The 288358-nt window shown below is 43.8% G+C and overlaps 2 protein-coding genes across 4 annotated transcripts; one reads left to right on the plus strand and one right to left on the minus strand.

Moving 5' to 3' along the window:
* Positions 1–9279: 9279 nt before the first annotated feature.
* ZCCHC17 (zinc finger CCHC-type containing 17) lies at positions 9280–61476 on the minus strand. 3 transcript variants are annotated; one of them, XM_069224899.1, is made up of 8 exons: positions 61361–61476; positions 48232–48411; positions 42829–42886; positions 27345–27445; positions 26197–26288; positions 24190–24290; positions 17228–17358; positions 9280–9972 (listed from the first exon to the last, which is right to left on the minus strand). In XM_069224899.1, the coding sequence occupies exons 2-8, from the start codon at positions 48271–48273 to the stop codon at positions 9775–9777; spliced, it is 723 nt and encodes a 240-aa protein (XP_069081000.1). In that variant the 5' UTR covers positions 48274–48411; positions 61361–61476; the 3' UTR covers positions 9280–9774. The 3 variants fall into 3 exon arrangements, with proteins under 3 accessions (XP_069081000.1, XP_069081002.1, XP_069081003.1); XM_069224901.1 differs by lacking the exon at positions 61361–61476 and adding an exon at positions 61235–61252; XM_069224902.1 differs by lacking the exon at positions 42829–42886.
* A 402-nt stretch (positions 61477–61878) lies between these two features.
* On the plus strand, positions 61879–171089 carry SNRNP40 (small nuclear ribonucleoprotein U5 subunit 40). The gene is made up of 10 exons (XM_069224898.1): positions 61879–62114; positions 88343–88472; positions 89872–89965; positions 96864–97029; positions 114598–114720; positions 115676–115796; positions 119411–119493; positions 119834–119895; positions 129196–129299; positions 170643–171089. The coding sequence occupies exons 1-10, from the start codon at positions 62004–62006 to the stop codon at positions 170690–170692; spliced, it is 1044 nt and encodes a 347-aa protein (XP_069080999.1). The 5' UTR covers positions 61879–62003; the 3' UTR covers positions 170693–171089.
* The last annotated feature ends 117269 nt before the right edge of the window (positions 171090–288358 follow it).

Raw genomic sequence — 288358 nt, forward strand, 5'->3', positions numbered from 1 at the left:
GCCGGTTTTCCGCTGCCCTCAGGAATCCTCCATGGCGGCGCAGCTTGCTGCGCCGCCATGGGGATTCCGACACCCCATACCGCCATCCTGTTCCTGGCGGTTCGCCCGCCAGGAACAGGATGGCGGTATGGGGTGTCGTGGGGCCCCCGTAAGAGGGCCCCACAAAGAATTTCAGTGTCTGCTTAGCAGACACTGAAATTCGCGACGGGTGCAACTGCACCCGTCGCACCTTCCCACTCCGCCGGCTCCATTCGGAGCCGGCTTCCTCGTGGGAAGGGGTTTCCCGCTGGGCTGGCGGGCGGCCTTCTGGCGGTCGCCCGCCAGCCCAGCGGGAAAGCCAGAATGGCCTCCACGGTCTTTCGACCGCGGAGCGGCCATATGGCGGTTCCCGCCAGGCGGGCGGCGACCACCACCCGCCGGCCTCGGAATGAGGCCCTTTGTCCCTATCTAGCTTGGCATGGATAGCTCAGTGCTGATCCTATGCTTAAAAACTTTGTGAGATAAACGGACACTTGAAGTGAGCAAATCTAGAGTGTCATTGGTGTTGCAGGGTGCTCCTTACTGGAGCTGCTCTCCACCTAAACTTGGGAACTACCCAGATTTTTAACACAGTTAATACTGTGACCGTAATGGTGAATGGCTTTCATAATTTTATAGCTCAGCAAGAATGGCATTATGTCAACCCTGTGCTTAAAGATTTTGCTGTACAAATGGCAAAAGACTTTGGTGAAGATTTATGGAAAGTGGAGCTACACTGAGTGCAGCGCCACTTTCTCTGCGCCCCTTAGTGCCTTCCTACCGCCACCATGTGTGCGCCATATTTAAAATACGCGCACCATGGCGCAGGGTAGGGGGAAATAGCATCATTCAATGTGACGCTATTGATGTACTCTGCAGGAGTAGCGCCAAAATGTTGGCACTACTCCTGCAGAGTAATAGGGGTCCATTCTAAATAATGGAAGTCCCCTTTTAATGCCTGCTCTGAGCAGGCGTTAAAAGTGCAGAATTTTTTTTCGAAAAAATGGTGCAAGGAAATCTCATTGATTTCTTTGCGCCATTTTATTGGCCTCCCTAACAAGGGAACACCCCCTTTGCATACATTATGCCTGGCGCAGGCATAATGTAATGCAAAGGGTTACAGAGTATACAGCACGGGGATTTCGGCCTTGTTGGGCCACATTAACATCAGGAATAATTATGCTAATGTGGCACAAGGTGGCGCTAGGGGTCCATTAAATTTGCCCCATTGTCCCTAACTAGCTTGGCATAGATAGAACTGTGCTGATCCTATGTTTAAAAACTTTCCTAGATAAACAGACATTTGATTTGAACAAATCTAGAGTGTTGCAGGGTGCTCCTTACTGCAGCTGCTCTCCACCTAAACTTGGGAACTACCTAGAGTTCGCTCTTCTTGTTTGCACACATATTATATGTATATATACACATTTGGGCTTCCAGACCTCCCGAGAACTGGGAATAACCACCCAAGTCACCCCACCCAAGGCTCAATCTCACTGGGCGAAAAAATCAGGTTGGTCCCGCTCAGAACTTTTGGCTGCCTGAAAATCGAGTTCAACAAATCCTTGTGACAAGCCTATCCAATTTCAGTGTGAAACGTCCTGGATACAGCCTGCTACCTTGCCCAGCTGGAGAAATCTGAGCTCCAAATAGGAGACAGAGTCCAAAGTTGGAAATCTTGACAAGGCAAACGCACCAATAGTATTCAGTTGATGAGTAGACTTCCCTCGCCGTGAAATTTCACTTTTTCCACTCAGCACTTTTCCCACCAAATCCAATGGCTTCAGCGACACCTTGCTGAATGCCTATCTGACTTTGAAGGGACTTTGCTGGATACAGCCTGCTGTCTTTCTCCACTGGAGGATTTTGACTTCCATTCCAAAGACCAACTCTGAAGGTAAAAACTTCATTCAGGACAAACCTGCTTGGATTAATTGTTTGGATGAACCTGCTTAGAGTTACTCCTCTGTTCGCCTGAAATTAAGCATGTATCCCATTCACACGTGAACTGTATTTTATATTGCTGCTTTACTTTTTATTGGAGCTTTTTCTCACAACTCTTTAACTATTGATATCTACTGTAAATATTTATAAGATTTTTGTTGTTTTGGTGTAATTTTACTCTATTTTTTCTAATTAAAGTTTCAATTTTTATTGTTTTGCATTTTGACCTTACTTACTGCTGTTTTGGTACTGCATAAATACTCTACACAATGCCCGTTGTTAAGCCTGTCTGCCCTGTGCCATAGTGACAAGGGGTTGAGTTCAGGTTTAATTTATTGAAACCTCATGTGTGTAATAATTTGTTTCAAATAATTAAAAATGTTAAAAATGTCATGATATGTAATAGTACAAATAAAACAACATTCATTGCCCATTAAAACAATAGAATACTGTGCAGTGTTATTTGTTAATTTAGGAAAAATCCAAAGGAACCAAGTAACCTTGTGCTGAACCTAAAAAAAATCGTACCTCCAATTTTGTTGGACTACCATTTCACTAATAAAAAAAAAAAAATTGTTACACATTATAATAGCGATTTATTAGATTTTGGATGAAGAAATGTTTGGCCCTGACTATTCAAAACAATTGGAAATCACAACATGTTTAGGTTACATGTGATATGTTTGAAATTTACAACAATCACAGATTTCCAGGTGCATAATTTATGCATGCCAGAAATTACCACTGTAAATGGAAATCACTATGAATACTAGGGTAGGTCGCTTCCCCCGCCGCTCCACCTGCCCAGGCTCCTGACACCTCCCAGCAAGACCATCAAAACCGTAAGTACTCCCCCCGCCCAGCCCCTCGTTACTCACCTCTGTTTTTCTGAACTTCTGTCTTCTGTCTTCTGCTCTCTCCTCCAACCTTTCTTCGCACCTCTGCTGTCCTCTCTCTGTCCATTTCCCTTCGCTTTATGCTCCTCCCTCTGGTAGCCATCTTCCTCCGCTCTCTGCTCCTCTTCTGCAGCCCACTTGCTGCGTGTTCTGCTCTTCTCCTGTGTCCTTCTCTTCCTCCTCACCGCACTTTCCTCGTGTTCTGCTCTTCCTCTGTGTCCCGCTCTTCTTCCTCACCGCATTTTCTTCCTGCTCTGCTCTTCCTCTGTGTTCTTCTCTTCTTTTCTTCCTCAGCTCATTTTCTTCCTGCTCTGCTCTTCCTGTGTTCTTCTCCTCCTCTGCACCCCATCCTGCGTGTTCTTTTCTTCTTCTGTGTTCTTCTGTGCTCTTCTTCCCCTCTGCACCCCGTCCTGCGTGTTCTTTTCTTCTTCTATACTCTTCTCTGCGTGTTCTTTTCTTCTTCTGTGTTCTTCTGTGCTCTTCTCCTCCTCTGCACCCCGTCCTGCGTGTTCTTTTCTTCTTCTATACTCTTCTCTGCGTGTTCTTTTCTTCTTCTGTGCTCTTCTCCTCCTCTGCACCCCGTCCTGTGTGATCTTTTCTTCTTCTGTACTCTTCTGTGCTCTTCTCTCCTCTTCATCTGTGGTCTTCTCCTCTTCTTCGGTACTCTTCTCTCCTCTTCTTCTGTGGTCTTCTCCTCTTCTTCTGTACTCTTCTCTCCTCTTCTTCTGTGGTCTTCTCTTCTTCTTCTGTACTCTTCTCTCCTCTTCCTCTGTGGTCTTCTCTTCTTCCTCTTCTATTCCTCTCTTCTTTTCTTCTGACTCCTCTCCTCCTCTATAATCCTCCCTTCCCTATCTTCTTTCCCTTTCCCTCTATCTGACCCCCCGCCCTCTGCTTTCCTGCCGCCACCTCCCGCTCGCACCCCCCACCCCCTACTCCCATTCGTCACCCCCCCTCCCGCCTCCTGCCCCCAGCTGACCCCTCCCCCCCTCCTCCCTCTTATGGCGGCCGCTGCGCGGCAGAGTCAGCGACCCTTGACCCTAGGCTAGGTCGCTTCCCCCGCCGCTGCAGCTCCACCTGCCCAGGCTCCTGACACCTCCCAGCAAGACCAGCAAAACCTTAAGTACTCCCCCCGCCCAGCCCCTCGTTACTCACCTCTGTTTTTCTGAACTTCTGTCTTCTGCTCTCTCCTCCAACCTTTCTTCGCACCTCTGCTGTCCTTTCTCTGTCCATTTCCCTTTGCTTTCTGCTCCTCCCTCTGGTAGCCATCTTCCTCCGCTCTCTGCTCCTCTTCTGCAGCCCACTTGCTGCATGTTCTGCTCTTCTCCTGTGTCCTTCTCTTCCTCCTCACCGCACTTTCCTCGTGTTCTGCTCTTCCTCTGTGTCCCGCTCCTCTTCCTCACCGCAATTTCTTCCTGCTCTACTCTTCCTCTGTGTTCTTCTCTTCTTTTCTCTTCTTCCTCACCGCATTTTCTTCCTGCTCTGCTCTTCCTCTGTGTTCTTCTCCTCCTCTGCACCCCGTCCTGCTTGTTCTTTTCTTCTTCTGTGTTCTTCTGTGCTCTTCTCCCCCTCTGCACCCCGTTCTGCGTGTTCTTTTCTTCTTCTATACTCTTCTCTGCGTGTTCTTTTCTTCTTCTGTGTTCTTCTGTGTTCTTCTCCTCCTCTGCACCCCGTCCTGCATTTTCTTTTCTTCTTCTATACTCTTCTCTGCGTGTTCTTTTCTTCTTCTGTGTTCTCCTGTGCTCTTCTCCTCCTCCTCTGCACCCCTTCCTGCATGATCTTTTCTTCTTCTGTACTCTTCTGTGCTCTTCGCTCCTCTTCTTCTGTGGTCTTCTCCTCTTCTTCGGTACTCTTCTCTCCTCTTCTTCTGTGGTCTTCTCCTCTTCTTCTGTACTCTTCTCTCCTCTTCCTCTGTGGTCTTCTCTTCTTCCTCTTCTATTCCTCTCTTCTTTTCTTCTGACTCCTCTCCTCCTCTGTAATCCTCCCTTCCCTATCTTCTTTCCGTTCCCCCTCTATCTGACCCCCCGCCCTCTGCATTCCCGCCGCCACCTCCCGCTCGGCCCCGCCCCCCCACTCCCATTCGTCGCCCCCCCCTCCTGCCCCCAGCTGACCCCACCCCCCTTCCTCCCTCTTATGGCAGCCGCGCAGCGGGCGCGCCGAAGGCAAGCCCGTTCGCGCCTGGACCGCGCCCAGTGCCACGACCACTGGCCCCCAGCACTCCCAAACCCCGCAGCACCGCTACGACCCCACCTCCCTCCACACACTCAACCCGGGACGCTCCAGAACCTGCTTCCAAGCCAACCCAAAACGCACTCATGGACCCTTTGCATGCCTTACCTGCAAACACACCTTCCACTGCGACTGCACCCCGCCCGCCAGCCCACGCGCCAATAATCATCTCAAATGCATCCTCATCAACGCACGCTCCGTCCACAAGCACGCCATTGAACTATGGGACCTCCTGGACTCCACCGCACCGGACGTCGCCTTCATCACTAACAGACCAGCACCAGGAAACCTCAATGGTTCACAGACACCCTCAAGGAATCCCAAAAAACCTGCCGTACCCTCGAGAAAGCCTGGCGCAAAGACCACACCGTAGAAAACATGTCTGCCCTCAAAAAGGCCACCCGCGAACACCATCAGCTGATCCGCGCCACCAAAAGAACTTCCTTCACAGACAGACTGGACAAGAACACTCACAACAGCAAAGAACTCTTCAACATCGTCAAAGAGCTCTCCAATCCTAACGCCAACTCCAACTCCATCACGCCCTCACAAGACTTCTGCAACTCCCTTGCTACCTTCTTCCATCGTAAGATCACCGACCTACACGACAGCTTCGGACACCAGACCCAGCCAACCACCACAGAACCTACAACCCCAGCCATCACCCTCAACGCCTGGACTCACATCAGCGCGGAGGAGACCAAAGCTACCATGAACACCATCCACTCCAGTGCCCCCTCGGACCCCTGCCCCCACTTCATCTTCAACAAAGCCGACGACATCATCGCCCCTCATCTCCAGACCATCATCAACAGCTCGTTTGCTTCTGCCACCTTCCCCGAGAGCTGGAAACACGCAGAAGTCAACGCCCTCCTGAAGAAACCTACGGCGGACCGCAGCGACCTGAAGAACTTCCGCCCCATCTCGCTCCTCCCCTTCCCTGCCAAAGTCATCGAGAAGACCGTCAACAAGCAACTGACCAATTGCCTTGAAGACAACAACCTACTCGACCCCTCCCAGTCCGGATTCCGAGCCAACCACAGCACAGAAACCGCCCTCATCGCAGTCACAGACGACATCAGAACTCTGATGGACAACGGAGAAACAGTCGCCCTCATCCTCCTCGACCTCTCGGCTGCCTTCGACACCGTCTGCCACCGAACCCTAATATCCCGCCTCCGCTCCACCGGTATCCAAGGACAGGCCCTGGACTGGATCACTTCTTTCCTCTCTAACAGCTCCCAAAGAGTCTACCTCCCTCCGTTCCGCTCAGACCCCACCGAGATCATCTGGGGCGTCCCACAAGGCTCCACGCTGAGCCCGACTCTCTTCAATGTATACATGAGCCCCCTCACCGACATCGTACGCAAACACAACATCAACATCACCTCCTAACGCCGACAACACTCAGCTGATACTTTCCCTCACCAAGGACCCCACCAGCGCCAAGACCAACCTGCAAGATGGAATGAAAGAGGTCGCAGAATGGATGAAACTCAGCCGTCTGAAACTGAACTCAGACAAAACGGAAGTCCTCATCCTCGGAAACACCCCGTCCGCCTGGGACAACTCTTGGTGGCCCACGGCCCTTGGCACCGCTCCAACCCCCTCAGGCCACGCACGCAACCTCGGATTCATCCTGGACCCACTTCATCTTCCTGCTTCCCCACTCTCCGCATGCTCCGAAAGATCTTCCGCTGGATCCCAGCTGACACCAGAAAAACTGTGACCCACGCCCTCGTCACAAGCCACCTGGACTACGGAAACACCCTATACGTAGGAACCACCGCTAAACTCCAGAATCGTCTTCAGCTAATACAAAACGCCTCCGCCCGCCTCATCCTCGACATACCCCGCAACAGCCACATCTCCGCCCACCTGAGACACCTGCACTGGCTTCCCGTCAACAAAAGGATCACCTTCCGGCTCCTCACCCACGCACACAAAGCCCTCCACAACAAGGGACCCGAATACCTCAACCGTCGCCTCAGTTTCTACACACCCACTCGTCAACTTCGCTCCGCCAACCTCGCACTCGCCGCCGTCCCTCGCATCCGCAGCACTACAGCAGGTGGGAAATCCTTCTCCTACCTGGCGGCCAAGACATGGAACTCCCTCCCCGCCAACCTCAGGACCACCCAGGACCACCCTGCATTCCGGAGGCAGCTCAAAACCTGGCTCTTCGAACAGCAGTAACCCTCCTCCCCTAGCACCTTGAGACCCTCACGGGTGAGTAGCGCGCTTTATAAATGTTTTTTGATTTGATTTGATTTGATACTCATTCTCTTTTAGACACCTTACATATCCTTTTTCTACACATATCCAGGTTTCAGAAACCTTGTGGAATTTCACTTTCTGCTTTTTACGAATTTTTCAATAAAACGTTTTACCATTAACTGTCTACCAATTCTACATCCATTCTGCAATTTATACCCGGTTTTTTGTATGCATCCGGAAGCATTATTCTTGAACATTTCACACCTGAAGTGTGAAGATACGGTTAGAAAATGCTTTTGATTGCTTTAATACCAACAGATTAAATACTCCATGTGCTCAACTCATTCACAATTAATTTCTTTAACTACACTGGACAACCACGTGGGAATGCCCACAGGTCTAAATTAAGTGAAAACTGCGTGCCTGTAGTAAATCCATCAGTTGGTGTACTACACATGCATACATTAAATGTGTTACTACGTATCTCACATTTTGTGACTATACCACATACTCCAATTCCCACTTGGAATGGCTGAACCAGCACAGTAAAAGTTTTAATCCAATTATTGATTAATTGTTGCAAATGCTTTCCAATGATACATTAAAATCAGCAATAAAAACATCAACTCAGAATTTGAGTGCAGGAAAGAACACATGGAGCTGCAGTTGTTATTCATTTTCTTGACTTCCATAATCAAACTGATTTTCTCGTAAGATAAATCAGATCAATAACTTCTAGATCAGGAACTCCAGACTATCATGATTAAGACCAAAGAAGATACTCTGTACTCTTGGTAATGTTTTTCTATCACTCAAAAACAAATCTTAACTAATAACAATCTCAGATTTTTGTCCCTGTGAGGAAAATATATTTTACTGTGGCAAAATCCTTCCCTTATACCTCCACTAAATCTGGGCGTGATTGGATCCCCTTTCAACCTGGAACTACAGACTATTTCGAAGGAGGAGTTGGAGTTAACCACGTCTTGTAACGCCAAGTTCTCACTCAGAGTAGGATTGCGTACTGTGGATTTTGCACCTTGTGGCAGAGAAATCAACAGAATGAAGACTTTAAGTATAGTCTGTGTGTGCTAGACCAGTTATGCAAGTGGTGCAAAGGCATGTCTGCAAATTTAGGTTTGCTTTTATCAAAAATAGTTTAAATTAAGAAATAAAAAGAAAAGCAACAAAACAAGGCATCACTTACAACAGAGCAATCGCACCAAAATGGCCCACGTTGTAGCCACTCACAATAACAGACTTCTTCAATATCTTGATGCATTTAACTCCTTCTCTCCCCAAGAGTCTGTTTGCATGTCCTATTTTAGTTGTAAAATGCGGCTGAGTACTGGAAGTATATAGCTTCTCTGATATTGCCATCAAGCATAGGGATATCTTTTTTTAAAAGCCTAAATTAGTGGTACACCTTCACCCTAGTATTCAAAAGCCTAAAAACAACTTCCTAGGATGACAACATACTCACCCCTTTTCCATCCTGAAGTTCTTCACTGATGAACTGCTCACCCGCTTTTCTCTACCACACCACCCAGGTAATCTGCCAAGCTTTTCTAAAACCAGCTCAGATGCTCCAGCAACTCGAAAAATCCACAGATGATCTATGCCTTTAGAATTACATCACTGAAGCTCCATTCTTTAGGAAGATCACTGCGGGTGGGCTACAATGTGGCCTAGGAGTGTTATATTTTCCCTTGCTCTACAGAGTGTTGAGAAGCTACAGTAGGAAGAGCTCTATCTAATTGTTGTACAACTTTCACCTGACATAGCTGACTGCCCCTCGGTTAATGCTCCTTAACAAACATTAAGCTCAATGAAGATGCAGTGGATACCTAACTCAGACCTCACTGCAAAAGTGCTCTAATCCATAACCATAGAAAATAATATTAAGTTATGAAGCTGCAGTGAAACACAAAAAGGGGGAAACGTACCATTTGCTATAAAATAAAAGTCTGAACAAACATTTCTTGTAAATCTGTTTTTTTGTTGGAATTGTTGGCATTGCAAAATAAAACAAATAAAAAGTACACATATACCTATGGCACATTTCATTTACATGTTTACACCTTTTCAGTGTTCTAACCTTCTAAAATTGACCTAATTGTGAAATAAAATGAAACTGGTATATTTGGCAAAACCTCATATCTTATCCACGTCCAGTCTTTATCATTTGGGACTTGGCAAGCAAAGCCAATCTAACGTCAACTCGGACAGCGGGAAGCAGCAGACTTTCTGGACCCTGCATGGCACACCACGATAGCACGGCAGCAATAAAAGTAATGACAACTCTTCAATACGCATTCTCATTAATGAGGGAAGAAGCATCTCTGTCCACAAAATTCAATGTATTTTGAGGCAACATGTTCCTAAAAATGCCTAAAACTAGAAAGGGGACGGTACAAATCCTCATGGGCATTAAATCATCATTCCTGTGTCCAGGAGACGGCAACCAACACAGTCAGTCTCTACTCGTGGCTTTCTTTGCATCTCTGTGCTTCTCCTTCTTGTGTTTCTTCTTTGGCAGCTTCTTGTGCTTCTCAATGTGCCTCCTCCTCTTGCTCGAGAAGTCACCTGCATCACTGTCCGAGCTGCCGGAGGCCTCTGATTCAGATGAGACGCGCTTCTCTTTGTGCTTCTTCTTCTTGCCCTTTTTATCCTTTCCACAGAAAAGGAGATAAAAGCGAACTGGTGACCATTCACAACATATGAAAGACCATGAAAACAGAGCATAGAAATCTAAGCAAATCGAAATTACACCTCTCACTTGATCACTGCTTAAATAAGCACCCCTTACCTTTATCTATACCAGTATGAAACGTAACGTGAAGTCCAACTTTTTTTTTTTTTTTTTTTTTAAAGAAACCACAATCATCTCCAAACTCAGCAACTGTTCAGTTTACTATACCAGTAGTTTCACAGCACCTCAGAATTAGGAAAAAATATTTGGGGATAGTTCCCACTTTATGTTGCTACTAACGGGTAATTTAAGCCCAAACACTAGTGTAAAAATGTTGATAAAGGCCTTTGTCCCTCTTTTCACACTAGTGCTTATCACAAGCAGTTTGCAAACTATACTTGCTTATGTTTTTTATAAAACACCAGTTTTTCTTCTAGTGAGTAACTGTACAAAGAAAGTAAAACAAGGGCTATCAACACGTGCAAAAACATCTGGATTTCCTTCTCCGTTTGTTATCACATCAAGGTGTAAATTGGAAAACAGAAAGGATATATGGTTCAAATGACACCCGGTGGGTTTGTTATTTTGTGCATGCTATTTAGATCTTGGTCTAAAAAACCCTGTCGGAAATTTATTTTTATGACTACTAGATTGAGTTAAAACACGTTTTATGGGTACTAATTAAGAGATGTGTTTGTCTTAAAACCAAGGTGAAAAGATTTTTAAAATTAATATTGATACTCAGAATGAACAAATGAGGAAATTTTGCTATGGAGCTTTACTAAGAGTGGCGTGGGGGTCTGTCAAAGAAGGATCTGCATTTATGAGCCTAACTGGGAGAACAATTAATTTACAGAAGATGTTGGAATCATTCAACAGCATGACTTGAGACACCAAAAGGTTGGTTGCAGGGATGGAGAACAAGATCTACAGGTGAATTCAAACCGATCTAAATATTTTTAAGACCTTTCCATTAATTTGAAGTCCTGGGAACTGATAACACGAATCAATATACATATTTAAACGACTTAACCACAATAAAATCAGAGAAAAACACAACTTTCCCAACTCAGATAAAAAGGAAATAATATGGACAGTTACTAGTAAGGCAGTAAAGCGTGAAACCAGGTGATCAGCATGGATCCTGATGGCTAGAAGTTTAAATTCAGTAGGTGAAGTCAGCATTGCATCCTTGTAGATGGATAAGAAATAGTACTGAACTGAGTAAATAGTAATAGCTGCATTAGCACTGTGACAATTTAAGTTGAAGTGTGCTTTCTCTTCCATACTGCAGTATTCAGCGTTTTAAAGTGCCTTTACGTTAGGCAATAGTAACACTTGTTATTAACGGGCCTTAGGGACTAGAAACAGTGGTATAAAGTGCAAAATAAAACTATTATCATCAAATTTACTATCATAATTATCATTACAAGCTGAAGGACCCAAACAGTGTGGCAATAAGAACCAATCTTGTAGACCCATCCAGGGAAAAGCCCCAGCAAGTAAGGGAAATTTAACACTGAATTCTGGAAAGAGGGCAAGAGACTGGGAAATGGGATTGCATGAGAAAATAGTCTGGATCTGGTCTGGAGTTTCTTTTATTGCCGTTTGGAGAAAGCATGGCCTGGTAGTTCAGGCTGGACTGGTTCTACTGGAGCAGGACCAAGACAGATTTCCATGTGTCTAGTCTCTGTCTAAAATGACGTGGATGAAAAACGATGCTCTGGACTGAGGCACAGAGTGAATGTCAGTGAGGACATTAGTTCAAGTATTCCTTCCATAAACTGGTGTTTGCTGTAGTGTACAGGGAACGCAACAAACTGCCAAGACTGTGGGAATATGCGTGGTGACAGGGTAAGAAGCAGACTGCTCCAAGACAATCAGAAACCAAATATGGGAATATTTCGCAAGATAGATCTCAATTTTAGGCGAAATTCGAGTAATTGCTTTCTGATAATTATGTGAAAATATGGGAAAATTACGCAAAATTATGTGTGGTTATATGAAATGCAAATCTGTGACTTTGCACTACATTTGAGTGTGAAATACGTCCTTGCATCAATTTTTGATGCAAAGATGCATTTGGAGGTAGAAAATAGCATTAAAAAAAAGTGCTGTGAACAACAGTCGCTCGCATTCTGGCTGTTTGCATTATTGCTGTGTGCCTGTGGTAAAATTTTGCCATGAACGGTATGTACTTATGCAACGTGGCAAAATTGCATAATTTGTGGAAGTTCACTAAACAAGGGTAAGACAGAATTCCAAAATCAGGGAAATTACCCTGGCATTATTGAAATTTCGTCCAAGCCTACTCAATCAATATGTATTGTACGGAGCCACAGCTGGAGGCAGGCAAATCCCAGCGATCCCTTCAAGCACTTACAAAACCAATCAGTATCGCCTTTGAGACCTACTGACTTTGTCTACGGTTTTAGCCATGCTGTACAGCATCCTTGAAACTGTCAGCATGGCTAACTAGGGAAAAAAGCCTATGACATGGCCAGCCATGACATTTTGTAGGCGCACATACCCACATTTGCAAGCCTACAAAATGATGCAGCCTCCTTTTATTTTCATTAGCTGTTCCAAGTTGAATAGTCAACTAAAAAAAAAGTGTGGAAGTGTTTATTTGAAGCTCTGGTGGGGGCAACATGGAGGGCGTGGGAGGGGGGTAACAATGATGGGGAGCACCATGGAGGCCGTGAATGGAGGGAAACAATGTAGGGTGGAAAGAAGGAGCAACGAGCCAAAAAAGGGGAGGTGGGTGCAGGTGGGGAAAAGCAACATGGAGGACAAAGGCAACAGAAGTAGCACAGAGGGAGACAGTGGAAATTAGATACAATGGGCGACAGAGGAAGGCCATGGTTGTGGGAATCAACATGGAGGGTGGGGTACAGAAGCAACACAGAGGGTGTTGGGAACAGAAGCAACAGGCTAGAGGGCAATGTAGAACAGGCGGGGGGAGCAGCAGAGGGCCAAGAAAGCACCAGGGAAGGACACAAGAGTGAACACAACGTGAAGGGGGAGGGGAGAGGCACACACGAGACAGAGCAACGTGGAGTACAAAGGGAGAGAAGTACATGTGGAAGACAGGTGGAAATCACATTCACTCTTGTGAAGTGTTTAATCAAAAAGACAAATGTAGTGCTTGAAATGCAAGCAGTGGAAGCAAAAAACGACAGTCAATCAAAAGAGAGGTTAAAGAGACCATGCTCAATGGGAAGGGCCAAGCACAATATTGACAAGCTGGGACACCAATAAGAAACAGGCAAATTAGAGTGACAGGAAAACCAACCAACTGTAAGCAATGGGTGGGCGCCAAGCTTCTGTATGTTCGGAGTAAACCCACATATGTCTTTCACAATCAGACAGCTGCCTTGATTGGTAGGGTCGAACTAAAAATTTGAGACTAACTTTGGGTGAGGTCTTATAATTCATTGAACCCAAAATAGTACACCTTTAGATGGAAGAATGGAAACTGACACAGATAAGACATTCCCAGAATAGATGTCTGACCATTACTTATGGTCAATCCTAGGCCTAGGTAGAAATCTGAGAAGAGTTTTTTCTTTTCCTAAGAGGAAGGGCGACTCTTCAATCACCAAGAAAAATTTTAGGGAGAAATTCTAGGAAAAGTGTTGATATTGTACTTGTTGTATACTGTCAATAAAACTATTTTTCTGAGCAAACGTACCACTCCACATTATTGCTTTTCTGTTCTACATGGAAATGCATCTTATCGAACTGCCAATTCTGGCTATGTGTCTGTATGCAGAAATCTTTCAATTCCAAGGGTATCTCCACCTATGTCCCAGACTTAGAGACCCTCTAACCTGGTTTTAAAATGGTAACGACAATGTGCTATTTCATACATGGAGAAGCATTTGATAGCAGTGGAAGAGGAGTTCTGTTCTATGTGGAAATGTGTCTTATCGAACTGCCAATTCTGGCTATGTGTCTGTACGTAGAAATTGTTCAATTCCGAGGCTATCTCCAACAATATACCTTACTTAGAGGCCCTGAAACTTGGTTTTAAAATGGTACAGACACTGTGCTATTTCATGCATGGAGAAACATTTGACAGCTGTGGAAGAGGACTACATACGCTCCTGGGGCAGTACCATGAAGGGCTGTGTAGGCTTATTGGACTACCGTGTGCATCTTTTTATGAATATGCAGTGTGTAAAATAAATATTTCTCTGAGTTAAGGCATGATTTTCAGACAGTACAGCTCAGAGACAGTCAGCTGGGTTTGCCTCTTTCTGTGTCTGACCTGTACAGTTCAAAATAATGCCCTAACTCAAAGACATATCAGGTTAAACTAATTACTTTGCACACTGCAGGTGCATAAAAACAGGAGGCTGTCCGCTGAGCCAACAAAGCCCTTCATGATGCGCGCCCCTTGTTTTTATGATCTTGTGAGTAATCTTTCACACTGTGGCTCGCGAAATTTTACCGCAATCTGTGTTTGTTTGACGTGCAGTACTTCAAACAGATCTGAGTAATTAGTATAAAGGCTATACAGACTGCATGGGGCTAAAGTAGGAAAACAGAAAAGTTACGTAGGTGTGTGATGAGTAATATAACAAAAGTATTAGAGTACATCACAGTTTTTAGTGTCTGTAACTAGCCTCAATTAATCAAATGCTCACTAAGTTGATCTCTTGGGGGTGTGAGAGGTGCATTTCAACTGTGCTCTCACGAGTTCATTATTTGAGGGCATTTAGGGAAAACCATACAAAAATTATGAAGTGTACGTACTATGCCTCCATGTTTCTAAAATAGCACCCTTAGATACTGGGTTATTAAATCTGCTCACATTCAATTTCAGTGATTTCTATGCCATGAATGCTGTACATAAACTTTAGTTAACAGCAGGGCTCTATGCTCTCATGAGCAACAGATAAAATTTGCAAGGCAGCGCAGTATTGTTGAAAATGGACAATGTTTCTGTAGTGGCCTATATAAATTGATTAGGGGCAAACGGTCCCATGGACTGTCAGAATTGTCAAAAGAGCTTTGGTTATTTTGTTTCTAGCACATACTCGATTTGAGGGCAGAATATTTGCCTGAGAAGGAAAATGCAACTGTGGATTTTAATTCAAGCTTTTAGAAGGTTTAACGCGACTGGAAGTTGAATCCGGAGTGCTTCAAGAAGACAGATTGGTTATGTGGTCCTCTGGAGATAGATTTAAATGCACAATAGTGTAGAGTTTAGCTTTCATCTGCTATGATTAAAGGTAAAACGGGGACAGGAAGCTAGCAAATCTTCATTGCAAATGATGTCAGATGACAACAAAAAGACGGCATGATCCTAGCTGCATAAATAGTCTATGTAGCTGAATCACAAATTAGCTGCATTTTTTTCCAGGATAAAGTGTTTCAAGACAAGCACCTCTCATATCAGATACGTGTGTCACTAACTCAAGCCTGGCTCAAGGGAATCTTTTCCTCAAGGTGATAGCCAATCAAAAATGACCCACCTGGGGTCAGACTTTATTCAGAAGCAACCATGCTGCCTTGGATACACTAGGATCTCAGAGGACTACTGAATCTTTTATAAGGAGGCAGTGAATTTTGATTACTTATGGTTCCTTTAGTTAAGTATTCGTAACAGTATACACTTGATTGGCATTTGCCTGTACTGCCACATAGTTTTCAGCCTTTAACTGTCATATGTGTTAGCCACACTGTACAATGTTGTATCCTGTCTTGCTATAAAATACAATAATGTCTGCACTCCTGGTGTGCTTTGTGATATTAAACTCAGAAAATGGTCATGATCCACTCCCTACAGTTACAGATACCGAACTTTGCACATTACTTTTTTGCTAGGTTCATGGTCAATAAAACCTATAAACTCAAATGCATGCCACTTGTTTTTAGGAATACATACTTTTTACCAACATAGTATGCGGCAGTGAGGCCAACTAAACATGTGAGAGTGGATGAGCATTATGCTAATGTAAATCCTAATCATCTCTATCTAAACATGTAGAGATAGTCATTCTCTATCCATGTAGTGATCGGAGTCATTCTCTATCTGAAGTGATGGATGTATCTATTTAGAATACTTTGGTGTCTACAATTCCTGTGTAAATGTCAGTCTCTAATTTCGTGTGACGTCTTCTAGTTGCCTGTAATAATGAAACGATGTAGTTGCTCAACTGCAATAAGATATTACAGTCAGGTTTTAACATCATAATGCCTGGTGCCAGAGCCAGCAGCCAAGGTGAAAGGCAGGTCATAGAGCACAACTGCAGCTGTAGTTTAAACAACGCAACAAAAGCTAGCTTTTCATTCTTATGATCTGTTTTTTATATTTATATTTGCAGCAACATCTTTTTTAACACTACAGGTCATTTCATTAAAGGAAAAACTGAATGTCTGTCTTTTTCTCCACATTCTGAGCTTCACCAGTGTCTAAATCTAACTTATATTAAACTTATTCTAATATTTTTGAAACAAATTAACTGATTTTTCATGTTTTTTCACATTAGATTCAGCTTTTATTCTTTATTGCTGCAGCCAAACTTACATTTGCACGTGCACGAAGTATAGGTTTTAAGTGGTTTGTGAGAAGGATGAAGGTGGTATACTGAATTAAAAGGAAGAAAATATCCTCTGCCGTACATTTTTAGGATATTGCAGGTCACCTTGGAGTTCTATGAACTTATAAAGGAACTCGACTTTGCTTCTGTGTATGGTCACAGAACTTCTTGGTATCTGGCAGGTTCAGGTTCTGGTGGACAGACTACATGAGACAGCATTGTGAGCTGAGTCATGGAGCCGCAGAATTGATGAATGAGAACTGCTCATTCGCTGCCAACTCAGCACCATACTTAATTCTTCACGGACGGCCTTTGAGCATCACTTTTGTGCACACTGCCAGACCCTCCAATAGCCTATGGATCCCATTGTAAATGAGTCCCACATTATCAGCACCAGCTGTCTGAAGAAGGAATAAGCACTGGAAAGTAGGCCCTCAATCAGGAGGTTTTTGATCACTTTGTTAACGTATAGAAGGCAAGTTTCAGCCCTCTAGAAACCACACCAATTCCACATCATAGAACAGAACAACGTTTTGCATCCCACTAGCATTAGGAGCCAAGGAAAAAGGACTCTTCAAATAAAACTAGGTACGGCCTTTTTGAAGTATCTTGTGTAACGCTGGCTGCACTACGGTGCAGCCTTAAGAACTCCCTAACGATAAAGCCCGTCACGATCATTGTACCTTTTTTCTTTTCTTTGAAGAAGATTCTACTTGGTTTGGTTGACTGGCCTGCTCCTCTTCCTCCTCCATCTCTGGTAAAAGGCTGTACTTTGTGCCTCCAGGCTGCATAAAACAGTCTTTTGCAAAATGGCCTACAAAACAAACCCATTTACACTTTATTAAGATTATTGTTTTACACACCAGTACAAAGCAAACCCCTTTAAGTTACTAAAAATCAGTACAGCATCAAAACAGCACCAGTAGAGGACATTTTTCTCCGGAGCAGCAGCACAACATGCATTCTCACACTCAAATAACATTAACAATGTAAGTAGACGGACTGCATAGCTCTCCACAACTCCACGCTCATAGAACATGTATAACACGAGCAGAAGCGTTGCACAACTGCCCATTCTCACAAAACAATACTACAAACCTCTCAGCACTCATACAATATTACAGCATGTGGAGCATTAGAGCATGAGCATCCATACACATTAAACATTTACAGCATTGACAATAATGTACCAGACTTCCCACACCTACTGGACATTTACAGCATGGACAGCAACCATGCTCAGAGAACAGTTCATCAAAGAGGAAAAGGGAAAACAGCCTCTTTCTAGTTGTGGGATGTAGGGCTATCTGGGTGAGAACTCACTTCAAGTAGGTATGGACTAGTATGAGCAAGACTGGAGAGGTAGTAACGATGGTGAATGAACATTAGTTTAACATCGTGGAGTTAGTAAATCCTGCATCTTCATCGAGTAGATTTCTAGCAGTTTTCAGGTGGCAGTAATATTCCTGTAAATTACTGTGAGGTATCACCGTGATTATCATCAAACATTAAATGCAATGGAAATTAAATGCCTGGTAAACCCATTCTCATGCATTTTATCCCTCCTCCACCTTACCAGCAAAAGAGGTGTTTAGTGGTTACCTCTCTCAATTCACTCTGGGTGCAGAGTGAAATGGTGTGGGTCATTCAAGGAAATGTATGAAACTGACATTGTAAGACGGTCAAAGGTGCATATGCATGACTACAACAAACTGCAGGTCTGCATCTCTTATATCACCAGTAATTCCATGAAAGTCTAAATTATGAGGTCTCAAAAGCATGCCACTCCTAATGGCTGGAAAATAATGAAAAGTGAAGGCTGTACTCAGTCAGCAGTGGTGTTGAGACAGTATTAGGGCAAAACAGATCAGGTAATGCTCAACTGCAGGGTAGATGAAGCCACAGGCAGGTCTAGACCAAACTAGCACAGAAGCTGTCGGGAAAAATAGACCAAGCCCAGAAAAAACACGATGGGGTAAATATAAATTAATGTACAGGTGTTAGTAAGTATGGTGCTTCTTTTATTGGGCAGGTGAGACTATGAAAAAGACAATATTTGACAATCAAAACAACCTGCAACCTCAAAACAATCATGCAATGAGAACATCTGTGTCACAGAATACTCCTGTGATCCATGAAACAGTGAGTAGAAAGGAAATTATTTGTTTCTGATGTGCCTCCATTTCATACCAAAGACGAATAAAAAGACCAGAGACACAATGAAGGAAAGGCACTCACTGCAAAATACATACATAACATTAAAAAAAGCTGCAGTTCAAAACTAAGTTTCAGCAAAAGTAGTGGAATATAACTAACCACCTTGTTTTATAACCAATGAATTAAACAGCTTATCTATACATATATCAAACCACAACAAAGCTTCACACCAGATGGGCTATAAATACTTCAATCCATCAATCAATATTAACAAAACCTTTAAATGCTTTGTCATGAGGTAGTTTTGCATGCGTCAACATGTGCTCGAGTGGGGTGGGCAGCAGGCACAAGGAACAAACGCAGCAACTGCAGAGCTCCTGAGGGCCTGATACAAAAATATTTTTAGATATTTCTTTCATCACTTTTGGATCTTGACTTACAGACTGGTTTAGCTGTCTTTTGCTCAAGACCTGTTGTTACATAGACTGGGCTTTGAGTCTACCCCCTTGCGCATGACTGGTTGACGTTCTTCTCTATCTCAGTTCCCTGATCATTATTTAATGTCTTTCCTCTCTATGTCTTACCCCTGCAACATTTCTACTTTACTGTGTTTCTGAACGACTATCTTGCATCCTTCTGCTGCTGACTTGCATGGGATTTTTTTTCGTTTTCTAGCAGCACACTATGGGAGTGCATCACTTTACTTGCTCTCTTCCCCGCGCACTTTTTTAAAAATTAACTTGCCTCTATATGTCAACTGCTTCAAAGTAACAGGCATGTTAAATGCAAGGATAGTGCGGTGGGCTGGAGAAATTTGCCAAAACTGATTGGAACACACTGCTGGAAAGTAACACAACTTTTATGCTCCATAAATTGTTAAAAAACCACTGCAGTACATACAAAACAAAAAATATAAAGGTTTGATGCATAATATCACAATAATACCAATTTTTTTCTGAGATGTTAACATAAATTCCAAAACGGCCGTTTTCGAACCAGGTTGAAACCACTTACAGTTATTTTCTGCATTTTAGTTACAGCAATCTAAAAAAAACACAGAATATTTGCAGCCTAACCAGCTGCTAGATAATACACACTCCCTAAAAATTGTTTTGATATGAAAAGTAGTTGCAATTATTTTAGTGTGCAACTATTGACGTATAGCTTTTCCTTCAGCACTCTTTTCTGTCCTCTCTTTCATATTGTTAATTAACGTAAGCTGTATGTCAATAGCAGTAAAGCAGACAGCACACAAAATACAAGGATATCTTACATTAGAGAAAATGGAAAAAATTGAATGGAAAACGCCTGTTGGAAAGTAATTCCTCTGGAGTGCAAACAAGGTAAGGAAAAGGTCAGTTTTCAATGCTCACTAATCTCACTTTTTCTGGGATGCTAACTTAATTTCCCAAAAACCTTTCTCCAACCAGGTTAAAACTGTTCATGGTTGATTTTCGGCATTTTAATTTACAGCATCCAAATTAACAGCATATACTTGCTACCCGGTTATCTGCTGCTAGATAATAACTTACCCCCTAAAAATGGTTTTGTGTAAAAAGGAGCTGCAATAGGTCTTATTGTGCCACTGTGGAACTACGGCCATTCCCTTAGCAAGCGGAGGAATAAAGGCAATATTCCTTGGTGTATTTGTGGATAGTCTTTGCTTGAATGTATTGCAAGCAGCAAATTCTGATACTTATTGTTCTTTTAAACCTTTCCCTTTGCAAATCAAGTGGGAGAGTAGTTACACTAACATACTAAGCATACATAACTAACCAATTTTACGAACATATATGCTCTTGTGAGTATGTTTCTACGTTGCAAGGGAGGTAAGGTTTACCATATACTGACTTAGTATATTTGAGTGATACATGGGGAGGTGCGGTCTGATTTTCAAAACCTTAGCTCGCCAACGGTTTTTGGGAGACATGAATGCAGCACTAGTCAACACTGTGCTGATGCTGCTCTCTTCCAGAGCCACTTCAATGACCAGCATCAGGTACACACCAGGTAGTTGACTAACATCTTTGCTCCACTCCCTTTATTATAGACTCCTAAACGTGCCTGGTGCCCGTGTACCTTCCAGAACTGCATTCCCATGTTCTGGCACAGTAGGGTGCATTTAGTAAAAACAAATCACTTGACCATTCTGCAGCAATCGTGTGATACTGATGTTTTCTCCGACTGTGATAGAGGTGCTTCCAATCAGTCTTGATGAAAAAACTGCTTAAAATGTGATTAGTGATGAAGAAGTCAAAAAAATTTAAACTTTGGCTTGGTTCTTTAGATGGACCCTTAAATACGAGGGAGAAAACGCTATCTATCTTATGCTTAAGAAACTGTTGTGTAAACAAGCCATTGTCTTCCTGTTCTTTCCTTTTATGTTATAATTATTACAACTATCACTTCTCAAGTACATTGTTCTCCACTTATATCAGGAGACTTGGAGCAGGAGATGTTTCTATTGATGATACTTACATAAATGTACCTATGCCACTCATAACTGCGTGTATTAATGTGGTTTGAGAGGTGCTTTTTGGTCTAGCATTTACTGATCCCACCATTGTGGGATGAATATGAATATTTTTTCATAGAGATCATTCACTGACTCCTTAGTAAGTGAAGTATCTACGATGAAATCATTAGAACCAATATTTTCGATACTACTGCAACACGATGCATGGCATCAGCATTAGCAGGACTACTTTGTAGGAGCAGAACAGTTAGCCAGGCAGGAGTACTTAGAACTTGGGGAGAAGTTCCATGATATCTCCTCTCCCATCATCATCCACTATAGGAGTGCTTATTTGACTATAATGGCTGTGCTACCAGACACCAAAACATTGAAGCACACAAAAAACAAACAATCCTTGGTTTCCGCAGCAGCTAACTTAAAATTTTTGCATGCTTTAATAAAATCCATTTCATCCCAAATGTCCGCTGCAGATCATTTGGCAGTCATCTAGGGAAAAAAAACTATTGACAAAGGCAAAAGGCGTCATGTTTGCATTCTTGTTAATTTGCCAATGCTTGTTTTGTTTGCGAGAGTCCAAAGTGACACTTTCACAAGAAGTGCTACGTTTATTAGGAAACTGAAGGCATCAATGATAGAAAGTGGAAACAGGACAAACACAAAATAAATGGAGAATTTATACAAATTACATATTTACTAAAGAGGATAGTTGAACGTTTGGGAGAGGAGGGATTAGTAGTTGGTTTGGAATCCTGGCTGAAGGTGGTGAGATATGAGGCTGGTTTGGATTGCAGTTACTTAGGGGGTGGTACACAACTCATGGGAGATGGCATTCCAGTGTGTAGGGTCCAGTAGGTGGAAACCTCAGGACAAGAGGCCAGATGTAGGAAACTGTTTGCGACTCGCAAACGGCAAAATTTGCCGTTTGCGAGTCGCAAATCGCAGTTTCCTTATCATAAATGCATTTTGCGAGTCGGGACCGACTCGCAAAATGCATTTCCGACTCGCAAATAGGAAGGGTGTTCCCTTCCTATTTGCGAGTCTGAGTGGGATGCAATACCATTTGCGACCGCGTATGCGGTCGCAAATCGTATCGCAGTTACCATCCACTTCAAGTGGATGGTAACCCACTCGCAAATTGGAAGGGGTCCCCATGGGACCCCTTCCAGTTTGTGAATGGACCCCAAACATTTTTTTCAGGGCAGGTAGTGGGCCAAGGGACCTCTGCCTGCCCTGAAAAAAAACCGAAACTAAAGGTTTCGGGCTTTTTTTAAGTGCAGCTCGTTTTCCTTTAAGGAAAACGGGCTACACTTAAAAAAAAAAAAAACTGCTTTATTTAAAGCAGTCACGAACATGGAGGTCTGCTGACGACAGCAGGCCTCCATGTCAGCGAGTGCCTATACTCGCTATGGGGCCTCAATTTGCGACCCACCTCATGAATATTCATGAGGTGGGTCATTGCGACCCCATAGCGAGTCGCAGTCGGTGTCTAAGACACCGTACTGCATACCAATTTGTGACTTGCAAATTGCGAGTCGCACGGACTCGCAATTTGCAAGTCGCAAATTGCCGTTTTGCTACATCTGGCCCAAGGTCTTTTACATTTTAGGGTTTCTAGGAGGTAGTTTCATGCTGCGTATCTGTTAATCATGGGTAAGAAAATTGTGAGGTGTGCGCCTTAAGGAGATCTTACTATCCCTTCTGGTAGTCACCTAGACTTAAGATTAGTTAGAGAACACGACTGAACAGAGACGGTGGACATGTTTATGCTTTTGTCTATTGGGAGAAGGGATTTTGAAAGTGACAGATAAAGTGCCTCTTACCGTTTTCCAGCTGTTTTTTAACCAGGTTTCGATGGCATATACTGACCATAGGTGTAAGGCGGTGAGTGGCAGAACAATAACCTCTCACGTGAGCAGTGAACAAACAGAACGACAAAACAAGGCACCACTTTATGAGTCACGAAATAGCAAGAGTTAAAAAGGTGATGGGTAGAACACGAGCATTAATCTCACCCAGCCAGTGGTAATTATTCTGTTCAGAATGCCACCTTAGACAGAGGCCAAGCTAATGCTCAACAGCCTTGACTGACCCTGCCTCAACAAAAGAAGTCCTGCCAGAACTGCCAGGTCATGGCACTTCTGAATTAATCAAGAGCGGTTGAGCTTCATCGGGCCTCAGCAGGGAGGAGGTACACTTGAATTCTATGGGCAAGCACAGAAACCAGTTCTGGCTATGAATATTGTACTTAGGATGCCTTACTGAGAAAAATAAAAGAGGTGATGGGTGGAGTGCTTCAATTGGCCAAGCGACCTGGCAGTTTGGACTGGACTCTTGTTCATGCCTGTAACGGCACACTGAACAAAAAACAAAGATGGATAAGAGCGTGGCTTAAATTAATAACCAGTGACTGAGATCAAGTCAAAGATTCCACTTTATTTCACTGTCCACTTCACTCACAGGGAGACTCCTGAGTGAAGGCACCCAGTGGTTGCAGGGTAAAGGCACATACAAGGTATGTGCATGAGAGCCTGGGCTTTTGCAACATGCCTAGGTCTATTTCAACAAACTCCCCGCACACATCAATGTACCAAAACACAGTTATTTCAAGTTGGCCAAAAGTCTGCAAGAGGAACGTTTTGCAGTACAGGACTATCTAGTCATCTCCGCATGCTTTCACATTATATTTCTGCCCACCGCTCCTTCTTTCAGTTTCCTGTAGTCTTGTTTTCATATTTTGAATGTATCAAATAAGTATCAAAGAAAGGAATGGGGATAGGTAGGCTACCCATTTTTGACATATGACAACTACAGCTATCTGCCTATGAAAGACCCCAAGGGTTGGGGGAAAGTCAATCACATGCTCTGTCTGAGGGGAAAAAGCATACAAAATGTCTCTTCAAAGCAAATGGGCTAGTTAATACGGGCTGTTAACCAAACAGAGAACAGGAAGAGAAATAGTACTTCCTGTCCTAGAAGACCTTCTCTCCTGCAGAGCTGTATATTGATGTGTACCTTTGCAGCCACACTTCTTGCAGATGGTGTTCAGAACAGCCTCCAAGGTGATCTTCTGTTTGCTGTAATCTCGGAATTCCCGCTTCTTCCGCTCCTCCTGACTGAGAAAGGAAACTAAATGATGTTTTATTTCCAGTGACCTGCGCTGTCTACGTTAGTAGCTCTACATTTTAATACTCTCGTCAAGAAACATCTAGAAAATTGAAATCATCTGATGCAGAGGCCGAGTAAGATCTAGACAATGGAGTTTAGCAAGTACATTTCTCTTGCCTGTGCCCTCATAGTGAAGCAACCCGTAAAGAGACGGGTTAGGATCTGAATCAATTACAGAGAGCAACATGAAACTGGGGAAGTTGGCTAGCTCACAGGGCCATATACTGAACTTATTATTGTTCGACATAGAGACAGTATACTGCACTCTAGTATATAACCCGTTTTGGAAAAACAACATTGGACCACTTTTTAGTAAACACCACGCTACAGTCCAGTACTTTGATAACAAAGAGTTCCAGTATTTGCCACTGTCTTCCTTTACACAGGACTTTGGTCTTGGGCCGGCCAAACATACATGCGCAGTAGGATCTCTACAGCCCAGCAACACAGTTGCCAGGCTGGAGAGAGCAGGCACAGGCTCCCAGTCTGCCTGGGAGCTCCCTGTCTGGGTGCTCCCAGACAATCCAAACGCTGCTCTAAGCAGCGTCAGGACTAGCTGCAGGGCAGGCTGGGAGCCAGTGCCTGCAGTGTAGGAGAGGAGCGGCGCAGCGGCGGCAGTGAAGCAGGTAAGTGATTTTTTTTATTAATTCACCCCACCCCAACTAATCCCTGTGAGCCGCTCCTGCATGTTAGTCATAATTATTTTTTCCCCAGTAACCGAAAGTGGTTCCTGAAGCAAATCAGCATTATATTGCTCATCTGTATTAGACTACCATGTTTTAAAAAAAAACAAAGAAGCAGGCAGCAAACAACCTGCATACGAAACACGATCCACCCAGTGCAAGGCAGTTACACCAGTTTGTGTAGCGTTGTTCAGGTGGCTGTGCTGACCATGAGCAACCACACAGCACTTGAATTCCACTTCTTTCTCTGATTTGCCTATGGAACAAATTTGGGTGTGTTTTATTGCCTAATGTCACTCAGCAAGCAGACTGAAAAAATGGGATGCACTTCAACTGTTTGGCAATTCAGCAAATTGTTTCTCCTACCTCTATTCTGTAGGACAGCCTGCATCTCCCAACCATACCACAATCCAATCACTGGGCTGGGGTAAAGTAAATCCATGGGAGGCAAAATATTATGTGCCTCTAATCCCAAAGCCCCTGTGGAAGCATAGAAGCACAGCACTCCAATGTAGCACCTTCCACTTCACTCACACAGCACAACACCAACACTCACTTCAGCATGGAACGATGTACTGCATGAACTTAGGAACTGCATCACTTCTAAAGGTGACCGTGTACATTTCCTTTAGTTTATTACAAAACGTTGCAGAAGAATCCTGGTGCCATATTACACACATGGCAGCCCTCAGGTTTGAAAAGGGCAGAACTGCATAATAAGCTACCTTTTTCAATCTTTTTTGTACATTGTTAACAAAGTGGGGAGATATTAGCAAACTGTACATCTGAGCAGTGTTGTAAATTAGGTTTGATACAATGGTAGTACATTTCCCCAACAGCAGTCTCTACTATGGTAATTTTGACACTTGGCATTGCTTTTTACATTTTAGAAAAGGCAAAAAAAAATTCCTACAAATTAAAACAAAAATTACTGTGTCCGTTTTACCACCCCTGTCAAAACACATGATCTGTATGAACCAAATGGAGACCAGTTCTACACAATACTTTTTTAAGTCATTCACACAGAATGCGTGGACCACGTTAATCAATTCTTCAGTTGTACAGAGTCATTTTAATCTGATCGCCCAATGAAAAATGACCTGTGCACAACGAATCAATGCAAGCTCAGTTTCCTACCAGCGCAACAATCCCAAACTGAAGGAGTACTTACTCAAGTGCAACGTTGTTGGGGTCCTGGTCCTTTCCAGTTCCTTGGTTAACAACTTTCATGGACAGAGAGAGTTTCATTTTGCCATCAGTTTCCTGAAGAAAAAAAAAATAGTTCACGAGCCAACTGTAAATATATATATATATAAAGTACTTTTGTGCAGAAGACATGTGAATTTTTACAGTCAGATAACATTTAAAGACAAAATCCTTGGGCCCATCTAGTGTTCACATGCTGGCACAGTTCAAACAGACTCCTGAATGAATCAATGAATGAATGAGTAAAATCAAGCTACACTCTAGTCTTGTTATTTTCAGTATCATTATTGTTATCATTATTATGACTATGTTATACCAACACACATACTAGTATACTTTACCACCAGGTCCCCTAAAGGTGTGCACAGGCAATAAGTCTCAACTCTAATTAGGCTTTATGATTTACCCCGAACAGTTAAAAAAAAAAAAAACACTGGTCTGAACACTAACTCAGATGGGTTTAAAGGGGAAATTCAGATCTGTGTTATCATAGGAAATAAAACATTTATCAAATATGTAATTCCAATTAGCAAAAAAATAAATGTGTTCTGGATAATACCAGTCACTAGATCTCGGCCAAGGTGACCTTTGTGAATAATTGTGATGCAAGACTTCATTCACTTCCACAACTCACCTGGAGCAGCCACAGTCACACATGATCTGTGAAGTTGCTGTGAAAATGACAGCTGAGACACAGAGCAGTAGTGTCATGCTTTTTATTGAGCAATTAAAGACTATCGAATCCTGACAGGCAATGTTACAAGAACAATAGTTCATGTCCCTGGGCCAGCTATGTTACACCAACTTAATATTACTAATTGTCAAAACTTCTTTTATGTGGTTAACGCATCGGGAAGCCCAAAAGAAACACTGTACATTTTAACTAAATTCACGTAGGCTAATTGGGTATAGATTTCCGAGGTATACATGTACAATAAAGTATGAGGCCTTTGCTATATATTATACATTATAGGTAGCAGGGAGGAAGAAATGGCTCAATCAGACACTGTGACACACCTAGGACAAACCTTGAAATCATCGTTGCTGCATTAGCGAATTACAAATGATAAAAAATGAAATTATGTTTCCATGGGAACCGCAGAGAATCCTTACCTCCTTTCCAATTACTTTAACCCAGACTTTTTCTCCAACGTCCACCACTTCAGAGGGATTATCCACCCGACAGGCGGACATGTGTGTTTTGTGAACAAGGCCTGTAAGTAAAAATAGGTTAATATAAGAAAAGAAAACAAGAAATATTTAACCTTAGAGAGCAACTTCTTGATAAAAACATGTAATATGCAAGAAGTGTACTTGCAGCAGCAGGAAGACTATAGTACAATCTGCATCTTTTTAACTGGACTATAGTTTACGACTTTTCTTACATGGAGAGTGGCTGGAAGATATTGTTAATAACTGTTAGTGTGGTATATAGGTTTAGTACCATTTGTTAAAGCTTCGTGAAATGGTAAACCGCAGCAGCAAGTGAATACAAGAAGCTACAATTATTACTTATATGTAGTTCTGTAAAAACAGGTGCTCCACATGCCAGTCTGATGACTAATCAGGTTACTGGAGAAAAAGAAGAACTAGGATGCAATATTAGCTACTGCACTTTAATAAATAATGTGAGCTGGAGCAAATATCTATCTACCTGGGGCACCTTATCCCGAACACTTACAAAAATGCTTAATGCTGATATTTAGAGGATTATAAGAATACATTTTGGGCCTGTATCTTTACTAAATTCCTTACAAAATACAACAGCAAAAAATAAAAACATCAACATCAAGAGAAAGGCCTGTGAAGCAGTGTTAAAGGTTGGATAAGTAGTCTGTCTGATCTTTCCCCGCGGACGGGATGATTCTTTCTAGATAGCCATGTTTCCACCCCAAAATGAGGAAAAATGACGAGGGCAGAAAATCGTGTTAGAAATACTGAAATTCTTGACTGAAGAGAAGCAGGTGCTGGTGTAATAGAAAGGCACCAACTCCAACCTGAACAGACCCAGCAGTAGATGTTCTGGAATTACAGAGCCCGACAAGAATCGTGTTGAAAATATCTGGTACTGCCAATTCAGGTCCTTCCTTTGAGGGGCTGAGAACATAAATAATAAAATAGTTGATAAGCATTAAAAATCGGATGAATCTTCCAAGTCTGAGGCGATCACAAACGGGATGTTACATGATCAATTTAATGAGTGATAAGGAAGGGACTAGAATATGTTAGTTTGAATTTGATAGGCAGGCTAGGAACTTGAAGAAGGCAGGAAGAAAGCAGGCCTTCCCACGAGAAACAAAAAAGGATCTGCTAGACCTAAATTTATAACTGGCCTCCGTCCCCTTGATTTTGGAATAACAGAATCTGTTTGTAATGAGTCTTTTGCGATTCTGTAAATACTTGAGGACACCTGCGACTGTAGGAAGCAAGAGGTCAATGAGAGGAGAAACTGAGAATGCCTAGGATGGAACCCTAGCTTTCTTTTACTTTCTCCAGAAAGGATTGGCCAACGACTTGGCAAGGAGCCATAATATGGTGATTGAATTTAAGAGTAATCTCAGGTTTATAAAGAGATAAGGCAATGACCAAAACAATCCTTCAGTCATGCTTATAGATTATAGTGAATTTATATTTTGAAAACAACAATGCCCGTCTAGCTTAACAATTGATCTTACACTGCATGTTGCATTCACACTGAGGCGGTCATTACAACATTGGCGGTAAATGCCGCTTACCGCCGTGCAGAAGACCGCCAACACACCGCCGTGGAATTCCGCCACAGCTATTACGACCCACAGCTCGGAATAGGCCAAAAATTTAGACACCCACACAAGTCCGCCACACCAAAGGTCAGTGATAAACTGGCGATTACAAAACCTCCACCGTCAAGCCAACAGGAATACGCCCCCACTATCACGACCCACGAATCTACGCGGCGGTCTTTCAACCGCGGTATTCCATTGGCGGTACACACCGCTGTGCTCAAAATACACACACATTTACAAAACACTACCACATTGGACAAATCGAAAAACACACACCTGATACACATACACACATCACTCCCACACACTCAATACAATATAAAACACACACCCACATCACCCACAAACCCTTACGACCACAATTGCGACTGAAGGCCAGAAAGAGACACCACCAGAAACAACACTAGCATCCACAGGCACTCAACACCATCACTCACATAACATCCATGCACCTCACACAACACACCTCAAAATATCACCCCACACATCACCCACACCACCCCATGGCACTGCAAAGACACCCCAGGTTCTCTGAGGAGGAGCTCAGGGTCTTTGTGGAGGAAATCATCCTGGTAGAGCCACAGCTATTCGGATCACAGATGCAGCACACCTCCATAGCTAGGAAGATGGAGCTATGGCGAAGAATCGTGGACAGGGTAAACGCAGTGGGACAGCACCCAAGAACACGGAATGACATCAGGAAGAAGTGGAACGACCTACGGGGGAAGGTGCGTTCCGTGGTCTCAAGACACCACATCGCGGTTCAGAGGATTGGCGGCGGACCCCCACCTCCTCCTCCACAACTAATAACATAGGAGGAGCAAGTCTTGGCTATACTGCATCCTGAGGGCCTCGCAGGAGTAGCTGGAGGAATGGACTCTGGTAAGTCAAATCTTTACTACTTCATCCCCCACCCAACCTGCATGCCATCAAATACCCCCACCCTCGCCCTCACCCCCATCACTCCAACTCCTCACACATGTCCCAATATCACAAACCACACATCCCAAACCCAAGCCCTGCATGCAACACCAAAGCATGGACACCCATCACCAAAGCATAGCCACTGCCCATACCCATACACCCCCCTAACCCATCATCACACAAGGTCCTGCACAGAAATGCAAGCACTGGGGTACACGGTCACCCACCCATTGCAAAACATGGCACACACAGTTGCAATAATCATGCTTTTACACCCCTGCAGGACCCCTACCCAATGTCACCGGACAGGAGGGTCCAGACATGTCCACTCCACCCACAGAAGAGGCCCACAGTGATGACAGCAGCTCTGTCCAACTGGATCTAGATGACCAGCACGGCCCATCTAGGACCTCGGGACAGTCGGTTCCCCTCAAACTGGCACAAGCCACTACAGAGCTTCCCCACTCTGGAAACACCAGCAGAGCACCCACCCAGCGGGCCCATACCTCTGTCCCTAGGACACGTCAAGCAGCAGTGTGTCCACCACTGCAGGGAACCCAGGCTAACCCACCACCCCAAAAACAACAGGGACCTAGGGGCAGTGGCAGTGGGCACACGGTTCAGGGGACAGAGGCCCAGGAACACAGGGGAACTGGGAGGACAGCTATGCGACAGGGGGAGGACAGGCCCAGGGAACCCACTCTCCACGAGGCCCTCTCCAACATCATGGGAGCCTACCACCATTCCCAGGAGACGATGGCAACGGTACTGGCCAAGTTTCAGGAGACCCAGCGGCTGCAGGAGGAACAGTATTTGGGCTTCAGGGAGTAACTCAAATCCATCAATTCCACCCCAGGCACCATTGTAGGGGTGCTGAAGGAACTCGTGAACACCAGGAGGGACACTGTGGCACAACAAGGGGCCCCTGACACTAGCCTGGAAGATAAACTGCCCACCACCTCTGCCGGCACTAGTGGACAGGAGGCACCGCCACAGGACCACCACACCAGCACCCCACCCCCTGCAGACGGAGAACTACCCCGCAAACTGTCCCTGAGATCCAGGACAAAACAGAGAACAATGCCAAGAAATGAGACCACCCTGATTGTCATCCTTTTGTCCCACTTTGTCACCCTGTCCATCCTTAAACTGCCCCAGCTCCACTTCCTATGCCCCTTTGGACAATGCACCTGTGAGACTAATAGACTGGACTCTGCCATGGACATTCCTCCACCATCACCCCTCACCATTTTACAACCTCCTCCAATATTGAGCACTTAAATAAACACCCTTAAAGCACAAAGCAATCAGGAGTCTGTCTGTGATTTCGAAATAGTGTATTTGCAATTGCAGTGGCAAAATGCTCTTACAAATGTAATGTCAACATACCTATGTCACACAGCTCTAGTCCATGAGGAAATAAAGCAGATGTCACACAGTGGGACCCACATCTGTGAAATCGTAAGGGAAAGTGACAACTCAGTGACCATACACTGGGTGAAAATGACAGACAGTAGAGAGGTAGTAGATTTAAATCAGGCAGTGTTGTCTTCTTACCTGTGTCTCACTGGAACTATTGCAGGATCACCGTGTTCCTATTGTCGATGTCCTCTTCTTTTGCTTCCTCGTCTTCACTGTCCACAGGCTCCACAGCTGCCACAAGACCTCCATCTGGACCATCCTCCTGCAGAAAAGGCACCTGTCGTCGCAAAGCCAAGTTGTAAAGCATACAGCAGGCCACGATGATCTGGCATACCTTCTTTGGTGAGTAGAATAGGGAACCACCTGTCATATGGGGGCACCGGAACCAGGCCTTCCGGAGGCCAAAGGTCCACTCTATAACCCTCTTAGTTCGCCCATGGGCCTCATTGTAGCGTTCCTCTGCCCTTGTCCTGGGATTCCTCACTGGGGTCAGTAGTCATGATAGGTTGGGGTAACCAGAGTCACCTGCAAATGGCGAGGGACAACTGTTAGACACAGACTAACTCAAAGGGACATCCACAGACCCAGACAACTATTCCCACTGTATTGGGTCCATGTGCTCACCTAATAGCCACACCTGGTGCCTCTGGAGTTGCCCCATCACATAAGGGATGCTGCTATTCCGTAGGATGTAAGCGTCATGCACTGAGCCAGGGAATTTTGCATTAACATGGGAGATGTACTGGTCTGCCAAACACACCATGTGCACATTCATGGAATGGTAGCTCTTCCGGTTTCTGTACACCTGTTCACTCCTGCAGGGGTTGGGGGGAACCAAGGCCACATGTGTCCCATCAATGGCACCTATGATGTTGGGGATATGTACCAGGGCATTGAAATCACCTTTCACTGTAGGCAAATCCTCCACCTGAGGGACAACAATGTAGCTCCGCAAGTATTTCAGCAGGGCAGACAACACTCTGGACAACATGTTGGAAAACATAGGCTGGGACATCCCTGATGCTATGACCACTGTTGTTTGAAAAGACCCACTTGCTAGGAAATGGAGTACTGACAGCACCTGCACTTGAGGGGAGATTCCTGTGGGATGGCGGATTGCTGACATCAGGTCTGGCTCCAACTGGGCACACAGTTCCTGGATTGTGGCACGATCAAGCCTGTAGGTGATGATCACATGTTGCTCCTCCATTGTCGACAGGTCCACCAGCGGTCTGTACACCGGAGGATGCCGCCATCTCCTCACATGCCCCAGCAGACGGTGCCTATGGAGGAGAACAGCGAGCAGAGAGTCAACCAACTCTGAGGTACGTAAACACAGCTTTCTCTGAAAATATTAGCAAATCGAAATTTGCCTGTATGAGTGTTTAGGCAAGGCCTAGATATGTGTGACGCAGTCCAAAATAATGCCATGTGGGCCCATGAAATGGAGGCTGCCTGACCTGTAAAGTGGGATGGGGGATAGGAGGTAACTGCGCTGGCGTTGTACACTGTTGCGGTAGGTGGTCGAAGAGCGCAGTGCAAACCTGCATTGGTTAACATTGGACCCTATGGGTCCCAGGAACCAATGACGATGTACGCCGGCGGTGATGGTACGCACAGCCGCGGACGTGACCACCATTTTCTCTCTGTTCACTCACTTGATACCTGATCTTCGACAGGAGAGGACCTACACTGCAAGTGCTGCTGTGACCTCAGTCTGGAAGAGACAATGGCTCGTGTGTTTGGGGAAAGGGCCCCTGCATTCAGCACAGAGGAGTTGGAGAAACTCGTGGATGGGGTCCTCCCCCAGTACACGCTACTCTACGGTCCTCCAGACAAACAGGTAAGTACACTGGGAGCATGCTGTATGGGCAATGCCTGTGTGGAGTGGTGTGGATGAAAGATAGGGGGGGGGGTGAGAATGAGGCGTGCATGAAACGACGGTGAGTGCATGTTCGTCATGGCAAGAGTCAATGACTGACGGTGCAGATGGCAATTACTTCCCTTTTTCCCCTGTACAATTCCTCTAGGTCAGCGCCCCCAGAAGAAGGGCATTTGGCGTGCTATCGCCAAGGAAGTCCGGACCCTGGGGGTCTACTACAGACGGAGCAACCACTGCCAGAAAAGATGGGAGGGCATTCGCCACTGGAGCAAGAAGACGGCGGAGGCCCAGCTGGGGATGGCCTCCCAACGCGGGAGGGGTGCCCGTCGCACCATGACCTCCCTGATGTTCAGGATCCTGGCGGCGGCGTACCCGGAGTTGGATGGGCGCTTGAGAGCATCACAGCAGCCACAAGGGGGTGAGTACACTCTCATTCTGCTGATTCAGCGCGCATTGTAGGTGTCTGGGTGGGGGAGGTGGGCTGTGGGTTCCCCTAGGCCAGGGCGAGTTTAGTAGGCAAGGACCCTTCTGAAGGCAGGCCCTGTGGTACCCCACCTGTGTACAGTGACAACTACACCTAGTCAGGCTCCTGTGACATCCATGTGTGCAGAAATCGGGCATAGCCTTGTAACCCATGTCCCTGGGATTGAATAGTGGACTCCAAGTGTGGGGCGTAGTGCAGGGTTTTTTTTTGCCGGTCGTGTCCTCCAACGATAGCGGTATTGCATGCACTCAACATGCCTTTCTTCTGTCTTCCCCCCCTTTTTGTGGTTTCCCTTTTCTTGTGTGCATTAGCATCATCAGGCGGAGGAGCAGTGGCACCGGAGCAGGAGGGAGCTGCATCCCACATGGCCCTGGTGGCGACACTACGTAATCTGAATTCACCAGTGGGACGGAGGGCGAGGGGGGCTCCACGGAGGGGACAGGAGCTGACACCAGCGTGACGGACTCCTCCTCTGATGGGAGCTCCCTTGCGGTGGTGGGCCCATCTGTGCCCCCCACATCTACAGGTACAGCCGCCACCCCCCTTCCAGCACCGCCCTCCCAGCAGCCCCTCAGCGTTTGCCCCGAGCCTGCTCATCCGGGGGGGGCATCACCTTCGCCCCAGTAACCTCAGCCCCTGCCCCAGTCACTCCTACTGCCCTCAGTAAGGAGTGCATTGACCTCCTCAGGTCCCTCACTGTTGGGCAGTCTACCATTTTGAATGCCATCCAGGGTGTAGAGAGGCAGTTGCAACAAACAAATGCATACCGGGAGGGCATTCACTCTGGTCAGGCAGCCCTTCAACGAGCTTTTCAGACTCTGGCCTCAGCAATGATGGCAGCCATTGTCCCTGTCTCTAGCCTCCCCCTCCAACTTTCTCCACCCAGACCCACACCCCTGTACCTCAGCCTATCCCAAGCACATCAGACCAACATGCACACACCTCAACACACAAAGGAAGCTCTGGAAAACATAAGCACCACACATCCCACAGGCACTCACGCAAGCATCAGACACATGCAGACACACCAACATCCACTGCCTCCACTGTGTCCCCCTCCTCCTCGTGTCCCTCCTCCCTCCCTGTCTCGTCTCCACTCACACCTGCATGCACTACATCCTCAGCCACTACATCCATCACCAGCACACCCACCACCACACCCCACTCATGTGCAGTCACCACCCCCACTACCATTCACACGTCCCCTGTGTCCTCTCCCAGTGTGCCTGTGAGGCCACCTCCCAAGGTACACAAACGCAGCCACACACCCACCCAACAGCCACCCACCTCACGACAGCCTCTAGCCCATGCACCTTCACCCAAAGTCACCAAACGTACACCTCCTACAACCACTACCTCTTCCTCCACTCCCGAACCCCCTCCAGTTACACGTCCCAGTGTTCGTAAGAAACATTTCCTGTCCAACCTGGACCTCTTTCCCTCGCCTCCCCCACCCCTTCAGTCTCCTAGGGCCCGACTCTCCAGGTCCCAACCTAGCACCTCGGCCACAACATTGGCGGGACCAGTGGTGCCAGTAGTCACCGGATTCTGGAGTGCACCAGGCAGCAGGGCAGCCAGTGTGGCAAGGAGCCAGAGCACGGACAGTCCCCCACTTGTCAAGCATAAAAAGTTGGCCAGTGCCCAGCGGGAGAGGGGAAAGAAATCAGCAACCAAAGCCGCTCCCAGGGGTACAGTTGGGAGTGTGGAGACAGCTGCAACACTATCCAAGGTGGGGAAGGGGCACAGTAAAACCGGCAAGTCTGGGAAGATCAGCACAGCGGACAAGACCGCCAGCAGCAGCGCTGCCCAGGACAAGACCGCCACCAGCAGCCCTGCTGCCCAGGACAAGCCCGTCACCAGCCCCACTGCCCAGGACAAGACCGCCAGCAGCCCCGCTGCCCAGGACAAGACCGCCGTGAGCAGCCCCGCTGCCCAGGACAAGACCGCCAGCAGCCCCGCTGCCCAGGACAAGACCGCCAGCAGCCCCGCTGCCCAGGACAAGACCGCCGCCAGAAGCCCCGCTGCCCAGGACAAGACCGCCGCCAGAAGCCCCGCTGCCCAGGACAAGACCGCCGCCAGAAGCCCCGCTGCCCAGGACAAGACCGCCGCCAGAAGCCCCGCTGCCCAGGACAAGACCGCCGCAAGAAGCCCCGCTGCCCAGGACAAGACCGCCGTCAGCAGCCCCGCTGCCCAGGACAAGACCGCCGTCAGCAGCCCCGCTGCCCAGGACAAGACCGCCGTCAGCAGCCCCGCTGCCCAGGACAAGACCGCCGTCAGCAGCCCCGCTGCCCCAGGACAAGACCGCCGTCAGCAGCCCCGCTGGCCAGGACAAGACCGCCAGCAGCCCCGCTGCCCAGGACAAGACCGCCAGCAGCCCCGCTGCCCAGGACAAGACCGCCGCCAGAAGCCCTGCTGCCCAGGACAAGACCGCCACCAGCAGCCCCGCTGCCCAGGACAAGACCGCCGCCAGCAGTAGCCCCACTGCCCAGGACAAGACCGTCAGCAGCAGCCCCACTGCCCAGGACAAGACCGCCAGCAGCCCCGCTGCCCAGGACAAGACCGCCGCCAGGAGCACCGCTGCCCAGGACAAGCCCGCCAGCACCACCGCAGGACAGTGAGCGCCAATGATTACAATGCTACTAAGGCCACCACGGGCAGGATGAAGCACTCTGGGCACCAAGCCCCCTCCAGAACCAGTGGAGAGTTACATCCACTACCTCTGTCCTTGGCTTTACATCCACTACCTCTGTCCTTGGCAGGATTAAGCACTCTGGGCACCAGGCCCCCTCCAGAACCAGTGGAGACTGTGATCCACTTGAGAGACTGTGGCTTTGTACTCCCCAGGATTGAACAGTGGGCAACCCACCCACTGTAGAGACTTGAGAGACTGTGGCTTTGCACTCCCCAGGATTGAACAGTGGGCAACCAACCCACTGTAGAGACTTGCGAGAATGTGGCTTTGCACTCCCCAGGATTAAACAGTGGGCATGGTGCCCCCTCGTGGATCTGGCGTTGTGCACTCATCCGGCTGTGGTGCCCCCCCTTCCCTTCCTCCTGAGGTGCCTGTTTTATTTCCATCTGATGCCCCAGCAGTGTTCTCTCCGTCTTGTTCGGGTATTGATTGTGGGCCTCGCCCATCCCTTTTGGGCCCAGTAGTCCACAGACTATGATGGTGGAATTCCTTGAACTTGTGTTCTTGGTGTATATAATTGTTTATAGTGTAAATGTATATATATGTAAAAATTTTAGATTTATGTAATTGAATATATTACAATTATTCGACTCATTTCCTTTGCTCCTTGCATACTTCCAGTGGGGTTTAACTGTAATGTATCAATATGTATTAGTGTGTGTGTTGTAGTGGGCAAGGGTGGGGCTGAGGGTGTTGAGTATTGCATGTGAGTGTCACTGTTTTTTCCCTCCCCGGTGTCATAGGTGCAGTACTCACCGTGGTTTTCGCCGCCGGCGTTCGTGCTCCTGGTAGAGGAGCAGGAAGATAAAGGCTGGGAGTATCTGAAGTTCCGGTTCCATGGCGTCCTGGTTCCTCGTGGGGTGTGTAGAGGTGAGCGTTTTCCCTTCCAAGTCCTGTTTCCGCCGTGTTTTTGTTTGCGGTGAATCCGCCCCGGAAAAGGTGGCGGATTGGACTGCTGTAATTCTGTGGGCGGTACATTGTCCTCCGCCTGTCTGTTGGCGGTTACCGCCACGGTGTTTGTTTCTACTGCCAAGGCGGTCGGAGTGTTAAAGTGGCTGTCTATGTTGGCGGTTTCCGCCATGGTCGTGATTCAATTTTTTTTTACCGCCGGCCTGTTGGCGGTTTTACCGCCGCTTTAACACTGACCGCCAGGGTTGTAATGACCACCTAAGTTTCTAGAGTCTGTTCGGATTTCAAAAGGTTCCTTGGTACCCAGTAACCGAAGCCTCCAATAGGTGCATGCCATTTTCACTGCATACAATTCTCTGTTCAGGACTGAATGATTTAGATCACCATCCAACAATTTCTGGGATAGGTAAATCAGGGGATGTTCGACATCATAATCTTTCATGGATGGATGAAGAGGAAGGCTGGTGAGAAGCCTGTACTGGGAGTTCTTGGTAGGGACAGGATGACAGGATCAGAACCGCCGTGAATAATCTCTTTAGAGTAATGAAGGCAAACTCAGATACTAATTAAACACCTTTTCTTGATAAATTGTCAATATAAAAGCGTAAACCCAAGGAAACATTGGGTTTCTTTAAAACCTAGAGGTGACGGCCACTTCGGAATGGCAGGCATCATCCTAGGATCCCTTGATAAGTCTAAGGGACTCAAACAGAATCCTAAATAGTCAATTTCTTCCTTTTCAAACTCCTATTTCTTTAGCTTCATATCAACTGATGCTGTTGTAATCTTGACAAGATTGTAGATATATTTTTACAATTTCACACAGAGCTCTTTGAAGACTATGAGGATGTTATGCAAGTATATCTGTACAAAACGATCCACAATGTCTGCAAATTCAATGTCCATGAAACATTGGAAAACAGCAGAAGTGTTACTCAAGCTGAATGGGAGCACAAATATTCTAGATTTCCATATGGGGGTGCAAAATGCTGTTCTCCATTCATCACCTTCTTTGATGCACACAAGATATAAGCACCACACAAATGCATCTTGGTAATTAGTTGCACTCCTCATACTGACTCCAGGGTATCTATGCTGAAGGGTCAAGGGTACAGTCTCTGATGGTAATTTATTCAACCCTCTATAGTCAATACATGACATAATATTTTTGCATTTGGAATGAAAAACTGGGGGGTGGGGGGCGGATGGTGATGAAAAGGGTACAATGTGCTCACTCACTACATTTTCCAGCAATAATCTATTGGGACCTCTGTTTTATTTTTCAACAAAGAATAAATTTGTCCCAAAGCAATATGGAACCTCGTTTGAAAGGTATGGGGCAATTATACTTCCAATAAGGAGCAATGGAGAGAACTCATGGTTTGATACTGGTTAAGACTGCAGAAAATATATGTTACTGAAGGGGGAATCACGGAGAAATTGGTCCCAGTTAAACCTGTTGCTGAACTGCCACATTTTACCATCTTTGTGGGTGACTAGTAACTTCCTGCAGCACAGTAATGGCCATGCCAGAACTGCAAAGGTAGTGAAAGTGTTTTGGAGGCCCGGTTTACATAAGGAGGATAATACTTTACCAAGATATACCAAACATTACAGTATAATTAAGAGAGACTATTAAGTCAAAAGAAATATCTCCCTGTGGTCAAAAATTGACATTGGTAACGGCAATTAAATCTCTCTCGCTGAGTAGGAATCCAGTTCAGTATCATTTACTAATGATTTCTACATTATCTTTCAGATCTTGGGAATATTGTTCTTGATAGCCCAATTATGATCTGTGAACCTACAACATGTTCCACAGACTAAAAAGGCAGAAGTAATAAAAGTAAACCCTTTCTTGGCCCTCTGGAATATTTGTAGGTGTAACAACTGACCCTCTGTATTATTGTTAAATCTTTTTTTATTAGTGGTATCCATTTAACATAACTCCAGTTTATACTGTACAGATTTGATTGGCACTGATAATTGTTAGATACAGATAGCATTTTCACAGTTTACACATTCAAATTCTTTGAGGAGGAAGCAATGAAATGAGTCAGTACAATAAAGTGATAGTGATGAGAACAATTTGCCCTGCTATACTGATATGGCAAAGAACTAAGAGTGTACTGGGTAACAGCATCATGCCAGAGGTAGCTACAAAAACTCTATGAACCACTTCCAGAGAATCCAGTGTCAGACAACTCTGGCTTAAACGATGTCCTTTGCTCAGGAAGCTGTCAATGCATTTGTAGATTCAACAATGAAAAGAAAGGGAATTAGGTAAAACAAGAGAAACTGACAACAAAACTTAGAGCCCATTCACATCCTCACGCAACTCCAATGCCCAGGGGCCTCCTAATGTGGTAGCATCTCTGTGACGCCACTCGTGCTCGAGGCACCGTAGAACACTGGACTAAAATCAGTCAAGCATAAGCGCTAGGAGCCCATGAGAGAAAGCATACCAATAAGCGACCAGATGGTGGACGCAGCATGTAACATGATTAAGCTAGCACTAGCGCGGTGTCGGGTGGCATTGCATCGTCAGCATCTACGTCGTGTTCCGCCCTAGTGAGCCAACATTTCGGCCCAGCCAGTGGATCGGGGATATCTACGCATGGTCACAGCATCCTCGCGGCGCAGTGCAACCCCCTCTGCTTCTGCCCATATCATAAAGGAGCGCCTCCAAGCCAGTACCGATGGGGGTTCGGTGGCTTTCCACCGTTAGTAATGAGACGCTTGGCTGTCAGAAGTCCTAAGTCCAGGAATCTTGTGGATGCTTTATGCTTTTTGGTTTTTGGTTTTTGGTTTTCGGAAAGAGACCCAGGAGACAGGAGTCGCAATCAAACAGCAATGGACGTGACGTGTATTTGAATAGGGATGATGTAACTCCATGCCAATAAGTGCTTAAGGAAGGACAAGACCAGAACATACGGAGGAAGTCCGCCCCAATTAAATTGCATCGAGGGCAAGCGGTATCCACACAATTAAAGTATCTGTTAATGCGGGCTGGCATGAGATAAGCTCTGTGAAATATGTAAAATTGAATAAGGCGGAATCTGGCATTGTGGGGGACATCAGTATGGCTGGTTAGTGCCCCCGACCAAGTGGCGTCTTTGAAAGGTCTTGCTAGATCCCCCTCCCAAGTGGTTCGCAAAGCAGTGTGGGCATTCATTGGAAGTGCTCTAAACACATCAGTGAACCACAGATTCAGGTGTCTACCCTGCCCCATAACTTGTGAGTATTGCACCAGCAGGTGTGTGGGGGGGGGGGGGCTTGTGGGTCACAACCCCTCAACCGCGCGAAAGCACCTTCAGCAATGAATTGTACAATAGAAACTGCCCTGAGGGCAGCCCTATCTCTGTCGAGAGCTCACCAAACTGAATCAGACCACCCTCGCTATAGAGATCACCCAGAGTGTGTAGGTCAGCTGCTTGCCAAGGACCCAGTTCAGCAGCAGTTATCCTCTGTATTATTTATGGTCTATACTTTCACCGTTCTCTTTCATAGGGGACAGGTGATGGCATTTTACCCAGAGTTGTTGAGGGTGTATGTGGCAAAACTGAATGGAAGTGCCTAGAACTGCCACAATTCAAGCTAAATCCTGCTCTCCACCTTCTTTCTTTTTCGCTCCGCCAAAGGTCCACTCGTCAGGTCAGTCTGAATGGGCTTCTCCTAAGCTGAAATGTCACTTGCCCTTCAGCCATGTGTGAAAGGTATGCCTGGAAGCATCTAAAAGTTGTATCTCAAGACTTTTCATTATATCTTTCTCGGAGACTATGTTCAATAAGCACTGCAGGATCAATGACACCAGCAAAGTTGGTAGAATGGGAACCAGGGTCGAATTCATCCTACATTTCTTCTTTCATGCCACATAAATATGACATCACTGATGTAATTCTAAACCAAGCAGTCTCCAAGGCCACTTGATGGACGAGAGTGGCATAGGACAGCCACTGTTATCACAAAACTGCATCTTTGGCAGGATATTCAAAATCAGGAAACTTATGTTTTTATGTTTTAAAAGAAATGTAGCAAGGTTATCCAGAAATACATCTGAGGGTGTCACTAAAGATCTAACTGAGATCTGTCCCACATTAAGACCCTATCAAAAACCCAGCTTTGGCACAATCACTAGAATACTGTACAGGGCGGAAGTCAAAATTCACCACAAGTCCATGCAAAAAATACTTAACTTTCACATGCTCCATGGAAAAATAGGGAACAGAAGGAGGAACTACCAGATAATCAGTGAAATAAATTGCAAAGGACTTTCAAGGGCGCTATCTCCGTACTTTATACCGAACTGTTGTTGCAGTGCTTCAGCCATGTCCTGAGAGAGATCCGTGCAATCAACTGGTTCTGGAAATGTTGGTGTTGCAACCGAGGGCTAGAAAAAGTAGTTTGTCCTCGCTGTTTGAGTGTAATTACCCAAGGAAAGACAGACCTTTTCCCAACGCCCACGGTGCCACTCTGCTCAGTTAGAATATGAAAGTTGAACAGTGTTTTCTAGAATTAGCCTCAAAATGAGGAAAAATCCACAAGATTGGGAAATAAAACTTCCTAAGTAATCTTGATTGAAGAGAAGTGGTGACCCTAATAATTTTTCAGAATTGAAGGAAAACGTGGTAGATGGATTGGGAAAAGCCCAAGAAAGTTCTAAAACTAAAACCAAGATTGGGATCTTTATAGAGGGGTTTTGAACACCAAATCTGGCAGTTGCACCCTGAATTGTAGAGCGACTCACGAAACCATCCAGGAAAAGGGAAATGCTTTATCATGAATTCTAGTCTAATCCTGCAGAAGCGCATGTGTCACCAATGACCAAGCGATAGATGCTGGTTGATGAGATGTGAGGCACATATATCTATCTTGCAAGAATCTCAAATCGCTACAATCCTCTGGAAGATGTTAATACCCAGCTTCCAATAACTGGAATTCTTTATGTAATTAGCAGCCCTGTTACTGCCTGAGCAAAAGGGGAAATATCTCTGAATAGATCAGCCAGAGGAAACTGCAAATCTGGGCTTCTGGGCAACCACGATAAAAATGATTGCAAGAAACAGTTAAAATATGGTGAGGTTAATGACTACTATTGACAATAATGCATGACAATTTTCCACAGCGTAATAAAGCATGACAATTTACCACAGCGGTCATAATAATAATTGGGATAAAACAAAATGTAAACAACACAAGTTAGAGACAGATTTACGAATATTAATGTGGGATATAACAAAATTACTCATCATATACTGCAAAGCAGCAAAGAGAGCCCTTCAAAATGGTGGGCATGCAAGAAATTGAATAGGCAGGTATTGATTGGTTTAACTACATTGTAATTTAATTTCTAAGTATTGTATATTTTTTCCGGTTGTATTGTGGTTGCCATCATTTGGGTAACAAAGAAAGTAAATGTGCAATTCTTCACTGCTGCCCTGACAAAGAATTACTAGACACATTGTGTACAGAAAGAGAGGATTGCACATACGCAGTAGAGTGACACAAACAGGCAGTACCTTGCTTTCTGCAGCCTGGAACTTTTATAAAGGCTCCATATTCTGTAATACTTGCTACCTACAAAGAAATTAGATAATCAGCACCAGGCAAACAAGAGCCTGAGATTATCCTTCATTATTGAAAATCCAGCCTCTGAAAGGACAAGGACACTCTAACTGATGACCCCATAACACAACCCACCTTCAACACTAGAACATGCACCCTGTCCAAAAGTAGACCAGCACTTGCCAAGTTACTACTTTTTTTAAACTTGTGCAACCACTATATTTCTACATGTATTCGACATTCCCAAGTACAATCAAACACAAATGCCTTACAGGTTTTAGTGATCCAGGCAGCCATATTTAAATCACAACTGTATACAATATACTGCTAAAAATGCATTGTACATCAACAGCTACGACAGATTTGTAGGGAAAGAAGTCCCAATTTTTACGTTCCCCTGATGGTCTGCTATTTTTCTAGCACTTATGATTGACAGCATCAAGAATCACTCAAAAAAGTGACAAAATACTTAAAGATAGAGAAATAGGTGTTCTGTCCGCAAAAAAAACAATCAGTAAAAACGGACAGTAGGGAGCCTTAATTTATAGGTATAATTACAGTAAATGAAAAACAGCTGAGGGCGTAGGATTGGCAGACGTTAGTTGTGAAGGTCTACAAGTCTGTTCGTCATTGGTAGCAGGCTTACATATATCTTGTGTATTTGTTGTGCATTTCTAATGTTAATTAATCTATAGCCAACACGTTCTATAACTTGTTTCAAAACATTTTTAGAGGCTATTCATTCTCTTAGTAATTCCTGTAGTGAATCGCACACTGGGGCAGGGCAACAGAGTGGTGGATCATTGTCCTGTTCATACTCATCCCAGGAGGGCCGAGTGGAAGCGAATGTAAACTTTGTTATGTATGGCTTTCATAGGAAGCCTCTATTGTTTACATCAATTCTAAATCTGGTAACTCACTGTTGATAACAAAACTCGTTACCTATTGTTGATACTTTAGAAAAGTGCTCTAGGGCGTGCTGACGGAGCTCTCTGTGAGCCTGTTGGTGCAGCACTGCTTTGTCTTCTCTGACTGAAAGGAAAGCAAGGTGCTGGGGTTGTTTAAGGATAGTGGGTATGTTATTTTTTCACATTTATGCCAGGTATGATGTATGGCTCCTATTATCCTCTGCCCCGGACTCTCAGTGGAAGTAGGGACAGACGATTTGGGGACCATATATAACAACATTACAGATGAGTAAAAAGTAAATTACAAGGATGTTTTTTCACCTCAGGGTTCTGAGTGACCTCATAGACAACTCACGCTTTGCTCTTGCTGTGCATTTCATGTTAATCAGACCCTCCCAGTGAAAACCATCCCCATAATTCACTGTTGTTATAATCTATAATTCTATATGTTAAGTATGGCTGTCAGTGAAAGCCATGAGCAATGGTGGCTTACGGACTTCGTAACTCACTGATGCTACATCATAAAGGAATTCCAGGCTGCTCTTGCCGGGCTCTGTGACAGCCTGTCAGAGCAGCACTGGAATGCAGGGAGCACAGCTTCCAAAGGAGAGGGAAAAGAAGGCACAGACAGTGGAAGGTGACAGAAGGCCACGTATTTGCTTTTAGTTTGGGACAGGAAGGAGAGGTCATGCCATGTATGGCTCCCCATTACAAATCTGCCCCAGCATAGCAGTTGAAAGCAGGGGTAAATGATTTAGAGAGGAGCATAGATAACCAAATTATATATGGGTATATAGCGAATGACAGGGATGTTTTTCACCTCAGGGTTCTGAGTGACATCATAAAGAACTCAACATTCGCTCTTGTTGCCCATTTCATGTCACTCGGAACCCCTTGGTGAAGAAAATCCCTGTAATTCACTGTCACTCATTTATAATTCTATAGCTACAGCATGGTAACCTCCCGGTGGAATTATGGGGCAGATTCATCATGCGTGAGTCATTATCGCTGTGTGCGCGCTCCGGTATTTAGCCACTGTGTGATACATATGGTAACCTTGTTAGAGATGAGAGACCAACACAGACACATCTTACATGTTTTCTCTGATTTGACAGCAATGAGATGAAGTAGCCACACTTATATCAAAGTTTTACAATGGTTGAACTTAAATATCTAAGAGTGATCTCTCTCCAGTCTGCACAAGTTGAAAAGTTGTGCGTCAAGGACAGTTATGTTAACTATTTGCACTATTTCCCCGCACTCCACACTTTATCAGAATATTCTAGGCCTACTATTGTAGTTTGGCATACTGCAAACAATCTATTTTGTGAAAAGAATGAACATTTGGATCATTTGAAGACAAATGGTGCACCTGCAATGAACAGCTGACCCAAGTATATAAGACCAGGCCTTTTCAGTCTTGCTTCTAAGTTGCATATAAATAACATCAACTTCTATCACATCTTCCGACTTTGTAAAAATATGATCAGAGCAAATAAGGCAAACCATGATGGTACAGTAAATGTCAGTCTGAATCATTTAAAAAAATGTGTTTCACTTTGTTTTAATGAGCATTTTAAAGTACCACCACAGCCACACTACATGCAAGCATTCAAGGACCATTTTCTTTAGTGCTCAGGAGCTCTCACTACTGCAACATATTTGAAAACACAAGCCAATTTGGAATATCATAATAATGTAATGGTGTTGTTTCTGTCTCTGGTGCTGTAGCTCCACATTTTGTTTGTTCTTTTTGCATGAGAAGGTGTGACTAGGCATGCCAGGGTCAAGTACATCACAATAAGCAGAACATCCATTTATTTCAACCTTCCTGTGCCCATTGCTGTTTGTGGCCTACAACTACCATGTATTTGCCTGGGAGAGAAGTTAAAGTCCGAAAATCCAATCATGATTAGAGATGCTGTTATTCTGCTGTTTCCAGTCTGTACTAAATAGCTTAAACTTTATAGCGAGTGAGGTAGGAGCAAACATGGTAGATGAGTTTGGAACTATGCCCATGATCTCAGAGTTTATGTTGAACTGGGGATGAAAGCTTAAGGAGTACTGACACTGGAGCCAGAGAACTTCTGAACGGTGATGCCCAAGAGGAGAAGCCTGTGCGTTTGTAGCAAAGTGGGCCCTTAAAAATAGCTCCCATGGGATCAGAGAAAGAATACCTTTCAAGTGATGCCGTCTGGGGAGGTAAAACAGGTGCCTAGACGGCAGTGGGGCGCACAGGCAGCTCCCATGGAAGGTGTACGGAGAAGACAATGGAGTGGAGTAGACACGAAGCATAGAGAAACTGTGCTGGGAGACAGAGACCAGATGGAGAATAACCTGGATGATGGGGGAGCCTCCCATAGAAGTTGATGATATAGAGAAAGGAGACCCATTTTGCTGGTAACCTGGTCGGTGCTGATGTGCTTTAAGAGAACATTGTCAGATGTTCAGGACACCTCTGATGATAAAAAAGTGACTGTTGTGGAAGTTATTCAGCAGATATGTTCTCCTCCCATCACTGTCCTGATGTACACATTGTCAGGCAGTAAGGTTTTGATATTCTGATGGCTAATAATGAAATTCCCATAAAGACTACAGGAAGTCTGGATACGCTGGAATCTGACCATCCCAGAACAGAAATATCCTCATGAGGATAATGTTGATGCCTGGGCCCATGTTTTAGCAGATGATGTCCCACTTATGGTGACAATATCTGATCACTTCCTATCATCCTCCATCAGCTTGAAGGTTTGAAATGGTGAGCTATAAAGTTAATAAAGACAAGTTCGAAATTCTAAACCTAAGCTCCTGTATTCTTGTATACTTTCACTGCATAAGTATCAACGTTCCGGTTGGGGTCGGGATCCATTTGCTATCTTAGTATTGTTCTTATTTACTTGGTCAAGATGGGTTTGTGAGAACGGCTTCCCCTTAAAACCTGGATACCTGCTGGCTTAGACAAATGCTGTGTCCTTCTGATATTGTGGCTGTGCTGAAAAGTAGCAGTGAAACTGGTCATATATCAGACGCTGTTATACTTCTTCCAGGTACTCCCAACTCCTATCCCAAAAGACAACCTCTTGGGTCTGCAGAGAAAGTTAAATGACCAGGCGGCCAACAACTTTAGGGGGACCAAGAAGGCACAACGAAACTGGAGATTGCGGGGTTGACTTTCTCAGACCTTTGGAGATATTATCAGGCTTCACATCAACGGATGCTCTAATTATGGACAGCAAGAGAGACATACAATACATGGAAGTAAAAGCATGTATTGTAAATATGCAATAAAAAATAATTGTAAAAGCAAGTAGTAGAAAATGAACAACAGTCCATGTGGACTTAGCCAGGTAGTGGTGGGACCTCTGGGATCTCCCATCAATCTCTAAACAATATATATCTCGAAATCCATATCTTAGCTCCATCACACATACTCTCTTGCTGACCTGGGACCTCACGATAACCAAACTGGCACTGTCTGAAATATTGGTGCACCATATGCTACTTAATGTGAAACAGCTTATAGCAGCAGCCTTTGAGGGGACTAGACTCCAAACCCCCTCACAACATGGTATTACAAGTTATGGGAGGCCCTTGCCATGGAAAAGCATTCATACAATTTGATTTGTAGAGTAAGCACAGGAGTTTCCAGTCCTTTTAGTACCCGCTGAATGATCATCTTTTCAAGTTATACACTATCCATACGTGACCAATCTGATTAAGTGTGCTGGGTCTATAATACTAATGCGAGGATTGGAGAGTCAAAAGTCTTAGATCCAAAAAAAAGTCAACTGTTTGGGTGTAGATGGTTTGCCCTATACATCAATTCTTTTGATGGGCTGCTCTATTCAGCTCTTCTTTTGAGATGATTATTATGTGACAATGATATGTGCGGTTGAGGGAGTGAGATAGTAGGGGTTATTGTAATTTACATAAGATACAAACTGACAGAACAATTAGGTGGGGTTGAATTGATAACTCGCATGGATGCTAGTGCTATTCTGTGAAGAGGTAGTTCAACCATGTTTAAATGAGGTCTAAAAAGGTGCACTGTCAATAAAATGCTTTAAACTGTAAGTTATGGTGAGTACAAAACATGAGCAAATACATCCACAAGACTTGAAAAATCATTCTCTGTGACTATTTGTACAATACCAACAGCCTGCCTACATCCTTTTATTAAGGATCACCAATATGTACTCAGGAATTAGGGGTACATCATGTCACTAAAATAGGCCAAATGATCAACAGAAGCAGCAATTTATCAGCCTAAATGAAATATCTATGTCTCCATTTTAATGTTTGCTTCAGAAATGAAACCTCTAAATAAGGGGCTGCAAACAGAGCAAACATGAATGAGGTAGGTCTTTCTTTCATTTAATATTATGAATGTGAAAAAACTGACATAAAACTGCATCAAAATAAATGTAGAAATAATCATGTCAGACTTACCTCTCCTTGGAAGATATCGTAGAGATCAGGTAATGGTTCCATGACCAAGGGATCTCGCACCTTAAGGGTCTTGTGGAAGACTGATGAAGAGTGGCGACACTACTCAAATATTCACCAAGCAATAATGTGACACCCAGGCTGCTACTAAACAAGCCTCTCTAATCACCAGACAAGAGTTCACTGTAAGAAAGTATAAACAAATATGTTAAATTTATTCTTGAAAATATCAAAAAGGAGACACTTTCACAGAGCGGTAAAGATACAAGGACCTCATACACAGAAACTACAATGGGAGTCACTATACACAAACACACACAGATAGCTCATTCACCCCCGGCCAGGCCAGGCCCTGCACCCTAACACTGCGGCAGGCTGGCCCCACTTCCCATGGCTGTGAGCACCAGGATTGGGTGAATGGCCTGATTTTCAGGCCTTCAGCTATGTGCTATGTGGTTGGCCATAGGGCCTCACCTTTGAGTCGCCAAATGCTTGCCAAAATTTTAAAGTATTCGTCCAATTAAGCCATATTTATTGGCACATGAACACTTTTGACTGTTCCCTTTTAAATGTCTTCTTATTCATGAATCTGCACAGATTTACCAATACCAAGAGTAAGCTAAACATATTACCAAACTGCCAAATCTTGTGCATATCCGTCCAACAGCACTTAAGTTATGGGCAAATCAAAAAAATCCCTTTCTAACTTTCAAGATATTGCTAAAATGTTCTCTTCATGCACAGACAGGATCACATTTCAAACTCTATTTTTTAGAATACTACCAATAGGATTTACACCAACCCACACAAAGACACCTCGTTGAGTAAAGTTCTCCTTATATGCCATTTCTGCTGTAGTTGCGATAAACCTTTTCTTTTCTGTTTCAAGGAGATAAGAATCTAAAATGGGGAATGTCACTTTTGGGATCCTGCTTGATGCATCTGAGCAAAACTTGCCATGAGGAACCCACCTTGTATGTAATTAGTTTTGAAAGTTTTTTGCAGATCCATCAAACTGCACAAATATTGTCAAGATGATAAATAATGCATTTTCTATAGAACCTCTCACCTAACACAACCAACACAGGCTCTACTGCCTCCTATGTAAGAGGATACATAATAAATAACTTTATGGTACAATACTGCAATCAAGGAATTCTAGCAAGAACATAAACCAGTAGGTCGTAGGCCAAGTTGTTTGTAATTATTAGAAGAACTCAGAGATGGCAATGTAAGAACATGTTACTCAATATGTATTTTTCCACTGCCCGTTTTTTGGATGGGGAGGGAGGGTTAGCTTGAAAAAGCTATTTTCTTTAAACTGCAGCTCCCAATTGCCCTAGACTGGAATTTAAATATTTATGTTTTGTTTCCTTTTGACACATATTTTGATGTAGCACTGGACAATTGTGAAGTCCAGTGATTTTATGCAATCTATTCTGTAGCTGCAGCGTGTACTGCGAAGTTATGGATTTGTGCCACCAGCCACATAATTTGTATTAATAAAGTCTAACCAAATTGGAGGTCTTCCTGTACACTTAATGTTAATATTCGTTTTTTCCTTTACATATATTCAAAAATACTATACATCTCCCCTACAAAGAACATACATTAAAACAATCCACTAAAATGTAATCTTACTGATGCTTCCTAGTGCCAACTGGGGAATGAAGAAACATGCCACACTAACTGGGAGAGAATTCATCATCCTGTTGGGAACAACTTTTCCAGACAATGCATAATATGGTTCGCTCATCCTAATATCCAAGTAGACTTATTTTTATGCGATTTAGTTTACTTTTGTGAGGATGTCAATTCTGCCTCTCTTGGTGGAGAAATTCCTCTATCTGTCCCAGTATTTTTTCACATAATAGAGAAGTGGCTGAGTTGCAGGAGTTGTGTTGATGTTGACTAGGTAATCTATAATTATATTTATTTTTTAGATCACTGATCAAATAGCAGAATCCACTTTTTTAATTTGTATCTAGATCTGAAAAGGTCAGGTTTTGCTCTCTTTTACATTATTTCAAACAATCTTGCCCTGTCTTATAATGCCTTGGGGGCCAAATAATTGGCTACACACTCAACTTTGGCTCCTGAACAGATGCTGCAAATGATGAGTCACATATGAGTGGGAACCTTCCGCCTTTTTCCAACGTAATCAAATTAAAACAGCCCTAAAAGAGGCAATAAGGACAAAACAGCTGAGAACCAGATCCGCACCATGGGCTGGACAATCACAAATGAACGCTGTATCTGTATGGAACAAGCCAGGCTAAACGGGGCTATTTTTGCGTCCATACCTGTATCCACGTAGGCAAATTTAGGAGCGGAAGTCAACATTATGCAAGTGAGGTGATTTATCAGAGTTCAAGGGCACATAAACTTGTTTGAAATTAAAAAAATAAAAAACTCATGTACCCGTATCTGCGAAAAATTACAGATACCATGTGTATCGCAGTCTTAGAAATGGAAAACAATATAAAAACTGTGATCTTGGCATATAATACAAAAGAAAGATCGATTCAAAAGGCATCCTGAAAAAGTAGCTACCCATATGAAAAAGATGTGCGTTACACCCAATCAAAACGACCTAACTCTAAGGTTTGAAGTAATGAACATGGAATTACTCCACAAAGCATGGTCTTCACCGGCAGAAGTAGTGATAATGAGATACCAAATAACTCAAGTAACTAACTATAGAGATCAACACTAGCCCAAATATGTCCATTAAAACAGTTAATGCAAAATATATTTTTTAGGGTGAGGCAAGTGACAAGGCAGAAGGCAATCTGAGGGTAAATATAAAACTCAAGACCGATAAAGACTGGATTCACCAAGTATCATGAGGAACAGGGACACCGTCCAACTCAGCATACAATCCAGCATGACATAGTGATCAACTTATTGGGTGGTACTCTGACAGAAATGGAGATGAAAATATTCAATAAAGATTTGGTGTTTCATCCCAACACCATATTATAGTCCACTGAGTAAAAAAAAAAAACTTAATGAATTTCCGCATAGATTAAGTTTTGTTTCTTTTCCGATAACAATAAGAATGAAAAACAGAAGACAAAGGAGACATGGCTCTCAACCATATATCTCCTTTTGTACCTTGCCCATATGCTATTCCCTATGAGGTCCAAACGTTTGAAAAATCAGACTTCTGTGATTTGAAAATTATAGAGAAATCCACTAAGTTTTTAAAATACTTCAAAAGCAGTAAAGGAGACTATAGTGACACAAGAATGGATCTGGGGCCTCATGTACAGAGTGCTTTAATGGCCCCAAACCATCAGATTCAGTAAATGTGAGGTTATGCAACTGCTAAAACCCTTTCTTAAATATTCGAAACCCATTTGACAATTTGGAAAAGGTTTTCTGAATTGTTAAATGGGTTTAGGAAACATTAAGGAATTACAATTTGGAAAGAGCATTTAAGGGCGTTCATTTCATATACTGATTTCTTATTGTGTGTAGTAATGTTCTGTGACCAAAATCTGGTAGTAAAAACATTAATATGTTACCAAGAACTCAAAGGAGGTGGTAACCCATTTGCAACGGGGAAGGTGTCCCAAAGTGACCCCTTCCCCTTTGTGAATGGAGAAGAACATTTTTAAAGAGTAGGCAGTGGTCCCGCATGGAGTGTGGCAGAGTGGATGGGAGAGGGTATATTGGGGTACATTAGTGTAGAGTGGAGTGGGGTAGAATGGGGTGGGCTGGATAAGAGTGGTGTAGATTGAGGTAGACTGGGGAGGAGTGAGGTAGATTGGGTGGAGTGGGGTAGACTGGGTGGAGTAGGGTAGATTGGAGTGGAGTAGAGTTGATTGGGTTGGATTGGAGTAGATTGAGGTGGAGTGGGGTAGATTAGGTAGGATAGATAGGAGTGGAGAAGACTGAAGTGGAGTAGGGTACATTGGAGTGGAGGAGAATGGAGTGGGGTGGATTGGAGTGAAGTAGACTGGTGAGGATTGGGTTGGATTGGAGTAGAGTGGAGTAGAATGGGGTGGAGTGGAGTAGGCTATAGGTGGTAGTGGAGTAGACTGAGTGAGGTGTAGAGTGGAGTGGAGGTAGACTGGGATAGAGTGGAGTGGAGTAGATGGAGTGGAGTAGAGTAGATTGGGGTAGATTGGATTGAGGCAGATTGGGGCGGAGTGAGGAAGAATGGAATGCAGTGGGGTAGACTGGAGTGGAGAGTGTAGACTGGAGTGGAGTGAGGTCAAGTGGGGTTAGATGAGAGTGGAATGAATGAGGTAGACTGGAATAGGGTAGAGTGCATTGGGGTATATTGGAGTGGAGTGGAGTGGGGTAGACTTGAGTGGAGTCGGGTAGAGTGGAGTGCAGACAATTGAAATGGGGTGGAGTGGGGTAGACTGGAATGGAGTAGACTGGAGTTGCGTAAATTGGGTTAGAGTTGAGTGGGGTCAAATGTGGTGGAATGGAGACTGGTTTGGATTGGGGTAAATTTTAAGGGGTCACAACAGAGTAGATTAAAGTATAGAAGGTGGATTGTGGTATACTGGAGTTGAATCGGGTACAATGGGGTGGATTGGGGTATACAGGAGTGAAGTGAAGTAGATTGGAGTGAAGTGGGGTAGACTGGAGTTGGGAAAATTGGGGTAGCATAGAGTAGGGTACATTGGAATGGAATAGAGTGGAGAGGGGTAGACGGGTGGAGTGGGGTAGACTGGAATTGGATAAATTGGGTTGAAGTGGGGTAGGGTAGAGTGGGGTTAGATTTTAGTGGGGCAGTCTAGAGTGGAGGGGGTTAGATTGGAGTATGTTGGAGTGGAATTAGGTACAGTGGGGTGGACTGGGGTATACTGGAGTGGAATGAGGTAGATTGGAGTGAAGTGGGGTAGACTGGAGTGGAATTGGGTAAACTGGGGTAGCATGGAGTAGGGTGGATTGGGGTGGAGTGGGGCAAAGTGGGGTAGACTGGAGTGGAGTGTGGCGAGTTGGGTAGATTTGGTTAGAGTGGATTTTAGTTGGGTAGACGAGTGGAGGGGGTTAGATTGGAGTGGGTAGACTGGAGACAACTGGAGTGGGCTAGATTGTAGTAGACTGGACTGAAGTGGGGGTAGATGGGGTGGATTCTAGTGGCGTAGATTTGAGTGGTGTGGGGTAGATGGAAGTGGACTGGGGTAGACTGGGATAGATTGAAGTGGAGTGGGCTAAACTGTGGTGGGGCAGATTGGAGTGTGGTAGGATAGAGTGGAGTAGATTGGACTGGGGTAGATTGGAGTTGGTTGGGTAGACTGAAGTGGAGTGGGCTAGACTGGAGTGGGTTAGAATGGAATTGAGTGGAGGGTAGCTGCGGCCATTAGGGTACAGCTCTTACACCCAAGTGCATATCAATATAGAGTGCCTGAAAGCTCTTTCGGTGGAATACATGAGAATGTGGACTTAGGCACAGATTTTAAAGACAGATGAGTAGCTGATGAGCTGCACAAAACCAAAACGCTTTAAATAGACACATAATTTGTAGGCGCAGAGAAGAAGTGGATAACATAAGCGACCGAGGACACAGGTTTTAAGGAGAAATGGATTAACTACAGGGCTACTCAAAATTGAGGCACTTTAGAAAGCCACTTACTTTTTAAAAAGGCATGTGCCTAAAATGCATACGTTGCTTAGTTTACCCTGAAGCATGTGACTAGACTACTTGTCTGGAGACTATGGGAGTCCGGTTTCAAACTAGTATATGCTTTAAACAGACACGTGCTTTGTATGCGCAGAGAAGAGGTGCAGACTCCAAACACATACAGTCACATGGGCTGCTTTAAAATTCTATGCCATTTGTTTGGTACTGTAAAATGAAGGGCCAAACTCCAAAACATAATAAGGCAACAACAAAGAAACCAGTAATATGGAAGTTGAGAGTCACCCATAGGTGTAGCGTGGAAATGATGGTTAAAAAAAATAAAAAATAAAGTATCCTGAATCACAGCATGCAGCAGAAAGATAGCCAAAGGACACAAATCAAACTAAATCAATTAGTACTTGGTCCATATTCCAGAGAGAAAAAAAAAGAAATTAAGTGAGGCATATGATGGCCAATTAGGAGGCAGGCAGGTAAAAAAAAAAAAGACAAATGGTCATTAACGGGCGGGCTCCAAGCTATTTACCGTATACAGTTTCCCTTGCAGCAACAGCACATGTGCGCTGTTAGGTCAGGCCTTAAAAATGACTTTGCCACAAATTAAGTTTATGTCTCACAGGAAGATATGTCTTAAATGTATGCCTCACAGGAAGATAGGCAAGCACGTTTCACGGCTGCTAATGTTGCTTCATCAGGGACAAAGAATAATTAAATGGCAATATTCACAAAGAAGACCTTTTTCACAATGGTCAATTATGCAAGAAAGTGACACTTCAATACACAATGAATTATTCACTCTCCTATATATTCACATGCAAGGTGACTACAGTTACAGATTATAATGGGTTACATGTATACGTCCAATGTTCACTTATAGTATCATTACCGAATCCACCATTTTCGTTTACCATAATTAGTCTGAAGACTGAAATTGAATTAAACCAGGTGAGATTATGTTCCTAAAGACATCAGAAAAGGCATTGAGCATTTTTGACCATTGTTATATCTCAGAAGGAAGGACCTATGCCCTGTGGAACACTTCGATTAAATTTAAAGTGTGGTTACTCACCTCAAACATAAAATATTTTACACAAAATGACAATTATGGCATTGTATCACAATATGTTACCATGTGACATTTTTTCCACTTCATCCCAATAGTAAAGTAAGGATTGATTACATATATAAAATGGCACAATGAAGATATGCCTTCTTTCAACCACCCCATCCCATTTTTCTGTCTGTAATTAAAACAAGCTTTAGTGACCTACTTGAAAACTGCCATAAGCCCAATTAGCACTTTCAAACAAATACGGCTACCGCTTAATGAACAATGTTGCCACGTAGTACTTCAGCTAAGCTAGTCAAATGCTAACTAAAGAAACCACAACAGTGGTTCTGGTGGGAACTGTTCCTTTGAGGTTAGCTCTCGACGGAACAGTTGCCCAGACGTCTGATACAATGCATAATTATGCACTCATGATTAATTTTATTGTACACAGCCCACACTTTACTTGTGTAAACTACTGCTGTGGGAATGGTCACTGTGACCTCTAAAATAAGTTAATTTTGGATAGGCTCACACATGGGTATTGTCGATGTCAAGTCCTTACTTGCATCACTCTTAGATGTGGTTGTGTGTTCAGCTTTCGTATCACAGTCTGCATAGTCCAATGTATACACCTCTCACAATACCCAAAGAACACTTCGGCAATTAAGAAACACATGGACATCAAATGTTTTAGCCATACAAGATGGATTTATAACCTCTTAATGCTACTATTACATTAACAGTAGAAGCAGGAATTTTCATGTTATCACGCCACTACATGAAGTAATTAAAGCATAGGAAAACATACATATAACTGTGTTGGCATAGCAATGTTAATAGAGAGATTATTGAATCGACAGGAACAGTTGTGATGTCCTTCTAGAAGAGTCTATGGTGGTCACTGTATCCTATATATGTTAAGAATTTTAAAACCCATTCTGAAATAGTACATGTATTTTAGAAACTTTGAAACATGCTGCCACCCATGACAGACAGGCTTTGACTGTCTCACTCATTCATCATTTTTTAGTCTTGTGGTTGAAGGTGCGCTAATCAAGTCACACCCAAGAGCTAGCCTACCACTTCCGACTGTAGCATTTGTAGTATAGCTTAATATACATTTCTGTTCACTAATCATCTTACCCCTCACAAAGCAGGTGAACTACAAAATGGCCGACGAATAGACAGATTCATACCAGTATACTCCCCAGTGCTAGACAGGGGACTCAATGATGGATGTCACAAGCTTCGGGGAAGGGTTCATCACCCTAAAGTGAAAGATTGCAGCTATACCAGCATGAGGAATCCAATCTAACAACTATATCGTAAAAAAACACCAAAAAAAACAATCAGGGGAAAATATTTTACTCTCTCAGTGTTTAACATTAACCCAAGTTCCAACAGTGCAATCAAATCTGTTGCTCCTTGATCAACGCACCACTCATCCAAAAAGTATTCAGTGACGTGTTACAAACTAGCCAAATAACAATCATAAAATTGTTCTTTCTGACAAGTGCACAAATGCTTTACAGTGTAGGAAATTTATGAACAACATTAAATAGATAAACTGAACAATCCTGCCGGCTATATAAGCAGATATCTGAGATTTACAGATTAACACTTTTAGTTTTTCTTCTCTTTCTACATGAGACAGCTTCATTCACAGGTCTGTACGAAAGTATACTCCGATAAAAACCATATCTGTTGAAGGCATCAAATGACATATCAACTGAAAAACAAACATGTTGCTCAGGAATTACTTTCCAAATTGTCATCTCACAGCAAGTGACTCTGGGGTAAATGGAGGTCCCCTTGAGAGCTAGCAACAAAAAACATGAACTATACGACGACTGACCAGGTGACAAAGAAGGAGGACGGACGGTGCTTGAGGATAGATTAAAACAGCGTATTTTCCTTGAAAAGCAAATGAAGTTCCGTTTCCAATTCGAATTAAAAAAAAAAAAAAAAACATCTGAATCCTATAAGAGGCAAACAAAGAGCTACAGGCTATTGGGCTGGGTCTGTATGCCACTCCTTCAGAAACAATTTTTTGTAGGCTGTACCTCTTCTGATAAAGCTGAAGCGTGGATTAGATTGAAAGATATAACCAAGATAAATTCCACTTGTCTTTTATCAGATTCTAACCAGTGAGAGCATTCTGAACTGTTGCAGATACACTTAAAAAGCTCCTTAATAACAGGGACTAAAATGTATAGGGCCCACAAACATAGGCTTTCACCACTAAAATTGAACCAGTGTAAGTTTTCTTCAACAGTGAACCCACTATCCTGTCAACATGATGCTTCTGAACAGCATCCTCATCCAAAGATGTGCAACCAGCCAAACTAGGTACAAGAGGATCCACAGGAACGAATTCAGGATTGGTCTCATCAACATCCACAATTCAATATAATCTGGACATGAACCTAGAAACATTGATTCAACCAAGATCCTTCCACTCTCAAAATCTCAACGGACGTTTTCTCAACAGGAATTCAATATTACTGTGAATAACTACCAGTATTTCCTGTGATTTTTGCATATTTATATGTTTATCTTGGGGTTTCCATTCCCTTCTCTTTATGAGAAGGCTCGGAGCGCGAACCTTTTTCTGGCTCAGTTTTGAAGGAAGGCAGGACTGGCATTGCAAAGCAGACACAGGGCCTCATTATGAGTTCGGCAGACGGGATAACCAGTCCGCTGAACTTCCGACAGGGAGGTTGCCTCCATGCTGGCTAACTCCCCACTGGGCCCATTACGACTTTCCTGCTGGCGTGACGGGCAGGAAACCAAGGTTTCTGCCCATCAGCCCAGCAGGAAAGTGGAGGCAGCATTGTTGCCGGCTCGTACCCTCGCAATGCTCACTGTCTGCGCAACATGGGCAGTGCAACCCCACCCCAGTGTCCCCCTGCACCAGTTCTCTGCCAGCCTTTAAAGGCTGGTGCAGAACCAGGCTGTAATCCGCAGGCGGGCGCAGCATGCATCGCTGCCCTGCCTAAGTCCAACCTCCATCAATGACAGCCTGTCAGGACCATTGATCCTGCCGGAGATGGCAGTACCCTGGGGGTATAACCACCAGGGTTGTAATTTGGCGGTCGGACCGCCACTGCGAGGCTGGTGGTCTCAAGACCAAATGGTCATAATCAGGCCCATTATCTCAACAAAAAGTTTGTAACAGCTTTCTTCAAAATCCTTCTATGTCAGCTAGGACTGGAAGGAGAAAAATTGGCAAAGAAAGTGGAGCCCGCCATCTAATGTCTCTTCCTATTGTGGTTGCCCAGAAAAGCAATTCCTCTGTAGGCGGTAAGATTTCACCTCAGAAAAAAACACAACTTACCTCGAAAACACCATCTTTTAAGTTGTTCTTTTTTTTTTTTTTTTAGAAATAAACCACAGGTGAGGGGTGCAGGGGTTGAAAACAAAAGCTTGTGCATGAGCACCCTCCCCCCCCCCCCCCCCCCCCCCCAAGAATCGCTCAATGTGCATGCATGGAGGAAAGAAATACAAGAACTGCGGAGTAAGTGGAACACAACTCCGTCTCGGAAGCCTGACACCAACTCCTACTTTATGATGTTACATACCCACTGCATTGCTAACAGGTACCTGCAGATGCAAAAAGAACCACAAGCATCAGTGCAAAACTTCCCACTAATATCAGTCACATATAGCGTTGACACAGAAGTACAATGTCTTGATGTCGGGGACCTGAGCCTAGTAATGATTCCATACTACCAGGTCCTCAGTACAGTCTGAGAAAGGAGAAAATAACCAGGAAGAATGCTGTCTATTTATAGCGCCCACTAGGGTGTACTGAGCTTACCTTTCAGCATGCTTCTAGTACCATTTCTCTAGTCGTGAAGTGCGAACATGTCAAAACTAACAACTGGGACGAGGAATGTAGGGAACATAAAAACACAGGCTTGTGTTTGGGCTTTTGCAAAACATTTCCATGCTTACATGATAAACATAAGGACTTGGTTGTCAGGTATCCTGTGAGTCCTGTCACCATGGCCCTATTACTGTAATTCTACCAGCCTTGCACAGCACAGACTAGCAACCTAGTCAGTTGGCTTGTTCAGCTTGCCCACCCTTAAGCGAGATGAAGCCCACTTAATTAAACTGACCTTGGCATCACCAGGACAATCCCACTTAGTACAAAATCATGAATGGGGTTTGTCTCATCACTCGCGAAATGGACACAACAGGTACCCTCTCTTCCTTGGACACTTCTAAAGTACATTGCTCTGCATTTGACTATCTTAGATCATAGCGAAATCAGAAAAATTACAATTACTACTATACTGTTATAAACGTGTGTCCTGAAGAAAAATACAGTTCTGTTAACAGCCAGAGACAGCTGTTCGATGACTTATAAATAGAATACTGATGTGTCACTTTCTTTCAGTAAAGTTGAAAGGTCTCCCTCAGCGAAGCAGACAACAGATTCCCTTGGCTTCTTTATTAACCAAACATTAGAAAAGCCAATAGGTCTCGCCTTTATATACGCGAGAGCCAAGAAACTGGCTCTGCCAAATCTGGTTTGTAAAGTGTCGTAAAAAGTAAAAGAAATTAGTAAAAATACTGGAGGCTAAGCAAAGACTTGTCTTACGGTATCTTTAAACAGAACATGGAATTCAATGTTTTCAATCTTTCTGAGCTGCACAGTTTGTGTTTTGAATTTCATAGCTGAAAATGCACAGAATAAAAAAAAAAAAAACATATTGCCCAGAAGGTTTGGTGCATGCACTTAAAAGAATATAAAGGCTGTCTAAGGACGTGTCAAAATCTAGACGAAAATGCTTGCCATTTACTTTCTACATATCTAGGTATTGGGGCAAATGTTCCAGCTATAAGTGCTCTGACACATTGCGGGAAGCAGAGTTATGCGACTACTCGAGAGGAGACATGCTTCCAGATACTCTTCTGCTTAAAACACAGGCTAAGTAAATGCAGCAACCCAGACCTCTCCCTAGCACCATAACCGTTTTTTTTTTTTTGTGTACAATCGCCTGAAAGGCGATACAAGATGTGGAAGTCAGGAGATAAAAGAAAATCAACATTTTAAAGTCTGCTCTATTTCCACACATGGCAGAAACACACTTGTTGTTGTGCTTTTACAGATGAACTGCAAGGGGGAGGGGCAACTCAGAAACTGCAAGAGGATATGGACAGGACAAAGCAGCAGCAGACGGGGATAGAGAGCAAGAAAGCGCATATAGTGTCATGGAGACCTCAAAGACCAAGCATTGGCAAAGCCAACATGTTTGCCCTGTGGCAGCTACTGGCTTTGGCAATGATTTGAAGACATGCTATACAGCAATACAGCTGCATTTAACAAAAAAACTAAAAACTATCACTTTGTCAGTGTTAACACGTCTTTTTCTGGCTGGCTGCAGAATATAGTTTTCTTTAAACTATTTTAGCCATACTCTCTCCCCCCAAACTGCATTCTTCTCTTCTACCCTCTCACTCTCTCCGTGTTGCCTCTTCCCCCAACCCACAATGTTGTTTTTTTCTTTTCCAAAAACAGATGAGAGGGTAAAACACAAGGCAAAAGGGAAGAAGGTAAAGAAGGGCTAGGGTACAAAAAGAGGACTGACAAGAAGTAATGGGTGAGCACACGGACTGTAGGGAAAACAGAAGGGGCTCTGGGCAAGCACGCGGACAAAGTGAGGTGGGCAGGAGGTACTGGGGAAGCACACATACAACAAAAGGTTGCTAGAAGCAAACTGACATGCACACAGACAACAAAGGGCGGATGAGCTGGGCAAAGCACACAGACAACGAAGGGGGGGTGAGGCTGGCAAATAGCACAAGGATAACAGGGTGCTGGAAGGAGGGGGATGAGGGTGAAACAAAGAGGTGGGGAAACACACACTCTCGACGAGTGCCTAAACAAAATGAAAAAAGTAAAACCTGAAAAAGCAAGCAGTGGAAAGACAAAAATAATGCATACATGCTTCGTGGGACTGATAAACACACAAAGTGGAAGGAAAGCCAACAGAAACTGACAAGAAGCAAGCAAATGAGGGTGACAATGAAGCCAACCAATGATAAGAATCGTGCAGCCTTCTAAGCACCCCTGTAAGGTAACAAAGTGTATCGCAAAAGACCGCACATGAGCTGTCTAAGGCAAGACATTAAAAGATAGTTTCCAGACGTCACCTGTGAAAGGACACAAGCCATCAAATCAAGACGATAGTTTAGACACTATGATTCCGGGAAGGGCAAACACAAGAAGTGGAAGGAAACCCATCAAACAATAAGCTAGCAAATGAGATTGACAAGAAAGCCAACAAACGATTAACAACGGACCAACGAAAATCCCACTCTAAAATTTGGAAATGTACACAGTAGGCTTTCGGCAACACACAGCCGAAAACTGTTCGTTGGCGCGCACACAAGCATAAGTCCGATAAACACCTACAAAGCAAAAGCATAACGAAGAATTGATCAAATAGTCGAACACTACTTACACTAAGCTGAAAGCAGCCATCGTTATCCATACGTGATCAAACAGCCAGCCAATAAAGAGATTCGAAACTTTCTGATGTGTGTACAACAGTCGAACCAATCAGGGATGCTTTACCATCCACTCACAATCACGGTTCTCCCATTGGCGGACGCTTGTCAAGCACTAACATCGTTTACACGGCTTGATCAAAATCAGAGAAATCAGACGAAAACATATATTTTTCAAAGACTACTCTTCTATAAATCCTTTGCACAAATACAACGTGTAGAATGGCAGGTCATCCATTACTAAGATGCAAACGTACCAAATCATTAAATACCTCTTACTTATTTTTAAAAAATACATAGAATAGGTACACAGTCGCTTTGTTCTTGGGAAACAAATGTACGGCGGTCAGAGGCACCCAACACGTAGGTAAAAAGCATTCCAAGATGGCAAAGCACTACCTATGTTTCTAGGGTTTCGTCTTCATAGTAATGCCTGTCATGGCCGCATCTTGTCTTTGATTGGTTAGTTTTGTCATGGGTTAGTTACGCCCCCCCGGGCGCAAGGATCTTCTGGGAACACACAGTTTTCCTGCGCCCGGTTTAGTCGTTTCTCGTGTTATATCTTTCTGTTAATCTTCAAGTGTGTCTACCGCCGCTATGCTGGAACCCAACAAGCGCAAGGGCCAGGAGATGGTGCTTGTGCCACCCAAGAGGCCGCGGCCAGATTTGCTGCCCCCCGGGACGCCTCCAGGAGCAATGTTGCCCGTGGTGAGTGGAGTATATGTCTAGGTGTATGGAGTCATATATCACGAAGTGGTTTTCTTCTTGCAGTGTCGTTTTAAAGTCTACATCTAGTTCAAAGCATTTCCATGATGAAATGAATCACACTTACCAACAGGGTTAGTTAAGGCGCTAACGGTTGTTTAATGGCAGTAGTTAAATCCAAACTCACTGAATTTAAAAATAACCCAGTGAATACCTACAATATTAGTATCTGGCATTGTCATACTGTTTTATATTGTGGTTAAAGGAAATCTAGTCAGTTTATGTCATGTTACATTTACGTGACTGGTGGTGTATATATGGGTTAATGGATAGAGCTTCCGAGTCCCGGGGTAGGTTCATCATCCTGCCATTCTAGGCAAATAACGTTAATCTCCCCGTGCAAAAAACATAAAAAGCTGACCTTGTGTAGTGCAATCTAGTGCTCACGTAAAGTGCTTTGGTGGACTTGGGCTAACTTTGCGCAAGACAGAACTGCATAAAAAACATCTCTTTAGGTATTGTTACGTTTTACAAGGAACTGAAACCTAGGTAACAACAGCAAGATTAAAAATGCGTATGATCAAGCAATGATTGGAAAGTTTCCTGGTTCAGTTTTCATATGTAGTTAATGAAAGTAAATAAGGAGATGGTGTTTTTTTTGTATTTTTTGTTGTTGAAGAACGTGTTATTGTTAGCGCATCTGAACTTAATAAGTAAACTTACTAGGGGACTTGAATAGGTCAATGAACCTTTTGACTCACAATTAAGATGTTCTTACCATAACTCCTGGTATATGCAAATCAAATATCAATAACAATGATCAATAACATCAGTAATCAATAGTCAGTTATCTTCACACACCATGACCTTTCAGTCATGAATAACTACACCTTTTAATAAAAGTTAGTTTTTTATTCCCTATAATAAAAAGGCGAAGGTCATGTAGATCAATCTCAAAATCAAATGAAAATGAAGTGGCTACGTTACCACGACACCAATAAGGATGCAGACGGTAGTATTTCACTCTTCTTTATTCAGGATACAAGCTAACAGGAAACAGGTCTAATGACGACCACAGCGAGGCCCAACTGACATGAATAGGTTCCATGCGTCACGTACATAATAGAATCTACCCATGTTATAGTGCCTCAACACTCTACATCTACCAAAGCACACACAACACATTCTTCCCCCCTTTTTGTTTTAAGGAATAAAACCATAATAATAAGAACAACACGCACACCACACCAATACGAAATACAAACCAAAAACTTCACTGACACAAGATACAAAACACACCCATCATCCCTGACCGTGAGTATTAAGAGTACAGGCAATATACCCCAACACAAAATCTTTCAACCAACAAGGAGGTGTCACCTTCCTTTTTCCCTCATGCAACACACCGTCCGAAGATTTCATCACAGAGTCCAACTCTTGCCTTCCACTTCCTTCACATTCACTAGTATCACCCATTAAAGAAACTGGCAATTGACTGCATATGTGGTGCGATCCACGATGATCTAATAAGGGATCAACTGGTCATACACTGTAATAATCAGTCCATCCAAGAAAGATTGTGGATCAATGGTGATTCGCCACTTGAGGATGTTTTGGCGATAGTGCAGAAGGTGGAAATTTCAGAAAGGTGTGCTTTAGAGTTAAAGCTGTCGGAGAAAGGTGTTGATGGCGTCTACAAGGTGATGAATTCGAAATTTGGAAAAGAGCAAAGAATTACACAGAGTGGAGATGGTGAACGGAGGTGTTATAGATGTGATAGCAAGGAGCATCTGGCGTATGCTAAAACTTGCCCAGCTTTGAAACAAAACTGTAGCAAATGTGGCATGACGGGCCACTTTGCAAGAGTGTGCAGGAGCAAAACGAAGGTTAATTAAATGCATATATGAAGGCGGTGACCAAATGGAAAATGATACTGGGGAAAGAAACATTGAACCCAGTGGTGCTGTGGAAGAAGGACATTTTGTTTTGAACATAACTGACGAGAATACAAAAGGCAAGCCATTGTGTGAAATGGAAATAGGAGGCATTCCGTTTGTAATGTATGCAGACTCAGGTTCACCTTACACCATAATTGATGAAGAAGTATGGAAGAAGACATTAGTGGACAAAATTGGCACACATCTATTGCGACCGGATATATAACCTGAAAGCTACACGGGTCGGAAGGTTGATTTATTAGGATTTAGATAGCTATTATTTTCTTTCAAGAATAGGTGTGCCAGAGGGAAATTGTATGTGGCAAAGAGAGGGTCATCTGTGCTCTGGTGGAAGGATCAGGGACAATTACAAATGGTTTGGGATCCTAATAGCAAGGAGAAGGTGTTGGTGGTGAATGAAGGACTGTCGTTGGCTGCGGAAATGAAGAAGGATTTTCCTAAAGTATTTGATAAACAGTTGGGAAAATTAGTAGGGTTTGAACATGATATTGTATTTAAAAAAATGATGTCCCGAATGAAAGTCCATAAAGTGAGATCAGTGCCAATTATGATAAGAGACGACGTATCAAAGGAGTTGGACAAATTAATGCAAATGGATGCCATCGAACCCATAGAGAGTTCAGAGTGGATTTCACCTGTGGTAACTGCACGGCGCAGCAATGGGAAGATTTGTTTGTGCATTGACTTACGATATTAAAACGACAATATTATCGTGGACCGTTTTCCATTACCAAAGATTACAGAAATGGTTTCAAGTCTGAAAGGTGCTCGTTGGTTTTCAACAAATAGATGTATCTGCAGCCTACCACCGGATACCTCTTTCTGCAAAGTCAAAGAAGCTTACGGCCTTCATTACACCCTTTGTATGTTTCCAGTGTAATGGAATGCCATTTGGACTGGCGTCAGCTGCTGCAATCTTTCAACGTTTAATGCATAAGTTATTTGGGAAATTTGAAGGTGTAATGTGTTTCCAGGATGACTTTTTAGTGTTTGGGGAGAGTAGGAATATGCATGATGAAAGATTGTGGCATGTTTTGGGAGTGTTGGAAAGTAAGGGTTTGATAGTGGAGTTGAGTAAATGTAGGTTTGATGAGAAGAGTGTGGACTATTTGGGACATGAGATCAGTGGAGATGGAGTGAGACCGAAGTCATTCTTGATTGATGCTATCGTTAATGCACCAACTCCTACAAGCAAGGATGATGTGAGATTGTTTCTGGGGATGGCAGAGTTTTGCGCAAAATTTGTCTCCAATTTTGCCGACAGGGTTTATAATATGAGACTTTTGCTTAAAAAGAACACACAGTTTGTGTGGAATGAGCTTTGTGAACAAGAATTTGTCAAGGTTAAGAGCGACTTAAACAAAGTAGCTAGCTTGGAAAGTTTTGACCGAAAACTTGATACTTTTGTGACCACGGATGTTAGCAACAAAGGACTTGGTGCGGTTTTATCTAAAAAAGATAAGAATGGGAAAGAAAGGATTATTATGTTTGCTTCCAGATCTTTGTCACCATCTGAGGAGAAGTATCCAGTCATTGGAAAGGAGGCTTTGGCTTGGGCGATGGAGCATTTCCGTGCATTTGTGTGGGGTAAGAATGTGACAATTCAGTGTGATCATAAACCCTTATTTGAGTTAATCACATGTGAGTATGGTGTGTTGGCTTCGGCAAGAATTGCAAGGCTGTCCATGCGTATGAAGGATTTTTTGTACCGCATGGTGTATGTACCTGGTAAGAATAATCTTGCGGCTGATTGTTTGTCTAGGTTGCCTAGCCCATTGGAGAAATGTGTGGATGATCCATGGAATGATTTCAGTATTGCCTTGGTACATAACTCTGGTAGACCTGCTATTAAAGAATTGTGGGAACAAGAAATGGAAGGAGATGCTGTGTTGCAGTCTGTTTTGAAGTATGTTTTGGAAGGTTGGCCTAAGAAAGATCATTTGACAGAATCTTGTAGGCATTTTTTGGAAGTTAGATCGGAAATTTCAGTGGACAAGTGTAGGAAGTTGGCTCTGTATGTGCTATTTCAAAGTAAGGAATAGCATGCACAGAGTCCAAGGGTTCCCCTTAGAGGTAAAATAGTGGTAAAAATAGATAATACTAATGCTCTATTTTGTGGTAGTGTGGTCGAGCAGTAGGCTTATCCAAGGAGTAGTGTTAAGCATTTGTTGTACATACACATAGACAATAAATGAGGTACACACACTCAGAGACAAATCCAGCCAATAGGTTTTTATATAGAAAAATATCTTTTCTTAGTTTATTTTAAGAACCACAGGTTCAAATTCTACATGTAATATCTCATTCGAAAGGTATTGCAGGTAAGTACTTTAGGAACTTCAAATCATCAAAATTGCATGTATACTTTTCAAGTTATTGACAAATAGCTGTTTTAAAAGTGGACACTTAGTGCAATTTTCACAGTTCCTAGGGGAGGTAAGTATTCGTTAGATTAACCAGGTAAGTAAGACACTTACAGGGCTCAGTTCTTGGTCCAAGGTAGCCCACCGTTGGGGGTTCAGAGCAACCCCAAAGTCACCACACCAGCAGCTCAGGGCCGGTCAGGTGCAGAGTCCAAAGTGGTGCCCAAAACACATAGGCTAGAATGGAGAGAAGGGGGTGCCCCGGTTCCGGTCTGCTTGCAGGTAAGTACCCGCGTCTTCGGAGGGCAGACCAGGGGGGTTTTGTAGGGCACCGGGGGGGACACAAGTCCACACAGAAATTTCACCCTCAGCGGCGCGGGGGCGGCCGGGTGCAGTGTAGAAACAAGCGTCGGGTTCGCAATGTTAGTCTATGAGAGATCTCGGGATCTCTTCAGCGCTGCAGGCAGGCAAGGGGGGGATTCCTCGGGGAAACCTCCACTTGGGCAAGGGAGAGGGACTCCTGGGGGTCACTTCTCCAGTGAAAGTCCGGTCCTTCAGGTCCTGGGGGCTGCGGGTGCAGGGTCTCTCCCAGGTGTCGGGACTTTAGGCTCAAAAGAGTCGCGGTCAGGGGAAGCCTCGGGATTCCCTCTGCAGGCGGCGCTGTGGGGGCTCAGGGGGGACAGGTTTTGGTACTCACAGTATCAGAGTAGTCCTGGGGTCCCTCCTGAGGTGTTGGATCGCCACCAGTCGAGTCGGGGTCGCCGGGTGCAGTGTTGCAAGTCTCACGCCTTTTGCGGGGAGCTTGCAGGGTTCTTTAAAGTTGCTGGAAACAAAGTTGCAGCTTTTCTTGGAGCAGGTCCGCTGTCCTCGGGAGTTTCTTGTCTTTTCGAAGCAGGGGCAGTCCTCAGAGGATGTCGAGGTCGCTGGTCCCTTTGGAAGGCGTCGCTGGAGCAGGATCTTTGGAAGGCAGGAGACAGGCCGGTGAGTTTCTGGAGCCAAGGCAGTTGTCGTCTTCTGGTCTTCCGCTGCAGGGGTTTTCAGCTGGGCAGTCCTTCTTCTTGTAGTTGCAGGAATCTAATTTTCTAGGGTTCAGGGTAGCCCTTAAATACTAAATTTAAGGGCGTGTTTAGGTCTGGGGGGTTAGTAGCCAATGGCTACTAGCCCTGAGGGTGGGTACACCCTCTTTGTGCCTCCTCCCAAGGGGAGGGGGTCACAATCCTAACCCTATTGGGGGAATCCTCCATCTGCAAGATGGAGGATTTCTAAAAGTTAGAGTCACCTCAGCTCAGGACACCTTAGGGGCTGTCCTGACTGGCCAGTGACTCCTCCTTGTTATTCTCATTATTTTCTCCGGCCTTGCCGCCAAAAGTGGGGCCTGGCCGGAGGGGGCGGGCAACTCCACTAGCTGGAGTGTCCTGCTGGGTTGGCACAAAGGAAGTGAGCCTTTGAGGCTCACCGCCAGGTGTGACAATTCCTGCCTGGGAGAGGTGTTAGCATCTCCACCCAGTGCAGGCTTTGTTACTGGCCTCAGAGTGACAAAGGCACTCTCCCCATGGGGCCAGCAACATGTCTCGGTTTGTGGCAGGCTGCTAAAACTAGTCAGCCTACACAGATAGTCGGTTAAGTTTCAGGGGGCACCTCTAAGGTGCCCTCTGGGGTGTATTTTACAATAAAATGTACACTGGCATCAGTGTGCATTTATTGTGCTGAGAAGTTTGATACCAAACTTCCCAGTTTTCAGTGTAGCCATTATGGTGCTGTGGAGTTCGTGTTTGACAGACTCCCAGACCATATACTCCTATGGCTACCCTGCACTTACAATGTCTAAGGTTTTGTTTAGACACTGTAGGGGTACCATGCTCATGCACTGGTACCCTCACCTATGGTATAGTGCACCCTGCCTTAGGGCTGTAAGGCCTGCTAGAGGGGTGTCTTACCTATACTGCATAGGCAGTGAGAGGCTGGCATGGCACCCTGAGGGGAGTGCCATGTCGACTTACTCGTTTTGTCCTCACTAGCACACACAAGCTGGTAAGCAGTGTGTCTGTGCTGAGTGAGAGGTCTCCAGGGTGGCATAAGACATGCTGCAGCCCTTAGAGACCTTCCTTGGCATCAGGGCCCTTGGTACTAGAAGTACCAGTTACAAGGGACTTATCTGGATGCCAGGGTCTGCCAATTGTGGATACAAAAGTACAGGTTAGGGAAAGAACACTGGTGCTGGGGCCTGGTTAGCAGGCCTCAGCACACTTTCAATTGTAAACATAGCATCAGCAAAGGCAAAAAGTCAGGGGGCAACCATGCCAAGGAGGCATTTCCTTACACAACCCCCCCCCAAACGAAAGAGGATGAGACTAACCTTTCCCAAGAGAGTCTTCATTTTCTAAGTGGAAGAACCTGGAAAGGCCATCTGCATTGGCATGGGCAGTCCCAGGTCTGTGTTCCACTATAAAGTCCATTCCCTGTAGGGAGATGGACCACCTCAACAGTTTAGGATTTTCACCTTTCATTTGCATCAGCCATTTGAGAGGTCTGTGGTCAGTTTGAACTAGGAAGTGAGTCCCGAAGAGGTATGGTCTCAGCTTCTTCAGGGACCAAACCACAGCAAAGGCCTCCCTCTCAATGGCACTCCAACGCTGCTCCCTGGGGAGTAACCTCCTGCTAATGAAAGCAACAGGCTGGTCAAGGCCATCATCATTTGTTTGGGACAAAACTGCCCCTATCCCATGTTCAGAGGCATCAGTCTGCACAATGAACTGCTTAGAATAATCTGGAGCTTTGAGAACTGGTGCTGAGCACATGGCTTGTTTCAGGGTGTCAAAGGCCTGTTGGCAGTCCACAGTCCAGTTCACTTTCTTGGGCATTTTCTTGGAGGTGAGTTCAGTGAGGGCTGTCACAATGGATCCATATCCCTTCACAAACCTCCTGTAGTACCCAGTCAAGCCAAGGAATGCCCTGACTTGAGTCTGGGTTTTTGGAGCTACCCAGTCCAGAATAGTCTGGATCTTGGGTTGGAGTGGCTGAACTTGGCCTCCACCTACAAGGTGTCCCAAGTAAACCACAGTTCCCTGCCCTATCTGGCATTTGGATGCCTTGATAGAGAGGCCTGCAGATTGCAGAGCCTTCAAAACCTTCCTCAGGTGGACCAGGTGATCCTGCCAGGTGGAGCTAAAGACAGCAATATCATCAAGATAAGCTGTGCTAAAGGACTCCAAGCCAGCAAGGACTTGATTCACCAACCTTTGGAAGGTGGCAGGGGCATTCTTTAAGCCAAAGGGCATAACAGTAAACTGATAATGCCCATCAGGTGTGGAGAATGCTGTCTTTTCTTTTGCTCCAGGTGCCATTTTTATTTGCCAGTACCCTGCTGTCAAGTCAAAGGTACTTAGAAACTTGGCAGCACCTAATTTATCAATGAGCTCATCAGCTCTTGGAATTGGATGGGCATCTGTCTTGGTGACAGAATTGAGCCCTCTGTAGTCCACACAAAACCTCATCTCTTTCTTTCCATCTGTGGTGTGAGGTTTGGGGACTAAGACCACTGGGCTAGCCCAGGGGCTGTCAGAGCGCTCAATTACTCCCAATTCCAGCATCTTGTGGACTTCCACCTTGATGCTTTCCTTAACATGGTCAGACTGTCTGAAGATTTTGTTCTTGACAGGCATGCTGTCTCCTGTGTCCACATCATGGGTACACAGGTGTGTCTGACCAGGGGTTAGGGAGAAAAGCTCAGGAAACTGTTGTAGGACTCTCCTACAATCAGCCTGCTGTTGGCCAGAGAGGGTGTCTGAGTAGATCACTCCATCTACTGTGCCATCTTTTGGGTCTGATGACAGAAGATCAGGGAGAGGTTCACTCTCTGCCTCCTGATCCTCATCTGTTACCATTAACAGATTCACATCAGCCCTGTCATGGAAGAGCTTAAGGCGGTTCACATGGATCACCCTCTTGGGGCTCCTGCTTGTGCCCAGGTCCACCAGGTAGGTGACCTGACTCTTCCTCTCTAGCACTGGGTAAGGGCCACTCCATTTGTCCTGGAGTGCCCTGGGAGCCACAGGCTCCAGAACCCAGACTTTCTGCCCTGGTTGGAACTCAACCAGTGCAGCCTTTTGGTCATACCAGAACTTCTGGAGTTGTTGGCTGGCCTCAAGGTTTTTGGTTGCCTTTTCCATGTACTCTGCCATTCTAGAGCGAAGGCCAAGTACATAGTCCACTATGTCCTGTTTAGGCTCATGGAGAGGTCTCTCCCAGCCTTCTTTAACAAGGGCAAGTGGTCCCCTTACAGGATGACCAAACAGAAGTTCAAAGGGTGAGAACCCTACTCCCTTCTGTGGTACCTCCCTGTAAGCGAAAAGCAGACATGGCAGGAGGACATCCCATCTCCTTTTGAGTTTTTCTGGGAGCCCCATGATCATGCCCTTTAATGTCTTGTTGAATCTCTCAACTAAGCCATTAGTTTGTGGATGGTAAGGTGTAGTGAATTTATAAGTCACTCCACACTCATTCCACATGTGCTTTAGGTATGCTGACATGAAGTTGGTACCTCTGTCAGACACCACCTCCTTAGGGAAACCCACTCTGGTAAAGATACCAATGAGGGCCTTGGCTACTGCAGGGGCAGTAGTCGACCTAAGGGGAATAGCTTCAGGATACCTGGTAGCATGATCCACTACTACCAGGATGTACATATTTCCTGAGGCTGTGGGAGGTTCTAGTGGACCAACTATGTCCACACCCACTCTTTCAAAGGGCACCCCCACCACAGGAAGTGGAATGAGGGGGGCCTTTGGATGTCCACCTGTCTTACCACTGGCTTGACAGGTGGGGCAGGAGAGGCAAAACTCCTTAACCATGTTGGACATGTTGGGCCAGTAGAAGTGGTTGACTAACCTCTCCCACGTCTTGGTTTGTCCCAAATGTCCAGCAAGGGGAATGTCATGGGCCAATGTTAGGATGAACTCTCTGAACAGCTGAGGCACTACCACTCTCCTAGTGGCACCAGGTTTGGGGTCTCTGGCCTCAGTGTACAGGAGCCCATCTTCCCAATAGACCCTATGTGTTCCATTTTTCTTGCCTTTGGACTCTTCAGCAGCTTGCTGCCTAAGGCCTTCAAGAGAGGGACAGGTTTCTTGTCCCTTACACAGCTCTTCCCTTGAGGGTCCCCCTGGGCCTAAGAGCTCAACCTGATAAGGTTCAAGCTCCAAAGGCTCAGTTCCCTCAGAGGGCAGAACTTCTTCCTGAGAAGAGAGGTTCCCTTTCTTTTGCTGTGTTGCAGTTGGTTTCCCAACTGACTTTCCTGTTCTCTTGGTAGGCTGGGCCATTTTTCCAGACTCCAGCTCTACTTTTTCACCCTGTGCCTTGCATTGTGCTCTTGTTTTCACACACACCAGTTCAGGGATACCCAGCATTGCTGCATGGGTTTTTAGCTCTACCTCAGCCCATGCTGAGGACTCCAGGTCATTTCCAAGCAGACAGTCCACTGGGATATTTGAGGAGACCACCACCTGTTTCAGGCCATTGACCCCTCCCCATTCTAAAGTAACCATTGCCATGGGATGTACTTTTCTCTGATTGTCAGCGTTGGTGACTGTGTACGTTTTTCCAGTCAGGTATTGGCCAGGGGAAACCAGTCTCTCTGTCACCATGGTGACACTGGCACCTGTATCCCTCAGGCCCTCTATTCTAGTCCCATTAATTAAGAGTTGCTGTCTGTATTTTTGCATGTTAGGCGGCCAGACAGCTAGTGTGGCTAAATCCACCCCACCCTCAGAAACTAGAGTAGCTTCAGTGTGGACCCTGATTTGCTCTGGGCACACTGTTGATCCCACTTGGAGACTAGCCATACCAGTGTTACCTGGATGGGAGTTTGGAGTGGAACCTTTCTTGGGACAGGCCTTGTCTCCAGTTTGGTGTCCATGCTGTTTACAGCTATGACACCAGGCCTTTTTGGGATCAAAGTTTTTACCCTTGTACCCATTGTTTTGTGAAGAGGCTCTGGGCCCACCCTCCTGTGCAGGTGTTTGGGGGCCTGTAGAAGACTCTTTACTATTTTTAGTTTTGGTTGTCTCATCACCCTTCTGCTGGGGAGTCTTTGTGACCCCTTTCTTTTGGTCACCCCCTGTGGAAGTCTTGGACACCCTTGTCTTGACCCAATGGTCCGCCTTCTTTCCCAATTCTTGGGGAGAAATTGGTCCTAGGTCTACCAGATGCTGATGCAGTTTATCATTGAAACAATTACTTAACAGGTGTTCTTTCACAAATAAATTGTACAGCCCATCATAATTACTTACACCACTGCCTTGAATCCAACCATCTAGTGTTTTCACTGAGTAGTCAACAAAGTCAACCCAGGTCTGGCTCGAGGATTTTTGAGCCCCCCTGAACCTAATCCTGTACTCCTCAGTGGAGAATCCAAAGCCCTCAATCAGGGTACCCTTCATGAGGTCATAAGATTCTGCATCTTGTCCAGAGAGTGTGAGGAGTCTATCCCTACACTTTCCTGTGAACATTTCCCAAAGGAGAGCACCCCAGTGAGATCTGTTCACTTTTCTGGTTACACAAGCCCTCTCAAAAGCTGTGAACCATTTGGTGATGTCATCACCATCTTCATATTTAGTTACAATCCCTTTAGGGATTTTCAACATGTCAGGAGAATCTCTGACCCTATTTATGTTGCTGCCACCATTGATGGGTCCTAGGCCCATCTCTTGTCTTTCCCTCTCTATGGCTAGGATCTGTCTTTCCAAAGCCAATCTTTTGGCCATCCTGGCTAACTGGATGTCCTCTTCACTGGGGCTATCCTCAGTGATTTCAGAGGTGTTGGTCTCTCCTGTGAGGGAACCAGCATCTCTGACTATTATTTTTGGAGTCAGGGTTTGAGGGACCCTGTTCTCCCTAGATAGGACTGGTAGGGGGGAATTGTCCTCCAAGTCACTATCCTCTTCCTCTGAGTTGCCACCCCCAGAGGGGTTGGCCTTTTCAAACTCTGCCAAAAGCTCCTGGAGCTGTATTTTGGTAGGTTTGGGGCCCATTGTTATTTTCTTTATTTTACAGAGTGACCTTAGCTCCCTCATCTTAAGATGGAGGTAAGGTGTGGTGTCGAGTTCCACCACAGTCACATCTGTGCTAGACATTTTGTTTCTAAAAGTTGGAATACTTTTAAGAATCTACAACTGTTTCTAGAATCTAATTTCAAACTTTTAACAAACTTTTAAACTCTAAAAGACAATGCTAAACAGGGACTTAACACACAAGGCCCTAGCAGGACTTTTAAGAATTTAGAAAACTTTTCAAATTGCAAAAATCAATTTCTAATGACAATTTTGGAATTTGTCGTGTGATCAGGTATTGGCTGAGTAGTCCAGCAAATGCAAAGTCTTGTATCCCACCGCTGCCACCAATGTAGGAAGTTGGCTCTGTATGTGCTATTTCAAAGTAAGGAATAGCATGCACAGAGTCCAAGGGTTCCCCTTAGAGGTAAAATAGTGGTAAAAATAGATAATACTAATGCTCTATTTTGTGGTAGTGTGGTCGAGCAGTAGGCTTATCCAAGGAGTAGTGTTAAGCATTTGTTGTACATACACATAGACAATAAATGAGGTACACACACTCAGAGACAAATCCAGCCAATAGGTTTTTATATAGAAAAATATCTTTTCTTAGTTTATTTTAAGAACCACAGGTTCAAATTCTACATGTAATATCTCATTCGAAAGGTATTGCAGGTAAGTACTTTAGGAACTTCAAATCATCAAAATTGCATGTATACTTTTCAAGTTATTGACAAATAGCTGTTTTAAAAGTGGACACTTAGTGCAATTTTCACAGTTCCTAGGGGAGGTAAGTATTCGTTAGATTAACCAGGTAAGTAAGACACTTACAGGGCTCAGTTCTTGGTCCAAGGTAGCCCACCGTTGGGGGTTCAGAGCAACCCCAAAGTCACCACACCAGCAGCTCAGGGCCGGTCAGGTGCAGAGTCCAAAGTGGTGCCCAAAACACATAGGCTAGAATGGAGAGAAGGGGGTGCCCCGGTTCCGGTCTGCTTGCAGGTAAGTACCCGCGTCTTCGGAGGGCAGACCAGGGGGGTTTTGTAGGGCACCGGGGGGGACACAAGTCCACACAGAAATTTCACCCTCAGCGGCGCGGGGGCGGCCGGGTGCAGTGTAGAAACAAGCGTCGGGTTCGCAATGTTAGTCTATGAGAGATCTCGGGATCTCTTCAGCGCTGCAGGCAGGCAAGGGGGGGATTCCTCGGGGAAACCTCCACTTGGGCAAGGGAGAGGGACTCCTGGGGGTCACTTCTCCAGTGAAAGTCCGGTCCTTCAGGTCCTGGGGGCTGCGGGTGCAGGGTCTCTCCCAGGTGTCGGGACTTTAGGCTCAAAAGAGTCGCGGTCAGGGGAAGCCTCGGGATTCCCTCTGCAGGCGGCGCTGTGGGGGCTCAGGGGGGACAGGTTTTGGTACTCACAGTATCAGAGTAGTCCTGGGGTCCCTCCTGAGGTGTTGGATCGCCACCAGTCGAGTCGGGGTCGCCGGGTGCAGTGTTGCAAGTCTCACGCCTTTTGCGGGGAGCTTGCAGGGTTCTTTAAAGTTGCTGGAAACAAAGTTGCAGCTTTTCTTGGAGCAGGTCCGCTGTCCTCGGGAGTTTCTTGTCTTTTCGAAGCAGGGGCAGTCCTCAGAGGATGTCGAGGTCGCTGGTCCCTTTGGAAGGCGTCGCTGGAGCAGGATCTTTGGAAGGCAGGAGACAGGCCGGTGAGTTTCTGGAGCCAAGGCAGTTGTCGTCTTCTGGTCTTCCGCTGCAGGGGTTTTCAGCTGGGCAGTCCTTCTTCTTGTAGTTGCAGGAATCTAATTTTCTAGGGTTCAGGGTAGCCCTTAAATACTAAATTTAAGGGCGTGTTTAGGTCTGGGGGGTTAGTAGCCAATGGCTACTAGCCCTGAGGGTGGGTACACCCTCTTTGTGCCTCCTCCCAAGGGGAGGGGGTCACAATCCTAACCCTATTGGGGGAATCCTCCATCTGCAAGATGGAGGATTTCTAAAAGTTAGAGTCACCTCAGCTCAGGACACCTTAGGGGCTGTCCTGACTGGCCAGTGACTCCTCCTTGTTATTCTCATTATTTTCTCCGGCCTTGCCGCCAAAAGTGGGGCCTGGCCGGAGGGGGCGGGCAACTCCACTAGCTGGAGTGTCCTGCTGGGTTGGCACAAAGGAGGTGAGCCTTTGAGGCTCACCGCCAGGTGTGACAATTCCTGCCTGGGAGAGGTGTTAGCATCTCCACCCAGTGCAGGCTTTGTTACTGGCCTCAGAGTGACAAAGGCACTCTCCCCATGGGGCCAGCAACATGTCTCGGTTTGTGGCAGGCTGCTAAAACTAGTCAGCCTACACAGATAGTCGGTTAAGTTTCAGGGGGCACCTCTAAGGTGCCCTCTGGGGTGTATTTTACAATAAAATGTACACTGGCATCAGTGTGCATTTATTGTGCTGAGAAGTTTGATACCAAACTTCCCAGTTTTCAGTGTAGCCATTATGGTGCTGTGGAGTTCGTGTTTGACAGACTCCCAGACCATATACTCCTATGGCTACCCTGCACTTACAATGTCTAAGGTTTTGTTTAGACACTGTAGGGGTACCATGCTCATGCACTGGTACCCTCACCTATGGTATAGTGCACCCTGCCTTAGGGCTGTAAGGCCTGCTAGAGGGGTGTCTTACCTATACTGCATAGGCAGTGAGAGGCTGGCATGGCACCCTGAGGGGAGTGCCATGTCGACTTACTCGTTTTGTCCTCACTAGCACACACAAGCTGGTAAGCAGTGTGTCTGTGCTGAGTGAGAGGTCTCCAGGGTGGCATAAGACATGCTGCAGCCCTTAGAGACCTTCCTTGGCATCAGGGCCCTTGGTACTAGAAGTACCAGTTACAAGGGACTTATCTGGATGCCAGGGTCTGCCAATTGTGGATACAAAAGTACAGGTTAGGGAAAGAACACTGGTGCTGGGGCCTGGTTAGCAGGCCTCAGCACACTTTCAATTGTAAACATAGCATCAGCAAAGGCAAAAAGTCAGGGGGCAACCATGCCAAGGAGGCATTTCCTTACAACAAGGAAAATATTTTGAGGGAAGATAAAATTGTTCCACTGTGTGGAGTAAGAAAGGCGATTGTGGAATTGTCATGAAGGTTATTTCTGTATTGTTAGGGCTAAGTCTGTTGTTGAGGCTTTATTTTGGTGGCCAGGTGTGGACAAAGCTGTGGAAAGATTTATCAGATCTTGTGCTGTATGTTCTACAGCAGATAAGAGTTTACTTACTTTTAGACCGCTAATGGAACAGAAACTTTAACCCAAACAGCCATGGGAATGTGTTGCAGTGGATTTATTTGGTCCAGTGGGTGAGGCACAGGAGTATGTGATTGTGTTGATAGATTTATATTCTAAGTGGCCAGTGATTGGAATAGTGGAAAAGGCCAACACCAATACAGTTTGGGAATTTCTTGATAAAACATTTTTGTCGGAGGGTATTCCCACAAGTTTGTTAAGCGACAATGGTGTCCAGTTTGTTTCTAATGCAGCTAAGGAGTATTTTGAGAGGGTAGGTGTCAAGCACAAAACTACGTCTCTGTATAATCCGAGTGGTAATGGCACAGTAGAATGGTTTAATAGAGTTATTTACGGTGTTATTTGTGTTATTCAGGGGGCTGTGGAAAAACATATTGATTGTCATACTCCTGTTTTTAAGGCGGTTTGGGCCTACAGAATTACAGAAAATGATGCTACGGGTTTGAGTCCTTTTGTGATTATGAGAGGAAGGAATCCAAGAAGTAAATTTAATCCTGCTTGGTTGGTGGATACTGGAATTAGACATTGGTCACCGGATTTGGTGATGGATTGTTTAGGTAGAACACAAGAAAAAACAAAATCTTATTATGATAAGTCTCATAGTGTAATACCTTCTAAGGTCAATGTAGGTGATTGGGTTTGTGGAAATAAACGCATTAAGGTCAGGAAGGGTGAGAGTCAGTATTTTGGACCAGAGCAAGTGATGGAGGTGTTGCATAACGCTGTTAGATTGAGTGATGGTAGAGTTTGGAATCTCAAACATGTTGCTTTATGTAATAATGGACAGAATGTTAATGGTAGTGAAGGGGGTGTGAAGGAAATGAATGGAAGCAAAACCTTTGGTTGGAAGATGAGGAGAGAGAACGTTTTGTGGCTGCAGAGGATTAATCTTCTAATTTTGATCGGCTGGATGATGGTGTGGGTGATACTAGTGAATGTGAAGGCTGTGGCTGAAAAAAATAATAATAATTTGTGCCCCTACTTCTCACCGACCGTCGACAACTTGTACTGTCGTCTAGATGATATATGCTGTCTAGATGATATACGTCTTACTTCTCCAGCACTTTCAGACTGGAGAGACATAATTGAGTGAGGCCGCCAACCCTTCGTCGCCAAATTGAAGTGGCCACGTTACGATGACACCAATAAGGATGCAGAGGGTAGTATTTCACTCTTCTTTATTCAGGATACAAGCTAACAGCAAACAGGTCCAACGACGACCACAGCGAGGCCCAACTGACATGAATTGGTTCTATGTGTCAGTCACGGACGTAATAGAATCCACCCATGTCATAGTGCCTCAACACTCTACATCTACCGAAGCACACACAACAGAAACACATACAGAAACAATACTGGCTGTTCAAGGCAGCAAAAGAAACATAATCTAATCGAAGCTTGAACTACAACGCATTCTAAAGTTATGGTGCAAATTAATAACAAAGGCAACTAAAGTGATTACATACATTTAAATTCAGCTGAGAAATTCATCAAGCATTATTCCCTTTTAGCCTAATTTCATTAATGAGGATCCTTAACTAGCACCAGATTAGCATGCTGGGCTTCATTCAAAACAATTAAGTAAGACGAATTTGGAAATAAATCTAACTACAGCTCTATCAAAACAGTGCAGTTGGTACCTAAAAAGAAAAAAGCAAATATGCATAATAATCAACAGTCTAATTCATAATACCCATCCTCATTGTGGACCAGTGTAATATAAGTGCGGGCGCGTGAAGGGAGCTCGAGCGTTACTCGAGTTCCGAACGCGCTCGCGAACGGAAAAATAGACGGTTGAAAAAAAGACGAAGCTGTGGGCACCGCACCGCTTGTGTAGGTCGAATAAACTACACTTTGTGAAGAAAGCTTCTGTGTTAATGTGGGTTATTTACCACATTCTTTTGGCGACGAGGATTACGAAGTTATCGACCTACCGAGCGATGTTTTTCAGGCAGGCTGATATCTGACGAATGCCTTTCAGGAACAACGCCCTCTTTCAGGAGAAAGAGGCGTGGCGTTTTGTAAAGAGCTGCTTAAAGGGGAGTGTTTTAAAAGTGAAGTTACTCCTGGAAAGAGCTGCTGTGGATTTATTAAAGGGGAGTGTTTTAAAGGTGAAGGCACTCCTGGAACTACGAGTGGCTGCTGGTGATTTTAAAGGAAAAGTGACCAGTTACCAGCAAGAAGTTTAGGGGGAAGCCACCCTAGAAATTGGTAGTTTTTCCTGCTGGTTTCCTTAAATTTAAGGAAGAAGTCATCTTTAAAACTGTTATTGTTGGCGGTGAGAATTTCCGTGTATTTTTTGTTATGTGACTTGATTTTAGCGGTGGATTGTTGGAGTCATCGACGTGGATAAGTGTCTTACGCTTCACAGTATTGCAAAGATCTCGTCTGGGCTCTTTTTTTGTTTGTTTTTGTGAGCAATGGAGCACGTCTCAATTACTGCACCACCTTGTTTTCTTACACATCCAGGTACGCCAACAATCCAGTGGGAGGACTGGATAGACATGTTTGACAACTATTTGTTGGCGTTGGACAGTGAAGAATTTTCTCCTGCACGTAAAAAAGCGATTTTATTGAACTGTATAGGGTCAGAGGCGCAAAGGTTGTTCAAATTTATGCCAATGGCTACAGACAATGGGGCACGTATTCCAGATGAGTTTAGGGAGGCTAGATTAAGATTGAGCAATAGGTTTGCTAAAGAAACCAATGTGGTTTTGTCAAGATACAAGTTTTATACACAACCACAGAGAGTGGGAGAGTCTATTGAAGAATTTGTATCCAGATTAAGGGAGTTGTCAGTTAAATGTCATTTTGGGGAGATGTGCGACGAGATGATTAGGGATCAATTAATGGTTCAATGTAAAAGCAGAAAGATTCAAGAAAGGTTGTGGGCTGCTAAGAATCCTTCTTTAAAAGATGCTGTTGACATGGCAAAAGTTGTGGAAGAGTCTGAACTTTGCATGAAGGAGATGGGAAGATATGGCAATGGGGGTAGGGAGCAACAAGTCTTCCAGGAGATTGTGGGAGATGTGGGAAACAAAAGTAACAGTGTGGCTTTGGTAGAGAAGAAAACACAAGATGTTCTGAAAACCCAGAAAATGTATGCGAATAAGAAGAAATGTAACAGATGTGGCAGTAGTTTACACAGTAGTGATTTTAAGGGGTGTTTTGCAGTGGGGAAGGAATGTAGAAAGTGTGGGCGTAAAGGTCATTATGCGCATGTGTGCGTTGAGTGGTCAAAGTCAAAAGGAGTGGCGGTGTGTGAGGAGAGAGATGAGGTGGTGGACCGCATTCTTAGCCTAGGCGAGGTTGATAAAGGTTACTCCGGTAAGAGAGAAAGGAGGCCCAAAGCATGGTTCACTGTTGGAAAGGTGAGGGTTGAGCTGATGGTGGATACTGGATCAAAATACACAATAGTTCCCAAAGATATCTTCATGAAGAACTGGCCTCAGATTGTATTGAAGCCTAAAGACATATGTCCTGGGGGATACCAAGGGGAGGAAATTGAGATCTTGGGTTTCTTTTCGACTGCCATAGGCTTCAAATCAAGAGAAACCTTCGGCAAAGTGTATGTGGCTGAGTCTGGGCCACCAATTTTGGGTTGGATGCATCAATATGACTTGAATATAATTGTGAATCCCAGAGGTAAGGAACAAATCTTGGTAGTGGATGATGGAGATGTCAATGCGATTCTGGAGGAAGTGGGGGAGGTGTTTCGAGAGGAGTTGGGAGAATTAAAGGGTTATGTTCATAAGATTCGTATGAAACAAGGTACCGTTGCTGTGAAACACAAAGTGAGGAAAGTACCTATTGTTGTTAGGGAAGAGGTGAGCAAGATGTTGAAAGATATGTTGAAGGACGGAGTCATTGAACCGGTTGAATCTCCAGAATGGACTTCGCCAGTGGTCATTACGAGGAAATCTAATGGGCAATTGAGATTTTGTGTGGACCTACGCAGTGTCAATCAAAACATTGTGACAGACAACTTTCCTCTACCGAACATCAATGAACTCATTATGTTGCTAAATGGAGCAGTTTTTTTTTTCAAAATTAGACCTCAAAAGCGCCTATCATCAGATACGACTACACCACAATTCACGTGATGTTACAGCATTTATCACCATGGATGGTACTTTCCGTTTTGTCAGAATGCCCTTTGGATTATCTTCAGCTGCAAGTGTTTTTCAGCGTATGATGACAAATGTTTTTGAGGGTTTCACTAATGTATTATTTTTTCAGGATGACATTTTAATTTTTGCGTCAACTATTGAGGAACATAACCTAATTTTGAGGAAGGTATTAAAGAAACTTTTGGAGGTGTGTTTAACGTTAAGAAAAGAGAAGTGTGTTTTCTTGACCAAAGAGATTGAATATTTGGGACACACCATTTCGGGTGAAGGAGTGAAACCGAAGAAAGATTTGTTGGTGGCAATCAAACTCGCTCCGTCACCAAAGAACAAGGATGAGTTGAGGTCCTTTATGGGTCTCATTGAATATTACGCCAAATTTGTTCCCAATTTTGCTGACAAAACGGAGGGGTTGAGAATATTGTTGCGCAAAGGTTGTAATTTTGTGTGGTCAAAAGTGCAGCAAGAATGTTTCGACAACTTTAAGCAAGAGGTGTGTACTGCAAAGATTTTAGTACCCTTTGAGACTTCTTCTCCCACTATACTGACTGTCGATGCTAGTGTGTCTGGTATAGGTGCAGTTCTGTCTCAAGTTCACTGCGGTGAAGAGAGGACGGTAGCTTTTGCTTCACGCTCTCTCACTGAGAGTGAGAGGAACTACTCTGTGATTGAGCGGGAGGCTTTAGCAGCTGCATGGGCTGTAGACATTTTAGAACATTTTTGTGGGGTGTTTTTTTTAAGTTAAGAACTGATCACAAACCTTTGGTCAAGGTTTTATCAGCTGGTGGTGCGGGTAAGGGTTCTGCGAGATTGGCCAGATTGGCAGCTCGATTGCAGGAGTATGTATACAACGTGGAATACATTCAGGGTTGGAGGAACATACAAGCTGACGCTCTCTCACGCATGGCTGTGGATTGGAAGTTGGTTGAGGGGGAGGCACAATTCTTGAAGGGAGAAGAAGGAGCGGTGGCGTTGGTGGAGGAATTGTTACAACATGGTGTGGCAGCTTTCTCTAAAGAAGAATGGTTGCAAGGATTGAGGGATGACTCGGTAATGCAGTGCATGAGTAAAATGATTGTTGAGGGAGGAAGAAGAGAGAGTGCTGTGGCAGTATCTGTAAGGCCCTACATCAAGGTTCTAGATGAGTTGTCGTTGGGGGATGGAGGTGTAATAATGAGGGGTGACAGATTTGTACCTCCGGAAAAGTTACGGAGGAAAATCATACATTTGGCACATGAAGGGCATTTGGGACAAACACTGACTCAAAGAAGGGTTAAGGAAAACTTTTGGTGGCCAGGGGTCGATTTGCAAACTGCTCAATGGGTGGAAGAGTGTGTTCAGTGTAAGGAAAGTGAAAAAAGGTTAAAGCTGGGGAAAAGAACTTGGATGGGACATATTGAGGATCCAGGGGAAGCATGGCACACTATTTGTATGGATTTTGTTGGGCCATTGCCTGGTTTGGGCCACGAAAAAAAATTTGCTTTAGTCCTGGTGGATGTGTTTTTTAAGTGGTTGGAGGTTGAGTTTATGAGGGAAGTGTCGACAAGAAGTACTATTTCAGTATTAAAGGGTTTTTTTCAAAGAGAAGGGTGTCCCCATACACTCATTACTGACAATGGTACACAGTTAATCTCCTTGGAGATGAGAGTTTCTGTTAACCCATGGTATCACCCATAAACGTACTGCACTCTACAATCCGCAAGCCAATGGCATTGTGGAACGCATGAATCGTATGGTCAAGGGTACAATTCAGTTGGCTGTGCGAGGAAACCAAAGTGTTAGTTCTGTTGTGCAAGAGGCGATATGGGCTCATCGCACCACGCAGCTGAGAGATAAGGGTAGAACACCATTTGAGTTCATGAGAGGGCGTAAGGCCAGATCAAAGTTAGTGCCTGGTTGGTTGGAGGGTGATCGAATCAAACCAGGAAGTCAAAGGGAGACGTCACTGACAGGAGGTTACTCTGGTATACAAGTTGGTGATTGGGTGAAAGTCAAGGATGGACGAGTGGGTGCAGGTTGGACAAAGTTTCGCGGTCCTTTTGAGGTTAAACACGTAGGAAATTTCAGTGTTGTTTTGGCGAATGGCACTATATGGAACAAAAGGAGGGTGGCCTTATATGAGAGAAGGGGTGGAAGTGCAGGAAATATTATCGTTACTAATGGAGATGGAGGTTGCAGTGGGTTTATGTTATCTGGGGGAGGTGGTGAGAAAGCGGATTCACCAGATGCTGACACTTCACATGAGGATGAGAATAGCATGGAGGGTTTGGAGGGACAAACTAGTGTGGAGAATGAAGAAAGTAAGACAGAATATACGAAGGGAAGTGGTAGAGTGAGAAGACCTCCTGCGTATCTGAATGACTACGTGAGAGATGGCGAGAAATTGAATTGAAGACTTTTGATTTTGTTTATATTGCCTGAAATGTATTCCTCTCTTGAGTTACAGTTAATTTTTATGTTTAAAAAAAAAAAAAAAAATTTAATCTTGCTTGAAATGTATTTCTCTTAGCTTTAGTCGAGCTATTGGTTAATTCTTTTTATGTTCTTGTTTAATTTGAACAGTTTATGATTTTTTGAATATGTGGTTAATATTGTTGTGTTCTTGTTAAAAAAAATTATGATGACGAAGGGGGATGTGTAATATAAGTGCGGGCGCGTGAAGGGAGCTCGAGCGTTACTCGAGTTCCGAACGCGCTCGCGAACGGAAAAATAGACGGTTGAAAAAAAGACGAAGCTGTGGGCACCGCACCGCTTGTGTAGGTCGAATAAACTACACTTTGTGAAGAAAGCTTCTGTGTTAATGTGGGTTATTTACCACAACCAGCAAGCAGAGTCAGTCTTCGCCCCCAGGACATCAGTCGATCAGCAAAGCATCAGGATTCAGCATCAAAGTTCAGAAAACGCAAAGTCTTTAAGCATTAAAGGTAAGCACGTCTCTTGTCAAGGCGCACAAGAAAATAGTGACCTTTCGGTCAGCAAGGAAATGGGCATTGAATCTGTCTTTTCTCAGTGCAGTGTCATTATATTAAAACAACTTCCCAAATCCATATTGGTCAGTTAATCGCATGTTCACCCTTTGTCCAATAAAACTAAACTCCAAATCTATGAATTCTACCATTACTCCGTTCACATGTCATTGATTGGTTTGTCTTGCAATGTCATCATCATCCGGCTTGTCAGGTAACAGTGTTGTTGCAGCTTTCCCTCCAGTCACTATCGCCATTGTTCTCCTCCTGAGAAAGTCAGTCTCACACACATTACACACAAAATGTTACATTAGCAAGAACAGCATCTTCTAGCAATCTGTTCTCATGAGAAAAGACTTCAGCTATGAGCACATTTAAACAATGCAAAATGGAAATCACAGTTTAAAACTCTCTAGGAAAGCCATTTATTAAAATAGTAAGAAATACAGCTTTGACATGAGGCCTGGCAAGTAGGCCGGGAAGCTCGCTAAGTTAAGGCCTACAATTAATAAAACTAAAGCATATTGCATAACCCTTAAAATGACATATTACTACATTAGTCAAACGTAAATTCAACTTTTCACAGTGTTAGGATATTAATAAGTACACTTCGTGAACATTGGCGGCCACTCTTCGTAATCACATTTTCAAATGCGTGCATTAATGTAAAGAAATGCCTCCTTGGCATGGTTACCCCCTGACTTTTTGCCTTTGCTGATGCCAAGTTATGATTTGAAAGTGTGCTGAGACCTGCTAACCAGGCCCCAGCACCACTGTTCTTTCCCTAACCTGTACCTTAGTTTCCACAATTGGCACACCCTGCCATCCAGGTAAGTCCCTTGTAACTGGTACCCCTGGTACCAAGGGCCCTGATGCCAGGGAAGGTCTCTAAGGGCTGCAGCATGTCTTATGCCACCCTGGAGACCCCTCACTCAGCACAGACACACTGCTTGCCAGCTTGTGTGTGCTGGTGGGGAGAAAACGACTAAGTCGACATGGCACTCCCCTCAGGGTGCCATGCCAACCTCACACTGCATATGGCATAGATAAGTCACCCCTTTAGCAGGCCTTACAGCCCTAAGTCAGGGTGCACTCTACCATAGGTGAGGGCATAAGTGCATGAGCACTATGCCCCTACAGTGTCGAAGCAAAACCTTAGACATTGTAAGTGCAGGGTAGCCATAAGAGTATATGGTCTGGGAGTCTGTCAAACACGAACTCCACAACACCATAATGGCTACACTGAAAACTTGGAAGTTTGGTATCAAACTTCTCAGCACAATAAATGCACACTGATGCCAGTGTACATTTTATTGTGAAATACACCCCAGAGGGCATCTTAGAGATGCCCCCTGAAGCCACACACCAGACATGTTTCTGGTCACATGGGGAGAGTGCCTTTGTCACTCTGTGGGCAGGAATAAAGCCTGTACTGGGTGGAGGTGCTTCTCACCTCACCCTGCAGGAACTGTAACACCTAGCGGTGAGCCTCAAAGGCTCACCCCTTTTGTTACAGCTCCCCAGGGCATCCCAGCTAGTGGAGATGCCCGCCCCTCCGACCACTGCCCCCAATTTTGGCGGCAAGGCTGGAGGAGATAATGAGAAAAGCAAGGAGGAGTCACCCACCAGTCAGGACAGCCCCTAAGGTGTCCTGAGCTGAGGTGACCCCTGCCTTGAGAAATCCTCCGTCTTGAGTTTGGAGGATTCCTCCAATAGGATTAGGGATGTGCCCCCCTCCCCACAGGGAGGAGGCACAAAGAGGGTGTAGCCACCCTCAAGGACAGTAGCCATTGGCTACTTCCCTCCCAGGCCTAAACACACCCCTTAATTCAGTATTTAGGGGCTCCCCAGATCCCAGGAAATCAGATTCCTGCAACCTGAAGAAAGAAGAAGGACTGCTGACCTACAAGCCTGCAGAGAAGGAGGAAGACGACAACTGCTTTGGCCCCAGCCCTACCTGCCTGTCTCCAACTCCGAAAACCTGCACCAGCAACACGTTCCACAGGGTCCAGCGACCTCTGAAGCCTCAGAGGACTACACTGCATCTAAAAGGACCAAGAACTCCAGAGGACAGCGGCCCTGTTCCACAAAGACTGCAACTTGGCAACAAAAAAGCAACTTTTGAAAACACGTTTCCCGGCGGAAGCGTGAGACTTTGCACTCTGCACCCGATGCCCCCAGCTCGACCTGCGGAGAACCAACACTACAGGGAGGACTCCCCGGCGACTATGGCCCTGTGAGTAGCCAGAGTTGTCCCCCCTGAGCCCCCCCAGTGACACCTGCAGAGGGAATCCAGAGGCTCCCCCTGACCGCGACTGCCTGCTTCAAAGAACCCGACACCTGGTAAAGACACTGCACCCGCAGCCCCCAGGACCTGAAGGATCCGACCTCCAGCGCAGAAGCGACCCCCCCCCCATCCCCCCCAGGTGGCCCTCTCCCTTGCCCAGGTGGTGACTTCCCCAAGGAGCCCCCCCCCCCCCTTGCCTGCCTGCTTCGCTGAAGAGACCTCTGGGTCTCCCATTGAATCCTATTGCAAACCCGACCCCTCTTTGCACTCTGCACCCGGCCGCCCCCCGTGCCGCTGAAGGTGTACTTTTTGTGCTGACTTGTGTCCCCCCCAGTGTCCTACAAAACCCCCCTGGTCTGCCCTCCGAAGACGCGGGTACTTACCTGCTGGCAGACTGGAACCAGGGCACCCCCTTCTCCATTGAAGCCTATGCATTTTGGACACCACTTTGACCTCTGCACCTGACCGGCCCTGAGCTGCTGGTGTGGTAACTTTGGGGTTGCCCTGAACCCCCAGCGGTGGGCTACCTTGGACCCAACTTTGAACCCTGTAGGTGGTTTACTAACCTACAAAACTAACAAACACTTACCTCCCCCCAGGAACTGTTGAAAATTGCACAGTGTCTAGTTTTAAACTAGCTTATTGCCATTTGTGTGAAAACTGTATATGCAATTTTGCTAATTCAAAGTTCCTAAGTGAAATACCTTTCATTTAAAGTATTGTTTGTAAATCTTGAACCTGTGGTTCTTAAAATAAACTAAGAAAATATAGTTTTCTATATAAAAACCTATTGTCCTGGAATTGTCTTTGAGTGTGTGTTCCTCATTTATTGCCCGTGTGTACAACAAATGCTTAACACTACCCTCTGATAAGCCTACTGCTCGACCACACTACCACAAAATAGAGCATTAGAATGATCTACTTTTGCCACTATCTTACCTCTAAGGGGAGCCCTTGGACTCTGTGCACACTATTTCTTACTTTGAAATAGTATATACAGAGCCAACTTCCTACACTTACCACAAGAGTCTGGGGCTGCCAAGCTCCATAACTTCATTCGACATAGTGGTGGAACAGAGCAGTAAATATTAAGTATTTTCAAGGGATACTTGGTTTTAGACTACTTTTTCTCCTTCTGTAAACACAGGCTGCTAGTGTGTTGCACTGAGCATAAAACTACAGATCTAAAAGTGTATGAAACACCGTAGGTGACCTCACACTTGTGTGATTTTTTAACATGTTTAAGGGGTGGATGTGCATGAAATGTGGCGGCTGCCTGTGGACTCTAGTGAGTGGTTAGAAGACCCACCTGATTTGGATTGGATGCTGTATTGTAAGGTTAGGATATTAAAAAAACCTCCAAAGTTTGAAGCAAGGAGCAGTGGTGATGGAGCATTAGGGTATTAGATTGATAGAAGAAGCCAGTGCATAGTTGCCAAGTTTTCAATGTCAGTGTGATTGTGTGATGTTCAATGTTTCCACTGCACTTGTGTCATATTTCAGAGCCTTATTTGTGCCACTTTAAGTCATGCCTTACAAGAAAATTAAGGCTCAAAATGTATGTATCTATTAGCAACACAGTACCACTGTGGAGAATTGAATGATCTAAGACTGTGATCTGATTAGTTGGCCTCAACATGAAGAGAAAGCCATTTTAAGACTCAAGGACTCTGTCCCCATGTCCTAGAAAACAAAGAAGACTAAGAGGACAAGTTGGCAGTAGCCTGAGTCTCTTATGTTGGGGGGACGGGGAATCCCAGAGGAACATGCTAGGGGTCACCCTAAAAACATTTTATTTTTATTTGTATTTATTTATTTATTTATTTTCAGCATTACAATACTACTGCGGGGCTAAGCCCGCCACCCCAGCAGACCTGGGTATTTTCACAGGGGGGGGGGATCTTGGATGCTGCAAGACCCAGGGGGTTGGCCAGCAACTTTGTCTTGACTGAGATTGGTTTTGCCCACCAACTACATGCTGTCTACGGCAAACGGTTAAAGGCTGTGCGCAGCGGGGGTGGGTGCAGTGCCTGGCCATTCATTGGCACTTCACCCTGTTATTTCTATAATTAATTTCCTATGGTTTCTCCAACTTTAGTGTTGTTACATTTAAATGATGCAAAGTTTGACAACTTAATTTGAAAAGAAGTGGGACATCAAATTCTACCTTGCAACGGTCCAGTTTAATCTTGTTCTTTTCTCCACCTCAGGGCCCGCCTCGAACCTCCAGCCTGCAGGCACCAATCATGCTGCTTTCTGGGCACGAAGGAGAAGTGTATTGCTGCAAATTTCACCCGAATGGAGCTACCCTGGCATCGGCAGGCTTTGACAGACTGATATGCAAGTTGTTATATATTTCTGTTTCCACAATTTGTTAAAGTTCACACATACTGTGAAATCCAAAACAGAAGGCACAGAGGAATATCGGTGCTTTTTAGTGTTAGGCTACGAAATGTTATGTTGCACATGTTCAATAAGCCACACTTCATCATTTTCTTAATTGAGTTTGCCGTGTAAGGCACGGGCAGAGCAAAAGCAAACATATTAACACTGTGTTGTAATCAATGATGGATGATCGTAGGGTATAAAAGAAGTACGTTTATTAGCTTAGTTGTAGGTTACAGATAAAGCCCCACCAGGAGCAGGATCCTCCCTCTCAGCCCTTCTCACTCCAACTGTTCACTCATCCAAGCACAAACACTGTCAACATTCCAACCATACAATGACCTCACTCACTGACTGAGCAGTAAGGAACATTAAGGTAGTGGGGAGAATGCATAAGATAGCAAGAGGCCACACACACTGTAATGGGGATGATGTGATATATTGCATAAGTGGTCCAAGGGTAAAATTCAGGATGTTCCAGTCTAATAATCAGAACTTGCAATTCCCACCCACCCGCTGGGCAAAATATTTAAATGAGTTAAGTACACCTTTCAGTAAACGTGCTAGGAATTTTTAAGGAGTAATTTCTCTGCTGACTGCCCCTTTGAACAAAGACAGTGCTTGGCATTTCTTGGGAGAACCCAGGCTGCAGCTGAGAGATTTGACCTCTCTTATGTGCATTATTTGTGCATTAGCAGTTTGCCATTATGCTAATGCTGTTGCCTCTTACTATAACTCTTTATTATAAAGAAGTATTATTGCTTTTACATCAAAATAAAATGGATTATAATTGATTACATTTCGAAGGAACTCTTTGGTCGCCACAGGATTAATCAGTTGTTATCTGTGACGACCCAAATTTCCCTGAAAGTCCATGTATGTTTACAAAACACAGTGTTGAAATGCTAGTTTGATAATTAATTGTGATTTTTCTTTGACCCTTTTCTCTGTGCCTAAACATTGTGTGAGTGATCCACACTTGGTTTGACAAAGTAACATAATTCCTTATAGTAAAAAAATATCTGGACTCGCCCAGTTCCTGGCAGCTGACCATTTATCAGAAATTGACAGATTCAGTCGCATCATCCCATTAGTACCTTACTATTCTATTACGAAAATAGATATCAGACACAAAAAAATCTCTAAGCTAACTTTGCAGTTGGCAGTATTATTTCCATGTTCCATTGTTGGGTGGACTCCACATGCTTGGGCATGGGAATCTAAGGTTCCATCTGTTAAATGTTTGCATCCCCAAGCTCATAAAATGTGCATAATGGTGAATGTAAATAAGATTGTTTTGTAAGGAAGTAAATGATATGTCTGACTTCCTTCCTTTCATTTTTGCTTTTTCCAGTGCTGTGGAATGTTTATGGAGACTGTGAAAATTACGCTACTCTAAAAGGGCACAGTGGCGCAGTCATGGAGCTACATTATAGCACTGATGGCAGGTGAGAAATAAGGAAGGATAGTTATTTCCTCAGGTGGCGTTCCCAAATTGTTTCATATTTTTGCATGCATGCATTTGTTCAGCACCAGGAATCAACCATGGAAAATAAAGCCCAACGTATTTTAAATGATAGTTTTACTCCTAAAAGTCGTCATCCGTCTTTGTTACAAGTCTTGTCTTTAGTAGTATAATAGCACTAACATTAGTACTTTTGTCTCCAAAGTACTACCACTAGCACCTGCTCTTGCACTCAGTACAACTGCTAATGCTAATGTTGGTATGTTACTGGTACTACTATTGCAGTTACTGTTACTGCAAGTCTTAATTTAAGAAATAATAATAATATAATGAGTCCTATGGCTAGAGCTAATATTACTACTGAAAATATATTGGGTATTTTGTTAGTACTACTAATTGTACCACTAGTACAAGTGTAACACAAGGCTCAGTCCTAGAACGTCTGAAGATTTGTCAAGTGACTCCTATTCTGAAACAAAAAGCAGGGCAGGGGCTGACCCGAAGGACCTAAATAACTTTCTTCCAGTGTCCAACATCCCCTCCTAGTGAAAATGTTAGAGAAATGTGTATGGCAAACCATTGAGCAGTTCAAATTGTTGAACCTGTTTGAGTCATTTGTAAGACCAGGTCACAGCACAAAAACTGCCATCCTACATGTCCTAGATGACACACTCAAAATCCTGGACCAGGACAACTACTGCTTACTCACATTTCTCTATCTATCTTCAGCATCCGACATGGTAAGCCACAGCACCCTCTTAGAAGTACTGCAAAACAGAATGCAGTTATCTGGTAATGCCCTCAAATGGTTCCCTTCCTTCCTGCAAGATCAGTCACAGCAAATCAAACTGAGTAGCTTGTTCTCCAACAGGTCGATGGGTAATCTTGGAGTCTCTCAAGGATCCATTTTCTTGCCCTCACTCTTCATCCTTTATATGGAACCACTGACGCAAATCCTCAAGAGAAGCAAACCCTAATACCACTTATATGTAGATGATACCCAGATCCACTTATGTTCCTGTCCAGGCAGTATCATCTGCCTCAATGACACCTTGAGGGAAACCCAAACCTGGCTTTCAAGTAACCATCTTAAACTCTACTAAGACAGGGTTCCTGTTCATCTCCCCTACCCACAACTGCCTTCTCATTCAGGAATGGATTAACCATTTTATAGACCTCAATGGCAAACTAGTCATTAACGACACAACAAATCCCTTGGGATAAACATGGACAAGAACCTCAACATGCAAGCATTCATCCGGTCAGTCACACACATTCCTTGTTTCTAACTCAACATCCTCAAGAAAGTGGAACCGTTCATCCAGCCACTTAACTTCAAGACCTACGTACGAACACTGGTATCCAGAATAGACTATGCGAGTGCCAACTTAACTGGCCTACCTAAGTCACGAATGGCTCCACTCAAGCATCCCTCAATCCTGCAGCAAGACTAGAAACCCGAACAAGGTGATTTGGCCACATCACACCGTCGCTCTTGTCTCTCAACTGGCTCCCTTCCGAAACCAGGATGAAAATGAACTTAAAATGCTTAACACCCAGAGCCCTTCACCAAGATGAACCCAGGTATTCAGCACAAAAACGTACAATCTCAGGAGGCAGCTACTCTCCAAGGACCTCCTGCTCCCTCATCCTGGAACCACAAAGATTCAAGAAAAAGAAAACTTAATGCCCACATGTTCCCCGGATCTGCCACAAGAATCTGAAACTCTCTCCCAGCTGAAATTGTGTCTAATCTTTCGACCAGCTTCTTCAAAAAAGAGGCAAAGAGGAGACTATTAAACAGATCTGGCACTTAATGCTGTTCGTTCCAAGCCTCAATCATCCCTTTTCTCGCTTCTTGAAACACTTGTAGAGCAAATTAGAAAACTATGATCTTTATGTGTAACACAATCAGCAGACGATTATCTAATGGTCTTTTGTAACAGGATACAGCCTTTACAAATATATCTACATATTTGTATGTGCCTTTTCTGTTAACAGTTATTCTTTTATTTACATGGAGCATGGAACAGGTGTGGTATAGCTTTGTACACCGCTGTGATACCTGAGCGTCTTGTTTGCACTGTATAAAACTCTTAAAACAAATAAAATAAGTAATTGTAGGTCTGCAACTCAGTGATGAATTTGCTATTAGGACCACTACACTTCATTTGCTTGTCATTAGTGCTACTTCTAGCTATGCAACTAGAACAAAATAGCGTTACCCAGTCTCCTCCCCCCCCATGAAATGGATGAATAATGCGAATTACAAGAAACAGCTGAATGAACTGTTTTAAATTATTTTTTCTTAAAACCTTTACATTGGTCTTTCAGAATAGAGTCAAGCCAACTCAATTGATGATTATCATTTATGTAGAAAGGGTATTTTGAGGAAAAAAGATAGAAAGTATTTTGTGCACCTGTATGAAAAAATAAATGATTTTCATAATTACAAGTGTCTTATATATTTGAATTCACAAAAAGTCCTATGTGATGAACAATACAACTCAGTCTAACAACAAAAACCTTGAGAGTAAGAATAAACAGGAGTATAACACCAATAGTTCTACTTTTTATAGTCCTGAAGATGGGATTATGGCTGATTACTTTTTAGAGACCAAAACATCAACAATTTACACACATCAGCCCATCTAACGTAGAACCATTTGTCTTACAATCCTTTCTTACTCTTCAGATTTTCCCCACATATGACCTTTTGTAAATTCAAGTCTTATCTGGTGGATTTTTGTATATATGTGACATTTTATTTATTTGTATATACTTTATTGTATTGTATAAAATGTGTATATATACATGTTTTCGTGTAATTATTATTACTTATTTTTTAATACCATACCTAGCATTTTTGTGGTCTAAAAAAAGATAATTTCTACTTAAATGAAATTCATCACTTGAGTGGATCCTGAATAACCAATTTAAAAGTTGTAACAAAACATTATTGAAAATTATTCCTTCAGAAGTTTCTTGTTGTTCAGACTTCTAGCTCTGTGGTTGCTGATACTACTGCTGGTATTCATCCAGTAAGCACATCGCGATTGGTTAGAGGCACATTCTGCATTCCCCCATCATATTCTGTGTTTTGTTAATCTTTTAATTGATTTTAACTCTGTTCATGAATAGGTAACTTGATATATAGTGTAAAGGTAATCCAGTTCAGTAGCAGTTGTGGTTTAGCTACACCGCACGGGCCTATGCCTTAAATTCAAACAAAGTGCAACCTCCTTGAGGTCTGACTGCCACTAAACCTCAATTCCCTTAATTATAGTCAATCCAAGACAAGTGAAGCCAGCTGTAGTATTTAAAGTATCCTCTCCTTTTCGTTCAAAAGTCCAGACAGAAATCATGCATCAATGGTCAGAATCATTCCATTCTTAATACGTTGAAATTAATAAAATTCCCACAAACTTTACAACTTCTTCTTATTCTTCTTCTTGAATTTCAAATTTGTGAATCTAGTTCTGATGCATTTCAAAAGCCCAGCCAATGTGTTTCGTCCCAGACATCAGGGCAATCATTAATGTTGAGATTTCAATGAAAAAGAGGATTCCAAACATTCATATTGTGTCCATTCATTTCTAATTGCATTAGACAATGCAACATACTCGCTCATTCTATTGACAGCCACCTGATATATAGTGTACTTCATGAAACTGATTATACAACAACTGCGATCATTGAGTTTTGCTGTCAATGAGCTTTCACTGAAATGTGTACAGATAGGAACTTAAAAGCAACTGTCAGTGGTTTGTAATAACCTGTAAGTAAGTCTTCAAAATGAGACTGTGATGGTTAAAAAATGACCCCTTTTTCCCATTAAAATCAACCCAGTTCCTTATAGAATAAGATTTTTGTTTTGTTCAGGCATGGATTTAATTCCTCTGTTAAATTGACATCTTAGCAGTTATTTTTCAAACCTTGGTTGGTTTGTGATATATTGCCTGTGCAGTTTTTCAAAACCTGAAGCAGTTTTTCAAGTAGAATATTGTCGAAGTCCTTCAAAGATGTTTCTAAATGTGCACATATCTATAGGAAGCTATTTTTTTTTTTTTTTTTTTTTACTGTCATCTGGAGAGTTGATCAGTATGAATGTAAATTGTATGTATACTCAATGAGTGAGGAAAAAATGTGCTGTAAATGCAGTCACAATATTCTTGAAACATTTGAACATCTTGCACACGAACATCCCTTCAGTCTGTTCTTAGGAGTAGATTGTGTTGGCAATGCTGAACTTGATGTATTAAAAAAGCCGAAAATCAGTTGTCATTGAAAGGGCGTTCTAATAAAAGCCTTCATATCTTATAGACCGCTATGAACTCTCATTAAAAAGCTGACGGATTGTTAAATGTTCAAAAGGACTTTTATGACATTTATTGGCAGTAAAATAATTTATTGACTGTAATGAAGGTTTTGTCTTGTGCAATATAAATACACAACACCATTATTGTCAAGGGATATAACTTAAAAAAAACAGAGTTCTATGCTTATGTTGATGCGTCCCTTTATGTTAATTTATACACATTAGGACTCGTTTTAGGCCGATGAATCTTTGGGCCCAGTGGTGAGACACCGTAAGACGAGATAACCGATCAATATACCAATCAATACATTGATAACATTTTCAACATATATCACCACAATATATTTCACTTTACACATTAGTTAAACCTTTTCGACGCAACCATGACCTTTCAGTCATGAATAATCACACCTTATTGAAGTTTTGTGAATTTTATTCCCTATTGATTACAATCTAATAGCAAATGAATTAATCAAGAACAAAGGCATAATCATAATGCGATAATAATGCAAAGATCTCCAACAAAGGATAGTAACATGAAGGATTAACAAATCTAATGCGTAAGACCTCGTAAGTATTTAGTTCAGCATAACATTAAGTCAATCACGTCAGTTTTGTCAGTCAAAATGAATGCCTCATCTACCCACTAATTAGCATCGGCATGTTGGGCTTCATGCAAAACAATTTAAAACACCAATTTGGAAAACATCTAGCTAAGGTCTCTAATCAAAAATTCTACAGCAGTTGGTATCTAGAAAGAAAAGGCAAATAAGTGAATTACAATAGCAACATTATAATTACCCTCCAGGATAGGTCAGCATACAGGATCAGTCTTCGTCTTCAGGACATCAGTTAGATCGCTGTCAGTCTATCTAGTCTAAGGACAGGGACACTTTCCTCATAAGGAGGAAAGTAAAACGGGGCAACTAAGGGCGAGGATGGTTCATTAAGTCTCGAGTCACCAAACAGAGTGACAGAGTTTCTGGATGCAATCGATATCATTCCCTACCTAGGTCTCTTGAGTCTCCTGTGTCATGGGTTTTTATCCCTTTTTGAGGATACCTTCCCCCAAATTTCTATTGGACAGTCACTTCACCCCACTATCTGTAACCTATTAAATTATACATTAAGTAATGCATTTGTCATTCTTTGATAGTTCTCTACACTTTGATTGGTTTTCATAATTGACGTTTTTCGTAGGTGGCACATCCGGGGTTACTTCATTTCTTGGCACCTTCTTCGGGTCAAGAGTTCTCTTCTCCGCGTTTCAGTGTCCTTGGAAGTATCTAGGTTTGTAACAAAGCCTACATTTTTATATACTAAAGCCGCTAGTATGCGGATGAGAAAATCTAGCAATGTTACACCGAATGGAAAAAAAGAACAATTGCTGGTTCATGGCCTTTTGCGAGTCAGCACACTGAAGATACAGAAAAATACGCTTTAATATGAGAGCTATACAGCAAATTTTCGACTCGCGCTAACTTAAGGCTTATGGATTCTAGTAAATGCAATCTTTATACGTTTCAACATCTTTCTCAGTTAGTCATACTACAAGCAATTATTTCTTACAGTCGACATTAGTTTATGCATGAAAATTCTCCACGTTATAAAATACGTTTCAATGAATAATATTATTAATGCAGCATCGTTAAATATAGGCATTTTCACATCTAGAATATGTAATGTATAAACTACGCTCTCTCACTTACTTTGAGTTGGAGAATACCAGGATTATGTATTGTGATGTAAGTAGCAGATTCTTAGTTCCAATGTCATTTGTATAGTTTCAGAACCTTGTCTGTTTCTTCCTGTTCCTATGCACCACTGCAAAGCTTTATAAGACACCTCACTACAGTGGTGATATTGTTTTCTTTGTTTTCTTTGTATGTCAATGCTAGTCATGGTGGGTTCATTTTCATAACTGGTTTGGTGCCATATGCTGACATGTCTGTAGAGACCTTGTGTCATCACGTTAAGGAACCCTGCTCATCTTTGAGAGGGCAGTCGTTCTTCACTTCCTGTCTTCAGTGTGACTGTCCGGTTTAAAGGATGAGTCTGTGGGCTTTCCTCCCCACCCCCCCCCCCCCAATGCGCTCATCAGGAAATTATGGTTGTCTTTGCATTAAAGTGGACAGTAATGCTTCATGTGTACTGTAATGATTTCCCAATTTCATGTAACCTATAGTTTGGTGAGTGATAGCTGCATAAATAACAAGAATATTCCTTACAAACTAGGGACAAGCAGGTGACTGAAATGTGTGTGTGGGCCACTCCAGTTGGAGCACTTTGTACTGTATAGGGCTTACCTTCCCAGACAGGAATATCATCTTCTCAGATGATTTAGTTCAGCTGTCTGTTATCCCATGCTCAGTGGTGATCTGAGAGAGTTGCTGATGCCCAAATGATTTGTTCAAGGTATTTGTATTGTATTTTACCAGTAGTTGAAACTTGTAACCAAAAGTGCACTATGAATTTTTCTCCCATTGAAACTTGATCCATTGAAGTTAGCTGTGAAAATGTATCTCTTAAAGGGGTCTTAAATTTGTACCATGTTCTTTCCCAGCATGCTTTTCTCAGCCTCCACAGACAGGACAGTAGCTGTTTGGGACAGTGAGACGGGCGAGAGAGTGAAAAGGTTAAAAGGACATACTTCATTTGTGAATTCCTGTTACCCAGCAAGAAGGGGACCCCAGCTAGTCTGCACAGGCAGCGATGATGGAACAGTGAAGGTCAGTGTCACATTTTTATGAACATTATTTCTTTAAAGCCGACTTACCAACTGAAACCTTTAATTCACTCCAAAACTTTCCCTACAACAATTCCCTTAGGGTATGATTTGATTAGGAAAGGCAGAGAAGCCGGAGTTGGTGCAGGTTTGGCTGTAATTTTTCCTACACTCCTGCAAGTCAAGATAACAGATGCTCCTCACTTGCATTCAACAAACGCCATACTGTTTATTTTTAACATTGCTCTGAAGATGACAATGACAAGCCTATTATTGTGTCGTCCTCCTGGTTACTAAGTAACTTGGGGTCCTCTTTAGCAGAATGTATTACTCCTTGCCTACTGAAATCATCTATATTCTGTCTAATTCGGGAGTGGGGGGGTTAATACCAGACGCCATAAACCAGTGTGATATCAAGGATCTTTATCACTCTTTGGAGGCATTAAATTTGGAGCAACACATGCTTAATCCCACACATGGGACAGTGGCGGTTCCTTCCTTAGGGCCGAGGACCGCCGCCCTGCCTTCTGTGAGTGTAGCACTAGCCGCAAATGTAAATTAATAAAATGTTATTAAGTGCTGTTCTATGGATGCACTGTCTAGCGCAAGTGTGAGATGGGGCGGGGATAATTCCTGTGATGATTTGGCAGCAAGGACTCAGGAGTGACTAGAACATAAAGTGTGCATGTCTGAGTGGCCGGCTGCCTTGAGATGGCCAGCCTGACATGGGCACTTCAGATGGTACCAATCTGAGCTGTAAACAGCCCGGTGGCTTCCAGGCACAGGCCTCTAGTCTAAAAAGGAGCGAGAGGAGCCTGCTCCATTCAATCCTGGTGCTTCTCCCATGCTGTAAACAGCATGAGAGAAGCTCTAGGATTGGTTAGGTTGTTTGTTCAAGCACCAAAAGTTATGCAGCGATTTATTGAGCTCTGAAGCTGACCTGGGAGGCCCTGCAAGTTTTTCACAGTGCCAGTGCACAGCGTCTATAACTGCCATTAGGTAAGGCACTCTTTACACAGATTTTGTGGAACTGCACTATAGCTCTCCACTTCACTCACGCACACACTTGGGATGAGCAGCACTGCAAGTCCCCATGCCCACCGGCTGCCACAGCGCATGATGCCGTGTGCTCATGAAGGCAGCCATCGCAGGACAAACGGCACCCCAGGGCCTCGTGCCCACAACCACATACCGCTTCTCCCATACGGGAGGGAAATAAAGAGCCGGGCTCATTGTGTTCTTGTAGAGCTTAAATCCATATACAAAGTCCACGAGCCAGAAGGTGATTTCCATGTAAGTTTATTTCTTCTGTAGAAGACCCACGACCGCACCAGCAACCATTCAGGATGAGAGGAAAAAGGCAACTGCCCAGAATTAAGAACTCTCGAACTAGAATGTTTGCAGACGCTGTCGCGGCACAAGAAACGTGTTCAAACCAATTCAATGCAGTTAGATGGCATACATACAATTACTTTTTTTAAACATGACATTACATTTTTAAAACAGCATATTACATCACCTTCCCTCCTTACAAAATTAAAGAAAGATTAGTTTAGAAGGTAATCATCAAATATAGAAGGCAATTTAACAATGCGATTACAACGTGTTCGTAGTACATTGCACCTTACCCCAACAGGGTTCTCATCATGACTAAAAACATCAGTTGAGACTTCTCCAGGAGACTCTGGCGAAGCCACTGAAATAACATGCTCATCAGAAATGTTACTAGAGCCAATAGAAATGTCAGTAGAAATCATATTATCAGCAGTAGAACAACTATCTCTGTCAGAGTATACTTTTTTGAAAATTTCAACTTGCTCTGCAGTGATTGGAACAACACTATTTCTATTCCACCAGCCCTTTCCTTCCAACAACAGAGAATTCTTGGTTGCTTTAACAACTTTAACAGGTAAGGAAAATATAGATTCTCCTTTCATGACTCCTTGTGGTTTTTAAATCAAGACATAGTCTTGAGTGTTAATTTTACACTCTTTCACGCTATTTCTAATGTCAGTTTTTTTTTCTGCATCAATTGGTTTTTTTAACACTGTGTTCTGTAATTTGGTCAAATCAAAGATGCCCTTTTCTTTCTCCTTAAACTTACTGTTTTGCATGAGCCAAGATGGAATCGCGTTAGTAACTGCTTTCCTTCCCCTAAGTAACACAAAAGGAGTCAACTCAGTAGTTGAATGGGGTGTAGTGTGGTATTTCCAAATTTTCTCTTGAAGATACTGACCAACATCCACATTTGTGGCAACAACAGTCTGTATGCCCTCCTTCAAAATGCGGTTAGCCCTTTCCACTAGGCCATTGGATGCAGGACTTTATAATGTCACTTATAAATGTTTAATGCCATATTTTTCCATAAAAATTCCCATTCTTTGAGATGTGAAATGTACATCATTATCAGTAAAAATTGAGTAGGTGAACCTTCCAAAAGAAAAAGCTTTTCCAGAAAAAGTATAACAGACTCTGAATTGGCACATTCAACAAACGAATAATAAATCCACTTAGAAAAATAATCTATTACTACATCAGAAACCTCATCTCTTTTGGCAAAATATAAAATGGACCTGAAAAATCAATAGCTATACTATCCCAAACTTTATTGGGAAAGGGAACTGGACACCAAGGTTTAATAGTATTTTTCCAGTGTTTATCAGACACCACACAATGTGAGCAATTATCCACCAAGTTAGAAACCTGTTTGTCTTGACCAGGCCACCAATATGCCTCTTAACATTTTCACTGTGGCTAAAATTCCTAAATGCCCTTCATGAGCAATCCTCACAATTTGATCTCTTAATCCATTAGGGGGAACAAACAAACTACCTCTCGTGCAAATATCATTTTCAAAAGATAATTCACAGGCAACCTGCTTGTAAGTCCTCAATTCACTACATACTCTTCTCAGAAGTCCAACTACTGTTGATGAATTTGAAGACTTGAGATAGAATTTTATCCTCTGTCATAGCTATCTTCCAATCATTCATTGTAATGTTACCATCACAAGCTGAAATGGCATCAACTAAACCAACAACACATTCAGTGTCTTGTTTCTCTGTTTCCTCAGTGTGACATTGAAGTGACATATGTGACAAACAATTGACCCTAGTGTTTTTTCCAGCTTGTATGTATTTCACTCTCAAATCATACTCCTGTAATTTAGACAAAAGTTAAACCAAGCGAGTAGAGGCCTTTCCCAACCCATTTCCACTGAGAAGGTATACCAAAGGCTTGGGGTCGGTATAAACATCACAACTATTACCCCATATGTAGGTCTTGAATTTGTCTACAGCCCATACACAAGCTAAAGCCTCCCTTCTCAATGGTACTGTAGCTGCTCTCCGCAACTGAAAGTGTCCTAGAAGTAAATGCTACAGTGTTTTCTTTACCATTGACTATCTGCCCAAAAACACAGCACCGAAGCCTTTTAGACTGGCATCCACAGCCATAAAGGATTTCCCAACAGAAACAAATGGTATAAGAGAAGGAGCAGATAAAACCAATTCCTTAAATTTCTGGAAAGTTACATCAATTTGATCATCCCAAAGAAACTTTTGACCCTTCTTAAGTAAGGACCTTAAAGGTTGAACTACTAAGGCATAACCTGGCACAAAGCGTGCAGTAGTACTCGCACAGTCCCAAAAATGTACGTAGTGCATCTTTATCTGCAGGAGGAGGAGCATTTTTAATGGCTTCCAAATTAGTTTAGGTTTTATCCCGTCACTAGATATGATGAGACCCAAATACTCCACTTTTTCAACCAAAATCTTATAGTTCTGTTTTTACTGACATACCATGTGACTGAAGAATATCAAAAACTTTCTTCAATAGTATAACATGCTTTTCAGTAGTGTCTGTGTGAACAAGAATATCATCTTGAAAAGCTACAACATTGCTTATACTACCAAAGAACGTGTCCATCATTTTTGGGAGAACACTGGCAGCAGAAGCCAACCCAAACGGAAGTCTACGATATTTAAATGCACCAAAAATAGTCAGCATCTGGGACTCTTCACTTAAGGGAATCTGAGGATACGCTGAACGTAGATCAATTGTTGAAAACATTTTAGAGTTTCCCACACTTGTGATCAACTCTTGTATCTGGGGAAGAGGATGGCAGTCAACTAAAATGTTTTTATTGAGTGATCTCAAGTCTACACACAATCTAAGATCACCAGAACCTTTTTTTGTAAGAACAATGGGTGAAACCCACTCCGATGAGACAGTGGGAGTGATTATCCCCTCAGAAACTAGTTTATTCACTAATTCTTTCAAATTCTGTCTAATGCTCAAAGGAACTGGTCTAACTTTGTGAACTATCGGTATAGCTCCTTTTTTTACTTTAATATAATGTTCAAAGCCTTGAACTGTTCCTACTTTATCTAGAAATACTATAGAAAATTGAGTTCATTTCTTCCAATACTGACTCAGAGGACAATACTGAGAAAATTGAGACGGAATCCTTCGCACCTAACACAATGTCATGTCCAGGGCGTAAGATATTGTTTAGTTTGGCTAAATCTTTCCAGTCCACAATGTCTCTCCCATTCACAGCCACATACACTTTTGTGAGTATTTGTCTGCCCAAAATTCCTAATTCCGTCCAGAAAAATCCTAGTAAGTCTATATCCTGATCCCCAAAAGCCTTGGGATTTATATCAGGACATTCAAGAACAAAAGATTTGGACCATAGAGAATAAAAAGTTTTCTCTGTTTGAATAGTTACTGGGGCTCCAGAATCTGCCATGACAGTTACTTGTTTCCCATCAATCAAAGCAACGCATATGGGTCCCTTAACACCTCCCATTTTTGTTTCTGACGTTAACTGACCTAGGTATGTGTACAGTCAAAATCCCATTACCCAATCTACTAGTGCACTCTTGAACATCTTCCTCTTCTTAGTATACACATTGCTAATTCGTACTTCAGACAAAGTATTGGTTGAACCAGAATTGAACATGCTGCTTCTGCACACTTTTTGAAAATGTCCTGTTTTGTGACACTTAATGCACTTTTTACCAATAGCAGGACATGGTGAACTATTCCCAATATGATTATATGAACCACACCTATAACAAACAGACGTGCTTTGACCCTATTTTTTTTTTTTATTAAATATTTTTGCGATTTGTCACTAGTAGCATATATCACTTTTTCTTCTGTTACACAACTGACTGCCAGGTGTGAGTTATGATTCGACAAAACTTTTGAAGAGGCAATGGACCTTTCAATGCTTTTAGCAATATCAATTATCTCTGCTAATGCTGGATTGTGACAAGCCAGAAGCCGCTCTTGAATTTTTGTATATGTCTACATTGCTACCAAAATCACACTTAGCCGCCAGCACTCGCAACATTGCAACATAATCTTCAACCGATTCTTCGGCAGACTGCTTGCACATAGCAAAATTAAACCTTGCTAACAACACACTAAACTCATCTGAATATTGCATCATCATTCTTAACTTACCCTCCTCATTCACATTCCACTCAGATTCTTCATCGCGGGGCGCAGAGACAGGAGGCAAATTGTCAAAAACCGGCTGTCCTGCCACACCTAGATGGTTAAATAACATTGCCATTTTTCTAACTGGCTAGAAATTGATGGCAATTGCCGTTAGATAATTCTAGAAAATTCTTAGCCACTCAGACCATTTTAAATCAGGTTTACTGCCCTTCTGGAAAAAAAGGGACAACTCCTTGAGATGACGCCATGGAAACAAAGTAAATGAAAAATTATAACAAGCGTTATGGTCAACAAATTCAAGTAATACAACCAGCGAAAATAATTATTATAAATACAACCGCAGCATGAAACCTTCTTTTTTTTTTTTTTTTTTTTTTAAACAATATGTAAAAATTAGTATCTGAACAACAAAATATTGTGGCCAAAGTTGCTCTTTGAAGTGTGTCCAGGAGTGTCGAGAAAAAAAATAAAAAACAAACAGGATACCGGTGAACACTCAATAAACAAAGTGAAAGATTATATCCTGTGTATAATGGTGAAAATTTACTGAACAGAAAGTTTGGAAGTCATTCTTTGGAAAAAAACGCTAGTTATCCTCGCATCAAAACGCAATCTTCATGCAGCAGCATTTGCGTGTCAACAGTAACCAGAAGCATCTTTTGCGCATGTCATTGGTTTCCAGGGAACACGTGAATTCCTCCTGCACCATCTTTTGCGAGTCAGCGGTTTCAGGCAGCACGTCGGAAGACACTCTCCTATCATGCCAAAATTTTGAGCAGACAAACTGTAACCAGGCAACGTGTCAAGTAAACAATCTCCTCGCGCGTCAGGGTTTCCAGGCAACACGCTCTTGAGACGTACTCGCCCAGTAACACGTACTGTACACATAACAGGCAACCAGCAACAACAAAGTCTTGTTTTTAGCTTTAAAGTCTTAATTCGATCGATAAAGACTTAATTATATCAGAACGGCTGCGAACACAGAAATCACTTATCGCAAAGACGAAGGTTAGAGGTCGGTAGGTCTTGGGTGGGGGTGGGGGTGGGGGGGGAATATTTACTCTGTGGAAGTGGAAACATAACCCCACTCCTGGTACCATAAAATGCAGAGCTTAAATCCATACTCAAAGTCCACGAGCCAGAAGGTGATTCCCATGTAAGTTTATTTCTTCTGTAGAAGACACACAACAGCACCAACTACCATTCAGGACGAGAGGAAAAAGGCAACTGCCAAGAAGTAAGAACTCTCAAACTAGAATGTTTGCAGACGCTGTTGCGGTACAAGAAACATTTTCAAACCAATTCAATACAGTTAGATGGCATACATACAATTCTTTTTTTTTTTAAACGGGATTTTACATCTTTAAAACAGCATATTACAGTTCCTTAGGGACCCATGCACACTGTCACTCGCCGCTTCACTCATGAGCAGCACTGCAAGCCCCCATGCCTACTGGCTGTCACGGCGTACACTGTAATATGCTCATGAAGGCAACCCTCGCAGAACAGACATCACACCAGGGCCCCGTGCATGTACATGATCACACACCACTTCTGCCCAAGCGTTGCCAATCTCCCCTGTAATCACAGACAGTAATGCTGCTGCACATAACGGGCCATTGCTGGAAGTCGATGTATGGCTGGCACATGTTTTGGAATTGGATCACCAATTTAGCATCCAGTGAGGTTGGCTATCTATACAATCGCAGACATTTTACATACCCTCTGTAGCAGTTGGTACTCTTGTTTGTTTATTTATATATATATGTGTGTGTGTATACATGTGTGTATCAATATATATATATATATATATATATATATATATATAGATATGTGTGTGTGTGTGTATATATGTATGTATATATATATATATATATATATATATATATATATATTTTTTTTTTTTTACTTTGATAACTTTAATTGTGGTTTAGAAAAAGGACTCCGCGTTTTTTCCCCTCTGGCTCATTGGGGTTTGGCACTGTAGAACTCGAAAAGGAAACAACTAATGCAGCTCTTGCTTTCTGCGGCTGACTTATTAAGCAAAAGAAATAGCCCTTGCGCTTGGTCACCGAATAGCCTTTTGCTAAAAAAAAGAATTCACATGGGGAAGGGGAAGGTTTTGACTGATATGGTGTAAATAATGCCAGTAAACGCAGAAAGTGGGCCTGTGTGTGAGCATGAAACAAGTTTATTTTGAAGAGCTCTCTTGCTTTAAATGTGCCTCTGCTGCTGCAATGAAGGGAGCTCGGGGACAAAATCATTTTATTACTGGAGACGCCGCATTTGGCTGAACAGACAACAGCATGTCTGCTAATGGAGAGCTTGTCAGTGTGAGTTCGTTAGCAGCAAGGTGACATTAAATTCCCCTGTGCCTAATTTGCCTCATGGCCTTCAAAGTAACTGTGGTCAAAACTTCCTCTACACTGGTGTGGTGTCTACTCTACTGCAATTTTGTATCTTCACTGTCACTAACCATTACATCCATGTTGGTCCTGGCTATTTATTCTGTTAGATCAACTATCCTCCTTAAGAGGAGGTGCTGGGGCATTTTTGTGAAGCTGTTGTAACAAGCATTCACAGATGTGCTAAAACAGTCTTTTGCTGTATAAGCAGCTGAAAAGGGAGTGTGCACTTACAGGTTGACTATTTTAAATTGTTGCATAAATTCAGCTTTAGACACAAGGGTTAGGTAGGCCTCGATTCAGGTAATCCATTTGTTTAATGGATGGGAAATGTCTAGAGGTGTCACCGGTCTAAGGAGGTAATCAGAATCTGAGTTGCACAGACATGGTGCACACCTCATTTACACTCTTCACACCCCTGTGGTGACTAATAGGATTCGAGGGCAGTTGTAAGAAATGTTATTGGGCACTCAAGCCACACAAACAGTAAGGGCGGGGCAGCCATTTCCTTAACTTTCATACCCACCACTTTCAAATGTCACTAGCTGCCACGGACATGGGAAAGGACATTTAATTGGCATAAGTTTGTCTGTATAAACAAGAATTAAAAATCTATTAAATATTTTTTTGTGATAGGATTTTAGCTGCAGAGAACTATGCCAGTGAAGTGATTAAAAGATAAATGTTTTCTTTTATTCAAAAGGATTTAACTGGAACAAAGGAATTACATTAATATTTCTTGACTTTCTTCCATGGGAAGATAAATTAAATTAGGCAAAATTATAGATCGGGAGGTCTGGAGGAGACAGTAGATAAATAGCCTTCACTTTATAGGGATTTCACGCTATCGAGTTTTGAGATGCTGCTATCTGAATTAGTGAAAACTACATGATGTCAATTGAATTCGGGTCACAGCTGGACCCAAATCCAGCCTCTTGCTTTTTAGTTGGCTGCAAACTCGCAATACTTGTGATTACATGTCTATTTCTCGGCTGTCCTTCTTAGTCAAAATTGTGCAAAGAAAAATTAACAAACAATGGAGAGTCCATATTGAAGCCTCTAAGTCTCTTGATACAAGACAAGTTGGCTTTAAGCCCATGCATTATACAGAGACTATGTTGCTAGTGGTGCTTGATGAAATCAGAATGCTCTTGCATTAGGGCAGTAGAGCAGCGCTGCTGCTGTCGGACCTTCACGCTGCATTTGATACAGTATTGCGCCCAACTTTCATACATAGACTGGGCATTCAAGGGGGAGCTCTGGATTGGCTCGCCTCCTTCTTATCCAATTGTATCGAGGCAGTTAGGATCTCATTGTTCTCCGCCGAGAATAAATTACAGCCATGTGGAATCCCTCCAGGGTTAATCTTGAGCCCCACTTTGTTTAACTAGTATATTTCTCCCTTTGCAAGATTGATAAAGAGCTATGGGTTGTCTTCTCTTGTATGCAAATTATACCAAATGGTGTCTGCAGTTGATGAGAGAGAAGCTGTTAAAAACTTAACTTTCATGCCTGTATGGTCTTCATAGCTCATTGGATGGACACGTGTGCCCTGAAATTGAACAGGTACGAGACAGGATACCCGTACACAGAAGTGATGGCTGGTAGAATTGGGTAATCCACCTCCCCTGTATTATCTGCTAAAAATCTGTATTTTATAATTTGATAAAAACCTAAATATGGATAAACAAGTAATTGTGGTTTTAGCCTCATGCCTTTTTGTTTTTATATGAGAATGCTGCGCAGAGTGCTTCCCCTGTTACCAGTGTAGGTACACAAATTAGTAGTCCAGGCAATGATCCTTTTTACGCCAGTACTACTGCAATGTGTTGTATTTGGTCTGCCAGCTACTACAATAGCTAGAGTGCAAAGAGTTTAAAATTGGGGAGTTCTAATGTTAACTGGAATCAAACACTTAAATCAGTCTCTCGGGCTTGAAAAGCTCTTCACTCCCTTCCAGTATAAAAGAGAGTGGTCTTCAAGATTGAGAGCATAGCCCATAGAGCCTTCTATACCCACATCCCAGAGATTCTTTCCTCTAAGCTCCAAACCTACTTGCCATGCAGGCTTTTAGGAACAATGGATGCACTGCTTTTAGCTATTCGTCAAATTAACTGTGAACCAAGGGGTGGGAGATCTTCTCCCTTCACGCCCTTAGACTCTAGAATAGCCTACAACTACGTGCAGAATCTAATCATTTAAAGTTGCGTAAGGGCTTGAAAACCTGGTTATTTCAGTTAACTCCCTGTGCTCGTTGCTTAGCACTAGGGTACTCAAGTTAGGGTAGTTATTGCTCTGTACAAGCATTCATGATCATCATGCACTTTTATGATTATGAGCTTAAAGGTAAAGTATAGATGATGCAGGGAATATCAGAAGTAGTATATTTCAAGTGGAATGGTGCTTTAGCACCATGAACAATTACAAGTTAAGTTAATAATGTTTTTTTCTTGCTGAAAATGGAATACTCCATTATATTCAGGTAGTGACAGGCTTTGCAACTAATCAGTCCTAAATAATGAGGGGGCATTTTTGGCCAAAGAAGTAATTTGGCTTGGTGCTCCTGCATCATCCTTGGATCTCTCTTTCATGCTGTGTGGGTCTTGGAAGTCATGGCCATTCAGCTTGAATTATTTAAGGACTATGTAGGTGTGGTGTTTACCCTCCAATCTGGTCCTAGAACCATGAGGATAGAATGTGGTGAAGCTCACTTGGCAGTTGGAGGCTCAAGTGGTGGCTGGGGTTTTTTCATCTCTTCATGCATACGAGAAATAAACCTTAGAGTTTGGTTCAATCTACGCTGGTCTCATTAGTCGATACCACAGTAGGCCATTCAGGCGTGCTGTCTGTGGTTTACAATTCAAACTCCTCATTTGCCCGCTTTATGAGCTAGTTAGCTAGTTACTATGACCTTGTGAAAATGTGTACTTCAAGAACTAAACATCAGTAAGGAGTCATTTGTTAATTCAAAAACAAATCCTCATTTAGCTGGTTTACAACTGTAAGATTCATATGTTTCAGTTTTTACTTTTTTTTTTTTTTTTTACATATATATGAAGACTGAAAAGAATGTTTCACCATTCATATTTTTTCCACCTTGGGAAAAATACAGAAATTTGCCTTTTACGTTTTTGCTGTCAATTTTGACTTTCTGACCAGTAGTGGGTCAAACTAACTGTACTTGGATTTGTAAAAGGTTGAGATTGCCTAATGAAGGTTAAATACCTGAAAATCTACATGTGTGCTAGAACATTGGTGATTTCATACTGAAGTGAGAATATGATCTTACATCTGTTAAATTAAGAAATGTACTAGTTCTAACTTATGCTTGTTTCTTCTACCAAAAAATAAATTTGGATAAATGTCAATAAGATGATTTAAAAGAAACATGGCTAAATACAGACTGAAATTAAAAAATTAAAAATAAATAGCAAACAAATGGAGCCCTAATTACATTTCCATAGAAGATGAATTCTACCTCCCTACTTCTTGACCTCGCAAACCACCTTTGCAAATCTGGTATACTTAGTTACATTTTGTTCTTATCGACCTTCACTCTGCTTTTTTTTATTTTTTATCCTTTAATCTCGGCAAACACGGAAGACCAGATTTTTTATCTGTTTTCCATAGAAATAACTCAGTCTATGGGGTACATTCAAATATACTTGTAATATTTGCGCAATTTATTATGTAAATCTTACAAAAAAACTATTTATAATAAAAACATATATTACATTGACATTTTAAATAGTATAGGAAGAATACTGACAAAAGCTCTGTGCCTCCAGTGTGGTTGGTCAAATAGCTCTGCAAGCATTTGATAAAAATATAACTATGTTAAGGCAGCCTCTCTCTGTTTTAAGATTGTCCAAAATATCAAAGTTCCCATATGCAGAAGGGATGGTCTAACGCATTGTGCTGTAGTAATCCCAACCTGTCCTTAAATATCCTTCAAATCTTACTTTCTACATCAGAGCCAAAACAAACTCCAGTGATTTCCATGAACCGCAGAATGGCCCACCAAACATGTAAGTGCGCCTTGCTTTATGGGCCAGGCTGAGTAGTGGTTATGGATCAATTTTAGCGTCTTCAATGACATTGACAGACATGCTGAAGGTGCATCTATCATGTTGCGGAACAGAGCTACGTTATGTGTGTAGGAAATATGCCTTTTTGGTGTGGTAACCCAGTATTTTTGGCCTTTTGCTAGAGCCTATGTTTTTTGCTGGCTGTAGGACTGTGCACTCTTATCCTGCTAACCAGTGGCAAGGTGCTTATGCACTTTCTTTAAACATGGTGAAATTGATATTCTCCTAATTGGTATATTTATCTTACATGCAAATCCTTAATATATGGCACAAAGAGCACCCATAGCCTGTAAGTTCAGTGTCCGTAGTGAACTGCAGCACCTAGTTTCATCTGCTTAACTGACAATGGAACATATGGATTTGACCGTCCATAGTAGCCCGACTGCGGCAGTTTAAACACAGCAATTTGACATGTAAAAAAAAAAAAAAACTTTTGACAGGTTAAACCCTCTCTTTTAAATAATAATAAGTCACCCTAATGTAGACCTTGTAATCCACAAGGATGCATGGTATTTAAAAGTAGCATATGTAGAAATGTATTGTTAACATGTCCTTTCAGTGACTAGCATCCAAAAAAAATATTTTTCACTTTGGCAGGCCCAGCTGTCCTATGTAGAACCCAGAGTAAAATCATAATACTGTATCTCTGGAATGGGACTAGCTGAAAAATCATTAAACAACTATATTTTTTCCAGTTATTAAAAATCCAATTCAATGATGAAGTCAGACTTTTAATAAATACTAAGTGAAAACTACTTTTTCCAGCCCTAAGTTCCTGGAGGCTAATTTGCATTTGCTTTGAGACTTTCCCAGCCATGGATTAGCGTTTGAATGAGTATGCAAAAGGTGTGAAATGCCTCTCAATAAGGTGACCAGAATGAGCACATGTGACTCCTATGTACCTCACAGAATATGCAGGTTGGGGGCCATGAGCATCATTTTTGACATTACAATGTCAAATCCTGCACAACAGGTCTGCTGAGTTTAAATATAACATGTAACACACATGTGAAAGGAAATTAAATAGGATGCCAAAACAGTTCTTGTGTATCCATTGTATGGTTGCTGGGGTACCCTACTTTTGTCCTATCAGATGTCTGTCTTTGGGTTTATTGTGGCTACAGTGCCGTCCTCAAACTGGACTTTAGTGTTACATTTGGAGGGAGGACACTGTGATGACATAGTACACCACACACACACACACAAACCCCCCCCCACACACACACACCCACACACAAAGCCAAGTTGAATGTGGCTAAAGAGTTTCACCATCTCGAAAATGCCCATATTGGGTAGGGTTGGTGGTAGGAACTTTTACCCTATTGGTTATGGTGTGCCCAGGAACCGTTCCTACCCACTAGCCTATGCCAGGCATGAATGTGGCTTCTCCAGGCACCCCCTTTAGAAGACTCCTGGACTTGAGAAAGATCATAAGAGGACTGAACCTGCTGTCTGCAACCCAAGAGGAGGCATCAAGAACTGAGCTTGCTCTCTCTTATCCACAGGACAAAGACATCAACCCCAAGGGTCATAAGGCTGACCTCCTGTTAAAGCTACAAGAATACAACAAAACTGCCCAGTTGATCAGTGGCAACAGGATCAGGACTGGTCCTTGTTGTGTTCGCCTGCCTGAAAACCTGTGAGGCTCTAAGTACCCCCACTGAGGGCCTGAGGAGCTTTAGAAGCTTACTGCCTCCCCCCCCCCCCCCACCCCAAACAATCATTGTAGCATCAAATTGCACCTAGGTCCCGGTATACTGGGACCATAGACTATCATTGGCACTTTATACTTCTTGAACCTATTACTTCATAGAATTTTAAAAATTCATATCTCAAGTTCCCCTTATTGGATTTTTGTAATTTTGCAGTTCCAACTTTGGGAATGACTCTCCTAGTATCAAGTCACTCTTGTCAACGGTTAATCATCGGTGTTTTGGAGAAAAATATGCATGAATATCACCTACAAAGCACTGTAATTGGGTGGTACTTTTATAGTGCTTTTCTTGTGGAGAAGAATATGTTCAGCATCCTTCCATATATCTGCGACAAGGATTGCCCTAAACCAGTGATTCTTAAGGGTTTAACTTCCCTGGACCCCACTTTGTCATGGCTGGAACCTGAGGACCCCCACTGAGTCATTAATGGAAGTAGTCCGGCCTTTTTACGATTTGAATCTCAAAACTACAGGGAGTGCAGAATTATTAGGCAAGTTGTATTTTTGAGGATTAATTTTATTATTGAACAACAACCATGTTCTCAATGAACCCAAAAAACTCATTAATATCAAAGCTGAATATTTTTGGAAGTAGTTTTTAGTTTGTTTTTAGTTTTAGCTATGTTAGGGGGATATCTGTGTGTGCAGGTGACTATTACTGTGCATAATTATTAGGCAACTTAACAAAAAAAAATATATACCCATTTCAATTATTTATTATTACCAGTGAAACCAATATAACATCTCAACATTCACAAATATACATTTCTGGCATTCAAAAACAAAACAAAAACAAATCAGTGACCAATATAGCCACCTTTCTTTGCAAGGACACTCAAAAGCCTGCCATCCATGGATTCTGTCAGTGTTTTGATCTTTTCACCATCAACATTGCGTGCAGCAGCAACCACAGCCTCCCAGACACTGTTCAGAGAGGTGTACTGTTTTCCCTCCTTGTAAATCTCACATTTGATGATGGACCACAGGTTCTCAATGGGGTTCAGATCAGGTGAACAAGGAGGCCATGTCATTAGATTTCCTTCTTTTATACCCTTTCTTGCCAGCCACGCTGTGGAGTACTTGGACGCGTGTGATGGAGCATTGTCCTGCATGAAAATCATGATTTTCTTGAAGGATGCAGACTTCTTCCTGTACCACTGCTTGAAGAAGGTGTCTTCCAGGAACTGACAGTAGGACTGGGAGTTGAGCTTGACTCCATCCTCAACCCGAAAAGGCCCCACAAGCTCATCTTTGATGATACCAGCCCAAACCAGTACTCCACCTCCACCTTGCTGGCGTCTGAGTCGGACTGGAGCTCTCTGCCCTTTACCAATCCAGCCACGGGCCCATCCATCTGGCCCATCAAGACTCACTCTCATTTCATCAGTCCATAAAACCTTAGAAAAATCAGTCTTGAGATATTTCTTGGCCCAGTCTTGACGTTTCAGCTTGTGTGTCTTGTTCAGTGGTGGTCGTCTTTCAGCCTTTCTTACCTTGGCCATGTCTCTGAGTATTGCACACCTTGTGCTTTTGGGCACTCCAGTGATGTTGCAGCTCTGAAATATGGCCAAACTGGTGGCAAGTGGCATCGTGGCAGCTGCACGCTTGACTTTTCTCAGTTCATGGGCAGTTATTTTGCGCCTTGGTTTTTCCACACGCTTCTTGCGACCCTGTTGACTATTTTGAATGAAACGCTTGATTGTTCGATGATCACGCTTCAGAAGCTTTGCAATTTTAAGAGTGCTGCATCCCTCTGCAAGATATCTCACTATTTTTGACTTTTCTGAGCCTGTCAAGTCCTTCTTTTGACCCATTTTGCCAAAGGAAAGGAAGTTGCCTAATAATTATGCACACCTGATATAGGGTGTTGATGTCATTAGACCACACCCCTTCTCATTACAGAGATGCACATCACCTAATATGCTTAATTGGTAGTAGGCTTTTGAGCCTATACAGCTTGGAGTAAGACAACATGCATAAAGAGGATGATGTGGTCAAAATACTCATTTGCCTAATAATTCTGCACTCCCTGTATATACAAATAAAAACGGAAACAAACATTCATCAAACAACTACACAAATGATGAAATATTTTATTTAAATCACAAATATTTACAAAAATCAAACATTGAACAGGAAGGTAAAGCTTTTCTATATTCAAATTAGGTCACTCATGGTCCATGCTATATTCGGTATGATGCAGTGCCACTGTTCCTACGAAACAGGATGCTCACTTAATTTTTGTCCTCCAATTTAAAATCCCTTCACATTTACAGAACGTTTTACATTGTTTAATTGTTCATTTTATTTCTTTATTTATATAGAGTGTTATATACACTTTATTCATCTTTTAATATTACTTAATTTTCTAAGCAGCCCCGGGCCCGCAGACCTCCCCAGACTGCAGGTTAAGAATCTCTGCCCTAAACAGTTCGTCAGTATAAAGATCTATCACCAAGTATGTCTCTTGAAATCGTTAAAGCACAGGCCAGCTGGCACAAAGCCAAGGTGCTCTTCATTCTCAAGATTATCTTGATAAAAACATCAACTTTTCTGTCGATGAGGGGAGAAGGACAATCTCTGTGATAGAATAGCATGTTGGGAATGACACAACAATTCCATATATCGAACCACGTTGATTTAGGGATACTTCCATCCCAACGATTGATGGTGTTTCTACCTGTCCCTTTTGCTACCATTTTCCAGAATATCTGATCTTTCCTACTTTGAAATTATGTCTATTATCAGGACAATTGTATGCTACAAGATTCTTGTTTCTTGAATCTGATGAGGTATTTATATTCCCGCTTAATACTGTTCTGTACTTCATTTAGTGTTTCCTGTGCCTGTGAACTTTGGAGAAAAGATTTCTGTGGTTAACCTGAGCTTCAGCATCAAACCAAGGACGATTTAAAACTTATCATATGACGCCATGTTTGCTTATATGGGCCTGTATCTGTCTGCCATTGAGAGGAGAGAGAGACTGTTATAATTATTACCTGAACGCATGAAAATACCATTTTCTTATCAGAAAAGACTGAAAAAATATAATCTTTTATTTCTCTGTATCTCTTTAATATTTAGAGTGCAATACAGCGTATTAAAAATACTCAATAGTTCTTTGTTTAACCGCACTGAATAAGTAAAATCTATGCTTTTACACTAAGATGTGGAAACGTTTATATATTTAAACAAATTCCAAGGTTTAAAAATATTGCTTACTAATTGATTGTATTGGATGTTTTCTCTTTGATACTGCTACTGTAGAAAGCTTTTGATGAACACTATAATACTGTGCAATATCAGAGGTCTGATCACTTTCCACCAGAGCTTACTTCACAAGTTTGTTTCTCCAAGATGTTTACAGTGGCTCAAAAGTGGTAAACTCTTTGTGCATTGTGTATGAGTAACATTCGTGCCTTGGTCACAAGTTATCTGGAACAGAGTGGGGTACTTAATACCCTGGGATATACAGTTATTCCAACGGTGACGTATGTATTGCATGTGATCTTAATTCATAATCAGGGCCTACATGTTCTGCGAGCAAATAATCTGCCATTCTAGAAGGTCAGAAATCAGATTTATAGTTGTGTAGGAAGGCTTGCTCTTCGTAAACTCCACTGGGACAGCCAATAGAATGTCTGTGCTACATCTGATTATTTAATTATACTGCCAGTTTTAATAAAACTGTGTCTTGTGCTGAAACTCTTGATTAGTGGTTGCTTGAGGATTACCCATTCTATTTGCTGTCTCTTGTGATTGACATAGATTTGTACCTATCCGCCGAAGCTTGTGTGTGCCTGCCTATGTTAACAAACATGAAAAGTTAGAGGATTTGTAAAAAGTTATTATCTTAATGCTGACCTGGGTGCAACCTGTTCTTGTTGTTCAAGCTGTGGGATATCCGGAAGAAGGCCGCCGTCCAGACCTTCCAGAACACATACCAGGTTCTATCAGTAACATTCAATGATACCAGCGATCAGATCATCTCTGGAGGCATCGATAATGATATCAAGGTACAGGGTGTACAGATTTGGTTATTTGGTTGTTGTTTTTCTTCGGCATACTCTGTCTTCCCCCCCACCCACCCCCACGCTAAAACATTACCAATGTAAAGGGTTTCAGGACCCATCTTATGAGGACTTTTCAGTGTTTTTATTTTTTTTAAATTCTGTATTGAATTCACTTTATATCATTGTCTGGATGGAAACCTTATTTGTGACCCCAGTTTACTACATTGTCTGACTGTTGAATAACCTGATGAGGTTACCTTGTTACTGAATTTCTTATAACATTGGTATGATCCTAACACTCTGGACTCCAGCACAAACTGTTCCTTGTTTAACCATACAAATGTGTGATTAGACTAGGTTTTAGGTTAACTTACAGTGTCTGAGCGTGTGCAATAATTCACACATGCATTCCCAAATATGTGCAGTTGTACCAATCCTGGTGCATGCAAAACTACTGATAATGTATGTAAATTTTCAGACACAAAAATGTCATTTGCTAATCCTGCAGCATTTAGCCTCTGACACTTGCATATTAATACCATTCCTAAGCATCTTGAAACAAAGATTTTCCATATGCTTTTTTATTTCAACCAGTGCATAGCTATTCAGGCATAACCGCTGTAAACACTTGTGATGTTTGCAGGCAAAAAAAAATAGTTCACATTTTGTTGTGCATCGGACTCTTAGCTCTGCAATGAATGCAATAAACAATTATATTAATCATCTGCATTTGTTTTTAAAATAGTATTTTCAGTCCTAAAAACCTAAGAATTAGAAGTTCAGCTAAGTGTAATTGGGTGAAAGCAGAAAATAAGAATACTTTTCGTGCCGCATGAGATTGGGTCATATTAGCATTTAAATTTTCAAGAGACGCTGCGTTGAATGTGAAGTTGCTCTTTCTCTTGACAAAATTCTAATTTTGTTCTTTGCGATGTCCAACATGTTTTTTCTTTTCTAGGTGTGGGACCTTCGTCAGAACAAGTTGATGTACATGATGCGTGGGCACGCGGACTCTGTGACTAGTCTAAGCATAAGCACTGAAGGGTCCTACCTACTTTCTAATGCCATGGATAACACAGGTTTGTCTAACTCCAAGCATATTGGTAAACACACTGTGGACAACAGAGGTATTTAACTCAAGAGGTACATACTAAGAATGCGTTGGTCAAGACAGGTACTTCAACCTCGTGGGCTAGCTAGTAAACATACAATGGACAACACCAGTACATAACTCATACACTATCGAACAAGAAGACTGTGGACAATACATGTACAGGGAGTGCAGAATTATTAGGCAAATGAGTATTTTGACCACATCATCCTCTTTATGCATGTTGTCTTACTCCAAGCTGTATAGGCTCGAAAGCCTACTACCAATTAAGCATATTAGGTGATGTGCATCTCTGTAATGAGAAGGGGTGTGGTCTAATGACATCAACACCCTATATCAGGTGTGCATAATTATTAGGCAACTTCCTTTCCTTTGACAAAATGGGTCAAAAGAACGACTTGACAGGCTCAGAAAAGTAAAAAATAGTGAGATACCTTGCAGAGGGATGCAGCACGCTTAAAATTGCAAAGCTTCTGAAGCGTGATCATCGAACAATCAAGCGTTTCATTCAAAATAGTCAACAGGGTCGCAAGAAGCGTGTGGAAAAACCAAGGCGCAAAATAACTGCCCATGAACTGAGAAAAGTCAAGCGGGCAGCTGCCACGATGCCACTTGCCACCAGTTTGGCCATATTTCAGAGCTGCAACATCACTGGAGTGCCCAAAAGCACAAGGTGTGCAATACTCAGAGACATGGCCAAGGTAAGAAAGGCTGAAAGACGACCACCACTGAACAAGACACACAAGCTGAAACGTCAAGACTGGGCCAAGAAATATCTCAAGACTGATTTTTCTAAGGTTTTATGGACTGATGAAATGAGAGTGAGTCTTGATGGGCCAGATGGATGGGCCCGTGGCTGGATTGGTAAAGGGCAGAGAGCTCCAGTCCGACTCAGACGCCAGCAAGGTGGAGGTGGAGTACTGGTTTGGGCTGGTATCATCAAAGATGAGCTTGTGGGGCCTTTTCGGGTTGAGGATGGAGTCAAGCTCAACTCCCAGTCCTACTGCCAGTTCCTGGAAGACACCTTCTTCAAGCAGTGGTACAGGAAGAAGTCTGCATCCTTCAAGAAAAACATGATTTTCATGCAGGACAATGCTCCATCACACGCGTCCAAGTACTCCACAGCGTGGCTGGCAAGAAAGGGTATAAAAGAAGGAAATCTAATGACATGGCCTCCTTGTTCACCTGATCTGAACCCCATTGAGAACCTGTGGTCCATCATCAAATGTGAGATTTACAAGGAGGGAAAACAGTACACCTCTCTGAACAGTGTCTGGGAGGCTGTGGTTGCTGCTGCACGCAATGTTGATGGTGAACAGATCAAAACACTGACAGAATCCATGGATGGCAGGCTTTTGAGTGTCCTTGCAAAGAAAGGTGGCTATATTGGTCACTGATTTGTTTTTGTTTTGTTTTTGAATGTCAGAAATGTATATTTGTGAATGTTGAGATGTTATATTGGTTTCACTGGTAATAATAAATAATTGAAATGGGTATATATTTGTTTTTTGTTAAGTTGCCTAATAATTATGCACAGTAATAGCCACCTGCACACACAGATATCCCCCTAACATAGCTAAAACTAAAAACAAACTAAAAACTACTTCCCAAAATATTCAGCTTTGATATTAATGAGTTTTTTGGGTTCATTGAGAACATGGTTGTTGTTCAATAATAAAATTAATCCTCAAAAATACAACTTGCCTAATAATTCTGCACTCCCTGTATATCTAACTCATCTGCTGTTAAATAAAAATACAATGGATGAATCCCAAATGTCTACATTTTGACCCAACGCTTCAATGTGATATGGACAGCAAAGGTAGGTCTAAGTAGCAAATAAACATGCCGAGGACAGTTTAGTATGTCAGATTTAAAAGGCTGTTGAATAAAAAATGCCAGGGACAGCACTTGAGTAACCAACTTGAGGGTAGTCGAATAAATGTATTTGTTGCAGTCTGTCGCACTATTTGTAGGGAACCACTTTTTTCATGAGAAGTCTAGACTCGTCTATAAAATGTGCGGCATAGTTATTCATATTGACTGCTTATTTCTTGTATTGAGAATACATGCCTTTTGAGGTCTGCAACAAAAGAACGCAACTGTCTGTGACATGAAAGCAGAACTCCGGCCAAAATGAGCTTTAATTTTTGAGTACTGTTGAATTGAAAAAATATAACACCAGTTAGTGACAGCATTTAAGAACAGCAGAATTCTGGTAAGAGGCACTTCAAACAACTCTCTAAACATCCTTCCTCACCAAAATCAGTTGAACTCTTTATTCATCTTTGTACTGCAATGAGCCACAGCCGAGGTCTCGTAAATCTTGCTGAAAGACTATGGAATGTTTCAACAGCTAATGGCATTGGTGTGAAATATGGTGTTCCTCTTTGATAGAAGAGCCTTAGCACTTGAGCCGCCAGTTAACACAGTGGTAAAAGTGTGTTTCTACCACCTAAAACTCTTCCTTTCCCTAAACTTTCCTCTCAGGGGGCATGGATATTCTCCTTACTTTGATTTTAAGTGGTCTTGTCCAGTGTTCTTGTAGCCTCCTCGCAGTGGTAGCAGAAAGTATTTGAGTGGTAAATTATTCTCTTCTTGTGCACTTTCAAGTCATTCATAATCTAGTGCACTGAAGCTAGTCCCCTTTTGTGTCTAGTCGTTTGTATAACTATATAAAACTCCACTATCTAGCCCCATGTGTTTCTTTGGATTATGCTCATTTTGGTAGATCAGTGTTATTTTGTGTGCTGTCATATGTTTTGCTTTGCTCAGGCTGCAATGTAGAAGCTGTGGAAAATGAATGGTCTCTCTGAGGAGGAACTGACCGTTAGCCAGAAACTAGAAGTAGACTGTACCAAGAGATTTACTGCTTCTGGTGGAATGTTCCTCTTCCTTTTATTTACATCAGACTTGCTGTAAAGGGAGACCATGGTTTATAGTCCTGTCTAATTTGTGCAGCTAGAACTGGTATTTCTTTAATTGTGTATTGTTGCTTCAAAACGTTTTCACAGTAACTTGTTGTACCTCCCAGAGTCTTCGAGGTAGTAATGCTCATATGTTTGATTTTGTACTTTAAAAATGTAGCTGCTGTATTGGACAACGGGTGACATTGTTTGAGGGGCTCAAGCATCAGGGGTTTTCAGTGCTCCCTAGAAGGATTTTATTTCCATGTTATTTCCTTTGCTGCTCTTTAGGGCTTTTTGGCAAGATGATTTCTGCTTTTGATGATGGGTATCAGAGAATCTTCTTTAACTGTAAAAATCCCTTTGAGTTACTTTGTGGTTTCTATATGAGATAGGATCTGGAGAGAGAGAGCATTAAAGGAATATTTACCCTGCAAATTCCACTCACCAATGAAGGTCACTCCTGCCACATCACGCTCTACAGAAATGTATTCTACAAACACCATTATTGTCTTGGCTTTACCTTACAGACCTGCTTAAGGTCTTCCACCGCTACTTACCAGCTGGTTGCCAACTGCCGTTTTTATTTTCTTGTACAATGATATTTTTGTTTCTAATAGAGCACAGGTGTCCGTCTAGTTCCTCATGTTTGTGTTTTCCCCTTATTTGCATCCAGTTCGTATCTGGGATGTGCGCCCGTTTGCCCCAAAGGAGCGATGTGTGAAAATATTCCAGGGAAACGTCCACAACTTTGAGAAGGTTGGTCGCTTACATGTGTATGGCTGGTTTTATATTACAATCTTGTTAGTCTCTCAGTCAAGATGCCCCAAACCAGTTTTATTATCAATATGATTAATGTGCAGAAGTGTTTTAATTACATCCTAAAGGAGCCATTTAATTGCCTTTTCAACATCTCCCATTTACTTGATAAAAAGTAATGACGCGCTGACACTTGGTGATAACGAAAAGTACATGCTGTAATTATGCAATTAATCTTTCTGTAGAGCTGTTAGTTTGAGTCCGTAAATTTAAAGCTGCCTTCTATGATGATTTCTCTGTTAGAAAAATATGTTACATTTGTGCCTTGGTTATTTTATAGAATCTCTTGAGGTGTTCTTGGTCCCCTGATGGAGGAAGAGTGGCAGCAGGATCTGCCGACAGGTGAGCATTCTTTAAAATATGTTAATTTCCCGTAAAATATATTAACTTTATTACTCCATCATATTGAGTGAACTGATAAAGCAAATAGCATTATAAGCCTGCTAACGATAAATAGTTATGCAAGGCAATGTGATAGCTGTGCATCTGAAGGCACTAGCTAGAGGAGATCTATAATTCTTTTTCACATATTGGAATCTTGCAGGTTTGGTTAAGACTTTTTGCACCATTTTAACAATGTCGGCCTAACACTTAAGAAGCTCCATTGGTTTGCTTTAGAACCAGGGTCCCACGAGTAGGTTCAGTGAAGACCTGATCATACCTGATTTTCAAGATAAACATATATTTTGTTGAATGAATTCTGTTTAGGCCTGTTGCATGTAAGTATTTGTCCTCTACTGATCCTCAAATGCTTCATGCATCTGGTGTACCTTACTTTCATTGTTCTCCCATGCTTTGGAACAATAAGGACACTTAGCATACATACAAATACAGCAGTGGAGTAGGTGAGGCCACACAAGGCCGATCAAGCCAGGTATGAAAATTCCTACCATTTCAAAGCAAGAAGAGTGATTTGTAAGTGATATTGGATGACCAGGTATGCAGAATGTTTTACCAAGGTATAACAGGTACTAAAGTAGTAGTAACATAATCCATGGCTTCCTACTCTTGTCTAAAGAATAGCCAGTAGCATGTACCCTTCAGATAGTCCCTCTTTGCATGCACTTTTGATGAAGGTTGGTTAATGAATTTGACATATTGGTGTTGCCAAAAGATGTTTTTATAGACGTGACATTAGATGTTTTGCATGGTTACCGCAAAAAGCAGAACCAAGCTATGCCACTTTGACAGAAATTCCGAGTAGATTGTAAATGTTTTGATTTCTGTGAAATCGTTTGGCCTGTTTAAATCAAAAGTATTTTCCATGTATACTTATAACATTTGTGAAACAGTATGATTTTATGTCCACAGTAAAATTCAACTAGTTTCCAACGTCTTTTCTGAGTTAACTTTTTTTGGATTTACAGAAACTGTCTTGTAATTCAAACATAATGGCAGCCATCAATCAGACACACAAGTTACATCCTCTCCAGCCAAACGCCTGAAATAACCCTTGTAATATTTACAACCAATTATTTATGACAGGCCTTTGCAGTTACCGCACTGTTTGTTTTCCCTTCACAGAAGTGTTACCTGTTTCCTGATCAATTTCAAGCAGGAGACAATGCTGTAGCTTGTTTCCCGCTAGAGTCGCGGGTGGAAACCTGAGTTTCTGCCCACCGACCTAGCTGGAAACTCATAATGACTCCGTCGGGGAAGTCGAAGCGTAGGCAGCGGCCACCCTGTCAGGAGTTTGGCGAATGGGTTTTCCCATCTGCCAAACTTGTAAATGAGGCCCAAAGTCTTGTTTAGGGGTTTAGTTGCTCCCCTAGTTGATAAGTGTACAGCAAGCATTGTTTTATTTATGTCTTTGTAAAAAGAGTGTGGCAACTCTGCATTACAAATTGGCACAAGAGTAACTTCTCACACTTCATTGGAAGTCAACTCTGTGCAAAGCAATCAAGTGTGATACCAGTAAACATCCATTATCTATCAGAAAAGAGCCTTGAAGAGGAGCATGCACTCTGTGAATATGAAGTTGTATTTGTTAGGTTTTATGTTATATTTTATGTTTTGGTGACGTTTTTGTTTTGTATGCTCTGCTTAAGTGTTATGTTGAGAATATTGAATTGTAGAAAAATGTTAAGAGGCGAGATGGGGAGAGACAACTCCTGGAACGTTCTTCAAAACAAACAAAAATAACTCAGCCATTGCTTTTTAAGCAACAACAGATAAAGTGACTGATGCAAAGCTCAGACAGGAAGAATTTGAAAACTTGCTTGTACTGCAAAATGTGTTATCAGAAAATTACTTTTATGGGGAGAAACAAATTGGGATAAGGAGTTCTATAACTTAGGACAATTCGTAAATCATGCCTACAAAAAGAAACCTGGAAGCAAGGTGCTGGAAACATTATTTGAGGTGGGCTATGTTCAGGTGGATTATTTGCAAAAGGCCAGGTTATTTTTCCACCCGCTTGTTTGCTGTTTGTGTTTATTGCCATTCTTTCCTTATGCTTTCTGGGCGGTGTAGGGTTACCCTTTTTGTATAGTTATTTTGGGGGAAAAAGCTACTTTATGTATTTAACGTAGAAAGGGTTGGAGGGCAGCTGCTGAGATTTTAAAGCAAGCACATGCAAACCTTGACAGTGTTTAGCTAATGGTGCTTGGTATTTGTTGTGTCAGGTTTTAAATAGATACATTTGTTCACAAGAAAGCAATTGATATCCTCATTATTACTTCCTACTTCTAAATGTTGCTCCTGTCTGTGTACCAAATATTCTTGCCAGGACTGGTGTAAAGTGGACTAATATATTTGCTGGAGGTTCCAATCTAGTCAATCTCTCATCCTTCGCCGTTCAGTACATGGCAGAATACATCAGTTATCTTCTAATGGTGCCTAGATATCTCTTCAGGTGGACCTGAGCTTTACAAATGACTTTTGTGTCATGTTGTGTTTTTCAAGGGTGTTTAATAGGCTGTGTGGTCAGAACATAAGCTATTAATTCATGGCTGTAGCACTCCTCAACCCCCGTTCCTGCGTTCCTACTTGTCTTGCAGCAGTCACTATCGTTTTTTGCATATGTCTTGAAAGCGCAGCTCTCAGCAAGACCTATTGTTACCAATTCCTCAATTTGTACATGGAGTGGGGTTTGGCTGTGCTGCATAGGAGTATTATATTACTGTGCAACCTCATGCTATTAGCTGAATGGTGTTTATTCCCACTTCTTATGGAGTGCTTACATTGCAGTGAATGAGGAAACAATTTAAATCTTGATTCTATAGTGAATCATCACCCTTCACATTATTTATCTTCTAGATAAATTAATTGCATACAGAAAGCAGTTGTTTTACTGTGTTTTCACTGCACAAGCCTTTACTGAAATACTTTAGGCAAGACTCCAAAGGCAAGCAATACCTTTCGACTTTCATTGCTGTCCTTTCTAGCTGAATCGCTGTAAAGTTGTAAGACGACCACCTGTTATGATTCATAATCAGCAAAAAAAACAACAATATCCATTTTTTGGTCTCCTTGCCCTTTTAAGCTTCCAAAACCGTAGCAAACTATATCATGTACAATATTTGCCCAGGAATAATCTGCCATGTTTTGCCTGCATCCATTAAAACAATTACATTACTGTTTGCATGTGTTGCAGTGTACCAAATTGAACAGAAGTGATATGTCTCAATTCAGGTTTTTTTTTTTGTGTTTTTGTTTTTTTTTTGTTTCCCCAAAGGTAATGCAGTGGGCCTCGCATTTGCTTGAGTTATAGCTATTATTATTGTAAATTTATAACTGGATTTTTCCTGCCCCATAAATTGTTCACCACTGCCTCATAATTTGGTGTTTTCCTGCCGCATAATTCCAGTGGCCCTGCATATAACTAAAGCACTTCAATTTACCTTTTTCCTCTATCCTCAGCTAAAAAAAGAAATTTTGCCATTTAGCATCCTAATTTATATCTGCCATGGTAATTCCAATAGAATACCGCTTTCATCACCCCACCATCAGAGATGCTGGCTGGCTATGCTGGCTGGCTAACGGAATTCCCCCTCCAAAAAAAATAAGGATGTTAAGTTGGCCTGAATCATGGTCATAATTATAATAAAGAGAGATTATGAAAACATATACAATTATCATATAAAACCAATAAAAACTTTTATCAGAAATAAACTTTTGGCATTAGCCCGGTATGCTCAGAACAGCCCCTAGAGGACACCACAATGAAAATAGCATTTGTAAGAAACTTGGTTATGTAACCATTCAGTTACCCCTTAGAGGGCATACCCACATGAAAAGAAAATGGCAGTAAGTAATGCAGTGTAACAATATTTCTGATAAAGACTTCTAGTTGCAGATTCCTCACCTTAGAATTTCCCCCCAGGTCAGACTGGATCCGGAGATTTTTTCTTCGAGCAATACCCATGCACGTCAGTAGGTGGTGTCTGTCGACTCTGCGGGCGTCGTTGGCATCGTAGTCGCTGTGATGAAATCTGGAGTAGTACATAGACGCCGCCTCAGCGCAGTGACGTCAGTTCTTTTCTTTCCACTCCACACGCTGATCTGGAGAGAGCTACCCTGGTCTTTTTGACCGATTTCGACCCTTTTGTCGAGTTTTTTTTGTGAGTTTTTGGTGCGTCGAGATGTCCCCGAAGACCGGTTTCAAGCCGTGCGAGGACTGTCACCGCATGATGCCGGTGATGGATCCGCATCGGGTCTGTTTGTGGTGGTTGGAGCACGATCATGACCCAAAGTTGTGCTCCAAGTGCTGGGCCATGCAACCGAAGGCCTTGAGGGAGCAGTCCCTCAAGCTCACGGTGGCCCAGCGCTCGACTCCGTGTAAGTCCTGGCCTCACCTGAGGGGAAGATCTCTACACCGCTCGCGGAGCCACCACCATTCTACTTGCTCTAAGTCTTTGGACCCAGGTACGAATAGGAGAAAGTGGTCCTGTCACCCTTCGGCTTCACCCCATCACTCAGCTGATGCGATGCAGGAGGAGCGTTGACGCTCGCGGCCTCTGTCTTCGGATTCTGCTTCTGGGTCCGCTCCACGCTTCCCTGAGTTTCCGGGAGCCGAAAGAGTTTTATAAGGCCATGCGCCTCATTTGGGCAGGCCAACCCCGATACGGTGTCTTCGGACCCAAGGGGTTCTGTCGGGGAGCCTTAGTGTTCCACGCCAGCTTCGGTTGCGGCCATTGAGGTCCTCTCCGGATCTCCACCGATGCGGGTCGTACCACTGAGACCTTCCCCGGCACTGGTTCGAATGTCTACACCCCCGCCCACCATCGACGTCGACCTGATGCTCATTCCTGACGACTCTGAGTCGGAACGGTGTCGGCCAACGCCATCTGTCATTGATGGAGCCTACTGATTTGAACCCTTTTTCTTATGGGTACGGATTCCTTGAGCTGCCTACTGTTCAGGTCAGATCTCCTGACGGAGGTGCCTCAGCCAGAGGCTTCCACATCTGAGCCCCTTCAACCATTCAATGACACAGGGCTCCTGTGAACAGGACTATTGCACGCCGCCATTGGCCTGCCCCAAACGACCCTAACTTTCTGTCCCAACACCCCAACCCTGAGAGTCTTGTCATCCAGGCTTCCTCTTCCTCGGGCACATTCCCTTCTGCTCCCCCGGATAGGGAATCAACAAGGCTGGAACAATTTGTGAAGAAGATGTTTTCTTCCTCCAGTCTCGCGCTGCAATCCGTGAACACTGCATGCCTTTTGGGCCGCTATACTCACTCTCTGTGGGATACGGTCGCACAAGTTCTGCCGCAGATACCATAGGAGGCCTGTGCTATCGTCTCCCAAGCTGTCTCCGCTGGGAGAGATGCAGCAAAGTTCACGATCAGATGTGGGCTGGACATGACTGACTCTCTAGTCAGAATGGTTGTGACAACGGTGGCCTTAAGGCCTGGTTCCGTACATATGTTTTTTTGGGGGATGTCCAACAGACCCTTATGGACATGCCCTTTGATAGCTCCCGTCTCTCTGGAGACAAGGCGGACTCGCCTTTGGAGAGGTTCAAGGACTCACAGTCAATGGCTTGGTCCCTTGGCCTTTCCACTGCCACTCACCCCCAACATTCCGTTTCCCTTTCATCGGAGATGTTCTGGACACAGTGCAGTTTCGGGCTTATCCTCCCGTAAAGTGAGTCCAAGATATTCAGGCTATGATTCCGATCTTTCAGCCTCTGTCTTAGGTTTCGGTGAGACTGCCTCTGAGGCTGCTGGGCCTCATGGCCTCCTGCATCCTGCTAGTAGCACATGCCAGATGGCATATGCGGGCTCTGCAGTGGGACTTGAAGTTCTTGTAGGCGCAGCATCCGGGAATTCTCTCCAACATAGTCCAGATCTCAGAGGGGACTGCATAAGACCTGCTGTGGTAGCTTTCGAATCCGCAATGGGTCCACAGCAGATCTCTCTCCCTACCCCAGCCAGATCTATCCATAGTGACAGATGCGTCACTTCTGGGTTTGGGTCGGCCACATGGGAGAGGCGGAGATCAGAGGCCTCTGGTCTCCGGTGGAGTCTGGGCCCCATGTCAATCTTCTGGAGCTCCGGGCGGTCAGGCTTGCGTTGAAAGCATTTCTTCCCTCTCTCAAAGGGAAAGTAGTGCAAGTGTTCACGGACAACACTACCACTATGTGGTACTGCAAACTAACAGGGCAGAGTAGGGTCCTGGACCCTTTGTCTGGAGGCACTACACCTCTGGACATGCCTGGAACATAGGACATTACCCTGGTGGTTCAACATCTGGCGGGCACTCTGATCGCTAGAACAGACAAACTCAGCCGTCTATTCATAGCCAATCACGAATGGTGTCTCATTCCGGAGGTGGTGCAAGGTTTCTTTTAGCAGTGGGGAGAGCCTTGGTTAGATCTGTTCGCCTCCACAGAGGATGTGCAATGTCACCTGTTTTGTGCATTGGAGTTTCCAAGGTGGCACTTGCTCGGAAGTGCTTTTCGTCTCCAGTGGAACTCCGGCCTCCTTTACGTCTTTCCGCCTGTACTACTTCTGCCCAGAGTTCTCAAGAAGATCAGGAATGACCGGGCCCAAGTTATATTGGTGGCTTTGGCCCTGGCACGGAGAGTTGGGTATTCAGAGCTATTGAGCATGGTCACCGATCCTCCACTCAGACTGCCTCTTCGGCAGGATCTTCAGTTGCAGCAGCAGGGGATGGGTTCTACACCCGAACCTGTCCAATCTCTGCCTTCATGCGTGGAGATTGAGCAGCGGCAGTTGACTGATTTTGACCTGAAATCTGTGACGTTATCTTGGCAGTCAGGCGCTCCCCTCCACCAAAATGGTATACGCCTGTTGTTGGCATAAATTTGTGGCATGGTGTACCAACAGATCTGTTGATCACCTCTTTGCTCCCCTTTGGAGGTTCTTTTGTTCATTCTTTCTCTAGCCCAGCAGTGCTCTGCTTTGGGCACCCTTAAAGGGTATTTATCTGCTATTTCTGCCTTTCTTAGATTATCTGATCAGCCCTCACTTTTGAAGTCTCCTTTAAGTCTCCTATTGTCAATCGATTACTTAAATCGATTTCCTCCCACTCCGTTTATCATGCCTCAGTGGGCCCTCAATCTTGTCCTTACTTAATGTGTACTCCCTTTGAGCCGATGCACAATTGCCCTCTATGGTTCCTCACTTTCAAGACTGTCTTTCTTGTTGCCATCACTTCTGCTCGCAGAGTAAGTGAACTTCAAGCTCTTTCTTCAAAGCCCCCTTACTTGTCTGTGCCCCCTGACAGTGGTGTTGCGCACTAAGGCTTCTTTCCTTCCCAAGGTTGTTATCCCAGCATCATTTCCCTGAAAGGATTTATTTATTTGTAATTATATTGTCTGACATTGCGCTTAAACAAGGTTTTATAGCGCTCTACAATGAAAAATAGAAGCAAATGGTCTGGAGTATCCTGATCCATTATAATGGGACTAACATTCTCTTACCGCCTCCAAGACCCTTCCCCCAAACAACAAAAAAAAAGTTGTTAAAGCAACTATCTTCATCAGAATGTTTAGGTAACACTGGGCCGCATCTGAACAAGAAGGAAGGTTAAAGCTAATTCATAGACCAACAGATTTAGCCTCAGCCCATCCAACCGAACAGCTGATTAAACTCAAAATGACCGAGCTGAACATCCATGAACAACGTAATACACCATAAATGGACTTTCATTTTCATTGGTCTTAAAACCCACAGGGCAATTTAAATACACGCCTTTTATATTTGCTCAGTAAAGTAACAGTGTTTATACAGAAGTGTCTGCTACACAAAGGCCTACCTTTAAAATGAAAGATGTTTGGCTATTTGTGAAGATTCTTGGGGGTAACAAGGTTGCAGCAGTGGCACTAAACCGGTCACCCGTGTTTTAAAAAAAAAAAAGAAGGAATCCAGAAACCATGTTTGATACATAAAACCCTGTGTATGTGTTTTGCTTCACTAATGACAGAGCTTAAACACTCGTGCACTGACAAAAATCTCTGGAATGTGCTTCTTAGTCTGAAGAAGATGTTTATTATTTCTCTTCACAAGGTTCGTAAAGGAAGGTCAGCATGCTGAAAGCACATGTTTAAAAATGGTCACAGCAATGAAATGAAAACATATACAAATGATTCTCCACTACAATATCACAGCAAATATATATCTATATTATAATGCAAAGTAAATAATGAATTAAAAAACATGTATCACCATGAGGCAAGGGCACAACTGCTTCATCTCCCTCCTATCAGCATCAGATCGCCAGATCCCAGAATCGATTGAGGAGAGAGAGAGAGAGAGAGAGAGAGAGAGAGAGAGAGAGAGAGAGATCAATTATCTGTCCTGGGCATGTCTGAGATCTGAATCACTCTCGGACACCAGTCCATCTGGTCTCGGCTTCTTATACTTTGAACAAACAAGAGGAAAATTCTAGAACCTCCCTCTCACTGCAGATGTTTACTATTAAAAATAAATGCTGATTACTTTAGGCCAGCTTTGAAAAGAACACGTCAGGACTTGGCCACAATCCCAAGATGCACTTGCAAAAGAAGTCCGTTCCCTGCCGTCTTAGTACATTCTTATCAGCCTAAGCCCTTGGTGGGAAAGGACACAAAAAAAAACATGAGCACATTGTACAACGTGGAAAACTACTTACAGCTTTTTAACGTGGCGGTGGCTAATGCTAAAATAAAGTCAATAGGCAAAATGAAGTTGGTGGTCACTGATGTGAGGGTGTGCTGCTAGTCTAAGTGCAACGTGGAGTCAGTGGTCAAAACACCAATATAATTACAGTATGGTAACAGTAGTTGGAGGGTGTTCTCAAGGAGGGCTAAACAGCAGAAAACGCATGACCTATGCATGCCTGTGTTAAATGAAATCAAGGGAATTTTGAAAGGGAAGCCGCCAAACAAATTGCGTGAGATGGGCATGGTTAATGCCCACAGAATAAATGACAATAGGTCGAAAGCAGGGCGTGCACACTGCTACGCTCGACCTAAAAAAATACTGTTTGCGTGCGTTATAGTGTATCCAAATTGAACAGAAGTGATGTAAGTTCCAATTCTGTGTTTTTTGTTTTTTTGTTTTGTTTTTTTTGTTTGTTTACCCAAAGGTATACACACCATCCCCAATGTGGACGATCTTTCCGTAGGTGAATGGATTAGAACTGTGCAGCCTCCACAAATCATATATATATTTATTTTTTTACTTTTTAGATTTGTTTATGTCTGGGACACAACATCTAGGAGGATTCTGTACAAGTTACCAGGGCATGCAGGCTCCGTGAATGAGGTGGCCTTTCATCCAGATGAGCCCATTGGTAAGAGACTTTTCTTGCAGCAGTGCTTGTCAATTTGCAATGTTCAGTATTAATTTTTAAGGTACCTGAGTTTGAAGGCAAGCAAGCAGGAGTGTTTCTTGACCTGAGACTGCACTTAATATTTCAAGAAATATTTTTGCCAGGGTCTGTGTTTTAAATCTGAAAAACCTCTACTGGTAAGAAGAGTGCCCAGAGTCTGAACCCTTTATATTTAATTAAAGGGAACTGCTGAACTCCAGCATTTTGCAGCACGTGACCTTTTAGCACAGCTTTACAGTTCTATATTTAAAAACTCTTGTTAAACATTTTCCAAATGAACTTTTTGGTGCTACATGAGGGTTCTCCGCTTCAGGCGAGTAAACATAGAGGCACTGAAATTTTAAATTTTTGATGCCAATGTAGTTTTCCTGTTCTAAAGTCAAGACGAAAATAGGAATGATGTTGTAAATAATGATCACCCTAAAGTGAAGTTTCCGGTGTGTTAAATAAAATTGAGGGATATGTCATGCAAAGGCAGCTCTGCATTTTAGGAATAGGTTATGGTTATGTGCTTGCTTCCAAGAGGTAGATTGTAGCAGAAGGGACCGGATTAGGGAGTAAAACAGTCATGTGGAGCAGTACTCGTTACACCTTGTGGAGCATGTAGCTGGAAAAAAAGTGGGAGAATGTTACGGGGAGGGCAACAGAAGAGGTATATTCATCAATTAATCTCCTCAGTCTTTCTTGGAGGAGGGGGATTGAAAACGGGTTGAGAGGGCTGGTGATATGTGAGCATTTTAGAGGCAAGCACATAGATTCAGATTTTATCATTACAATTACAAGTCTAAAAATCCCAAAATGCAAAGTAAAAAAAAATCCGCACTGGGTTTACTTCTCACACATAGATGTAGGAAGCTTCATCTTTGCGTAAAGCAGTCACAAGTCAAGCTAAAGATGATTGAAGGGAAATTAATTAAAGAGCAGCAACAACAAAATAAAGGAAATACTGTTTTTGAAGGTGAAGCCTGTATGTGGCAGTTAACTGTGCTTGAATTCTGCATCTCCCCGTCGCAACCAAGAAGAGACTAATTATCATGTTCAGGCTAAGGCGTCTTCCCCTCTCCACTTTGCATGTTAAGTTAGGAAAAAGGATTCCGTTGTGCTCTTTATGCGTGACAGCTTATCGTAGACTACTTGTGACACTTCTTTTTATTTTGTCCACTTTACATGTCACTGACACAGCTCTGAATATGGCTGTTTTTTAAAATGACAAAGAGTCGGGAGAGTAGTTTTATAAATGCACACAAATTGTGCATTTTTTTTAGAATGGACCCAAGAATCTGAAATTGGGGATCTTTGAATTTCACATAATGTCAAAATATTTAGCGTTTTTGGTGAACACTTAACTGCATTTAGGAGGTAAGTCTGTTTGGGGGGGGGAGGGTGGGAGAAGACGGGTGGTGTGTGTGTGTTTAGGAGGTAAAAGTATAAAGAAATTCAGTATAGACTACCAAATATCCTATCATCCAGCATTCCCACTGAAAACAGGAATGTGTGTTTTTGTGTGTGTGCGTCTGTCAGTTAGTCACCTGGCACAGCAACGGCCCGATAGGAAACCATGGAAACGTAAAGAAATTTGCTTTAAGGTTAAATTGATTTGTAGGATGTGGGTAATTGAAGGATTTGAGGCCATGGTTGGCTGGCACTCTGGGTAACTGACCAAATCCACTTGGGGGCAGAAAAACCGTCTGGCGAGTGGTGGTGGAATGTAGTGCAATGCTGCTTCTTCATTTCCCCCCCACCCACGCATACATACATAATAAAACACCACAATGGGCATATCATGGGTATACACTTCCAGTCTCCCTCCCAGGGGGCAAAAAGACTTTTCTCTTGGTGTCAAAAGGGAATTGATCTTTGCCAGTTCAATCCAGCCCCTACCTCTTTTCTCACAAAACATTTTGTGGTGGCTAGTGGTGCTTTCCACCCCTACGGTGGGCAGATTGGGGGATCAATAAAATGTGTGTGTGTGTGTGTGTGTATATATATATATATATATATATGTTCGATGGCATGTGTAGCTGTAGATACATATATATATTGTAAGGAAATGCCTCCTTGGCATGGTTACCCCCTGACTTTTTGCCTTTGCTGATGCTATGTTTTGAATTGAAAGTGTGCTGAGGCCTGCTAATCAGGCTCCAGCACCAGTGTTCTTTCCCTAACCTGTACTTTTGTATCCACAATTGGCACACCCTGGCATCCAGATAAGTCCCTTGTAACTGGTACCCCTGGTACCAAGGGCCCTGATGCCAGGGAAGGTCTCTAAGGGCTGCAGCATGTCTTATGCCACCCTGGAGACCCCTCACTCAGCACACACACACTGCTTGCCAGCTTGTGTGTGCTGGTGAGAACAAAATGAGTAAGTCGACATGGCACTCCCCTCAGGGTGCCATGCCAGCCTCTCACTGCCTATGCAAGTGTAGATAAGTCACCCCTCTAGCAGGCCTTACAGCCCTAAGGCAGGGTGCACTATACCATAGGTGAGGGCACCAGTGCATGAGCACTGTGCCCCTACAGTGTCTAAGCCAAACCTTAGACATTGTAAGTGCAGGGTAGCCATAAGAGTATATGGTCTGGGAGTTTGTCAAACACGAACTCCACAGCTCCATAATGGCTACACTGAAAACTGGGAAGTTTGGTATCAAACTTCTCAGCACAATAAATGCACACTGATGCCAGTGTACATTTTATTGTAAAATACACCCCAGGGGGCACCTTAGAGGTGCCCCCTGAAACTTTAACCAACTACCTGTGTAGGCTGACTGGTTCTAGCAGCCTGCCACAATCGAGACATGTTGCTGGCCCCATGGGGAGAGTGCCTTTGTCACTCTGAGGCCAGTAACAAAGCCTGCACTGGGTGGAGATGCTAACACCTCCCCCAGGCAGGAGCTGTAACACCTGGCGGTGAGCCTCAAAGACTCACCCACTTTGTTCCAGCACCGCAGGGCACTCCAGCTAGTGGAGTTGCCCGCCCCCTCCGGCCACGGCCCCACTTTTGGCGGCAAGGCCGGAGGAAATAATGAGAATAACAAGGAGGAGTCCCTGGCCAGTCAGGACAGCCCCTAAGGTGTCCTGAGCTGAAGTGACTCTAACTTTTAGAAATCCTCCATCTTGCAGATGGAGGATTCCCCCAATAGGGATAGGATTGTGACCCCCTCCCCTTGGGAGGAGGCACAAAGAGGGTGTACCCACCCTCAGGGCTAGTAGCCATTGGCTACTAACCCCCCAGACCTAAACACGCCCTTAAATTTAGTATTTAAGGGCTCTCCTGAACCTAAGAATTTAGATTCCTGCAACTTACAAGAAGAAGAGGACTGCTGAGCTGAAAGACCCCTGCAGAAGAAGAAAAGAAGACACCAACTGCTTTGGCCCCAGTCCTACCGGCCTGTCTCCTGCCTTCTAAAGAAACCTGCTCCAGCGACGCTTTCCCCAGGACCAGCGACCTCTGAATCTTCAGAGGACTGCCCTGCTTCAAGAGGAACAAGAAACTCCTGAGGACAGCGGCCCTGTTCCAAAAAGACTGCAACTTTGTTTCAGAGGAGCAGATTTAAAGACCCCTGCAATCCCCGCAAGAAGCGTGAGACTTGCAACACTGCACCCGGCGACCCCGACTCGACTGGTGGAGAAACAACTCTACAGGGAGGACCCTCCGGCGACTCCAAGACTGTGAGTAACCAAAGTTGACCCCCCTGATACCCCACAGCGACGCCTGCAGAGGGAATCCCGAGGCTCCCCCTGACCGCGACTGCCTGACTCTAAAATCCCGACGGCTGGAAAAGACCCTGCACCCGCAGCCCCCAGCACCTGAAGGATCGGAACTCCAGTGCAGGAGTGACCCCCAGGAGGCCCTCTCCCTTGCCCAGGTGGTGGCTACCCCGAGGAGCCCCCCCCCCTTGCCTGCCTGCACCGCTGAAGAGACCCCTTGGTCTCCCATTGACTCCCATTGGAAACCCGACGCTAGTTTACACACTGCACCCGGCCGCCCCTGCGCTGCTGAGGGTGTACTTTTTGTGTGGACTTGTGTCCCCCCCCCCGGTGCCCTACACAACCCCCCTGGTCAGCCCTCCGAACACGCGGGTACTTACCTGCTGGCAGACCGGAACCGGGGCACCCCCTTCTCTCCATTGAAGCCTATGTGTTTTGGGCACCTCTTTGACCTCTGCACCTGACCGGCCCTGAGCTGCTGGTGTGGTAACTTTGGGGTTGCTCTGAACCCCCAACGGTGGGCTACCTTGGACCCAAATCTGAACCCTGTAGGTGGGTTACTTACCTGCAAAAACTAACAATACTTTACCTCCCCCAGGAACTGTGAAAATTGCACTGTCCACTTTTAAAACAGCTATTTGTGTTTTATGTGAAAAGTATATATGCTACTGTAATTATTCAAAGTTCCTAAAGTACTTACCTGCAATACATTTCAAATGAGATATTACATGTAGAATTTGAACCTGTGGTTCCTAAAATAAACTAAGAAAATATATTTTTCTATACAAAAACCTATTGGCTGGTATTGTCTCTGAGTGTGTGTTTTCTCATTTATTGCCTGTGTGTATGTACAACAAATGCTTAACACTGCTCCTTTGATAAGCCTACTGCTCGACCACACTACCACAAAATAGAGCATTAGTATTATCTCTTTTTGCCACTATCTTACCTCTAAGGGGAACCCTTGGACTCTGTGCATGCTATTCCTTACTTTGAAATAGCACATACAGAGCCAACTTCATATATATATATATATATATATGTTCGATGGCATGTGTAGCTGCAGATACACATGCTGTGCACATCCCGCCATCTTGTGTTGAGCTCGGAGTGTTACAAGTTGTTTTTCTTCGAAGAAGTCTTTTCGAGTCACGAGACCGAGGGACTCCTCCCATTTCGACTCCATTGCGCATGGGCGTCGACTCCATCTTAGATTGGTTTTTTTCCGCCATCGGGTTCGGACGTGTTCCTTTTCGCTACGAGTTTCGGGTCGGAAAGTTAGTTAGAATCTCGGAAAAATCGTCGGTATTGTTTGCGTTCGGTATCGGGTTAGTTACAACAGATCGACACCGAATTAAGAAGAGCTCTGGTGGCCCTTCGGGTTTTTTTTTTTCGATCCCCGTCGGGGCCTGGTCGGCCCGGCCACGTGTCTCTTCAAGGCTGATGGAACGGACCCCATTCCGCTTCTGTCCAAAATGCCATAACAAGTATCCATATACAGATTAACACCTGGTCTGTAACTTGTGTTTGTCACCAGAACACAAGGAGGATACTTGTGAGGCCTGTCGAGCTTTTCGGTCAAGGAAGACACTCAGGGACCGAAGAGCAAGAAGACTGCAAATGGCGGCGGCGCCGACAGGACAAGAGCGTTTCGAGGAGGAGGAAGAAACATTCTCCACCCAGGAATCGGACTCGGAGGAGATCGATCCCGAAGAAACGCAGAAAACCGTGAGTAAGACGTCGAAGAAAAGAACTCACGAGAAGACCGCTAAAGCCCAGGGGACGCCACCGCCAACAGGCCATGGTTTAACCCGAAAAATAGGTGACCGTCCATCGGCACCGAAAAAGGGCGAGCTGGTGTCGAAGTCATCCGACCCCGGTCGAGATACCGGCACACAGCAATCTCGGGCCCGAGATAGTGGCTCCGAAAAGATTCGGCATCGAGACAGCGGTACCGAAATGAGTCGGCACCGAGAGGGCACGACGCCGAAAGTAAAAAAGGTTTCGTCCGAGCCGAAAAAAGCAGCCGAAAAGGTTTCGGTACCGAAACATCTGGCCTCGGAACCGAAAATAAGTTCCTATTCAGAGGAACAAGGACTGTCCTCACAAATGAAGACACACAGATTTGAACAAGAATTAGAGACAATAGAGCCAGATCACACACAAAGGCGGCTCTTTATTCAAAAAGATACGGGGAAGATCAGCACTCTTCCTCCAATCAAAATGAAACGGAAACTTGCCTTCCAAGACAAGGAAAAACAGCCACACGCAAAGGTGGCTAAACAAGTAACACCACCACCATCCCCACATCACTCTCCGCAACCATCACCTGTAGCCACTCCACCAATGATGCAATCCCCAACACATACGGGAATGAGTCAAGATGACCCTGACGCATGGGACCTTTATGACGCACCAGTGTCAGATAATAGCCCTGAAGGCTATCCAGCAAGACCATCGCCACCAGAGGATAGTACAGGCTACGCTCAAGTGGTATCGAGAGCTGCAGCATTTCACAATGTCAGCCTTCATTCAGAACCCATTGAAGACGACTTTCTTTTTAATACACTGTCGTCTACACACAGTCAATATCAGAGACTTCCGATGTTACCCGGAATGCTCAAACACTCCAAACAAGTGTTTGAGGAGCCTGTCAAAGGGAGAGCCATTACTCCAAGAGTAGACAAAAAATATAAACCGCCACCAACAGACCCAGTGTACATCACACAACAGCTAACACCAGACTCTGTTGTAGTGGGAGCAGCGCGCAAAAGAGCCAACTCACATACGTCAGGAGATGCACCACCTCCAGATAAAGAAAGCAGAAAATTCGATGCTGCAGGCAAAAGGGTGGCGGCACAGGCAGCAAACCAGTGGCGCATTGCAAATTCGCAAGCTTTGTTAGCCAGATATGATAGGGCCCACTGGGATGAGATGCAACACTTTATTGAACATTTACCAAAAGAGTTCCAAAAAAAGAATGCAGCAAGTGGTAGAAGAGGGACAAAGTATCTCTAATAATCAGATACGGTCAGCAATGGATGCTGCAGACACAGCTGCTAGAACGGTCAACACAGCAGTAACAATAAGGAGACATGCATGGCTGCGTACATCAGGATTTAAACCAGAGATACAGCAAGCTGTGCTGAATATGCCATTCAACGGACAGCAGTTGTTTGGGCCGGAGGTGGACACTGCGATAGAAAAACTTAAGAAAGACACTGAAACGGCCAAAGCCATGGGCGCACTCTACTCCCCGCAGAGCAGAGGCACATTTCGAAAGACACAATTTCGAGGGGGGTTTCGAGGGCAGACCACAGAAGCCACAACCTCACAAACAAAGCCCACTTACCAGAGCCAGTATCAGCAGGGAGGATTTCGTGGACAATATAGAGGAGGACAATTTCAAAGAAATAGAGGAAAGTTCCAAAGTCCCAAAACTCCTCTGAACAAACAGTGACTTCAAGGTCACAAATCCCCAACACATAACGCCTGTGGGGGGGGAGACTAACCAAGTTTTACACACATTGGGAGGAAATAACAACAGACACTTGGGTCTTAGCAATTATCCAGCATGGTTATTGCATAGAATTTCTCAAATTCCCTCCAAACGTCCCACCGAAAACAGACAGTATGTCAAAACAACATATACAGGGAGTGCAGAATTATTAGGCAAATTAGTATTTTGACCACATCATCCTCTTTATGCCTGTTGTCTTACTCCAAGCTGTATAGGCTCGAAAGCCTACTACCAATTAAGCATATTAGGTGATGTGCATCTCTGTAATGAGAAGGGGTGTGGTCTAATGACATCAACACCCTATATCAGGTGTGCATAATTATTAGGCAACTTCCTTTCCTTTGGCAAAATGGGTCAAAAGAAGGACTTGACAGGCTCAGAAAAGTCAAAAATAGTGAGATATCTTGCAGAGGGATGCAGCACTCTTAAAATTGCAAAGCTTCTGAAGCGTGATCATCGAACAATCAAGCGTTTCATTCAAAATAGTCAACAGGGTCGCAAGAAGCGTGTGGAAAAACCAAGGCGCAAAATAACTGCCCATGAACTGAGAAAAGTCAAGCGTGCAGCTGCCACGATGCCACTTGCCACCAGTTTGGCCATATTTCAGAGCTGCAACATCACTGGAGTGCCCAAAAGCACAAGGTGTGTAATACTCAGAGACATGGCCAAGGTAAGAAAGGCTGAAAGACGACCACCACTGAACAAGACACACAAGCTGAAACGTCAAGACTGGGCCAAGAAATATCTCAAGACTGATTTTTCTAAGGTTTTATGGACTGATGAAATGAGAGTGAGTCTTGATGGGCCAGATGGATGGGCCCGTGGCTGGATTGGTAAAGGGCAGAGAGCTCCAGTCCGACTCAGACTACAGCAAGATGGAGGTGGAGTATTGGTTTGGGCTGGTATCATCAAAGATGAGCTTGTGGGGCCTTTTCGGGTTGAGGATGGAGTCAAGCTCAACTCCCAGTCCTACTGCCAGTTCCTGGAAGACACCTTCTTCAAGCAGTGGTACAGGAAGAAGTCTGCATCCTTCAAGAAAAACATGATTTTCATGCAGGACAATGCTCCATCACACGCGTCCAAGTACTCCACAGCGTGGCTGGCAAGAAAGGGTATAAAAGAAGGAAATCTAATGACATGACCTCCTTGTTCACCTGATCTGAACCCCATTGAGAACCTGTGGTCCATCATCAAATGTGAGATTTACAAGGAGGGAAAACAGTACACCTCTCTGAACAGTGTCTGGGAGGCTGTGGTTGCTGCTGCACGCAATGTTGATGGTGAACAGATCAAAACACTGACAGAATCCATGGATGGCAGGCTTTTGAGTGTCCTTGCAAAGAAAGGTGGCTATATTGGTCACTGATTTGTTTTTGTTTTGTTTTTGAATGTCAGAAATGTATATTTGTGAATGTTGAGATGTTATATTGGTTTCACTGGTAATAATAAATAATTGAAATGGGTATATATATTTTTTTGTTAAGTTGCCTAATAATTATGCACAGTAATAGTCACCTGCACACACAGATATCCCCCTAACATAGCTAAAACTAAAAACAAACTAAAAACTACTTCCAAAAATATTCAGCTTTGATATTAATTAGTTTTTTGGGTTCATTGAGAACATGGTTGTTGTTCAATAATAAAATTAATCCTCAAAAATACAACTTGCCTAATAATTCTGCACTCCCTGTAGATCTTCTAAGAATAGAAGTTCAGGCATTGCTACAGAAAGAAGCAATAGAATTAGTACCAAAACAACAATTAAACACAGGAGTTTACTCACTGTACTTTCTGATACCCAAAAAAGACAAGAGTCTGAGACCTATACTAGATCTCAGAAAATTAAATACCTACATCAAATCAGACCACTTTCACATGGTTACTTTACAAGACGTAATCCCACTGCTCAAACACCAAGACTACATGACAACACTAGACCTAAAGGATGCGTATTTCCATATACCAATACATCCTTCACACAGAAAGTACCTAAGGTTTGTATTCCAAGGGATACATTACCAATTCAAAGTGTTGCCATTCGGAATAACAACTGCACCAAGAGTTTTTACAAAATGCCTGGCAGTAGCAGCTGCACATATCAGAAGGCAGCAAATACATGTGTTCCCGTACCTAGACGATTGGTTAATCAAAACCAACACGCTAAGACGGTGTTCACAACACACAAAATATGTCATCGAAATCCTACACAAACTAGGTTTCTCTATCAACTACGCAAAGTCACACCTTCTGCCGTGTCAAACACAGCAATACTTAGGAGCAACAATCAACACAGCAAAAGGGATTGCCACTCCAAGTCCACAAAGAGTTCAAACATTTCACAATATAATACAGGCCATGTATCCAAAACAAAGGATACAAGTCAAAATAGTAATGAAACTACTAGGCATGATGTCTTCATGCATAGCCATTGTCCCAAATGCAAGGTTGCACATGCGGCCCTTACAACAGTGCCTAGCATCACAATGGTCACAAGCACAGGGTCAGCTTCTAGATCTCTTGTTGATAGACCGCCAAACATACATCTCGCTTCAATGGTGGAACAGTATAAATTTAAACCAAGGGCGGCCTTTCCAAGACCCAGTGCCACAATACGTGATAACAACAGATGCTTCCATGACAGGGTGGGGAGCACACCTCAATCAACACAGCATCCAAGGACAATGGCACATACAGCAAAGACAGCTTCACATAAATCACAAAGAACTGTTAGCGGTATTTCTAGCGCTGAAAGCATTTCAACCCATAATAACCCACAAATACATTCTGGTCAAAACAGACAACATGACAACAATGTATTACCTAAACAAACAGGGAGGGACACACTCGACACAGTTGTGTCTCCTGACACAGAAAATATGGCATTGGGCGATTCACAACCACATTCGCCTAATAGCACAATTTATTCCAGGAATTCAGAATCAGTTAGCAGACAATCTCTCTCGGGATCACCAACAGATCCACGAATGGGAGATTCACCCCCAAATACTGAACACTTACTTCCAAATTTGGGGAACACCACAAATAGATCTATTTGCAAAAAGGGAAAACTCCAAATGCCAAAACTTCGCATCCAGGTACCCACAACATCAGTCTCAGGGCAATGCGCTATAGATGAATTGGTCAGGGATATTTGCGTACGCTTTTCCCCCTCTCCCACTCCTTCCATATCTAGTAAACAAGTTGAGTCAAAACAAACTCAAACTTATACTAATAGCACCAACATGGGCAAGACAATCTTGGTACACAACACTACTAGACCTTTCAGTAGTACCTCATGCCAAACTACCAAACAGACCAGATCTGTTAACACAACACAAACAACAGATCAGACATCCAAATCCAGCATCGCTGAATCTAGCAATTTGGCTCCTGAAATCCTAGAATTCGGACACTTAGACCTCACACAAGAATGTATGGAGGTCATAAGACAAGCTAGGAAGCCTACCACTAGACACTGCTATGCAAATAAGTGGAAAAGATTTGTTTATTACTGCCATAATAATCAAATGCAACCCTTACACTCATCTGCAAAAGATATAGTAGGATACTTACTACATTTGCAAAAATCAAAACTAGCTTTCTCTTCCATAAAGATACATCTTACTGCAATTTCAGCTTAACTGCAAATTACGCACTCAACTTCATTATTTAGAATACCAGTCATAAAAGCATTTATGGAAGGCTTAAAGAGAATTATACCACCAAGAACACCACCAGTTCCTTCATGGAACCTCAACATTGTCTTAACACGACTCATGGGTCTGCCTTTTGAGCCCATGCACTCTTGTGAAATGCAATACTTAACGTGGAAAGTTGCATTTTTGATTGCCATCACATCTCTAAGAAGGGTGAGTGAAATTCAAGCATTTACCATACAAGAACCATTTATTCAAATACGCAAAAATAAAGTAGTTCTACGGACAAATCCAAAAGTTATCTCACCGTTCCACTTGAATCAATCGGTAGAATTACCAGTGTTCTTCCCACAGCCAGATTCTGTAGCTGAAAGAGCACTACATACATTAGAAATCAAAAGAGCGCTAATGTACTACATTGACAAAACAAAACTAATTCGAAAAACAAAACAACTATTTATTGCCTTTCAAAAGCCTCATACAGGAAATCCAATTTCAAAACAAGGCATTGCTAGATGAATAGTTAAGTGTATTCAAACCTGCTATCTTAAAGCAAAGAGAGAGCTGCCTATTACACCAAAGGCACACTCAACCAGAAAGAAAGGTGCTACCATGGCCTTTCTAGGAAATATTCCAATGAACGAAATATGTAAGGCAGCAACATGGTCTACGCCTCATACATTTACCAAACACTACTGTGTAGATGTGTTAACTTCACAACAAGCCACAGTAGGTCAAGCTGTACTACGAACATTGTTTCAAACAACTTCAACTCCTACAGGCTGAACCACCGCTTTTGGGGAGATAACTGCTTACTAGTCTATGCACAGCATGTGTATCTGCAGCTACACATGCCATCGAACGGAAAATGTCACTTACCCAGTGTACATCTGTTCGTGGCATTAGTCGCTGCAGATTCACATGCGCCCACCCGCCTCCCCGGGAGCCTGTAGCCGTTTAGAAGTAGATCTTGAACATTTGTAAATTTGTAAATATATTATTTTAAACATCGGTATGTACATACTTATTCACTCCATTGCATGGGCACTATTACTAGCATACACAACTCCTACCTCACCCTCTGTGGGGAAAACAATCTAAGATGGAGTCGACGCCCATGCGCAATGGACTCGAAATGCGAGGAGTCCCTCGGTCTCGTGACTCGAAAAGACTTCTTCGAAGAAAAACAACTTGTAACACTCCGAGCCCAACACCAGATGGCGGAATGTGCACAGCATGTGAATCTGCAGCGACTAATGCCACGAACGGATGTACACTGGGTAAGTGAGATTTTCCATTCGATGGCATGTGTAGCTGCAGATACACATGCTGTGCACATCCCGCCATCTAGTGTTGGGCTCGGAGTGTTACAAGTTGTTTTTCTTCGAAGAAGTCTTTTCGAGTCACGAGATCGAGGGACTCCTCCCATTTCGGCTCCATTGCCCATGGGCGTCGACTCCATCTTAGATTGTTTTTTTTCCGCCATCGGGTTCGGACGTGTTCCTTTTCGCTCCGGGTTTCGGGTCGGAAAGTTAGTTAGAATCTCGGAAAAATCGTCGGTATTGTTTGCGTTCGGTATTTGGTTAGTTATAACAGATCGACACCGACTTTTGAAGAGCTCCGGTGGCCCTTCGGGGTTTTTTCGATCCCCCGTCGGGGCCTGGTCGGCCCGGCCACGTGTCTCTTCAAGGCTGATGGAACGGACCCCATTCCGCTTCTGCCCAAAATGTCATAACAAGTATCCGTATACAGATCAGCATCTGGTCTGTAACTTGTGTTTGTCTCCAGAGCACAAGGAAGATACTTGTGAAGCCTGTCGAGCGTTTCGGTCCAGGAAGGCACTAAGAGACCGAAGAGCAAGAAGACTGCAGATGGCGTCGGCGCCGACAGGTCAAGGGCGTTTCGAGGGGGGAAGAAGAAACCTTCTCCATCCAGGAGTCGGCCTCGGACGAGCCCGATTCAGAAGAAACGCCTAAAACCGTGAGTAAGACGTCGAAACATAAAACTCACGAGAAGACCACAAAAGCCCAGGGGACGCCACCGCCAACAAGCCATGGCTTAACCCGAAAAATAGGTGACCGATCATCGTCACCGAAAAAGGGCACGCTGGTGTCGAAGTCATCCGACTCCGGTCGAGATACCGCCACACAACAATCTCGGGCCCGAGACAGCGGCTCCGAGCAAGTTGGGCACTGAGACAGCGGCACCGAAATGGGTCGGCACCGAGAGACCACGACGCCGAAAATAAAAAAAAGGTTTCGGCGGAACCGAAAAAAGCAGCCGAAAAGGTTTCGATACCGAAACATCCGGCCTCGGAACCGAAATCAAGTTCCTACACAGAGGAACAGGGACTGTCCTCACAAATGAAAATACATAGATTTGGACAGGAACTGGAGACAATGGAGCCAGATTACACCCAAAGAAGGCTCCACATACAAAAAGAAACAGGGAAGATCAGCACGCTCCCTCCTATTAGAATGAAACGCAAACTTGCCTTCCAGGAGAAAGACAAGCAGCCACAGGCAAAGGTGGCTAAACAAGTGAGCCCGCCACCGTCTCCACAACGCTCGCCGCAACCATCACCGGTAGCCACTCCACCTATGATGCAATCCCAGACTCATACAGGGATGAGTCAAGATGACCCAGACGTGTGGGATCTTTATGATGCGCCAGTGTCAGATAATAGTCCTGACTGTTATCAAGCTAGACCGTCGCCACCAGAAGATAGTACAGCCTACGCACAGGTGGTGTCGAGGGCAGCGGCATTTCATGTCAGCCTTCATGCAGAGCTCATTGAAGACGATTTTCTATTTAATACACTGTCGTCCACACACAGCCAGTACCAGAGTCTCCCCATGCTACCTGGAATGCTAAAACACTCCAAACAAGTGTTTGAGGAGCCTGTAAAAGGAAGGGCCATTACTCCAAGAGTGGAGAAAAAATATAAACCGCCACCAACAGACCCCGTGTACATCACACAACCGCTCACACCGGACTCAGTTGTAGTAGGGGCAGCTCGCAAGAGAGCGAATTCACATACTTCAGGAGATGCACCACCTCCAGATAAAGAAAGTCGTAAATTCGACGCAGCAGGGAAAAGGGTGGCGGCACAGGCAGCAAACCAGTGGCGTATTGCAAACTCACAGGCTTTGTTGGCCAGATACGATAGGGGTCATTGGGACGAAATGCAACACTTTATTGAACATTTGCCCAAGGAGTTCCAGAAGAGAGCACAGCAGGTAGTAGAAGAAGGACAGAGTATCTCGAACAATCAGATACGGTCAGCAATGGATGCAGCAGACACAGCTGCTAGAACTGTAAACACAGCAGTGACAATAAGGAGACATGCATGGCTGCGTACATCAGGATTTAAACCAGAAATACAGCAAGCTGTGCTGAATATGCCATTTAACGGACAGCAGTTGTTTGGGCCGGAGGTGGACACTGCTATCGAAAAGCTTAAGAAAGACACTGATACGGCCAAAGCCATGGGCGCACTCTACTCCCCACAGAGCAGAGGCACATTTCGTAAAACACAGTTTCGAGGGCAAACCACAGAACCCACAACCTCACAAACAAGGCCCACTTATCAGAGCCAATATCAGCGGGGAAGTTTTCGGGGACAATATAGAGGGGGACAGTTCCAAAAAAGTAGAGGGAAGTTCCAAAGTCCCAAAACTCCACAAAACAAACAGTGACTTACACGTGTCAAATCACCAACACGTAACACCTGTGGGGGGGAGACTAACCAAGTTCTACAAACAATGGGAAAAAATAACAACAGATACTTGGGTATTAGCAATTATCCAGCATGGTTATTGCATAGAATTTCACAATTTCCCTCCAAATGTCCCATCGAAAACACACAATATGTCAAAACAACACATAGACCTTCTACAACTGGAAGTACAAGCGTTGTTACAAAAAGAAGCAATACAATTAGTACCAGTTCATCAGAAAGGAACAGGAGTTTACTCTCTGTACTTTCTCATACCCAAAAGGGACAAAACTCTAAGACCTATATTAGATCTCAGAACTTTAAATACCTACATCAAATCAGATCACTTCCACATGGTGACATTACAGGACGTAATTCCATTGCTCAAACAGCAAGACTACATGACAACACTAGACCTAAAAGATGCATACTTCCATATACCGATACATCCTTCACACAGAAAGTACCTAAGGTTTGTATTCCAAGGGGTACATTACCAATTCTAGGTGTTGCCATTTGGGATAACAACTGCGCCAAGAGTTTTTACAGAATGCTTGGCAGTAGTAGCTGCACATATCAGAAGGCAGCAAATACATGTGTTCCCGTACCTAGACGATTGGCTAATCAAAACCAACACGCAAAAACGGTGTTCACAACACACAAAGTATGTTATCGAGACACTCCACAAACTAGGTTTCTCAATCAACTACACAAAGTCGCACATTGAGCCGTGCCAAACACAGCAATACTTAGGGGCGACAATTAACACAACAAAAGGGGTTGCTACTCCAAGTCCACAAAGGGTACAAGCTTTTCACAAGGTAATACAGGTCATGTATCCAGAACAAAGAATACAGGTCAAGATGGTAATGAAACTACTAGGCATGATGTCCTCATGCATAGCCCTTGTCCCAGATGCCAGATTGTACATGCGGCCCTTACAACAGTGCCTAGCATCACAATGGTCACAGGCACAGGGTCAACTTCTAGATCTAGTGTTGATAGACCGCCAAACATACACCTCGCTTCTATGGTGGAACAAAATAAACTTAAACCAAGGGCGGCCTTTCCAAGACCCAGTGCCACAATACGTAATAACTACGGATGCCTCCATAAGAGGGGGAGCTCATCTCAATCAACACAGCATCCAGGGACAATGGGACACTCAGTAAAGACAACTTCACATAAATCACTTAGAACTACTGGCAGTATTTCTAGCGCTAAAAGCATTTCAACCCATAATAAGCCAAAAACACATCCTTGTCAAAACAGACAACATGACAACGATGTATTATCTAAACAAACAGGGATGAACACACTCAACTCAGCTGTGTCTTCTAGCACAAAAAATATGGTATTGGGCGATTCACAACCACATTCGCCTAATAGCACAGTTTATTCCAGGGATTCAGAATCAGTTAGCAGACAATCTTTCTCTGGATCATCAACAGATCCACGAATGGGAGATTCACCCCGAAATACTGAACACTTACTTCCAAAGATGGGGAACACCACAAATAGACTTATTTGCAACAAAAGAAAACGCAAAATGCCAAAACTTCGCATCCAGATACCCACAAGATCAGTCTCAGGGCAATGCGTTATGGATGAGTTGGTCAGGGATATTTGCATACGCTTTTCCCCCTCTCCCACTCCTTCCATATCTAGTAAACAAATTGAGTCAAAACAAACTCAAACTCAAACTCATACTAATAGCACCAACTTGGGCAAGACAACCTTGGTACACAACACTACTAGACCTCTCAGTAGTGCCTCATGTAAAACTACCAAACAAACCAGATGTGTTAACTCAACACAAACAACAGATCAGACACCCAAATCCAGCATCGCTGAATCTAGCAATTTGGCTCCTGAAATCTTAGAATTCGGACACTTAGACCTTACACAGGAATGTATGGAGGTCATAAAACAAGCTAGGAAACCAACCACTAGACATTGCTATGCAAATAAGTGGAAAAGATTTGTTTATTATTGCCACAATGATCAAATCCAACCATTACACGCATCTGCTAAAGACATTGTAAGCTACTTATTACATTTGCAAAAGTCAAAGCTAGCTTTTTCATCCATTAAAATACATCTCACCGCAATTTCAGCTTATCTGCAAATTACACACTCAACTTCATTATTTAGGATACCAGTCATTAAAGCATTTATGGAAGGCCTAAAGAGAATTATACCACCAAGAACACCACCAGTTCCTTCGTGGAACCTCAACATTGTCTTAACTCGCCTCATGGGTCCACCCTTCGAACCTATGCACTCATGTGAAATGCAATATTTAACATGGAAGGTTGCATTCCTAATTGCTATCACATCTCTAAGAAGAGTAAGTGAGATACAAGCATTTACCATACAAGAACCATTTATTCAGATACACAAGCATAAAGTAGTCTTACGAACAAATCCTAAATTCTTACCAAAAGTCATATCACCGTTCCACTTGAACCAGACAGTAGAACTACCAGTGTACTTTCAACCAATCAATCAATCAATCATTAGATTTATAAAGCGTGCTATGTACCCGTAAGGGTTTCGAGGCGCTAGGGGGAGGGGGGGTAGCTGCTATCGTTCGAAGAGCCATGTCTTGAGGAGTCTCCTGAAGGTGAGAAGGTCCTGGGTCTGGCGTAGTGAGGTCGGGAGTGAGTTCCAGGTTTTGGCGGCGAGGTAGGAGAAGGATCTGCCGCCAGAGGTCTTGCGCTGGATTCGGGGGACGATGGTGAGGGCAAGGTTGGCAGAGCGTAGTTGGCGTGAAGGAACGTAGAAGTTGAGTCTGGTGTTCAGGTAGGTGGGTCCGGTGTTGTGTAGTGCTTTGTGTGCGTGGGTGAGGAGTTTAAAGGTGATCCTCTTGTCCACGGGGAGCCAGTGGAGGTCCTTCAGGTGGTGGGAGATGTGACATCGGCGGGGTATTTCGAGGATCAGGCGGGCGGATGCTTTCTGGATGCGTTGGAGTCGTTGGATGTCTTTAGTTGGGATGCCTGTGTAGAGGGCGTTGCTGTAGTCAAGTCTGCTACTGACGAGGGCTTGGGTCACCGTCTTTCTGGTTCCTGTTGGAATCCACTTGAAGATTCTGCGGAGCATGCGGAGGGTGTTGAAACAGGAGAAGGAGACTGCGTTGACCTGTTTGGACATGGTGAGAGCGGAGTCGAGGATGAAGCCGAGGTTTCGTGCGTGGCTGGCTGGGGTGGGTGGGGGGCCCAGGGCGGTGGGCCACCAAGAGTCGTTCCAGGCCAAGGGAGAGCGACCAAGGATGAGGACTTCCGTCTTGTCAGAGTTTAGTTTCAGGCGGCTGTTGCTCATCCACTCGGTGATGGATTTCAGTCCCTCGTGGAGGTTGGCTTTGCCGGTGTGAGGATCTTTGGTCAGGAAGAGGACGAGCTGGGTGTCGGCATAGGAGAGGATGCTGAGGTTGTGCTGACGGGCCAGTTGTGCGAGGGGGGCCATGTAGACGTTGAACAGCGTTGGGCTTAGCGAGGAGCCTTGGGGGATGCCGCAGATGAGGTTGGTGGCTTCGGAGCGGAAGGGTGAGAGTCGGACTCTCTGGGTTCTGCCGGAGAGAAAAGAGGAGATCCAGTTGAGGGCTTTGTCTTGGATACCGGCTTCGTGGAGGCGATTTAGTAGGGTGCGGTGGCAGACGGTGTCGAAGGCAGCGGAGAGGTCTAGGAGGATGAGGGCTGAAGTTTCGCCGTTGTCCATTTGTTGTCTGATGTCATCTGTGGCGGCGAGGAGTGCAGTCTCTGTGCTGTGGTTGCATCTGAAACCGGATTGGGAGGGGTCTAGGATGGAGTTGTCTTCGAGGTAGTGGGGGAGCTGTGCGTTGACGATCTTCTCGATGACTTTCGCTGGGAAAGGGAGGAGGGAGATCGGTCGGAAGTTTTTGAGATCGTTGATGTCAGCCTTAGGTTTCTTGAGGAGGGGTTGGATTTCTGCGTGCTTCCAGCTGTCCGGGAAGGTATCGGTGTTGAAGGAAAGGTTGATGATCTTGCGGAGTTCGGGGGCGATGGTGACGTCGGCTTTGTTAAAGACGTGATGTGGGCAGGGGTCAGAGGGAGATCCTGAGTGGATGGAGTTCATGGTCTTTAGGGTTTCGGCGTCGTCTACGTGGGTCCATGTGGTGAGGCGGTCGGTGTGGGAGGAGTTGTTGGGGGTTGGGTCAGGCGGAGGTGAGGTGTTGAAGCTGTCGTGGATGGCTGCGATTTTCTGGTAGAAGAAGGTGGAGAGATCGTCGCAGAGTTTCTGGGATGGTGGGACGTCGTTGGCGTTGGGGTTGGAGAGCTCCTTCACGATGCAGAAGAGTTCCTTGCAGTCGTGTGCGTTGTTGTTAAGGCATTCTGTGTAGTGGGAGCGTTTGGCGAGTCGGATCAGTTGGTGGTGTTCGCAGTTGGCTTCCTTGAGGGTAGCAAGGTTGTCGGGTGTGCGCTCGAGGATCCATTTTTTCTTGAGTTTCTGGCAGGTGCGTTTGGAGGTGATCAGTTTGTCTGTGAACCAGGCTGTTTTTTTCTTTTCTTGGTTGACAGTGGGTCTCTTGAGTGGTGCTAGGATGTTGGCGCAGTTGAGGATCCATTGTTGTAGGTTGATGGCGGCGGAGTCCGGGTCGGTGGGGTCGGGTGGTGGGTTTTTGGCGAGGGTGCTGGCTAGTTGGTCTTCTGTGACTTTTCCCCAGCGGCGGTGAGGTGGTATTGGGGTGCGGTGGTGTTTGGTGTTTTTCTTGAAGGTGAAATGGACGCAGTGGTGGTTGGTCCAGTGGAGTTCGGAGGTGTGGCTGAATGAGATGTGGTTGCTTGCAGTGAAGAGTTGGTCAAGGGTGTGGCCGGTGATGTGGGTGGGTGTGTTGACCAGTTGACGGAGTCCGAGGTTGGAGAAGTTGGTGGTCAGTGATGCGGTGTTGGCGTCATTGTTGTTCTCCAGGTGGAAGTTGAGGTCTCCCAGGAGGATGTAGTCTGAAGAGGCGAGGGCGTGGGTGCTTGCGAGGTCGGAGATGGTGTTGCTAAGGGGGCTCTTGGTCCTGGAGGACGGTATATGAGGGTTCCTCTGAGGGTAGTGTTGGGGTCCGCGTGGATCTGGAAGTGGAGGTGTTCGGCTGTCTTGAGGGTGTCGCCCGTGTGGATCTTGAGGGTGGATTTGTGGGCGATGGCTATTCCTCCGCCGATTCCGTTGGTGCGATCTCTTCTTGTGATCTTGTAGCCGTCAGGGATGGCGATGGCGATGTCTGGGGCCGAGGAGTCGTTCCACCAGGTTTCGGTTAGGAAGGCTACATCTGGGGCGGTGGTGTCGAGCAGGTCCCAGAGCTCGATGGTGTGTTGAGGAGGATGCAGTGCAGGTGGTTTGTGTTGGTTGTTGCAGGCTTCGTTGTTCTGTTGCAGGTGAAGTTGCAGGCGCGGCAGGAAAAAGGTCCTTTGGTGTGCTTCGGGGAGGCCTGGAAGCATTCTGTGGAGGGGCCAGGGTTGAGGGCGAAGAGTTCGCTGGCCGAGTAGCGAAGGCTGGGGATGCGGGGGCGTGAGGACCAGGGGGGGTGGCGCTGGGCGCGGTCCAGACGCGGACTGGCACAGACGGGGTTGCCTCTGGCGCGCCTGCGGCGCAGACGCGCAGCGCCAGCCATTAAGAAGGGAGGGGGGAGGAGGAGCAGCTGGGAGGCGGGAGGGAGCGGCTAATGGGGGCGCGAGGGGGGTGGGGCCGCGGGGAGGCAGCAGCAGTGAGAGACGGCAAGGGGGGGAGCGCACAAGGGGCAAAATACCAGGAAACAAGGCACAATAAAGAATACAGCACAGTTTACAACAGTCACAAAACTACGCAAAAATGGCACAAATACAATTGGAATACAGCAATCAGAGGGGCACAAATGGGGGCTAGAGCGCCAGGAGGCAGGCGTTAAGAAGTGGAAAAAACACTTACAGGAGCGGCGAAAAGGCGGCAGAAGCCACGGGACTCGAACACGCTAGCAGCAGCGTGGGCGGGGGCCAGGGTAACGAGACAGCAGGGTGGTGCTGCGGACGTGGGGGGCGAGCTCTGGACCAAAACAGGTCAGAGGTCGCTCACTCGCGACGCGCAGCACCAGCCATTAAGAAGGGAGGTGGGAGGGAGGAGCAGCTGGGAAGTGGGAGGGAGCGGTGAATGGGGGCGCGAGGGGGGCAGGGCCGCGGGGAGGCAGCGGCAGTGAGAGAAGGCAAGGGGGGAGCGCACAAGGGGCAAAATACCAGGAAACAAGGCACAATAAAGAATACGGCACAGTTTCCAACAGTCACAAAACTACGCAAAAATGGCACAAATACAATTGGAATACAGCAATCAGAGTGGCACAAATGGGGGCTAGAGCGCCAGGAGGCAGGCGCTAAAAAGTGGAAAAAACACTTACAGGAGCGGCGAAAAGGCGGCAGAAGCCACGGGACTCGAACACGCTAGCAGCAGCGTGGGCGGGGGCCAGGGGCATGAGACAGCAGGGTGGTGCTGCGGACGGTGGGGGGCGAGCTCTGGACCAAAAGAGGCAGATTCTGTAGCTGAAAGAGCACTACATACATTAGACATCTAAAGAGCGTTAATGTACTACATTGACAGAACAAAACTAATTTGAAAAACAAAACAATTATTTATTGCTTTCCAAAAACCTCATACAGGCAATCCAATTTCTAAACAAGGCATTGCTAGATGGATAGTTAAGTGCATTCAAACTTGTTATCTTAAAGCAAAAAGAGAACTGCCTATTACACCAAAGGCACACTCAACTAGAAAGAAAGATGCTACATGGCTTTTCTAGGAAATATTCAATGACCGAAATATGTAAAGCAGCTACATGGGCTACGCCTCATAAATTTATCAAACACTACTGTGTAGGTGTGTTAACGGCACAACAAGCCACAGTAGGTCAAGCAGTACTATGAACATTGTTTCAAACAACTTCAACTCCTACAGGCTGAACCACTGCTTTTGGAGAGATAACTGCTTACTAGTCTATGCACAGCATGTGTATCTGCAGCTACACATGCCATCGAATGGAAAATGTCACTTACCCAGTGTACATCTGTTCGTGGCATTAGTCGCTGCAGATTCACATGCGCCCACCCGCCTCCCCGGGAGCCTGTAGCCGTTTAGAAGTTGATCTTGAACATTTGTAAATATCTTACTTTAAACTTCATTATGTACATACGTATTCACTCCATTGCATGGGCACTATTACTATAATACACAACTCCAACCTCACCCTCTGCGGGGAAAACAATCTAAGATGGAGTCGACGCCCCTGCGCAATGGAGCCAAAATGGGAGGAGTCCCTCGATCTCGTGACTCGAAAAGACTTCTTCGAAGAAAAACAACTTGTAACACTCCGAGCCCAACACTAGATGGCGGGATGTGCACAGCATGTGAATCTGCAGCGACTAATGCCACGAACAGATGTACACTGGGTAAGTGAAATTTTCCATATATCTATATCTATATCCTGACCACTCTTCACCCCCCTTATCCCCCCCCACCCTCCCCCCAGTAGCGGTCATAGACTAAGCACTTTTTGGTTTTCAGATAACTTTGGTGCTTTTTGACAAACCTTCCAAAATAAAAGTTCATCCACCTTAGGTCCTTCCTTGAAATTGTTGGGGTGATCCATCAAACAGGCTGATAAAAAGGAGGGTGCAGGGAATTGGGGGCTCACCAAAAATATAATACCCATGCGTTTTCTATAGATTTTTTCAGAAAGCGATATCACAAAAACTGCTGAACTGAATTACCCCTTAAGTGTTTTTTTTTTTTTTTTTTTAGATGTATCTCAACGGTTGGGTTCGCGAGAGTCCCTTCCCCCCCTCCCAACCCTCCAAAACACATTTTAAAAAATAGTGTGTGCTGACTGGCCTAGGGAGCTTTTTTCCCCCCCCCCCCCCCCTCGGGCCAGTTCACTCCTGTGACAGAGCGAGGGCTGTGCTTGACTGCCAACATCCTGAAGAAAAAGGTTGCTGGGGGCCATTAAAGAACTCTGGGATGTAGTCCTCTGACCTGAAGTAAAAATAATTTAAAGGGACGTGGTAGGGGTACGCTGCTCCCCTAGGTCCTATGAGGAGGGAGGGAGAATACACACACACACACACACACACACACACACACACACACACACACACACACACACACACACACACACACACACACACACACACACACACACACACACACACACACACACACACACACACACACACACACACACACACACACACACACACACACACACACACACACACACACACACACACACACACACACACACACACACACACACACACACACACACACACACACACACACACACACACACACACACACACACACACACACACACACACACACACACACACACACACACACACACACACACACACACACACACACACACACACACACACACACACACACACACACACACACACACACACACACACACACACACACACACACACACACACACACACACACACACACACACACACACACACACACACACACACACACACACACACACACACTTTTTGAAGTGTTGGCAGCCAGTCAGATCTCGATATGAGATCTGGATGGTTCGCAGAGCCTATAAGTCCCTATATAACAAAAAGGTTGCTTTCTGGACCAAGAGCTACTTTTCGGCCAAATTTGGTGGAATTCCGTCAAGCAGTTCGGGCGCTATCGCTGTTCAAAATTCTTATGGAAAAATGGATGGGTGAAAAGTGTTTTTGGACCCCGCTAGGTGGATCACCCCGAAACTTTCCAGACAGCAGCCTATCTGAGCGTCAAATTTTGGGGAACATTTCTTGAAGATTCGTCTACCTGTGCCAAAGATTTAGGCAAGTAAAAAAAAAAAAAAACTTTTTCTATAGAAACTAGGTCCTAACTATAACTACCTGGTGACAACCTCCACTAAGGGTGGGGGGTGTAGGGGGTCTGTCTGTCTTGCCTGCCCCCAACCTTTCATGGGCCTTAGGATCCCCATCCCCTGGGTAAAACAAAACAAAAAGGGCATCACACTCTTCTACCACTGTTGGTATCTGCCCAGTAACCTCATCCCCCCAAGGCACATAATCTAGCAGTATCCCTGGGAGCTTACCCCTGGGACCCTTTGGTTCCCTGCCCTGTGGGATCTATAGAAAAATGATGCTCCTGTCTTGGAGGGAGCAAACAGAAGTGCCAGATCCTGCCAGCACTCAGTATAATGCTGGCTAGGGCTGTGGGGGGCCTGGTACAGCCCCAGCAGCCCCCAACACACTGGTTTCTCTGTACCATGGCACCCTCTATAGGAACCCTACTTAATTTTTTTAAAGGCCCAGGGAGTGCGCCTGTCCCCGACCTCTTCCTCCCAAAAGCCCAAATGGGCTACAGAGGATTCCCCTGGGCCAAAGTGTAATTATAACGGGAAGTGGGGACAAATGCACCCTTCTCCTTTTTTTTTTTTTTTTTTTTAAACAAAAGGACTAAAGGGATGGGGTCCCTGGGGCCAGTGGTTGCTTGGTTGCTGGGATGGGGCATATTACCCCACTCCCAGTAGGCAGCTGGCTGCCTGTGGGTGGTTGGGTGCAGGGCCTGGCCAATGACACACACCCCGCGTTGTGAGAGGTGGAGATCGACTGCCCGTTTAGGGCTGTGTGCAGGCCCTGTGACCAACCCCACACTGAGCACGGGCAGAGTCCTTGCATGGTGCAAGGTTGCTTGCCTGCAAGTGGTTGGCTGCAGGGCCTGGCTGCAGCTTTAGTTGTTCGCGGCAGGGGGGTTGGCTTTACATGAAAGATTCAGTGACAACGTAATGTTTTAAACCCCTTAAATCACTGAAATTCACCAGTTCTAGTTATCTCAGGGAACTATAACTTATGCACTAAGATAGCAGTAACAACCGTCCCTGCCATGCACAGTTTTGTCATCAATTAGGTAATTTCAAATGTTGCAATGATGTTATCAATGTTGTTGTAGACGCCTCGTCAGGGGTAGTAAGCGCTATATAAATACGATTACAATACAATACATGTCATGAGTAATGTAGTATATGAGGTAATTAGCTGTGCATGGCGAGGTGTGAGTCGTAGTTACCTTAGGGCACCAGTTCTAGGTACTAGAGATAACTATAAAAGGAGAAGTTCTGTGATTTAAGGGGTTTGAAACAATATGTTGTGTGAGTGTGTGTGTGTGTGTATATATATATATATATATATATATATATATATATATATGAGACAGAGAGGTTTGCGAGTATACATTAAGAAGTACTTCACTATAAGTGAGAGGACATTCATGCAATGATTTGGGTAAATTTTTGATGATGAATTATGTTGCAAGTACCTTATTTTGGTTATTTCTCTCTTGATGTTAGAAATTCAGTTTTACTCTGAGTTCTTGGGAATTCAGGCAATAGTCTTGAGCATTTTACTGAGTTATGTTTGTGAATATACATCAAAAAGTACTTTACTATAAGCGAGATGAGTTACATTACTAGTACATTATTTTGATTTCTATTTTGATGTAAGAAATGTAGTTTGACTTCAAAGACTGTATATGTTATAAGTGAATGGTTTATTTTCTGCTGTCTGTGTGTTTGTCTCTTTAAGAGTAGGTGTGGGTAGAAAGAGGATGTTCCTTTAAATAAATGTTTTGCATTGCACCTTGGGATGGCCCAGTCGAAGACTTTTTGCTGAAACCCGTAGGCTAGTCTGTTTGTAGCACATCGCACTTTGCACTTTAATATGATTAAATAAAAATCCCTTTTTTAAAAAGCAAACAATTAGTACTGGCTTGTTTTGTCTCCTGGATCTGCCCGGGAAAATAAATAAATAAATAATAATTTTAAAAAATCACTGAAAAATTCACCCCTCCCCTCAACCGCACCCATTGACACGAACCCTGGATCTCACACCACCCCCGATAATTTCGCCATGACCCTCCAAGCACTGAACCCTGGATGTCAAAGCACCTGCCACCCTGCTTCCCCCAAGGACTCCCACTGACCTTTCTCCTGCCGCCACTGCCACCTCACTCTCTCCACATGCCAAACAGCAGACATCACAGTGCCAGAACTGCCTCCAGATCACCTCAAGTGCAACATCCTCAACATCTGCTCCCTGCACAAACACTCCTTGGAGATTTTGGGACCTGATGGACACTACCTGCCTGGACATCTTTCTTCACCGAGACATGGACTAACACAACATCCGGACCGGACATCGTCATCACCATCCCCAGCATCTACAAGATGCTCCACAAAGACGATCTATCCAGACCAGGTGGCGGTTTAGCCATTGCCCACAAGACCACCCTTAGACTGATGATCAACACACAGGATTTCACCCGCTTATGGAGCACCTCCACTTCCAAGTGCACACCACCCGTAAGACCACTACCCGCGGCACCCTCATCTACAGACCACACCCATTGTTCAGTGACTCCATCGTCAACATCATAGCCCCCCACGCACTCACCTCCAGCAACTACATTCTCCTCGGCGATCTCAACTTCCATTTCAACGATCTAAGCGACCACAACACCTCATCTCTACTTGAGAACCTGGACACAATCGGGCTCAAGCAACTGGTCACCGCATCAACGCACACGCCGAACACGCTCTTGATCCCATTTTCTCTGCCAGCAGCAACGTCATCGTCGACTCCCCGCTACACTGGTCAGACCACCACTGCATCCACTTTTCCATCTCCACGCTTACAGCACACTCGCACAACACACCTCTCCTACAGGAAATGGAACAAGACCTCAGAGGAGCAACTCATCAGAACCCTCAGCAACACTGCACCGCCCAACACAACAGATGCCAACACCACAGCATGCAACTGCCACAAATGGGGCACCAACTGCACCGACACCCTAGCTCCTCTCCGGACGACCACAGGCAAACACTCCTCCAAGAAAGCCAGTTGGTTTACCCCCACACTCCAGGAATCAAAGTGCTCATGCAGGAGGCTGGAGAAGACCTTTCACCCTTCAGATTTGCCACAAGATCCCACCATGGCCTTATCAGGTCCACCAGAAAATCTGCACTGCAGGACCGCATCAACTCCACCACACACAGCACTAAACTCTTCAACATCATCAAAGATAATTTGACAAACCACAAGCCGAGACCACTAACATCCCTCTATCTCAGGATCTCTGCGACAGACTGGCCACCTTCTTCCATCGGAAGATCAAAGACATCTACTACAGCTTTGGACCCCAAGAAGTTCTGAACTCACCAACTCCACCCCTGCCAGGAGCCTCCGAACCCGCACAATTCCTGTACGCCTGGACCGCCCTCATGATGGACGGGACCCACTCTATTATGAGCAGCATCCGCTCAGAGCACAGTCAGGTTCCCGCCTCACCCGTCAGAACATACAAACATCAGCTGTGGAGTACGCCAAGGATCATCACAGAGCCCCACGCTGTTCAACATCTACATGATCCCACTCGCCCCTATCATCAGGAACTACGGTATGAACATCGTCTCCTACGCTGAAGACACCCAGCAGATCATCTCCCTGACTAAGAACCCCTCAACAGCCAAGAAAAACTTCACGGATTGGATAAAAGCAGTCACCACCTGGATGAGGGTGTGCTACCTTAAGCTGAACTCTGACAAAACCGAGATCCTCATCCGGGACCTTCCTTCTCAGCCTGGGACGAATCCTTGTGACCCTCAACACTCAGCAGGACCTCACCCCCACAGACCTCGCACAAAACCTCAGCATCATCCTCAACTCAATACTCACCATGACCAGACAGGTCAACTCCGTCGCTTCCACCTGCTTCCACAACCTCAGACTCCTACGGAAGATCTTAAGATGGATACCAACCGACTGTCGAAAAGCTGTGACACATGCCCTAATCATGAGCAAACTTGACTACGGCAACAGCCTCTATTCCTTAAGCTCCAAGAAGAACCTGAGCAAGCTGCAACAAATTCCAAACGCTGCCGCCAGACTCATCTTAAACATCCCCTGCCGAGAACACATCACAGAACACTGGCTCACCGTCGAGAAGAGGATCAACTTCAGACTTCTCATACACGTCTACAGAGCCCTCCATAACAGTGGACTCTGCTCAACCACCGCATCGCCTGGTACTCCCCATCCAGACTTTTCTACTTGTTTGAGCAGTCGCTTGCCAACATACCCTGCATGAAGAAGTCCTTGGCTGGAGGAAGATCTTTCACATACCTGGCAGCAAAAGGTTGGAACACTTTACCTCCTCACCTCAGACAGTCGACATCGCTGCCTCAGTTCAGGAAGGACCTCAAGACCTGGCACTTCAACTGATCTCTGAGGACACACCCCTCAGCACCTTGAGACCCAGTGGGTGAGTAGTGCACTCTAAAAATATATGATTGATTGATTGATAGATGAGATTCGGCTTGGGAAGCAGTCCCCACGCACGCCTCCTCCCAGGGTTAATTATTAGAAATGATTCTTGTGGTGACCCCTGGGCTCTGGCCCGCACTGGGGTTTTTTACAGACTTTGCAGGAGTGCTCTATGTGCTCTGTGACCTTGCGGGGGTCAGATCCTATTTCTTGCCATATCTCATGCCCCATTTTGTTGTTTTGCTCGATCTTTGGTTCATTTTGCTCCTGGTGGTGAACCCTTGCCACTTTGAGCACTTCCTTTAGGCCTTCTGTCCTCTAGGATGGCAGCCTCTGCAGGAAACTGGTTCCACTGGCTTCCTACACCAACCTTTCTCCTCTGGCTCTTCGCTCCTCCTTGGTGCAGAAGTCCAGTTCTTCCCCAAACTAGTCCTTTCGGGATGTAGGGGATCAGGTTCCCTCATCCTGGAGATTGAACCACCAGTTCAAAGGTAAATCTTTGTAGTGCGCAATACCCTGCCTTTCCAGCCCTGGCTCCAGACATTCCAGGGTGTTGGAGACTGCTTTGTGCAAGGGCAGGCACAGCCCTATTCAGATGCAAGTGTCAGCTCCTCCCACCACTCTAGTCCAGGAAGACCCATCAGGATATGAAGGGCACACCTCGGCTCCCTTTGTGTGACTGTCTAGAGTAAATTCACAAACAGCCCAACTGTCATCCTGACTCAGACGTGTATTCCACAGACATGCTGAGGCACAGAATGGTTAAGCAAGAAAATGCCCACTTTCTAAAAGTGGCATTTTCAAACTTAAAATGTAAAAATCAATTTCACCAAAAGATGTATTTTTAAATTGTGAGTTCAGAGACCCCAAAGTCCATATTACTATCTGCTCCCAATGGGAATTTACACATAAGCGATATTTCAAGGCAATCCCCATGATATCCTAAGGAAGAGACAGGCCTTACAATAGTGAAAAATGAATTTTGCAGTATTTCAGTATCAGGCCACGTAAAACACACAGGTACGTGTCCCATCTTTTAAATACACTGCACTCTGCCCATGGTGCTGCCTTTGGCCTAACTTGGGGGTGACTTACATGCAGTAAAAGGGAAGGTTCAGGCCTGGCAAGTGGGTGCACTTGCCAGGTCGAACTGGACATTAAAACTATACACATTGATAGTGAAGTGGCAGGTCTGAGACATGTTTACAGGGCTACTCATGTGAGTGGCACAATCAGTGCTGCAGGCCTGCTAGTAGCATTTGATTTATAGACCCTGGGCACACATGGTGCACTATGCTACGGACTTACTAGTAAATCAAATATGGCAGTCATGGATAAACCAATCACCAATACAATTCACACAGGGAGCACTTGCACTTAAGCACTGGTCAGCAGTGGTAAAATCCCAAGAGCCCTAAAAACAACAAAACCAGGTCAGAAAAAATAGGAGGAAGAAGGCAAAAACTTTGGGATAACCCTGCACAATGAGCCATTGCCAACACCCTCGCTGACATTCCTGCCAGGGCCTTTCCCAGACTTCAAAAATAAGCCCCTTTCCTGTGTTAGCTCAAGAGGTCTGGGCTCCCTCCTTTTTTCGGTGTGCTTGGGCTGGCCCATCCCTAATACAATGTGACAGCTGATTTATGGATGTAGTTCCTTTCTCACCACCCCTTTCCTTCTCAGGTGCTTAGTTAAGCATTAATTGCTCCCTTTATCTGTGGAGGCCTTTATTTCTACTGCTGGAGAGAGATATAATTAACCTGGCCCAACAGAGTAACATAAGGCTTGGGCTCGAATCCTGTGCTGAGGTAGAGGAATATGACATTTTGTAGATGGGCCATATGTTGTAGAGACACCTTCTTGAAACTTGCAGATTTTGTTTTTGATGCACGTGTTTCACACTATTTTTATATGCCACTGGACTTTGTAGACGAAAGGGAAGCAAAACTGCACTGTAAGGCAGATTTTCACCTATTTGTAGAGTAGAGTGTTACTGCAGACAAGACAGTAAACCACGCCGACTTTCCTTATGAGTGTACACACATTATAAGTCCTACCCAAGTCAATAGCTAATCCTGTAGAATCCCTTCTGTGCCAGGTTATCTGTGTGCACATACCGGGCTGTGCACAACAGTCTCGCACATGCAGCGCTCACCTGTGTGCACATGTTCATGTGTATCTAGCCAAGTGCCCCTTACCCTGGCGTCTCAGCGTCCTGGTCTTTAAAGGTATACACGGGCGGTAAACATGCACAGTCTGTTTACTGTGGACGACTCACCAGTTGTGAGGCTCACCCACAGTAAAAAGGTAAAAAACTAGGTGATCAAAAAGCAAAAAAGGCAGGCAGATAATATGGGCAGAACCCATTCCGTTACAAGTGCCGTTTGACAAATCTTCATGAAACTTTCAAAAAAGTGTTCTTTTTGACTAACTTGGTTACGGAAAGTTGTGAGATGTTCCCTCAAATGGGGACAGAAAAAAAGGGTGGGTCCCAAATTTTAAAATCACCATGCATTTTCCATAGACTTTTTTGAACAGCTCTAGCGCAAAAACTGCAGAGCGAAATTACACCAAATTTGGCAGGAAGCTAGATCTTGATCTCGAAAGTGTGCTTTTTGTGATTTGGTGCAAATCCAGTCTGTAGTATTTGAGAAACTGGGGATCAAAAATATTTGTATATCTGGACATTTGTATTTGAATGACGCACAGTAGAGTCCCTCTAACCAATTTTCAAAAAATGGAGCATTCTGGTTGGCCGAGGCGACTTTTTTCCACTTGGATCAATTCTCTTTTGTTGGAGTAAGGCTCTCACGGCAGCAAGTGCTCAGATTGGCTGTTGCAAGCACCATTACAGGACTCAAGGACTTAGTCCTCTGTCCTGAGTTGAATAAGTGTAAAAAAGATAAAACGGAGCAGGGGAGGAATACGCTGCCCTCCTGGCCCTTGTGTGTGAGCTCTTGAAGGAACCCGGACGGAGCCAAAATAAAAAATAAAAAAAACATTTTTTTGAAAGCTACCATCTCTCTTGAGTCGCACGCGACTCTTACAGGATTGTGGTATACAAAAACAAAAAAAGAACACGGCCGGGGGCCCGCCATTCTGTATAACAAAAGAGGGGACATGCAGCTCCCCACTCCGAGCCTCTTTGTGGTCCTGCGGCCCCATCCACTCCCAATTCCTAGGCCTACTACAACCCATGGGACCCCCTCACCCTGGGACCCATCGCTATATGAAAGGGGAGTGGGCGCTCAGCCTCCCTCCCCGAGCCTTATTGAGACCACCGAACCAATCCCCTGGCCGATTAAAAATTCAAGAGGAGAGGGGTGCGCTGGCACCATTCCACGAGTTGTTAAAAGCCCCAGGAACCCCATCCCCCAGGGCCGGCTCACTAACTGTGCTGTAGAAAAATGTAGTTTTCTGCCCAAAGAGGCTGGGAAGAGAAACACGTCTGCTTCCACCAAGGGAAGCTTTAAAAACCCTCCTGCCAGGCGGGGGTAGTCTTTTCTGTTCCTTCTCTTGTGGGCAGGGGAACTTGTGGGCTGGGTGAGAGCAAACAAAAACAGCTGCTTAGGCCCTTGGTCTCCCACCACAACTCCCAGCATAGTGTGCCGTGGACACCAGAGCACCCATGTAAGGCTCAATGGGATGAGGTCTCTGGGGCAACTTTTGGCTCAGGGAGGAGGGAAATTCCCCACCTTCCCCTTTAGAAGTTTATTTTCATCCAATGGGATGGGGTCCTCTGACCACTAATGCCTCAAAAGAGGGGTCGCAACCAACTCCTCTTAATCTTGTTAAAAAAATTTTTTTTAAATGAATACCCCAGGGGATGGGTCCCGTGGCTGTAAAGGCTTGGAGGGGCGCCTTTTCCGTTACTTAAAAAAAGGCCCCAGGGGATGGTGTCACTGAAACGGTAAAGGCTAAAGGTACGAAAATAAATTAATAAATGAGTGAATAAATGAGCATATGGAGCCGCTTATTTATTATTCACTGTTCCTTTGAAGGAGTCTTTTATATGATTTAGAACTTAGTGATGGCTCTAGAATAGGCAACAAGCCTTTTTAATATTGTTTGGGGCCGAACAGAGTCAAGCAGACACCCAGCAGCATTTAAAACAAAACCAAAAAAGAAAAAAAACTGTAAGTCTTCTGGTCATTAAATCCATGACCCCAAGAGAACTTACCATATTTTTTTAAAGCACTCCTAGGTGGAGCAGATGGAATGGAAGGCCCCCTAATAGTTGTTTTTGTGATTGCATTTTCTGGGCCGAAAGATTGAGAGACGTGTTTTTTTCTTTTTTGTTTTTCTTTTTTAATTCTCCACTTATTTTAACATTTTTCACCCACAAAATGTATTAAGAAAAAACTATGCTTAAAGTAAGAGTTATAGATATGTTTTTTTAAATTAAAACTTTGCTAAACATTTGTATAGTAATATTAATAACTATTGATTGCATAAATTACTGAAATATGCATTAGATTAAAATATTTGTGGTTTTTAGAGACAGATGATATATCTGCTTTGTATGCATTGAAATGTTCACCCATTGATAAAGCAAATAGGCTCACTTTTTATATTTAGATGTTGTGACACTGACAAAGTCAGTAGGTCTGCCTGATTGTGGCCAGGCCCTTTGAGACCAACCTCATGCTACGCATACCAGAAAGAGTGGCTTAGGCTTGGCTGCTTGTAGGCCAGGCCCTGCAACAACCCCATGCACAAGCACCTGTGTGCAGCGGGAGGTTAGTTTGCTGCAGGAGTTGGTCTCGGAAACTGGCCAGGGGCTTGGTCCCTGCAGCCAGTCCCCTGCCGCACACGCCGCAAAGCCAGGTGCCTGCAGGCTACCCCCGGCTGTGGTCACCCGAAGGCTGTGTGCAGCAGGAGGATGACTGCGTAGGGGGTGTTGGCTGCCTGCGGGGAAGGGTTTGGCTGCCTGAAAGGGAGAGGAGTCGCCGCTAACTACAGCAGGGGGGTTGGCTATGGGGCCTGGTTGGCTTTACGTATGGTAATAAAACATTACTTTACATTAAAAATAAACCCTAGAAATTCACTGAAAACCGAAGGTTCAATTATTGTATTAGTTAGGTGAAAATTTATTTGGCTATGTAACATTTTAAGCTCAAAAAGGCACTGAAATACACCAGTTAGTTATTCCAAGTACCATAACTCGTGCCCTGAAGTAACTATAGCTCCTGCACTCGCCATGAACTTCTAATTAACTTACATACTACACCACTCATAACATGATCTATGACATCATTGATAACTTTACTGCATCATCTGAAATGACAGTATTGGTGATAACACTGAGCTTGGGGGGGAACCTGTGCTCATGCTGGAAACATCATTAACACATGAGAAGTGTTAGTCTCAAGTACTTAGCACCGTGTGGTTTAAAATCACCAAATTTCCATCTTTGTAAAACTATTAGTAAGTCAATTGTATCTATTATTGAAGTACCTGTAAAACACATAAAAACATACGTTATGTTAATTGTTTTTTTTTTTTTGTTTGCTCGAAAAATTATGTTCTTCAAGAAAGAATTGTATGCTTAAAGGTTGTTTCCTGTTGTTAATGACCTTCAAATAATATGCACAGTACAAGAATTGTCCAATCCAAGCAAAAACAGTTGTGAGAAACCTGCAATTAATTCAATTCAATAACGTTATTTTAAATATGTCACCTCCTAATACTAAGTCCACTTCTCTGCCCCGAAAAGCAAATGAAATGGTACTGCCGTGAATTCAAAAGGCGCTGTCTATCTTGTGCTAAGTAGTGTTCAAGAATGACAAATTTAAGTCTCAGAAAAACAGAGCCTCCTGCTTTTTCCCGAACAGAAATGTAGACATTTTGAGCCAAGTATATCTTCAAAGGCTGTTGCTGAACGAGTCAGTGCCAAATGCATCTCATTACAACTGTGTGAGTAATCCAGAAAGTCCCTGGGCTATCAGAAGTTACCGGGCCGGAGTTGTAGCAGCTAGTTTTCTGGGCTTCTATCCCAGCCAAGCTGGGATAGAAGCACATCTTTTAGCACTTGACTTTCAGGATAGCAAAGCAGAGCAGTCCACCACTTCGATGTTAGATGTGGGCAAGAGCTTATGGAGAAGCTGTAGGTTAGGAACTCAAGATTTAGCTAAACTATCAGTAACACTGTATAAAATAATGTTCAGTCAATGCTTTTTCTTTAAAAAGGAACAGTAATACATGCAAAACTAAATACTACATAAGACGTTATAAATATATACAACTTGGCAGGTGGAAATACAATAGGAAACCCCTCTACAGGGCCTTGCAAAGGAAAGCGGGCACAAAGTAAGGAAAGATCACCAAAATCACAATACCTCCTAAATGTGGACGAGGCCCCATAGCTTTGAGACATCTTTAACAGATTGTGCATCAGCAGACCCTAATCCTTGAAACGACAGTACTCCTGTATGTGTCTCCAAGAAGTCTGGTATACTGGGTTTATCATAGGGTGTCACCGTATATTTAGCAGTAGAATATAAATGTTAATCATTAACCATTTCGGGATGTTACCACAATTATCAATGTATTTTTACTTTCACTTGTAAAAAGCCATACCCATAGCGTTGACACATTTGCAATATTATATGGTATGACATAGAGAACATTTAAATGAAAGCGTTATTTCTACCACTAGTACCTCTACCACAAACCTCGTTGCCTAGTAACCACAGAAGACCCAGAACTTCAATGGGTCCACGCACTCCTGGGACACACTGAAAAGTCCATCCTTGGAGCATGTGAGTTAAGCCTTCTCCCCTTCCTGGGTCACTAACCCTTTGGCAAAGAAGACTTAGAGCGGCAACTTTCAAAAACAGGAAGGGAACTTATATGGTGGCTTACCACTGCTCATGGGTGTCCCTCAGCGGAATTCTGTCACTTTTATGGGAAGCCTGCCTTCCCGAAGCACTGAAAGCCAAATATACGCATTTTCAAAGGAAATCCCACTAGGTTTTGGTTGCGTTACTTTTTCCTGCAGCACTGTTCTTAGATGTCAGCATGAGGACGATTTTCGTTTACTTTTGTTTTTCCAGCATTTCATGGTATGATTTTACTCCCAAGGGTGCCTCTAATCCCTTCCCTGGGACTCCCACATACAAGCCAGAGTGACCCTGCAACTGCAGCTCTAGGTGTTGCATGGTCATTGTTGGCTCCCTGTCCACCCTTTTACTACCTCATCAGTGCTAGTCAAAGAGCTTTGAAACCCGCTACTTCAGCTGTTTTGCTTGTGCAGGAAGCATGGAAAGGACACTGTGCATATCCTGTGTCTCTAGGAGCTACCATTCACTGAATACAAATGCTTATTTCTGAGAGTATCTCTCTTGGAATACAGGGAGTGCAGAATTATTAGGCAAATGAGTATTTTGACCACATCATCCTCTTTATGCATGTTGTCTTACTCCAAGCTGTATAGGCTCGAAAGCCTACTACCAATTAGGCATATTAGGTGATGTGCATCTCTGTAATGAGAAGGGGTGTGGTCTAATGACATCAACACCCTATATCAGGTGTGCATAATTATTAGGCAACTTCCTTTCCTTTGGCAAAATGGGTCAAAAGAAGGACTTGACAGGCTCAGAAAAGTCAAAAATAGTGAGATATCTTGCAGAGGGATGCAGCACTCTTAAAATTGCAAAGCTTCTGAAGCGTGATCATCGAACAATCAAGCGTTTCATTCAAAATAGTCAACAGGGTCGCAAGAAGCGTGTGGAAAAACCAAGGCGCAAAATAACTGCCCATGAACTGAGAAAAGTCAAGCGTGCAGCTGCCACGATGCCACTTGCCACCAGTTTGGCCATATTTCAGAGCTGCAACATCACTGGAGTGCCCAAAAGCACAAGGTGTGCAATACTCAGAGACATGGCCAAGGTAAGAAAGGCTGAAAGACGACCACCACTGAACAAGACACACAAGCTGAAACGTCAAGACTGGGCCAATAAATATCTCAAGACTGATTTTTCTAAGGTTTTATGGACTGATGAAATGAGAGTGAGTCTTGATGGGCCAGATGGATGGGCCCGTGGCTGGATTGGTAAAGGGCAGAGAGCTCCAGTCCGACTCAGACGCCAGCAAGGTGGAGGTGGAGTACTGGTTTGGGCTGGTATCATCAAAGATGAGCTTGTGGGGCCTTTTCGGGTTGAGGATGGAGTCAAGCTCAACTCCCAGTCCCACTGCCAGTTCCTGGAAGACACCTTCTTCAAGCAGTGGTACAGGAAGAAGTCTGCATCCTTCAAGAAAAACATGATTTTCATGCAGGACAATGCTCCATCACACGCGTCCAAGTACTCCACAGCGTGGCTGGCAAGAAAGGGTATAAAAGAAGGAAATCTAATGACATGGCCTCCTTGTTCACCTGATCTGAACCCCATTGAGAACCTGTGGTCCATCATCAAATGTGAGATTTACAAGGAGGGAAAACAGTACACCTCTCTGAACAGTGTCTGGGAGGCTGTGGTTGCTGCTGCACGCAATGTTGATGGTGAACAGATCAAAACACTGACAGAATCCATGGATGGCAGGCTTTTGAGTGTCCTTGTAAAGAAAGGTGGCTATATTGGTCACTGATTTGTTTTTGTTTTGTTTTTGAATGTCAGAAATGTATATTTGTGAATGTTGAGATGTTATATTGGTTTCACTGGTAATAATAAATAATTGAAATGGGTATATATTTTTTTTGGGTTAAGTTGCCTAATAATTATGCACAGTAATAGTCACCTGCACACACAGATATATCCCCTAACATAGCTAAAACTAAAAACAAACTAAAAACTACTTCCAAAAATATTCAGCTTTGATATTAATGAGTTTTTTGGGTTCATTGAGAACATGGTTGTTGTTCAATAATAAAATTAATCCTCAAAAATACAACTTGCCTAATAATTCTGCACTCCCTGTATATATTATGGTGGCACTCCATCTCTAATGGGGGGAATGTGGAATGGTAGGACTACGGATCTCAACATTTGGCTAGACCCCCAGGGGGGTCCAAGCCCATGGAGGTGCAATATGTAACTCCAGCTATGACTTTGTACACGCCACTGTTGAGTGACTCCCTAGCAAATGGCCCCCTTGGGCCTTCTCGGCCTTGGTTAGCAGGATCTTTGGTTTTGGGCTCCTTGTGATGTGCTACAGTCATTAGGAAAGTTCTGGTTCGGCCCCCTGGCACTCAGATTTGTCCTGATTATTTTTAAAGCCTAAAAGATGATTTTACTGCCCTTTTTCACCCACGCCTGCTCCTAGCCATTGCTTTGAACCTGCCCTCTTTTCCAGCCCTTGGTACTGTTCTGGTCTGAGGTCTTTCTGCAGCAACACGCTACAGTCCTCCAGGCAGAGAACACTTTGTAGGTTTGAGGTGCTTGGGCCTGCAGTCACTTGAAAGGTGCCCAGCAAAAACCTTTTATTACACTTCTAAGACACCCACAGCCAGGTCCAATACTCGGAAGTCAAAAAAGACCCACTTCCTACCGGGTCCTCTACGAGTCTACCCTATGCTGGCCTCAAGAATGTGTGTCAATAACCCTGGAACTAAACTCAAAAGAAGTACAAGTCAACAGTCCGTCCCCTCTATATGAGTCCATCAATGATGTGGGTCCGTTCTTCCATGACTCATTTTCTTCTCAAAGGATTCTTCCTTGTTTAGGAGTTTTAAAATCGAGTTGGCAAGTTGTAGAAGATGGGAGGCCCCGTCCAATTCGGAGATGCCACGTTACCCCATACCTCCCTAACTAGTTTTTGAAGGATGATGGCCTAGGGTTGTGTGACCAGCAGTCCCCCAACCCGCACAGCATCTTGTGAGATTCAAGATGTCAAGGGACATTTGGAAAGACCTGTTCTGTACTATATTCCTCCCAGTTATATTTGTTGTTTTCTTTCCAAGACTTCAAGGAACCCCAATGCAAGAAGTCTGTCTACTTTACCTTTGTCCTTTGTATGAACATCCTGCCAGTGCTTGTTTAGAAAAAGGCGGCTGATTACCCTTTGCAGACTCCATCCCTGCCCCTTTACTCTCCCAGGTGAAGGCTAATCCCTCAGAATTGATGTATTGTTCAGGAGGACAAGGGGTGAGGCTTTGAACTGCCAGATGGCCAGCAAAGAGACTTGCATTGTACGGCAGGGTTACTCAAAGTACGAATTCCATTAAGACTGGTCTGGGAAATATGTCCAGTTTTAAAATACAAAAGTGATTGCCTAAAAAGTACATCTAACACAAGAAATGGATTTGGGGCCCACATTTATGTAGGACACAATTTATGTAAACTTTATCCATTGTGTACTCACAGTTTATACATTACAGATTTTACACATTAGCCAGAAAAGAAAAGGCACATTTGGATTTGGATTTGCGATATTATTATATGGCCTTAACAGATCATACCCAATTTATTCTGGGATCCATCTGCCACAGTGTACCTGTGTGAAGATGGCAGACTGAATCGGACAACAGTCTTCCTTGCTGAACCTGAAAACATGTTTGTGTATTACCAATACAGAACCTCTCACCCCAGCTGCAAAGTAGGGCACCTTATTTCAAGGGATGGGCACTGATGGCTACAGCATATGGACATTTTAAACAAACTTATTGTGAACGAGACTTTGTTAGGGTGACTTACTCACAGAGGGATCCAAAAAATTGAGGTCATGAGGCGGAACAAAACTGGGGACTCTCATGGGTCAGGATTTGCTTCCTTACAGACACTAATATTAAACTCTCTCCGTGCAGCGCGTGAGGAAGATGTCTGCTTTCATGTGACAAACTTGGTATGCTCCTTGATTGTGACCTTGTAGGTTCCTATTCTTCTAAACTGCAGAATTCATTGCGTGGTCTCACTCTGAGAATTAGCATTTGCAGCAAAAAACTAATTATGGAGCTACTATTTAAACTTTTGCTCCTCTACAACTGGTGATCAGGCAAACATGAGCAGTTTGGGAGAGACTGATTATGTTCTATATTTTAATGTTTTAGTTTCAATGTAAAACTTCTAAAACTGTTTAATTCTTGATATACCAAAATAATCTTAAGCCCCTCCACCTGCCAGTTTGCACTGCTACCATCAGCCATTGTGCCTAGATTTATGCAATACCACTCAACATCTCCTGAGGATAAGTGTGATACTTGAATGTGTCTCCCCCAGGAGTTAACTTAAATAAGTGAAGCATTTTCTTCAAAATTAGTTACTAAGTAAAGAAAAGACGTGTCGTGCTATTTGTAGTGACATGTTGACCACTAAGAAAGCAGCTTTATATATTACACAAACGTATGCATGAATTAAAAAGGAATATGTTGTGATGCACTCAGAAAACGTGCTTTAGAGGAAAATATAGTAACATTTTAACGTCCATCTAAAGACATCCATCGAAGAACAACGGATAGTTCAGTGGGCTTGTCTGTTTTCTTTTTTTATTGGAAAATTTGAAAAAGCATCATTCCTCAATAGTGGGAAGTTCTTCAGGGAACCTGAACCTTTGCATTTCATTTCAAGCCTGCACAACTAATCGAAAAGTATATGATAGTACAATGAGTATGTCGCATCATTCTGACACGCCGTTTGCATCTTCAACAAGACCTTAAGTTCTGAAACGCGTTGGCTAGAATAATGTTTTTTCAAATTTGCCTAATAAAGAATGAAAGGAAACCAGACCGCTGAGCTATCGCCTGCTCTTCATTAAATGATGATAGCTGAATCTTAAAATGTTGCTACTTTTTCACTAATGGTTATATTTTCTGAGTGACTCAACATAGTTCATTTGGTCAAGTCTGCCATAGTTGTTGTATTTATTGCTAACAGGTAGAAGGGTTTGTTGTAGCTTTAGCCTTTGAGGTTGCATCTGACTGTCTAAGATTTGATGAAACAAGTCGAGTGTGCAGTCTGTTGTCTGCCTTATCTATCATTGGTGTATAGAGTGAGAAGTTTGCATCTCATAGTCCATGGAAGTTTACATTTGGCTTGTGAGTCAGTTCATCTTGTTCATAATGTGTTTGAAACAAAGAGGTGCTGCAGGTAGAAAGCATACAGAAATGTAAGGTACATATGAATAGTGTATTTACTGGGAAGGGTTTCACCGGACAGCAGTTTTATGCAGAGAAAGGCATTGCTTTGAGGATAAAAAACTTTTGGGATTGGAATATCTTCAGTCACAATTCAAGCAGTGACGCAGAAATAGCTGTGCCAATCCCTGCCAGTTTTTCAGAAATACTGCCACATTCGGAAATCTCTTGTTTCCCTGTTGATAAAAAAGCTCTGCCTGGGAGAAGAAGTGGTCTAGTGACAAAGTTAACTACCTAGGATTCTAGGTTCTAGGCATAGCCTTCCCACTACAACACATTGGATATTATTGTGCACACCAATTTGCTTTTAACCCTTGAGGTTAATCTAGGCATATTCCCGGGTGCCTTCGTATTCATAAGGAAAAACGTATAGAACGAAACATTCAGTGGGTTTTGACTGGTGCCCAAAAATACACTATTTTAAATGTGCATTAGCAGAAATGACTACACGACAACAAATGCATGTGTATATAGGGATCAGTTTCACTCCTGCAAAGAAAGTGATGTGTACTGTAACTGCAACCTCCTCTCTCTGTTCTGAATTTCCATCAGTGACCCTTTGATGAAACTGTGGTCTCTGGTGTATGTTTCATAGTTTTTAACCTAAGATTTAAATAGTGATGGAGAACTCAGAAGCATAGGTCTATTTTCGACAGTAGCTTTGTCACGGCAAGTAATTTTGAGTCCACAAGCTTTCCTCACTCAAATGTGTTTTCCCAATTGGACTTTTTCCCTTTAAGATGAGAAACTTGGTGAGAAATTTCAGCCCTCCCAGTATTTAAAATAAAACTGTATGTTATCTTCTGATCCTTACCAAACAGGTGTATTGGATTTAATTATCACCAGAAGTAAATGTTTTCTGTCAGAAGGCTTTTATCTCATAGCAAATGTATGTACTTTGTGGTGGGGGGGGGGGGCGGGGCATTTCAGCAGGGAATAAGGTTGTAAATCTAGGACTCATTTACTTATGTTGTTTAGGTTTTCCTATTTTTCTATTACTGCCTTATTTGTCCGACATTCCAGTTGCCTGGCTTTATAGGGTGATGAACTGGGCTGTGTGGCACCATGTCCCCAAATTCTTCGTGTTTCTCCTCTGCAAGGCCTCGCTTGGTGACAACTGGTGCAGTAGAGAAGCATGGTTTACCCCTAATTGTAATCTAAGGAAATATTAAATATGGGAATATATCCCCCTTACTGACATTTGGCTTTAGACATTTTAAACATCCTTAATGTTTCTGTAGGGTTGCATCAGTATTTGTCCTTCAGTAAAAACTCACTAACCTTTTGTTTCCCTTCTATTCCACCAGTGCTCTCGGCATCTAGTGATAAAAGATTGTACATGGGAGAAATCCTCTGAGCAAGCAGGAACAAAACATTTCATGGACCCTTCACCATACAGAACCTCTGCTCATCCATCTAGGAAATCTCAGCGGAGACTCATAGTCGACAATGGGAAACCTTACCTCCTGTGGCTGGTTTCACCTCTTTTTGTTGTTGCCGACAGAGCTGCTGGACAAGAGTCTGTCTCCAGGGTGGACATTTGCTGGACGTATTGAGTGGATGAAAGAAATGGATGCTCTTTGCTAGTTGATGAACGATTGGTGGATTCTATTTTTTCTAGAAAGTTGGACATCTATTAGAAGCGGACATCACTTTTGAAATGTGATAAACAATTTTAGTTTAATTATTGGAAATTGGCATTTGTCCTCCTTCCTCTTCTTTATATTGGAAGTAAATGGAAAACTTTTACAAGATGCAAGTGCCTGCTTTTCTTTCTTAATGTCAATATCAAAATAACTGTATTAGAATATCGGAGCCAGTCAAAAAAGTACGGAGTGCAGACAAACTTAATACAGTTAAACATTTGACTGTTACAACAGTATACAGCTGACTTAAAAAATATCCCACCCTAAAACAGATGTCATCATCATTTAGCAATTGCAAGAATCATAAAGCTACTCTGCATTTTGTAAATGTATAATTTCTAGAAAAAAGCAATACAAATTATTTGGTAAATACTTCATTGTACTTACAAAAAAAAGTAAAATGCAAAAGAGACTGCTCTGAAACACCATCCAGAGTGCAAACACAGACACTATATTGTCTTAAGAGGAAAAATAATCGTACCAGATCTAAATATAAATAGCAAGGCCCTCTCCCAGTAGCCTGTCACCAGAGTGAAATAGGTTCAGTGCCACTATGGGATTGTAGACTGGCAAAAAGCCTCTCGGATGATTAGCCCAATGCCTCGCCTTCCCTCTTTTTAAAAATCTTCTTTCTAAAAACATGTTTGATCTGTAGTTTGTCCTGTTTACAAATCGAGGAATTCCCCATCCCTTCTAGTTTCTGTTTTATGTATGCGAGCCAGGGCACTTTCAATCCTCTGCCAATATTCAGTTATCAAGGGTTTAAATGTTTAATGGGGATTGAGCCAGACTGAGGGCCAGCATGATAATGGGGCCAATTTAATAAAATCTTCAAGATAGGAGAGGGGACGTTCCTCATGACAGATATAATGTGGAATGGGGCAGGGAGAGAAGAAATCTGCAAAAATATTTTTCCCTCTTGTAAAGCAGATCAGTCAGCATAACCATAAAAACCCTTCCCCATGTCTCTTTGGGAACTCACTGAGTTCTATAAATTTTAAGTAGAGTTGTGATTGGTTCAGTGATTCAGGTAAGTTAAAGAAGGCACAAATCGCTTGATTAAACTTAAAGCAACAATGAGAAATAGTAATTGCAGAGGAATCAAAAACCACCCCCAGATATGGGATGTTAGTTACTCTCTCTGATCTGTTAGTTCTTTTGTTGGTCTGTTAAGGCTTAGACACTTAAAGAAGGTGGTAGAACGCAGCCCTGATTTTCCCCATTCTTTAACTTAAGTTTGATAGCTATCCTCTGGATCCAAATCTCACCCTTGCAGATAAATATTGGTATAGGACAGATAGGAAGTGCACCAAAGCTGCATCCAACCACAATTTAAGCGAGAGCAAGCAATTTTTAGTTCAGTTTTGCCTTCAAATGCACAGAATATGTCTGTAAAGACTAGATGTATTGGGTAGTGCTTGGTATTGGTGACACTCTGCCTATTAAAAGCTGAAGGTTTAATCGTTGTTCCATCGTGCCTAGCCCCTCCCTATTGCCCTACTGGCAAGGACATAGAATATCATTCTTCGGAGCTCACTCACATATTATATTAAAGATCACTCTTCCAGTAATCGTGACAGTAGTGATCATAAGTGAGGTAGGCCTCTAACATTTCGGTTCAAATTTATCGCCTTTCTTGAATGTAGGACTGTAACGTATGTGACCATGAATGATGCAATTGTGATACCCAAAAATTGTTAACGACACCCCTTAAAAGACAGCTCTATTGCATTTTAATAAGACCATGGACATCGCACTGGGTCCAGGAGTTGTGCCAGCAGGGCTTTATCGTATGACAGTAATGATTTATTCCAAAATAAAAGTACTTTTAGTACCCATATTAGAGCAAATAAAATGGCAATAGGAGGGTGACAGATGGAAGTGGGGCAGTAAATACTCGTAAAGTGTATAACCCACTGTTTCCTGTATATGTATGCTCAACAAAGATACCAGGCTGTCCCTCGGTCTGGTGGAGTTAACTGTTTTCCAGAATAACTGTTTTTCTTTAATGGCAGCAGTAGTCAGAAAGTCCCAATTAAAGCTATGACCAGTAGAAACCTCCTCTGGGTTCCTAGGTTTAGAAGATAACGACTTACGTAGGCATCTAGAAGCAGGACACATCAAACCACCACGGTGAGGAATCCTTGCCCTTGCTTGCAGGCTTTAACAGTGTAACTTTGGCGTTATTACATAGTTCAGTGAAAACTGACATAATTTGATCCCAGTCCAGGGCATCAGAAGCAGATCCAAAACAGATAAAAAATTAGTTTTAATCACAGATGCTGAAAACAGACATGAAATTGGAAGATTCCATGCCATCTTAAGACCATTATGCTGGGCCAGTGGATGGGCTGCGAGCAGTAAATGAGGGAAGTAAAAGTGAGACGTTTGCATCTAGAATTTCCCCCAGATTAAGTTTTATAAGACTAAATGACAGAAATATATAATTTATAACTGATGCACAGCCTCTCCCATAAAATGGGGGTATCCTATCCTTCTTGCAACACTCACTTTTGTATGTTGATTAGGTGGTGGGCTAATATATACCTAACATGTTCTGTGCCCCAGTGGTCAGATGAGCTAATTGTTGATGTCCCAAAATGTTGGCTAGCCAGTTGACGCAGATCATAGTATTATTTTGAAATTTGCAATTGAAGTGCCCACAGAGAATTAGGTTGAACTTGTGCAAGGGCAAGCTGTTCTTAGTCACTAGATTGTCTATAATATTACACAACGTTAAGACATTCCTATTGACTAAATTAACAGAAGTCCTTATAACAAAATTAAGTAAATACAGAAATTATGAGAATCCTTAACTGATAGTACCTGAATCTCCGTGCAGTTGGTGTCCACAATAGTTATCCCAACTTTCTGGTAAAGCTTGCGCCAGATCGGAATAACAACTTTGCTTCGCTCAGAGCTGTAGGGGCAGGTTTGGATGTTGTAGCATGTAAAGTCACAACATAACAGAGAGGAATTTGGAGTGGTTTTCTGAAGAAGAATGGTATCGTACTTACTCATCAAGAATATCTATTCGTGGTAATTTAGTTTAGTATCCGTGCTGGCTATGTTCCAGCTAAAAATATTAACAGAATGTGGGATTGCCTTGGCCACAGATGCTGACCCTGGACCAGAGCACGCTGTGGTGAACGATGCTGCCCCACTTGACAAGTCAACAGGAGGCGGATTAAGTGAATCAACGGTTGCTAGGTTTTGGAATACTTCGAACCAGTTATATAGGGGTTGATCATTGGCTGATATGAGCGACTAACTGCCAATTAGTTGTATGGGATTAAAATTGGAGGATATATTGTGTAGATGCTCAGAAGTGAGGGTTTATGTAAAAACAAACTAAAGGCAATGGGGCAATAAGACTGACTGTTTTCTGGTGGATAAGTTGAGGAATGCTAGCAGGCTATGCACATATCTAGGGTTTCTGTAATTAACAAAATCGCCTTTCGCCCTTTTCCTTAAAGGACCCAGCAAGGCCACCCTTCTAGTCATGAGAATCTGGTTGCTATTGCAAACATTTATGCCCATCATCAATATTAATCAATGCAATACTTTATAAATTAATTGTTCTCCATTTTCCTCCTTGTCGTGTTTCAGTCTGGGAACGCCTGCCAAGACTGAAATGTACTGGCAGGATGATGCGTCAAGTTCAATATGTACAAATGTGAGCTGGCTCTGCTTCTGGGCGCCGAGTTTGTTGTGCATTGGCTCTGTGCCCTCTCATGGGTTGGAAGACCCGACTTGCAGATCCAGGAAACCTATCGATGGGGTCTGTGGGCACATTATTTGAGAACCTGTCAGTAACTGGCTCTGGCAGCCGTGTGCTTGAGGGTGTAGGGGTAAGTGCTGCAGGCAGCAGTGTGCTTGAGGGTGTAGGGGTAAATGCTGCGTGTAGGGGTAAGTGCTGCCGGCAGCAGTGTGCTTGAGGGTGTAGGGGTAAATGCTGCGTGTAGGGGTAAGTGCTGCCGGCAGCAGTGTGCTTGAGGGTGTAGGGGTAAGTGCTGCAGGCAGCTGTGTGGTAGAGGGTGTAGGGGTGTGATAGAGGGTGTAGTGGTAAGTGCTGCAGGCAGCTGTGTGATAGAGGGTGTAGGGGTAAATGCTGCAGGCAGCTGTGTGGTAGAGGGTATAGGGGTAATTGCTGCAGGCATCAGTGTGATTGATAGAGGGTGTAGGGGTAAATGCTGCAGGCAGCAGTGTGATAGAGGATGTAGGGGTAAATGCTACAGGCAGCAGTGTGGTAGAGGGTGTAGGGGTAAATGCCGCAGGCATCAGTGTGATTGATAGAGGGTGTAGGGGTGTGATAGAGAGTGTAGGGGTGTGATAGAGGGTGTAGGGGTAAATGCTGTAGGCGGCTGTGTGATAGAGGGTGTAGGGGTGTGATAGAGGGTGTAGGGGTAAATGCTGCAGGCATCAGTGTGATAGAGGGTGTAGGGGCATTTGCTGCAGGCATCAGTGTGATTGATAGAGGGTGTAGGGGTAAATGCCGCAGGCAGCAGTGTGGTAGAGGGTGTAGTGGTAAATGCTACAGGCAGCTGTGTGATAGAGGGTGTAGGGGTAAATGCTGCAGGCGGCTGTGTGGTAGAGGGTGTAGGGGTAAATGCTGCAGGCAGCTGTGTGGTAGAGGGTGTAAGGGTAAATGCTGCAGGTGGCTGTGTGGTAGAGGGTGTAGAGGTGTGATAGAGGTGCAGGGGTAAATGCTGCAGGCAGCTGTGTGGTAGAGGGTGTATGGGTGTGATAGAGGGTGTAGTGGTAAATGCTGCAGGCAGCAGTGTGATAGAGGATGTAGGGGTAAATGCTGCAGGTGGCTGTGTGGTAGAGGGTGTAGGGGTGTGATAGAGGGTGTAGGGGTAAATGCTGCAGGCAGCTGGGTGGTAGAGGGTGTAGGGGTGTGATAGAGGGTGTAGTGGTAAATGCTGTAGGCGGCTGTGTGATAGAGGGTGTAGGGGTGTGATAGAGGGTGTAGGGGTAAATGCTGCAGGCAGCAGTGTGGTAGAGGGTGTAGGGGTAAATGCCGCTGGCAGCAGTGTGGTAAAGGGTGTAGGGGTAAATGCTACAGGCATCAGTCTGATTGATAGAGGGTGTAGGGGTGAATGCTGCAGGCGGCTGTGTGGTAGAGGGTGTAGGGGTGCGATAGAGGGTTTAGGGGTTAATGCTGCATGCAGCAGTGTGGTAGAGGGTGTAAGGGTAAATGCTGCAGGTGGCTGTGTGGTAGAGGGTGTAGGGGTAAATGCTGCAGGTGGCTGTGTGGTAGAGGGTGTAGGGGTAAATGCTGCAGGCGGCTGTGCGGTAGAGGGTGTAGGGGTAAATGCTGCAGGTGGCTGTGTGGTAGAGGGTGTAGGGGTAAATGCTGCAGGCGGCTGTGCGGTAGAGGGTGTAGGGGTAAATGCTGCAGGTGGCTGTGTGGTAGAGGGTGTAGGGGTAAATGCTGCAGGTGGCTGTGTGATAGAGGTGCAGGGGTAAATGCTGCAGGCAGCTGTGTGGTAGAGGGTGTAGGGGTAAATGCTGCAGGTGGCTGTGTGGTAGAGGGTGTAGGGGTAAATGCTGCAGGCGGCTGTGCGGTAGAGGGTGTAGGGGTAAATGCTGCAGGTGGCTGTGTGGTAGAGGGTGAAGGGGTAAATGCTGCAGGTGGCTGTGTGGTAGAGGGTGTAGGGGTAAATGCTGCAGGCAGCAGTGTGATAGAGGGTGTAGGGGTGTGATAGAGGGTGTGGGGGTAAATGCTGCAGGCAGCTGTGCCGCGGACATGCCGCAAGGACAAGTCTCAATGTGTGATGGATGAAGTGCTGGGGGTGGGGGCCAGGATGGATGGGCCAGAACACTGACCTTAGTGGCGACCGATAACTTTAACTTAATTCACCCAAGACGATCGAATGGAGCTTACAGCTGAGCATTTAATATTGCACAAAATCTGCTGCCACGCGTTCAAAAGAGACGAGACTGCATTAGTTTGGGTCAGAGGAGTCTCTGAAGTATCAGTAGTTTTATGTGTCACATCCACCACTCTTGCACTTTTTTCCCCCATTTGACTACCGGTTTGGTGGGGACTGAAATGTCCAGAGTGCTGTTGGACATTGACAAACTAGCAGCTTAACAACCTGCAGTGCTGATGCTTGGAACGATGACGTCCAAGTTAGCAAGTTGACTACCAGGTCCCCTGCATCCAAAAGACATTCTCCTCTGCTAGTGGCATTTCCGTTGTTAAAAGCCCAACTGTGCGTTCTAAGTTGCTATCAATAGTCGTCCCTTTGCATTGTGAATAAATTATTCTTACTGCCCTCCTCCGCCCCTTTAAATATTTAGTATTGAGCTGCAAAGAGCTGAGCCGAAAGGGGTGGCCCAGCCAAGCCTCTTTCGGCTGCTGACGTGCGAAGACGGGCCTGGTTTTTGCCCGTCCCGATGCTGCGCAGCAGAAAAGTGCTGGCGCAAAGTCCAAGGGAATGGGAAACGCCCATTTCCTCTGCCCCTCCCGCTGCTCAAGGGTCTCGCAGCATCCTTGAATGGGCTTCTCGTCTCTTTGGAAAGAAAGGAGTTACCATAACCCAGACAATCTCAAGTCCCTTGCTTTTACTGTGGGTATTGTGGGAATACTGTGTTTTGTGGTGGCTAACTAAGAAGTAAGATTCATTTGACAAACTGCGAATGTGCTTTTTTGTGATAAGGTGTGGGTTAGATTCTGATCCGAGTTATATATCTGAGTAAGGCAATGGGAAATAGTGACTGACTAAGTTAATTTAATTGTCTGATCAGCATAGACTTACAGTTATATTTGGTTTTATATTACAGAATATTTTTAAAATGTTATGCTTTTTGTTACATTGTGGAATTGCTGTTCTCTGGTTTGTCAAAACAATGATGGGGTAAGAGTCTGAAATCCATGGCTTGGCATGGCTGTGTACTTGTGAATGAATCCTTGGCTGCTTGAATGTCCTCAAGGCAATGTTAACTGACTACATTAACATTTCTTAAGATGGTGGCATATTTTTAGTAAAGGAATATCTCATCCTCCATGGCTGCATGAAATATAACTAGACATTCAAAACAAAGGGCTTGAAGTAGCGTTTGGGGGACAGGTTACTCCTTTGCAAACGTGAGGGGTATCCAATCCACCATAATAGAAGTGCATTACATCTTATTACACGTGTAATAAGGCGACGGGATATCCATCACGTTTGTGACTGAGTAACCCATCCGCCAAACTCCAAAACTGAGATCTAAAGTATTAAAACTGGCAAAATGAAAAGGCTACATACTGAGTTTGGTTTTAAATTGAAATTAAATATTTTTGAATACCGCAGTGCAATGTAATGTTATAAATTTTCTGAATCTCCTCTCAGTTCCGTAGGTACAGAAAATCATTAATATTTTATGTTGAATAATAAGATGACACTACTACTGCGTATTTTGTTTTGGCCACAGCATGGTTCAGTGAATTAAATCGCCACTACTGAGAAATGAGGTGATCCTTAGGCCACATGTTTAAATCCTTGCAAGGCCAGCTCAGCCCTTCATCCTTTTGAGGTCGGTAAATAGATTACTATTTCTGTGGTGAACAGTAACTTCTGTTATTTACATCACTTTAAAAGAGCACTCGTGCGGTGTGAAGGTTTGTATAAAAAGTTATTTTTGGTATGCTAACAAAGCAGCACTGTGTTTTTTTGACATGATGCTGATAGCTACCCTAAAACCCGTGATCATCTTTTCTGGAAAAGCAATGAAGTCTGTTGGGTCATGTCCACATTCCCTCATAAACAGCCTCTACTGGCATTGCCTGCTTTTCTCCGGTGTGTTTCTAATGACCTTGCCATGAAAAAGAAAGGAAGGCTCTCCGAATATGGAGTGATTTGGGAGCTATCTGTACAAAACAATCCTTTTCCTAGTGCCCTCATCACCTTCTATAATGTTTTTTTTGCAAATAATGTCTCTTTTTATGGGAGTAACCTAGTGGTAGCTCCAATCCTCAGCCAAGGGGGATACTGAACTCCAGGCTGATGGGGGCTGAAGAAGATTTGCAAACTTAAGCATTGTTTCATGACGCTTCTAATGACCAAATGCTGTCAGGCTTGTGGTATTCGGGCATCTCTCTACCAGATGACTACATATTTTGCAGAGCTCTTAGAGCTAGTTTAGAGTGTTGCTGTTCATTTTCTAACGTTTTCCGTACAGTTTACGTCATACTTCTTAACCCCTTCGCTGCCAGGCCTTTCCCTCCTCAGGTGGCAGGCCTTTTTTTGGCTATTTGGGGCAGTTCGTGCTTAGGCCCTCATAACTTTTTGTCCACATAAGCTACCCATGCCAAATTTGTGTCCTTTTTTTCAACATCCTAGGAATTCTAGATGTACCCAGAGTTTGTGGGTTCCCATGAAGGAGACCAAGAAATTAGCCAAAATACAGAGAATTATTATTTTTTTTTCTTCAGAAAAATGGGGAAAAAAGGGCTGCAGATGGCGGCTTGTGGTTTTTTTTCCCCTGAAAATGCCATCAACAAAGGGTTTGCGGTGCTAAAATCACCATCTTTCCGGAACAGGCAGACTTGAATCAGAAAACCACATTTTTCAACACAATTTTGGCATTTTACTGGGACATACCCCATTTTTACTATTTTTTGTGCTTTTAGCCTCCTGACAATGGCAGAAATGGGTGTGAAACCAATGCTGGATCCCGGAAAGCTAAACATTTCTGAAAAGTAGACAACATTCTGAATTCAGCAAGGAGTCATTTGTGTAGATCATACAACGCTTTCCTACAGAAAATAACAGCTGAAATAAAAATCTATAAATTGAGGTAAAAAAACAGCAATTTTTCTCCACTTTTTACTCTGCAATGTTTTCCTGCGATGTCAGATTTTTTAAAGTAATATACCGTTACGTCTGCTGGACTCTTCTGGTTGCGGGGTATATAAGGCTTCTATGTTCATCAAGAACCCTAGGTACCCAGAGCCAATAAATGAGCTGCACCTTGCAATGGGTTTTCATTCTATACCAGGTATACAGAAATTCATCTGGTGTAATATAAAGAGTGAAAAATAGGTATCAAGAGAACCTTTGTATTTCCAAACTGGGCACAAGATAAGGTGTTGAGAAACAGTGGTTATTTGCACATCTCTGAATTCCAGGGCCCCATATTAGCATGTGAATTACAGTGCATTTCTCAAAAAGGCGTCTTTTTTACACACTGTCTTACATTTGGAAGGAAAAAATGTTGAGAAAGACAAGAGGCAATAACACTTGTTCTTATATTCTGTTTTCCCCCAAGTCTCCCGATAAAATGGTACCTCCCTTGTGTAGGTAGGCCTAGTGCCTGCTACATAAAACGCAACATGGACACGTCACATTTTTACATTGAAATCTGATGTGTTTTTTGCAAAGTGCCTCGCTGTGGATTTTGGCCTTTAGCTCAGCCGGCACCAAGGGAAACCTACCAAACCTGTGCATTTTTAAAAACTAGAGACCTAGGGGAATCCATGATGGGGTGACTTGTGGGGATCTCACCAGGTTCTGTTTACCAGAATCCTTTGCAAACCTCACAATTTGACAAAAAAACACTGTCCTCACATTTCGGTGATGGAAAGTTCTGGAATCTGAGGGGAGCCACAAATTTCCTTCCACTCACTTGTGTGGGTAGGCCTAGTGCCCGCAACAGGAAATGCCCCAAAACACAACATGGACACATCACATTTTCCCAAAGAAAGCACAGGTGTTTTTTTTGCAAAGTGCCTAGCTGTGGATTTTGGCCTCTAGATCAGCCGGCGCATATGTGAACCTACCAAACCTGGACATTTCTGAAAACTAGACACCTAGGGGAACCCAGGATGGGGTAACTTGTGGTGCTCTCACCAGGTTCTGTTACCCTGAATCCTTAGCAAACCTCCAAATTTGGCAAAAAAACACTTTTTCCTCACATTTCTATGCTGCAAAGTTCTGGAATCTGAGGGGAGCCACGAACTTCCTTCTACCCAGTGTTCTCCCAGAAATGGTACCTCACTAGTGTGGGTAGGCCTAGTGCCCATAACAGAAAAATCCCCAAAACACTATGTGGACACATCAAAATTATCAAATACAAAACTACCTGTTTTTGCGGGGGCATCTGCGTTTTTGGTCCTGGGCTCAGCAGCCATCTAGGGAAACCTACCAAACCCAAACATTTCTGAAAACTAGACACCCGAGGGAATCCAGGGAGGTGTGACATGCATGGATCCCCTAGTGTTTTCTTAGCAGGAATCCTCGGCAAACCTCAAATTTAGCTAAAATAAAAATGAGATTTTTCCCACGTCTGTGTGGGATCACCGCACCGGCACAAATTTCCTACCACCCAACATTCCCTTCAGTCTCCCGGTAAAAATGATACCTCACTTGTGTAGGTGGGCCAAGTGCCTGTGACAGGAAAGAGCCAAAAAAAATGTCAAAATTAGGGTGAACCAAAGTGGGTCCAAAAGGGCAGTTTGAAAAAACAGTTTTTAGGCTGACAAGTGGGGCAGATTTTTTATTGGTAGGAATGCAACAATGCTGGGTGGTAGGAATTATGTGGATTCCCGCAGATTCCAGAAGGTTCCATCACAAAAATGTGGGAAAAAATGTGTGATTTCAAGCAAAGCTGGAGGTTTGCTGGGCATTGTGGGTAAGAAAATGGTTCAGAGTGCATGTAAAGCACACCACCCTGGACTCACCCAGATGTTTAGTTTTCAGATGTGTCCAGGTCTTGTGGATTTTTCTACATGGCCGCGTCCCAAAGTCCAAAAAGTGCAGCCCGCACCATTCCAAGTGGAATGATTTTGAGAGGTAGACAAGCTCTCATGGGCCAAATGTAAACCATAACCCAAAATAATCAAATGTCCTCTTGCTTGCTTTAAGATAAGATGTTTTAGTGTGCGAGGAAGAGCTGAAAGACTTTTACCCAGTTGGACTGGGGGCATAACCATGCCCATACTGGTTGGTAGTGATCACCCCACTATTTTTTTTATTTTTTATTCCTTGGCATCTAGTAGGCTCCCCCTTCCCCCCGGAGAGTGGGTCTGGGGTAATTGCCCCATCTACCCACTGGTGGGCAGAACAACTTTGGCCCCATTTATTTGGAGTGGGGGTATGGCCATACTCCCACCCTCTTTTTTTATTTAATTTTTTATTTTATTTTATTTAAATCTTCCCTGGTCTCTGGTGGGCTTTTTGCCCCCCTTGGGGGAAGATGGACATTCCAAAAATAGGCCAATCTGCCCCCAAGGGGCAAATATGGCCAACAGTAATGTGCCCCCACGGGGAGGGACCCTTGCCCAAGGGGCTGCCCCCCAAACAACACACGCACATACACACACACCAATCCTTGGTGCCTAAGTGGTAATAGTCAAAGGCCAATCTGAATGGCCTAAAATGAATCCCTACCCCTTCCAGGGGTAGCGACCCTTGCCTAAGGGGTCGCTCCCCTTGCGTGAAATTGACCCCCCAAAAATCCCTGGTGTCTAGTGGTTTCTGCACCTCTTGGGGGCAGATTGGTCTAGTAAAAATAGGCCGATCTGCCCCCAAAGGGGAACAGAAATGGCCTAAAGACATTTTGCCCCCTCAGGGGAGCAACCCGCGCTCCCCACATCGAAAAAAATAATCCCTGGTGTCTAGCGGTTTCTGCTCCTCCTGGGGGCAGATCGTCCTAAGGCACAAAAATAATTTGCCCCGCTGGGGAGCGGCCCGTGCGAACGCTCGCTGATGTCATCAGATGCCACAGGGATGGGGGAGTAGGGGGGGTGGGGGTGGAAGGGGAAGCGCTCCCCCGAGGGCCCATAGCATGATGTAACGGTTATGTCCTCGGGACCCAAGCGGTGCAAACGAGGACGTAACCGAGGGGTTAAAGTTCCACTATGGACATAGTTTTGTCACGGTTCATCCATTAAAAAAAAAAAACAATCCTGTCACTAAATGTATTCCATTGACTGTACTGAAGAAAACATGAGGGGTGGCAGACCATGTGCATTATACCAACCCTGAAAGAAGGGTCCCTGACGGTCAGGTCATTGCCCTGCTTCTTAAAACAGACCTGTGCAGGGAAGTCCCAACCTTTTGCTGTAGTTGTGATTTTCTTTCAGGCCACTTGCTTTGAGAGGTTACAGTACATTTTCAGGATGATTGATGTGTGTTTTCAAGTCTGGATAATTAAAAGGAGAACAGAAAACTATGTAGCTTAAACAGAAGTATGTGAAAAAGGATCAAACAGTTTTCTACTGGTAAGGCAGTTTTATGTTCGTCTTCCGGTTGTGAAGGCCTCATGGTTACATCTAGTGTATCTACGAAATGAGCATTTCTTAGTCATTTGAACGTGGTCAGTTCTGCACTGTGGGTTCAAGTCAAAGCTGGATGCATGTTTTACTTTTAAAAAATGGTTGCAAAATGTTATTGATACATGTATCTTTGTTGCACGGAAAACAGTTGAGATTTGGGCACTTTTGGATGGTCAGTGACGCCCAAATGCTGCGTTTCCACTTTATCTTTTTTTAAATTACAGCTTTTCGACCTTGTGGAACCATGTCAGTTCTTGGGCATATGTTGCATGTTTTTTTAGTACTATGTCTAAATCTTGTTTCAATGGATACTTTTAACTCAGAGTCCTCACTTTTAGAATATCCCTTAAACACCTGATTGGATCTGGAATAATTTTCAGCAGTGTTTCCAGTAGGTATTGCATCATGAGGCTCTGTGCTGGCTTCGCACTGCCCTATAAACGACGTAGTGGAGCCACTTATAAGCGCCACCCTTGCTTGTTGATGCCTGTTACTTTTTTATTTTATTTATTTTTTGGCACCATTTGTGTGGCACCATAGCTCCGCACCCATATTTTGACGCTCTTCATTGTTTCCAAATTGTTTTTGTTCAAACAGTGTTTTAGGGGTTATGTCTCCTCCAAATATTAGAAGCTTAAATCTGTGCTGAGGTTTCCACAATCAGACGTTGGTCAAAGACCCCCACAGCATATGTCTTTGGTGCCTGGACCGTGCTCACAACTCCATGTTGTAGGAACAACGTGTGCTCATGCACCTGAAGGGGATCCGAGAACGGGAGGGAAGGCAATACTTTGCAGAACAAAAGACTTTGCAGAATTCGCACTGGTCCCTTTCAACTCCAAGTTGCTGGCCTGGTCAAAAGCCTGTTGCTGCTACAGCTCCACTTCTTGCTCAAAATCTTTGGGTAAGTCAAAATCTAAACACAAGCACAAGAAAGGATAGTGGGACTTGGCCCTATGCTGCGGCTATGGTTCCAAAGAGGAGGTGCAAGGATGTCAAGATTTGAGACACTTCTTCAAAGTGACTGGTAACTGAACCGATATCTGGTGCTGACCCCCAGCAAATCGAGGCCTTTGAGGAGGCCCTGCTGCAAATCTTTATTGGGCTTCCAAGTTCCTCTGGCATACCTTCAGGCCCTTAAAGCCACTGGGCCTCCAGTCCTCTTGCTGCCTGTAGGTTCTTTCCTGATGCAGTCTATCTCCTTTGGACACATTAGCTTATCTTTTTAGCCCCTAGTTTAAGCTTACACACCAGTCCTCAGACCACGCGGGTTTCCACTGCACCAGCGTCATTGCCGGCTCCACCACTGCTGAAACTCATGTCTGACCCTTAACTGTTGTTGGCCCCAGGCCCAATTGATGTCACACTATGAAATAACTAAAGCACAGCCAGCTGTCATGCTGCATGATACTAATCCAACACCTCTGCAGAGGGTCCATGCTTTTGGAGTACCCCAGGAAACTGATGAGGATGGTGATGATAATGAGGTGGGGATAGCTTGCTTCACCCTCACTGTACTGATGATGTCCTACACGTTGATCTTCAAAATGCCAGTGGGCTTGACACCGCTCCTGAAACAGAGTGCCTCACTTAGGGTTATGGTGTGAATGGCAGCTAATGTGCTAGAATTGCAGTTGCACTTTATTGAGACTTCAACAAATGTTCTCATTGAAATTCTCTAACCGCCTCTAGTGACATTGATGGGCTTGCTCCCATTCAATGACATCCTCACGGATGCCTTGATGACTATGTCATTGAAACTGTGTTCTTGTCTGCCTTCTCATAGACAAGTATCCAGGCAGCAGAGGCCTGTGCCCAGTGATTCAGATTTCCTTACCAAGCCCCCATGCTAGAAAGTTTCAGTGTGCAGGTTTCGACCAGTAAGATTAATTGTAACTCATTTCTGGCCAGCCCCCCAGATAAAGCACTAAAAGGATTGAGGCTTTTGACAAACTGATGCTTTCTTTTTCCAGCTCAGCACCGCAGTCCATTAACCCAGTCTATAAGGTTGCTGCACCATGCTTTATAGGACATGGACAGCAAAATCTTGCTGGTGGTCCCAGAAGACCCTAAGACCTCCCTGGCTCAACCAATCCATAATGGGCAGGATGTGGTGAAATATGTTATCTGTGCACGTTTGGACACACCGGACTGCTATGCCATAGCAGTTGACGCTAGTGGAGGAGGTCGACTGGGTATTGCGACAGCCTTGCAAGCATTGGTGATTGACATGCCCTTCAGTGGGCCAAGGCTCATAAGATAAAAGGTGGTCAGAGCACTGGCAAGGTTCGAAGACATTCTAGCCATGCTGTGTTCCTCAGAAACTGAATCCTGCATAAAAAAATCCGAATCAGTTCTGCAAACCTAGGCGCTATTCCAGGGGCTTGGCCTAGGGCTTTGACACCATTATACCCGATGATGCAGCAAACTCTTCAAACCGCTCAGGGCTGCGAAAGTGGCACCTGTAGACATCAAACCAGAGTGGTTCAATCTTTTCCATATACAGAAATTCTGAAATACTGTGAAATTGTTGCAGTTGTTTTTAATATTTTATGAAACGTTTGTATTGACTGTTTTGTTTAGCTTGTCTAGTTAGAACTGTACATATACTATATGCACCAGGACAGGACGTCGAGTTTAATAAAATCATTAAGCATATTCCTAATGTGTCTTCTTGAGTGTGTCTTTTCATGTTGAAAAGAGACTGAGATCTCACAACAATAATCCTGTGAGTCTCATAGGACTGATTGTTGCCCAGAAGGCACCACCCTCATGTAATGTTTAGGTGGTTTGTGGGCCAGTGTCCACCAGGTTTTCTGTCTCTAGTTGGTAAGATGGCATATAGTCTGTACTTTTGCCAAAAGGTCTTCAAAACAAAATTTTCAGACATATTTTTCGTAGAATCATTAGGAAACTTAAAAAGAATTTTGAAAGTGGGAATCCAGTACCAGGATTACACTTTCACTTCTCTGGGACCACAATACTAATACCTTCATTGGAACATTAGATCCCAGCTCAGTAGTGTTACCTCTAGAAGGTGCTTGGTCTGGTTAGCAAGCTTTCCTAAAATGGAAAACCACCAAGCTATAAATTGCAAACCCTAGTGTAGCTGTGGTGAATGTACTAAAGAAGTGAGTTAAACTGGAGCCAGAAAAAATACATTTTCTTACAACCATTCAACTGATTGATATCAGCCACTTATTCCCTCTTCGAGATCTGAAAAACATTTAGCCGAAATAGACAACCTCACCTTAGGTAAGGTTAAAAAAAGCAAGATACTGACCTTTGCTAATGCTCTTTCTGGTGGATACTCTGTGTAACCACAGCTTCCTCACCTTTAGAATAGAGAATTGTTCAGCAATGCTCCGTCGGGTGTAATGCATCTCCGTCCTGGTAGTAAGTAATGAATCTTGGCACCCACTATTAGGGCATTAGTCATTGAGGACAAACTAAAGTAGCTTAGTAGATACTGCGGTGGAGGAGGGGGAGAAGTAAGAGGAACGGACATACTCCAGGATACGCACAGGAGTATTTGTTGTTGGTACGTTCTGATTCTCTTTTCACCATGTACAGACCCACATAAGAATACACTCTAGGAATATAGTTAATGGTTTTATTTAAATCGATGTCTTATCCTGATGCATATAATGTGCACAGTTGCAACTATAAAAATAAACAAAACAATGGTATTAAAAATAGTTAATAAAATACTAAAAATAATTGTAACACTATAATGATATTTCCTTGCATGGAAAAGATGGAACCAGTCCATGTTCTCCAGCCCCTCCCTTCTTGGCTCTGGCTAAACTGTCTTAGCACCAAAATGGCCAGTATGAGTTTCTAGGGTTACCTTAGCAGACCAGACGTGCTTGTTTTGTATTGAGAAGGTTGTTCTCCGTCCTGTGATGAGCATATCTGACAGGCAGGTAGATGAGATGCCGGTCTGTGGCCTTCGTGAAGGGAGTTTATGGATTCTGCTTGCTAGATCTTAGTCTCCCAGAAAGTTGAACAGTCTTCGCTGCCTTGCTCTTATCTGTAACCAGCTTAAATAATTTTCTTATTACTTTGAAAATGACAGGCCTCACATCGAATTATGTTAAATGCAAGACTTAACACATTAATCTTTAACCTTCACTTAATTATCTAAAATCTTATAAATGTTGTGAATACTGGATACTCTGTCAAACTATTACAAAGCAAATGTGATTCATTAAAAAATGAGAAACAAAATAAATCAATACATAAAATGTAATGTGGGTACTTAAGTAGAAGGTTCAATGTTACGTCACTAGATTATACTATGTCAACTGCTCTTTTGAAGAATTTCTATGGCTGTACATTTCTAATGATCTATAAGTAATTTTAGACCTATAGAAACCTTATCTACTAGGGTAGATTCAACAGATATTCCTCCCATTCAAAGATTGCCATGCTGTAATATTGTAAATGTTTCTGCGCAATCCTTTCCCAGGAGTCCAGTGTTCGTCATCAGTATTTTTGTGCAGTAGTTTGATTGTGACTCTATCCAAGGCCTTTCATATGTGTGTGATGGACTAAGGTTTTGAGATGTTTAATTCAGTGAGTAGAACATACTTGGTGCAGCAAATAAGAGGTGAAGCTAGATATTTGATTTGTCTCCAGTTTCTTTAGCACGCCTTCCCGGCCATATAAGGAGCTTCCTGATCACGTATGTTTTTCCTTGTGATTAACCTTATGGGAAAGGCGTCTGGACAACATGTTGCATAATCCACAAATTGTTTGTTGCATTACCCTTTACTTAATGGCTCTAAGGGACCTATGATGTTGATGATTTTCTCCTGAAAAGGGTCATCAATCAGCGGTATTGTTGTATCCGAGCCTTGGTAACTCAGCTTTAGTCTTTGAGTTGAAATATTGTTGGCAGAATTTAAACCACATTGACAGCAGTGTCTTTTGTTGAAATATGAAGCTTTTTAAAAGGATCTTAACTATGTTCTTTCCATGTCAGTTGGTAGGAAACCTTTCAGTCATTTGGGCTTTTTGAAACTTACTTCTCATTTATTACTTGGTGCCCTCCACTAGATTGCCATGCACATGAAACCTAGATTCTTTTGTACTTTTCTATCCTTTATTAATGTGTTTCATAGTTTTTGAGAAATGTATGAAAGCTTGGGAAGTCAGTTCCCTACACTATCCGATCCAAGGTGGAGTAAGATCAGATTCTAAACAATATACATTTTCTGTTTTGATTAGATTGTCGTGCCCATCTATGCAGGTTAGATTGATTTATTTTTTAATTATAAGCTGGTATCCCTAACAGGACATTCTGTTGCTGAGACAGAGCTAAAATGGAAGCACAGGATCAAATCTTCTCTGAATTAATTGTGTCTTCAGATGGAGTTGAAGTCAGTGTTCACATAGGTACCTCCAGGTCTCAAAAGACCTGCATAACCTACAGACAGTCCCCCAGATTCCATACTGACACCTGTCATCTCCAACCTCTATGTGGAAGTGATTGGTGCTCTTCTTACAGATAACAGATTCATTATGTTCCGATATGCCGATAATACACAACTCTATCAGAAAGTCTTCTCTGCTTCAGACGTCCGATGTGTCAAACACTGCATGCACATCCTGCAGACCTTGTTATTCAGCACCTACCTCAAGCTCAACTCAACCAAGGCATAATTTCTATTTGCCAAGATAAACAAACAAGAAAAAGTACAACCAGACTTAATGACAGAAACCTTGACAGCTTTGAACCCACATTTTCACTAAATGGCATGTTGCTCGGATTCACCCTGGACCCCAACCTAATCCTCAAGGAACCTATTGTTAAAAAACAGACATCCTTGCACCAGCTCTCTCTTCTAAGGAAAGTTTCTACCAAAAAACAACTTCAAGCCCTCTGATGTAGATTGTGGTAATGCCTCAAAAACTCCACACTGACACAGTTTAAGGACATCCTACACACCGTAGCAGGTCTCATCTAGGCCTTGAAGAAATATGATCACTCCACTCTGTTCCTGGTGGAACTCAATTAGCTCCCCTTTTTAGTCTGCACCGTCGTCAAAACCTACATTATTTGCCCAGCTGTCATGCACTGCACCCCTGCTCATCTTGCAGACAGGCTCACCATCTCTGGTGGTACTCAGCACACTCGCAGCCAGGACACCATCAAACTGCAGATTGAGAAGTGTAAAAAGAAAAAATTGAGACAGTAGCAGGCATTTTCCATCTATGCACCCAGGATCTAGAAAACCATTTCTGTATCCATTAGGACCATTCCAACACTGCTCCAATTTAGGAAAGAGTTGAATATGCACCTCTTTAAAGAAAATGACATCACAGTGCATTAACATTCACAAACCAGATAGCGCTCCTATCATTTGTTGACTTTATGTTTGAATATGTACAGCACTCCACTGCCCTTTAGCCAGGTTCGCTCAAACGAAATGCCACATCCATAAATAGAGAGATGGCTTAAGGAGTCGGGTAGTTGGTTCTATGAAACACATCCAGATAGCCAGATCCTCCGCTCTAGCGAATCAAATGCATGAGACATTAGTCAAATGGTATTTGAATTACGTAAGGCTCTGGCAGGATCGATTCTCAAATAAACCGGACCTTGCTGATGAGCATTGAAAGCCAAATGGAGCGTCTTAAAACAGAAATGCTTGTGTATGAACAATTTGAAACGTTTCACATGCGAGCATAACCATGCTTGCCTGAACAACGCGTGGCTTTTTCTGTGCGTTAACCACTCATGTACAGAACTACACATATGCGAGGTTAAACAACTGAAAAAGCACGTGTTGTTCACAAGAGGACGCGGACAGGTAAGTGGGGCAAGGTTTGTTGGTTGGTTAAGGGATTGGCTTTCGGGAGAGGGCAATGTTTTATTTTTTAAGAGGTGGGGTGGGGGCTTGGGTATTTTTTTTTTTAATGTTCTTAGGGTAGTGGGGTCGGGCTGTTTTTTGGGCAGGAGCGGGAAGTTTGGGTATTTTTCTTATTTTTATTTAGGGCTTAGGGTGGGGGTAGTTTATTTATTTAAAGGGGTGGGGGGGAAGTTTGAGGAAGGGCGGGAGGGGAGAAGGTAAGGATGAATCGGAAGAGGATCCGTGAGGTAACTGGGATTAGGGCAGGGTTGGTGGGCAGTTTTTATGGGTGGGGTGGATTAAGGGCTTAGAGTGGGTGGGAGTGTTGGGCTACTTTAGTTTTTAGGGATGGAGGTGGGGCCAGGGTATTTTATTTTGAGGCTCAGGGTGGGTGGGGGGTCAGGGTAATTTAGTTTTTTGGGTATTGGGGGTAGGTTTTAGGGCTCAGTGGGGGTGTCAGGATAGTTTAGTTTTTATGGGTGGGTTGGGTAGGTTTTTTTTTATAGGGCTCAGGGCGAGTGGGGGGGTTGGGGTAGTTTGCTTTTTAGGGGTGGGGGGTTCGGGATAGTTTTTTTTTTTTTTTTTAGGGCAGATGGGGTGTCGGGTAGTTTAGTTTTATGGGGCAGGGGTAGTTTTTTGTTTTTGTTTTTTTAGGGTTCAGGGTGAGTCGGTGGTCAAGGTACTTTAGTTTATAGGGGCAGGGATGGAGGGTTGGGGTAGTTTTTTTGTTTTTTTTGTTTTTAGGGCTCAGGGCAGGTCGGGGGTCGAAGTAGTTTAGATATTAGGGGTGGGGTTAGTTTTCGGGCTCTGGGTGGGTGGCATGACGGAACCACACATGCCTTTTCACATGCGTTTCCACACATACCTGTACTAGGCATGCTTTTACAATTAAATTCATTGTAATGTATTTGTGGAAACAACGCAGTTGTGGTTCCGACCGCGTTAAGGCATGCGTTGTTCTGGTATGCGTAGTTCCATCATACAACCATGAGCAACTAATGCAGGTGGTTGAAAATATTAACAAATCTGGGGAAATTGTGAATCAAACAGGCTGCCAGGTTTTGTGGACTTTGTTCTCTGTTTTGCCCTTAATCCAGACTAAAATGTCAGGGAACAGATTATATTACAAATATTCGGAAATCTGCTTGGTGACCATATTCTCCAAAATTTTGGCAGTAACTGTTAGTATTTGGCCAATAACAGGCAAGTACTAAAGGATCAGTAGTATGTTTTTTTTAGAGTGATTAATTGTGCTTGCTTCTAACTGGTGGGGAGTACTACTTGGAATACAGCTTAAAACAGTCGCTGGTAACATAGCATGGTTAAGTGGGGGATAATTACACAAGAGGTCACATGAAAAAGGCCCGGTGTACATGTCTTAAGTAGTGACCTGGATTTAGTATGAAATTGTGACCAACAGATGGAATGATGCTGATTCTTAAAATTACTGTCTATATCCTCAAATTTCTCTTACAAATTGGAGAAATACCTAAATAGTTCCTAGGATGGTGCTGTAATCCTACCTTCAGGATTCATAAAACCATTAATAATGTTTTTAAAAATAAAGTCTTGTGTAGAATTTCCTGAAAATATAGTTTTTTTTAACAGGGGTGTCTCTGCGATGTTGGTGTTTTAGAGTGATTTTATATATCTTTTTATCTTCCTATGTATAAGTACTGTCCTACTTACTTTCTAAACATTTGCAGTGTTTTTTCATAGCCCATAGTTTATCTGTGTACCAGGCACACTATCGTTTTTTTGCGCTGCAGGAACAGGGCTTGAGCTGGAGCAATGGAGTCAAGGGCCTGCCAATAGGCAACTATTAAAATGGTCAACATCCAAAGAGAAGTTATCACCAAATGTGGTTGTGGTACGAGCCAGAGCCGCCAATAATTTTGTCCTGGGATCTTTTCTTCTTAGAAGGAGGTGAGATTCCTGGAGTAGATGCTACTGAAACAGGTATAACGAATGGAAGTGGTGCCATGAAATGATCTGTCCATGTTATCTGTAGTAAAGGGCTCACCGAGAGGTGTAATGTTTAAAAAGATAGGATTCAGTAAATGCTATCCTTAAGTGTTGGGAAGCCTACCCTTTGTATTAGGCCTAAGATTGAATGGGCAGAGACCAAGGCCATGGAACATGATCTGGCTAGCTCATCAAAACTGAATTTCAAATCGCCCAACAAAGTACATTTAGGCGTTTTTAAAACAGATGGAGGCAAGGGTTCAGCAAGATAATTTATACTTTTTTTTTTGTGGAACTGGGGGTGCGTGCAGATAACCCCCATGGCAAGATGGACACTGGGTTCATTTTCAAACTGAAAAAAACACAGTCCATGTGAAAGGATAAAACGGAGTTTTTAACAGTGCACTGATGCAAAGCTTTACAAAGGATTGCAATACCTCCGCCTTGTCTATCTTGCCAATCGAATTGATGAATAGAGTAATCCTCCGGGACTGCCAGTGCTATTCGAGAAAACAAATGCAGAAGCTGTGTGTCTGTTCCAAAAAAAAAAAAACGGCCACATTTGTGAAACCCTATAAAGTCCCATATGTAGTTCTAGTGCAGTGCTTAATTCGTTAATAAAAAGGTGTGGGTGCCTGTTGGGTTGTCTCTCTGTTCTTATGTCGAGTCTTGTAAGGATTCGAGAACCTTGTCTCGAGACTCGACATACGACGGGGGAAAATGGTTGGAAGGGCGACGGTGGCGGAGCTATTATTTGCTGTTCTGCATATTGTAGATCATACTGAAAATAAATAATATATACCAGAAACTAAGACTTTTCATTGGCGACGAGGGACTGCAGGACAGCTGGACCTATGTGTGCACCTTGTGAGGAGTTCATCGTGCGGCGTCTTCAACCGGACTTCAGTGTTTCGACCCTGCTGAGGGGAGTCTTTGCAGCTCCGTTCGTCTAGGAGCCTGCAACCTGTTTTTTCATCTTTTATCGATTTTTGGGCTGTTTAACACAGGAGGTTTCTGCGCGTGTCGGATCAGCGCGCGCGTCCTCCTGTTGTTATTCTCGTGTCCCGCTACGCAACGAAGATGCCGAATACGCGTCTTATGAGTTACTTTGTTTCCTGGCAACGGAGACGCCAGGAAACGAGTGAATCGATCCAGCTACGCAACGAAGAAGCCGAATACGCGTCTTATGAGTTACTTCGTTTCTTGGCAACGGAGACGCCAGGAAACGAGTGAATCTGACATTTATTTCAAATGTTTAAATGGTAAACATCATATATTTGGAGCAGCACAGCCTAGGTATAGCAGACTAGTCCAATAATACTTCAAGTGCACTTCTATTCGCTTCCTTCATTCGTTGGGTCAAGTATTCATCAGTCATCAACGAGTGGAAAGTGCCTTCATTTAAGATACTTGTTTCCAAGTTTTCCAAGCATTTTAAACAGTATTGTTCTCCTTCAACCTGTTTTCTGTGGTGACACGCACACCTTGTGTCTTGAAAAATTAAGAGGATACGCATACCATTGCTTAAGTTTAATTAACATTTATTGTGGTTACATTTAAAATGCAGCAATCCATTCTTCCTCCTCCTGTATTCTCTCCGGATCCTGTTTCATCAGAAGCGGATTGGGATTCCTGGAAAGAAGGTTTCGAGGCATATTTAGATGCCATTGACGGTGACTCCTTTACTCATAGGAAAAAGTTTGCTGTTTTACGTCATTGTTTAGGTCCAGAGGGCCGCAAAATTTTAAAACACATTCCACAGATATCTGTTGCATTAGATGTGGGTGAAGGTGATGGCGGTATTGATGAATATGCTTCTGCCATTAAGTCCCTTGATAACAGATTTAGATCGTGTAAAAATGTTATTATGGAAAGACACAAATTTTATAAAAGGGTGCAAGTTCCTGGTGAACCAGTAGCTAACTATGTGGGAGCTTTAAGGATGTTAGCAGTTTCTTGTGATTACAAGGCATGTGAGGATGAAATGATTAGAGATCAACTTGTCGAGAAAACCAATAATAAGAAAGTTCAAGAGACATTATTGTCTACACCGAATTTAACATTAGAAAAGGCTGTAGAGATAGCCACTAGAATCGAGAATACAACAACGTATATGCAACAGATGAATATAACTAGTCAGAAAGATTCTCATCAGAAAGTAGCTATAATCAAACAGAAATTTAACAAATCTCACGCAATTACCAAAGCTGAAACATCAGTTAGGAAGGATAATTACAAGAAAAGGGAATGTTTTAGGTGTGGTAGTTCCACCCATTTAGGTAATGCAAGTAATTGCCCTGCAGTAGGTAAAAAATGTTCAAAATGCTGCAAAGTTGGGCATTTTGCCAGAGTGTGTAGGGCTGTTAACATATCAAGTTCCAGTTCTAGAGACAAGGTTTTTAAGTTACAAAATGACAATTTGGATGGATCTAATTCTTCCTCTAATGAGGATCACGAAATTCTTACTGTTGTATGTTATTCTAATGAGGGTGATGTTGTTATGCTTAACAACACTAAAAGGCCTACCTGTAAATTGTCAATTAATGGCCGTGAAATAATTGTTGTAGCCGATTCTGGGTCACCTTATACACTTGTGAGTCAAAAGGTGTGGAAGGAAAATTTCAGCCATGTTGGGCTCAGGAAGTCGAGCATCAAGCCTGTGGGAGATGGTGGCAAACCAGTGGAAGTTTTGGGGGAGTGTGAAGTTGTGTTGAGTTTCCAAGGTAATGTGACTAAGGGAATAGTGTACGTAGCTAATGATGATACATGTCTTTTAGGTTGGGAAGATCAAAGAAAGTTAGGTATTTTGTTAGATCCAAATAACCCAGAACAAGTTATACTGAGCAAGAATTATAACCAGGTGTTATCTATTAGTTCTATGTGGGTCGATGCATTTCCAGGTGTTTTTAAAGAAGGAATTGGTGTGTTCAAGGGATTTGCACACAAGATAAAGTTAAAGGAGAATGCAGTTCCCAAGGTTCATAAAGTACGTAGAGTACCTTTAGCGTTGAGAGCAGAGTTGAAAAAGGAGCTAGACAGATTATGTGATCAACGCATAATTGAGAGGGTGGATGCATCAGATTGGGTGGCCCCCATAGTAATTGCTCGTAAAGCCAATAACTCTATTCGCATGTGTGTCGATTTACGTGACCTTAATGCACAAATTTGGGTGGATTGCCATCCATTGCCTAACATTGTTGAAATACTATCCATTCTAGATGAGGCCAGCATGTTCAGTTTGTTGGACATGACATCGGCTTATCATCAAATTAATCTGCATCCTGAGTCAAGACATTTGACAGCTTTTGTTACTCCAGAAGGTTTGTTCCAATTTAGACGCATGCCATTTGGTTTAGCTTCAGCTTCTGCGGTATTCCAAAGGGTGGTGGATAGTTTATTTGGAAGTATGGAAGGTGTAATTGCTTTCCAGGATGACATTCTAGTCTTTGGCAAGAATCAAGCACAGCATGATGAAAGAATGGAACAGGTATTATCTTTGTTGAATAAAAAAGGGATTGTACTAGGGGCAAACAAATGTAAATTTAGTGTGTCTAGTATTGATTATCTAGGGTATAAAATTTCTAAATGTGGAGTGGAATCAAAGAAAAAGCTGGTTGAAGCTATTGAAGATTTTCAGTCTCCTAGTAATAAAGACCAAGTCAGATCCTTCATGGGTCTGATTGAATTTTATTCAAGGTTCATTCCTAATTGTGCAAGCAAAATTCATAAAATTAGGTCTCTTTTAAAGAAAAATGTCAAATTTGACTGGTGTCTGGAGTGTGAACAGGAGTTTACAGCCATTTAGAAAGAAGTAGCAATGGCAGTTCCTTTGAAGTCTTTTAACACAAGGGACGAAATAGTAATAATGACGGATGCCAGTCAACTTGGATTAGGTGCTGTTTTAATGCAGAAGAGAAATGGTAGGGATGAAGTGGTAGCCTTTGCTTCGCGTAGTCTGAGAGGTGCCGAAGAAACTTACTCAACTATTGAAAGGGAAGCCCTTGCATGTTGATGGGGCATTGTGCATTTCAAACCGTATTTGTGGGGTGTGCACTTTACAGTCAGGATGGATCACAAACCCTTAGTGCAATTGTTTTCTACCTCTGGTGCGCATCGAGCCACTCCCAGAATAGCTAAGTGGCAGTACAGATTACAAATGTATAACTTTCATGTGGAATATGTTCCGGGTGCAAGGAATACACTTGCTGATTCCCTTTCCCGTCTTCCTTGCAAGAATGGGCCAGATGAGGAGGAACCAGAAGAAGATGATGTCCTGGTATGCTCTATAGAGTTTCAATTGGGTGGTGCGGTGACGGAAGATGAGTGGAGGCAAGCGTGTTGAAATGATGATCAATTGAAGGAGGTCATGAAAGGCATAGCACAGGGATGGTCTGTATGCAAGTCTGAACAGTGTGAAGTGTACAAACATGTTTTTGGGGAGTTATCAATTGTAAATAACGTGTTAATGCGTGCGGATGCAATGGTTGTACCTAAGGATTTAAGATACAAAGTGTTATCCTTGGGACATGAAGGACACATAGGTATGCGGGCTATGAAAAGGAGAATAAGAGAGGATTTCTGGTGGCCTGGACTGGACAGAGATGTAGAACACTTTGTGAGAGATTGTTTGGCCTGTGCTATCAGTGACAAGTCTCAGGTTGTCCTGCCATCCCCTGTTGAAGCTATTGAAGTGCCTGGGAAAGCCTGGAGTAAGGTTGCAATGGATTTGATTGGACCTGTCAATTTGCTCAATGGGCAAGTAGAGTATGGTATAGTGTTAATAGACTTTTATATTCGTTGGCCCGAGTTTAAGTTTGTGAAAGTACCTAATTCGCATAAGATCATTTAATTTTTGGAATCTGTTTTTCTCAGAGAGGGTATTCCTGATGAGATACTTACCGACAACCGTAGTCAATTCACATCTTCTCAGTTTTCTGATTTTTTTGGTGCTCATGGGCATTAAACATGTTAAGACTTCACTTTATCATCCTAGGAGTAATGGTCTTGTTGAGCGCTTTAACAGAGTGATTAAAGAGAATATGCAGTTGGCCAAAGCTGGAGGGTTAAATTGTAAGGGTGAACTAAAAAAGTTGTTGTGGGTTGTGCGGACCACACCCAATGCAGATACTGGTGTGTCTCCTTTTGTATTATTGAAGGGAAGAGTTCCAGGAACTAAGTTGAAAAGGAAGTGGATGGGTGAAAGTGGAGTTGATGAGGGATTGATTGAGAAAGTGAGTGAAAAAAGGATTTCTGCTCAGAATAAATACAAAGGTGATCCCAGAAAAACAATTTGTGTGAAGTTGGGTGATTATGTCAAAATCAAGTCAAAATCAAGAGTGCCCGTATTGTCCAGAAAGGTGAATCAAGATTTTCTTATCCAAAGAAAGTCATACAAATTTGTAAAAATGCTGTTAAATTGGAAGATGGTAATTGGTGGAATAAGGAGAGGTTGTCCTTGGCTCGTGATGTGGAACTTTTGAACAAATCTTTGAAGGAGTCCACCAAAGTAAATCAAGAAGCAAGAATGGACCCACGGAAGGACAAGGTTTTGGAAGGTCCTATTAAGAAGGAATGTGAGTCGATGGACATGAAAAGAAAATCCTCAACTAGGAATAAGAGGCTTCCTATGAAATTTCGTGATTTTGTACTTTCAGTTTAACAAAATGTGTTATGTGTTTTTGTAAAGGTTTGGATGTAACTTTGTATGTGTTAAGGAGAAGGATATGTTGGGTTGTCTCTCTGTTCTTATGTCGAGTCTTGTAAGGATTCGAGAACCTTGTCTCGAGACTCGACATACGACGGGGGAAAACGGTTGGAAGGGCGACGGTGGCGGAGCTATAGTTTGCTGTTCTGCATATTGTAGATCATACTGAAAATAAATAATATATACCAGAAACTAAGACTTTTCAGTGCCCTCTTAAACACGCTGCTCCTTCAATTAAATGTGTGAACATGGAATACTGAGGTGGCATAATCCTCAGGCCTCTTTAATCCATTTACAGCCACTTCCTGCCCCTTCAGCTCACTCCTGCAGCTTCCTACTTTCTCCCTTTGTGACGCTTTTTCGTTTTTCCCTTCATCTGTCTTTCCCATGTGTGTCTGTTTCTCGCAGCAAATGCTTGAGGCCAAAGAATAAGCTCCGGCCCTCAAAAATAAGTGCAAAAACAAGCACAAATTAAGCGCTGGTCTAGTGTTTCGAAAGGGAGTGTACTACGTTAATGTAAAAGCAGTTTTCTGAATTCTGATGCTAGACACTTGTTGGATTCTAACATGGACTCCACATCTTGATGAACTATTGGTATTAAAGCCCCCACCTGAGAAAAAGCGACAGTTCAAACATGAGAAATAGCCTTCAATATGTATTGAGATATTTTCGAGCAAAGAGAACACCGGACTTGATCCATCCCGTGGGTTTTTAATGACTATAGATCCTCAGAGAGGCGTAACTTGTATCCGTAGTTTTGCAACTAGTGAAAGAGCCAGAATTTCTGGGGCTGGACGCGGTCTGGGGGGAGACGGACTTGCCAGTGTCGCGTTTGCTGCACGGATTAACTACTTAAGCTCTTTATCCAGTGTGAAGGGTTGTCATTCATGGCCCTTTTCACAATAGAGAGGTGCCCCCCAAAGTGCAACGTGCTGCACAAAGATGGCAGCGGGTTCAACAAAGTACCAATAAAATACATAAAATGCGAAGAAGTGAAGTGGTGAACTGAGTGTCGGGGCTGCAGTCACCTGACGGCATCTACTTAAACCCATATTCAGGCGCCGAAATAAAACAAAATGTAAACGTAGCACAAGTTCAAACAAGTGCAATAGCTTCACCCTTTTTTTAATCATTAAGCTCGAAATTCCAAATGTTAAAACGTTACCAGAATAATAAACTCCTAGTGATTACATGAACATTAGCCCAGCTCCACGCCCGGGCGTGCTACCAGGCTCATTTATAGTGTGAAGGCTTGAGACACGCAACACCTTTCACCAGTGCTTTGGATGCAAAGATAGAAGTGCAGGTACTCACTATTTAGAGAACCTGTTTGCTCCTGGGAAGTGCCAGTGCTCTCATTAAATGTATCGCAGCAGTGCTCCCTTTCTAGAAGTGCAGGCACTCAGTACTAAACAGTACCTGTCCATTTAAAGCACTGCTTTTCACACTGGGGCACTGCCTTCCAATGGGCTGCTCCAAAGAGAGAGGCTGTTTAAAAAACGCTCTGAAATAAAAGCCGAAATACGCAAACCTGTGGGAGCTGGGACGTGGCTGCAAGCCCAACATGGCAGTCACGCAGTAATAGTGCTCCCACCCATAGCCCGCTGAACCCTGACTTTAAACATCACAACCCCCTTTACCTCTACAGAGGGATCTCTGTGCCCCGGGGAGGTCTGAGGACCCTCTGAAACCTGATTTCTGCTCCCGTTGGAGGCTAGGAGCAACCTGACTGGTGCGGCCCAAGCGCAGGATTTGCACAGTATCCAGAGAGCCTAGTGCTTCCTGGTGGGCCTCTGCCTCCTCGTTTGATTGGGCTTAACCTCCAGTGTCTTCAATGAATGGGCCCCTGTAGGGTCACTGAGAGAGACGCTTCTTCACTAGAAGAACGTTAGGTGAGTGTGGACAACACCAACATAGTGTGCATGGACTTCGATGTCCCAAACATCAGAGTGAGCAGGCTGCCTTAGTGGTGGCAGGCCCCCCCTCCCTGACAGACCTGAGTGAGTGGAGGGCCCCAGAGATTCTATTTATCCCCCAACCTGGACCACAAGTGGCCTCTGATTGCTCCCAGCACTCACTGGTACCCCGTGGGGGAATGGGGTTGGTTAAGCTATTCATGCCAAAAGAAGGCACTGAAGAGCGAGAGTTCATGCACTCCAATGAGCCCCCGCATCCCAGCAGAGACTAAGAAAAAGAAGAATTCTGTTGCTGCTCTGTACTTCTGCAAGGTGTGGGACCTGCTTGAAACCCTTTGCACTGCTCAATCATTACACAAATAGTTGTCCTGGTGTTGGCTCCACATCGTAGGCACTCTTCATCTTCTCCCTGGTTGGCTCTGCTAGATGGCTCCTGGGTCTCATTGCAATCGGACTGCTTGTGCTGCCATGCCAGCCATCCGGCTGAAGCAAGCAGGTACAGACTTATCTGTTGTAGACCTGGAGTTGGAGGTGTGGACCTCTACACATCTTGGGTTGTCTTCGGAGCTTTCCTCCAGTAAATATTGGTTTGCCTTCACTTGGGATCACCTTAATGGGCGGCAGCTCTTTGTTTTTACTGATTTGACAAACAGGCAATTTTCTCACAAACTAAGACCACAATATATAATTCTTTGACCTGCAACAAGTGTTCAATGGAGATCATTGTAAAGGGGCGAACCCGTCAAACAAAGGCAGAAGCCCTTCCAACACAGGATACGGTTGGGGGCAAAAAGACAACTCATCATCTGAGGGTAAAAAGGTAGAACAAATTCTATGACCATTGAAACATCTTGAACTTCACTAGAGTCAAATTTGAATGCCATAGCAGCGAATCTCAACCCATTATGAGACAACCATTGCAACTTGGCAGACAGGGTATCCAAGATGGAGAAGACAGTCCAGGAAATGTAACCTTATCCCTTGGATCAAGATGGACGACTACAAAGCCTTACTAAGCAAGTTAATTTTCCGGAGGGCAGAGTAGAAGACGCAGAGGGGCATTCCAGACATATTAACATCGATGTGGTTGTGATGCCGGAGGGAGGAGAGGGACTTGATATTGCAGAGTTTATTAAATCCTAGAACAAAGATTTAATGTCGGCTTACTGTTTATTGTCATTCTTTTCTGTTGAGGGAGCCCACTGCTTTGCTGCCTGTTGCCCACCTCTTTAAGAGATCTCTTGTTTCTGAACACCAAGTAAGATCAGCTATGGGGAGAGAGAAAATCCCAGTTTAAGCTTTTTATTACAGAACTGGGTAATTTTGTCTAGAGTCCCTGAGAAAGCAGGGCACCCAGCAAACATATGAATTACATCAGCCCCATGAGGTTGACATTGAGTACACCGAATCCCTTTCGTCCTTCCCCACTTAATTATCTTCCCTGGCATATAGTAAATGTCAAAACAAGTTTTATAGTGCTCTACTTGCAGATTTGCCGAGATAAAATCCAGTTGGTCCAGGAGAAGAGACCCCAGAAGAGTCGGCCTCTGGGTCGCTAATTTCACCTGCCACTTTGAAGTATATTTATCCAGATCATCTCCCATACATGAATTCAAAAGGCCATATATCTCTCCAAAGGGGCACCACAATCGGCTTAATAAAACATCCACCAAATCTTTTCTAACGAACCCAAGAGGACCACCACCCTTCTGCGAAGGTATTTAAAAAACTCCTGATGCCCGAACTTAAACTTGTTTCTTAATTCCTCAATAGAGAGGCAATATCTGAGTAGTCTTAAAAATCCCCCAGCTTACTAAGGCTGAGCACCTTACATCGCAACATACAGGGATCTTGAAATATGTCCGCAGAAGAAGGTTACTACAAAGTAGACTATAACAGTTCAGTTTACCAATACCCAGTTTCCTACCCAGTACAGACCAAACCCTAAACACACCCTGTGGAGTCTTGAATCAAACTCTCTTGAAATAGCCAAATTCGATTTGTCTCCAGAGACACCCCATGCCTGTTTTCCCAGTAATAACTAGAATGGGGAAAAATGTCTACTCCTACTCCAGCATCTTCAACCTTATCTTGCAGTAATAGGTGACTCAGTTGTACAACCATAGCCCAATAATATAATTTAACATTCGGGACTGCCCAGCGGCCCCCCTCTATTGTGGAAGTGTAAGAAACCGCAGCGCTCTCCTAGCCTTGGTATAGATCCATAAAAATCCTGACTTGAAGATGTCAAGATTTTTGAACCAGTGGTTCTCTGTTTCCAAAGAGAAGGCCCAAAAGAGATATAAAACCCTCGGGAGATACAGTATTTTTAAGGTATTGCATCTACTCGCAAGGCAAAGATGCAAGTTATTAATCCTAGAGGAATCCTTTCTTGCTTTCTCAATTAGGGGACTGAGGTTATAGCCAACAATTTTATCCACATCAGCGCATAAATTGACCCCCCAGATAGACCACACTCTCTACTACACGGGTATCCGTCAATAAGGTATTACTATTAATAATAACTTGATTCTCATCCTTGCTCAGTAGTACCTGGACAATTTCACAAACTGAATGGCCTCAGTTTCAATCTTCTTAAGGGCTGTTTTAGGATCCGATGTAACCAATGCCATGTCATCAGCATAAGCTAAGATCTTAGTATCCCAACCCTGAAAATAGATTGGGGAGATTAAGGGTTTGCTCTTAAGCCTCCATATATATGTATCAGTATACACTGCAAAAAGAAGAGGATAACACCAGCAGCCCCGGCGTGTCCCCCTTTGAATAATCGCCACTGGGCCCAACTGGTCACCCATCACTCTGACCCTAACCACTGGATCATGATACAGAGAGCAAACTGCCTTGATGAATCCTGGCCCAATACCAACTCTTTGCTTAGCATCCCATAGGTGTCACCAAGAGACCCTATCAAATGCTTTTTTAGAGTCCAACAAAATTAACGCCTTAGGGTCCTTGACTACCGCAGAAGCGTCGAAGAAGAAAATAACCTGTCATACGTGGTCAGTCGTCCCTTTCCCAGGGATAAACCCATGCTGCTTAGGGTATACAATTTTACTAATAACACCTGAAAGATGGGGTTTTTGTGTCTGCATTCATCAGAGTGATTGGGTGGTATGGGCCGAGTTCTTGCAGAGGCTTGTTTTCCTCAGGAAAAACAACAATATTGCCGGTTGGCCATGATTTGGGGAGGGGGTAGCTCCACTATAGACCTGCCTGAGTAGAGCCAAAAGATAATCTTTTAAGGTAGTAGGAGGGGGTACAGCCCTCCAAACTGCTGTGCCTGAGGGAAGGCTAGAGATAGCAAGGAGGATTTCCCCCCAAGAAAAGGGACCCTCCTGAGCATCACAATCCTCCACCCCAAAGATATTGAATGGCACCAGGCCCCAGAATTGTATCACCTCATTGTCTTTCCAGATAGTATCTATGATAAAGCTTGCCCCAGTGCCAAAAGGGAGGCTAACAGGCATTCCTTTTTTGTAAGAGCTGACTTATGCCATGCCACAGTTGAGCATTTGTTGCCCCTGAGGTAGGTTGTTGGCTCATTTCAGAAAGTGGGAGGAGATGCTGTCTTACTGAATCCAGCCCAGTTAAAGGTCACACTTAACAGGAAGTATCTGGTTTTGGATTCTGAAATAAGCCCACGAATACTTAATGGAATGTACTGCCGGGGTATGACTGCAACTTAAGAGACTCAAGAGACGTGCCTTAGCGTGGCCTTGAAAGCTGGTGTGGCAAGGATCATGTCAGAAGGGATCATCGAGCTGGACCACTTACAGGTGGATGTTATTACTTGTCAAATTAGTTCCTTCTTCTTTTTACTTTTCTTTTGTTGCAATGATGTTGGCAGTGAGATTCGTAGGGGGGCAGCCGCAGTCTCACTATCTGGTGACATCCTTCAGAATTCCAGGGCTGATTGCTCATTGTGGGTGGTGGTGGTGGGGGTGTTATTTGTGGGGGTGTTAGCAGGGGGGTTTAGGGTGGGTGATCAGTTGGGGGCAGTAAGGGGTGGGGAGTCGGTGGCAACTCAGGAGGTGGTTACACTTTTTTGTTATTGGCTTCTATTTCTTGGAAAGGGGTAATTATTGGAATCGTCTTGGGGGAATGGTCTGTTCAATATCATGACTTTCAGGGGGGGTTTCTAAACCAGTAATATGAGTAGCATTTGAATTGTTAATAACTGTGGGCTTAATGATCAGAAAAAAGGCAAAGGACAGCCTTTGAGCTCCAGGTGTTAAAAGCAGATATTCTACTCCTCTAAGAGACACACATTGAAGGTGCTTGGTGGGATATCCTTTAATCTTTTGGTTTCAAATGAGTCGGGGTGCTCTGCAAGGTGTTAAGACCCGAAGAGTTGCAATTCTTGTTAGGCTCCAGGCCATTATCTTCAAACTCACATGGGGTGGACAACCAGGGGCGTTGGGTGATCTCAGAATGTCACTTTTCAAATGGGGTATTCACACTCTGTTCTGTGTATGGCACAGTATTGGATGATCCCAGGTTGTTTGTCTGGCTTAACAATGAATTGCCCTTATGGCTCTCCACTTTAATTGTCTGTGGAGACTTCTATATAAATGCTGCAGGTGATTGGTCCAGCGAGTCTCTTAGAAATTATTCTGGTTGGAAACATATGGTGTTTAGGGCAGTGTGCAGCATGATCCTGGATCATGAATTAGTGGACGTTTGGTTGGGCAAAAAGACGACGGATCCGGGTTTTACTTATTTCTGTGCTCCACGTCAAATGCACGACCATCTAGATTATTTTTTTGTATCACATTCTCTTTTTCAACACTCTAGAATTGAGAAATTTCCCAGGGTGATGTTGGATCATAGTCTATTACTGATAGAGGTAGGAGTTGAAGGATGGGTTAGGCACCCCCCGAAGTGGAGCTTTAAATGTGCCATGTTATGGGATGAAGATTATGTTAAACATATTAAAAATTGGTTACCTGTCTTTATGAAAGATAATGTTGGGAGTGCTCCCGCCGGGGTAATTTGGGATTCTTTCAATGCTGGAATCCAGAGCAAGACCCTTCGATTTAGCTTGAATTGGCAAAGGGAGGAAAAACTCAAACTACTCAAATTATATGTGGCCCTTTCTATTGCTGAGACTAGCTTGGTATTGCTACTGTATCAAGGGATAGCATTCAAGAAGTCTTGCAGAGGGTGGCAATTGCCAAGCAAGAAATTACGGCATTATCGGCGAAAAAGGCAGCTGAAGTCTTATGAGTTTGGAGAGAGGGTGGGCCACTTGCTTGCTATCCATACCAGGCAAATACAGGTCCTTGGGGAAATTAGGGAGATTAGAGATCCTGCTCTTGGGCTAGTTTCCGATCCTGAGGGTATTCAGGGGGCCTTCCAGAAGTTCTACTCGGATCTCTAAACTGAAGAGGTACGTTTTCCTCCGGATGCAGATGTTTGGGTTAGCACTTCCCCAAGGTCCTTCCCACTAGCATCACTGTTGACAATACCATGTGCTCCTTACTTCAAATCCTTGCAAGGGACCTGCTTTACAGATATCCTGTTTAATGTTGTCAAAATCAGTTCACAATTGGTCATCTCAATTGAATTCTTGTCTCACTTTTAATAATTGTATCATTCTGCATGTTTTCATGGTAAAGTTTTGTACAAACTTGGAATAAAATTCTGTGAGCCTTAAGAAAGACCTTACTTCTTCCTTAGACATTGGGGCTGGAGCACTGCTAATAGCTTTAATGATGTTTTTTTTAGATGAAATGTCATCACTGCCCACTTCATTACTCAGATATGTTACATATTTCAATGCAAATTTGTATTTCTTCAGTTCAGCAGTTAGTCGCTTGTTAGCCAATTTCTCTAATACTAACTTCAGTCTATGATCATGTTCCTTCCTGTCTCTGACCATCACCAGTTTGTCGTCTTGAAAATGTGTCACTCCATCTATGCGTTTAGAAAGTTTGTACATTAGGTGTTGAAATACCGCTGCCACAGACGCAAGGCCAAATGTCATGCAAATTAATCTATAACACCCAAATTAAGTGGTAAACGCCATAACGTTTCTGCCAGATGGATGCAGTTGGACCTGTTGATAGGTCAATGTTAAATCTATTGTTGAAAACTATGTAGTATCTTTTGATCGAGATAAAAGTTCATCAATCCTAGATAGTGAAATCTTGTCAGTAACAATGTTCTTATTCAATTCGCTAAGGTCCATGTATAGCAGTAAGCGATCATCCGGTTTACAAGCCACCACCATGGGAGAAAACTGTTCTGCGCTTTCTACTGATTCTAGGATCCCTTTATTCTCCAGTGCATCTAACTCCTTCATGACACTTTCCCTAATACCCATAGGTATATTTCTGACTTTGTGACAAACTTGTTCTGGCCCTCCTTCAATGCAAATTTGTAGACAGTTCCACTCAATTTTCCCACCTTACCAGAAAACACACTAGGGAACTGTTGACTTCTTCCTCAAAGTCCATACTCCGATAACTTAGTAACATTACTTGGTCTCCGCTGTTGGGATCAAGGATAATGCCTAAAGTTCCCTATTCAATCCATCCAAGTACTGTGGGCCCCTTTGCTGCCACGTACAATTTTCCTTTCGCTGGTCTATCCTTAAATTTATATTTTTCTTCCTTAAAGCCCACCATGAGAATCTTCTCACCAGTGAAGGTGACTGAATGTACATCTGTGGGATTCAATTGGTCCACTAAGACTAATGCACACTTTTCTTCCCTCATAGAATGTTGTACTATGGTGTATGGAGACCCTGAATCAGCCACTATCTGTATATGTACACCTATGTATGTCAAATTTTGGTTTCTTCTTTGGACTAATGTTTACTTCTAAAACTGTGTCTTCAATGCTAAGTACAACTTCATCGCTTGTGGAATCATTTTCTTCAACTACATCATTCACCTTATCCAACACACAGTTAACTGTATTCCTTTCACCTTTTTTTCCTCCTGAAAACTTTTGCATAATGACCCATGATCCTGCAATGAGCACATTATGTTTTGATTGCAGGACAGTTCTTGTCTCTGGCTATATGGTCTTTATTACCACACCTAAAATAGCTTGGCCTTTTGTCTTCCAACCAAGGTTTACTTTTTACTGACTTCTTCCACCCAGAACTTTTGCTATGCTTCCAATCCACACTCTTTTCACCTTCTTAGGGATTAAATACTCTGCATATTGACTCCCCTTCACTAGCATTCTTCAGAGCAAATTTAGAGCACATTTTTTGACATTTCTGCCTTTCTTACTATCGCAGCCATCTAATTTAAAGGTGAATCACCACAAACCCATAGTTTTTCTTAAATGCTTGCATTGTTAGAATGTATTACTAATTGATCCCTAATGAGATCATCCTGTAAAATTCCAAATTTACAATTAATTGCTAGTTTCAGTCTTCATTTGTTTCCTTTGAAAAAATGCATATGCATCAATAGCCACACAAACTGTAGGTTGATAATAAGCATTAAGATCCTCCTAGGTGTCTTTAAATGCATCAGCGTTGTCAGCCTGTCTAGTTTGCTTTTTTATCTGAATATAGATGAGTAAATCTTCTGGACCAAGACTATGTAGATTTACGAAAGGATCACCCAGTAGCAGAAGAAATGACATAGGAGTGAGACTGCAATTTTGAGAACTCATACTTAATTGCCGTCTTGTCCAATTTTGTTATCAAGGTCAAAATATGTAAATATATCAAAGCATACTTTGCTACTTATCCGTATAACTGTATGACTATTTATATGTTTATTTAGTTAATCAACAGTTTTAACAGAAAGGTGTGCAAATCACTGTGATGCTCACCCTCATAGTTTGAGTAACAATAGTGTGTGTATCACCGTGACACGAACCATACTTGAGGTGTGCTCATCAACATGAATCCAATGGAAGTTCAATATGTAAGTGGTGCCAATAGCTAAAACTCAGTGTGCGCATCACCGGGGGGCTGGTAAAGTCAGGCGCTTTCGATTCAATCAGCCTATAGAAATTCACTGAGGAAGTGATACTTGTTAACTAAAAATCTGTGTGCGCATCACAAGACGTGCTAGTAAAGTTAAGCAATAGTGACTTGATCGCTGTCAGTGCATTACCTGAGGCACTGGTAAAGTTAGCCGATTTGATTCAATCAGCCCAAACTACGGTGGCCTCAATGTAGTGTGGCACCGCGTCATTTGCGTGCAGACACCAAGGAGCGTAGCATGATGTGGCTTGTCACTGCAGCTACATATCACTGGATTCATTCAATATCCGCTTTGCACAGCAACCACCACACACAGGATAGAGCACAAGTAGTTTTAACAGATTCTTAGTAACTGTGCACACAAGGTCCAGGGCGAGCGGTATAAACAATTGCCTCAAACTGCTCCCACTCAGCACTTCTGACAAAATGGGAGGGCAACTCACCAAATTCTGCGCTCTCCACACCAACATCAAATTTCAGCGGCAGTAGTGCCTGCGATGTTGGTAACACTGGCTTGCTCTCCTCCAGCAGACACCTCGGCCCAGTAAAGTCTCTAACTTATGAGCCTCCTCTCTTCTCTCCAATTTGTAGGAAGATCTCCAACTACAAGTGCAGGTAGGTTCGCATAAATATTTACTTGAGAGCAAGCTGGCAGCGCTCCCCACTCCTTATCTCCCTCCCATTCCAGTACCTGTGGCATCCTGTTACCTAGACACAGGTAACCAGGATACCACACTCACCAGTGATAGATCAAAAGTCTTATTTTTTTTACTGACCAAAAGACTCTTGAGATTGGGCTAAAATTCTCGGAACCTCCTACAAACCACCAACACTTCCGGATGGACTAAATATGAGGCTAACTGCAGCCTATTTTTAGGACCCCACTGAAATGCTCCCCATCTTTTTATCTGACTCAATCATTGGGGAGGACCTCTCATTTACTCTCTTTTCCTTGAGACCTTGTGGACTTACCACCAAGAAAAATATCCTCAATTGCAGACAGCTTTTTGTAAACTTTCCACAATTCCAGGGCTTAAGTTGTGGCTATTTAGACAACTGGTGGCCTGGTTCAGATCGGGGGCCACTCCACTGACTACCCCGGATGTTTTTTCTCACTATGGCCCCTAGCAGGTGTTTAGCTATCTAGAACACTCCAATAACACTTTTGGGACTGTTGCCCAACTGAAAACATACCTTGCTATTGTTTAAGCAGGCTGGGCATTGCCCCCCCCGTTTCTCACAAATCCTCTTTTTCTTTTAGATGTTAAGCTATGCGACCCCCCCTCACCCCCCCCAACAGACTATCCAGGACTGTTCTTAAACGTTTTGGGCGGGCTGCCTGTTGCAGATTGCCTTGCGTGTTCATCAGGTTTCATTGTAGTTTTCATATTATTTGGTTCTATTTGTTTGGCTATGCACGGATCATTAGATCTTACTTTGAAGGGTTAGGGGTTCATCATAATCTGGACTAGGAGACAAGGGGACGGCGTTGAGACTCTTACATGTCCCACCACTGACAATTACCATGCTTAACTAGCTTAACATACCATTATTACCTGGAACATCAGGGTATGACTACAGAGAAAGTAGGAGGATCGGGTCTTCAGCACAATTTACTCCACATATGCCAACGGGGCTTTGGTTTGGATTAGGGCGGGGACCCACCTTTGCAGTACATAGCTTTGTCTTAGATCCAGAGAGGAGATTTGTGTTACTTGAAGGTAGAGGATGGAGATTCTTTGATCAGTGGCATTGTTTATACTCCTACCGATAAACAAGCCTTCCTGGATCATTTATCCATACATTTGGTGGGATGGGCACATATCTCATGGCTCCTAGAGGGTGACTAATAGTGTACTAGATATAGTTCTAGTTAACTCCTATCCCCCTCTTCTTAAGGCAAAGACTACACTAAATGGTAAGACACTGTCCCAGTGGTTTCACTTCTGGGCACTGTCAGATATATAGAGGCTACCCAACAGCACTGTTTGTCTCTACTCGAGGGAACATTTTCTACATTCATCCAGACACAATGGTTTGCACGACAACACTTTGCCACCCAGTGGTAGCATTAAATATCTGGATAGAGATATATCAGTCATATCCCACAGATAGTGCTCCTTGACTGAGGTAGCCCTCTCCCACTCGTACCAACATAACTGCTCCCTCCTGCCATGCTAGAGGACGGAGCACTTACAAATTTCCTTGCATCACTGGTTTCTTCGATAACGATGGCTCAGGCTCCTCGAAACCAATAGAATAGAAAACAAGTGTTGACTCAGGGATAATGTATTCAAAGCATAGCGGGTAACAGCATATCCCTGAAGAGTGACTTAGCACAGGTGGAACAATCTTTCTTGAAGACTGAAGGTCAAGGTGTGACTGACCCTTTTGCTAGGGCTGTGCTTAGTGAGCTTCAAAGTGAAGAAGCCACATTGACCAAAAACTATGCTGTCTCACCTGGACAGCTTATGCTGCCCACTTCCACTCTGAGGAAGAGAAAGCTAGCCGCCTTCTTGGCTGGACTTTGGCTTTGGACATTGAACACTTCCCTCACTATGCTCTAAGATTAGCCAGGTTCCAATATAAATACCCTCCAGGCAATTGGTCTGTTTTTCTTCCAGTAATATGGTCACCTATATAGAGCAGATCTTTCTTGTATATCCAAAAGAGTACGGTACTTCCTTTACTCCATGGTACTTCCAAGGATAGCAACAGATCTTTGAGATGATACAGATGGCAATATTACTCCTTAAGAAGTGAAGGCAGCTATCAAAAACTTGGCCTCTGGTAAGACCCCTGGCCCAAATGACCTGCCAAAAGAGTTCTGTAAAACCTACATGGAAACCCTGGCCTCCAAATTACTCCAATTGTTTTAAGAGGCTTTCGAGGATGCTAGCCTACCCCTGTCTTTGAGGGAAACCCCAGTAGTTTCTATACTAAAGCCTCCTAATGACCAAAATATTCGGCCTCACATAGGCCATTTGCCAAACTCAGACTGCAAAATACTCAGCAAAGATGTTCTTCACTGATAGACCCCACCCAGACCTTGATTCTATCGACATTAGAACAACTTTGAGGTGGCCTCTGGCCTACTTGTTTACAAAGATAAATTCTATGTATTACCTCTACTCCAGGGAGCACCTCCCGCTAACAACCCTCGGTGTAGACCTGATTAGGTGGGAAAGTACCACATTTTGTTACTTGGGATCTGACATATTTCACGCTGAAGAAGACCTGAGGGAGGATCATCTAATGAGGGCAGTGAGTTTCCTGAGTGCCCACTAATCTTCTGGAGATCAGTGCCCCACTCAGTCATCAGATGCATCACCATCTCTAAGATGTTTATTTTGCAGAGACTGCTCTTATATTTTGCTTACACCCAGATCTATTTTACTTGGTGTTTTTTCAAGATTTAGATACACTCTTGAGGTACTTGGAGTGGTCTAGATGATGGTGTGTACACTCTTAGGTGACTTGATGTGGTATAGTGGACCCCAGAAAGTGGCGTTAACTATGTTGCAGCTCACCTCCAAGCAAGGAGGCCTTGTGGCCTCTAATTTCCAGGCCTATTACCAAGCCCCACGTCTACAATGAGTGTCCTGCTGGTTTTTCGGGTGGCCCAGGATGAAACTGGTGTGACCAACAGACCTCTTCCCTTGCTCGAACTATGTAACTTGGTGCTTCCCAAATCCCAACTTCTCACTTATGTTCCTAGTGGCGCTCCATAGTCTTGCGTGCCTCAGTCTACTCACAAAATGCCATTCTCCTTATGCGTCCAACATGCCATTGCTAGGTCTTTACAGTCAACACCCTATCCTAACCAACAGGGCTCAGACACACGTGGGACAGCTGGTCTGGGCACCCTAGACCACCTGTTCTAGGACAGACACCTCCAGTATTTTCATACCTTACAAGACCAGTACTTTTTACACAAAGAGACACTTCTGACCTATGAGCTGATGCTCCATACATTTAGCACTAAATCGGCGATTATGGATACAAAACCTGATATTTATCAACCCACCCAAACTTTATATGCAATGGCAGCTGTCAGTTGGTTATGTGAAGCACAGCAAGCCCAAATGCAAACCCCACTACAGCATCTGAGGGATACTTGGGAGGCTGAACATCGTAAATATGTCCACGAGAAGGAATTGGCCAGTACTGTATCTCAAAATGCCAGGCTTAAACAGATTCACTTCTTCATTCTGCATTGAACTTATCTCTTCTGTGCTAAGTTAAATCGAATATTTCCTGGACCCCTGCTTCCTGCCCAGGCAGCACCATCCTCGGGCTGATATTTATGATCATATGCTCTGGGACTCTCCGTCCATGTCAGTTTCCTTGGGTTCAGTGCTTTGTTAACTTTCACTAGTGCACCTCTGCTGCCTAAATGGGAACTCTGTGCATTGGGTCTGTTCAAAAGCCCAAAGAAAGGAAGAGCTGCAATCCGCTTATTAGGTCAAAGCCTACCAGACAGCAAAATTGTCTGATTTGCTGAAGACATCTTGGGGACATTCAGAAAGCTTCCCTGGGAATCTATTCCACCCTTTGCTTACCTTTGACTTTTTCGTTGCTTCCTATTTGCTGGCTGTAATTGTTTTAGGCTGTCCAGCTTGTTTGTCCCTTTTGTTGCCCAAACCTTGTTTACTGTGCCCTCCAAGATCTCCTTTTCTGTAAAAAAGGCCTTTAAATCTTGTTTTTATCTTGCCATAGTTGCTGTACATTTAAACACAAAGGTCAAATGTCAGGCGCCTTCCTCCCAGGGAGCTTGGTGTTTACTTTTTGTTCTGTGACTTCAAAGTGAGAGCGTTTATAAAAAGCAAGAGGAATGCTGATTAGTCTCCCCATAAAGCCTGCTTGTGCCCCTTCTATACTTCAGTTTATGAGGCTGTAACATAACCCTTAAATTAGGCCTGCGGGAAGGAGGTGCACGCACAATGTGTGGTGGTGCTAAACAAATATTCAAGTTGAGGTTCCTCTATCAAAGCACTGTTGGCTTTTGCTAAATGTGACCCTTTAGTGAATGTCTATTGATCTTTCTGTTTACAGTCGGCAAATCCGAGTACCAAACCCACTTAATGAGCAATAGTCTCAGTATGTGCAGCACGTACAGTAGCACTGTGCCATAAAAACCTAGACAACATAGATTACTGTTTTCCTGAAAACCACAAACGGGAGCCAAGAAACACACTACATTATTTACACTAAGCCTTAAACATTCTGCCTATGTCAAAACATCGTTTTTATACTATGTGGTGTATGCATGTAATGACAACAATGAAATAGATGAACACATTTGACTGAAACAACAGCGGCCTGCCACCAGGGCCAGCTTTAGCAATTTTGACATCTGGTACAACACTTTTTGTTTCGCCTTTCAATGACCTTCTCCAGGGATTCCCTGACTACAAGTTGCAACAGTTACCTTCTCTCACATGTTTTTCATTTGTTTAATAGCCCTTCTCCCACCAGTGCAGTCTGTCAGAGCACCTTACATCACCCACACATCATACAGGGACAATAAATCCTAATTGTGTTGGGGGGGCCTGGCCAGGCCAGCCAAGATGGCGGACTTAAATCCCTAACGTTCTGTCCACCAGCCAGGCTATGAGCCCTAATCTGGGTGGGTAGCACAGCATTGAGCCCGCTGGCAATGTCTACCGACCCCCTGAAGCCCCCTAGAGCGCGCCTAGGACTCTGACACCATCTTGGGGTGGCTGGATGGGCCACAGCGACTATCTTCATGTCACCAGGTGTCCCAGCGGGTATTTGCGCATTGGCTGGCGAGCTGGGTTGACCCTTGTGACTCTTGTGGTGCAGCTGGAGCTGCTTCCTTGGTCTGCCTTAAAACCTGCATTACATTTTTCTGCTGCAATGGGGGCAGCACAACGTCATTGCGAGTTTAGAGGTTGCGAACTCCCTAGGGTGGACCAGACAGAGGCATGAGCAGACGCGGCTGACCTCTGTGGGACAGCCGATCTTGGAAGCTGTTTGGTGGGGCCTCATCAGCGCTCACTTTGCAACTCCACCCACAAATGCTGCCACCCCGCATTGACACTGCGGTCAGAGCACAAGGGGTTAATCTCACCTTGGAAATGGGAGGAAGGTTCCTACTTGCCAGTGAGGAGAACATCCTGGAGACCCTCCGGTCGACACATGACCTCAAGGTGAGCTGCCATCAGCGACCTCAGCTTCATATGGTCTCCCCTGCTTTGGCCCGGGATCAAGTCACATATGGGACCTCTGACTGCGAGGCCTGAGTCAATGAGGGGGCCTCCTCTATTGGAACACACTACTGTTACTGTCCAGTGCCAACCGCCACTTGCTTGACACAGTTGGCAGTTCACTGGGACCTCGAGGACCCCCCTTGTAGGCCATTGCCCACCACCCCCCCCCCTTGTGCCATTGACAGTGCGGCCCTCCAGTACATGACACCTTGAGGGGTATAGAGGGGCCCTCACCCTACCACGCTACACCTCTGCACCAACCAGCCTCAGGACTTTTCTCCTCTGATTTCACCCCTTGTGGCCTCCCACTTTTTGCCACCCCCACTTTGTCACCAAAGTCGAGGCACACGTGGGGCCCTGAGAGTGCAATGTGGGGTGACACCATTGGCAGCTTCCACAACTCACTTGCCTACCGGATGCTCCTTCAAGACTCTTGCGCAATCTGCGCTGAATGCTGTGGTGAGTCTAGGGGTTCCAATTATCCCCGCGAACCACTACCACATCCCTAACATTTTAACCGCTGTACTGCGGTCGCTCCCTTGTGGACTCCCCTGGACTCCCTACTACCAGCCTCCAACTTTGGTGCTTAGATTGGAGAATGAGGGGCACAGCACATGCCTGTGGTAAACTCCCTTGCTCACTATATCGCTGACCGACCCCAGTGCCTCTCAAAGCAACCTCCTTTACGCAGTTCCTGAGCTCGCATCCACCATCCCCACCTACTCCCTGGATCTATTCAGAATGGGAAGCTCACCATCACATTCTGTCAACAGAATCCACGTGGGTACCTCCGCTCCCACTCTCTCTTGACCCTTGTTGGTGGAACACTTGCTGGTCCTCCAGCCCTCATCCTGTAATCTCTATTGACTACATTCTGAGAGGGCAGCCCCAGCCCTGCGTCATCACTGATCATGGCCAGGCTGCGTTCTGGCACTCCAGCTCCACCACGGGACCTCAGTGGACCCACCTTCAATCGTCCCTGATATACCATTGTAAGAACCCATTCCCCCACTTTCCATGTTGGACAAACTGGACAAAGTGTTTGACAGCCGTAGAACATGGGACCAGACTGGTCAACTTAGCCATGAGCTCAGCTTCCTGAAGGACGAACAATAGAAGCTCTCAGATAAGTTCTCGGATGGGGAGAAAACACTTGCAACTCTACAACTGTTTGCAGCTGCCAACCAGTCAGTCCACCATCCAGGACCTACAAGATAGTGTTCAACACCTAGAGGACAGAGCTGAGGACTTAGAGGGCAGCTCCCATTGGAGCAACATCTGCATTCTGGGACTTCTGGAAGAGACTGAGGGCCAGGACCCTCTCGCATATCTGGAAACCTCATTCAAATCCTTCACATCGCCATTGGATCTTAATCCCTTTTTCCTGGAGAGGGCCCATTGTATTCGTGCTGGACGCCCGCCACCTGGAGCCCCGTCTGCCCCATGTTGGCTAAGCTCGCTGCCAGACGGGCAGGCCCCCTCTGGGTGGAGGACAAGACAATCATGTTGTGTTCTGATTACACTCGAGCAGTATAGTGCCAACGCTCCTCTTTCAATGAAATCAAACATCGCCTTCACCAATTGGGGGTGCAATACACGCTGCTTTTCTCAGCCTGCCTCCAGATCATCTTCGATGTCAGCACCCTCTTTTTCACAGATCCATCCTGGGACTGGGCCAAACACCGCCATAGTGGGTCGACATCAAACCACACAGGACATGTGCCAGACTCTTCCAAACCACTGAGACATCAAAAGGGCACGCAACTCCCCAAGAGCCCTCGCTCGGCAAACTCCTCTGACATGGAGAAGATTATCAAAGACCCTCAGAGTCATTCAGGCCGAAGTCACACTGGGAGCCAACTCTATGGCGATAGATGACAGAAAAAGCCCACAAAGCTTCACCTCAGGCAATGACACCCTTTCATCTGACAACTCTCAATGGAGATCCCAGACTCCTCCCATTATGACACCTCAGATAGAGGACCATCTTATTTGAACATTCTGTTACTCACTTTTATGTTACTGTCATTGCACGTATCTGCTCAATGTTGATGTGTAACCTGTTACCACATGTCCTGCCCCCATGCCAAAGCCCATCACTAGCCACATACTCTGCTTGATCCCATTGGGCCGCTCTCACCATTTGCCTCTGCAGTCCCCCCTGCACTTGCCTGGTCACACCATCCGCACTCAACTGCTCGTGCCCGTAATTCCTGCACTGCGCTTACGGGGGGCTCTGGGGCCCTTGACGACTCGCACCGGGCCTGACATAACATAACCCTCACTGCACAGGGCATGCAGAATACCACACTCCATCCCGACCTGTGGCCACATCCCCCACGTTGTACTATGGTATTTGTGACTATGTTTTGTTTGGATGCAGTGCTGGTTGCAGTGACCCCCCTTTGTGTTTTTTCCCTATTTGCCATGGTTGCATTTACCTCCTCCTCTGCCTCACAGGTCTTAACTGTCTTGTCTCACTTATACACTTCGGCACAGGCTGGGTGAGCTATTACACCTAAGCTCATTGCATGAGCCCTCTCTTTGTGCACTGGCTGCAGCCTTGAATGACATCTGTTTCCTCACCCTAAATGTCCAGGGAATGCACAGCGCCAGGAAGTGCTATATGGTTTATTCTTATCTCAAACATCAGCAAGCACAGATAGCCCTTTTACAGGAAATCCACACCACTAGGGAGGAACTAGAGCACCTTCGCAAACGTTGGTGTGGCCAGATTCAGGCCACCACCTATTGTGCGTACACATGAGGTGCCGTGATTTGGGTCAGGCCCTAAGTTTCCATCCAAGAGGTGGGCGCAGTGGTGGACAAGGAATGGAGGTATTTACTCCTGGAGGGATGCTTAGATGGATGACTACTGCTAATGGGGAGCACCTACTCCCCCAATATGAATCAGGGCACCTTTTGGGATGCCCCTTTTGCTGTTCTAGCTCATAAGACGACACTCTAGTGGGTGCGGGGAAATGATTGAAACTTTGTGCTTGACCTTACCTTGGACAGGTCTCATCCTCCTCTGCCCCCAATTCTCCCTTGCTCACACAGGCAGTTGGCTTCTGGAACTGGACATGCCGACTGGACATGCCACTGGTCGCTCATTGACGTCTGGCAGTCGCAATACCAAATGGACCAGCTCTACTCCTTCCACTTGATACCATACAACCATCATCTGTGCCTAGACACTTTGTCCGCCACTCAAATTACTTAGAATGCATAGTATCCGTCCATGATGCACACGTGCTGGCCATCCGGTGGGCACCACCACTCCCACCGACACCCATTTGGAAGCTCCTGAGAGAATGCTTAGAGGACCCTTTGTTCTGTGAAGAGCAATGAGCAGAGAGATCATATTCAGCAGTACTTCTCAGAGAATCACAATACAGCCCCCACCAGGGTGCTGGAGTGTGATGCCTTTAAGGCTGTGACACGTGGTATCTGTATACAGAAGACAGTGGGGGTTTGCCGGACCGTGGAGAGGGACATAGTGGATGCCGAGCAGCACCTCGCTATTCTGAGTAAAGCAGCGGACCACAACACTGCATTTATCTCTCAATTTGCCAATGCGAGAACCACATATACCGTCCTCCTGGAGTGCCTGTCGCCCTTCAGTTTCTCAGTGCATACAACCAAACTCCACAGGAATGGTGATAAATCAGGCAGACTCCTGGCTTGGCTTATCAGACAGGAGTCTCCCACATGTCCTATCACTGAGGTGGTTCCTTCCACGGATGCCATTGTTCCCACCCAAGGTGACATTTTACAGGCCTTCTATGACTATTACTCTTCCATCTATCAGGCACCACTGAACACCTCCAAGGAGCACTCCAATTCTTTCCTGATGGACAATCCTCTTCCGCACATATTGGACTACAGTAGGCTCCCCTTGGACGCTATCATCACCTCTGCAGATGTTGGACAGGCTATTCAGGCTCTCGCCCAAAACAAAAGACCAGTGTTGGATGGCCTATCCTTAGAATACTAAAACACCTTCTCCTTATCCTGATGCCTCATTTTGCGAAGATGTATGGAGTGCCGTTGCATACTGGTGAGCTCCCACACTCCCTCAGGGAACCCCTCCTGGTCTCCCTCCCTAAACTGGATAGAGATCCTGCACAATTAACGTGCTACAGACCTATTGCCATCCTTGGGCTAACTATAAAATTTTAGGAATGATCTTGGCTAACAGATTTGCCTGGATTATCCCAGAGCTCGTCCACCCTGAACAGAATCTGTTCATCCTGGGGTGCAACACATCCAAGAACAGTCACTGCCTATTTTACATGCAGGACCAGGTCAGGGGATGGTTCCCATAGGCGGCCTGCCTCACACTAGATCTAGAAAAGGCATTGGATAGGTTGACTTGGCATTATCTATTTGCAGTCCTGAGCCACATGGGAGTCCCCTGAGGCTCCTTGCCTACACCTGCCTACTCCACACTAAATTGGCCTCTCGCAAATGGTTGGTTCGACTCGTCTCTGCCCTCTTCCAGTTGGGCCGCAGGACTCGGCACTGCTCTTTGCGCTGGCGATGGAGCCGATGGCCATATGTTTGCATGGGGAAGGCCGGAGTGAAGCATACCCCTTAAGGATGGGATGCACGCAGTATCATTAAACGTGGATGACCTGCTCATATCTGAGAGATGTAACATCTGACCTCTCCTCGATTCAGGATACCCTGGCTGAGTTTGCCTCTAGCACGGGGCTTTGGGTTAATTGGGTGAAATTGGCCATTTACCCACTCTGCCCAGATCAGTTGCCAAAAGTAGTATCCCTGGGCGACACCTACATGTGCTGGCATGGGGATGCGATCTGCTACTTAGGGATTCAGCTAGACAACTCTCCTCTGGATCTCTATGAGGGATATTTTTGAGCAGCTTTGGCAGGCATCAGACATGAAATACACTTCAGCAAACTCTGCCATTGGCACCCATTGGTAAGTTAGCCTTAGTAAAAATGATAATTTTAACCCCTCCTCCTCTATTACCTTACGAATCTTAGAGTCATCCCCCCACATTACTTTTTAAGGAGCTTTACTCTCTCATATGCACACTCATCTCGGTTACCAAATGCGGCTGCATTGCCCATGCTAAACTACACATGCCAGTGGAGTGAGGAGGCCATAGAGCACCATTCATTGAGGCATACTTCCAAGCAGCACAGCTTCATTGGCTATCCCGCTGGACAGTTGGGCAATATATGGGCAAAGCGAGCATGGATCGGGGTCCCCTGCCACTGTCCATGATCTGTGGTGTCCTCCTTCCAGGGATTCTGCCTCCTTCCCCCCAGACCCTGTAGGTTGCGGTTGCACGAGCCTGCATAGCCCGTGTACATTGCCTCTCATGGGTCCTCTCGCTGTATGGGCCATCGCTACCCCTGTTCGGTATCCCCAACTTCCTGGTATTTTATACCACTTAAGACATGAGGATATGGACCGAACACTCTCCACACGCTAGTAGACCTCTTTTCTGATGGCCACCTCCTCCCACTTGAGTAGTTAGTCATGGAGCCCAACCTTCTGCCAGGTCAGTCCCATGTATACAGGTAACTTAGCCACACCTGTTATGCTCTTTGGGATGCCACATACCCAGTACACCAAACTATCCTTGCTATGGTGCGACGGTCATCACCTTATTACATGCTTGTATAAAGCTATTCACAAAGTGACGGTCACCCTCCCCCCCCCCCCCCCCGCCACACTCCGCCACAATGGGGAAGATGATATTGGTAGAGTGCTCCACCACAAGTAATAAACTCAGGCACTCAAATTTCCCCAACAGGTCTCCTGCAACTCTGGCTTAAAAAATATCCAATTCTTTATGCTCCACTGGGCAAATCTCACATCCGCCCAGTTGAACTGCTATTACCCGGGTACACAGATGTGCTGCCCATGCTGCCAAACTCTGGATGCAGACTTCATACACATGCTGTGGTCTTGCCCAGCCCTTCAGAGCTACTGGCATTCAGTACACACTACCTTACACAGATCACTGAGCTGTCAGACACTTGCACATGGGAGGCGTTTTCCTTGGACATTTTAAACAAAGGAAAGAGCTAAAGGTGCGCACCCGCTTTGCAGCGCTGGAACTGCTCTTCACCAAAAGTGCACTCACTATCCAATGGCGCTCCCCTCCACCCCCAATTGCGGCGTGGCATTTGGCGGTTCGAAGTGGGGCAAGGTTGAGGAGGACGCTCTTCACTACGAGGAGGTTCGCCATCTCCGCAAGCGACCGATCTCTCCCAAATGGGCCACCAGCCTTGCCCACTTCCTACCGGAGGTGAGGAATTATGATCTATCCCCGGTATCTGGCCATGTTCCCTTTACTACTTCATGCACAGCCAGTGCACTGGGGACTCTCACGGGAGTGCCCACCCTATGCTTTTATCATCCAAATGTAAAATATATACGAGACCCTGCACCTGTTCGCCTGTGCCTCATGCCAGCACACCACACCTAGCTGTCACCACCCACCTCCCCCACCCCTCACTGCCCCAGTTCTAAGACCTATCCCTGGTTTGCAACAATGTGGTGGGGAGCTGCAGTTCACACCAAGCACGAATCACAGGAGACTCACTCTTTGCTATCTCGCATATCATCTTATTTGTAGGTGCATAGTCCCCCCCTCCCCCCACCTGTTCATTCCTTTGCTTGTGAGCATGAAGTCTGTATTGTTTGACCACTGTACCTGCTACACTGATGGGCAATATTCATTGCATGTGTTACCTACTTTGAAATATCTTATAAAAACAATTTAAAAAGAGGATTTAAACTGTAACAGTGTTTGGGTTTGCCTTTATTAATATGAATCTACTTCTAACCAAACCTTTTTACTAACATTACCATAATTAAAGGCGAGGGACACAAATAATATCGAACCTAGACCTGTATATTTTGTGTGCGGCTCTTGGATTATCATTCATAGCTCTCTATGCTATTTTAGGGTTGTAATTTAAGAAGTGAAAGTAACAAAAGAATCTCTGTGACAAAAGCTGTAACCCATTAAGCTATCTACATAACACACGTGTGAATTGCATACTACACTATTTTTTGCAGCAGGTATATTAATCCTCTGCACAACTAATCTTCGACACAACTGTGATCTCTTACCAGCAGATACATCAATCACCAGAGTTATTGCAACAATATTATTGTTGTCAGATCATTCCTGGGCATACAAGGAACTTTAAGGAAGGTGCTTTTGCACCATTAAAAATGTTAAGACAGCCACCCCGGAGCTCACTGCCAGGTGCGGTGCCAGCGGTTGCACTGCCCTATCACTCCTCTTCTACGGACCTCAACACGTCTTTTGGGCATACCCTTCGGACACAGAGGTTTAGAACTAGACTCTCAATTCACACAACAAGAGCAATTGCACAAGGGCAATAAAGAATCCTAGATGGATTACAAATGCTATTGATATCATTTATAGTTAATACAGAAAGTTTAAGAGCATTTATTTTGTTACACAAGGGGTTAACAGACACTGCTTACACCATTGCGCATTAACATACATTTTGTTTGTCTCACTTTCTTCAAAGTATATTGTTTCATGACACAATTTTACTAACACCACCACAACTTAACAGGCTTCTTCAGTGCGCATCCATCCACAACACACCTCGCTCTCTCCCCATGTCATTCGGAAATACACTTTCTAGACTGCAGTTTCAATATGGGCAGCAAGCGCAGTAATACCCTAGCCCAAAGACAGTGCTTAATTTGTAAATAAAGAGGTGCCGGTGCTCAAAGCCCTTCTCTTAAACACGACACTGCTGTAATTAAATCTGCACAGCACTGAATACTGAGGCAGCGTAATCCTGAAGCCCCATCGGGCCTCTTCAATCCATTTACTGCCACCCCTGCTCCTTCAGCTCATCCTGCAACTGTCTACTTTCTCCCTTTATGATGCTTTTTCGTTTTTCCTTCTTCCGTCCTTCTCATATGTGTCTTTTTCTCGCAGCAAATGCTTGAGGCAGAAGAATAAGCCCCGGCCCTCACAAATATGTGCCGGTGCTCAGCACCGGAAACAACAAGCACAAATTAAGCACTGCCCAAAGGTAACATCGACACTCAGAAATGATTTTTTCTATTTATCACAAGACCACATCAGCACATTTAGTTACGTCGACCACACTTTAACACACACTACCTACGCCACTGCACACTTTTAAAAACATATTTCACTTTCTTGCAATATCGCCTCAAACATAGGCAAATGTGTCTTTTGGGATCAACAAGAAACGATTATCCGTACTATTCTGTATCCCATCAAAAGATTGAGCTCTCCCCAATACTCACTTATTGCTAACAGTTTCACAACAATACTTTCTATGTGTGCAGCAGGTGCAGTCGCTCAAACACACTTTGGGCTTATGGACCCATTGCAAATAAAATAGTTCTTAGTTTTGGACTACACACAGGATACAAGGAGCATAATTCCTGCAATGCACTATGGAATTTCACACTATGCCCTCTGCAATGCGCATAACAAGACATTTTGAAACTCACTCCATTCTGAATTAACAAAGATCCTCTTTGGTACCTTTGCAATTATCACACCACCACCTTCCAGTCTCCTTGGCCTTCCTCTGTGCCACTTCACTCGACTCTGCACCACTCCATGGCACTGCACTCGACTCTGCACCACTCCATGGCACTGCACTCGACTCTGCACCACTCCATGGCACTGCACTCGACTCTGCACCACTCCACTCTGCATACCCCAGTCTACCCCATTCTGCAATACCGCTCCTCTGTACTCTTATGCCAATGCACTCAGTCACTCTACTGTACTCTGAATTACTGCACCTTGTACCATTGGACACTAGTGGGGCTTTGAGGGTGTTTCTCTCACCATAAAGCTTCAATACCTTTTTCTCTTAATTGTCCTTTTAGTTTCATCTGTGAGTTCAGTTTCTGTTGAATTTCCTTCCACGGGTAGATTCTTTCTCCAATTATCACTAGTGTTATAAATAAAAATGGATCCTTTGTAGGCTGTAGGATGAAGGTTTATTCAGCTTAGTTACAGGTTACAGGTAGAACCCCACCAGAAGCAGCATCCTTGTCCCTCAGCCCTTCTCACTAAGGGACCATTCACCCCAACCAGGCTCTCATTAACATTCTGTAACCTCACACACACTGGCCGAGCAGCAGAGAAATGGTACCTAAGGAGAGAATGCATAGCAACAATTCAAGTCACAACACAGTATTAGTACCGTTATCATGTACTAATCAACGTGCACAAAATGCAATCTCAATAATGAAGGTGAATGTTGGCTACAGAATATTTTGACTGTATAGAGATCACAAGCATTAGAAATAAATGGTAGGCTAGAGACAGGTCGAAATTGGGAGATAAGGGGACTGTGTAACCAAAATTGAAGAATTCAGTCTCAAGGGGAAGAAGTGACTCCCGAGGTATAATGTAGAGAGAGAGAGAGGATTTTATCAGATGTGTTGTACTTTCATAAATAATTGAGGTTTCAGCGCGTTTTTTAAGGAAGTGATATGTTGGTCTAGTTTACCAGTAAAATCCAAAAAGGATCTCATTTGAGTGGAGGTTTTCTTGCAGTGAATTGTTTCAAGATGGTGGTAAATGATACTGCCTAGGTTTATGTCTGCCTAATAGTTGTGGTTTTGGGTTGTTATGGGTGTTAAGTTGCAATGCCTCAAAGTCCTCTTTGGCTGTAAGTCTTTTAGTTGACTTAAGACTCAACTAATGTTGCTGTCTTTAGTCATTGATTTTTTTAATGGATTTTCAGTTTCACTTAGTTGTCCAGTGATAATCCTAGAAAATTGGCATTTTTTATATTGCTCTGAAAAGAAGCATTTTCTTTCAGGTTTGCAAAATAATTTCTGACTGTGTTGTTTTCTGGGTCTGAGCTGATTATCATAACTTCTGTTGTTATAATTCAGTTTCCTATACCACCAGGACATTCAGTTCTGTATAATCTAGAGGTTATTTTAATTTTAATTCTCCTTTCCAGAGCTGGAATGCTAAATACCTTGGCTGATCACTGTTTACCAGCAACCACTGTATTATAGAAACCTTGTGAGTCAACAGTTTACTCAGACTCGAGACGGCTAGGATTTTTGTTCATTCTGACATGGATGTACATTTCTGTTACATAACCTTTGTAATGGGCTTCAAATATTTAAAAATAAATGGTCTCTCTGCCAAAACCTGCCTTGAGGAGGGTGCACCTTGACTCAATGTTGTATGCTACAAAGGTTTAGCAAATATAGGCACTATTTTATGCGACTTATATTGAGTAACGTTGTCATCCCTGGAACATTCATACATTTGTTATCTTGCAGAAGTCTTTTACTAATCTTTTGGAACAGTTCTGTGTTGTTGCTGGTATTCAACACTCATCTTCCATACAGCTTCCTTCGTGTGAGCTCCCACCATCCGCCCAGTACCATTCCGCAGCTGTTATATATAAGAAAGTCCATTGTGAATCTGTGTCTTCTTTGTCATCATCTTATATCAAAGACAACGTTGCCTGCACCCCAAAACCATTGATTATTAGCTTGGTGGAAAACAAATAAAGAACAAGGGCGGCTCCTTTGCAATGGTGAAGGAGCGTCACACCCGTGGCTATGAGCCAGGAGCTGTAAAATAAAAGAATATTTAATTATTGTTTTATTTTACAGCTGTTGGCTCGTCCAGCAGCATGTGCAGGGAGGGGCGGGGCTGGGCCACAGAAGGTGGAGAGGGGAGGAGGAGAGAGTGCACCTAAGTGCACATGTGTGTTTGGCTGGCCGTCTTGGGTCAGCCGAACACACATGCGTACTTAGATTAATCCAACCTGGCTGTGTTGAACAGCCAGGCTACGCAGACCCCAGGGCTGTGTCTGAGCGGCAGCCCAAGCTGCTCAGACCAATCCAGACGCTGCTTTCATACTAAGTTTAGCATGAAAGCAGGACCAGGATTCCTGGGGTGCCTGTGCTGATGTCCCACTGAATGCTGGGACACCAGAAGAGAAGAAGAGTGTGAGGCGGCCGGCGTAATTTGTGATGGTAAGTTTAAAAAAAAAAAAGATATATATATATTTTCTTTTGTCCCCATCCCCCCACCCGCCCCTCCCCTTAAGATATGCGGTAGCTGCCGCTGATAAAGAAGGGGGTGCAATCACTATATATCCCCCTCCCTCAAAGTCCAATCCCAGACTGACCGTAGAATCTATCTTTTTGTCTCAGCCTTCTCCCTTCTCCATCCTTTGTTCAGGATAGTTTGGAAAAACTGTCTAATAGAGATTGGACCTGTTTTCAGTGTTGGAGGCATGACTGGCAGAATAAGGACCTGGATTGTGCAAAAAAAAACCTTTGGACTAAATCCCACCCCTTTCTTCCAGGTCACTGTTTCTCCTGTCCTAAATGTGTCTCTATCTCCTCCCCCGTGACCTTACAATCGGCTTAGTGTAATGAGTTCATAAGACTGTGAGGGCTAGCCACATGGCTGTGTTTCAAGGTTGGGCGACCACAGGGTCCATCAGAAATCTGTACAGGCAGATATACTGTGCATTTAGTGCCATGCATATTATACCATTTCTTTCTATCATTATGCATGAACCCACACAGTTAATAAACAAGCTTTGGCAAAGTCAAAAGGTCACATCTATGCAAGAGCTATTGGCGTTGCCAATGTTTTAGGCATGTTGTACACCAGCGTGGCTGTTGTTCAGCATGACTAAAAATTACTTGTGCAGAGGAGAGTTGTATGGAGTGTTGTAGAGTGGAGTGGCAAAAAGTGGAGTAGAGTGTTTTGCAGCGGCAAAAAGTATAGTGTGTTGGAGTGCCTGAGTGTGGAGTTGCATAGAGTAGCCTACACTAGAGTGGCATAGAGTAGGGTGGACTGGTATAGAGTGCATTGGTGTAGCGTGTTGCAGAGTACAGTGAAATTGAGTGCAATTTCATTGAATTCAGCGGCATACAATGCACTGTCATAGAATACAGTGGCATAGATTAGAGTGGTAAATAGTAGAGTAGAGTGGAGCAGAGTGAAGTGGCACAGGGTGGAGTAGCACAGAGTACAGTGTCACAGAGTAGAGTGGCGTAGAGTAGCATAGAATGGTGCAGAGTAGACTGGCACAGAGTAGCATAGAAAGGTGCAGAGTAGAGCATAGTGCTATAGAGTGCCGTGGCATAGAGATGAATAGAGTACAGTGCTGTAGAGTGCAGTGAAACAGAGTACAGTTGAGTGACATAGAGTGGTGCGTGTAGAGTCAAGTGGTGCAGAGTAGAGTAGAATGGCCTAGAGTTGTGCAGAGTAGAGTATTTTACCGTAGAGTGCAGTGGCATAGAGTAGTGCAGAGTAGAGTGCAGTGGCATAGAGCGCAGTGGCCTAAAGTGCAGTGGTGCAGAGTGCAGTGGTATTGAGTGGAGCAGAGTAGGGTAGCAAAGAGTGGTGGAGGGTAGAGTGCAGGGGCATAGAGTGTAGTAGGTCAGAGTGCAGTGGCACAGAGGGGTGCAGAGTAGGGTAGCATAGAGTGGTGGAGCGTAGAGTGCAGTAGCACAGAAGTGCAATGGCATAGAGTGCAGTGGCATAGAGTGCTGCAGAGTAGTATAGAGTGATAGAGGGTAGAGTGCAGTGGCATAGAGCAGTGCAGAGCAGAGTACCATAGAGTGGTGCAGTGGCATAGAGTGCTGTGGTGTAGAGTGCAGTGGTACAGAGTAAAGTGGCATAGTGTGATGAGGGGTAGACTATGGTGCCGTAACATGCAGTGGCATTGAATGCAGTGTCATAGAGTGCAGTGTCGTAGAGTGGCACAGAGTAGAATAGTACAGAGTGGTGTAGAGTACAGTAGCATGGAGTGGCGCAGAGTAGAGGGTAGTGCCATAGAGTGCAGTGGTGTAGAGTGTTGCAGAGTAGAGTTGAGTGGCATAGGGTGGTACAGAATAGAGTGCAGTGGTATAGAGTGGCATGGAATAAAGTAGCATAGAGTGGTTCAGAGTAAATTACAGTAGCGTAGAGTGCAGTGGCATACAGTGCAGTGGTGTACAGTGCAGTGGCATACAGTGGAGCAAAGTAAGGTAGCATAGAGTGGTGGAGAGTAGACTGCAGTAGCGCAGAGTGCAGTAGAGTAGAGTGCAGTGGCATAGAGTGGTGCAGACTAGGGTATCATAGAGTGGTGGAGAGTAGAGTGCAGGGGCATGGAGTGCAGTGGCATAGACTGCAGTGGCATAGAGTGGTGTAGAGTAGAGTGCAGTGGCATAGAGTTCTGTGGCGTAGAGTGCAGTGGCATAGAGTGGCACAGAGTAGAGTAGCATAGAGTGATGCAGAGTAGACTATGGTGCCGTAAAGTGCAGTGGCATAGAATGCAGTGGCGTAGAATGGCACAGAGAAGAGTTGAGTGTGCAGAGTTGAGCGAAGTGGCGTAGAACGCAGTGGCACAGAGTGCAGTGTTGTAGAATGGCACAGAGTGGTGTAGAGTAGCATAGAGTGGTGCAGAGTAGAGTGCAGTGGTATAGAGTGGTGCAGAGTAGAGTAACATAGAGTGGTGCAGAGTAGAGTGCATTGGTGTAGAGTGGAGAACTGCAGAGTGGCATAGAATAAAGTGACGTAGAGTGGAGTAGTGCTGAGTAGAGTGGTGCAGAGTTCAGTGGTGGTGAGTGCAGTGGTTCAAAGTATAGTGGTGTAGAGTGCAGTGGAATAGATTAGAGTGGTGTAGAATGGATAGGACAGGATAGAGTGTGGTTGCATAGAGCGGCATAGAGTGTAATGGAATAGAGTAAAGTGTTGTAGAGTGCAGCGGCATAGACTGCAATGCTGCACAGTAGATTAGAATAGTGTACAGTGTATTGGCGTAGAGTGGCCTAGAATTAAGTGTTAAAGAGTAAAGTGCATTGACGCAGAGTGTATTGGCATAGAGTGCAATGGTGTAGAGTGCAGGGTTGTAGAGTGACGTAGAGTACAGTGGCTTTGAGTGGAGTTGTGCAGAGTAGAATGATTTGGTCTAGACTGTAGTGGTGTAGTGCAGTGGCAAACAGTGCAGTGGTGTAGAGTAGAGTGGCCAAGGGTGCATTGACATAGAGTAGAGTGGCGTAGAGTGAAGTGGCATAGAGTGCAGTGGCGTACAGTGGAGTACAGTGGAGTCCTCAGAATGCAGTGGCATAGAGTGGAGTGCTGCAGAATGCAGTGGTGTAGAGTGAATGTTGCAGACTGAAGTGGTGTGGAGTGGTGCAAAGTGGATTGGTGCAGAGTAGAGTAGAGTGGAGTTGTGTAGAGCGGAGTATGATTGGTATTGTAGCAGGATGCAATTAAAGACAACACATTTTCAATTGAAATTACCATTACATTTGCACAGGCATACAGTTTTACTGAAAACACTTTACAGTGCACAATTGAAAATGTGTGAAATTGCATCACCCAATGTAAAGATTTGTTTTGATCATATTAAAGTATTTGGTTCCAACACAATTCAGAAATAACAAAAATGTGCTTCATTAGTGCTACTAGATTGTCACATAAATCGTCTCACTTTGAAGTCAGAGAAAGAAAAGTAAACAAGCACCCTCGAAAGACAGCGCCTGACATTTGACCTCAGCCTTCGAATGCACAGCAAAACAAGATTAGAAGAAGATTTAAAGGCCTGTTTACAGAAAGGGAGTTTGTGGAAGGATACAATACAGACATATTAGGTAACGATAGGGACAAACTGAACCTGGTGAGCATAAAGCAAATAAAGCCAGCAAATAGAAAGCCAGAAAATGTGAGTTACAAAGCCAATGGTAATCAATGTATGGAATGCATTCCTAAATCAACTTTCTGAAAGTCCCCAAGATGTATTTAGCAAACCATGCAGCTGGTCTGGTTGGCCGTGACCTAAAAAAGATCAGCTGACACAATGAAGGCTATACAGCCTCTGCAGTGGTGTCCAGAACAATAGAAGTTTGAGTGGTGGATATTTTAGTAAGGTAATCTAACCTTATGACTTTGGGGCTGTGAGGATAACCACAACTATCAAAGAAATCTTCTTGAACAAAGTCTGAAGATATGTATTAACAAAATAAAAATAATCTGTGAATCACAGAATTGGGTGACAAGAGAATCTCCCAGCACATCCCATTAGCGTAAGCACCACAACACTTGTACAGAGGGGAAATGTAGGCTGACTGTGAAGGGACAGTTGACTATGCTGGTGAGATGACTGTGGCTGGAGTTTCTTCTTCTCCAACTGTCCCTTCAGAGTTCTCTTCTCCTATTCAATACTAAACATTCAACATTCTACATGGAACTCACCCAATGCATGACCTCACCATGGTAACCTATGAACAATGATGTTACAATTGCATAGAAATGTTAACAGCTATATACACACATGAAAGTGAGGCTTTTCAAATTAGTGACTCCACATCTTGGTAGCATTAATTCAGGATTGACCAAAAGCATAGTTGCACCTACTACAGTTGCACTAATGCAAACCATGACATTTCACATTTCAGCCCACAGGTTGTGAAATGTCTTCTGACCTTTACTGTAGGAGGCTGGCCTGATTTGTAGTGGGTACCAAGGGGTACTTACACTCTGCACCAGGTCCAGTTATCCCTTATTAGTGTAGAAGAGGTGTTCTAGCAGCTTAGGCTGATAGAAAAGGTAGCTTAGCAGAGCAGCTTAGGCTGAACTAGGAGACATGCAAAGCTTCTACTATACCACTGGTGTCATATGCACAATATCATAAGAAAACACAATACACAGATATACTAAAAATAAAGGTACTTTATTTTTATGACAGTATGCCAAAAGTATCTCAGTGAGTACCCTCAGTATGAGGATAGCAAATATACACAAGATGTATGTACACAATACCAAAAATATGCAGTAATAGCAAAAGGAAGTAATGCAAGCAGTGTATAGTTACAATAGATTGCAATAGGAGCACATAGGTATAGGGACAACACAAACCATATACTCCAAAAGTGGAATGCGAATAACGTATGGACCCCAAACCTATGTGAGCTTGTAGAGGGTCGCTGGGACTGTAAGAAAACAGTGAGGGTTAGAAAAATAGCCCACCCCAAGACCCTGAAAAGTAGGTGTAAATTGCACCTATATTCCCCAAAGAGCACAGCAGTCGTGATAGGGGAATTCTGCAAGAAAGAACTACACCAGCAATGCAACCAAAGTGGATTTCCGGACGAGAGTACCTGTGGAACAAGGGGACCAAGTCCAAGAGTCGCGACAAAGTCGAGATTGGGCAGATGCCCAGGAAATGCCAGCTGAGGGTGCAAAGAAGCTGCCCCTGGATGGTAGAAGCTGTGGATTCTGCAAGAACGAAGAGGGCTAGAAACTTCCCCTTTGGAGGATGGATGTCCCACGTCGTGAAGAAGCTTGCAGAGGTGTTCCCACGCAGAAAGACAGCAAACAAGCCTTGCTAGCTGCAAGGGTCGCGGTTAGGGTTTTTGGATGCTGCTGTGGCCCAGGAGGGACCAGGATGTTGCCACTTGCGTGAGGAGACAGAGGTGGCGCCCAGCAATACAGGGAGCCCTCACAGAAGCAGGCAGCACCCGCAGAAGTGCCAGAACAGGCACTACGAAGAGGAGTGAACCGGAGCTCACCCGAAGTCACAAAAGAGGATCCCACGACGCCGGAGGACAACTCAGGAGGTTGTGCACTGCAGGTTAGAGTGTCGGGACCCAGTCTTGGCTGTGCACAAAGGAAATCCTGGAAGAGTGCACAGGAGCCGGAGCAGCTGCAAATCACGCGGCACCCAGCAATGCAGTCTAGCATGGGGAGGCAAGGACTTACCTCCACCAAACTTGGACTGAAGAGTCACTGGACTGTGGGAGTCACTTGGACAGAGTTGCTGAGTTACAGGGACCACGCTCGTTGTGCTGAGAGGGGACCCAGAGGACCGGTGATGCAGTCTTTTGTTGCCTGCGGTTGCAGGGGGAAGATTACGTCGACCCACGGAAGATTTCTTCGGAGCTTATAGTGCAGAGAGGAGGCAGACTACCCCCACAGCATGCACCACCAGGAAAACAGTCGAGAAGGTGGCAGGATCAGCGATACAAGGTTGCAGTAGTCGTCTTTGCTACTTTGTTGCGGTTTTGCAGGAGTCCTGAGCAGTCAGCGGTCGATTCCTTGGCAGAAGGTGAAGAGAGAGATGCAGAGGAACTCTGATGAGCTCTTGCATTCGTTATCTAAAGAATTCCCCAAAGCAGAGACCCTAAATAGCCAGAAAAGGAGGTTTGGCTACCTAGGAAGGAGGATAGGCTAGCAACACAGGTAAGAGCCTATCAGAAGGAGTCTCTGACGTCACCTGCTGGCACTGGCCACTCAGAGCAGTCCAGTGTGCCAGCAGCACCTCTGTTTCCAAGATGGCAGAGGTCTGGAGCACACTGGAGGAGCTCTGGGCACCTCCCCTGGGAGGTGCAGGTCAGGGGAGTGGTCACTCCCCTTTCCTTTGTCCAGTTTCGCGCCAGAGCAGGGCTGGGGATCCCTGAACCGGTGTAGACTGGCTTATGCAGAGATGGGCACCATCTGTGCCCATCAAAGCATTTCCAGAGGCTGGGGGAGGCTACTCCTCCCCAGTCCTGACACTTTTTTCCAAAGGGAGAGGGTGTAACACCCTCTCTCTGAGGAAGTCCTTTGTTCTGTCTTCCTGGGCCAGGCCTGGCTGGACCCCAGGAGGGCAGAAACCTGTCTGAGGGGTTGGCAGCAGCAGCAGCTGCAGTGAAACCCCAGGAAAGGTAGTTTGGCAGTACCCGGGTCTGTGCCAGAGAGTCGGGGGATCATGGAATTGTCTCCCCAATGCCAGGATGGCATTGGGGTGACAATTCCATGATCTTAGACATGTTACATGTTCGGAGTTACCATTGTGACGCTATACATAGGTAGTGACCTATGTATAGTGCACGCGTGTAATGGTGTCCCCGCACTCACAAAGTCCGGGGAATTTGCCCTGAACAATGTGGGGGCACCTTGGCTAGTGCCAGGGTGCCCACACACTAAGTAACTTAGCACCCAGACATATAGGTGACTTATAAGTTACTTAAGTGCAGTGGTAAATGGCTGTGAAATAACGTGGACGTTATTTCACTCAGGCTGCAGTGGCAGGCCTGTGTAAGAATTGTCAGAGCTCCCTATGGGTGGCAAAAGAAATGCTGCAGCCCATAGGGATCTCCTGGAACCCCAATACCCTGGGTACCTCAGTACCATATACTAGGGAATTATAAGGGTGTTCCAGTATGCCAATGTGAATTGGTGAAATTGGTAACTAGCCTGTTAGTGACAATTTGGGAAGCAAAGAGAGAGCATAACCCCTGAGGTTCTGGTTAGCAGAGCCTCAGTGAGACAGTTAGTCATCACACAGGGAACACCTCCAGGGCACACTTATGAGCACTGGGGCCCTTACTGGCAGGGTCCCAGTGACACATACAACTAAAACAACATATATACAGTGAAATATGGGGGTAACATGCCAGGCAAGATGGTACTTTCCTACATTTACATCATAACTTTGTGTAGTGAAGCGAGTGCACAATCTTTCAGCAAGTTCCCAGGACCCGGTATTTTAGGTTTATATGGATCTTAACCAGATAAATAATTACTTGTGGAAGGCACCAGGAGTTCACCAGGTTGCCAGGGGACTAGATGTTTTCATTGAAGATTTAGAAAACAAGAATGATTATAATATAAATATAGCTGAATTGTCTCAAAAGTGGAAAGTATATTCCCCCTTACACATCCCCAACCTTCTTTGATGTGCGATTGAGCTAGGTGCTTACTGTAGTGTCTTGCAACTTTTATGAAGGAACACTTTTGGCACTGAACGGACTCCATAGCTGTGTGACGTAATTGCTAGAATAGAATGTAATGAAAGCTTGGTTTAGAATGTTAGGCGTGCACAGGTACATACAGAGGAATAAAGACGTGTGATTTACAGCTCCGTGTTTGGCGTTGTTATGGACGGGTACCCAGGCTGAGGAGGATGCTACAATCGGGGACGAGGATGGGTTAAGTAACCCGAAGAAAGACAGTGCTCTCCCAGAGAGTTTGCTGTGGTCCAAGCCAACTGCTTGTGCATGCCACGTGTGCCTTCGTCAAAGTGCTGAGTTGATGGTTGACGTTTGTGGAATCAAAGCGCAACTCCACCCAGCATGAAACATTTGAAGATAAAGAAAGCTTTGCTGAGAAGTCTACACATCGTTGGTCAAGAAACTACGACCAAGGCCATACAGAAAAGTACCATGCTGCCATGTAAAATAAAGGTATATATGGTATGGAGCTTTAACGCTGATGGCGGACACAACCAGGTTTACAAAGCACAGGCAATCATAATTTACCACAAAAAATTGCAACTAGAAGTGCTGGCTGACAGAACAATTAAAGAGGAAGCATACTGTTGTTACACTTACCAGAGTCCTGATAAGTGGAGCGTTACGACCTCATCTCTGGATTGGGAAACCCAAGAAGGACCAATGGAGTTGCTCTTATTGAGCTGGCCAATACCTGAAGTGGCATACCACCAAAGCTGCCATGTGGCAGCTCAGAACAACTCCAGAGGTCTCAACGAGTGACAGGACTCCGATGGAGACCAAGAAGAAGGTCAAAACCCTAAAGACAGACCTGGATGACCCGGAGGCTGATCCATTGTCAGGCCTCAATGATGATACATATTCTCAGGGACAGTCAACAGCATCTGGAAGAGCTGCACCCTCAATGCCAGCCACATCCATGAACAGTTATAATGCTGCTGCTTTCCTGAAACCACCACCACCACCTTTCGATGCTGCCAAAAAATAAAAATATTGGTAATGGATGGACTGCTTGGATAGAGACATTTGAAGATTTCATTGATGCACTTGACGAGACTGACAAAAGAGAGATTATCAACTATCTAAAAAATCTTGCTGGTGTTAGTGTGAAAGAATTCACAAAGAAAATGCTGAGAACTGATGAAGAGGTCACGTACTGTCAGATTGAAAACGCTTTGAATCTCAGGTTCAAACAGCACAAACATTGATTACAAGAGTTGGTGAAACTATTGATGAATTTGTGGAAAGACTTGATGCACTCAACAAACACTGTAAGTTGAATGAATTTAATGATGAAGAAGCTATGCCTCTTAGAGTTATTGATGGATGCTTGCCAGATTCATTCAGACTACAAATGCTGATAGAAACTCCTAGTCAGGAGCAAGTGTTGATGGCTGCCAGAGCTGAGGAGCATGCTGAAAGACAAGCTGCTGACACGGAGGCCAGAGGTGCCCAGAGCAAATCATTCATGAGTGTGAACAGTAGGCCGAAGCAAAAGAGTGAAGGACACAAAGTGATATCTACACGTAAAAAGAAATTAGGTTTTAGATGTGGATTTTTGTTTCTACATAAAGGAAAGCATCCTGCCATTGGGCATATAGCCAAAGGCTGTGGGAAAGAGATCTATTTTGGACAGTTTGTAAAGTGAAGGAAAAAGTAAGTGCGTCACAGCACGAAGACAAAATGGCCACCAGAACATTCCAGAAGCAACGTTCAATGCATGCCCAAACAGATAAGGCATATTAATACTAAACAAAGTCGATCTTCATCCAAACCATTGCTAAACAGTTCATCCGTCTCAATAACAAGTGAAAGTAAAGAAAGTGATTGTGCCATTTCAATCTTCACCTCAGAGAAATGAGCGCATGTTGGTCTGGGTGCATGTGAAGACAAATGTCAGCCAAAGAAAAGTCGACAAGCCAAAGCAGCAAAATCATACAAACCCTGTTCAAAGATTACATTGAAAATAAATGGCTGTTTAATACCTTTCATTAACAAAAGTGGTGCATTGATAAACATCATGGCTGGAGAGAGATACAATGAACTATCTCCATTATCATGCCTTACGCCATCAAAAACCAAATTGTATACTTGGGCGCCATCGATGTCAAGGTTTATTTATAGCAACAGTGAAACATAAGAAAATGAAGGTACAAGCACCGATCCATGTGCTTCAAGGTATAGCGTAAAGTGCCTGTTTACTCAGTTTCAACATGGCTGCTGATATGGGACTGATTTCTGTGAATTACAACATGAGTGCTCATCACAAAATAGTAAGTCAATTCCCTTTGTTGTTTCACGGTTTAGGAAAGCTTAAGACTATGGCAGCAGTGCCACGACAGTAGACCGCCGCAGACCGTATCATGACCCAAGATACAGCCTGGCGGTTTTCTGCTGGCGGACGCTGCTGCTGGCAGCAGCGCCCCGTCCCATCTCCTGCCGGAGGACCCCTGGAAATTAGGTAAATCGGATGCTCCGACAGGGGAGGGAGGTGGGTGGTGTTGTGGATGTGTGTGTGTGTGTGAATGTTGGTGTGTGCGTGAATGCGGATATGTGTGCATGTTTGGATGTGTGAATGCGTGTGTGCTAGTATGTATGTAAGTGTGTTTGGATGTGTGTGTGAATGGATGTATGCATGTGTGGGTGAATGTGGGTATGGGTGTGTGTATGCATAGGTTTGTTTGTGCATGAAGGTGTGTGTATGTGTTGGGTGGGTCTGGAAAGGAAAGGGAGGGGTGGGAGGGGAAACCTGGGAAGGGGGGCGGGGAAGACCCCTATCAGTGACAGGGAAGGAATTTCCTGTCACTGTAGTGCCTACCGCCATGGTTTTCATGGGGGTAAGGGAGCCATGAAAACCATGGTGGTAGGTGGGTTCATAATCCCGCCGGGGGGGGGTAGTGATCGCCGCCTGGCTGGAGACAGAAGTCTCCAGCCTGGCGGCTGTTACCGCCGTGGCGGACTGATTGGTACATTGGCTGTTTGGCTTGAGCCAAACCCCCAATGTCATATTATGGGGGAAAGTACCGCCAGTCTGTTGGCAGTACTTTTCTCCATTTTACCACCGTCCGTCAGGGTTGTAATCAGGGCCTTAGTTTTGGTGTGTCATAGGCTGCAGATTTTTTCAAGACATCATTCGATCTTAAAACCTGTTGTGAATGCATTCAATTATAGTGATGACATATAGGTTTTCAGAGCTATACAGAAGGACCACAATAGTGCTCTCACACAAGTATGTCGTTTACTCAGTGATGCAGGATTGGCTTTGAATGAAGAAAAGTGTTAGTTCAACAAGACAAAACTAACATTCTTTGACTATATCTTTTCTGATGGGGGTATTAAATCTGATCCTGCAAGAGTACAAGCTCTGTCAAATGCTGATCCCCCACAAGATATTTCAATGTTATGTTCTTTTCTTGTCATGGCCAGTTACTGTTCAAGGTACATACAAGACTTTGCCACTGTTAGTGCTCCACTACGAGAGTTGATGAAGATGAATGTTTCCTTTCAATGGTCTCAAGAATATGAGAGAAGTTTAAAGAGAATGTTGATTCTTGGAGGTTTACTGTATAGAGAATCACAATTTTATTAATGACAGGGAGGCTGGCATTATGCATAACCTTTTATTTACTCCATCTGAGCAGCTCAACTTAAAAGCTTGAAATAGAACCAACAATGAAGTCATAATAAAACAGAACTCCAGTAACAAATAAAAGTCCCATGCATGGTCTCCTTTTCCTCTTTTGTTTTGCTTCTTCATCTTCACATTCCGCCAACATCTCTCATCCTGAATTTACCCTTGGTAACTTCTTCTGTAACTCACTGTGATTCTGAAAACAAATTGGAACATGACAATGTAAAAAAAGTATTACGGAATTATAATTGCTACAAATTTACACAATTCAATATATATGTTAATTTATATTTCATAAAACCTTCCATCCTCCTCTTCCCTTTTCCAAGGGTGGGAGGGCAGACTAATGCTAGCCTCCTTGCCTTTAATAAAATCGGGATTCTCTATACAACATACCTCTGAGAATCGACATTTTATGGCAAGACAGGAGGCTAGCATTATGCATGATTAAAGCCTTTGACTGCTAGGCCTGCAACATGCTCTATTGGCTTGAAATACAATTTTCTAAACACTTCATCATTTGACCGGTCCGCTGCCTTCAAGTTTTCTTTCAGTCTTCCACCTGCATTATAAGCTTTTTTATGCCATTGCTTCTCTAGTCGAGTGTGTTTTAAACAAATCTAGATCCACTCCTGCATCTTCTATCGCACTTTTCACCCATCTAGCAATTGTAGCTACAGAAACGGTACCAAAAGGTTTCACATACAAAATCAATCCACTCTGGCACTTCTATGTTCACTTATTCTCATTTTACACTCCTTTATACATCTCATTATGCAAGTTTTGGATGTTCATCAAATCTTGGATAAATAACATTATCCGTCATCCTTTTAGTTCTCTTTTTAATTTAAAAAAGAACACCAAATGTTTGGTAAAACCTACCTGGCAATTCAAATGCCTTTACTTCTGACATTCGTTTAAAATATATCATACAAAGTAATGTTGCCAGTTTCAATGACAATTGCTTATTGTTCAAATATTGATTATTTAGGCAATTCTCAAACAATGTGAAAACTAATCCAATACCCCAAAGTGTCTTATAGCTTGCCTTTGGAGGCTTCTTGATTCTTATTCCCTTCATTACTTTACAAATCAGTGTACTCCTTCCCACTTATAATACTTTCACCAAATAATGTCCTGCTGCTATTGCAGATCTGTATCAAGTTATCGTTCTATAACTCATACCTTTCCCATATAATTGTGCCAAACAATTTGCAATTATAATTTCATCCGCTTCCACAGGATCCAAATCCTGTTCCATGCACCAACGAAGTCAGATGTTCCACGCACTCCTACATCTCTTTCGTGTACCTTCAAATAATAAATCTGTAGCCTCTCCTGATAAATCTGTGATTCTTTTCGATCCCCTGAAATCCTTCAAACTAGCAGGTTGAGCACTCCTGATTCTATTAAAGAATGTTTCCCTCCATCCACATCCTTCAAAAAACCTTTGCAAGACTGAATCATTAAAGGATCGCCTGTAACCAATTCCATGACTGATGGAAACCACGCTTGACTCACCCAAAAAAGTGTAATTAAAATCAGTTTGCACTCCTGCATCCTCACCTGATTCAAAACTCTCTGAATCATTGAGAATGAGGGAAACGCATATCCTTTAATTTCCCTCCAATTCAGACTGAATGCATCTACTGCTATGGTCCCCGGATCTGGTCTCCAACTCACATACTTCATCAACTAGTTTGTCAATCTCGAAGCAAACAAGTCCACTTCCAACAGACCCGAAACTCTCTGTTTTTCCTGAAATGTTCATACCTTCAGTTTCCAATCGCTGTAATCTACCAAGTGACGTGAATTCCAATCCGCCACTAAATTTTCCTTTCCTGGTCCTCACCTCTATTTAGTGCTCCAGACCAAATTTCCAAAATTCCTTTGATACTTCTGCAAGCCTTTTCGATCTGCTGCCTCCTAGCTTATTTATGTAAGTAATAGCTGAAATATTGTCCATCTTCAACAAGACTGAATTACACTGCATCTGTTTCCTGAAACTACAAACTGCTAACTCTCCTGTCTTCAACTCCAAACAGTTTATACGATTGTTCCTTTTCTCTATATTCCATTTCCCTCCTGTTAACGGTGAATTAATTTGCGCTCCCCAACCTAAGTTGCTTGCATCTGTTTCCAATATAAAACCTGGTGTTGTACCAAATATTGCTTGGCCATTCCATGCATGTAAATTTCCTAACCACCAATGAAGCTCCTCTTATGCCTCCTGTGCCAGTGTCACTTTGTCTCTATACCACCAACCTCTGTTCAGACCTGATCTCTTGAGATGTTGCAACGCTCTGTAATTCAATGGACCTGGAAGAATTGACTGTATTGAAGATGATAATAGGCCAACTACTCTTGCCAATTGCCTCAGTGGTACTTCTTCCTTTTTCCATAAACCTTTCACCTCTCTCCTTATCAAAACTATCTTCCTCTCGGGTAATTCCAATTGTGTCTTTATTGTGTCTTCCACAAAACCCAGAAATTATTCTCTGAGATGGAACACATTTTAACTTCTCCATATTTATTATAAACCCCAACTTCTGTAAAAAGTCTTGGGTCAGAGCAATATGATCCTTCAGAATTTGACAATCCTGATTCATAAGAAGAATGTCCTCTAAATAAATAATCATAATCACTCCTCTTTCTCTCAGATATCCTGCCACTGTCCTCAAAACCTTTGAAAAACACCAAGGTGCTGAAGATAGACCAAAAGGTAAACATTTGAACTGGTTTAAACACCCATCCCATCTGCACTGCAGATAGCATTGATTCTCTTCCGCTATTGGTATTGAAAAATACGCATCCTTCAAATCTATCTTTGCCATCCAGTCTTTGTCTATCAAAATATCCCTCAATAGATGTATTACCTCCATTTTGAAATGTCTGTAAACAACAAAGTAATTTAGATTTCCTAAATTTATCACAGGCAACCTTTTGTGCTTTTTCTCCACTACAGAGTACTGACAAAACCTTTGTTTGACTCTGTCACCTCAATAATTGCCCCTTTTTCTACCAAATCACAAATTTCTTCTGATACAATTTTCTTCTGTTCTCTTGAAAATATATCTCCTTTGGTTCTTTCATCTGTACGGGTTCCATTCTGAATTGTATTATATAACCTCTTATTGCGTCTAAAACCTATTAATCTTTCAATGTTGTCTGCCATACTTGTATATAATGTCTTAATCTCCGTCCTGTTTTTTTGGATAGAACCAGTATAAATCCTCATAATCACCTTGTCCTGAATGTGATCCAGCATGAGATCCTTGCGATCTACCTCGATTCGATCTGGTCCTACCTCCTCTCCCTCTTGGGAGAAAGCAGGAATTTGAGTAAATACTTCCTCTGTGTCCTCGTCCTAGTCCATACCCAGATTCTAGTCCCTTTGGACCTCTGTAATAAGTACGGCTGAAAGATTGGCCCCTTCTTCTGGTCCTTCCATGTAAATTTCCTTCTCCAAATACCTTCCGCATAGAAAAGTGCACTTTATCTAAAGCAGTGAATATACAGACATGTAGTCCTAATGCTTTAACTAAGTCCTCTCAAAAAAAAAGTCCTTTAGACTCTTTTGTTGTCTTTTTGTTCACAAAGTCTCTTAATTTTGGACTGACGCTTAACAATACTGCCCTATGCCTTTCAGCTATAAGGCTTGCCTTGGCAATACCCAATAAACAAATCGCTCTCTGGCTCCAGACTCTTAACAAATTAGTATTAAATCTGTTCCTTTTAAATAGGACTCCTCAACCATGTCAAATATTCTAGCAGTTGGACCTAAGATATCCAGAAGTTTGTCTTCACGTTGTTTTAAAGATCATTCAAGACCTTTTCTCGGGTCACGAGCCAATTTGAACAAATATATTATTAGACCTGGATCTAAATTAGGAGTTAGGGTCTCCTTTTGATCTGTTACTGGGCATGAACATTCGGCTCTCATCAAATTCCTTTCTCTTCTTTCCAATGGTCTCCTTATCCAGTGTTTTATATACTCTGCAAAGTTGTTCATAGCCCACCATTCTGAACTACGCGGGAGTCTGATTTCACTTGTGCTAAACAAATTGATGCCCAAAGGGTCCTTAATCTGTTTTTAAATACTCTTATTTGAGTCTTCTAAGCCCAGAAACTCATCCACGTTATCATCATCCCCTAAATCTAGGATATATTCATCGTAAGCAGTATTGTTATCCTGCTCTGTCCAGTCAGGCTGAAAGCCCATCACCTTTGCAGGGCGAACCTGCCTCTCTTGTGTGCCGCTTTGGACACCTTTATGAATCTTTTGAGAATCTTGTCCCTTCTCACTAGATGTGTCGTCTTCATTCATATTTCTTATAACATTTGCCACCTGGGCCTCTTTTAATGATGTCTTCTCCATTATCTGACAAAGACCACAATTCCTCATCCTCAACAGTCACTCCTTTTCTTTTCCCTTCTTTAATTTATCTCTTCAATGTCTCTTGGACTATATCACCTTTTACTTTATTAATTATAAGTTTAATAGTCTCCTCTTGGTCTTCTTGAGTATTAATTATATTTTGCTCAGCCATTTTTCTAATATAATATATGAATTTCTTAACTATATATTTATATTTTACTATTCCCTAACCAGTTACTATGCAATTAAATACAGTTTTAAGGATTGCCTATTTCCTATTGTTTAACTGACTATAATTTAAGCATTTAAATAAAGTAATATATATTTAAAACTTCTTACCTTGAATATTATTATTAATGAAGAATGTTTTTTTGAACGTCTGATCCCTCTTTGCGAAAAAGCGTTTATTTTATTCTCATTCATCAGCTAATTGTCAAATGTACGAAAACAGTATTGCAACGGACACACGTTTTCTAGGTAACATGTATTGACTTGCTACGTTTAATGTTTATGCCAAATCAACTGTAAAAGACACATTGCACTAGTGCATGTCTGCCACGAGTTACAAGCGCATGGTCAACATCCTTTAGAAAGAAGCCCAAACATTCTCTTTGTTTCAAGTTAGAGAATGGTGTTACGTGTGCTGTTTGTTGCAAGTGAGAGGACACAAGCCTCAACCCGAACAATAAGCAGGACGCACCTTAATGCAAGCAAGTAAACTGTCAACCTCGTGGTTTTACTTAATATGCAGTAAGAAACAATTCTTTCCTTTAAAATCAATACCCACGAGGGTGATCTTTCAATTCTTCATTAAATTACTGAGTTACATCTCCTTTCTTAATTATCGTTATAACAGTCTCACCAAATCTTTCATGAAATTTCTGAACGAAAACCCTGCCTATTAATTCAAAACCCAAAAATTGGTTTACAGATAACGTTTCTAAAAAAAACAAAGTTAATCACTGCATACAAATATGTATCTGTTAATAATACAATAAAAAGGGTGATACGTATCTGCTCTACCCAGAAGGAGCAAACAAAAGGGGAAGAGGAGACAGTGTCTGGGACTATTATGTGTTACTGGAGTTCTATTTCATTATGACTTCATTATTGGTTCTATTTGAAGCTTTAAGTGGTGCTGCTCAGATGGAGTAAACAAAAGGTTATGCATAATGCTAGCCGCCTGTCTTGCTACAAAATCAAACACGCCATTAAAAATGCTACTGAAATAGCATGCCTCAATCAAAAACTTCATACAGAAGTTGTCGTTCATGCTAGCCCGGTCAGATTAGGCACTATCCTTGCACAACACAGTGGACACACAAATGCTCGATGGAATGTTGTGGCCTATGCTAGTAGAAGTTTGTCCCAAACAGAACATGCTTACTCACAACCTGTGAAAGAAAGTTTTACTGTGGTGTGGGCTTGTGACCATTTCCATGTATTCCTGTATGGAATGCCTTTTATGCTGGTAATGTACCATCAAGCTTTACTGACCATCTTTGGCAATCCAAGAGCCAAGATGCCTCCTTGTATGGAACGATGGAGACTCCAATTGCAAGAATACCATTATACAATTGTGCATCATCCAGGAAAGGTTCAGAATTCTGCTGACTACTTTACAAGAGTGCCTATACAAGGTCACAATACTCCATCCAAGATGGCTGAAGTCTCCATTAATTTCACTGTCAAGTCAAATACACCAGCTGCTATCTCATTAGCCCAGATTATAACTGCCACGAGCCATGATAGTAACCTGCTGAAAAGACATAATTACACATCAGTGATGGAACAACACACTCGACCTCTCACCCATGATGGTGAATATCAAAATACAAAAATGTCAATGGTGAGTTGTCCGTAACTCAGGAAAGAATTACAATGGCATAACGAAACTTCAGGCCCCCTGTGCAAAGTACATGGAGGGCTCCCCCTCCAAACACACGCAGAAGGTCTCAGGTCACTGTGCTGAGGGGGCCCACAGGAGTTCTGGACCCCCTGCACTGCGGTGCTGCGTGGGCCTTTGTTTCACCACTGAAGAGTTATACTGCAAGGGTTGAGAATCCTGATTCCAGAGAGTCTGCAGCAGAAAGTATATGAAGTGGCTCACGAAGGAAATGTTGGTATCGTCAGCACAAATAGAGCTCTCAGAGACCGTGTCTGATTTCCATACTTAGATTTAAGATGAAAATGTGTGTTATTTTCAGAACTCCAGAGTTGGTATTTGGAGAGACTTATTGAGAATAACTTGGTGCAAGGAGCATTGCAGCTTAACTATTATGTATTACCAATGTAGAGGCATAACCCTGACAAAGTATTTTTTATATTAAGGCTGGGAACCATGCCTGAGGTGATCACTGCAGGCAATCTTGCATATGATGAGCACTAATGTAATCTTTTCTGATGTGGTCAGTATTAAGACCCAAAAAATATGAATAGCTCAGGATGGTTTTCACTGAACATCAGTAGCTCATACTATAAAAAAGGTTGGTGACCCCTGATCTGAACATAAAGCATCAAAACAGTACACCTTTTTGGCCGCAGGCCAATTGGCTTTTTGAACGTTTATGAGTACGTTAAAGAAAGCAGTGCAGTGTGCAACTCTTGAGAAACTTAGTTTTAAAATAGTACTAAATTATACTCTACAAGCTTATTGGTCAACAATCCACTTAACCACAGTTGAAAGTCCTATGACTCTGAGGTTGGGGAAAGCAATGAAAACCATGTTTCCTCAAAGGAACAATACGAGAGGCAAAAGCGAGAACATGATTCGTTATGGGGACTTGTTTAGCAAGCAGAAAATGAAAACTTATGTAGACAAGAGGGGACATGCAAATGACATCTCGTTTAGAAGAGGAGATTTGGTGATCACCTGACAGATGCACAAAAGAAAGTCTGCTGCTCCCTATGATGCTGAATCTTTCCAAGTGGTGTCTACCAAGAGGCACACTGTGACTGCCCAATGCCCTTGGAAGTCTGTTACCAGAATTTTTTCTCACTATAGGTCTGTGATTCATCAGGCTTGAACTCGAAATGGTGAAAGAAAGACTGACCCTGAAAACTCAGTGACTGCTGCTACCTTTTAATATCATTAGCAACTTCTGACACTGAAGATGACAGCTTACATCTTCCAGAAATCAGTTCTGGTTGAATGATCAAAGCGCCATGAAGGTTGATTTAAGAGATATAGTTGTACATATTTTTATATATATTTATGTGGGTATGTCTACTGTTTTTGTAAAAAAAATGTAATTTTCCATTTATTAGAGGGGGACATGTAGGGGCATATTTATACTCTGCACCGAATTTTCGTCATTTTGTTTTTCACACAAATTCAGCGCAAATTAACTCCATATTTATATATAGGAGTTAACGTCACTTTTTGGATGCGTGAACCTTGCGTTAATAAGATGCAAGGTTGGCGTTCCCATCCAAATCTATCTCCATAGTGCCATATTTATTCCCCCGTGCTAAAATGAGGCATGGGTGGGAGGTGGGTCTAAATAATGGTGCTTAGCACCATTATTTAATTCCTGGGTCAGACCAGCTGTTAGGGGACCTGTGGACCCATTTCCATGGTCAGACACCATAGAATGGGTCCACAGGTGCCCACCCAAAGCTGCAGGAACATCCCCACCCACACCAGAGGGGCACCAGAGGATGGGGGACCCCATCCCAGGTAAGTACGGGTAAGCTTTTCTTTTTTTTTTAAAGTGCCACTGGGGGATCTAACAAAGGGCCTCCTGCATGGTACTGTGTGCAATGGCCATGCCCAGGGGACACTGGTCCCCTGTGCTGGCCCCTGGAGTGGTGGGCATGACTCCTGCACAAGGCTGGTTAGCAGCATTTTTGTTGCTGCTGACCAGTCTGGCATTTTTAGACGCACAACCTCCTATTCCCATACTGCCACCCTCACCCGGCTAGCATAATTTTAGTTGACGCTAACCCAAGCTTAGCGCCGGCTTGCACCATTCCATTAATATGGCGCCCGGCTGGCGCTCAGGAATGTAAATGTAAATTAGCACTTGTATAGCGCACTACTCACCCGTTAGGGTCTCAAGGCGCTGTACTCATACTGCTATGGAACCCCTCCTGGCTTTTCCCTGTGAGGCACCCACTCCTGAGCACCCCCAGGGTGAAGCCAGGCATCCAAGCGCTGTTGGGGCCGTTGTGGAGATTAAGCAAGCTATTGCCCAGAGTTGCAGAGTGGGGCCCATGAATTAGATTAGGCACCGAGGCGAGAATTATCTGGTCAAGGGGAATTGAGCCCAAGACCTGCCGAAGCAGGACTTGAACCCTGGTCTTGAGCCAGATCTCTGCTTCAGGGTCTGCCGCTCTAACCATTGAGCCACATGGCTCAATAAAGCCAATGGCATTAGCGCATAAAGCCAATGGCATTAGCGCAGTTTTGCACCAAAAAGTATAAATCTGGGCTGCAGTGTCTTGCAAGTTTTATGTTGAAATCCTTTTGGCTCTGAACAAACTCCGTAGCAGTGTGACATAGTTGCTAGACTAGAATGTAATGAAAGCTTGGTTTAGAATGTAAGGAGTTCACGTGTACACGCAGAGGAATAAAGGCGTTTGATTTAGAGCTCTGTGTGTGGGGTAGTCATTTGCGGGTGCTCATGCTGGGGAAAATGCTACACTTACCATCTGAAGCTCTGCAACAAAATGTGTGTCTATAAGTGAAGTAGCGTTTGTGAACTTCTTTGCAAGATGGACATTTTCACATGTAAGAAATGTGTACGTCTGCTACTTTTTCACAACAGTGGCTCTGCAAGGCCACATCTGTTGTGAACAACAGAAACTTGCGAGACAGTTTCCTCTAATATCATTGCCACAAAGGAGACAGGTAAATAGCAATTTTATTACACTTTCGATCAGTGCTTTAGGGCAATCATCCAAAAAGGCTCTAATCTGGAAGACTGAACCTCATTACAAGAAGACTCTTCACCTGGTCTCTCTGCCAGAAGAAGACTGTTGAACAGAAATTGCTGCACCAGATGGAAATGCCTACTCTCCTTCTCATGGGCTATGCCTCAAATGCTCTTGGTAAAGTGCACCTGCCATTGAATCACAATAGCAAAAAGTTACAAGCATTGGCAAAGCCAATAGGTTTCACCTATGCAAGATCTATTGATTTTGTTCATTTATTTCTTAGGCATTGCCATCTTTGTCTGCATCATAACACGTTTTTTTTCTTTAAACCATGTTGCACAGAAGCATATGTGCTGTGCAGTATGCGTAAAAACAGCACGGGGGCCAAGCACAGGCAACACAAAAGAGGTGTTGGGGGGAGGGAGGAAGCAAAAACAACAGACCCAGGAGGAGGACGGGGTAATAAACAACAGACAGTGGGAAGAGGGCGGGGTAAATACAGTCGCGGCTCACTGCCATCACGCAGGGCGGGGGGAGGGTGGTGCGCGGTGGTGGTGGGCAGGGGTAGCCTGGGGTAAAATGTAATTTAAAAAAAAAAATTAAAACAAAAACTTACCTGCACACTACTCTGCTGTAGGCAGGCACAGGCTCCCAGCTTGCCCTGTAGCCAGTGCTGATGCTGCTCAGAGCAGCGTCAGGATTGGCTGAGAGCACCCAGCCAGGGTGCTCCCAGTCAGACTGGGAGCCAGTGCCTGCTCTCTCTAGCCCGGCAATTGGTTGCTGGGCTGGAGAGAGCCTATTGCGCATGTGTGTTTGGCTGGCCCGAGATGGCCAGCAAAACATATATGCGCACTGAGGGGAGTGCACAGTGCACTCCCCTCATATCCTCATCATCCCCAATGCCCTGCCCCCTTAACAAACAAAAAAATAAGAAACATGGTTTATTATCATTTCGTTTGTTAAAGGATTTTAACGCTGGGTAAAGAAACAACAGAACGGGTGAGGAGGGCAGTGAAAAGAAACAGAAAACAGTCCGAAGAGGTTGGGGAGAATACAACTGACAGTTGGAGGAAGACAAGGGGAAGATAAGCAACAATGGACATCAGGAGAAGGGCAGGGTCAGAAACAGCAGGAGACGTGCAAGAGTGGGACAAGTGAAAGCAACACAAGGGGAGGTGCTGGAAGGAGTTAGGGAGCAGCCACAGTGGAAGGGGGGCAAAGGAGGGAGAGGGAATGCAGAAACATGCACTTTATAGGAGTGCAAAAAGTGCATGTAAAAAATTTTGAAAATGTACCTGATGGAGCATGCTGCCAGTGGAAGGACACTGACAGCAAACAGGAAGCTGTACTTGATCGATGCTCCATGGCAGGGAGAAACACGAAGCCCTTGAGGTAAGGGGGAGGCACTGACCAATAAACAGTAAGGAAATGAGAGTGACATCAAAGCCAACCTCTAGTAAGTAATGGGCGGGGTCTAATCTTGTTTTAAGTTTTTTTTATAAACAATAGATTTTGCTGACAGCACATGCGCATTGATCCAGCGAAACCTAAAATCTGTATGAGGCAACAAATGAGGTCTGTATGACATTGGCTTCCCTGCTTGCCCTAAAATCGAAAAGGTTGAAGACCTCACCTTTCCCTTAGTGGAACGTTTGCTGAATGTAAAATCTGCCAGGAAACTAATTTTGTGTGTGTGGAAGGAATTCACTGTAGGTTTCGCTAAACTGTTTCACAATTTTGTTGTTTATATTTCATTGTTTCATGATGGTTTGTAAGGTTCAGAAACCATTGCAAAATGCAGGCATACTCTCAGTGCTTTTTGGCTTTCCTATTGATATAATTTTATTATGCTTTGTGGAATGCAGAACCAAAGTTCAGTGAACAATGGTTATTTCATCCAATGTTCCGTGAAATAAAAAAACATACTTAAGCCTGTCTGAACAAGGCATGTAAATTGGTTTCCCATTCATGGATGCCACACCACTTTGTGTATTCACGACTTTATCAAGCTTGGTTCTCAGAATGGGAATGTCTGCGGACAGTGGACTGGACTCTTTTGATCGTCATAATTCAGCTCAGGGTGTGGGTTTGAGATACAGAACTTGGTTGCAGGTCGGGCTGAAAGATGGTGAGCTGCCCCTTTTGTCCCTTGATGCCTGGTTCTGATGGAGCCATGCTTGTTTTTGTCAAACGTTAGACCCTTAGGCCAATATTTATACTTTTTTAGCACTGCATTTGCATCATTTTTTGACGCAAAAGCAGCGCAAACTTACAAAATACAATTGTATTTTGTAAGTTTGCACCGCTTTTGCGTCAAAAAGCGGTGCAAATGCGGCGCTAAAAAAGTATAACTATGGGCCTAAGTAACTTAACATGCTAGGTAACATAACAGGCTCACCCATGCAAATAACGGATCTTTAGAGGGTCATATTTCATGAACTTCAGAATGATGAAATATGGGGTGGATCCATTAGGAATCAAACTTGGGGCCATAGAGTCAAATACAGATCCCTGGAGTGGAAGTATAGTCCACTGAGCCACCAGACTTGAACTTCTAGTCGGGCCCCCTCTGAAAGGGAACACAAGCAAAGTGTGCGTGCACTGCAGCCTTGCTGAGTATCACTGGGGTGGTGAAACTTAAGCCCCTAAAGCCACTAAGGCCCATATTTATACTTTTTTAGCGCCGCATTTGCGTCATTTTTTTACGCAAAAACGGAGCAAACTTGCTAAATACAACTGTATATAAGTTCACGCCGTTTTTGCGTCAAAAAAAGTGGCGCAAATGCGGTGCTAAAAATGTATAAATATGGGTCTAAGGCCCTCATTTGAACCTTGGTGGTCTTTTTGGAAGACCGCCGGGGTACCGCCGCGCTAAAGACCGCCAGTGCAGGCGGTTTTCCGCACAGCGTATTATGACCGCTGGCAGCTCTCCGTCCTTTTTCGGATGGAGAGCCGCTATACTGGCAGTCGATGGGTAAGTGGAGGCTGCTCCACCTCCACCGCCACGTCATCAGAACACCGCCCACCGAATCCCGTCCCATGATTCGGCGTAGCGGTGTTCTGGTGAGGGGTTGCTGGCGGCGGAGCAGCCCCCATGGATCCCATACCCTCCCGGAGTATTACCGGACCAGGTAAGGTTATCGTCCATTAGGGGAGAGGGGTGGGGGGGTGTTGTGTGCATACATGGGGGTGTGATTGTGAGTGTGTGGAGGGGGTGTGTGAGTGCGTGTATGCATGCAGGGGTATTGTGTGTTTGCAAATGTGTGCGTGTCTGTCTGTATGTCTGTGAGTATGTGTGCAAGTATGTCTGTATGTATGTGTGCGCGTATGACTGTGTGTGTGTCTGTTGGAATGTTTGTTAGTATGTGTGCGGGTATGTGTAGTGGTAGTGTCTGTGTGCGTGTAGGGGTGTGTGTGTCGATGTTGGGGGCATGGGGTCAGGGGTCCTGCCACCTTTGTGGGGTTGTAGGGGGGTCAGGGATGTGGGGGGAGGACTCAGGTGGGGGAGGGGAGTGGGGGAGACCCCTATCAGTGCCAGGGAAAGAATTCCCTGGCACTGATAGTGCCTACCGCCATGGAGTTCGTGGCCGTACAGAACCCCACGAAATCCATGGCGGTATGCGGGGTCATGATACAGCCGGCGGTGTTGTGACAGCCACTGGTCTGGAGACCAAAGTCTCCAGCCCAGCGGTCGTTACCACCCTGGCGGTCGGAGTGGAGAAGTGGCGGTTTAGCATGGCGGTCACCGCCATGCTTGTAATAACATTTTGTTTTCCGTCAGACTGTTGGCTGTGTTACTGCCATTTCTCCACTGACCGCCAGGGTTGTAATGAGGGCCTAAGTGTCCTACCTCACCTCACTGCAGGGATAGATGCTGTGTTTCACAGAAGAGGCCCAACAAGGCTGAACTCTATGTGTTCGCTGGTGTTTCTTTTCAGAGGGTACATGCAGTGCCTGATTTGCGCTGATGTTTGTCGATGCCCGCCACCTATGCTTAAACACCAGCGCTGATTTATGACAGTCCACTTCATGGTGGTACTGCCTACCTTTAAGTGACCCTACAGTATGTGAGTTTGGTAGCCTGTCGGCACCTAAGGTGTGGCTTTGTATGAACCTGCAGTATGTAAATGTCAGTCTATGCAACCCTACAGTATGTCACTGCCATGCCAACCTACATTATGTGAAGTTCAGTCTGTGCAAATCTACACTTTGTGAAAGACTGTTTATTTCAACGTACATTACGTACGATTATCTGTGTGAGTGGGTGGGTGGGTTTGTAAGTCTGTCTGAAACGTACTATAAGTAATTGTCAGTGGTCTAACTGGGGTGTCTAGCTATTGTCCTTTTCTTCAAATACACTCCCAGTAAAAGCTGTAACAGCTCTCCTATTTCACATTCCGATTCGCTCATCACATTCCATGGACTAAAGCAAGCACTGAAGAATGCTACACATATCCCTTTCCTTATATCTAAATCATTCAAAACAATAACTACATAATATTATTCTATGAGACTGAGTTTATATATATATATATATATATAAAATTGCAGTTGTCAGAGGAATATGTGAGGCTCTAAGAAAGGATAATTTCACAATGCAGTTTGTGTATTGTGTTCAGAAATCCAAGAGACCTCCTAGAATAAAGTGTAATTCTGAAATCTTTTTGGCACAATTACTTGCCTTTTACTACCCCTATTTCTACCATCAAACACTTCCATGTCATTCTTGTCTGCACTTCTACTGGATTTTTCACAACCTTTTCACGGTCACACACCTCCATTTCACCTCCATTTTGCTCCATATGGTACCATATTTAACTGCCACATAGTTCGTCCTCACTTTCTTTAGCACATGGGATAGGAATGTATCGATTTGCATATATGGTTATGTCCTGGTTGCTTTATTTTAATCCACTGACCCACATGTACATTCACATTTTTTGAATTCACGTTTTTTAAATTCCTTCTCTTTTTTTTTCTTCGATTTTTAACTGTATCTTCTTTTCATCCGTTGTTACAGAATACTTCACGAATTATCAAAGATATTCTTGGCTACACCCACTTAACACATCAAAGGGAGCAAACGCTGTTTCAGAATGTGGAGTGGTTCTGTAAACCCACATTATTGGATTGAGACTTTGCACAACAGGCTTACCATTGGATAAAGCTAATTGTAGACTTTCTTGGCTTACTCGAATAATTCTCGCCACAAAACCATTGGCACGCCCACAGCAACACCCATTGCACGCCCCTTCCACGCAAAGGGCTGCGTGTGAAGGGGCCGTATTTACAAGGTGGCATTAAGCCACATAACGTGGCTTAGCGCCACCTTGTAAATACGGCACAGGACATTGCGTCACCGAAGCGCCACGAAAAGTGACGCTCCTGTGGCGCTAGGGCCCCTAAAAATGCCCCTTAATATGGTATATTCATCTTGCTCTTCATCACTTTCAGTATGACTCTCTTTGCAATTACAAATTGTTTAGACCTTGGCTTGTTTAACATATGCACTCTTGCACATTCTAGCATATTGACTGATATTATTACATTTCATGCAGGTAACCTTACTAGCCAGACATGCTTTATCATCTTTCCATTGACTGGTACTCCCACATTCTGCAGGAACATGCTCAAACGTATTACTTTCACGCCTCCCATTTTTACTGAATTCATTTTTGTTGTTCTTAGGACTCTGTGCACTTTACCACTGCTACCCAATGCTAAAGTGATTGTGCTCTCTCCTTCGCACATGCTAGATAGGCTTCTACTCTACTGGTATATTTAATTTACTTGTAAGTCCTTAGTAAAGTGGCAATACCTGTGCCCAGGACATGTAAACTAAATGCAAATAGTGGGTATGTGCACTGATTTGCCACCCACTTAAGTAGCACTTTAAACATGTGTCAGGCCTGCCATTGCAGTGTGTGTGTGCAGTTCTAAAATGCCACTGCAATTTTGAACTGGCAAAATAAACCTTTTGCCAGGCCCAAACTTTCCTTTTTAATAGATATAAATCACAGCTAGGGTAGGCCCTGGCCAGCTCAGAGGGCAGGCTGTAATGATTTAAGACGTTGGACATGTACTTTTGAGGTTTACATGTCCTGGTAGTGAAAAACTCTTAAAGTTCTTTTTTCACTACTGCAAAGCCTACCTCTGCCATAGGACAACATTTGAATTACCTTATTACATTTTATAAGTGTAATTTCCAAAAGGGACCAGGTAACCAGTTCATGTCTGGTGTTTCTGGAATTGTAATGAAAAATCCTACCTTATGGTGAAGTCAGATTTTAAATCGTAGTTTTGAAATGCCACATTTAGAAAGTTGGCATTTTCTTGCCTTAGCCGTTTGGTGCCTATAGCCTCTCTCAGGGTCACATGACTGGGTGCTTTTAACCATTGGACCTTGTGTATTCCTCCTAGACAGCCACACACAATGGAGAAGCTTAGGAGTGCCTGAATGTGCCATCACTGGTGGGACGGGAGGGAGGAGCTGGGCCCACGCCCACTTACACTTGAATAGGATGGGTCTTGTTTCAACTCAGAGGGCTGTATACCCCCTGCAGTTAATTTGAAGTCAGGGCCAGGAAGAAAGGGCACCAGTGCCCTTCAAGGGCATGCCTCTAGAAGCTACTCCTCACTTCAAATGTACAACTGGAGAGACATACTGGACCATACTGGACCTCAAACACAAACTCTTCAGCACACTTCTGGGCCTGTGGATACTATGCCAGGAAGAAGGTTCTGGTGTTCTGCTGAAAGGACTGCCACTATGCTGGACTGCTGCTCTGAAGAAATTGCTGTCCTGCTGTGCTTACCTGCTGCCATCTTGAATGGGTAAGAAGGACTGGACTTGAATCTCTTGAACTGATAACCTAGGGCTAGTTTGTTTGTCTCCTGATCTGAGGCATCAGGGACACAACAGGATTCCAATAACCTTGCACCTGCACTTAGACTCTGCCATCTGTGACTAGTCTGCCAAGTGGTGAACCCCCAGTCCTGGGCCCTTGGGAGTGAGCTTAAGGTACTCTACCAGCTTCTGTACATCAAGTGGAACTGATGCTGTGCAGCGCAACCCTGAACAGAGCCACCACATCTCCGCTGTTGCATGGATTGGACTTGTTGCAAAGACTTGCATCGATTCCGCAGCCTATCGAAACTGCCACTGTGTGACACATCCCTCATCACAGGCCCTCACATCCCTCATTGACAGCAGCTTCAGCAACGATGCTGGACTCCGCATCACAGCTCATGGGAACCGAAACATCGGCACATCCTCGTCACATGACTTTGCATCGCAACCCCATTGCCAGGATCCTCAACGAAGACTCAGGCCCTGGCATCATTGCCTCATCGCATCTCGGAACAGACGCATCACTTCAGCTGCGCGAGGCATCTTTGATGTGGAGCATCACAATGCTCCGCAAATCAGGATTTAAGGTACTCTGTTCTTCGATCCTAACTGGGTCCCTGTAGCTGTTCCACACTCAATCATGGTTGGCCTGAACTTGTGACTTTGTCCCAGTCAGGCACAACCAGATATCCAGAGTTGGAGCTTTTTTTGTGCTATATTCCCTAGAATCTTTAAAATTGCATATGTCCGGATCTTCTGATTGGATTTTGGTCATTTAGTTCTTGCTTTATTCATTCAAATGAGTTATATTTTTCTAACCTGGTGGGGATACATTTTTGTGTGGTGCTTACCCTTCATTACTGTTTGAAGTTTTGCACAAATACTTTACATATTGCCTTTAAGTGAAGCCTGATTCCTCTGTGCCAAGCTATCAGAGAATTAAGCGCAGGGTAATTTGGGGTTGGCTTGTGCCTCACACTGACGAGGATCGTTGTTTGTGCTTGTCAAGAGCTCACACCCCAGTCAACCAACAACCCAATTTCTCACATTGGAGATCAGCAGTGAGGATAGGAACTTGTGTTTATGCAGTGCCATACAGTGATTCTGTGTACTCTACCATCCCATATCTGAGACTAGTTTGAGTTCTAGATTCTGCCTGATTGGCCTTTTTGCTTTTCTATAGTTTATCCCTGGCTGCTACACTAGAGACCACACCTGCAAGAATAAGGTTTGAGCTGGCCAACATAGATGACTACACTGTGGCCCAGTTCAAGGAGTTCTGTAAAGAGAGGGGACTTCTAGCTAAGAGCACCACCAAGAAAGTGAAGCCCATCTGTCACTGGTTGAAGCCACAGGAGAGGATAATGGGACATAGGGAGCTGAAGAGGACCTCCCTGTGGTACCACCTGCAGTTGAGGAGGGTGACTTGATCCCTTAAGTTGAGCCCCCTGCCAGGGCGGGGAGCAGTGCGTCTTTCCATAGCCTGTCCCCAGAAGAGCTGGCGGGAAGGAGGGAGAAGAAGGAATTCAAGCTGCACATGGCTCACTTAAGAAAGAGGGAAGGAAATTGGTCATGAAGGAGAAGAAGTCTGAGAAGGCCTTGGAGGAGGAAAGGTTGTTACTGGCTCATAAACTGAGTTTGAATGAGCCGAACCTCAAGCCAGACAGGCAGAGTCCAGCGGTGATAGTGGCAGCATACCTGCAGTTACCTCCGGAGACAAGAAGGCCTGTATTCCTAAAGGTCTGGCACCTGACTTTGTTGTGGTAGACAACATTGACAAGTGGTTCAAAGCTTACATGTTTGCTTTCCAGATGCACATGATCCCAGCGGCGAATTGGAGGGCTAGTCTGTGGAAGCATATCCATAGGAAAGGGAGAGACACTCTACTGGCCCTAGAGAAGTGGGACAGGATGAGGTATCCCCCCATGAAGTAAGCCCTTGTTATGGTTGTATGGCCTTACCCCAGTGAAGTATATACAGAAGTTTAGGGAATGTCAGAAACTGGCCCATCAGACCTGGGTGGATTGTGTGGATTCCTTTTGCATGTCACTGGATGGTTGTGTGACGGGTAGTGAAGTAAAGATTATCAGGGGCTGTACAATGTGATTGCAAAGGAGCACATGCTCAGTCTGTGTTTTGCAGATCTGCGCCAACACCTGATTGATAGTATGCTCATTGACTCTGAGGAGCTTGCTACAGAGGAGGACCACTGGATCAGCACCAGGGTCCATAAGAAGGTACCTGGGAGTGACCCAATGAAGGGTGGGTGAGGTTCCCCCCAACAGAATGAGGTGGAGGTCAAGGGGAACGGAGACAGGTCCCAGAATAAGGGGGGAGGAAAAGGTTCCCATGCCCTTTCTGAGAAACCGGGAGGAAGTTCTGGTGGGCGATTTCCCAGGGTGCCCTATGTCCAACCCTGCTGCTTTGAGTACTCCAAGTTATGACACTATCAGGTGGACTCTGTCTGTAGAAAGAAACAACCCAGTGGTGGGACCACTACAGGGGTGGTCAATGTGGCCCTAAGGGTAAAAAGTCCCCAGAGGCAGGTCATAGACCATGCCATGTTCTCCCTTAGCTGGGGGATAGACTCAGAGGATGAGCTGGTCATCCATTAGGGTGGGAATTGTCACTTCCACCAGTTGAAAGTAAATGGGGTCCAGGTTACTGCTCTGAGGGACAATGGGGTTAGCCAGACCATGGTAGTGGAAAGGCGAGTTTCCCCAGGGCAGTACACCGGGCAGGTATGTAGGGTAACATAGGCCCATGGGCAGAACTTTTTCTGCCCTATGGTGCTGGTGTCCCTGGAGTGAAGTTGGAAGCGACCCGGAGGAGAGTCATAGTTAGTCCACAGGTGCCCATAGACTGCATTCTGTGGAATGAGTTGCCTCTGGTGTCATGAGAGCTAGGAGGGGCGGCTTCCTAGGGTGCCCTGACAGTTCAGGTTACTGGGGGTTAGTGAAGGTTAGGGGAACCCAGATGGAGGGGTAGGGTGGAAAAGGACAAACTCCTGTCTCCTATTTAGCTTCAGGGTGCAGACAATTGCCTGATTGACTATTGTCAGGATACCACCCCTGAAAAGGTGGAAGGTAGTGTGGAAGTAGGGTGCAAAGCACCTCAGGCTACCGTCCCGCACTCAGAGAGTCCGGGATGGCCCGGGGCTTGGCTCTTGACAATGACAGCTGTCAGGGGCATCTGTTGGTTGCTGTCCTTATGGGCAGTTTTATTTGGGTTGGGGAAGGAAGCCTGCATTGTGTAGTTGAGGGGTTGGCCGCTGGGCTTGGCCTGCTGCCAGGCCCTGTGCCAACATCCCAGCAGGCAGCCAGCCCACGCTTAACCTGGCCTTTGGCCATTTACGATGTGGGATTGGCAGCAGGGCTTGGCAGCCAACTCATGTACCCCCTCCATGAGCTAATACCAGTCCTGGGGACCCCATCACCCGGACCATTTTATAAATATAGGGAAGGGGCCATTCAAGCCACGTCTCTGAGCTTTATTACGCTCTGGGAGGACCTAAGTCCTGGAGCCCAATGCTATGAAGTGGAGGAAGCTGCATGGCCCCACTACTCAAGCCTTACTGGGACTCAGGAAATCCATCCCCGGGGCCAACCATATTTATGTTAGGGGAGGACTGTCCTACCTTTTGTATGTGTGAAGACTCTGCAGTGGTAAAGCGTGAATAGCAAACAATCCAAATGTACACAAAGGTGTAAGTTTACCTTTGTGAGTCAGACCCATTATCTGTGATCCAGAGAAATGTAAGTAACAGTCTCTATGAACTAAGAGTACGCATGTGTAATTCTGTGAATCTACGGTATATAATTCTCATTCTGGTTGAACCTAAAGTATGTGATTAAATCTATGTGCATGTAGAGTATGTGATTGTCAGTCTATGAATCTGAAGCAGTGTTTCCCAAACTGTAAGTCATGACCCACTGGTGAGTAACGAGACAATTTTTGATGGGTCGGCAAAGTCCAAGCAATAAATAAAGATGCCTTTAAATTCTGTGGCCCATATTTATACTTTTTGACGCAAAACTGCGCCAACGCAGTTTTGCGTCAAAAAAATTAGCGCCCGCTAACGCCATTCTGAAGCACCATGCGGGCGCCGTATTTAGTGAATGACGTTAGCCGGCGTTAGCCGCCGGCGCCGTCTGGTGTGCGTTAAAAAAAACGACATACACCAGGCAGCGTCGGCGTAGGGGGATATGGGGCTTGGGCGTCAAGAAATGGGGCAAGTCAGGTTGAGGCAATTTTTTCTCCTCAACCCGATATGCGCCATTTTTTACGACTCCCAACCCCCATAGAAATGACTCCTGTCTTAGCAAAGACAGGAGTCATGCCCCCTTGCCCAATGGCCATGCCCAGGGGACTTCTGTCCCCTGGGCATGGTCATTGGGCATAGTGGCATGTAGGGGGGCACAAATCAGGCCCCCCTATGCCACAAAACAATAAAAAATAAAAACTTACCTGAACTTACCTTAATGTCCCTGGGATGGGTCCCTCCAGCCTTGGGTGTCCTCCTGGGGTGGGCAAGGGTGACAGGGGGTGTCCCTGGGGGCATGGGAGGGCACCTCTGGGCTCCTTCAGAGCCCACAGGTCCCTTAACGCCTGCCTTTTGCAGGTGCTAAAAAACGGCGCAAAAGCGGACGTACGTCATTTTTTTTGACCCGCCCACTCCCGGGCGTGATTTTTGCCCGGGAGTATAAATCCGACGCACATGCCTCGGAGTCGATTTTTTAGACGGGAACGTCTACCTTGCATATAATTAACGCAAAGTAGGTGTCCACGCTAAAAAATGACGCTAACTCCATGGACTTTGGCGCTAGACGCGTCTAACGCCAAAGTATAAATATGGAGTTAGTTTTGCGTCGAAATTGCGTCAAAAAAAACGACGCAATTCCGTCGCAAACGGAGTATAAATATGCCCCTATGTATCTTGTCACATTTGTGGTGCTTCTATGACAGAGGTCAAATGTCAGGCTATGTATTCTGACACACTGCTGCTTACTCTTTTAACATGGAATTTGTGTTTGCTTTGCTTTCTCTAACTGCAAAGTGATAGGAATTTTTAAAGTGAAATATGTGACAATATTAGGATGCTCTTTTTTGGAACACACAACAAAATGTAAATAGCTGCAAATTAACTGCATGCCTTCAGCAGTTAGGAAACCAAAAATTAAGTTTTTTTTGTAACTCTGAAGTGTGCTGGAAACAGAGATTTTAAAAGGATCAAGACAAATAAAGCCACGCCATCATTTGAGGGGTATCAAGTATATAGCTTTGTGAGAGTGTGAATTTTCTAATATGTTTATTAATGATTTTCCTATTAAAAATGCGTAATGAACTAACGTGTAAAATGAGAAGCTTCTGAAATGTCTGTTTTTCGGTTTTTGGCTGAGCACAATTATATTCAGATGCTGTAGTTATTTTCCATGATTCAAAGCTTTCATAGTAAGTATTTTTAAAGCTTGTGTAGATGTATCCACAGCTACCCCTAGTGGGTTGCGCTGCCATGTCTTACAAGGTTGTGTATTAACCAAACGTTGCATAAATTGAAATGTCCCATTGTTTGAGAATGTTACTAATATCTGTTTTTTTCTCGAGGATGGAAGTAAAAGTTACAGTGAAAGTTTCTTCCTGAGAATAAGATATGCTAGAAGCGGATGAGACAATGGAGTTACAGACGAGACGGAAGAAGAAAGGTTACATCAAAAGAAAATGTCATAGTTAGCGTAGGTTTGTCAAGTTTAGGTCATCAATTTAGTTGTCGGTTGGCTGAAATGAAACCACCCCATAGACTGACCAATCAGGAGTTAATTAGATTTTAGTATAACAGCCTGTGCAGAATGATAAATAGTTACCGCATTGGAGGGAAAGAGTAGGAGATCGTTGGAGAGAGTTGGTTCGTTATTCTTCGAGAGCAGACAAGATTCGGGATTAGCTGTCATTAGGCATATAGCTGATGGTGTCCTCAGGCTGAAGCTGATCATTTTCTGTTACTACTATTGTGGTATTGTATGTTATTCAATGTGAATTGTGTCTCTCTTGCTTCCAGATACCAGCTCCAGCTGATTATATTGCTGCACATTAATTGTTTTTTTTTTTATAATCAAGTTAGTGGTTTTCTAGATTTGTGTTACTAAATTCTTTTCACATGAACCCCAACATGTAATGCTAATCTATGGTTAGATAGAGAATTAATTTTGATATGCTCATGACCTGTTTTGAGATCGTTTGACGCTGAACTAATGCATACTCTACCATTATTACCAGTTTTTGTAATGTTAATGTGTGCTTCTTTTGGAGATAATTTGTTTAATTGTAATAATCAGATTGAGATATATACGTTGATTTAATCAGCCGCTATTGATCTTATATGCTTATCATTTGTGTTTGAGAGTTATTTTTGTAACCTTAGCTTTGTTAATATAGGGAAATACATTTACGAATTCTTATTATTAAAATGGTGTAGTTATTGACTGAAGCTTTATAATATTGAATATTGTTGATTTGATGATCCTCATACTTCCCATTGGTGACATCCCCTCAAACCTATGTCACATCGATCCATTGTCCTCTAACGCTGGATCCACTATTCAGTATTGAAAATAGCTAAGATCTCGTGGCGCTCGGAGCTTTATCAGTAAAACTGTGTGACTGTGCAAAGTTAGTGGCCATTTCAGTTACAAAAATTGTGCTGTCTGTAAATGACAGTGAGCTACTGCACAAAGCTTTAGTAACATTCGAAAATCGTTGGAATGTGCACAGTGTCTGGATTGGGTGGACTGAATAGGCCTCAGCAAAGAAATGAGCACCAGATTTCACTGAAAATATGTTCCTGGTCAATTAATCTGTATGTCAGTAGCAGGGGCGACTCCTCCCCAACAGCGAAGGAGCGTCGCACCACTGGCTATGAGCCTGCAGCTGCAAAATAAAACAATATTTGACTATCATTTTATTTTTCAGCTGCTGACTGAGCCAGCATGTGTAGGAAGAAGAGGGGCTTGGCCATGGGAGGAGTGGACTGAGTGTATTTAACTGTGCATGTCAGTTTGGCCGGCCGTCTTAGGTCAGCCAAACAGACATGCGCACTTAGGTTTCTCTAACCCGGCTGTGTTGCACAGACGGGTTGGAGAAACCGCACAGACTCCAGTGCACTGTCTGAGCGGCATACCAAGCTGCTCAGAATAATCCTGGTGCTGTTGTCATGCTAGGTGTAGCATGAGAGCAGCACCAGGATTGTGTGGTGAGCCTGTGCTGGTGTCTCAGGGGCTGCTGGAACACCATCAGTAGAGATGAGGAGCGAGGTGGCTGGCTGCGTCTGGACAGGTGTGTTTTTTTTTTATTGTTCCCACCCAAACTCCCCTGGTCCCTTCCCCACCCCATCCTCTTGAGATTTGTGGCGGCTGCCACTGGTCAGTTGTTCATGTGCAGCTATCACAACACTCTTGAGCCAATCCTCCTGAGTTGGGCCACTGGCGTAGACCAACTGCGAAGCAAGCATAGTTTAGCTGCTGTCAGTACTGGGATCAACCAACGTTTCTCGTGGGTAGTAAGATCCAGTAGATCCTGGGTGTCGTGGAGGACTGCCACCGGCACTTGTAGGAGCACAGGATGACAAAGAGTGTCTCTGAGCAGGTTGTCAACTCTGGACCAGAAAGGACGAAGCACTGGGCAGGCCCAGATGACTGGAGTATATTGCAGTCTTTCTGAGGGCACTGGCAGCATGTGGACGTGGGGGTTGACTTGGCCCTATGCAGTCTAGCCAGGGGCCAGTGCCAGTCTTGCAAAACCTCGAAACAACAAAACTTAATTCAGACCTCCCATAGTCCCTTGTCGTGGGAAGGCATAATTCAAGTCATTCAAGACAGGGTCGCAGGGATGTATGCCAACTGTAACCAGTCCTATCATTGAATCCTTAGAAGGTGTTACGTGGTTCGGAAAATAGTTTGATCACCAGGGGCCCATAGAGACCAGAAATCTGCTTTTATATTGTGCCCATTGCAGTAAATAGGAGTGGAAGGATGAAGGAGACGAGGACCAGTCCCCTGAAACCTCTGGGTTTGGAGACTGTCTAATTTGGAGGCATCACCAGGTGTGGGATCTCGAGAGATAATATTCGATAGTGAGGTCTGCAAAGAACATGATAGCGCCCTATTTCAGCAGGTGTTGTACTTTTGCACCCATTCTGGCCAGAACAGCGTAGAGTTATCGACAGCAATGGATCCATTATGCCACAGGAGCACTTTAGGCTCTAGGAATCCATCTTCTTTTAGTAGGGTCTGGGTCGATTTGCAGAACGCGTTGAGATCTGTCAGCATCGGGTTGTGGCTGTCAGTAAAAGGCTCGGGAGCCAGCATAGAGATAGGCCCTGAGCTCAAGTGATAGGCCATCTGCTGCAAGTGATAGGCTCTGTAGTATGCCCAAAAATGAGGTCTGCGAAGGCCACTGAGGGTTGTGGTGGCAATCCCTGCAGCATGTGTCCATCTATGCTCGTCTCTCCTCGCAAGAGGATAGACACGTGGAAATGAAAAAATGTGTCAGGACTGGCTAGAACGGCCTAGAAATGGGCTCCCTTGTGGCCAGTTCTATGATTGGCAGCACGCACGCCTGTCAATTTGTGGAAGAGGCAGTAATGAGCCAGTCGGTGTGAACTGTTCGTGCTTCTGAGCAGCTTTGCCACAGAGACTGTTAAAAATCAATATATTTTGCCTTGGACGCCGCTTTTGCCCTTTCGATCTTGCTATGGAGCGCTCCCTTCGCACTCAGGCTGTGTAACCTAATGATAACCAAAAGGAAGCCTGGGGGCTGTAGGGCTCTCATTGTGGACCTTTTCATGTCGAAGCATACATCTTACAAAATGCCTGACACCAACGAGGCTTGTTAGATAAACCAGAAGCAGACAGTCCAATAGCAGACCATAGAAGAGATGGAGGTTAGGCGGTCGGTGGAACGCATCCCTCTCTCCCAAAATCTTTACACCTCCCTTTCAGAGTTAGGGCAGCTTGAAAGCAAGGGAAGTAACTCACTGTAATATGACGTGTCAAAGCAAGCAGTCCTTCAATTTGCCATGTGCACACAGCACACCTCTTGGAGCCATTTATCCTGGGGCTTCACCCCAATAGGAGGACACAAGATGTAAATCGGTATGCAAATACTCACCAAGGAATGCACAGGTTTTTGCATATTCATCTCCATTTGCAGTGTTAGGATTGGTACATCGGGGGAGGATTCATTATTGTTTATTAAGGGATGTTATTTCATTAAATGAGGGGTCTTTTCATACCGCAGCGCTGGCGATCTGAATTGAATCTTCATTGGCTCTGAGGCCTTGCATAGTTCCCCACCCCATGCTGCATAACGCTCCATTCAATCAGTACAACTGTGGATTTAATGTATTAATTCGTTTTTCAGTATCTGAAATTAAATAATGCATTGGGTGTTATTCAATAGCTAGACTAGATCTACGAATAAATAGCCTGGAGTTTACAATTCCATTCTATAAAACATATTTAGAAAACAATTTTCAGCTTTTATAATCAACAAACTACACATACAAACAATGGCCTAGTCTAGAGACGCTGACACTTTAAATGTGGTGATGTCAGGTAAAACACAAGTGAAACAAATAAAAGAAGCTCGACAATCACAGACGTGTTTTGCCCTGTTGGGAAGTGAGATCAGTGGACATGTGAAACGGCACCTTTGTTTACCGGGGAGATGCATGGGGGGGGGGGGAGGGGTTAAAGGTATATGGTGGGAAGGGAGATGAAAAATTATGCTGCTTTCTATATAGCTTTGTATCTTTTGCAAGTAGGATAAGATAGAACAATTAAAATAAAACACAGAAGTCTTAAGCACCTTCTTCTTTAAGATACAACTCGGGTGTTAATCTTCATGTCGAATTAACAGATTTAGGATTGGATTGCTATGGGCTGTATAATCCTATAGCCCAGAGACTCAGCAGTGCTTGGCTCATTTCAGGTCTCTTTCGTTTCACTTTGTTTTCCACGTGTTAATCCTTGTAGTTTTTGTGCCAGAGGGTTACGCTATCGCATTATAGCCGCTGTGACGGGCCATTCCATTGCTAAACGCAATGAACCTGAATTATAGGCCTGAGCTCTAGTCGAGGGCCAATAACAAGCGAGAAGGCCTTAAACAACTGGTACGCGTGAGGCAGAAGGACCTTAAGGCTATTAGACCATTCCACCAACAGAAGCTGGAATGTTCTAAATTAAAACGGAAGGAGCAGAAAGAGAAACAACTGTGGAATGTTGGTGCAGGTCCGTAGCAGCCATTATTGGTCCTGAGCCACTTCATTGTTCTGAATAGAGTTCTTAGCATTCCAATATTCAAATGTATCTTATTTGCTATGTCGCTTCTCCATATGTCTCTGTTTCTCCTAGCCGGGGTTTCAAAGATGGTAGGTAACCTAATATGCCTAAGCACATACTGCAGTGCCAATGTTCTAACTTTAAAACCCCACCATCCAAAAGTGTCCTTGGGATCAGGAAACCGCAAAAGGTACATTGATGCTTGCTACTGGGGAATGAGACATAGGCCCATATTTATACTTTTTTAGCGCCCTATTTGCGTCATTTTTCATTCGCAAAAGTGGAGCAAACGGACAAAATTCAATTGTATTTTGTAAGTTTGTGCCGCTTCTGCGTCACAAAATTACGCAAATACAGGGCAAAAAAAGTATAAATATGGGCCTAGTCTCAAGTCAATGGAGTCTGCTATACCTGGGGCCTCTGTAACGGACATATATATAAATTTACATATATAAATGACTAAGATCAGCACACAAGTAAATCTCAAACTGGACCTAAATGCACTTTGGGGTGCCCAAGACTGTCAAGAGATGGGAGGGTGCCTCAGGGTTGGCACCCAAAGTTGTTCATAGTCTTTAAGTGGTGCACAGGTCACTGTCAATATTTTTGTTGTCAGGAGCACCGACTGGGCAGAGTGGTATCCACAGGCGTCTGGACACATTAGTTTAGGGCTGATAACCTATGAAATCCACCCTTTCTTCCACCAATGGTTTTCCGGCCCTGGTACATATTGGTGAAATGTAGGGTACACTGTGGCATATCGTGGGGTTGTCAGATCACCAGAAGACAATGTAAATTAGTGTTTACAGTTCAGCTTTCACCCTAGTGAGACAGATAGCGTCAGTTCTTCAGGTTCTATCATGCAGAACCTTGTGGCTTTCTGGCAGGCTAGTCTTGTGAATTGGACCTCCACACAGACCTCAGTCAGCTGGGCCTTGGCTTTGTTTCCTCTCTGTCAAGCTATCACTTTTCCTCCCAAGGCAGTACACCTGCTCTTTCGGGACCCAAACTCATTGGCTTTCAGGCAAGAAGGTACCAGTCTGTCCTTTTTCATAAACTTAATCCCATGCTACTGCAAAGCAATAAAGGTGTGTTTCTCTTTTAGCTGATGCCATCAGAACTTCCTTACAAAGTCCATGATTGTGAGGTACTGGCTCGCCGGGGCGTGTACTTATGTGGAAGTGGGACCACTAGCAAGCCAACACAATGTGGTCCACTTTCAGATTCAGTCTCCCAAGTCACCACTCCAAAAAGCTTCTCCTTTGTCCTTTTTCCTGGGTTCTACCCCAGGATGGTAGTTGAGTGCAACAAGCATGTCCATTGAAATGTATCGTAAAGCCAAGGGTCATAAATCTTGATATTTTATACTGTGTTCAAATTATTCATGTTGTTAAGCTCCAATCATTTCCTTGTGTTATTATTGTATCCTCTCCTCCTCCCTCATTTTGTCCTCCTCGCATCTTTCCCCGTTATTGGTGCATTCCATTGTCCGTTTTGACAGTTAGAGCTGTAATTCCAAAGATGTGTGTCAGGAGCTCTGGCTTTGAGGCTGTCGGTTACCTACTTGATAATAAAGCTTTATTCAAAAATCCTTGGAGCCCTTCTTTATTTGGAACACATCCCAAATGGTGGCAGGATATTGTTGTCCGCAACATGGCCTGCTCAGGCCAGGTACTCAAACCGGTGAAATCCAGTCACTATTGGTAGGCAGAACATGGGGCCCAATTCATGTTGCAGTCCAGAAATCTGACTTAGGTGAAACTAATTTGGTGTCTCCAAGGTGTGGAGGCCACAGAAGCTGCTCCAGGAAGACAGAAGCATGGAAGAACTTAACCTAAGTGCAAGAAACCTCTGTTTGGTCCTACATCTGGTGTGTCCTCCTAGAGGATGCATTTGACACACTGAATATACTGTGTTCAGACCACTTGTAATTTAACTATTTGGACTTCAGGCAGACCACATGTAACTTATAAACATAGGATGTTTATTCCCTAAATGCCACAGACCTGAAGCCATGGTGATAGTCACGAAGGGGGTTATTCTAACTGATTCGACCTTGGCAATTGAATGGAAAGAGCTTTCACTAGGATTTTACTGATGGAAGCTATGTGGGCTATAGGGCAGTGGCTAGTTAGGTCATCTGGGTCCAAGGAAGACATTTTTATCAGTGGAAAAATGTGCTCTGTTTTTAGACTGTCTTTGAAGGTTTCTTGATTGTAAGCAGAGTTGATAGTTTTGTGGAGGAGTGTGTGAACATCCCCATGGATAGATTTCATAATGGATAGAATATTGTTTTTCTAACTGATCTCTTTGAGAGAGATATGGATCTTGGTGTAATCAATGTGCGATATCAGACTGAAAATGGTCTAAATGGGCTTTGACTAGTGGAGGTTGGAGGGAATATGGTTGCCTGTTTGATACTGATAATGTGGGTTCTGATGTTGTTTATCTTCCCAGTGAAGAATATTTGTGGATTTACGTTAGTCAATTGAATGTTGTATAGATGGCTCTTGGAACGGGGTGACTTAGGCCCATATTTATACTCTGTTTGCCCTGGATTTGCGTCATTTTTTTTCTGCAAATCCGGTGCAAACTTAACTCCATATTTATATTTTGACCTGTTTAGCATCAAAACATTGGAGTAAATGTCATTTTTTGCCTGCGGAAAACTACCTTGCATCAATGAGACGCAAGGTAGGCGTTCCCAGGCAAAAAACTGACTCCAAGGCCCTTCCGCCTTATTTATCATCCAGTGCAAAAATCACCCACGGGAGGAGAAGGGCCTTAAAAAATGGCGCTAATCCTGCTTAGCGCCATTATTTAACGCCTGGGTACGGGCAGGCGTTAGGGGACCTGTGGGACATTTTCCATGGTCAGAGACCATGGAACAGCCCACTGGTGTCCTTCCCTGCATCCAGGGACACCCCCACCCACACCTGGAGGACACCTACTAAAAAATGATGGCAAAAAAACGATGGCATCTGTTGAATGCCCCAGAATGGATTGGTGCTTTAGAAAATTCCAAACCAATCCTTAACGAAAATATGGCCGACTCCTTAGAAGTATTTAATAAGTGGATTACCAACAGCCTTGACTTTACGCTTCCGTGCATAGCAAGGCGGGCCACTAAACGGAAGAAAAGAGCTCCCTGGTTTTCCCCCCATCTTCAATCATTAAAAAGAGAGTGTAGGCGCCTAGAAAGGAAATGGAAGAAATCTTATGACACTTCACTCAAAAAAGAATATAGGACAGCTATTAGACAATTTCATGTGGAAATTAAAGTGGAGCAATGCAACTACTATGCAATGAAGATAGAACAGACTGCAAATTCCCCTAAAGAAAATTTTAGTATACTAAAAGAAATCGTATCACATGAGGCCCAAACAGAATAAATTGAAGCCTCTTTTAAACACAGTAACAATTTGGTTTTAAAAAAGAAAAAAAAAAAATTCCAATATCTATTCAACTTTTCCCACAGTTTCACAACCCCCAGGAGGGGAGTGTACAATGTACTAGGGACACAGTATACCTAACTAGGATCCCTCCCCTTTCTATAGAAATGACCCGAATTCTATTGAGCAAGCTTAAATCTGGTTCCCCGTTGGATCCCGCACCCCCATCAATTCTAGTTCAAGGAGCATCGACAGATCTATTGAATCGCTCACTGGCCGGCGGCTTCCTCCCATTACAGTGGAAGCAATCAATTATAAAGCCGATGCTCAAAAAATCCAACTTGGATCCATCAGTATTGAACAACTATAGACCTATTCCAATGCTGCCAACTTTGGCCAAGATTCTGGAAAAACATGTTGATACTCACCTATCCTCTTTTTTGGAAGACAATCAGATTCTTCACCCATTCCAGATGGGTTTTAGGCCCTGTCACAGTACAGAGTCTGCACTGATAGCAATAACGGAAGAGGTCAGGAAGCGATTAGACCAGGGAATGGTCTCTGCAATCGTGCTCCTTGACCTCAGTGCAGCCTTTGACACCGTGGACCACACTATTCTACTAGATAGAATGAGAGAAATCGCAATTACAGAACTTGCCCTGAAATGATTCACAGAGTTCTTAGATGCAAGATCCTTCCAGGTTCTCGATCGATATTTCTACTCGAGTAGATTCAAGAGCCACTGGGGGCTACCTCAGGGCTCACCTTTAAGCCCCACATTGTTCAATATTTATATGCGACTGCTGGCAAGGACAGTGGAGCCATTCGGGCTCTCGTTGATATCCTATGCGGATGATTCTCAGCTGGTTGTCTCCTTTTCTTCTCCACACAATGCTTCCGACTCTCAGCTGGCCCCCTGTCTACAGGCAGTATCCAATTGGATGGTGAAGTCTAAACTTAAGCTGAATGGAGATCAAACAGTGGTTATGGTCATGGGCCATTCTTCACATTTACTTCAAGCAACACCCACCTTGCACTCGGTAGGAGATCTTCCATCCCCCAAGAACCACATCAAGAGTGTGGGTGTATGGCTTGATCCATGGCTGACCATGGACCACCTGGCAAAGAAAATATCTTCTACTTGGGATACTTAGACTTCTCAGAAAAGTTTTTAAAGTCCTCCCATTTATAGCAAAGAAACTCATTGTACAAGCATTAATAATCTCACGTTTGGAGTATGGGAACGCCCTGTTTTTAGGCTCCCAAAATTATGCTAAAAAGAAACTACAGCTGGTCCGGAATACTGCGGCTCGCCTTCTCTACAACATCCCCCAACATCAATTGGCTAAACCAGCCCTTTTAGCCTTACACTGGCTCCCTATTGAACAACGACTAAAGTTCAAGGCACTCCGCTGCATTCACAGAGCCCTTCATGACAAGGGTCCTCCGTTGCTGCGTACCTTGGCCACTCTGTTTAGGCCAACCAGACAACTTAGATCATCTTCAGCAGGACTGGCAGTCATTCCCCCAATTAAAAAAGTCAACTGGGGTGGCAAGTCAGTGGCCTATCTCAGTGCCAAGCTCTGGAATTCCTTGCCTCTTTCTATGCGGCTAACTAGCAACGAGCTATCATTTTAGCGGCTATTGAAAACTTGGCTGTATTAACATCTGCTCCTATGTGTTAGTCATTGGAGATTTTATTTGAAGCGCTGGGAGGCCTCAGGGTAGCTATGCGCTCTTTAAATGTCCATAACATAACACCTAAGGATGGGGGGACCCATCCCAGGTAAGTTTTTTAACTTTTTTTTTAAAGTGCCACAGGGGGGCCTAACTTGGGCCCCCCTGCATGGCACTGTGCCCAATGGCCATGCCCAGGGGACATAAGTCCCCTGGGCATGGCCATTTGCCTGGGGGGACATGACTCCTGTCTTTACTAAGACAGGAGTCATGTCCGTGGGGGTTGCGCGTCAAAAAAATGACGCTAGTCAGGTTAGAGTAATTTTTTTTTACTCTAACCTGACTAGCGCCATTCTTTCGCGCAAAACCTCCAGCTTTCCCTACGCCTCCCCTACCCGGTTAGTGTCATTTATTTTTACGCTAACCAGGCCTTTGTACCGGCTTGCACCATTCCTTAAATATGGCACCCGGCTGGCGTCCTGGAATGACACTAGCCGGCGCTGTACTTTTTGAAGCAAACCTGCGCTAACGCAGGTTTGCGTCAAAAAGTATAAATCTGGGCCTTAGTACTTGCTGCCTTGAAAAGACCCATTTCCTTTTGTTGCTTGCCTTGCTAATCTTGATCCAGTAGACGGTGGCTTTGCCTGATGTGATGAGGGATCTGCATGTCGAACAGAGTGTTTTGTATTGGGTGAATTTGTCAGGTTCTTTGGTCCATTTTCATTTTTTTCTCTTGACTTTGAGGGGGTTGTGTGTTTTCAGAGGTTTTGTGAGTACCACAATGTTGACACCGTGGGTTTAGAGGATTATGTAGTGAGTGGTCAAATGTCACTCCCCCAACAAGTACACGTGAAAACGCCTGTACTCCAGCATAGTAATCAGTTTCATGTCTCCCATTGCCAGTTTAAAGGGCAGTAGTTGCCCCGTCTTGTGGATGGGAGCAAAGTTTGGTACAGTAAGGTACCTCTAGCCTGGCAGTTTCTGGGATATGGAAGTGAAGCACAAAAAACAACCTAGAGTAACTGATCGGCTCATAGATGTCCAATCCACTGGAATAAAAAAGCGAAGAGAAACCAAAGACGTGATAAGGCAGGATGGAGGAGCAGACCACACAGTGCAGAGACCATAGAATATACTCTTTTATTTTTTGGCTCCGGCAATTTAAAATTTAAAGCATTAGTGACAAAGAGGGGAAATACTGGGTGCCTCAGCAGGAAGGTATTATTACAGCGTGAGCCATCTGCTGTCTTACTTTATTTAGTAAGGCCGTCAGGCTGCTTAGTTAACTAACCTCTTTGCTTGTGATGCCCATCGCATTAATATTTTCAGGTCTGTGCAGATATAAACTTGGAAGATGGACGGGGCATGACAGATCTTTTTCGTGCACAATATATTTCATCATTAGGTCTGATTTTTACACTTGGCCATGATGCTCCTTCACAATCGTCTGCAAAGAGTGAAGAAAACAGCAGCAAGGGTTGTGCCAAATCTTAGAAAATGGTTCATATTAAGCCAGTACCATTTTTAAGATTTTGGGGGCCCCGGGCAAGAAATATTTTGAGGCTGCTGTTCAGAACAAATTTGTTTTTTAACCCATTTTCTACTAATTCAAGCCTCACAATGCCAAAAAATATTGACGTATATGTTCAAGAATTAGACACAGAAATAGATATGAGTGAGCTAGAGAACATTTTCACTTTCCGAGGGCCCTCGGAAGATGGAGGCCTAAGCAATGGCCCAGTTTGCCCAGGCGTTGAAACATCTCTGTATTAAGCCGGCATTAACTTCATTGTGTTCAACCTCTGTGGCTAAACTGCATATACTAGGGTTCTGTGTAGTCTGTCAACTCGACCATAAGGATGGTGTGAGCGTCTGATTCAAAACATTCCTTGTTATTTGTAGTGGTGAGCCTTGCGCCCCACAGAAGTCCTCATACTTTAAAACTTTATAAGACATCCCCGGCCTAGTCAAGTCCCTGTAACCCTGTCAAACCATTTCTAGTCAGGAAAGATGCCTGAGGCATGGTTGTAATCTTTCTGCTGCTAAAACTGATGTAGCTCTGCTTTCTATCCCAACCCAATCACAGCGCTAAGGAGCAATGCTATTAAGAACATATTGCACTCATTAAATCCCACCTAACACAATATAACACCTCATCTAAGAACTTTAAACCACTCCTTGGGTTCGTTTACAAAACTCGACAACAAATGAACAGGTAGGGGCAGGTTTTCAGTGCACGCACCCATGCTGTGGACTCTACCCTCGAAAGAAACTTGCAGCAATTCAGGAAGAGGCAGAAGAGCGAACCTACCTCACTATTCTTGGATACATGCCATGGCCCTAGCCACGTTGTGCTGCATTCTTTGTTTTGGACTCTCCTTGGCTACCTCCTTGTATTAAATCTTCACTTTTCATTCTTCTCCTTCCCACTCCCTCCCTTCCTCCTCGTCCTCCTAAAATGTATATGTAGCTTTTTACAAATGCTAAATAAATAATGAATAATAACCGAAAGTAATATACCATCCTGCATAGCAAAGGATAAGTTGGGTCACCGTTTTGATGAAGCAATAGCCCCTGCAGTTGACATCATTCCTACTAAAAAAAACAATGTATTTCAGTAGAAAATGTCAGTGTATCCTCTCAGGTGATTGTGCACTCAGTTCTTGAGAAAGCATGCTGGAGAACCTTAGGCTTCCATTTCCACTCCATGGTCCTAATTACAAGTCCCCCTGCTGTTGGAATTCATCAAGCGTGATATTGCATATTGTGAGTTTAGCCCTCAAGAACAGGAGATAGACATATTACCCATTAAATCCCAGCAGGTTTGATCTCCAGCAATTGAATGGAGGATGCAAACATTACTGTTCCCAGTAATTACCAGGTGAGATAATCATAGATCCTCTTATCAATGTTGTCCTTGCACAAATAGGTGTTTGCGCGAGCATCTCAGTTTAATGGGGCATTTTTAATATGGCCTAGGGTCTTTTTTTTATTATTTATTTGGTCGTGAATTCTGACTACTGCAAATTACGCCAACAACGCAACCCAAAAAGGCAATCTGCTGGCTCATTAGGCGAGTTGGACCAATGTACTGACTTTGGTCGTGGGCTGTAAACACCCCTACGGTATATATTGCACTTCTCCTCTGCAGGAGCACATCATTACCGGCGTGTAGCTCTATTTCCAGGGCAGTATCATTTTGTTCTGCATCAGAGAGCATTCGCGAATAAAACTACCTCTCTGCACGGTCATCAGGTGGTGCTTGAGGATGAGCGTCTTCAAAGGCAATGATGAAAGCAAAAGCCTCCACAATAAAATGGATCCAGAGATGTGGTGGGTGATGTACTGCAGGAGTCTGGCTGCATGCTTATTTAATCACAGAAGCAGTACTTACTTTGTGCTGGTGATTACGCGTGGGGACCACAAGCACTCAGGGGCATATTTACAAGCCCCAAGCGCCACCTTGCCCAGTCCTAGCATCATTTTTTTTCAGTAAGGCGACGTTAAGGATGCCTTTCTCCCGTGCCATATTTACAAAGTGGAGCAATGCTTGCATTGCCCCACTTTGTAAACCCTTGCGCCACATTATGCCTGCATCAGGCATAATGTATGCAAGGGGGGGGGTGGTGCGACGTAGGGAGGCCGGAAAAAATGGTGCAGCGGAATTTCCATTTTACTGCTCCAGTTTTTCCATCATTTTTAATGCATGCTTAGACCAGGCGTTAAAATGACCCACCCATTTTAATCAATGGGCTTTCCTGTGCTTTGCTGCACTAGCGTCAACATTTTTGATGCTACTAGAGTAAAGTGCCACAATAGTGTCAAAAATGTTGATGTTTTTGTCTTAACGACCACTATGGTGCGCCGTATTGTAAATACAACACAACCATGGTGTCATTAGGTGGGGCAAGGGCGACGCTAGAAAAGTGACGCATCGGTCCAGATGCGCCACTTTCTTGTAAATATGCCCCTCAGTTTCGAGGACTCAGACGTTTTAATCATTTGACAGAGAACAAGAAGAGAAAGGTTCGCAGAAAGGGGGGAAAATGGACAAAGGAAGACAACAGAGATGAATAAGCATCTTCAAAAGTGAGACAAAGGGGTGGGGCAGTGTACTTTGGGGAGTGAAAGATGTATGAGGTGGAATCAAGACTAAAGAGCCTTGCTTTGTGGCAACTGTGGGCTTCTGAGAATAACTTTGGACCCCGGCACATCTTCTATTCCAAATTAAGTACTGCTGCTCGGGCTTTCCATGCGGGCTTGAGCAGGCTCCCTCTTATGTTTTTAAGGAGTTGCCTGAAAGCCTCGGAGTTGTGAAAAAATCAAACACAGAAAGGAGGGCAAGATTTTCCCAATTAAAAAGAAAAGTATGTTAACGTTTTCTGTTGTGTCGACTGACGGAAAGCACGTGTACAGCGCGGCGAACAATACTCGGTAAGGGTCGCTTGCGCTGGTTTTTGTAAAATGGATGCTTCACGAGGCAGGATGTGAGAAGTCATTTCCTCTCGTGGCCACCTCTCGCGGTCTCGCCTGGCACAATGCTGCTTTTCATGTGGTGTGGTGTTGGGACGAAAAGGGGAGCATTATAAAAGGTTAGAGATGTGTGTATCGTGCTTAATCTCAACGAGATGCCGTTAAAATCGTGGTGCCCGATTGATGAAGAAGGATAAATGCAACGCCCGACAGAAGTCTATTTTTAGGTTTTCCATAAAGCGGACGCCGTCCACGTCAGAGCACTTTATGGTCAGGAGCGTTGCTGCTATTGATGCAGCAGGCGAAGTGACACTAGGGCCCAGAGGCCTGAAGGGCCTATTAAACCCTGATTATTGCTGTATTTCACGGTTCAAACAGCGGCCTGGGTTGCAATTTCCCTCCCTGCACTAGGGCCCGTGACACAATGATTGCTCCACTGTTTATTGTTGCAAATTATGATGTGAATAAGTGAAGAGGGTATGAGGGAGATAATTCGTATGGACACAGCCATTTCCAGATTCTACAGTTTTTTTAATATCACTTATAACACGGTAAGCACTCAGTTTGCTCAGCAAAGTCATATACACGTAGAAATGCTTAACCTTTCTGGTTAATGGAGGATGAAAGGGTATATGGAATTATCTTTTGGCATTGTTGGTCAGCTAGAAATTAGACAGGATGGGGTTGTCTGGGGATTTACGATATTACTGAATCCAATAGACTAATGGGCTGTTTAGTTACAGGATAAAAATGTTACCAGCCTTTGGTAAACAAGCATTGACAAAGCCTGTGGTTCTCCGTTTCATATCTGAAACCATATACCACCATGGACGTCATTTAGGGGTCGCAAGAGGTCGCAGGTGCGAGCCCTGGTTTGCCCCTTGCGACCTCTGGCACTTCCTTCGCTGCCCTTTGCCTCAGAGGCGGCAAAATCAGTGCCTGAAACACAAGGGCAGCTCTAATGGATGTAGACTGAGGCTTTCCTCCCTGGTTTTCGGTCAGTTTTTTATCACACAAATAATGAATAATATCATTCACTATTGGTATGATAAAAATTGAGTAGAATATGCTGGAATATGACAACACATGGCAGCTCAGGTAAGTAAGAATGCTTTTAAATGTATGTTGTGTGTGCTTGCGGGTGAGAGTGTGTTTTTATGTGAGAGTATGTGAATGTGTGTGTATGTGTAAGCATGTATATGTGAGTCAAAGTAAAGAACAAGTGGCGAATGATGTCATTTCCGCTACCCATGGCATTTTGGTGAACTGACTCCCATGTATACCATTAGCACATTAGGGGGAAGCACAGGAGAGGGATCCCACAAAAGTACAGAGTGAGATCAATAGATATAAAGTAGTCCATCATACATTTCAATCCAGACACTTGAGTGGTGGTGGAAGGATTCAACCAGACAACCAATAGTATTTAATGCCGAACAGCACTTTAAATGGTGAGGTGCTGTCCGGTACCGAGTACCTACACTTCATTAATGTAAAAAGAAGAGTACTTGCACTTCTCAGCACTGCTGTAGTACATTTCATGGGAGGATACCAGCACTTCTCTGGAGCAAACAAGTACTCTAAAGAGTGAGTACCTGCACTTCTATATTTCCATTTAAAGCACTGATGAGAGAATAATAATCCACTGGGTTTAGCAAAGATTAAATTGACAGAGTCTCTAGCCAATGGCTCAAAGAGGCTGGGGGAAAAAATAAAGTGGTTCAAAGGGGCAATCCCAAAGCCCACTTTATGGTTTTTGTTAGCAATGGGCATGTTTGAAAGCTGCATTGCAAAACCCAGAACTAAAGGAGTTGATAATCATTGACCTTCACTGAGGAGCTGAAATGTTCTTTAGAGAGGAACAATACACAGTGAGAGGAACTGTCTGGCCTGAGCTCACTTACTATGCAAATCCGAACTGGCAGTTTAAGGTAGACTGTGAAGTCTTGCTACTGAGGCAGGGTACAAAGATTACAAAGAAACAAACAGATTGTAGTGTTCTGCACCCAACACCCCAAGCCATGTTCTTGTTTGAGTCATATTTGCAGCTCTGGAGTTGACACAATGCTTCTCCCATCAAGCGACTGTGCAAACTGAAAATGTCCTCATGCCTTAAAGATTAGAACATATTCTAAGAATCAGAACACAAAGTATGGAACATACTGCATCATCAGTACTCACAGTATCAACCCTACACAGCAAATAAACATGAATGAAGAAGTCGTTCTGTACCCAACCACACAACCTGTGGATTTTAAGTTTACCCTATCATTCCTGGTCTTTCGTTAGACAAGGACATATCTCTAAAATAGTATTTACTGTGTTATCTTCATCATTCAAACGGACCTGAATATACTTTTATTTATTTATTTTATAGCGTATGTACATGACCCGAAGGTGTCAGAGCGCTCTACAATATACATCAACTATAATACATCATTCTCACAAAGCATGCCCCATGCTCCTGCCTACTTTTCTCAAAATTCAGGTCACCTTATAGATGAAACTGCGGTCCATCCCAAATAACCCAATGGGAGAGTTATCTGCACGAGATATCTACAGCAGAGATTGCAAGAAATATGTGTATTTGTAATGGACTAGAACTTAAAAAAGGCAATTTACCTAAAAACATGTTGTAACCCATAGATTAAATGTTTATTAAAACAAAGCAAATCATTTTGACATCTAAATTATACTGTTCTGCATCAGTGGCATAACGTTCTCCATTTAAATACATGTAATATTACTTAATATCTAATATTAACCTGTAAAAATCCTAGCAGCCTAACAGCAATAATAAATGATGGCCTCTTTGGTTAATGAAATCAAATCAATCTCGGCCACTGGTTATTGCACAGAGACGCACTCCAGTCCATTGATTTTTTGTTCACTATGCAACTCCAGAAAAGTAGTAACCTTATACTAATCATCACTGGTCCTGTCGCATTAGGAACGGTCCAGCCCAAACTGCTGAGTAGCAACACCACAGACCAATTTTAGCCTGGTTTGCCCAAAGTAATTTCCTGTGGCTTAGAGTAAATCTTGCATTGTATCCCCATCACTGACTAAGTGAGTCTCCCGAAGTGAGAGGGTTGTGCTTAGACTTTGGTCTCAAGCGAGCTGTCCCATAGGACTCATACTGCACTTCAGTGATAAAGCACAATAAAGCTGAAACCAGTCTAGGGTTGCTGGGATCTGCTCAGTTTTGGTCAGAAATATTATTTGTTGGACTGGGCCAATATGGATTTGCATATGGTTGTTCCCTGGCTGTAAGGGCACAGATAAGCTAAAATAGAATGGACTGGAATGCAGCCCAAAGTAACTACCAGTTCAGTACAGGATGTAGTACACTCCAATATTTGTATCATTCCTTGCCCCACATAAGAGCAACTCCCTCCAGTAGCCATTCTGAGTTACCACACACCACACAAGTCTGTTCCTGGCAAAGACTACTTGCCTCTATGAAAAGGTGGCTTTAAGGGCAAAAGAGCAAAGGAAGAAAGTCGCTAGCAAAATTAGAGTGCTAGATAGGGTGAAAAAGATATCAGATAGTTAGAAGAAGATGACAATGAAGAACACAGAACCGCTGCATATTGCTAAACAGAACCAAGACAAACCTCAGAAATTTTCAGCTTTCAAAGTGGAAGCAAAATCAGATGCAAAGAATCTGAGGGGCAAAAAATACAAAAGAACATAGTAACACAATAAAACATATCACTTCTGCATTGCAACGTGTAAACAACCGATTTCTTCTTATTCATTCAGGATCTGTCAAACACAGGATGCAGACACAGGAAGAGGAAGTGAGGTGCAGGAAATTGGATACCCACCAATTCTTGGGATATTCTTTTTTAGTGCATTCATATATCCTTCATTTTGAAATGTGCTAAATAATCCATTGGAGGATTGGCCATGTATAACGATATTGTTCAAGAAGGTCCTGCCTTTTTCCCTGAACTTCAAACACAGATGTCACTTGGATTCCACATCCAGTGGGATACCTAAGCAAGGCCAAGTGTGGCCAAAACAGGCTGGCTGGATTTCCATAAGAGAGAGAACAGTTTCAGAGGACAACCAGCCGAGTGTGACTGCTGCTTACAGCTAGGAGGAAAGCATAACTATGGGCCAATCCATGAAAGCAGGAGAGCAAATCCACCACTGCACAGGTGCATGCAAGTCTCACTGCCCCCACGTCGCAAGCTGATCTTGAAAAGCGACTTCTCAACTGGTTGTGTTGTCATGTTGTCCAAGTAACTCTCCTCAATTTCTGATGGATGACCAGAACACTCATTTTCTTAAAGCAAACTTGTACCTTACATGGTTTAGAAGCCATAGTCTAAGCACAGCTTTCCCTCCAGGAATGATTAGTCATCATCCTCTTCTTGCAAGGCCATGTTTGCTAGCTGTACTAAAGGCTCATGAGCTCCTCTGCTTATCTAGGACTCCCTATCAAGTTGTGATCACCTACCTTCTTTGCTTGTTCCTTCTCCCAACCATACGGAGGCCTACCTCTGCATGTACGTATTTTTGTTTGTAAATCAAAATAAGACTGACAGACCATCAATGATAGATGCCAATCGCTTAGGGAGGTAGTTTTGTTTGAATTAAATACCTTTCTGAAATACAATAGGTTAAGAACTGTTCTGCTAGTGTTCTAAATCCTAAGTGCTTTGGTGCAAATGGATTGCCTTCTGTTTTTTTCTTTTTGTAATTCTTTGCTTCCATTCTGATATCCTGGGTTCTGGTGTGGTGTTGTCCCCTGACAGGACTCATTTTGCCAGGATCGGCAGGGGTGAGGTTTCCAGTGACCTTTCATGTGAGAGAGATAAAAAAAAGTGGCATAGAAGTTAGCATATGGTGATTAATCAACCTACATGTAAAGGCCTAACAGAGAATATAACATGAGTTGTAAAATGTGCATGTTTGAAATATGGTGAACCACTTGTTTTGTGCACCACGTTTTAACATGAGAGTTTACATTTTATTAAATGAAATTACTAAAATGAGGTAAGGTTGAGTGTTCTTTTTAAATTGCAGATTGAAAATTGAAGTATTAAATGAATTTGAATTAAACACACTTATATTGAGCTAATGAGTTTCATTAACATAAGTGTGTAGAAAAATAAGGGCATGTTAAAAATTGCTTTAACACGTCATGAATAATGCTTGCAATTAAATAAATTGTTTTGCATATTTGATTTGAATTGTAAGGTGAGCAATATGTTTTAATAATATATTGGATGTATTAATATGTATTAAGGCCTCTTAGCTCAACTGAAAGATTCATTTTGCAGCAGTAATGAAAAATCATTTGTTTATTTTGTCCCCTCCAACCTTAATTATTTTCCTAGGTTGCTAACATGATGTTGAATGTCCTGTTGTATTGAAGGCAAGAAACATGTTTTAGAAATAACAATGTTGCTTTATTTGCTCTATTTGTCGGTCAGGAAATTTGTAGTTTTCGTGTGAAAAGTATTGGCTTAGATTATTGCGTGTCATGAGAAAGGATCTCAAGTAACAAATAACAAGAGAATGTAACATTTTGACGGAAATGTGTGAAGTCATCCAAAAACAATGCACTTTTGCTGAGAACATCTGAAATAATAGCAGAATGAATGGTGCCATCTGCAGCCATTGGATGCTGAATTTTACGTCCAAAGTGCATCCACCTGAAGGACCAATTAATGGATTGTGCCTATTTTAATTAGCAAGAGACTTTGACATTTTGAGTGGGTCCTTGTTTCTGTTAGTTTGTGTCAGTCACTCAGTTCATCTTCTTCTCTTGCCTCAAAGTTGCCCAGAACCCTAGTTGAGTCTGTCACACTCTGACTTTTAAGTCCCCAGATGAGTTTACTCATATTAGTCTTAATTGCCCTATTCTATTGTGTGGTTCAGTACTAAGAAGGCCAACTAATTCTGAACTGCTGAATCGTCCTTTGTGCAGCCCGTGTTCTGCACTGTCTTGATGCTGCTGTCAACTGATGCTAGAAGAAGGTGACTGTCCTGCCTGATGAATCATCACTGTATGCTGTCCCATGAGGAGATATATAACTAAAAGTGGTTTATTGTTTCCTTTTCAGTTAGGTACTCACACCAGCATATTTGTATATTGAGTTGCCTTAGTTTAGATGTTTTCTAAATTATTTTTTGCTTTTGCCAGCATGTGTTAGTCCAGTCCACACATGCAAGTCCAAATTCGTGTTAGTGATAGGAATTGCCCAGCTCTAAAACCTGAAAATTGGATGTTACATTGTATTTTGATGATTTACTGATGTCACCATCATCTGCTTTTAAATCAAACAATAATGAGCATATTGTGGTGTTGTTAATATATATTATTCTTTTGAAGTGTTTAACAGTGTTGATGTTTAGTAGGTTAAATCTTTTCAGACATTTTGGTCAGCCTATGGTTTTGATATATGTTTATAATTTAGTTTTGCTCATCCTTTGTATGACATTGATTTTGGGATTGTAATAAAGCTTTGAAACTTTATCAGTTTGGAGTTTGATTTAGTTTTAAATTGATTATGGCATTCAGTACTGTTTACGGTATTATATAATTGATTTGTGATTAAATTATTCTGGCTACTACACTTTTCACAAAGTCCAAAGAATCAGTCGACCACTATAGGTGAAAATAGTAATGGTGTCTCGCTTGCGTGCTGGTGGTAAATTCTTCCCGGGCCCAGCCCACCACCAGTTTTTGGTAGCAGAGGGTTTGTCTTGTGAGAAGGAGAGTCCAAATTTGCCCACATTGTGAGTTGTTCTTGGTGTAGTGTAAAGGTTGATGACATTCCAGTAATGTGTTATAAGTGTACGGTATGCGTTGTGAGTAGGGTTTGCACTTGAGTGCTTTAGCTTAATCACAGTGGAGTGTGATGTATGAAGTGAGTAGGCAATTGAGTAGGGAGTTTGCATACTCAGGTAATAGAGTTAGGAAATGGTGTACTCCAAGTGAATGTTGTGCTTTGTGCTCACAATCGCCCACATGATTGTTGTTAACAGGTCCTGCGAGGCCTAGGACTGTGGAGTATTGTACAAGTGTATGGAGACACTTGGTTAATTTATTGTCTGCAGGTGCAGGTGTTGGTCGATTGTGCGCTGTTGGCAATACCAGTAGATTTTCCTTCAGTGTGTGTGTTTGTTGGTATTAGGTGAATCCTTAGTGCCCATGGAGGATCTCTACCAAACAGAGTGAGGTTTGTGGGTCATATCTTACTTGCGCTTGTGAGAAAGCCACAACCCAGAGCTGGAAGAGTAGCTGTTTGTGCGAAAGGCCACAGTCAAAAGTTCCGTACAGTGTTCAAAGCATTTGAGTCCTACCCGTAGTGAGCAGAAGGGTTTTGTTTTTTGTGCTTGCAATATTTGCATTCAAGTTTTTGTGTGAGAGGTGTATGAGATGGCTCTGACATGAGTCATAGCGGCTGAGCGAAGTGAGTGTGACGTCATTTGGTTCATGCTGGGATAGGTCAGTTGGTGAGAAAAGCCACACACGGATTGGTGGACAAGGCTGAACTGCTATAGGTTGAGAACAGCTCATGAAAAGGAGTGTTGGATTGAAAATTGCTTCCTGGTTTCGTAGATTTGTGTTTGTGAGTTAGGTTTGTGTAAATATGAAGTTTTTCAAAGCTTTAAGGAGAACGTTTTGTTTCAGTTAGGGAGGGTGAGCGTACTCCACCTGAAGGTACGCCAGCATTCGCGGTAGTGAAGGAGAGAAGAGTTTCAGCCTGTCTTTGGGGGAATCAGTAGTGCAAAATAACTTAGAAGGAGGGTACCTTAGCTTTTCCTTGTTATGGAACATTTAATTTAAGGGTATTAGGGAATTTGAGAAGGATGATGTATGAGTCAAAGCCCCTTCCTAGACCTACACAAGATGAAGCCCTTGCTATTGGGGAATTAGTTGCGAGACAAAAAGAGGCTCAGAAATTTGAAAGGAGAATGAGGAAAGCAGAAAAGACGCTAGCAGAAGTTAGGTGTGAGGCAGAGCAGAGAATGTGGACAGCAGATGCATTACATGCAGTGAAGTTATTTCCAGCAATAACACAGGAAGGTGAGGGAATTGTGTTGAGCCCAAAGCTAAAACATATCTGAGGAAGATACAGAACAGAAATCGGGTGAAAAAAAGGGTAGCAGACGTCGAGAGTGATTCAGATGATGAATTTATAACTCAGTTGTTGCAGAATCGTCCCCCACAGTATAATGCAGTCACATCAGTAAGCCAGAATGTAGTCCTGAGTGCTGCCACAGCTCCAGTTGCACAAAGCCAGGTTCAAGTACTTCCAAATGGGCCTACTGCAAATGTTACACAGGTGTCTGCAGTTTATTCAACAGCTCCAAATGTTAATACAGCTCAGAATGTCCCATTTCCAGTTATGCCACAGCCAATTCAGAATTCAGGAATGACTCAGTGTAAGTCCACACCTAATGCACAGACACCTGCACAATTTGTGAACGAGAGACAGCCCATGCCAATGTACTTCCCAGTAATTACACCACAGAATGTTGTCCTGAACCAGTCAAATCAAGCTTGTGGTACAGTATTAACTAGCCAAGGTAAAGGATTCATGTTCCCGCAAATTCAGACGAATTTGTCAGGACCAGGAGCATTAACAGTTTCTGTAACAATAGGTTCCGTAGTCCCGTTGTGTGCCCAGGGTATTAATGAGAAAAGTCCCCAGATTTCAAATCCAGTATCAGAAATGAATTCACCTTTTGGAACTACTGTAATGCAGAAATTGAAAGACTGAGCACTACTGTGGCAGCCATGACCCCTATGAATTATTTTGGTTCAAACCAGACCCATAATGGAGTTGATCCACTGATTGGCGTGACACGTCCCCCATGTTCTGTGGGATCATCTGTGATGGTTTAAGAGCAGGCTATGAGGGTCTCATGCTATGTACCACAGTTTATGCCTCGCTATGGAGGAAATATCATTAGTTTACAAGAGTTCTCAGCACAACAATTGACTGAATGGTTAGACAATTTGAGTGGAGCATCTGTTCCAGGAAACATGCTTGAGGGAGAAGAGACATTGAACATGGTTAGATTAAAATTGGAATTAACTGAGTTGAGTGAGGGAACACTTGATTTGGACAGATTAGATTCTTACAATGAGAGTGAATTGCACTTCATGTGCAAAGATGTTACTCTCCGAGCAGGACAGGCTTATGAGAAATTAGCTAATTTGGCTGAGAAATATGAAATTGAAATGAATAAATCCAAACAGTTGAAGAAGAGTTACAGATCAGAATTTGATTTGAGAGACATTGCAAACATGAGATTACCTGTAATGAAAATTCACATTAAGGAGTTGATTCAGAGTATTCAAACATGGGGAGCATTAGATACATGGGAAGGCAGATGGGCAAAGAAAAGTCAGACTGTATCTTAAAATGATATACAGCAGGCTGAGGGAGCTGTAAAAATTATGCTAATGAGAGAAATTCCTGGAGGGAACTTTGTTCATGTTCCTTGGAGCAGAAGTGACATACTGTCATTTATGAATGATTACACAAAGTTGAGGGAGAAACCAGTGGAATGGTACCAGAAAAAAGAGAGGTTTGCCAAGCTTGCAAAGTGTTTTTGGGAAGATTTGAACACGTTATTTGAGATTGTGGTTCCAGCAGATTTATGGGTTGAGTGCAAGTGGAGTATTGATTGGCCATCCAGTGCTTAATTTGTGCTTGTTGTTTCCGGTGCCTAGCACCGGCACTTACTTTTGAGGGCCGGCGCTTATTCTTCTGCATCAAGCATTTGCTGGGAGCAAAAGACACATGTGGGAAAGACGGAGGAAGAGAAAAACGATAAAGTGTCACAATGGGAGAAAGCAGAAAGCTGCAAAAGTGAGCTGAAGGGGCAGGGAGTGGCTTCAAATGGATTGAAGAGGCCTGAAATGGCTTCAGGATTACACTGCCTCAGTTTCCGTGTTTCCCACATTTAATTGCAGCAGCCGCGGGTTTAAGACGAGTGCTTTGAGCACCGGCATGTTTTTATTTACAAATTAAGCACTATGGCCAACACGTGAGCCGGCAAGAGAAGCAGTAACAGGTGCGTCGTCTGAAGATGCGATGAAGAGCTATTACAAGGTGATTGAGTTCCTGAAAACAAGAGTTTCCCCTAAAGATTCTGATTGGGAAAAAATTGACAGGACATCTCAGGAAACAAAGAAGTCTGTTCATGCTTATTATGAGAGACTGCTGAAAGCATTCAGACAATACAGCGGCACAGAGATTATTGAGCCAAGAGACAAGATTCATTTTGTGTTTAGATTTGTACAAGGATTGAACCCTGAAATGAGTAATATGATTCAGAATCTTCTGATTTACTGTATTGTAATTGTATTGTAATAGTATTTATAAAGCGCTTACTACCCCTGACGAGGTGTCAAAGCGCTTTTCGGCGAGTAGCACGCTACTCCGGAACCAAAAGGGAATTAGTGGTGGATTAGTATAGGGAAATATGAGTATAGTTTTATTATGAGTTAATTTGAACGGCGGATATGTGGGTTTGTTAGTTGGACTGACTGGAATAATGGAGGGGTAGAGGAGGGAAGAATCCAGAAGTGTGAATTGGAAGTTTATAGTAATAGGATAAAGCTTGGGATGAGTAAAGGGGGGATGGAGGAGGGAAGAGTCTGTGGAAAGGGTTGGGGGGTTCATAGTAGCAGGAGGAGTTTTGGATGAGTCAAAGGTGAGATAAATGAGGGAGAATTTAGTAGGGTTGTTTGGGAGATCATGGTAGTAAGCTGAGGTTTGGGTGAGTTAGATGAGGAAGAAGAAGGAAGAGCGTAGGCAGGGTTATTTAGGAGATGAAAGTAGTAGAACGGATTTAGGATGAGTCAGAGTGGGGATGGAGGATAGATTGATAGAGACATGACATATGGTGATGGGTAGACAAGGTAAAGCTTGCAAGAGAGTAAAAATATAATGTTTTTTATTTATAATTTTATATATATATAGTGCTTAGATTAAACATGGTTTTGACTTGTCCTGAATCCTGAGTGTGCGATTTTTACTTTTTGGTTTTGGTGGATTTATAATTACCGGCTTGCTCGTGCCGGTCCTTGCACCACCCCTCTCGGGCCACATGAGTTTACTTCGAGCATTTGAAGTTTGTATATATATATATATATATATATATATATATATATATATATATATACATTTTTTGATCATTGTAATTTAATTTGTTCATTATTATTAATATATTTGTTTTAATTTACTTATAATTTGAATTTTATTTATAAATTTTATTTTATTTTTATTTCATTTTTTCTATAGTACAGTAGGACTAGATTAATAAATAAAGAGATATGTAAATACATAGTAAGGGAATATATGTCCAAGGAATATAATAATGGGTATAATATGAGAAGAAAAGTAGTATTGTATAAACACAGACTTTCAAGATTTGTAATACTCGAAGTTAATGAATAAGTGTACTTTTCTAACATTTATTTATCTTTACTCGATTTTTGAATAGCCAAATGCCTATAATAATAAAACATTTGATCAGTGTGATATAAAATGAGAGCAGGGATACATAAGTATCTAATATAACAACTTATCTAGGAGCTATGCAATGACCTATGAACATGTTAAGCATAGAAAAACATACACACACACACACACACACACACACACATATATATATATATATATATATATATATATATATATATACATATACACACACACACATACACACATGAATACACACACATATATGTACATACATATTTAAACTGTGCGTAAATATACATTAAACACGTTTAAAGAGTATGTGTGTAATTTATTGTTATGACATAGTAGTAATACATATTTCCTAAAGAACTATACATATCTAGAATATACACATAATCAGAAAAAAATATTTATCACCACAGGCATATGCAGTCCATAGCTGTTTGAATATGGTGGTTATGAAGGAAAGAGACAACTCTTGAGTAGTCTTCTGAAGACAAGATAGTTATCTGTGGATCTTATATTTGGGGGTAATAAATTTCATAGTGTGGCTGCTTGAATGGATGCCTATAGTATTTCTTGTATGGTGGTGTTCTAAGGCGAATGCCAATCTTGAGCGGAGGTTTCTCTGTTGAATGTATTTGGTTATTTTGTTTCTGATAAAAAGCGGTCCTGTTCCTTGTATAGCTTTGTGGGTGATACAAAGCAGCTTGAAGGTGCGTCTTCTGGCAACAGGTAACAAGTGAAGTGCTCTCAAGGCAGGGGAGATGTGGGCTTGTGACTTTACATGTAATAGTAGCCTGGCAGCGGAGTTCCGAATACGTTGTAGATAGAGATGATCCATGGTAGAGGCCATTGGCATAATCCAGTTTGGATAGTACAAGTGAGATAGTAGCCTGCACCTTGTGTGGAAATCTGAGGTGGGGGAAGATACGTTGTAGAGTCTTCAAGGTGATGAAACTTGTTTGTGCTAATTTGTCCACTAGGGCATTCATTGTTAATTTGGAGTCCATGGTAATTCCAAGGTTTTTAACTTCCTGAATAACTGAGGAGTTGGTCCGAGATCGTCAGGCCAGGCACACAGTGGGTCATAATTTTTCCAGTCACCACATATGAGTATTTCTATTTTGGAGGCATTTAGTTTGAGATGGCTCCAAGTCATCCACTGATCAACAGCTCTGAGTCAACTGAAGATCTGTGAGTTTTCAATGTTTTTGGGGCATTCGAATTTAAGTAGTATTTGTGTGTTGTCTGCATGTGAGTTGAAAATCATTTATCAGTTCTGGTAATTACATCATGTAGATGTTGAAAAGCAAAGGTGAGATGGTTGATCCTTGGGGGACCCCTGCTTTTGTGAGGTAAGGTTTGGACGAGAAGGGGGGAGAATAGAGGATATTAGTTATTTTTTGAAGGTAGGATGTAATCCAGTCAAGAGCAATCCCTTCTATGCTGGCTTCGTGGAGTCTTTGAATTAAGGTGTCATGGTCAACCGTATCAAAGGCAGCCGAGAGGTCCATTAGAAGTAGTGCAGCAACTCCATTGCGGTCAACTGTGTTTTTAAGATCATCCCAGATTGCTATGAGTGCCGATTCAGTGCCTCTTCCTGGGTGGAATCCAGTTTGGTAGTCTGAAAGTATAGAATTGTCTTCAATGAATTATGACATCTGGCCGAATGCTGCTCTTTCTATCAGTTTGCCCATGAAAGGTCCTGCAGTTTGTCTTGACTGTTGTTTGTTTTGAGCCAGGTCCGCTGCAACTTTCTGATTTGTTGCTTCATCTTTTTAAGTTCTGTGTTTCTCCAAGGTGTTGGTTTTATTTTGTCCTGTTTAGTTTTTCTGAGTGGTACTAGGATATCAAAAGCTTCCTGTAGCCACTCAAAGTTTTGGAACAGAATTAATTGTATCTAGATCTGTGTTGGCTGTTAGTTGTGTTTCTAAGTCATCAAATTTGAGATTGCTCCAAGGTCGATAGGTGTATGTATTCAAGTAGTTGTGGGGTGTGTTGATTTGTGGTGTTTTATGTCGTAACGTCATCAAATGGTGGTTTGTCCATGTGATTGGCGTGATGCTATGAACCGTAACTAGTTCAGGCTTAGCAAAAATTACATCTAGGATGGATAGAGCGATGTGTGTGTGGATTGTGAACAATCTGATGTAGGTTCAATGCGACTAGGCCAGTGGTGATAGCTTTTGGATGGGGCATATTGGGTTTGTCAAACCAAATGTTTAGGTCCCCAAAAATGCATAGGTTTGAGTATAATGTAATAAGGTTTGAGACTATCTATAAAAGTTTCTGGGAATGTTGAGTTGTTATGTGGAGGTCTGTAAAGGAGGATAAATTTACAGGAGGAAGTTGGAGTAGGGTGGCATCTGGTGAGGATGGCTTCACAACCTTGTATGGAAATGTTGTCCGTTTTACTGAGATTTACTGCCTGTTTGAATACAATAGCTAGTCCACCTCCTCTCTTGCCTATACGGTTTTGTGTGATGGTTTGATAGTCCGGAGGAAGGGCTTCATGCAAGACTAGGGCCATGTCATCTCCCAACAATGATTCTGTTATGAATAGTAAGTAAGGTTGTAAGGTGTGTCAGGTTGTAGATGTGGTGCTTGTTTTTTTAGAGTGACCGAGCACTTATGAGCTGACAGTTTAGAAAAAGTGTGTTAGTGGTGGTGTTGTTTTGTTTCGGAGAAGGGTGCGCAGTATATTTTGACCTTGTAGCAGGTGTGATATTAGTTGGGATAACTGTGTGAGCGTCTCAATAGTCTTGTTTTTCAATATAGTGTTCCTCTTCCAGCGGGCTTAGGAGGCATTTTGTTGGGTCTGGGTGTGTGGGTGGTGGACTTGGTAGCTGAGAGAGACATGAAGAGTGTACTTTTTTTTGTAGGGTAGCCTTATTATGTAATAGACAAGGGGATGCGAAGTTGTTAAGAGTGGCATGTTGTTTATTTTGTTTACGTCTGTTTAGTGTGGAAGGAGTATGGGTTAGGGGTGGTGGAGGAGCATGTGGATCATGATGTAAGGCTCTAAATTGTGCAATGGATGAGAGGCCGGAGAATGAATGTAGCTTTGTTGGAGTGCTTGTGGTAGATGTTGGTGAAGAGTGAGAATGTAGGGATGAAGATTGGACAGGATTTGTATTCTTTGTGTAGTCATGAGGGAGGGAGTGGGTGTGACAATACGTATAATGAAAGTCTGTGTTGATTTCATGTGCTGATGAGTGTGGTCTTTATTGTTTTTGTGGAGTAGCGGGAGGGGATATTGATGTAGTAGTTTTCTGTGAGGGATTAGAATGTGAGTTAGTGCTGGTGAGTGGACTGTATGAGGTGTGTAATAGGGGATGGATGTGTATCAGGGGAGTTTGTGTTAGTTGTGATGACTGGAAGAGGTAATATGTGTGGTGGAGTGGAGTGTAAGGATTGTATGGTTGTGTGTAATTGGTAAAGAGAGGGGAAGGGCTTTCGTAGATGGTGTGTTGGAAGGCTGGGTTTAGGAATTGTCATGATGAAAGGAGGTCTGTGTGGAGCAAATTAAGGACAGTGCTGTTGGATTGTATGAACAGGGACTGTGTATCTGGGTGGCTTAAAGTCATGTATAATGTGGTTTTGTGTTGTGTGGGCGATGGCAGGTTGTGTTAGTGGGAGTGGGCAGAGTAGTATTTACTGTGAGAATGAGGGTTTTTTACTGTTGTAGTTGTGGTGGATAGGTGTATAGCTGTTGTGTATGGGGTATTGTGTTTGATGATGAGACATTGCAATCTGTATGAGGTCAGTTTCTGATGCAGGAGTTGGATGTATTTGCAGATAATGTGTTTGCATGTTGATGGATGTGTAGGGAGTAAGTTCCTTTCTGATAATTGGAATATTGGGCAGCATTTCTGTCCCTAGGCCCGACCAATCCCGAACAGGCCCAAACAGGCAGCTGCCCTTTTCCTCTCCGCCCTTAGCCATGACGCCCTGAGCCCTGGGCTTAAATAGCCCTACTGGCCAATAGAAACCTAGTCCTAACCCTAACCAATCAGATTTGTAACCCTAAATCTCACAACCAATGGGAGACCCAACCCTATTCACCAATCATACCCCCAATCCTGACAACCAATCACAATCGCAACCCTAAAAACCAGGAGCCAATCGGAATCTCAACCCTACTACCAATCACAAGCCCAACCCTAAAAAACAGAAACCATTAGGAATCTCAAAGATAGTACCAATCACAAGCCCAACCCTAAAAACCAAGAGCCAATAGGAATCTCAACCCTACTACCAATCACAAGCCCAACCCTAAAAACCAGGAACCAATAGGAATCTCAACCCTAGTACTAATCACAAGCCCAAACCTAAAAACCAGGAACCAATAGGAATCTCAACCCTACTACCAATCAGAAACCCAACTCTAATCTCTAAGCCAATAGAAAGAACAACCCTCTACAACCTATCATAACACCATATGCAACGACCAGTAGAAACTTATATAAGGGCCAATTTAACTGAAGCCCAGCCCCTGTGGCGCACACTGAAATGTGTCTTTTTTAAGGCAAAAACAGGGGATACAGACAGTTTCTAAACGCAATTTAAATCACAGAAACAGATTAAGCAGTGTCCTAAACATA

Source organism: Pleurodeles waltl, chromosome 3_1 (genome assembly GCF_031143425.1).
Source record: "Pleurodeles waltl isolate 20211129_DDA chromosome 3_1, aPleWal1.hap1.20221129, whole genome shotgun sequence".
Taxonomy (NCBI): Eukaryota; Metazoa; Chordata; class Amphibia; order Caudata; family Salamandridae; genus Pleurodeles; species Pleurodeles waltl.

Bases quoted from the DNA above. Each gene is read 5' to 3' on its own strand.
- ZCCHC17 (XM_069224899.1), bottom strand. From the start codon at position 48,273: ATGGAACCATTACCTGATCTCTACGATATCTTCCAAGGAGAG. The intron at 17,359-24,189 runs GTACACATCAAT...TTTGTTTTGTAG, and splicing joins CAAGAAGTGTGGCTGCAAAG to GCCATTTTGCAAAAGACTGT. The intron at 9,973-17,227 runs GTACAATGATCG...TTCTGTGGAAAG, and splicing joins CTTCAAAGAAAAGAAAAAAG to GATAAAAAGGGCAAGAAGAA.
- SNRNP40 (XM_069224898.1), top strand. From the start codon at position 62,004: ATGCTGGAACCCAACAAGCGCAAGGGCCAGGAGATGGTGCTTGTGCCA. The intron at 119,896-129,195 runs GTGAGCATTCTT...TTTACTTTTTAG, and splicing joins GCAGCAGGATCTGCCGACAG to ATTTGTTTATGTCTGGGACA. The intron at 129,300-170,642 runs GTAAGAGACTTT...CTATTCCACCAG, and splicing joins TCATCCAGATGAGCCCATTG to TGCTCTCGGCATCTAGTGAT.